Genomic DNA, 244,048 nt, shown 5'->3' on the forward strand with positions numbered 1-244,048 from the left:
TGGTTTTCAGGAGAGCAGAATAAACAATAAAGGAAAGGAGGCAAAAAAAAACCCAAAACACCCTAACAGAGAAAGAAGGCTCATAGACTATGTTACAGCCTGGTGAAATTTAGAAACAATTGAAAGGAATCGTGAAGGTCTGAGATTTTAATCTAGATATAAGCTAAAAAATTAACCTGCCACAGTTTTATGAATGCTAGTGGAAGACACAAAAACCCTGGGTCAGAGACAAAGAACTTTATATCTCACAGCAATAACACTAGCCAAATTATCAGCAGTTTGTGCTGTTCCCCAAGCCCTAATTCCCAAGGGCAACATGAAAAGGACCAAGTAACACCTGCATATGGGGTGTGTTGTGTTACGGAAGAGGAGCCCTGAACTTGGGTACCCTAATCTTTTATAATGAATAGCAAGCATACCTGTTCTTTACTCCAGAGGGAGTCACTATCTCTATCTTGTGCATACCTGCTCTTTACTCCAGACGGAGACACTATCTCTATCTTGTAAGACTTTGCTCTAAAAGCATCCTTGAAATGATAATCCACAGCAAAAATCATTAGTGTCTTGGCTTGCAAACTCTGCAGAAACAAGACAGCCTCACGGAGAACTGTCTCCTAACAATGATCTGATATGAATCTCTTATTGTACAGTTATTGAAACTAGAATAGGCTGAGATCTAAGGAACCACATTCCCCCCACTAAATCCCTAACCCCTCAGTTTCTCAACCTCTTCACCTCAAATGATCTTCTCTTCCACTTTAATTCAGCCACTCATTCTCACAGCCCACTGCAGACTTGTCATCACCAAGACCTATTCTATCTCTGGAAAACTGAAATTAAACACCATCCAATTACTGACCACAATGTCCTCCCCTTTCAGTCCTCTCACTAAGCGACTGCACCTATTCTTCAGGACCTCCATTCTCCCCACCCCTGTACTTCATCCTGATCTATCAGCAGCCATTAGTCTTCCCATACTCCCCTCTTCAGCTCAGACTCCACTTTCCATCCCTTCAACTGCTCTCATGTTAACATCCTCAACTTGCTCATCCCATTTGTCTTCCTTGGCATCTTCCCAATAAAACCTCAGTTTTGAATAACATTAACTTCCAGCTTTTCTCTTATGTACACCTGGGCTGTTGGGCAATGCTAGCAAAAAATTGCACACCCATGCAGATTGGTTTCAATATAAATTCATGGTCTCCAATCTCAATCTGACTCTCAAAATGGCACTTTTTAGCTCCATCACTCTTCTTATATTTGACTCAATCTGATCCATATTTGCAACGAATGACATCATTTCCTCTGCACAGAAAAAAAAGCAGAAGCCACCAGATAAAAATTCTCTCAACTTCTTAACACCAAACTTGCAAAAATAGTTGTAATGCCATCCATCTTGTTCTTCTGCTCAAAGGAGGCAATGTGTCTCCTGTCACCTGAGACTAAAGTTAATTCTGCTATCTGTGCTTTGGAGCTGTGTCAGAGTCTGTTAATTGTCCCCCAATATCTATTTCACCCTTCTTCTGAACTAACATAATTGAAAAACTGTAGCTGGGCTTTTGACTACCCAGAATCAAGATTATAATTTTCATCTGTAACTTCAGTTAAATGTGGTCATGGAATGAAAGCAAAAATGTATGTAACTTCTGGGAAGCATACTTAAAAGAAGTGGATGTAACCTTCTCCCTCCCCCTTCATACTGCTGTATGGAACATAGATGTAAAGTCCAGGGCAGCAATGTCCAACACAAATATAATGCAAGCCACAGATGCAAGCTATAAAAGTAACTAAATTTTCTACTAGCCACATTTAAAAATAAAAAGAAACAAGTGAAATTACTCTTAATAATACATCCCAGTTAATCCAATGTTCGCATTATCATAACTTTAATATGTAATTTATTATAAAAATTATTAATGAGGTATTTTGCATTTTGTCTGGTGTACATTTCAGGTGCTTAATAATACACATGGCTGGTGGCTACATACTCACTAGCACAGGGATAGAGTTCCACTTTGAGGATCTTAGCCATGCACAGTGAAGCAACAATATGGAAAGAAATCAGATTCCTCACAAAACGGTATCACATCAGTGCCATACTACTTACCCAGATTTTTGGATGACAGAAAAATAAACTGACAAAAAAATAATCTGTGCCCAAAATTATCCCAGGTTTTCTGTCCCTTGCAGCTGAACCTCATCCCCTTCTGTTTCATCAAGAATACATGTCCTAAAATAGGTAACTAATAAGGACCTACTGTATAGTACAGGGAACTCTTCTCAATACTCTGTAATGACCTATATGGGAGAAGAATCTAAAAAAGAGTGGTTATATGTATATATATAACTGATTCAATTTGCTGTACAGCAGAAACTAACAAATTTTAAATCAACTATATTCCAATTAAAAAAAAGAATGTATGTCCTTTCGCTGCTATACATTTTACTGTTACTATTTATTTGATCCAGTAGAGTGAAGTAAAGGCAACCTAGCCCAGGGACAGCAGTACTGAACAGCAGTTAAGAGCACAGACTACAGGGCCAGGCTTCTGTCAGTTTCATTCCAGCCCTACAACTTATTAGCTCATGACGTTGGGCAAGATACTTGACCCCTGTGCCTCAGTTTCCTCATCTATTGTGAATAATAATAGCACTTACCTCATAGGGTTGTTATGAAGATGAGAAAGGGTTACTATATATAAAATACTGAGAACAGTGACTGGTACTGTAAGTGCTGTTAGTTATATAAATGTCAGTTATATATGTTAGTTATATAAAAGTTAGACAAACTGTTAGTTATACATGTTAGTTATATAAATCCTCATATACAAATCCTCCTAATGATACTTAAATATTCAAGATCCTTTTATCTTAAAGAAAATTAATAATAACAGATCCCTCAACTGCTTGTCAGTTACTCTTTCATGGCCCAATTAAGAGCTGTCTGTATCCACATCTCTACTTACTTCAGTGCTTCAATCCACTGCAATCCGGCTTCCATTTACACCACTCCTCTGGAGCTACTCTCATCTCTCTTGCTTTAGACAATTAACCATTGCCCATTTTGAAATACTCTCCTGTTGGTTCATTGGGTTTTTTCTGTTCCCTCTTTGGCCATCTTTTCCAAGTCACCTTTGTGGGCTCTCTTTCTCAGTCTCATATACCCTAATTTCCATCTCGGGCTTTTTGTTCTCTTCCTCTATGTGTTCTCTAGATTATCTCATCATCCCCATGATGCTCACAGTATCTCAAGACCTTTCAGCTCTCCTGTGCTCTACACCTGTATTGATATTTCTATTTAGATGTTCCACAGGGGCTGCATTATCTTAACCTCCAAACCTTTTTTTTCCTTCCTATATTCCAATCTCAGCAAATGGCGTGGACACCTGTCTAATTTCCTGAGCCAAGAACATGGACGTTATCCTTAACTCCTCTCTCTCCCTCAATCCCACCAAACCAATTAATTACCAAGTCCTCCTAATTCTATTCCTGAAACAAGTTTTCACATTCGCTTTTCTATATCCCCATCACCCATTTAAGTCATCACAATTTTAAACTTGAATTAAGAGTCTCCTGTATTTATTGTCTCTCAACCTCCAGCTCCAATTTTCTTTGATTCATTTTCCATACTAGATTTCACAAGCATGATTGTTTACTCCCCTGCTAAAACACAAAACAAACCAAAAAAACCACTTCTTTTCTCACTGCGTCAGGAAGAAGTCCAAGTTCCCTGAGATTATTTTTCAAAGCCCCGCGTCATCTGGTATTTGTTTATTTCTCTAATTCCAAATTTGCTATTCCCCATCTCCAGCCTCCTCAGATGCTATTTGAACTTACTTCAGCTCCTTGAGCATAATGAGCTCTCTCTCATCCTTTAGCCTCTAGTGGGTACTATTGGTTTCCTCCCCAGTATCTATTCTTCCTTCCCTCTACCGAGGAGCAGCTCGATTTCTGGGTGCTATTGATCTTAGCTCCTGAAGAACATTCTGAATGGCCAAACCATTCAATGTGACCCCATGTCCCAGTTATTTGTTCAGGGATGAGCACATGACCTAAGTTGGTCAATCATAATGAATCCCCGGTGTTTTGTTTGATGACTAGAGGGGAAAAAAGCTTTCTTTTCTATTTTGGTGTGAGGCCTACACTGATATGGGCATTTTGCTATCATGATTAAATCCAAAATCAGGACAAAAATCAAAGCAGAGACAACAAATTAGAAGGAAATTAACTTAGAATCCTGATAAAGTTCATCTGAAAACCTCCCAACCTCTGGAATTTAACTTACATGAGCTAATAAACTACTATTATTGTTAGCCTGTCTGAGCTGGGTTACCTGCAAGAGAAATCCTGAATGAAAAGGGGATTTTTGCTTGCTAGTTCCTCTACCTAGAATATGTTTCTCACATTTCTTCACCTAGTTCACTCCTATTCATTCTAATCTGGTCTCAATGTAGATAGCACCACCTGCATAAAGCTTTCCTAGACTGGTGCAGGTGCCCCTTCTATATACCTTCACAGCACCCTGAATCACCCTGATCTCAATGATTCACAATTGCTTACTTCTTCCTCTCCCTTATAAGATTTAAAACTCTGTGAGTCTAGATACCATCTTTTAATGCTCGTAATTGTTTTCCTGGATTTTAATATACTTCCCAGCACATCATAGACGCTTCACAAATATCTGCTGAATTTATTATAACTAACATTTGTAGAGTACTTTCTACATGTTAGGCATTGTGCTAAGCTCTTCACATATTTTGTCTTATTTAATGATTACATAAGCATGAACAGTTATTATTAACTATTATTATTCATTAGTTTATAGATAAAGAAACTGAGGATTGGAGGGGTGAAACAACTTCATGGTCACACATTTAGCCAATGTTAGAGCTGGAATATGAAGCCATGTGGTTTGTCTCTACAGTGTATGCTCTTGGCCACTACATTATACTGTCCCTATAGGAATGAAAGAATAAATAAGAATCATATTTAGAACACTGACCATCTTACTCTCTTCAATGTTTTTCCAGCACATCACTGTTTAAAAACATTTTTAAAGACCCTACCCAAAGTTCTCTTTGCCACATAAAAACCAAGGAGCAAAGTCATCAAAATTTCAGCTTAATGAAGAATGAAGAAAAAAAACTGTGATTAGATTCTTTACTTTCAGTGAAGCATTCCACCTAGTACATCATGAGCTCAAGCATAATCTTAGTGTTCGCAATGCTCTATATTAACATACTTCCTTCATATTTCTCTACCCAAAGAAAATTTAGAAGTAACTCCAATTAAGTTGTTTTGAGAAGAAAATTTTTCACAACTGTGAATTTTCAGAGCATTGAACTGGTGCTTCTAGCCACAAAGCCGGGAATACAGGATAGACAGCATTATGGCTGCATAACATTCCTGACATAACTCAATGTTTATTTGTAGAAACTAATGCCCCAGAATATTCTCATGGGACTTGAAATCTCCCTTTTTCCTTTTTTCCCCTAGTTGGCAATTCTTAATGTCCATTATCCAACTACGATGATGTAAAGTAGGATGTATTTTGCTTACAGGGGCAGGGGGCGGGGTGTGTGTGTGGGGAGAATGGTTCACAACGTCACTGAATTTCTCTAGTTAACATATTTAATACTTGTTTTAGGGTAATGTATCAATATTTAAGTATTCACAGCATGCTAGACTTTGAAGAAACAATGCTTGAAACAAGGTCCCTGCCTATTTAATATGGATAGTCTCTAACTCAAACACCCTGAAATTTTTAGACCACAACTTGAATCATTATTCTAGGTTTAAACATGTATTTTTAGCTGATTTAGCCTTTAAAATGTTTAAAACTAGGGTTTTTTTATTATATACATAATACATGTTCACTGTAGAAAACTTAGAAAAGCATGCAAACAAAAAGAAGAAAATAAAGATAACCCATGATCCCAACACTCAGAGATGATAATCACTTTAATTATATTGTGGATGTTCTTCCAGACTTCTCTTATGCATGTTTAACACTTTTTGTTAAAACAAATATGGGATTTTAGTCTACATCCCGTTTGGTAAACTGCTTGCTTTTATTCAGAAGTAATATTGGTGTAGCACTGATTTGGGATATAATGATAAATTTAGTAGATGAACCCTGGTAAACAGATTAAGAACTGACTTTATCTGGCCTTAATATGACAGATATCATATTTGCTTCCTTCTGATTTGAGGGAATTTTGACTCTAATAAATTGGACAAACTTACTCAAGCTCTCTAGGCAAAGCAGAGAGAATATTTTGGATAATCATCAGGAAAGTTTACAGTTTTTGAAAGCTAAACGTCTAATTGAAGAAATGTATAATTGAAAAAAGAATTGAAGCCTGAGGCCCTATATTTTCAAAATTACATAATTACACTGATCAAATGTACCAGATTCATTTGATAAGCAACCTAACTCTACACAGATTCTAACTACAAACCATCAAAGAATCATAGAGAAAATGGCGGCGGGGCATCAGTTTTAACACATGCAGATAACTGGCCCAACTATTCACCTTTCTGCACGTGATTGGCATGGCGAAGACACAGACCTACTATGTTCTGTAATAAATATAATAAACCTTCCATATTATAGGCAGTGATTCACATCGTGCTTCAAAGGATTTTAAAAATAGTCGGTGTGTGAAGGGCATTTGGAGATTTAAGCTTTCCCTGCTGCATGGTTCACTGCTAATATATCTGGGATACATCTATATTGGCACAAACATAACCAGTGAAATAATGTTTCAAAGATGACATTTTTAATGTAGGAGAGAAAAGTGTGACCTAATGTTAATTACAGATGTCAATTATATTTGCGTTGTTTAGGGAACATTATGTCATTGGTAGTGTATTAAAAGATAGGCAGGCATAATTTGAAATCATTTTGGCAAGTTTCTGTCTGCAATGGAAAGGCTGCCATCTACTAATCTCCCAGGAATATCAGAAAGCTTAGTGGCCCTGAGAATAAATTTATGTCATTAGAAAAAATAAGAATCTATGAAAAATATATAAGTTGCGATGACTTCTGCTAAAAAAGACCAAAGAGAATTGGATGGTTTTATTGTTATCTTCAAGCTTAAGGAGGATGATCATAAAGAAGATGGTGACCAGCTGTTCTTCAGGGCTACAGCAGGAAATGGCTTAACTTGCAAGACAAATTTAAGTTGACATAATGTAACAACTTCTTGACAGCATTGAATTTTAATCACTTAAAAACAGGCTCCTAAGGACAGCTGAGGGAAATGTCTGCTTTGAAAATCTTTAACGTTATGATTATGATAAGCATTACAATTGGCTGCTGGGGTTTGAGAAAGGCCCCATCTAGAAGGAGAAAGCTGGTTTTAGGCAGGATTACTAAATGTGTCCAAAACTCTTCCTGCCCTACCTTTTGGTATTGTCTCACACAACACCAATAGAATTCCAACCAAATGACCAATTCATTTCTTAATTCACTTCACAGTATTGAGCGCCTACTCCTTGCTCCAGTATATATATATATATAAAGAGATTGTTTTATTTGTCCAAAATGTACAACATTTACTCAATGGATCTAGTGTTTATAGGGGGCTTTTTGTTAACTGTTATTTCTTAGTCTGTGCTTTCATATAATACATATTATGTATGTAACACAGGTATCACAACAATATAACGTACCAATGGTTAAGATGTTATGAAGAGAGAATGTATTTCTTCTGACTCTGTGGGGTAACAGGTAATGTTCAGACCATGTAGGATTGCAAGCAATATCCAGGAAAAAATAGATAATCATTCTAATAAAGTTGCATCTCTTATAATTTAGAAGTTTATGTTTGTTCCTAGAACTTTTTAAGGAAAACCCTCAGTCAGGTTTAAAGAAAACCCTCACATAACAAACGTATTCTAATCATGATGTGTAATTACTAAGGTGAGAAAATCACCAAACACAGTTTAAAGAACTGAACTGAATTCAGTGGGATATATATGTGAGCACCTAGGCATTGGGCTCGTAAATATAATAAAACAGAGTAACTAAGAGGCTGGTAGTTATTGACAGTATCAAAAGATGAAGTAACTCAAGGAATGAATAAAGAAATAACAGATAGTGGGTGATGGTTTACCAAAAAAAAAAAAGTGGGAGTTCTTAAGAAGGGAAAAAGAAATTACACAGATTCAATTAATTTGATTTGAAAGGGAGTCTATACCACTCGGTATTTCAAGATTCCTTCTGGAAGCGGCAAGGCTCTCTGATTCCCTGTTTCCTTATATCATGAAGTCGATTCTTTCAGGCCTATTCAGCCTCATCAAACTGGGTCTCCCACTGAGAAGCATCATTAAGATGGCAGCTCCCCCAATCTTCCACCTGAGAAATGGCTGCTGAATTCACAGATTTTCATCTCCCACTGCACTCCCTCATATCCCACTGATTTCAAAGGGAGCTGTGTATATCGAAGACAGATGCAGGGAGGCAGAGAAGGAGGTTTGGGTACTTATATTCCTAAAAACAAGCAGATTGGTACAAGGAGGATCAACATTTTTCTACATAATTTAAACAGATGAATTGTACATAGTAGAGGCGCTATATTTATCAAGAAAGAATGATTTAATGATTCATTTTATTCTTTTCATTTATTCATAACTTTATATACAAATAGAGATACATATCCTTTTTTAAAAATTGCATTGTCCATATTAGTACAATATAGAATTCTTCCCCTGCATATTAACGTCTGGGTTCCACAGCCAGTATCCCGTAAGTTACGCTTAACCATGCCACAGTTAGATTCCAATAGAACAATATTATACACACAACATGTCTATTCTCATATAATTTTGCTTCACCTTATGCAACAAGTGTAAGCCTGAAAATTCTGGCACTGAATTTTGTAAATCAAAAATCTGTCCTAAGTGACCTCAATGACCTAAATGAACTGATATTTCAAGGAAATCTATGTTGAATCTTTCTTAAAAAATAAATAGTCCTTTGGGAAAATAACTTTCCTGTGCAATAGTTGATATTCTATGTATATGCCTATCATATGGTCTTAAAGTTATATAAACTTAAGCAGTTTTTACACACATATTTATATGGCTCTAGTCAGACATTGATTTGATAGGTATCTACTTGACCTTACTAATTTATCACCTTTCTTAATGTCATTATCCTACATTTGGGTCGTATTGCTCAAGAGAAGTATCTGCCAATATGTTCTAAGAGGTGTTTTTACTTTTATTTGCTTTTGTATTAATGGGCAATACATACAATAATACACTTGATGTTTGTTTTTAAAATCCAGATAGTGCATGCAACAAACTGTCAATACTAAGTTCTATTTGGCTAAGGATTAAAATTAGTGAGATTAAATTCTATTACTAATTGGAATATTACTAATTGAAGAAAGAAAAACATATTTCATTTCACTTTAAACATTTCTATACTTCCATATTGCACACCTAAAACCTTTTGCCTTTTGTCTACTTTCAGCATCCTTCCATATCATTGTCTGGACATTATAATGTATAGCTTTTCAATAAGATGCATAGATTTTTCTGCTATTGCTATGCAAGTAATTACAAATTCATTCTTATAAACTATTCAAACAATACAGAAGACCTTCGAATCCTTGCACTCGCCATTTCCCCTTATCTGCAATAACTCTTTTACATCATTCACATCTCAGTTCGATTGTCACACTCCTCTGAGATGCCTTCACTGACAACTACCTTATATTAAATTATGTTATGTTATGTTATGTTATGTTATGTTATGTTATGTTACGTTATGTTATGTTACGTTATGTTATTTTATTGTCTGTCCCCAGTGGGAAGGTAAGATCTGAAAAAATGGGGCAGGTGGACAGGGAGGATTTTAATTTTATTCACTCCTGTATTCCCAATTCCAAGAATACTGCCTAGCACATATTAGGCACATGTTAGTTCAATGGATTAATTAATGGCAGAAAAATAAAATAAATGCGTTTCAAAGAAATTTTAGGAAGTATTACTGAGATAGAAGTACATGGACTTCATGTGTCTAAAAATAAGCAGCCAATCTCAGGTAACTTTTTCAATATTAAATCATAGGTCTTAAATGCACAAAAAGCTCAGGTAATTTACAATAGCTATTCAAGCAAACCTTATATCACCTGCATACTACCACATGGTTCCAAGTTCAGTAAAATCACCAAAAAGTCACTTGAGAGCAGTATCTCCAAACTAAACAATGCCAGGTCTGAAACCTCAAATGCAAAACATATAATCCCAGGCAAGGATAAATTATATACGAAGTTGATTCAGATCATTGTCTTTGATTGTCTTCAAGTTTATAGCTGTCAGTGAGTCCCTTCCACAATTAAAATGGTTGCATATATCTCATACAAGGATCTTTGTGAATATTCACGAATTTAAGACTTGAAGCAGGATAAGGAGCATTTAGATGAGTGAGAAAAATATTTTTAGGCGAAAATATACTACAGTTGGCTAACTCTTTGTAATATCTCATTGAAACAAATAGTCCTTATCACAAAAGTCTTTCTAACATTAAAATTGTCCAAATGTGAAAAAGCTTTCCCAGAGTGATACCCAGTTTCCCATTTCCAAATTATAAAATCATAATTTGAATCATCTTTTGGGACACTGTAGAAGCAATTATTGAATCTAATTTTTTAATTAGATCAAAGAATTCCTATTTTATCACAAAATTATGTACTGTGTTAGACTAATTCTTTAGGACATTAATATTAAAAATAAAAACGTTTATTTTTGTATAAAACTTTAAATTGTATATGGTGTGAGGTAATATTCTAATTTCACTGTTTTACATGCAGCTGTCCAGTTTCCCATTTGGTGTCTAGTCACCATTTGTTAAAGAGACTGCCTTTTCTCCATTGTATATTCTTCCCTCCTTTGTTGTAGATTAACTGACCATAGGTGTGTGGGTTTATTTCTGGGCTCTCCATTCTGTTCCATTAATCTACATGTCTGTTTTTGTGCTAGTACCATACTGTTTCGATTACTGTAGCTTTGTATTATAGTTTGAAACCAGGGAGTGTGATACCTCCAGCTTTGTTCTTCTTTCTTAAGATTGTTTTGGCTATTAGGAGTCTTTTGTGTTTCCACACACATTTTAGAATTATTTGTTCTAGTTCTATTAAAAATGCCATTGGTATTTTAATAGATTGAACCTGAGGATTGCCTTGTGCAGTACTGTCATTTTAACAATTCTTCCAATCCATGAACATGGTATATCTTTCCAATCTGTTTGTGTCATCTTCAACTTGTTCCATCAATGTCTTATAGTTCTCTAAATATAGGTCTTTTACCTCCTTAGTTAGATTTATTCATAGGTGTTTTATTCTTACTGATGTGAATGTAAAGGGACTTTTTAAAAAGATTTTCCTCTAGTGTATTTATTTCAGTTATTATACTCTTCAACTCTGGTTCTTCTTTATTTTTTCTCTTTGTTAAACTTCTCACTGTGCTCACCCATTCTTCTCCTAAGTTCTTTGAGCATCTTTATGACCATGACCTGGGACTCTTTATCAGGCACATTGTGGATCTCCATTTTAGTTAGTTCTTCTGGGGTTTTATCTTATACCTTCATTTGGAACATATTTCTCTGTTGCCTCATTTTGCCTAATTTGCTGTTTTTATTTCAACTCTGTTGGTAGGTTGAATACCTACCAACCTTTCCTGATCTTGGTAAAGTAGCTTTATGTAGGAGACATCTTAAGGGGTTCAGCACTGCACTCTCCTCTGGCCACCAGATGTATATGCTCTAGGGGTGTGCTCTATTTGGGCCATGTGGGCCTTTTTGTTGTGGGCCATGTGGGCCTTTTACTGTGGGCACCCTGGTAGGTGTGGCTACACCAACACCAAGTCCAGTTGGTTGCCAGGTCCAGCCTTGTGCACAGGCTACCGGCCACAGGTAGGTAGGACTGCATCCTGGTACACTGGCTGCACAGCCAAGGGAGTCTCAACCCTGATGCCAGCCCACTGGTGGGCAGGGCTCGGTCACTAGGAACTGGCTGTGGAGTCCCAGGGGACTCTGGAGCTAGTGCTGGCTCACTGGTGGATGATGCTGGGTCCTGGGGTGACTGGCTGCAGAACCAAGATTCCTAGGGCTGGTGTCAGCCTGATGGTGGGCTGGCCAGTTCCTGACATGGCTGGCTGTGGGATCAGGGGTGTCCAGACCTGGTGTGGGCATGCTGGTGGGTGGTGCCAGGACCCAGGGCCTCCCAGAGTGGTGTACCAGACTGCTGGTGGTTGGGCCAGGTTTTGACATGGCTGGCTACAGTTCTGTGGTAGTCCTGGGGCTGGTGTCCACCTGCTGGTGGGCAGAGCCAGGTCCAGGGGTCTCTGGTTGTGGAGTTCAGGGGTCCTAGTACTGATGCTTGACCACTGGTGGGTAAGGTCAGATCCTCGGCCCTCTGGTTGGTGGGGCCAGGTCCTCAGGTGGATGGGGACTCAGAGGGTCCTAGAGGAGCTGACCTGCTGGTGGGTGAGGCTGTGTACCTGCCCAGCAAGCTGCTTGGCCTGGGGCATCTCAGGATTGGTGCCAACCGGTTGGTGGGCAGAGCTAGGTTTCATCACTAATGAGCTAGAGTGAGGATCCAAAATTGCACTTCCCAGTACCTTGTGATAGAATGAGCTCCCCAAAATAGCTGCTGCCAGTGTCTACATTCCCAGGGTGAGTGCTAATTGCCTCCTGTCTCTATGGGAGGCTCTCCAAGATCAGCAAGTAGGTCTGACCAGGGCTCCAATGAAATTACTGCTTCTGCCTTGGTTCCCAGAGCGTGTGACATTTTGTGTGTGTCCTTTGAGAGTGGAGTCTTTATTTTCCTCAGGCCTCTGGCCCTCGTAAAAGTAAGACCCCACTGGCCTTCAAAGCCAAATGTTCTGGGGGCTCATCTTCCCAGTGCAGGACCCCTGGGCTGGGGAGCCCAATGTGGGGCTTGGACCCCTTGCTCCTTGGAGGACCTCTACAATTGTAACCATTCTCCCATTCATGGATCACCAACCCCAGGATATGGGTCTGGACTATACCATGTCTCCACCCCTCCTACCCATCTTGTTGTGGTTCTGTCTTTATATCTTTAGTTATAGAAGATCTTTTCTGATAGTCTTCAGGTCATTCTTATCAACAGTTGCTCTGTAAATGTTTGTAACTTTGGTGTGCCTGTGGGAGGAGGTGAGCTCAGGGTCTTTCTACTCCACCATCTTGGCCACTCCTCTATTAGGTGGTTTTTTAAGTCTGCTCCTTAGATCCCAGAGAGCAGGGTGGTTTTTAAGCAGCTGTATCTCTGAACCGTCCATCCCATTTCAAACCAAGCCATTTTAAATTTCATCTCTTTTCAGTATTAGGTATCTGCCTAAGATGTTATTCAAAAACAAAAATGGTTTGACAGCTTAAAATAAACATAAAATATCTGTAAATATTGTCCTTCAAAATCACCCAACAAAATTGTGTTTACTTGTCATGGTAGTGTCAGTTTACTTTTATGCTATTTTACCTGCAAAACACACATATATTTGGACTATTGTGCTGAATAATTTATGTTAAAATATCTGCTTTATAATCTAAATCCAGAATATATCCATTTCTGTATCTTCTATTAAACTAAGCATGCTTCTTTGACCCATTTGTAACCTTAACTTTGATGATAAGAATATCTTAATTTTAATTATAATAAGTATATTGGTTGATAAAAGTTTTATATATATCATATATTTCAATAATATATGTATTACTGAAATACTTCCTTTTGTATTACAGTTTTAAGAAACCAAGACAAATCTGACAGCAAAATTTCCCTGCATAGGTTACAAATACAATATGTAGACTTATTAAAACTTGTAAAATGAATATTATTTGAAATAAAAGTTATTTTTAATGTCAGACTGCTAATTAAAATAGAAAAACCAAATTAATGCTCTAACTAACGAGCAGAAACATGAAAAATAAAGCAACAGTATTAGACAGCACACACTCTAAAGTGTTTCTGTCACAAGACCTTACTACAATCCAATCCTGAGAAAATGCTAAGTAAGATACAGCCTAATTAAGGTAATAAAAAGACAGTGTCCCCAAAATGGGTGGTAAATTACAAATGTTCATTTTGAAGTAGCTGGGAATAAATACAGAAAGTGCAATCATGTCATCACTTTGTAAAAATATGTATAGTGGAAATAATAAACACGATGATAATTTATGATAATGACAATTAGTAAATTAAATAGAGATGCGATGCTATATGAGTAGAAGGTAAAGATTTTAAGAATCAAAAATCTACATTACATACAACATAAAAATGAATGGGTAAAAATCCATTATAAATAAGCTTCCTTTTCCCTAATATTTGCCCCCTGGTTTGTACTGTAGTATTTACACTTGGTGGCCAGGCCACATCACAGCTCCAGCAATGTTAACACTTAGCAATTTTACAAATTTCAATATACTCAGCACTCAAGTAATAAGGGGTCCAAATCACCAACTCCATTTAACACTTAAATAAACAATACATGGTTTGGCAATGTGAGGGTTTTCTTTCACTTTTGCTTTAATAAAGTGGTCAACAGAATGTTATTAGTGCAATTTACAGTCTCCCAGTAAGTGGGAAAGATTTTAGGTTAAAGGTATTTTTTTTAAATACAGTTTCTTCTTCACCCCAGCTAAACAAGGAAGTGAGATCCTTAACTGAAATGTTTATATTCAATATTACTGCATTTATGGTTAAGGTTTTAGCAGCATTTCTATCCAAATAGCCTTGTTTTAAAGACTAAAGAATTATGTTTCCAAAAAACAATGACAAATTTAAATGTGAGATACTCAAAGTTTTTTTAAAAACATGAATTTTCTTCAATTCATGAACATTTAAGCAAAAAAAATTCAATTAAAGATGCATTTAAAAGTGCAACAGGGAATTCCCTGGCGGTCCAGTAGTTAGGACTCTGCGCTTTTTCACTGCTGAGGGCTCAGGTTCAGTCCTTGGTCTGGGAACTAAGATCCTGCAAGCTGTGTGGCACAGCCAAAAAAAAAAAAGTGCAACAATACAAAGATTTGCTAATCTTTCTGATATTTGAGAAAATTACCCAATGTTGATTAGGTGTACATTGCAAAATACATGATAATTTGTTTATATTTGCTCCAGGATTTCTTTTGCCATAACACATCAGTGCTATCCACAGATCTAGAGAGAAACAGATGGAGGAAGAGAAAAATGTGTTATGAGCTTACCCCTAAATCATTTGGAGCATCCACTGACTCAATCTGCCAGGCTCTGGTTTAGTAGTTCTTTGCCTTCACCTTAGATTGAGCTGATCTATTTATGATCTAGGGTTGGTGAAAGGGGTTAGGAAGAAGCTGAAAAGGCAATGAGAATAAAAAGAAGATTGGCTGATCCTCTTACTCTGACAATAGCATCAGCAAAGCCAGGCACTGAGTTAGCATTGAGACACTAGTGAGAGCAAAGAACATCCTATTTTCTCTTCTAAGAAGTTCAAAGTATTCAAAAGTAGAGTAGACTCAATAGCTGGCCAAATTATATTCCAAAAGGCTTAGACTCAACTCAGTCTTCATCTTCTTTCTTTTTTTGCCCCCATTTTCTGTATATTCAGCCCAGGGTCAAAAATCCCAAGCTCCACTGCCCATAGAATACTCAAGAAAAAATGAAACCCACTCTCTGAAATGGAAATGTATGGAGACATACAAAGGTATCACTGTTGCGATTCAGTCTTAGTGTTTTGAATACTGTCACTGATTTGAGTGGAGATGGTCTGAAGTTGATTCCCAACCCTCCCATCAACAATAAAAGAAACCATGAATGGAAGTCAGCTTAACATTGGCCTGTTTATTTCTATGTCAACACAATTCTTTCAAGTTAAAGGTGATAAAAAGGAACTCCAACCTCAGTCAAATTGATTCTGTAGATTTAACTACCAGTTTACAGTAAGTCAAAAGATAAAAAAAGCATGTTAAATTATATCACAGGGAAACAGTCAGCCAAACACAGAAAGTAAATACTAAGACATAAAAATTGAAAGAAAAAAATAAAGAGGGAAAAGAAATGATTCTAGATAAAACAAACATTATATATATATATATATATATATTATATATATATATATATATAATCTCAAATATAGTTTGTTTTGATCTTGATTTAGCAAACAAATTTATTTTGGGGGTTAGAAATATTATTGAAGCAAAAACATTCTTTTCTTCTTACATTATTTTCCTTTATTAATTCTACCAAATTTATACTTGTACACTTCTTTTTTTTCCTATGATTATAACTGTCCTCTGAGACATTGACTATACCCATTGGACAAGACAGACAAAACTTGCAGGGAATGTATCCATGAGGCGAAACGATTTCCAAAGCAAAAATACATTTTTGTGGCTAGACCAATCCTTGTACAGACAACAGGACACTATCAGTGGTTGATCCTTGGTGCTTAAGGTTAAGTCCTGCATTTATATAGCTGTGAATTACCTTTACAAATAGCTGCTCTGTCAGGGTTTGTCCTGTCGTTAATCAGTTTCATTTCTGATCAGAGAGCAAACGTGGAGATTTAGATCAGGACAGAGTACTTTACTGATCCTTCCATTTTTAGCCTAAGTACTCTGGATATTATATGATCACCTATTTCACCATTTCCTTCCTGCCTTCAACATTTTTTAGGGTTTACATTTAAATATATCCTACTTCTGTATAAATTTGACTTATTTAGCAGAATGGTGCAGATACGGGCATAAGATAAAATGAAAGTACCCACAAATATGTATAAGGTGTACTCTTATTCAACATGGTTTTGGAAGTTTTAGCCACACCAATCAGAGAAGAAAAGGAAATAAAAGGAATCCAAATCGGAAAAGAAGAAGTAAAGCTGTCACTGTTTGCAGATGACATGATCCTATACATAGAGAATCCTAAAGATGCTACCAGAAAACTACTAGAGCTAATCAATGAATTTGGTAAAGTGGCAGGATACAAAATTAATGCACAGAAATCTCTGGCATTCCTATATACTAATGATGAAAAATCTGAAAGTGAAATCAAGAAAACACTCCCATTTACCATTGCAACAAAAAGAATAAAATATCTAGGAATAAACCTACCTAAGGAGACAAAAGACCTGTATGCAGAAAATTATAAGACACTGATGAAAGAAATTAAAGATGATACAAATAGATGGAGAGATATACCATGTTCTTGGATTGGGAGAATCAACATTGTGAAAATGACTCTACTACCCAAAGCAATCTATAGATTCAATGCAATCCCTATCAAACTACCACTGGCATTTTTCACAGAACTAGAACAAAAAATTTTGCAATTTGTATGGAAACACAAAAGACCCCAAATAGCCAAAGCAATCTTGAGAACGAAAGAAGGAACTGGAGGAATCAGGCTCCCTGACTTCAGACTATACTACAAAGCTACAGTTATCAAGACAGTATGGTACTGGCACAAAAACAGAAAGATAGATCAATGGAACAGGATAGAAAGCCCAGAGATAAACCCACACACATATGAACACCTTATCTTTGATAAAGGTGGCAGGAATGTACAGTGGAGAAAGGACAGCCTCTTCAATAAGTGGTGCTGGAAAAACTGGACAGCTACATGTAAGAGAATGAAATTAGATCACTCCCTAACACCATACACAAAAATAAGCTCAAAATGGATTAAAGACCTAAATGTAAGGCCAGAAACTATCAAACTCTTAGAGGAAAACATAGGCAGAACACTCTATGACATAAATCACAGCAAGATCCTTTTTGACCCACCTCCTAGAGCAATGGAAATAAAAATAAACAAATGTGACCTAATGAAACTTCAAAGCTTTTGCACAGCAAAGGAAACCATAAACAAGACCAAAAGACAACCCTCAGAATGGGAGAAAATATTTGCAAATGAAGCAACCAACAAAGGATTAATCTCCAAAATTTACAAGCAGCTCATGCAGCTCAATAACAAGAAAACAAACAACCCAATCCAAAAATGGGCAGAAGACCTAAATAGACATTTCTCCAAAGAAGATATACAGACTGCCAACAAACACATGAAAGAATGCTCAACATCATTAATCATTAGAGAAATGCAAATCAAAACTACAATGAGATATCATCTCACACCAGTCAGAATGGCCATCATCAAAAAATCTAGAAACAATAAATGCTGGAGAAATTGAGCTATTTGTAATGAGGTGGATAGACCTAGAGTCTATCATACAGAGTGAAGTAAGTCAGAAAGAAAAAGACAAATACCGTATGCTAACACATATGTATGGAATTTAAGAAAAAAAAATGTCATGAAGAACCTAGGGGTAAGGCAGGAATAAAGACGCAGACCTCCTAGAGAATGGACTTGAGGTTATGGTGAGGGGGAAGGGTGAGCTGTGACAGGGCGAGAGAGAGTCATGGACATATACACACTAACAAACGTAGTAAGGTAGCTAGCTAGTGGGAAGCAGCCGCATGGCACAGGGATATTGGCTTGGTGCTTTGTGACAGCCTGGAGGGGTGAGACAGGGAGGGTGGGAGGGAGGGAGACGCAAGAGGGAAGACATATGGGAACATATGTTTATGTATGACTGATTCACTTTGTTATAAAGCAGAAACTAACACACCATTGTAAAGCAATTATATCCCAATAAAGATGTTAAAAATATATATATATGTATAAGGTGTAATTTTAGCATTATTATTTAGAAAGTATCTGTTAAACATTCTCTACCACTGAGTAGTTTAGACAAAACTTACACTTCCACTTAGCATTTGTTAATGGTTTTTAGTTAATATGGTTTTGTTAATTATATGAGAACCTATATGTTTTTCCTAAAAGTAGTGAATAAAATACAATCTTCCAAGCCATGCATGAAAATCAACCCTATAACAGTATCATTATAATTCATGCTTTTTCCTCTTTTTTTCCATCTATTGGCATACAGAGTTTATATGGGTAGAAAATTAATATTAAGTATATACACTAATTACCCCACTTAGGTATTGTTGGTAGTTACTATTTTTAAGATAAAATCTTATCCTCTCTTTAAGTTTTCCTAAAATCTGGGAAACCCTAAATTGTATAGAAACAAATAAGTAGTGTTTGTTTCTTCCAGTAAGTAGGTGGTTTGATTTCCCAGAGGGCAGGTGGTGAGAGCAGGGAGGAAGTGAGGCAAGACTTTGTGGGAATTATCTGAGCCTTAAAGAAATTTAGAAGGTTTGGAAGTTAAATAAGGTTCAAGTTGGTTCTTATTGTGAACGTCTAAACTGTTTTGCCCTTCCTTGGTGAAGTGCCATAAAGTCAGGTGTGAATAGCCTGTGAAATGGGCTTTTCTTGTGCAGCAAGCTTCAGCCAAATGGTGATCTCATTTAAACACATATGGCAGCAGCCTGTTTTGTTGGAAAAGTTTTGTGTGTAAACCTGAGAGCTGATTAAATGGAAATAATTCCTAAATTGTATCTGAATTATGGGATAATTCTTAATTTTCTTTAACTATATTAAGGCTTTGTTTCATAGTCTTAATTAGTAAAGCTTTGAGATTTGAGAGACATTTACATACATTCATAAAAGAATATATTTCAATTTAATATGTTAAAATCTTTTAAATATTAGTAAATACATACAGAATAAGAAGATTATAAAATCTAACTAGAAGAGCATCAAAATAAAGACAAAGAGTTGAGTATGCATGAATAATGAGTAATTGATCACTCATTACAGAAATGACTACATATACAACTAAGGTTGGCATTTTCAATTAAGAAAACAAAAAAAAGCAAAAATGAATGTTCATGGGAGTTTTTTTAAGTGAATAATTCATATTGGGGTTTCTATTTTATAAAATGAGCACATGCTTATAAAAATACAGATAATTGCTATAGTAATGATAAGTAATATATATTAAATGACTTGTATACCCCGGGGGCCTTATATCATTGCATTAATTCTCACAACCCCTTTATGAGGTAGCTATTATAATTATTTAACATTTTAAAAATGAGGAAACTGATTCTCACAAAGGTTGACTTTTAGGCAAATCACACAGCTAGTAGGTGGCAAAGCTGGGATTCAATTCCAGATCTCTTTGACCTAATAATTTAAAACCTACTATGGAGTAGGAAAAAAGAAAATAATAGTAACCTAAAATACTACCACTCTGATATAGACACATATATAGCCAGACCCACATACAAATCTCTATAAATTCAGTAGTAAATGGTATTTATTATTCTTTTAACTTAAAAGTAAGTTTTGTTATGGCTCTCCTTATTCCCATATATCAAGTATCTAGTGGGAAGTATAATTTAGAAAAACTTTATCAAATCAAGATATTCCAATTCTTTTTTTTTTTTTTGCGGTACGCGGGCCTCTCACTGTTGTGGCCTCTCCCGTTGCGGAGCACAGGCTCCGCACGCGCAGGCTCAGCGGCCATGGCTCACGGGCCCAGCCGCTCCGCGGCATGTGGGATCCTCCCGGACCGGGGCACGAACCCACGTACCCTGCATCGGCAGGCGGACTCTCAACCACTGCGCCACCAGGGAAGCCCAAGATATTCCAATTCTTGATTGAAAAGCCTCTACTCTTTGGGAACACATAAACATCTATTGGAGGAGATAAGATTGCTGATTTTTTTTCTTTCTCACAGACAGTAATAAGTACAGACCTTTTGTGTTAAAACATAAGCTGGTTTCTTGTTTGGTCCATTTTATGAATCTGCATCCATTAATGATGTTCTTACCAGTTTGAATAAAGACAGTCTAGAAATAGCACATAACTATATAAATCATCAGGTTTGAGTTTCTTGGCCTTGAGCATGGTCTGCCTCTCCCGGATCTCGGCTACAATAGGTCCTGAACTCATACCCTCCACAAAACCTGGAAAGAATGTTGGGTTTTTACTACACATTAAATGTTGCTGCTTGGGTGTTTAGAAGAATAAACAATTTCAGCACCACAAGACTGAACTCCTTATGCTTAAAACATCTGATAACTTCTCAAGCCAGGTTCTTGCCACAAATTGTTGATGAACCTGAACTGTTCAAGCTCAGTGTGATAGTTAAGATGGTGCACTGATTCTTGGTCATGGCCCACAGAAGTCCAGTTGAAGTCTGGCTAGAACCCTTGCCAGAACACTCAGGATCTAGGAGATGCTAAAATTCAGAGAAAGGACATGAGGAGTTTGAACATATTTATACGTGTTTTGAAGAAAGAGCATTTTTTGCTTTCAAAACAAATTTCAGCAGTATAACACTGATGCTTGTGATGTTATTTTATGAGAGAACAGCCACACCAACCATTTATACTTAAAAAAGGTATGTAGATTTATTTTGTCTTAACACTTGAATTTTCTGCTTAAAGAAACACCTAAAAATTTATAGCATGAGTGAAAATCTAGAAAACTGGAGGGGAAAGCATTATTGTACCAAAGTTTTCTTAAATTGCATTAGATTTCTTTTTCATCACTAGTGAAGTTTTCTCTATCATAGCCAATGAAATCAAAGCATTTCTGACACAAACACTAATTAACAAATGAGTACAACTATATAATATTTTACTGGACTGTATACTTTCCCAAGAAAATTAGCAGACAGTGGTAGGAAAAGTCAGAGGCCTCAGCCTAAATTCTACTTCCCCCACTGAATCTTGAGGACCAGCAAGACAGTAGTCTACTTTATTTCCCCCAATTGTAAAGTAGGTACAAATTGCTAATTTTTACCAATGTTATAAGGGATATGAGAAACAAACTTGTCACTTTGTGATCAAGGAGAAAGATGGTAGCACCCTTCTTACTGGGCTCAAATGTTTGTGAGAATAAAGTGAGCAAAAAATAATGATAATAATTCTCTCCATTGATTTCACCACAAAATCACCATATCGTGAATAACCCCAAAACCATGAAAGTGAATCCATGAAGGAGTTGATCTCTTCTTTCCCTCATCTGGCCTAAACACCAGTCCAATGTTTTGAAAAGGGAAACTGAAAAATTAGCCATTGATGGGCTATGGTTATAAATGTATAGAATATTTAGTTAAATGAAAACATTTGGTTCTCTTTCTTAATTTTTCAGGTTTTATTAGAACATTCTATTTCACATTTGCTATCACTTCAGAGAAGAAATAAATATGGCAAGACAGGGATATGGAAGCTCCCAGTTTGGAAAACTAATAATTTCACTAATTGACCTTGTAAGCCCCTCTCAAATCACTCTCCCCAGAAAGGACTTCAATGTGAGTGGAACATATATATTCAGTGCCCCTTGTTCTGATAGAAATAGCCTCTCCCTGAAGAATGGGGAGAGAAAAGGGGCAGAAGCCACCTTCTATGGGTTTATATAATTGTGTTTTCTGACCAACATAAAATCACTGAATGATTTCTTCCCCTGTTCCTAAGTTCATCCCACATATTCCCTTTAGAAATCCTTAAATCAGGATTTTACTTTTTTCACCTACTTTGGAAAAGGTATCACTTTCATTTTTATGGAAAATCAAGTAAACTTGATGCTTAGTATCAGTCATCTACTCTTCTGTAATAAAACATGTCCAACCAAAATATATGCATGAGATGCTTTCCTGTATGAAACAGAGACTCAGATACACAAATTCCATTGAAAACTAATAACATCTGTCATTAAAAAGGGCAGATCAAAACAGGTATCCAGATAAACACATCTGCCTTTTTCTGAATTATTGTCACTATCAATGCCATTATCTATTGTTCTTCTGCACTATCTTCATTTCTTCTGTATTAATAGATACCTTATAATTTAACCTGTCATTTGCACTAAAAACAAAAAAAAAATATCCAGAATTAGAAGGGAGACTGTCAGTTTGATCACCAAGTCTTATGATGTATGCCACTAGAAATTCTCATTAATTCTTTTTTATAATTATTAAATGTCATCACAATGACTGTGACATATATAAAGAGTATATAGTTTACTGAGTGTAACTAACTGGGTTTAGCCTTGTGTTATTTCTGTTCTTTTTTCTGGACTTACTGACTTTTAGGAAGGGGAAGAATATGGGAAATAAATGTAGTGAGGCTGTTTTTACTCACCATATTATTTCAGAAAATTAATCTTTTAATAGAAAATACCACATCAGGGCTTCCCTGGTGGCACAGTGGTTGGGAGTCCGCCTGCCAATGCAGGGTGCATGAGTTCGTGCCCTGGTCTGGGAAGATCCCACATGCCGCAGAGCGCCTGGGCCCGTGAGCCATGGCCACTGGGCCTGCGCATCCAGAGCCTGTGCTCCGTTAACAATTTCATCAGGTACCAAAGTCCCACTACAAATTCAAGGCATCCTATTTGTGACAGATGAGTTTCTCATCTTTTCAATGTGGATTCCATCCTCCTTCTCCTACAGGTGGTAAAATTTACAGTGAGCAATTGCTGCCTTAAGCCAGGATGTGCATAAGTCAAGTGAAGAGTCAAAAATAGGACACAAATCTCCTGACCCCTAACCTCCTCCTCTATCCACAGCACTGATTTTTCTCCCTGCTCCATGGTGGCAATAGTGGGCATAGCCAGATGCCAAGGTTTTGTTCCTTCTGTCATCAAGAAATAAATTTCACGGTTAAGGGAGCTCAGCCGGTCACTGACTGCAAAGCACTTTGAAAATGGAAAACCAAATACAGTGTAAGTGCTAGGTGCTGCTATTATTCAGAAGGTAAGAGACTGAGTGCAGAGCTATCATTATGATCATTTGGACCTGGCATACAGAAGAATTTGGGAAGAGAGGCAGAAGGGGCCATAGGTAATATGATTGAGCAACATGAAGAAATTTCACTAACAAAATTTAACGTATTTTCTGAGGCATGAAACCCTGAAATAATAACTGGGAGCTTTGATTATATTAACAGATTAGTAGCATTCTGATTCCTAAATATTTACAGGGAATAACAGAGCAATGATGAACATATAGAAAGTTTATTTTTCCCATGTCACTCTACAAATAAGAAACACACTTCTGAGGGGAGAAATGCAGTAATCCTTAAAACAGAAACTTTGGTGAAGTAACTGGCAAATAGTGTAATGAATGACTCATAGTACTTAAAATAAGACATTTAAACAAATTCCTCCAAAATTCTCCCAATGAACATGGAAGCTCTTATTTAGGGAAAATTGATACTACTATAGCATAGTCATAAGTAAAGTTTCAGACAGCCAGCTTTATCACCCTTAGCAAAGAGCTCCCAGGAATGACTGGGAGTAAGGCAAGTCAAAAGTGACAAGTCATTTTCATCTTAATCTCTCAACTTTTGTTTATATTACTCCCTTTCAAACATGACCTCCCTCTTTTATTCCATCTACCTAACTTTGCTCCAATTTGAAAGCCCAACCAAAACCCCCAAATCCTCAATGAAGCCTTCACTGATCAGTTTAGCTCACACTAAAGGCTCCCTTTGATTTGCTGGTGGTAGGCAGTGCATAACATTGAAATCTTTTTCAGCTTTTTAAAATAATTTTTAAATATGTAAAAAAAGGAAATGAACAGTTCAGTAACTACCCATATATTCACCACCCAAATTTAACAACTGACGTATTTTCTGTATCATTTATTTTTGGCTAAGCTTTTTCAAAATAATTTGTAGACGTAACAATACTTTAAGTACATCAGCATACACCTCCTAAAAGTAAATATATTCTGCATAGTCATGGCACCATTTTCATACTTATGAAAATTAAAAATGATTCTATTATCTAAAATCAAGTCTATATTAAAATTTGTGCAATTTCTACAAATAATGTACTGGTTCTGTTGAACTAGAGGATCTAATTAATATTCATGCTTTATATTAGGCATTTGGTTGTTATGGGTCTTTAGCCTTTCCTTTTTCTTTTTTGGTCGGGAAATGTTTACTCACTTTTAAAAATCTTTTTGAAGGTACTCAACCAAGGATGTTTAATAATAAAAATAATTTTTAAAATTGGTAAACCTCTAGAAAAATGTCAAAAGAGGTAGACACATTTACTAATATCAGCAATGAAAGAGAAAGCATCTTTAAAGACCCTTCAGATATTATCAGGATAATGAGTATATTATAAAAAAATGTATGCCATAAATTCAACTATGTAGCTGAAATGAACCAGTTTCTCAAAAGATACAAACTACCGAAGTTCATACAAAAAGAAACAGATAACCTGAAAATATATATGGATTAATGAAATTTATGATAGTTAAAATCCTTCCAAGAAAGTAATTCTAAGCCTTAATAATACCACTAGAAAATTCTACCAAACATTTTAGAAAGAAATAATGTTAATTCCACACAAACTCTTCTAGTACATAGAAGAGAAAGAAGTACTTCCCAATGTACTTTATGAGGACAGCATAATCCTGAGAAAGGCATTACAATAAAAGAAAACTGCAAACTAATATCATTCATGAACATAGACACAAACATACTCAAAAACTTAGCAAACCGAACCCAGCATTATATCAAAAATATATTAGTACTTACAATACATTAAATGTAAAACATTGTAATACCTCAATTAAATGACTAAGATTGTCAGACTTGTTTTAAAAAATAAAAAATATATATGCCTCTTATAAAAAAGACATCTTAAATAATACATGACACAGAAATTTTGAAAGAAAAATGATGGAAAAAGAAACACCATGTAAACACTATCCAAAATAAAGCTGATGTTTTTATATTAGTAGCAACAAATTAGGCAACATGTATTACCATAAAACAAGAGCAAAATCATATAATAAAAAGGTCAATCCACCAGAAGATATAAAAATTCTAATGTTACTGCACCAGTGTTACAGGTTCAAAATACGTAACTAAAAAGAAAAAGAGACAAATCCATAATTACAGTGGGGGCTTTAACTCTTTGTTTTTAATAACTAGATAAAGCAAAAGAAAAATCAGAAAAGATATAAATGATCTAAACGAAACAGTATAAAAAGTTGCCCTTATTTTCATAGATAAAACACTGCAGACAATAATAAAGAACACACATTCTAAGGAAATGGCCATATTTGCTGAGATATTAGCTCATAAAGCAAGTCTCAAATATTTTTAAAAACTGAATGCATTCATGGGATGTTTCTGACAACAGTGAAATTAAGTCAGTGAAATTATCAAAATGAAGAAGAAATACAACAAGAAACACACATACGCATCATTCGGAAATAAACCACAGGCCAAAAAAACAATTAAAGACACAAGAGGAATTGGAAAATATTTAGACCTGAATGATAATGAAGATAGTATCTATCAAAATTTGTGGACTGTAACTAAAACAGTGCTTAGAGAAAAATTTTACAGTCTTAAACGCATATAAAACCAAAGATTGAAACTCTACAATCAAAATATCCATCTTTGGAAGTTTAGAATTTTTTTAAAAACAGCAAATTAAACCCAAAACAAGTTAAATGAAGGAAATAATTAAGATGAGGGCAGAGACTAATGAAATTTAAAAAATAAGCATTCAAAATACAAAATCAACAAAATTAAAAGCATGTTCTCTACTTTTAAAAAACTAATAAAAAGTAGGCACTCTCTAACAGGACTGTTCAACAATTATTGTTAATAGTAGAAATTAAAACATACCACTGTAGATCCCACAAGTACTAAAAAGATAAAAATTAGGTTTTATGAACAACTTTATACCACTAATAAAAAGGATTATATCCTAGGAAAAAAACAATCTAATATAACCAACACAGTAAGAAACAGAATCTATAATTTTAAATCTTCCTAAAAAAGAAATCTATCTCTAGGACCAAAATCTTAAAATACCTGTCTCATACAAACTCTTCCAGAATAAACTTTCCAACGTTTTATGAGTTGAATAAAATCTTTATAAAAATAATTGACAAAGACATTCAAGGAAAGAAAACTATAGGAAAATGTCTCTAGTAAACATAGATGAAAAATCTTAAAATAGTAGCAACTTAATGCTGCATTACATTGAGTGGATAAGACAACACAATGAAGTGTGATGATTCTAGGAATGTAAGGTTGGTCTAATATTGAAATTCAATCTGTAATTTACTACAATAGCAGAATAAAGATGAAAAAATCATATAATCTTCTCAAGAGAAGTAGAATACACCTTTCATAAAAGTCAACACCATTTTAACCCTTAGCAAACTAATCAAAGAAGGGAACCTCCTTATTCTGATAGTTTCAACAAACTTACATTCAAAGATGAAATACAGAAAGCTTCTCATCCTGAGATTCAAATTAAGACAAGAATACCACTATTATCCCTTCTATACAACATTCTTCTGGTGGTGCTAACCATTAAAATTAAGAATTACAAATAAATAAAATATGTTAACTTTATACCATAAATCTCTCCTCAGATTGATTCATATATTCAACAAAAGCCCAGTAAAAATGCTAGTCGTTTTTTTTCTTGGGTTGGCATTTGACAAGCTGTTCCTGACTGTATACAGAAATGCAAAGGGCCAAGAAAAGACAAGATAATTTTGAGGAAGAAAAGCAAAGCTGGAGGACTTTCAAGACTTATTAAAGTTACAATAATCAGAGTAATGTTCAGCTAGGTAATATACCAGAGAAACATAATATAGAATTAGAAACAGACGCACACTTATATAGTCACTTCAGTCATAATAAAGATTACACTGCAGTACAATAGGGAAAGATTAGTCTTTTCAATAAATGGTGTTGAGCCAAAGGAAAAATATGTATATTAATCCCCACCTCACACTATAATTTAAAACTGATTCAAGATAAACCATAAATCTAAATGTGGAAGATAAAGCAACGAAACTTCTAGAACAATCAGAGGGAAGTATCTTCATATTCTTGGAATAAGCAAGAATTTCTTAACAAGACCCAAAAGCCCTAACGATAAAGAAAAATGTTATAAATTGGGCCACATTAAGAATTTGTGTTCATTAAGAGACTGTTAAGAGGATGGAAAATATAAGCCATGGATTGAGAAAAGATATCAATAGAAAAAAATACCTTACAAAAGATTCATGTCCAAAATATACAAAAAACACCTAAAAATCAGTAAAAAGATGGAAAAAGCTATGGAAAAATGAGCAAAAAGTGAATAGGTACAACACAATAGAACAATATGGTCAATATGAGAAATGCAATCACAATGAGATACCACTACTTACGTACCAGAATATCTAAAATTCTTGTTGCTGAGGATGTAAAGCAATAGGAACTCTCATACACTGCTATTCTCATGGTCTTTAGAAAAGTGACAGAACCCATTAACACTGAACATATGTATATCCTATGACTCAACAATTCCAGTCCTAGATATATATAACCTCCCAAATATATGCATATGCAACCCGATGATGTTCATAGGGGCACTATTTGTAAATTCCAAAAAAGTATAGGCTAGGCATTGGGTATATTAACACAACCTATAGCAATAAGCAAGTTTGGACTATTGCTACACACAACAAAAAACCTGAATTCCACAACCTAATATAAAAATAACGTCAGACACACACTAATCTTTTATGGTGTGTGTCTATTCACATATCAGAATAGTGACTGAATTTGGAGAGGATAGTACTCTGGGAGTATGTGGGGGGGGGGTGCTTCTGTTATGCGGGTGATTTTCTATTTCATGATCTGGGTGATGGATACACAGTCATGTTCACCTTATGAGAATTCATTAAGCCATACCATTAGTATCTGTGTACATTTCTGTAAGTCTATTCCTTTACAAAGTTGATCCATAAAGTATAGAACTCTCCCAGCACCCTTAGGTCCCTGACCCTCTGTCCTTTGATCTACTGCCATACCTTCTGTGCAGAGGGCCATCAATAAAGTAAGTCACTGGTCCAATGTGTGTGCTTGTTCCAGGTCTCTGAGTACTTCTGGAGATAATATTACAATCCTTGCTCTCCAAGTCATCTTGGCCTCAGCTGGATTCTCAAGAATGCTCACAAAAGCCTGTCCTCTCTCCAAACAGGCTCTCTCTCTCTTTTTTTTTTTAATTTCAAATTATCACTACCTTAACGAATTCACCACTCTACCTCTGTCTTCTTTGCTCATCAGCTGACATTGCTTCCTCTGCTTTCATAAAACAGAAGCACCATAGAGACCCCTGCACAACACACTCAAAACCAGGAAATTAAGCACAGAAATTGCACCTCTGATAGCAGGAGATACCAGGCTGAGGAGAGCAAACAACCAGTGCATAACTCAAATTCCTCACTTATCAGGTAGTGTATGAGTCTTTCTTCGACTGTATGTGAGCAGCAAGATTCAGCGGGGATCCCACGATAATTTAAAGGACTTGGACAAACAGAAATAAACAACCTCTCCCTTTCCTCTTCTGCTCTCCCAGTCAAAAAACTTATTTACTTTCCTGCTAATCTTCTTCTTTCCCCCCACTAAAATCTTTTCTCCTTTGTAAGACAAATGCTCTACCTCTGCTTTAGACTCAAGATCCCTCTCAGGATCCAGGATTATCCTCTGCTAATGATTCCCTCTTTGCCTTTTATCTTCAATCTATCTCTTGTACAATGTAAACGGCAAGCATGTTTGTTCCACTCTCAAAAGGAAAAACTCTGCCTTTCTCTCAATAAAACCCTAGCTTTTATCACATGCCTGAGCTCCAAATCTTTTCATCCAATACCTACTAGATATGCTCAACTTGCATGTTATACAGGCACCTCAAACACATCCATTAAGAATCCCTACAACATCTATGTTTACCTGCTCCGTATAACGATATTCCCATTCTTCTGTGCAAGCTGGAAGATTGGAAGTCATCTGTGACTCTCTGCCCTATGCAACCAAAGTCATCAGGTCATGTCAATTCTACCTCCTAAAATCTCTTTCAAATACACCTGGTAAAGTTCATCTGCTAGTGATTTAATTTGGGTCTTGTTACCTTTAGAAACAATTCAATTGGGTTTAAAACAAATCTAGCTATACTCTGTTTATAATATGCAAAATGACTCACAAAGTTTGCAAGTAAAAAAAGAGCACAAATATATAACAGTCTGTACTGTACTATACTTTATTTTTTCCTTGTGGTACGCAGGACTCCCACTGCTGTGGCCTCTCCCGTTGCGGAGTACAGGCTCCAGACGTGCAGGCTCAGCGGCCATGGCTCACAGGCGCAGCCTGGCATGTGAGATCTTCCCGGACCGGGGCACGAACCCGTGTCCCCTGCATCAGCAGGTGGACTCTCAGCCACTGAGCCACCAGGGAAGCCCTGTACTATACTTTTAATATGGTATATTTAATTGACATTGATCAACTGAAAAATATTACCTTCTATCCAAGGGCTCATAGAATGGTTATAAAAATGGATGAAATGTTAGTTCACAGGTTAAAAAAAAAATCCTCTATCATTTTCAAAAATATAAAATTACATATGTCCCTTTGCACACATACAATAAAAAACAAAATAAGGCAAAATAAATTTTAACAAAATTAACAAAAAAGTCTCATTATATAAATCTTCAGTCAGTGTCAATTAAAACTCTTTACTAGAGAATACTTTAAAATAATTAAAAAAAGAACACTACAAATCAAAACACAAGACAATGTAAAAGCAGTTAGAAGCAAATCTTAACATCAACTATTTTCAGTGTTAAATGAGGAAGAAAAAAGAAAATTAATGAATTGGGCACTCAACTAAATAACAAACACAACATAAACCTGAAACAAACCTAAATAAAGCAATAATTAACACAAATAAAAGCAGAATTTTTTTAAAGGCAGAAAATCAGAACAATTGGGGAAAAGAAATAAACTAACAAAAGTAGCAATAGCTTTCCTGTTTAACATAAATAACTATGTAAAATATAATGATGAGAAGACATCCCATTAATAATAGCATCCATAGACTCTAAATTATTAGGATAAACCTCACACAAAATACAGAATATTCATGTTAAAAACAAACACTTGAGGGACATGGAAGGAGATATGAATCAAAGTTGTGGTATATTATGTTCTTGAAAGAAAAGTTTAGTATTATAATGATGTCAGTTATCTCTGTATTAGTTTTCTATTGCTGCTGTAATAGATTACCACAAAGTTTGTGGCTAAAAGCAACATAAGCGGATTCTCTCACAGTTCTGAAGATCAAAAGTCCAAAGTGGGTCTTATTAGGTTAAAATCAAGGGCTGCGGGGCTTCCCTGGTGATGCAGTGGTTGAGAGTCTGCCTGCCAATTCAGGGGACACGGGTTTGAGCCCTGGTCTGGGAAGATCCCACATGCCGCAGAGCAACTAGGCCCGTGAGCCACAACTACTGAGCCTGCGCGTCTGGAGCCTGTGCTCTGCAACAAGAGAGGCCAAGGTAGTGAGAGGCCCGCGCACCGCGATGAAGAGTGGCCCCCGCTCGCCGCAACTAGAGAAAGCCCTCGCACAGAAACGAAGACCCAACACAGCCAAAAATAAATAAATAAATTAAAAAAAAAAAAAAAAATCAAGGGCTGCTTTCCTTCTGAAGGCTCTAGAGGAGAATTCGTTTCCTTGCTTTATTCATCTTCTAGAGACCACCTGCTTGCCTTGACTTGTGACATCATCAAATCTTTCTTCTCGGGCTTCCCTGGTGGCGCAGTGGTTGAGAGTCCGCCTGCCGATGCAGGGGACACAGGTTCGTGTCCCGGTGTGGGAAGATCCCACATGCCGCGGAGCGGCTAGGCCCGTGAGCCACGGCCGCTGAGCCTGCGCGTCCGGAGCCTGTGCTCCACAACAGGAGAGGCCACAACAGTGAGAGGCCCAAGTACCGAAAAAAGAAAAAAAAAATCTTTCTTCTCTCTGTCTTCTGCTTCCATCATCTGTTTCTCTGCCTCTAACTCTCCTGCTTCCTCTTTCCCTTAAAAGGACCTTGTTATTATATTGGGCCCAATTTGGATATACTGATTTAGCTATTCTATACAACTCAACAGTCTTTTAACTTGACAGAGTGATTCTAAAGTATAACTGAAAATTCAGATAAAACTAACTTTGAAATTTTATAAGAATAATAAAAGGAGAGGACTTTCATTCCCAGATATGGTGCCCATACGGCACCATAATAATTAAGGCAATGTAGTAGTAGAAGAAGAATAGATGTATCTTGGAAGATAATTTTTTAAAATACATATATATATGTAACTAGTACTATAATATATAATAAGAAGTGACATTGAAGATCTGAAGGGAAAGAGCTGATTATTCAGCAGATTACACTGGGAGAACAGGTTAATTATTTGGAAAAAAATGTTGGGACTAAAGTTAGATCTGTACTTCCCACCACACATCAAAATAAATTCAGGATGCATAATAGCCTTAAACAACAACAAAAAAATTAAACCATTAGGTTTGAAAGAAAAATATAAATGAATAGTTATCTTTTTCCTTTATTTCTTCCCCTTTTTAAATGGGGAAGAAATAAAGGAAAAAATCAATAGCTTTGACTACATAAACACATAGACGTACAAACTTGCAAACATCAAAAAATGGCATAAACAGAAGTAAAAGAAACATAAAAATAATGGAAAAATATTTTTTTCAATCATAAGACAAACATTTCAGACAGATAAAGAAAGAAAAAACAAAAATCCCATCAGAAAAATAGGCAAAGAAATTGTTATTACTTTAACACTTGTTAAGTGGAGCACAGGGTGCCATCTGGTGAGTCACAATTTAACAAGAGACCAGGAGAGAAACTGAGTTACAAAAGTTTATTACTCCTGGTTCTTGGAGGAACCACCTTGAGGAGCCACATGGGGAAGTGAAGGTAGGATGCAGCCAGAGAGAGAGACACACACAATTTGGGGTACATACTTTTATTAGGGTCCATGGGTGGAGTGCTTTATGGTTCCTGGGCTAAGACCAGATTGGTCAATTCAAACAAAAAGAGTGAGCTTTGATAAGCCCCATGGTGGTCTTATCTAAAGGGCACACAAAGGGAAGGCCCTGGGAGGAAGGGGAGACTGTTGATCACAAAGGCTGTTGGGAAAGTCATATCAGTGACTTACATTTGCTTGTGACTCTGCAGTCAGCTATCTAGGGCACATGCTTGCATGAGGGACTAGTGTCAATTTCAGGTCCCTGCAGGCTGCTTGGCCAAACAAAATGGATGGCAAAGCAGCAACACCAAGGAGTAGCTTAGCTAAATTCTCAGCAGAAATATTAACTGGCAAAATGAAGGTGCAAATGAGCAACAAATGCATTTTGAAAGTAAACTATTCTGCTAATTAAAGAAATGCATATTAAAAATACCTATACAGTGCCATATTCCCCTACCAAATGAACAAAGGTTGTTGTTTTTTTTTCTTATGGTATTATTCATTGTTTCCAATGAGGAGGAAGAAATAAACACTCATATGCCAATCTAGTATAGATGTAAACTGGTACAAGGTTTCTGGAAGATATTTAAAGGTATTAAAAATTACAGCTTTTTGTCCCTTTCCAGCGTTCAAGATGTCGAACTGAGGATGTGGTGGGTCCTCTGGTGCCAAATTCCAGATTTCCTTGGGTCTTCCAGTTGGAGCCATGATCAACTGTGCTGACAACACAGGAGCCAAAAATCTGTATATCATCTCTGTGAAGGGGATCAAGGGATGACTGAATAGACTTCCTGCTGCTGGTGTGGGTGACACGGTGATGGCCACAGTCAAGAACGGCAAACCAGAGCTCAGAAAGAAGGTACATCCAGCAGTGGTAATTCGACAACGAAAGTCATACTGGAGAAAAGATGGTGTGTTTCTTTATTTTGAAGATAACGCAGGGGTCATAGTAAACAATGATGGTGAGATGAAAGGTTCTGCCATCACAGGACCAGTTGCAAAGGAATGTGCAGACTTGTGGCCCAGGATTGCATCCAATGCTGGCAGCATTGCATGACTCTTTGGTGTCTTTGTAAAAGAAAAAAATGCTAATAAAAATTATTTGCTCCATGTCACTCTTCTTGACACCACCTAACCCTTACCCCCTCTGTAAAATAAAACTACCCAGTGCAGAAAAAAAAAAAAAATACATTTTTAACTCTCTAACGTGAACAGAAATACTTTTAAAGAAGAGTGTTGGGCTTCCCTGGTGGGGCAGTGGTTGAGAGTCCGCCTGCCAATGCAGGGGACACGGGTTTGTGCCCCGGTCCAGGAAGATCCCACATGCCGCGGAGCGGCTGGGCCTGTGAGCCATGGCTGCTGAGCCTGCACGTCCGGAGCCTGTGCTCCGCAATGGGAGAGGCCGCAACAGCGAGAGGCCCGCGTACCGCAAAAAAAAAAAAAAAAAAAAGAAGAGTGTTATTTATAACTGCAAAAACGAAATAATGGAACAACCAAAACTTCCATCAATAATGGATTGGCTAAATAATGTTATGTTCACAGGAGTAAATATATGTGGTAATTAAAAATCACATTTTACAAGTATATATTTAAAGACATGGAAAACTGTTCATTGAATATTAGGTGAAAAAGTACATATATAACTTCCCAAATAATTTTTTAAAGTATATAAATACATTATATTTAAGATAAGGCTAAACAAGAAAATATTAAGAGTGTTTTTCTCTAGATATTAAAGTTTTAGATTTTAATATTTTTAGTTTTTTTCTTTGTGACTTTCCCTATTTTCATTGTTAGGTTATACAATGAGTGTTAATTGTTTTTGTAATCACATCAAAACCAGTAGACTTTGTTTTCAAAACCATCTTAATAATAGAGCAAAAAGAATATAGAACAATTAGATTACCCCCAATCAAGTGTTAAATTTTTTAAACTAATTTTTCTGGCTTTTTCCCCTCTATCTGAAGTGATTCTACCTTAATGTTTAAATTGTTTAGATGCCTCTGGACCCATAATATCTTGAGAAGATCCACCTGGTGTAACCAACACAGATGCAATTTCATGCTTCCTATCAATGAAATTATTTTTTTATATATCTTAGGCAGGATTTGAGGTAAATGTCCCCAGCAAGAATGATAGCTTCAAGAATTTGAGACATTTTCCTATTTCATAAACCTTAGATATTATCACTGGACCCTGGAACAGTGCCATAACCATAATTGTTGTGGATGATAATATAGGCTCAGCTCAGCTCCAAGAAGAAATTCTTTAAAATAGACAATAAATGAGAAGGAAAAGTCAGAAAGAGGATAGGGTCCCAGTTGAGTTAATAGTGTCTAAACTTGTACTTAAGCCTTAGTCTGGCTTCTGATACTATATCAGACATAATTCTTCCTTGTGTTGTGCCTACATGGCTTCCCATGATTGCCCTGATTTTCCATAATAATTTCTTCCCCTATGTTTGCAATTTCACATTGATTTACTTTTCAACTATTTTCCCTTTTGAAATCTTTTCTATGCCCACTTACACAGTTATCTAAAGATGACTGGCCTAGTGTATTTAAGTTTTAAAGTTAAAGTTAAAAATCCACTTTGTTTGCTTTTTCTTTATATTGCTCAGCCTACAAACACCTAATATTGAAGATTTTAAGATGCCTTCCAGTCAGTGTATATAGCTCATCTGCATTAAGCAAGGGATCAACAACCTCGATGTGGCTTCCGTAAGAATGACATTCTCACAATTATGACAGGCAGTCAGAAAGTATTGTAGCACACCCAACAATAGATGCCATAAACATGTGATATATAAGGGCAGGAATAAAACATTGATATATAAACAAGACTCTTACTTTGGATTATGAAATGAGAGTTTTCTAAGGAACAAATGTGGTTATCCTAGGAAAATAAATATTCTATCATGTGGTACTTAGTTGAAGTCATAATTCTCAGTCTTAATATCAGTTCCCATATTTTTCTCGTATCATCTTCTGAAATATCACCAGAAAACATTTTTACTTCATTGTCCTCCCAATTCCAGAGCTAAACTCTCAAACCTTTAGTAAAAGAGGCCTTTAAGAAACTTGACTTGGAGAACAGTCTCAGCCATTGGTGGCATTTACTGCAATATGAGATATTAAACTATTTAATAGGTCAGAAATATTTTTAAACTAAAAATATTCCTTTCTACCTTTCCTTTCTTTATCATTACCTCATCTGTTTCTAAATAGAATTTTAGGCTGGGTCCTGTAACCTTAGAGCCTTATACAAAAAGCTATAATTTGTATATGTAACAAAGAACTTTGAGGTTATTGATAAATTGGAACATGATCTAGTTATTTAGAAAGTTTTCCTAATATGCTTGTATGTTTGTTCTTTAAATTCTCCTAATATGTATCTCAATGGCCTGGTCAGTTCAGTCAGTTCTATTGACCAATTTAGTCATTGCCAGTCAATTTAATCTGAATAGTGCGTTTGTGTGAATAGACAGGACATAGTCAAATGTAAATTTGGATGTCATCCAGCTAATCTGATCTGGGAACAGAGTAAACAATTACCATTAGTGTGAAGTTTGGGATCTGATTTCCGTAGCCAGACTTTCTATATTGGTCAGGGTAAAATAATTGCCAAGTCCTGTGTTTTTTGCTGTGTTGATCTGTTGTAGAGACAAAAGGGATTTCACTTAGCTTATTCATTCTTCCTCTCTTCACTTCTAGAACATTACGGTTTAAATTGCATCCAACCTTTTGCACATTTGTTCTGACTTCTTAACGTTGTAACTACAATATAGCACATTTGAGGTCAAATCTGTACATTCTAATTACACAGAACCAAAAGCAGACAGGCCCCTGTGCACTTGTGAACCAAATACAGCCAAATGTTTCCATTTGTGAGCCCAAGATTACTGGGGAATTTCAAATATTTCTGTATTTCTCAATGACAAAAAGGGCATGCTTTCAGCATTAAGGCAAAAGCAGTCTTTTTTCAATTTATAAAGCATGTAATAAAAAAACGTTTCTTTGTATGTGCTTGCTCAGAGTCTGGTTTTAAGAATTTCTTACAATGTTTTCTGTAGAAATGTTGTAGCTTAGTTTTGTTCCCTGAAATCTAAGAGATGAAACTGACTAGCAATAAAAATTAAACTGACCATTCCAATTCCACTGACCAAACTAAAAGAAATTTGAAGATGTACAGAAAATAAGAAAAGAGTGTTAAAAAAATACATTTGCATTTTAAAAGTACATTTTCATCTTCTAAATCTTATTGAAAACAAGGCAATAAGATTTACATGACATAAACATATATGTGGTCAGGTATTTAGGAATAAAAACAAGCCTGGCACTGATTTATGGAATTCTTTGTGCTCTGACGTGACTAAGGGTGAAAGGTTTCTTTTGCTAAAAATAATGACACCCATACCTAAGAAAGCATCTGGATGCCATTCTTGGAACTATAAGACTTTGTTAAAAATCAGGCCTGTGACCCTAGTAACCAATCAGTCAGTCCATAATAAGTTTCTCTTTTTCTTCACATTTTATGACTTTTCTTAGTCATAGTCTTCTTTTTGAACACTGAGTGTTGGTATATGAAGAAGCTCTTTCATATGTGATGTTCTACATTATAGAACTGGATAGACATTTATGACATAATCTTACTTCTATATAAAGATGCATTTTTTTCCTGCTGTTAAATGAGTAACTTGAGGTGTATGTGTCAGAGTGTGTGTGTGAATATGTGTTGTCATTGGCAAAAGAGTTAACTTTTCTGGACCTAAGTTTCTCATCTAAAAATATTCTGTATGATTTCAAGGTTCTCCTCTTCTAGTGTGAGTATGTGAGTGGGAGTGGTTGCCGGTGGTGTAGGGAAAAGGAATATAAGGTGTGTATTTTTCACACGTCAATTTTATAGTACTTATAATGTATACAGGTTAAGTAAAGTAGTATTTAATTGCATATTTAAGGCACAAAATAAATTAAAAAGTAGATAAAGAACATCAGGCAGCAGGCTTCAAGTGCTAAGTATTTCCTACCTCTTTGTTTTCTAGTGAAATTTTGTTCTGAAACTTCATTAGTGAATTTTTGTCCTAGCCATATATTCAGACTCTAAATTTGTTGTCCAATTAAATAAATAAATGGTAAATGAATACAACATAAGAAAAAAGAAGTTGTGGAAGGCCGGGATAGTTTTCCTGATTTTAGAGATTACAGAGGAAATAAGCAATTTGGGGACTGGCTTTTTTCATGTGAACTTAAAATAGACAAACTAGGATCTCTGGCATTGTTATCCAACATGGAAAAAGGATAAGTTATTGGTAATAAGCTTTTTTGGGCTATGCTGCGTGGCCTGCGGGATCTTAGTTCCCCAACCAGAGATTGAACCTGAGCCCTGGCCATGAAAGCATGGAGTCCTAACCACTGGACCACCAGGGAATTCCTGGTAATGAGCTTTAAATGCTCTTTTTTCTTATTTTTTATTTTCTAAATTCAAATCTTTATGTTTTAGCATATATAGTAAGAAACATAAATATAATATGCTGTTTGAGTAAGTATAATACCTTATGGTTATCTTAATGACAAATTTTGTCACTAAACCTTGATATCAGAGTTTACATATAGAATTTTATTTACATATTTCTCTCATACATTCATATACTCTTGAGCAAAGAATAGCTGTCTTGGGCATAAAGAGGCCATCTTTTTTTTTTTTTTTTTTGGCAACAATGCTCCTTCTAAAAGGATATATTACCAAGCAGGGAAGGAGACACAGGATACTTACGTGGCAAGATAAAACAAATGAACAGTGATCCCAGGTGACTCTCTTACCCATTCATGTATCTATTAGTTGTGCATCACCAGCTACATACACAGCATTTTCTTTACAATCCAGTGTCTGGCATGTTGTAGGTCCTCAATGCATTCATTTAACAACATGAATTTTACTGAGCACTTATTATACTCTAGGCTCTGGTTCAAGTGCTGGGAATACAGCAGTGAACACAACAGGAAAATTATACCTGCTATAGTGAGTTTAACTGTAGCCTCCAAAAGATAAGTTCATTCTGAACCTCAGAACGTAAACTTATTTGGCATAAGGGTCTTTGAAGACGTAATTAAGGTAAGGATCTCAAGGTGAGATGAGGATGAGTTCTAAATCCAATAATTTTATAAGACAGAAAAGGAGAAGATACAGATAGAAGAAGGCCATGTGAAGACAAAGGCAAAGACTAGAGTCATGATGCCCCAAACCAAGGAATGCCTTAATAAAACAGAGCAGGAAAATCATCTCGGGCACTCTTAGAGACTGCACATTGTTAGTGCAATAAATCTATCAAAGCAGACTATGAATACAGTGGGGGTTTTTTTGGACCCTCAATATACTATTGTCTAATCTTGAACTAAGAGTCACCTAAAACCCCAAAGTCAAAAGATTTTTGACTAGATACGTTGTTATGTGGCCATATCTTCCACTTCCAGTGCTAAGTGTTATATTTTGCAGTCAGTTGTTCTAGCTTTCCAAGATCTTCACAGACCATAATTTTGATATGAAAAAATACTTACCGTCACCTTCAAATTTTTTGCCTAGAAATTTAGCAAGTATGCAAATTATGTTCATATCTCATTCACTGGTAAATCAAAGCCCAGTACAGAAAGTTATAGAATACCATTTTCAACCTTACTCTATGTTGACACTCCCTCATTAATCATTAAATTTTGAGTGCAGCCACTTAAACCATTGTAAGTCTTCATATGTTATTTTAAAATCCTATTTTCCACAGGAATATCATAGGACTTTGTCACTTGCTAATTTAAATCTAGGTATATGACATTTATAATACTTCTTTGACTTACAGGTTTAATAAACTTTTTGAAAGAAAACTGATTTGACGTAGCTTGAATTTCATTCTTAAAACCACTCTGTCTCTCTTCTAATGATTACTACTTCTTACAGATAAGTACTTCTGTCTAAAAATTTACAAAACATATATTTGATTAACTGAAGTAGTTTTCTCAGGAATGTCAGTGTGCTTTTTTTCTTTACCTAACATTTTGTCAAGATTTTTCTAAATAGTATTTTCTCTTATGTAGTTTTCTGGCATGTTTTAATTTGCACCAACATTAAGCAGTAGGTATTTAACAAGCTTATCTGCAAGTCATTTCAATATCTTGGAATATAACTCTATACCATTTATTCTAGAAAGTGAAAAAGTTTGTTATCTATAAAAACAAAAAATTTAATTAATTTTTACCCAGAAATAAGTAAAGGGGGGCAACTCATCTGAAAGAATACATAAAATTTTGGCAGAAAAAATACTGCTGTACCAAACTGCAGGGATATACTACAAGAAGAAACAAAGTCAGTTCCACAAGAGAATTATGCACTTTAACTGCAAGTTACAGGACTTCTCTGGTGGCGCAGTGGTTAAAAATCCGCCTGCCAATGCAAGGGACACAGGTTTTAGCCCTGATCCGGGAAGATCCCGCGTGCTGCAGAGCAACTAAGCCCGTGTGCCACAACTACTGAGCCTGCATACCACAACTACTGAAGCCCACGTGCCACAACTACTGAAGCCCGTGCACCTAGAGCCTGTGCTCCGCAACAAGAGAAGCCGCTGCAATGAAAAGCCTGCGCACCACAACGAACCACAGGCCCCGCTCGCCTCAACTAGAGAAAGCCCATGTGCAGCTACAAAGACCCGATGCAGCCATAAATAAATAAATAAATAAATATTTTAAAATGCAAGTTACTAAAGGAGATTCCGGCAAATTCTGCATGTTACTTCAAATGTGCTTTCCTGTCAGGAGTAAGGGTAGAGGTTCAGGCTACTGCTGGGAGAAACAAGGACTGTGATACTTGTAAAGATATAACATTTTAAAGGTTTTATACTAGGCTGAAAGAGATCTTTTCCTCTGACCAGATGAGAGTTCAAGGGGATAAATTTTAGAGGAAAGGGCCCATGTGGGAAAGAAGGAGACAAATTTTCTGGAAGCTGCATTTGCAGCTGTGGACCTACAGCTATGTGGCACGTGTATGTACAAGTGTGTGTGTGTGAGGAGACTGTGTATATGTCTTGCAGGAAGTAGGGTGGGACAATATACATATGTCTCATCATCATGTCTCATTGAACAGAAGTCCATGGACTTCAATTTTGTTTGTTTTCCACTCTAATGGCACCTCTTACCAGTTTGCTCCAAAGTAAAGATGCCATCTTGGAATGAAGGGAATTACTTGTAGTGGTCAGAGCATGCCATGAAAAAACAAAGGGTAAACATTTTATGAAAGAGATTGGGTAGGGAATTCCCTGGCAGTCCAGTGGTTAGGATTCCATGCTTCCACTGCAGGGGGCGTGGGTTTGACCCCTGGTTGGGGAACTAAGAAAAAATAAATAAACAAAGAGACTTGGTAGAACCACATAACACATCAGGAATATGATTAGAACACACAGCAAAAGTGTCACAAGTAGCTGGCTACTACAACAGAAGTTGTAATAAACACAGATAATAGGCATACATTTCCACTTTCTCCATCCCATTATAAATGACTAGAAAGCCATATATATATGGTTTTATAAAATTTTATAGTTCATAAAATATGACAAGGAGAAAAAATCAATAAACAGACCCCAAATAACCAAAATGATAGAATTACTAGACCACATCCTACAAAAAGCTCCTATAAGCCTTGTAAATATTTTCAAGGATGTGAAGAACAACATAAAAAAACACCGAGAAGAGGAATGAAAGATATATGAAACCTCTAAATGTAAAAACTCAATATCTGAATCAAAAAATACAATGGATGGGATTAAGAGCACATTTCACACTGCAGAAGAAGAGGTCAGTGAACTTGAAGACACAGAAACAGAACTATCCAAAGAGAAGGACAAAGAGGAAGCATTATAAAAAACTAAATAGAGCATAAGTAAGCTGTGTGATATGTGTAACTGGAGTACAAAAAAAAGTGGGGGGACAGGGATGGAGCTCAAAAACAACTGAAGATATAACAGGTAAAAGTTTTTTCAAATATGTTGACTACTAAAAGCTTACAGATCTAATTTTCTCAATCAACCCCAAGCAAAATAAGTAAGCAGATTACAGATGATAGATTAGATAGATAGACAGATAATAGGTAGATAGATATATAGACACATACACACACACACACACACACCAATGCACATTAGAATGAAATTTATGAAAACTGGTCATAAAGAGAAAATCTTAAAAGCAGCCAGAGGAAAATGCATGTTACATAAAAAAATAAAAATAAGAATGACAGCATACTTCTTAATGGGAAATATACAGGCAAGAAGATAACAGAATGATATAAAATTCTAGATACACTAGAATGATAGAATGATATTAAAGTTTTGGAAGGAGAAAAAACTGCCAACTTAGAATTCTATGCCCAATGAAAACAACTCTCAAAAATGAAGGAAAAATTATGATTTTTTTCTAGGCAAACAGAAGCTGAGAGATTCACTGCCAGCAGAACCGCCTTACCAGAAATGATAAAAAAAAAAAAAAAAAGAATGCTTCAGGCAGAAATATAATGAATGATACTAGGCAAAAATTTGGAAGTGACAAATATATGGGTACATATAGAAAAATTTTTCTCAGGTTTTAATTTCTTCAAAAGATATCTGATGCCTAAAGCAATGATAATAACAATGTATCTTGGAGTTTATAATGTTTGAAGAAATAAAATGAAGGACAATAGCACAAAAGATGGGATGCAGAAACTGAACAATAGTATTATGAGCTTCATCCACTATATGTGAAGTAGTATAATATTATTTGAATGTAGATTGTGATAAGTTAAACTCCAGAGAAACTAAAAAATCCAAGTAGAATAACTAACAAGCCAATACTAGAGATAAAAAAAGGAATAATTTTAAAAAGTACTCAGATTCAATGCAATCCCTATCAAATTACCAATGGCATTTTTCACAGAACTAGAACAAGAAATTTTACAATTTGTATGGAAACACAAAATACCTCGAATAGCCAAAGCAATCTTGAGAAAGAAAAACAGAGCTGGAGGTATCAGGCTCCCTGATATCAGACTATACTACAAAGCAGTAATCAAGACAGTATGGTACTGGCACAAAAACAGAAATATAGATCAATATTTCTGCTTCATAGAAAGCCCAGATTTCTGCAGGATAGAAAGCCCAGAGATAAACCCACGCACATATGGTCACCTTATCTTTGAGAAAGGAGGCAAGAATATACAATGGAGAAAAGAGAGCCTCTTCAATAAGTGGTGCTGGGAAAACTGGACAGCTATATGTAAAACAATGAAATTAGAACACTTCCTAACACCATACACAAAAATAAACTCAAAATGGATTAAACACCTAAATGTAAGGCCAGACACTATAAAACTCTTAGAGGAAAACACAGGCAGAACACTCTATTACATAAATCACAGCAAGATCTTTTTTTTTTGTTAATATCTTTATTGGAGTATAATTGCTTTACAATCATGTGTTAGTTTCTGCTTTACAACAAAGTGAATCAGCTATACACATACATATATCCCCATATCTCCTACCTCTCGCATCTCCCTCACACCCTCCCTATCCCACCCCTCTAGATGGCCACAAAGCACCAAGCTGATCTCTCTGTGCTATGCGGCTGCCTCCCACTAGCTATCGGTTTTACATTTGGTAGTGTATACATGTCAATGTTACTCTCTCACTTCGTCACAGCTTACCCTTCCCCCTCCCCGTGTCCTCAAATCCATTCTCTATGTCTGCATCTTTATTCCTGTCCTGCCCCTAGATTCATCAGAACCTTTTTTTTTTATTTTAGATTCCATATATATGCGTTAGCATAAGGTCTTTGTTTTTCTCTCTCTGACTTACTTCACTCTGTATGACAGACTCTAGGTCCATCCACCTCACTACAAATAACTCAATTTTGTTTCTTTTTATGACTGAGTAATATTCCATTGTATATATGTGACACATCTTCTTTATCCATTCATCTGTTGATGGACACTTAGGTTGCTTCCATGTCCTGACTATTGTAAAGAGAGGTGCAATGAACATTGTGGTACATGTCTCTTTTTGAATTATGGTTTTCTCAGGGTATATGCCCAGTAGTGGGATTGCTGGTCATATGGTAGTTCTATTTTTAGTTTTTTAAGGAACCTCCATACTGTTCTCCATAGTGGCTGTATCAATTTACATTCCCACCAACAGTGCAGGAGGGCTCCCTTTTCTCCACACCCTCTCCAGCATTTATTGTTTGTAGATTTTTTGATGATGGCCATTCTGACCAGTGTGAGATGATATCTCATTGTAGTTTTGATTTGCATTTCTCTAATGATTAGTGATGTTGAGAATCCTTTCATGTGTTTGTTGGCAATATGTATATCTTCTTTGGAGAAATGTCTATTTAGGTCTTCTGCCCATTTTTGGATTGGGTTGTTTGGTTTTTTCATATTGAGCTGCATGAGCTGCTTGTATATTTTGGAGATTAATTCTTTGTCAGTTGCTTTGTTTGCAAATATTTTCTCCCATTCTGAGGGTTGTCTTTTCTTCTTGTTTATGGTTTCCTTTGCTGTGCAAAAGCTTTTCAGTTTCATTAGGTCCCATTTGTTTATTTTTGTTTTTATTTCCATTACTCTAGGAGGTGGGTCAAAAAAGATCTTGCTGTAGCAAATGAAGCATTTGGTAATATGCAGATGTAAGGACTTGAGGCATTTGGTAGATGCAGATATAGGGACTTGAGGACACGGGGAGGAGGAAGGGTAAGCTGGGACAAAGTGAGAGAGTAGCACTGACATATATACACTACCAAATGTAAAATAAATAGCTAGTGGGAAGCTGCTGCATAGCAAAGGGAGATCAACTCTATGGTTTGTGACGACCTAGAGGGGTGGGATAGGGAGGGTGGGAGGGCAGCTCAAGAGGGAGGGGATATATGCATACGTATAGCTGATTCACTTTGTTGTACAGCAAAAACTAAAACAACATTGTAAAGCAATTATACTCCAATAAAAATGTGAAAAAAATAAAGTACTAAATCCAAAAGAAGTCAAGATAGGAAGAACAAAGGAATAAAGAACAGATGAGAAAAGTGGAAAACAAATGGTTAGAGGATAAATTTAAACTTAAATCATACCAATAATTATATTAATTGTAAATGGTCTAACCACTAAAATTAAAAGGCAGAAATTGTCAGATTGGGTTTTTTAAAAAATCAAGATCCTACTATGCATTGAATATTACTTCTAAATGAATAATCAAACTAAACAAAGTTCACAGACTTTGTTCCTCTGGCATTCTTGATATTTCCTCAGGTTACTGTATGAAGAAATAAACCCTCAAGTTAAAATACAAGAATGGAAAAGAAGAAGTAGGTTTAAACTGTTGTTAATTAAAGACAGAGGAGAAAACAATATTTGCTCTCTAATTTGTTTAGTAAATAATTATTCTGCGTGGACATATGTCTATTCAATGAGGGGAATAGAGAAAATTTCAAAAAAGAAAATATAATTTGAGGCTTATAAAAATTTGCAAGTAAACAGAATAATATAATATGCTAAAGACAAGTATAGAGATTTCAAAAAATTTTTTATGGAAACAGTATTCATATAAAGAAGTATACATTTGAGGTAATCTTTAATCATTTATCATGTGAAACTGACAATTTTTATAGGCAGAAACTACTTTCATGCTAAAGAAATTAAATAATATATAAACTCTATGAAATGATAGATTCACTCTGAGCTGATAAAAAAAATATGTTAGAAGGAAAATAAAGTTCAGGAACTAATGTCAAAGTTTAAGAAAACGATTTCTGGTTTCCAGTTCCACATGTTAAGGGGTTTGGAAGCACTCTGCCCTAATAAGTAAAAAGCTCAGCAGACTAAAAACTTAACAACTATTCTTGGATCCAAAAGAAAGGGGAAAGACCCAGGGAAAACTACTTCCTCCAAGACTGGAGAGACAGGCGAATACAGGGAGTCAGGGTTTACCTGAGCAGAGACGCACAGTGGAAACTGCCATGGGAACCAAGGCCTGGATAGGAAAACCTTACCTGGAATTAACAAACTCCTGGAAACTCAGCATGGATAAGCCTCAGAGTGAAAAACTCCAGGGCAACCCAGTCATAGGCGGGTCCCACACTTCTGTGAGTTTTATCTCCACTATCTCAACCAAGTGCTCACAGTACATAGAGGACAAAAAAGTGCCTCATGCTTCAAGCAGGAGACGAAAGGGAATCATTTTGAAATATGACACAGCACTCTCTTCTTAACCAGGCCTACCCTTAGGAGAAACCAGTTAATTAGAGCCTAACCTGCTGGGGGTATTATCAGAGCTAAACTGACCTGACAATGTACACATTTTCTTTTCTTTTCTTTTCTTTTTTTCTTTCCTTTCCTTTTCTTTTTCTTTCTTCCTTCTTTCCTTCCTTCCTTTCTTTCTTTTTCTTTTTCAAGAATCAGGGACTTCCACATGACATGGTCAGTTTTTCCCTTCAGTTTTCACGAATTTCACTTATCTAATTAATTACTTATTGCTGGTCAAAAGTACTGCTATGGTCTGAATGCTTGTGTCCCCTCAAAATTCACGTGTTGAAATCCTAATGCCTGATGTGATGATGTTAAGAGGTGGGGCCTTTGAGAGGTGATTAGAGCATGACAGTGGAGTGCTCATGAATAGGATTAGTGCGCTTAAAAAAGAGACCCCACAGTGTTCCCTAGCCCCTTCCACCATGTGAGGACACAGCAAGAAATCTATAATCTGGAAGAGGGCCCTTACCCAACCATCTAGCAACCTGATATCAGACTTCCAGCCTCCAAAACTGTAGGAAATAAATTTCTGTTGTTTATAAGACACTCAGCCTAGAGTATTTTGTTACAGTAGCCCAAACAGACTAAGATAAGTACATTCAATAATCACTTCCTATGTTTCCTGACAGATATAACCAATGCTTATAAATAATGAATATCTAAGGCAGATAGACATTCATATAACTGAAAGTAACCTTTACTACTATATTGAAATAGTCATTTAATTTTATGATCTGTACTTCTTAGTCTGAGCAGTCAGAAATCAAGAACTATGGTGAAAAGTTGTGTTGGTACTAAGATGCTACTTTTATTATTTTAGTAATAGTATATTAATCAGGTTACCATATCTAAAACTTCTGAATTTTTTAAACCTTAATAGACTGCTAAAAGTTGAAAGGCATTTTCATTTAAAAATTATAATACACTCTATTTTTCTGAAACAATACTTTTCACAATTGTAATTACATATTATATTTGAATAAGTATTTGTTTAATAATTATCTCTCTCCTAGATAGTAAGATTACAGAAGGGGTGCAGCACATAAATTCAGATGTTTTTTGTTTGTTTTTTACTCCAGTAGTACCTGGACTATACCTGGAACATAGTATAGTATGTGATGAAAATATTTATTCACTGGATTACCAATTAATAATATCTATAGTCACTTTTCTCTGTTCTTATCTCTAAACTAGTTATGGGCAGGGGCTAGGTAGAGAGAGAGGATTGCATGCACTCAGGTTTAGGGATGCATCACATGCTCCATCCTTGGAAGTAATAAGATCAGTCATCTTCAACAAAAGCACATCCACTGGGAGCAGGGAAAAGTTCGTATCCTGTTTGGTTTTCCTCTAGAAGCCAATCTTGAGACAAAGATTCACCTGCAAACAGTTTATCTGGAAGGCAATCTCAAGAAACACTGATGGGGAAGTGATGAAGTTAGACAGGAAGGGAAGGTAGCCAGTAAGTGGTAATTCATTGAGCAAGTTGCCACTATTGGTAGCTGAAGCAGAATCTTACTGGGAAACTGCAATTACCCCCATCTGAAAGAGACGGGAAATTTACACCCCAACTCCCATCAGCCACTGACTGAGACACATTCCTGAAGGAGTTAATTCCCTAGCACCCTGTCCTGACAGTCACAAAGAGAGAAGAAACTCTGGAAACCAGAAGAAGCCCCTCAGGCAGAGATGTATTAACAGATGTTGGCACTTAAAAGTTGGACCATTCTGCACTGGGATGGTAAAATACAATTAGACATGGGCTGGGTACCAATAACCTCTACTACAGGCGACCCACTCAAAACAAAAAAGGAATGTGATTGCCTCAGTAAGGGGGATGGGACCTGGGCGGCAAAACAAGTGAGAAATCACATTGCTTCTCTGTGCTAAACTAAACACCTGAATTTGTTTTAGTATAAAGCAAACACTAATTCCATTGTTCCTTGGGAGAAACTATGACATACCATTGACCTAAATGCAGATGATCTCTGACTAAAGAGTGAAGTGTTCTCTTCAGTAATATAAGTTGTATTTGAGCTGTCTCTGAGAACTACTGCATTTTGTTGGGGGAAGGTGTGATAAAGAGCAAAACTCATATCTTTTCTGTAAAGAATTAGACTTCATTGCATTCTCACTATCAGTCATGGAAGAAGCAAGTCCCCAAAAGAATATGAGGACTTGGAAGTCTGCCTTTAAATTAAGCTAAGGTTCAGAGTCATCTTTTTGAAACTGATGGCAGTAGGCCAGGCACACCAAGGACTGGCATGCCCCAGGGTACTCCTAGCAAAATGGAAAAATCCTCTGTGGGCCAAGGGCTAAACTTAGAATCAGTCACATAATGACAAAAGTAATAGCTAATTGCTTTTAGTGGTTTTTTTTTTTTAACACATCAGATACAGTAATGCATTATTATATTTAATACTCTCCATAGCTTTTTAAGGTAAACAATATTTTTATTCCCATTTGTATGTTTTCTGTTACTGCAGTGAAAATTACCACAAATTTAGCTACTTAAAACTTAGAAAGTTCCTCCTCTTACAGTTCTGTAGGTCAGATTGTCTAGGGGAGAATCTGTTTTCTTGCTCATTCATGTTGTTGGCAGAAATCAGTTCCTGTCAGTTACGAGATTGATATCCTGGTTTCCTCAGCTTCAGCTAAGGGCTGTTCCCAGCTTCTAGAGATCACATATTCTATGGCTTGGGGACTTCTTTTTCCATTTGCAAAGCCAGCACTGGGGGTTGAGTTCTGCTCACGCTTTGTATTTCTCCTGCCTCTTCCTCTGCTGCACCTTTATCAATGACTTCTTTCTTCCTCTTTCACTTTTAAGGGCCTATGTTATACACTAGGCCCATCCAGATAATCTAGGATAATTTCCCTGTTTGAAGGTCCATAACCTCAATTCCATCTGCAAAGTTCCATTTGCTATGTAACATAACATAGTAACAGTTTACAGAGATAAGGGCATAGATATCTATGCGGGAAGGGCAGCTTTATTCTGGTGACCACAGTCCACACTCTGGCTCCCAAAGAGTCACGTCTGCCCCACATGCAAAACACCTGTGATGTGGACTGTGTCATAATTATCTTTATATCCCAAGAACTTGGAATAGTCTTGACAATCAAGAAATTAATAAATAAGTGAATGATATTTTTAAATTCTTGCTTTGAGTGTTGCCTTCCTTGAAGCAATTTTCTTTCACCCTCTTAGCAGCGCTGGAAAGATTAACGCACTGAGACTCTGGTATTTATGTGTGAATTAATCAAATTGCTTCTTTTCACATTAGATGCCAAGGTACTGAGGAGAAATAGAAGATCACACAAAAAAGGCACTAAAATGGACGTGAACATGAAGGAAAACTATATCCTGGCTGAATTTTCCTAGGGCCTCCTAGGAAAAAAAAAAAACTGAAGTGTTTTTAAATCAACATAGTTTCAATCTGTGGAAACTATACTGTTTTAGTATAAACCTTACTCCACCTCCAGGGATATAGAAGGCGAACATAAAATTCTTTTCTTCCCTCGTGACTTTTATATTCTCAACTACCCAAGCTGAAACCAAATTCTGTTGATTTTATTGCAAGAAGTCTATTGAACCTATCCTCTGCTTCCATTGTTTTTCTGCTAGTTGAAGTAATCTCACTTGGGTTATTAAAACAACCTTATAATGTGCATGTTTGCCTCAAATCTCCTTGCTTCTAATTTGACCCTCCCAGCTATGACCCAAACTCCTTTTCTAAATTATTGATCTGTAGGGGACAGTAAGTCCCCTACATACGAACCTTCAAGGTGCGAACTTTCAAAGATGAGAACATGCATTTGCATGTCCAATTACGTAAGTTAGTTCCTGTGTCTGGCGTACATCGTCACGTGCGTGCATCCTCTACAAGTGGTTGTGATTTTGCGTACTTTTCTGTACAGTACCGTTGTTGTGCAACACAAGGAGCTTACTAATGAAGACCTGATTGAATTGGAGGCCCATAGAAAGGACGAAGAGAGACAAGAGGAAGAAGAAGTAACTGAAGAACTGAAGAGATTCACAACGCAGGAAATGGCAGTTATTTGATGAGGCACTATTAGTTTCTGAGGCACAGGACCCGAGCGTAGAACGGTACCCGATGGTTGCAGCAGCCGTTCAGAATGCAATCCAGTGCTACTGTGTCATCCATGATGAGAAAAAAGAGCTACTACCCAGACATCACTGGATCGTTTTTTCAAGAGGGTAGATAGAATTAAATCCAGCAAGGAACCAGAACCTGTGCCATCAACGTTCAGGCCTGAGTGAAATTGCAGCTTGCCCTCCGTCTCCTATTGCTGCTGATCCTTCAGCTCTACCATCTCCCACCTCCTCTCCCTCCTCCAGTCAGTAACTCTTCTTGCCTGTTCACTCGATGCCAGCCCCTCTATGCCAGCTGCTGTACTGTACTGTAAGATTTAATAGGTTTTCTTTATTTTTTGTGTTTGTTTGTTTCTATGTATTATTTGTGTGAAAAGTATTATAAACCTATTACAGTACAGTACTACATAGCCGATTGTGTTAGTTGGGTACCTAGGCTAACTTTGTTGGATTTACAAACAGATCGGACTTACGAACACATTCTCAGAAAGGAACTCATTTGTATGTAGGGAACTTACTTGTACATCATCCCCTCTGAAAATCCTTCAATACTTCTCCAATTCCCTTATCATGCAATTCAAGGCCCTTCCAACCTCATTTCAACCCTACTTGGAGTTCAGTCTTTAGACACCAATAGACCTGGTCCAAAATTCCAGCCTCACTACTTATCTGTTAGGTGATATGGGGCAAGTCACTTAACAGCTCTAAATGTAACTTCCTTATTTATAGAAATGGTATAGTACAGGGTTTTACCAAGAATTTGAGATGTATGTCAAGCTCCTGGAACCTAGAAAATGCCTAATAAGTTGTAGTTATCATAGTAACCTTTATAGTCTCACTCCCTACACCACTCACTATGCACCTCAAACCCTAGCTGAACTGGTCTGACGCTTGTGGTACTCATGAAAATCCACATACTCTTATGGCTCCAAGCTTTTGTTCATGCAACTTCTTTTATTCTAAAATCTTTCTACTGATATTTTAAACCTGGCAGAAGTTTGCCATCTCTCTGGAGATATCCTGCTCTTTCTTGGTCCACGGGACCAATCACTTCCACCTCCATGCTCCTACTGCACTTCTTTCAAACCACTGGCATTTGTCACCTGTGTCAAAACTTATTGTATGAGTAAATTTCTTCTCACCAGATGATGAGGTTCCGGCAGCCAGGCCTGGGATCTTACTCATTACGGCTTCATCACTCTCAGGTGCAATGCTGGACTCGTGGTTGGTGCTCAGCAAACATCTGTGGAATTAATTGATACTACATTACCTAAAGATAGTGTGTTGATGCTGGTCTGCAACACTTCACCCATGGCCAAAAAATTAATCTAGTCATTATTCATAGTGTTTATTATTACTATTATTACAAATATTATTTTGGATTCTCTTTCTTAAAGTATCAATACAATAGGCTAAATATTCACCAATTATGACTTTCCTAGAGCTTTCTGCACAAGTGAATTCAATATTTTATTCATATTTTCTTCCCCAAACCAAATGCCCACATTAAAAATGTATGTATGTAAGTAAATATGAATAGTGGCATTCTTATGAACAATTCTATGATAAAAGGAAGTTAGATGGCAGAAGGAGTTTGGTCAGAAAACACATTTTACAAGTAAGCTTCTAAGAGGCTATTTTAAACAACACTGAGGGGAAAAAAATAATTTCAAACAGATGAAAAATACCTCTTCACTGTCCCTCTAATGGATGTACTTCAAAGAAAGCCAAAGGGAATTTTAAACTCCACATACATTTTATGAACATTCAAATGAATATCTGTGACTAATCTCAAGTGCATTTGAATAGAAAATAGAACAATTTTGATGTTCCAAGTTGAATTATTAAGTAAAAATATTCAGTTATCAGATAGCTAATTAAGTGGAACTGACTGTATTCATTAAAATATTTGTTCCAAACAAATGTATTTAACATTCAGATATTATGCAGAATAGGTGACAATTGCATATCTCCATGGAGATCAATAATGGGATTCAGATCATTGTGTAAAGAGTCTGCAAGTTTAATGCAGAGAGAATGTCATTATTATTTCTCTCTTAATGATGGTCATTATGCGCAAACACTGATTGAATTCCATTTGTTACCTGCATTTGAGCTGAGAGGAATAATTACAATTTAAGTGTCTCCATTAAAATTCATAAAAGAATATGAATGCAAAAATTATACTTGAAACTGACAAAATATACTTTAAGGATATAAATTGTGTTTTCTGATAGGCCTCTTAAAGTATTAAAAATAGCTTCATTTTAATAAGATGACATATAAAGTTCATGTGTTATCCTCACCTTTATGTTAATTTTAATGCTGCAATACATGACTAATAATAAAAAGTAAAGAAATTAACTTTTAAAAAGTAAAATCAATTAAACAATGTGCCAGTTATCACTCATACTTTTGACAGTTGGGTCACAGTTATCCTTTTTCTAAAAGTGTTTTTAATTGCTGTATGATATTAAAAACATGTTCTGTCATTACATATATTGGTGATATCTTTTTACCACTGTTGATAGACAATAGATCCAAGGAGTGGACTGATGTAAATTAAATGTGCTATGTTCTCTTTCATTTATTGGGCATATATTTTTTTGTCCTGTTTTGCACTAGTCCACATCTATAACTTCAGGTGCTAATAGGTAGCAATTTATGAGCTACACCAACCCAGAGTTTTCAGTTAACTAACCAGCATTTTTCCCAGAGTGAAGTGAAACATACTAAGATGTCATATGGGGTGCCATTGAGCCTTAAAAGTCTTGCATTTTAGTGGCCTAAGTGAGTTTGCTAAGTCTGATGACAGGAGGCTGAGTATTTGATGCCACAGAAGCCACAAGCAAAATGACAACAGTGGAGTTGTAAGGCATTTATACTGCTCATCAAGTTTGGAGAAGCATCTGAAGAGAAAGATGATGCTTTCCTTCTGTGTCAGACATTCTTCTCTGACTCTGCTTCGGAACTTCAAAAGTGCAGTGTCTTGAATTTAAAGTTTATTACAAAACTATGTTTTTACACCATTAAGCAAGAACAAGGAAGCCCTAGAATTTTTGTGTGATGAAGGTCTTTATATCTTATCCACTTTCATCATTTTACCTATGAGAAAACCAAGGGCTAGAAATGTTCATGATTAAAATACTTTCAAATGTTAGTTAGTGGTAGACTGAGGTCCCTTGCTACTGACTACGACATTCTTTATAAGTAGTATTTTTGGACATTACTATCTGTCAATATGTTCATATAAATTCACTTTTATTTTATTTTGTCATCTCCATATGGGATTTTTTTAAAAAACCCTGTTCAATTAGAGTATCATTGTTTTGAAGAAATATGAAAAATGATCACGTTTGTTACTATGTTTATGATGGTTAAAATGGCTGTAAATGTAATAAAAATTACCTGTGCTACAATCAAAAACCATAAATTATAGTCCTCTAAATGTATGAATATTTTTAGGTTGCCTGATTAGATATATCCATAATTTCCTTGAGTTCCCATATTGCCAATCTTACCAATTGATCACTTTGAGGTAAAATACAGAGATTAGAATTATACTGGGCAGTGTCTACTCACTGGCTATAGTACTTGGCAGTTTTGCATGAGATTCTGACTCTCCTGAATCAGGAGAAAAGACACGGGAATAGTGGGGACTTATGGCAGGGGACTGACAAGACTCCCATGAAGCATCTGTCCTTGCTGAGGTACCTACAACCACTAAAAAAAATAGGAGAGGGGAGAGGAAGCGACAAAAGGGAGAGAAAAAAGAGAAGCGAAGAAACTTTAAAATAGTGGACTTAGAGATCAATGATTTTTTGCTGAAATAGCAGATAGGATACAAATGCTTGCATCACACCTCTCTTTACTCGTGAATTCTCTTTTAGAGACTAGAACCATCTGCAAACACAATATCAAGATAGCAACTAAACACAGACTAGTGGAAAGTATTAGAATTGAGGCTGACATAAATTAGCAATGCTTATGGTACTATCATTTTAAATGTGGGGAAAAAAAGAAGGTAAAAAGACCTTTGTCCTTTTTAAAGAAACGTGTATAGTTACCTTAAAGAAGTAGAACAATGTTTAACAGGCTAATGTGTGAATGTAACCTAAGCTTTTGATTCTATCAGCACCTACTAATAGCAGTTCAGATCAACTGGGATTAAATCATAAGTATAAAAAAAGCATGAGGAAAATAGCTATCAATTGAATTTCTTAACTAGTTATTCTTGATTGACCTCACACTCCGCTGTTTAAACTGCCGTTCCTCAGGTATGCAAATCTCACTGGATGCTTAAGCACAGTGCTTTCTAAATCTATGGTGAAACTTACACCAATCATTTCTGCAGCATGTTCAAGCTAATCAGATGCTATCCTCTGTCACACCTTATTTCTCGGTTCTCTAACATGGCAAGGGAAGTTCTTGGCAACCATAATTTGTCCTTATAATTCTTTTGGAACTATTCAACGCATGCAACAGGAAGTGGACAGTTTCTGGAATGAAGATTAGGTTTAATTGGTTAAAAGACTGAAATGGCTAAATTAAAATCAAGTCATATACTGCAGCCAGGAAGGAGAAAGGGGGAAAGTGTTCTTGTCCTATGTTATCTTCCCAGGTACTGCATTGAGGAGTGTGAGCTCCAAACATGAGAAATACGCCTTATGTTGATTATCACCCAGTGAAGTAAGAAACCATAAATAATCTACAGTAAAGGGCATGAACTTCCCCACAAAGTCAAAGCTCCTCTTCATGCAAGGTGAACTGTTAAAGGGAAAAATATGTTTTCAGGGGCTATTCACTTTATATAAGCATTGATGTGCCTGTGTCAAAATGCGAGTTTCCTGCCCTCAGCAGTCCTTGAGGAATAGATAAAATGACATATATAGATGAGCAGCCTGATTTCCAAACCATCTTTCCCCTGATGGATCTTGTGAGGGTGGAAGCTGTATTACTACAGTAGGGCTAGCTTACTAGTTGTTATTAGACATGCCGCACTGTTGTTCAAATAATAACATTATACTGGAGACATTAATTTGCATCTACAAATGCAGTTCATTACGGTTTAAAGCAGTATGACTCTATTGAAGAGCTGGGTTCTTCCCTAGCACTACTGTGCATGGAAAGTCTGAGTTTCCATGAGCAATGCCACTCTTTGTCAACTGCTTATAAATCTATGAGATGAGTGCTACAGACAAAATCTCGCTCTTCGTCTTCCTCCTCTTGCCATCTCCTCCATGAAACACCCATCTTTGCAACAATCCACTAGCTCCAGGAATTAAAATAAAAAATTTTCATTTGCATTACTTCTCCATATCTCCAGAGAAGTACTGTGCATAACTGGTATTTTCTGTACAAAGTACATTTACTTTGTACTTTTCTTGGTGGGCAGCACTGTCTCAATTTAACATTAGGTCATGACATCTGAGATTTGCAATGAGAGAAACTGAGGTTTGTCTCCCCCGCTGACATTAAACGACATGAATTCTTTCCAAATATAATAATAATCACTTTTATTCACCTTTGCCCACTTACAAAATTAATCAACTGACTCTAAGTGTTATTTGAAACAACAACAAAAAACACCCTTCGCATCTGGTAGGCTCACATATATTATATTTCAGCCAGGTGTGTTGGGAAATTAACCTCGTAAAATAAATGTGTAAATACCTCTGCCCTAATTATAGCTACGAGCACTGCTCCAATATTCTCTCTCCTATGTTGTGGAATTCATGCACTTGTTTAATAGCACGCCTAATTTAGACAGGCAGAGTGATTATGAGTGGGTCCGGCATTAAGCCTGATATCTCAATACTTCTATGATTAGAACAGTGGCCTACTTCCTCCTTGGCTTTTATGTTTGCGCACGGAATAAATGAAGGTGATTGGGACTCTTAACTACAAACCACTCTGCCAGCAGCAAATGAAAACTACATGTGATCCCAAACATCTTTGCGTGTAGAATTCCGTTTCTCGGCTGTTAAGATTTGTTGTTCTGTCACCAATTTATCAGTTGGGGCCATTTAACCCATACTCACTTGAGCAGAATTAAAAGTGTTTACTTTCCTCATAAGAGGGCAGTCACATATGTACCAATTTTGCTTTAACCGTGGAAAGCAGGGAGCTGAAAATGGAGTGGAGAGTGGATTCAGCAAGGCCTAATCAATCACTGACAGATTACAGCTAAAGCCACTTCCATACCCATTAAAGCAGGACAAATGCAGAATTGCAACTGAACAACTTCTAGTTTTAAGCCAACAGTAGGACTTCCTAGTTATTTATCAAAGTCATTGCTGGTAAGCAGCATGCCTCGCTGCTCGATTGTACTTCACAGCAGACAGAGCTGACTGAAGCTTCAGCCATGAAAGAAGTGTTTATGCCCTCAGCTGTGGTGCTGTCAGCCCTCTGGAATTTACTGTAAATCACACAGCTTTTATTGCAAGATTTAGTAGCTTATCCTCTGTGGGCTCTATTCACTGCAAGCTTGTTACTATTTGGATGTTAGCCTCAGTCCATAAAGGGACTTGCTACACATCATCAAACAGCGGCGAAAAACCAAAGGCTTCATTTTTCAATTTTCTAAACCCTAAACTCCTCAACAGTCATTGAATTTCATTGCAGAAAGTGGAAGTCTACTTTATTATGGTACTCAATTTCCCCAATGGAGTTATACACTTATAACATTACTTTTATTTCCAGTGACAGGATCTGGCCATCTGTCCTGGCTGTAATTTCATAACACACTCACTAGTTTTTATTTTAAGGGAATTTCTAGATATTACATTGAGCTTGTGACAAAATTGTAATGTATATATAAAGGCCACAATAATGATAACTATATTTAGTACTGCCTAACATCTTAACAAAATATTTTTTTTCTACTCCAGCTATGGAAGTCTGCATGAGCTCCTAACACAATTTAACTGACAAATGGCGGGGGGGTTTGGAGACCAAGTTTTAAAAAGACAGAAATATTAGAAATTTAGAAATATTCCTTTCTAAATAATATAGAAAGGAATGGGATTACTCAAGTCAGAGTCTCATAGGACAATATCATTCCACAGGCAGTAAGTATTTTATCAAAAGTGGTATTGTGTGCTACTTTTATTAAAACTATTTCTTCCAAGATCAAAGAGTGAAAATGTTAAGAAATCCTGGCATCTGTGATAGAGAAGACTGACTTTATAATGAAGAGGGTTTGCCCTACAAAAGCTTATTAATCTGACAAGATGTTTAAAGATATTTTGTCATTTAACTACATAATATAGTGGGGCCCACTTAACAGCACATTCAGATCTAGTGAAACTCTGAATAGAAGTAGAATCAGAAAAGGAGTCCTGGATTGTTTCAATGCATTGTAACGTGAAAATTACCACTCTAGAAGAGTGAACCTACACTTACAGAGAGATGATTTTGTGGGAAGAAAGAATGACCTGATGACAAGCGCTACTTGGAGGCATTGGGTATAAAGTAGGAAAACACTCTGCCTGTGGGGCTTTGTTGGAGAATTCACAAGAGGTGAACTTGGTTAGAAAGCACTTGAGCCAAAACACATATAGACACATACAAAGGAGCAAGACAGCTTTAAACTGGGAAGCAGAATGAGATTAACTGGTGACAGATTAACAAGGAAGAAGTGCATAGAGAGAAAAACAACAGAGCCGTAAATACACGAATAGTAAATGAAAAGCACTAAAAGTTTGGCAAGCTTATATTTAAAAAATTATTCAGACGCTCTTACCAGAATAAAATTGCACTGAAATTTAGATTTTTCAATAGAAACACACAGCTGTTTATGGCTAGACCTTGCATATCAAGAAATTACTCCTGGGAGGAACTAAGATGGCAGAGTAGAAGGACCTGCTTTCATGCCCTTGTGCAAGAACACCAGAATCACAACCAGCTGCGGGACAATCATCGACAGGAAGACACTGGAACACACCAGAAAAGATACCCCACATCCAAAGACAAAGGAGAAGCCACAATGAGACAGTAGGAGGGGCAAAACCACAATAAAATCAAATCCCATAACTGCTGGGTGGGTGACTCACAGACTGGAGAATACTTACACAACAGAAGTCCATCCGCTGGAGTGAAGGTTCTGAGCCCCACGTCAGGCTTCCCAACCTGGGGGTCCGGCAACGGGAGGGGGAATTCCTAGAGAATCAGACTTTGAAGCCTAGTGGGAATTGATTGCAGGACTTCGACAGGACTTGGGGAAACAGAGACTCCACTCTTGGAGGGCACACACAAAGTAGTGTGCACATCAGGACCCAGGGGAAGGAGCAGTGACCCCAGGGGAGACTGAACCAGACCTACCTGCTAGTGTTGGAGGGTCTCCTGCAGAGGTGGGAGGTGGCTATTGCTCACCGTGGGGACAAGGACAGTGGCAGCAGAAGTTCTGGGGAGTACTCCTTGGCGTGAGCCCTCCCAGAGTCTGTCATTAACCCCACCAAAGAGCCCAGGTAGGCTCCAGTGTTGGGTGGCCTCAGGCAAAACAACCAACAGGGAGGGAACCCAGCCCCACCCATCAACAGTCAAGTAGATTAAAGTTTTACTGAGCTCTGCCCACCATAGCAACAGTCAGCTCTACCCACCACCAGTCCCTCCCATCAGGAAACTTACACAAGCCTCTTAGATAGCCTCATCCACCAGAGGGCAGACAGCAGAAGCAAGAAGAAGAACAATCCTGCAGCCTGTGGAACAAAAACCACATTCACAGAAAGATAGACAAGATGAAAAGGCAGAGGGCTATGTACCAGATGAAGGAACAAGGTAAAACCCCAGAAAAACAACTAAATGAAGTGGAGATAGGCAACCTTCCAGAAAAAGAATTCAGAATAATGATAGTGAAGATGATCCAGGACCTCGGAAAAAGAATGGAGGCAAAGATCGAGAAGATACAAGAAATGTTTAACAAAGACCTAGAAGAATTAAAGAACAAACAAATAGAGGTGAACAACACAATAACTGAAATGAAAACTACACTAGAAGGAATCAATAGCAGAATAACTGAGGCAGAAGAACGGATAAGTGACCTGTAAGACAGAATTGTGGATTTCACTGCTGCAGAACAGAATAAAGAAAAAAGAATGAAACGAAATGAAGACAGCCTAAGAGACCTCTGGGACAACATTAAATGCAACAACATTTGCATTATAGGGGTCCCAGAAGGAGAAGAGAGAGAGAAAGGATCTGAGAAAATATTTGAAGAGATTATAGATGAAAACTTCCCTAACATGGGAAAGGAAATAGCCACCCAAGTCCAGGAAGTGCACGACTCCCATACAGGATAAACCCAAGGCGAAACATGCTGAGATGCACAGTAATCAAACTGGCAAAAATTAAAGACAAAGAAAAATTATTGAAAGCAGCAAGGAAAAAACGAAAAATAACATACTAGGGAACTCCCATAAGGTTAACAGCTGATTTCTCAGCAGAAACTCTACAAGCCAGAAGGGAGTGGCACAATATATTTAAAGTGGTGAAAGGAAAGAACCTACAACGAAGATTACTCTACCCAGCAAGGATCTCATTCAGATTCGATGGAGAAATCAAAAGCTTTACAGACAAGCAAAAGCTAAGAGAATTCAGCACCACCAAACCAGCTCTATAACAAATGCTAAAGGAACTTCTCTAAGTGGGAAACACAAGAGAAGAAAAGGATCTACAAAAACAAATGCAAAACAATTAAGAAAATGTTCATAGGAATATACATATCGATAATTACCTTAACTGTGAATGGATTAAATGCTCCAACCAAAAGACACAGGCTTGCTGAATGGATACAAAAACAAGACCCATATATATGCTGTCTACAAGAGACCCACTTCAGACCTAGGGACACATACAGACTGAAAGTGAGGGGATGGAAAAAAGATATTCCATGCACATGGATATCAAAAGAAAGCTGGAGTAGCTATACTCATATCAGACAAAATAGACTTTAACATAAAAAATGTTACAAGAGACAAGGAAGGACACTACATAATGATCAAGGGATCAATCCAGGAAGAAGATATAACAATTATAAATATATATGCACCCATCATAGGAGCACCTAAATATATAAGGCAACTGCTAACAGCTATAAAAGAGGAAATCGACAGTAAGGCCATAATAGTGGGGGACTTTAACACCTCACTTACACCAATGGACAGATCATCCAAAATGAAAATAAATGAGGAAACAGAAGCTTTAAATGACACAATAGACCAGATAGATTTAATTATTATTTATAGGACATTCCATCCAAAAACAGCAGATTACACTTTCTTCTCAAGTGCGCACAGAACATTCTCCAGGATAGATCACATCTTGGGTCACAAATCAAGCCTCAGTATATTTAAGAAAATTGAAATCATATCAAGCATCTTTTCTGACCACAACGCTATGAGATTAGAAATGAATTACAAGGGGAAAAAAAACACAAACACATGGAGGCTAAACAATACGTTACTAAACAACCAAGAGATCACTGAAGAAATCAAAGAGGAAATCAAAAACTACCTAGAGACAAATGACAATGAAAACACGATGATCCAAAACCTATGGGATGCAGCAAAAGCAGTTCTAAGAGGGAATTTTATAGCTATACAAGCCTTCCTCAAGAAACAAGAAAAATCTCAAGTAAACAATCTAACCTTACACCTAAAGGAACTAGAGAAAGAAGAACAAACAAAACCCAAAGTTAGCAGAAGGAAAGTAATCATAAAGATCAGAGCAGAAATAAATGAAATAGAAACAAAGAAAACAATAGCAAAGATCAATAAAACTAAGAGCTGGTTCTGTGAGAAGATAAACAAAATTGATAAACCATTAGTCAAACTCATCAAGAAAAAAAGAGAGAGGACTCAAATCAATAAAATTAGAAATGAACAAGGAGAAGTTACAATAGACAACACAGAAATACAAAGCATCCTAAGAGACTACTACAAGCAACTCTATGCCAATAAAATGGACAACCTGGAAGAAATGGACAAATTCTTAGAAAGGTATTATCTTCCAAGACTGACCCAGGAAGAAACAGAAAATATGAACAGACGAATCACAAGTAATGAAATGGAAATTATGATTAAAAATCTTCTAACAGGGCTTCCCTGGTGATGCAGTGGTTGAGAGTCCGCTTGCCAAAGCAGGGGACACGGGTTCGTGCCCCGGTCCGGGAAGATCCCCCATGCCGCGGAGTGGCTGGGCCTGTGAGCCATGGCCGTTGAGCCTGCGCCTCCGGAGCCTATGCTCCACAATGGGAGAGGCCACATCAGTGAGAGGCCCTCATACTGCAAAAAAAAAAAAAAAAATCTTCCAACAAACAAAAGTCTAGGACCAGATGGCTTCACAGGTGAATTCTATCAAACATTTAGAGAAGAGCTAACACCTATCCTTCTCAAACTCTTCCAAAATATTGCGGAGGAAGGAACACTCCCAAACTCGTTCTATGAGGCCACCATCACCCTGATACCAATCCCACACAAAGATACTACAAAAAAAGAAAATTACAGACCAATATCACTGATGAATATAGATGCAAAAATCCTCAACAAAATACTAGCAAACAGAATCCAACAGCACAGTAAAAGGATCATACACCATGATCAAGTGGGATTTATCCCAGGGATGCAAGGATTCTTCTATATATGCAAATCAATCAATGTGACACACCATATTAACAAATTGAAGAATAAAAACCATATGATCATCTCAATAGATGCAGAAAAAGCTTTTGACAACATTCAACACCCATTTATGATAAAAACTCTCCGGAGAGTGGGCATAGAGGGAATCTACGTCAACATAATAAAGGCCATATAGGACAAACCCACAGTAAACATCATTCTCAATGGTGAAAAACTGAAAGCATTTCCTCTAAGATAAGGAACGAGACAAGGATGTCCACTCTCACCACTATTATTCAACATAGTTTCGGAAGTCCTAGCCACAGCAATCAGAGAAGAAAAAGAAATAAAAGGAATACAAATTGGAAAAGAAGAAGTAAAACTGTCACTGTTTGCAGTTGACATGATACTATACATAGAGAATCCTAAAAATGCCAACAGAAAACTACTAGAGCTCATCAATGAATTTGGTAAAGTTGTAGGATACAAAATTAATGCACAGAAATCTCTTGCATTCCTATACACTGATGATGAAACAAAAAGAATAAAATACCTAGGAATAAACCAACCAAGGGAGACAAAAGAACTGTATGCAGAAAACTATAAGACACTGATGAAAGAAATTAAAGGTGATACCAACCGATGGAGAGATATACCATGTTCTTGGATTGGAAGAATCAATATTGTGAAAATGACTATACTACCCAAAGCAATCTACAGATTCAATGCAATCCCTATCAAACTACCAATGGCATTTTTTATGGAACTAGAACAAATCATCTTAAAATTTGTATGGAGACACAAAAGACCCCGAATAGCCAAAGCAGTCTTGAGGGAAAAAAACGGAGCTGGAGGAATCAGACTCCCTGACTTCAGACCATATTACAAAGCTACAGTAATCAAGACAATATGGTACTGGCACAAAAACAGAAACATAGATCAATGGAACAAGATAGAAAGCCCAGAGATAAACCCACGCATCTATAGTCAACTAATCTATGACAAAGGAGGCAAAGATATAAAATGGAGAAAAGACAGTCTCTTCAATAAGTGGTGCTGGAAAAACTGGACAGCTACATGTAAGAGAATGAAATTAGAACACTCCCTAACACCATACACAAAAATAAACTCAAAATGGATTAGGGACCTAAACGTAAGACCAAACACTATAAAACTCTTAGAGAAAAACATAGGAAGAACACTCTTTGATATAAATCACAGCAAGATCTTTTTTGACCCATCTCCTAGAGTAATGGAAATAAAACAAAAATAAACAAATGGGACCTAATGAAACTTCAAAGCTTTTGCACAGGAAAAGAAACCATAAACAAGACCAAAAGACAACCTTCAGAATGGGAGAAAATATTTGCAAATGAAGCAACTGACAAAGGATTAATCTCCAAAATATATAAACAGCTCATGCAGCTTAATATTAAAGAAACAACCAACCCAATCCTAAAATGGGCAGAAGACCTACATAGACATTTCTCCAAAGAAGACATACAGATGGCCAAAAAGCACATGAAAAGCTGCTCAACATCACTAATTATTAGAGAAATGCAAATCAAAACTACAAGGAGGTATCACCTCACATCAGTTAGAATGCTCATCAGAAAATCTACAAGCAACAAATGCTGGGGAGGGTGTGGAGAAAAGGGAACCCTCTTGCACTGTTGGTGGGAATGTAAATCGATACAGCCACTATGGAGAACAGTATGGAGGTTCCTTAAAAAACTAAAAATAGAATTACCATATGATCCAGCAATCTCACTACTGGGCATATACCCAGAGAAAGCCATAATTCAAAAAGACACATGCACCCCAATGTTCCCTGCAGCACTATTTACAATAGCCACATCATGGAAGCAACCTAAATGCCCATCGACAGATGAATGGATAAAGAAGTTGTGGTACATATATACAATGCAATATTAGCCATAAAAAGGAACGAAATTGAGTTATTTGTTGAGACGTGGATGGACCTAGAGACTGTCATACAGAGTGAGGTAAATCAGAAAGAGAAAAACAAATATCGTATATTAACGCATGTATGTGGATCCTAGAAAAATGGTATAGATGAACTGGTTTGCAGGGCAGAAGTTGAGACACAGATGTAGAGAACAAATGTATGGACATCAAGGTGGGAAAACCGCGGTGGGGTGGGGATGGTGGTGTGCTGAATTGGGCGATTGGGATTGACATGTATACACTGATGTGTATAAAACTGATGACTAATAAGAACCTGCAGTATAAACAAACAAACAAAAAACAACTAATACTAAATTTTCTTTGGGTTATTTGTATGGAAATATGTTAATATAAATATTTCAGACATTACATGGAATTTCTAAAAATCTTATATGTTCTGGTATAATGTTATAAGTCATAATTCTAGTTATTACTTTAAAATGTATATCTCAGAAATAACTAAATTTCCTTGTCAATTGCATTACTATGAACTTTCATCAAATCTTTAACCGTGGTCATTTTTAAGTCTTTTGTCATTTACAGACAGTTCTGGGTGTACTCTGATGCTTTTGCAAAAATGTTCCTATAAAAGGGTTCCATCTTCAAGGAATTCATGGAAAAGACTCTGACAAGTACAGGTTTCTGGTAACTGACTATACTGCTGAACTGAATGAATAAGCATTTTCAGAACTCTAATGGAAAACTGATGAATTCATAAAAGTGCTAACAAAAGATCAAGATGAAAAAAAATTAATTACATGGGACTGAGTGAACTGATGAGGATGATTATAATTTTTGTGACTTTCTGTTTGAATAAAAAAAAAAAGAAATTATTCAACAACTTCTGCTTCTGCCAAGATGAGTAACAAGCACCAGATTTATTCTCCTACCTCAAAAACAAATTTAAAACCATATGAAATATATGAAACAACAGTTTTCAGATACTGCACATCAGGCAGCACAGAAAAGTGATCACTTAGGGGGAGGAAACAAACAAGGTGAGCTCTATGATTTTTCCAGATTACTGCCTGGAAACATCTTCCAGGCTGCAGCACAGGGAAAGGGAAACCTGCTGAAGTCAGCCATCTCCTGGAATTGATGAGATAATAGAATTGGGAAGCCAATGTGGCTAGAGTTCACAGGAAAGAATACCAGAGAAAAGAGAGAGCCAGAGCCAGAGAAAGGGGGGGCGGGGAAGAGAAAGAGACAGAGAGCTCTCCAGATATCTGCAGAGGGTCCTCCTTAAGCCTTTGATTGAGTACTGATTAGTACATGCACATGAGGAAACTGTCTAAGGTAGGAAATAAAACATCTCAAAAGGAGAAGACAGAAAAATCTCTGCAACTCACACCAGGATGGAATTATTCAATATTCTCATAGAGAAAATATAAAATCCTCATAATTCATGGGGCATTGAGCACATAGAAAGGTATTGCTTCAGTAATAGGGAAAAGTAAGTCTAGACTAAAGGCTGCTCTGGTTCTACCTAGCAAAATTCAAAGCAAGCCTTCGTAGAATCAAGCTGTTTCCAAGTAACTTACTTGAGGTTCAGAACAAACCTCAAGAATATTTATAGGAATTTAAATATACCTGTCATCCAACAACATAAAATTCACAGTGTCTGTCATCCAGTCAAAAATTCCCTGAAATGCAAAGAAACAGGAAAACATGACATGTCGTGAGGAGAAAAATTAATCAATAGAAGAAGATCCAAAAATGACACAGATAATACAATTAGTATGCAAGAACATTAAAACAGCTTTTATAACTATATTCCATATATTCAAGAAGACAGCATAAAGAGTGAGTCATAAATAGAGACACTGATGATATAAAAGTAAACTAAGTCAAATTTTTAGAGATAAAAAAATGCAATAACTGACAACATTTCTCTGGGTAGAATTTAAAACAGATAAGACAATGAAGAAGAAAAGATGTGTGAACCTGAATATATCACAAAAGAAAATACTCAATATGAAAAACGGATAAAAGACTGGAGGAAAAATGAACAGAGCATCAGTGAGATGTGGGACAACTTTAAGCAGCTAATGTAACTTATAGAGTCACCAAAAGAGGAGGACAGGGCTTCCCTGGTGGTGCAGTGGTTCAGAGTCTGCCTGCCAATGTAGGGGACGCGGGTTCGTGCCCCGGTCTGGGAAGATCCCACATGCCGCGGAGCGGCTGGGCCCGTGAGCCATGGCCGCTGAGCCTGCGCGTCTGGAGCCTGTGCTCCGCAGCGGGAGAGGCCACAACAGTGAGAGGCCCGCGTAATGCAAAAAAAAAAAAAAAAAAAAAGAAGAGGACAGTAAAAATGTTTGAATAATCATGGCCAAACATTTTCCAGTTTTGTTGAAAATGACAGACCTATATATTCAAAAAGGTCAACTAAACCCAAGCATAAGAAACACAAATAAAATGATATTGATACACATCATAATTAAATGGAAAAAAAGGTACATTACATACAGAGGAACAAAGATATGAATAATAGCAGATTTCTTGCTGAAAACAATACGTTCCAGAAGACAGTGGAGAATTATCTCTGAGGTACTGAAGGGAAGAAAAACAAGTGTGTCAATGTAGAATTCTATACTCAGTGAAAATATCTTTTAAAAATAAAGAGGAAATGAATTTTTTCAGACATCTAAAAACTGAAAAAATGAATTACCAGCAAAACTACATTATAAGGAATATTGAAAGAAGTCCCTTAGGCATAATGAAAATGAATCAGGTGGAAATCTGTATGTACACAAAGGAATGAAAAGCACTAAAATTGTTAACATGTGGGTAAAGATGAAAGATACTGTTGCTTAATTTTTAAATATTTTAAAAGTTGGTTCTCTGTTAAAAGTAAAAGCAATTACAATGTATGTTTGCTTTTATAACATGTAGAAATACAATATATAACGACAATGACATAAAGGCTGGGAAGAGACAAAGTGAAGTATAATATTACTTAAAGGTAAATTGTGATAAGTTAAAGACGTGTATTATACACCCTAAAGCAACCACTTTAAAAAAGAAGAAAGAGTGATGGCTAATAAGTCGACAAAGAAAATACATTGGAATCTTTTTTTTTAACTCTCCATCTAAAAGAAGGGAGAAAATGAGGGGAAAAGGTAATAAATCATTCAAGATTTCAATGCCACCCAGGGCCATCTGAGGTTGACTCTTTCTAGGACAATTTAGAAGTCATTTCTTTTCATATCTTACAATATTGTAATTCTTAATCCAACTATGAATCTGTGATCTATAGTAAAGTCAAAAGTCAATAATCATGCTACCAGAACCATGTCTCAAATGTGAAGAACCTTGAATTACTACATATTCATACTTCTTCTCAAGCTGAAATATTCTTTATGAGAAACTGTTCAAATATCCATCTGTGTATAACAAGCTGAGTAGGAGGTAGAGTTGTCAGGGTGTAATCTAATAGAGGGAAGTAGGGAGCAAGCACATCAAATCAAGAACCCTTTTCTGATCCACGGCTTTGCGCTAGTCACTGAATTCCTCCCTGGGAGTACAAAGGAACTCACTTCAACCTGAGCTGGCCCACAGATTCAGTATCAGTTATAGATAATAATTTAAGATCTGATACTTAATTGGAAAGTCAGTGTTCTAGTTAATGAGATGAATTTTCCACAGACCTAAGATGATAGATACAGGTTATGTTCAGAAATAAATCAGGAAGGAGTCAGAATACAAACCATCAAGTACACTCACAATGTCCAGGGTAAAGAAACTAAGAAAACAGTACTGATCAGTCAGCTGCTTTCTTTCTCCCACTTCCTCAACACCCTCATTAATCCTCTCCGAATTTGCCGTTTTGTGAGAATACAGTAAGTGTGTCTGGCTAAGAACAGGTTAGTTATTTTACAGTGCTAGCCGATAGGTTTACCTGTCTGGAATTCTAACAGCTGAATTTCTGCCAAAGTGCACTGTACGCCCTCAGTAGAAACTACATCAAACTGCCCTGTCGGGCTTCCATGGTGGCGCAGTGGTTGAGAATCTGCCTGCTAACGCAGGGGACACGGGTTCAAGCTCTGGTCTGGGAAGATCCCACGTGCCGCGGAGCAACTAGGCCTGTGAGCCACAACTACTGAGCCTGTGCGTCTGGAGCCTGTGCTCCACAAGAGAGGCCGCGATAGTGAGAGGCCCGTGTACCGCGATGAAGAGTGGCCCCCGCTCGCCACAACTAGAGAAAGCCCTCGCACAGAAACGAAGACCTAACACAGCAAAAATTAATTAATAAACTCCTACCCCCAACATCGTCTTTAAAAAAAAAAAAAAAACTGCCCTGTCCTCCAGGACTCTTCTCAGTACCTGGCAGATTGTTGGCAAAAGAAAACCAGAACAGTACAATTTAGTTAATATGAGGACTAATCCATAATCGTTGGCATTATTAGCACTATGCAGTATCCCACTGCGATAACCCACCCTTCCTTTTACAGTTCCTTGAAGCAATGGAGTGATGAGAGAAGGACTGGTGTTAGAACAAAGTTTGATTCATCTAACTGTCCTCCTCTGGATGACTTTCATGTAAATGATAGATGATCCTGTTTGAGAGTGTTGGGGCTTCAAATCCAAGTAGGTAGTATTTGAGGTAAGGAGGGAAGGATATTGAAGAATGAAGACAGGTCAACAATTTCATTTGCTAAAAGGGGAATCATAATTGTCCACACAGCAGTCACACTCTCTTTCCTTCTTCCTAACAGAATCTTGGTTTTGTTTGGGTACCCATGATCTATTTTGGCCATGTTCAAGGAAAGCTGGACTTATGCCCAGCCAGAGGGCAAGACTGGTATAGTCTAAGTCAATCATTGTGGTCCCATTCTCCTTGCCAGGTATCAGTTTAGACAGGAACATATGACACAACTTTGATGAGAAACTGGTGGGGGGAAGGGTACTATTCACTCTTAAGAAAGACACAGAAAGCAATGTCCTTCTTATTTGACTACACTGAACACGAAGTCCACACGTGTAGAGAATAGAACCAAGAGATTCATAAAGTGGAGCCAGTGTCTTCATCTATCCTTCCTTAAGACTGTCCTTCCTGTAGACCTCTTTTTATATGTTATATAAAAAGTTCTTAGTTCTTCAGCCAGTTGAATAGGATTTTTCTGATACCTGCAGCAGAAATCATTCTCATACAATTTTTTGGTCTACCTATTTCACAAAGAAATAAAATAAACCCAGAAGTAAAGTGACTTAACCAAGGCCATAAAGCCAATTAAAGCAAACCCAGGGCTAGACGAACAATCTTTGTGTACTGAACCCATTTCAATCCAAAGTTAGTATTGGAATATCAAATTTAGATGCACCCACATATCTATGATTAATATGTGATTAATCCATGACTGATAATCATTTTACGTAAAGAAATTAACATCACCCCTATCTCTGAGTCATTTGTTTTACCTTATTTTCTAAGACTTTTTGCAAATTCCTACAGTGTTAATAATACACACATCCAGGGTGGTAATCAAAATATTCAACAATTGAGATGACAAGAAATCCATCCAATCAGAATGGACACTGGCTATACTCTAGGACAGGATTCCAGAGGCTCCTGTTTGCCAGGCCTTACTAATTCAATTGCTAGAATATGGGGATGTCCTGCATTCCCAGGGAAGGGTATGGGGGCCAAGGCACTACACAGAGCAAGGAAAGTAGTTTAGTATTTAAAAACCAGTCTGGCTGGACCACTGCAACTGCCTGGTTGTCAATGTTGTGTTCCATAAAACTTAGCACCTAATAATCTCAGAAGTGTTTGTTTTATCCCCTCCTCCATATAGACTACAAATTCTTTGAGAACAAAAACAATATCTAACATTTTATTCTGTGTTACAAATAATACTTAGTACCTGGGGGTTCAGTAATTAATAAATATCCTTTTCCCAAAATACTAAAATATGCATGGGGAAAAAAAAAAGACATTACCTAGTCTCATTCATTCATCCTATAACTTTGTATTAAGTGCTACTAAGTCCCAACCATAGATCAGTGCTAGAAATAGGGAGAAAAGACAGATACAGCTCATAAAAGCCATAAGGTCTATTTTTAAAGTACTCAGATCTTTTCTACCTAAATTCCTGAAAAAACAACTGGTATGCATGAGTGCATAGGCTTAGGAGTGTAGGGAAGGGCCTTGGGAAAGTATAAATTTTGAGGAAATTTGAGGGCTTCTAAATAGTTGTGCTTCCTCTCTTTTAAGGGTCACGGAACTTTCCAACAGGAAACTCTTCATTCTCACTGCTACCTCTTCACCCTCCTTGTTCTCTCTATAGTATTTGACACTGGTGACCACCACTTACTTGATATTGTTTGTTCCTCCTTCTCTAATCACTCCACTGATCCGTTTAGTGGCTCCTCTTCTCTTCCTGAGCCCTAAAAAGGCATGTTTCCTAAGATTTTAATTATGCACCCTTATTTGTGCATTCTTCCCTGTTACGATCCACCGCTACTCCAGCCGCACTCATCAGATTCTGCAGTTGGCTCCCACATCTATTCTCATCCTAAGCATTCAGTCTTTCCCTCAGTTCCAAATCTTCACTGCTATCTTCTCCCTGAGTACTTTATACATCCATCCACCACCTCCAAGCTAACCCTCTGCCTACCTAAACCACTTCTGATCATGGCACTGCCACCTTCAAGTCATCCTGTTTTGTAGCCTTGAATAATTTTTGATTCCCCCTCACTCCTTCACCAGCATAGTGATGTGGAACACACCTGAGGTCAGGAGTCAGGTAGACCTGGGTTCAATCCTCGTAAGCACTACTTACTAGCCACGTAAACTTGGGTATGTTAATTAACCCCGGAGTCTCAGTTCCAAACATTATAAAGTAGAGGCAATATTTCCCAGCTTGGGACTTGAATAAACAAGAGTATATAAAACACTTGAGGGCTTCCCTGGTGGCGCAGTGGTTGAGAGTCCGCCTGCCGATTCAGGGGACACGGGTTCGTGCCCTGTTCCGGGAGGATCCCACATGCCGCGGAGCGGCTGGGCCCGTGAGCCATGGCTGCTGGGCCTGCGCGTCCGGAGCCTGTGCTCCGCAACGGGAGAGGCCGCAACAGTGAGAGGCCTGTGTACCGCAAAAAAAGAAAAAAAATACAAAACACTTGATACCCTTTAAACTCATCCATGAAGTCAACTGTACAATACAAATGATTGTTTTTGTTTTTTTTTTTATGCGGTGCACGAGCCTCTCCCGTTGCGGAGCACAGGCTCTGGACGCGCAGGCCCAGCAGCCATGGCTCACGGGCCCAGCCACTCCGCGGCATCTGGGATCCTCCCGGACCAGGGCACGAACCCGTGTCCCCTGCATCGGCAGGCGGACTCTCAACCACTGCGCCACCAGGGAAGCCCTAAATGACGCTTCTTCATCCTTCAAATCTACATTAAACTATTGTTTTAAATTTTTCTCAACGGAGATATTTTACTTCTCTCAGCCTCAAAGAACTGTGTACTTTTATGGTAGCACTAACCCTCCTTTGAAATTGTTGGTACTTACTCACAAACTCGACTTTCGGATTTTCCAGATTTGCTCTGCCGAATATGGTAGCTATTCAAACTTCAGTGTGTGGAACCAGAGAGGGCGCGCCTCGGGTAGCTGGGTGGCAACTTCATCCCTGAGCTCGGCAGTGCCGCTCCTGGCCATGCGCGCGCGGAGGCTTCTGGGAGCCTGCCTGACGCCGCCGGACACTCTGCGCAGCCGCAGAGGCTGTAGCTGAGCGGAACCCAGAGCGATTAGGGCGTTCCTGGCTGGAGGCCGCGAGTGGGGACTGGAGTCATCAGGGGCGCCGGAGGCCTGGCTCCTACATTTGCCAGCCGAATGCCCTTAAGCGGTCAGTTTTTTTGTTTGTTTGTTTGTTTTTGCGGTAGGCGGGCCTCTCACAGCTGTGGCCTCTCCCACCGCGGAGCACAGGCTCCGGTCGCGCAGGCCCAGCGGCCATGGCCCACGGGCCCAGCCGCTCCGCGGCCCGGGGGGATCCTCTCGGACCGGGGCACGAGCCCGCGCCCCCTGCATCGGCAGGCGGACTCCCAACCACTGCGGCACCAGGGAAGCCCAAGCAGTCAGTTTTTAACTTGCTTCTGTTTCCTCTTCTGTAAAATGGGCATAATGTTAGTACCTACCTTCATAGGACTACTGTGAGGGTTTCGTAAGATAACACGAGTCAAGGGCTTAGGGCGGTGAAAGTGGACCTGCAAATGTTACCCCGTATTCCTTTGGTCATCGTGCAGTGTGTGCTGGGGGAAGGCACTGAGCCCGGACTCTCCTCCTCCTCAGGAGTGGCCCTGGGAGTCAGTCCCCTACCGCGTCCGAGGCCCCAGTCAGCGTGAGCTGCAGCCTTCACCAGGAGGGCCTGGGACCCTCGGCCTGGGCTTCGCCAACCCTCAGGAAGCTCAGCGGTGGGCAGCCCAGGTCCGAGGTGCCATGGAAGGACAGAATGAGAATGGTCAGTGTCCTGGTGCGAAGATTCATTTGGTTGGACAGGGACTGTGTTAGTGTAGGGAGAGAAGAGGAGTAGCCCTAAGCCCCCAGGCCTGGATGGGGTAAGTAGTGCGGAAAGCTGGGCCCACTACTTCCCAGAACCACTACTGGGGTTCTGGGAAGACTCCCAGGAGGGAGAAAGTAGAGGAAAGGAATAGAGGCCGAAGAGCTGGAGCCTGGAGTACCACGCCAAGTGTGGAGGTGTAGAGCACGCAGACCCTCAGGATCCGGATGAGTAGACGGACTACATCAAAAGCAATGGGAAGGGCTTCCCTGGTGGCGCAGTGGTTGAGAGTCCGCCTGCCGATGCAGGGAACACCGGTTTGTGTCCCGGTCCGGGAAGATCCCACATGCCGCGGAGCGGCTGGGCCCGTGAGCCATGGCCACTGAGCCTGCGCGTCCGGAGCCTGTGTTCCGCAACGCGAGAGACCACAGCAGTGAGAGGCCTGCGTACCGCCAAAAAAAAAAAAAAAAAAAAAGCAATGGGAAGGTATTAAGTGAGATAATGACAGCTCAGTTTTGAGCTTCTTAAGACTGGTTGAGACCTGCATTCGTGTGGGTGGTGCAGGTAGGGCAGGAGAGAAGGATGTTTCCAGAGATGCTTAGGAGATGGAGTTGCCTGGATTTCATGGAGGTTTAAATGGAAGAGTTAGTTACTGGTTGAGATAGAAAGCTGGAAGGGCCAGATACTGTGGAGCTCTGAGATAGAGGTCCTGTTTGAGAGACCATGGCGGGAGGGGGTCAAGTTCTTAAAAATGTGGGAGGGAAGGGAGGTAGGTGGCTCTGGGCTGGGGCTCTGGAGAGACGTTTTTTTAATTCATTGGTTAGTTCGCTCACCAGATGTGTATTCAGCACCTGTACTAAGCACTCCTTTTGGGCCTTAGAGATTCATCATGAATGAAACTTCAAATCTCTTAAAAACAAAAATTAAAATGTGTGGCTATTCAAGTTTAAATGTAAATTAAGTGTAATCAGAAACTAACATTTTCAGTTACTTCAGCCATATTTCAGGTGCTTTACAACTCCATGTGGCTGATGGCTACCATTAATGCTTTCTATAATAAAATGGTATATTATAGAACATTTCCATCATCTAAATTTTAAACTCCTTCTTTGATAGCAGAAGTTATATCTCTGTAGTTTTTTCGTTTCTGTATTCTCTGTGGTTCTTTGTACTTAGCACTTAAAAATACGTATTGTAAAATACTTGCAAATTTATAAAATTTGTAAAAATGAGTACATGCATGATATCCAATGCATGCTTCCAAAAATCTCTGTGATTATGTATTGTTGATTACCATTTGCTTTGCGTTTACCTTCTGCTAAGGAGGATCATGGCGTGGCCTCCTCAGTTTCTTGCCCACACCATGCCCTCACAGGCACATCCAGCCTAACCAGGCTGTTTCTAGGACTTTTGAAAGAGACGGGAGGAAAGAAAATAAATACAACATAGGTATTCAAGAGTAAGTGGAGGATTTTTAGAGGGCAGCAGTTTAGAGGTTGCTGAAGTGTGTGAGGGTTGTAAATTAAAAAAGAAAAATGGGAATTTTAACAAGTATTGCTAGGGCCTATGTGTCAACTTTCCTCTGTGAAAGAAATAGGAAGCAAAGACTTGAGATATTAGAATTATCCACTATTGCGTGGACTTTGCGTTTTTAGCTACATTATTAATATTCTACGTCTGAAACCATATGGATCATCGTTCTGTAAGCATTATAATTATATAACATCACATTAGAACATTGCATAGATTTTCTATTATATGACTTCTATTTCACATCACATTGTATATTTATGCTTACAATGGCCTTTTCATTTTTATAAAAGAAATCTAGAATTATATGGGGGTAAAAATGCATGACTTTGGATTTTCACACCATGATTAACCATAGGTAAATCTAAGTACCAACCTAAAGTTTTATAAACGTCCATACATGATGCCGGTTAACATCAGCATGCAGAATTTCCAGAAAAGGAATGGACTCTTCTCACAGCAGGCTGACACAGGTGCATTCTCTAAGAGGGGCATGAGGAATAGAGCCCCTTGACTCCTTCTGACATTAATGGGCATCCCACAGCCAGATCTCTGTGCCCTGCCTTGAGAACTTACCCAACTGTAAAATTACATTCTACATAGTTTCATGTGGGAAGATGACGCATATCACTCCTGGAAACTATCACGTGTTCCCTATAAATTATGTTGCTAAACAGCTTTTACTATGGGTAGTCAGTTTGGGCCTAAAGATATTTTACCTTCGCTTCAACCTCCTAAGAACAGAAAGGAAATGTGTTTTCACTGATGCAAAATCTATAATATTAAGGTCAAGCAAACACTGAATTACTGTTGCATTAAGAATTTTTTTGGTAGTAAGAGAATTGGCATATAATTTGACCTGATGCAAAATCAATCATAGGAAGCATTTTGACAACTTCTAACCAAACAGATTATTGGGCTCAGTACATTAAATGCTCTACATGGCAACCCAAATGCTTTACATGATCAGTTCCTCTTTATCTGGCATTTTCATTTGGGAGTTTTATTTGTTTGTTTTTATTGAAGTATAGTTGATTTTTACAATGTTGTGTTAGTTTCTGGTGTACAGAAAAGTGATTCAATTTTATATATGTGTGTGTGTTCTTTTTCAGATTCTTTTCCATTACAGTTTATTACAAGGTATTGAATATAGTTCCCTGTGCTATGCAGTAGGACCTTGTTGTTTATCTACTTTATATATAATAGTTTGTATCTAGTAATCCCAAACTCCTAATTTACCCCTACCCACCCCCCCCCACCCGGCCTTTCGCCTTTGGTAACCATAGATTTGTTTTTTACATCTGTGAGTCTGTTTCTGTTTTGTAAATAAATTCATTTGTATTATTTTTTAGATTCCACATATAAGTGGTATCATATGATACTTGTCTTTGTCTGACTTACTTCACTTAGTAGGATAATCTCTGTGTCCATCCATGTTGCCGCAAATGGCATTATTTCATTCTTTTTTATGGTTGAGTAATATTCCATTGTGTGTATATATCATATCTTCTTTATCCATTCATCTGTCTTGGACATTTAGGTTGCTTCCGTGTCTTGGCTATTGTAAATAGTGCTGCAGTGAACATTAGGGTATATGTATCTTTTCAAAATATGGCTTTCTCTGGATATATGCCCAGAAGTGGGATTGCAAGATCATATGATAGCTCTATCTTTAGTTTTTTAAGAAACCTCCGTACTATTCTCCAGAGTGGCTGTACCAGTTTACATTCCCACCAACAACGTAGGAGGGTTCCCTTTTCTCCACACCCCCTCCAGCGTTTATTATTTGTAGACTTTTTAGTGGTGGTCATTCTGACCGGTGTGAGGTGATACCTCACCGTAGTTCTGATTTGCATTTCTCTAATAATTAGCAATGTTGACCATCTTTTCATGTGCCTATTGGACGTCTATATGTCTTCTTTGGAGAAATGTCTGTTTAGGTCTTCGACGATTTTATTATTATTATTTTACTTTTTTTTTTTACATCTTTATTGGAGTATAATTGCTTTACAATGGTGTGTTAGTTTCTGATTTATAACAAAGTGAATCAGTTATACATAGACATATGTCCCCATGTCTCTTCCCTCTTGCATCTCCCTCCGTCCCTCCCACCCTCCCTATCCCACCCTTCTAGGTGGTCACAAAGCACCAAGCTGATCTCCATCTGCTATGCGGCTGCTTCTCACTAGCTATCTATTTTACGTTTGGTAGTGTATATATGTCCATGCCACTCCTCACTTTGCCCCAGGTTACCCTTCCCCCTCCTCGTATCCTCAAGTCCACTCTCTAGTAGGTCTGCATCTTTATTTCCATTTTGCCCCTAGGTTCTTCTGACATTTTTTTTTTTTTTTTAGATTCCAAATATTATATATGTTAGCATACAGTATTTGTTTTTCTCTTTGTGACTTACTTCACTCTGTATGACAGTCTCTAGGTCCATCCACCTCACTACAAATAACTCAATTTCGTTTCTTTATATGGCTGAGGAATATTCCATTGTATATATGTGCCACATCTTCTTTATCCATTCATCTGTTGATGGACACTTAGGTTGCTTCTATGTCCTGGCTATTGTAAATAGAGCTGCAATGAACATTTTGGTACATGACTCTTTTTGAATTATGATTTTCTCAGGGTATATGGCCAGTAGTGGGATTGCTGAGTCATATGGTAGTTCTATTTTTAGTTTTTTAAGGAACCTCCATACTGTTCTCCATAGTGGCTGTATCAATTTACATTCTCACCAACAATGCAAGAGGGTACCCTTTCCTCCACACCCTCTCCAGCATTTATTGTTTGTAGATTTTTGATGATGGCCATTCTGACCAGTGTGAGATGATATCTCATTGTAGTTTTGATTTGCATTTCTCTAATGATTAATGATGTTGAGCATTCTTTTATGTGTTTGTTGGCAATCTGTATATCTTCTTTGGAGAAATGTCTATTTAGATCTTCCACACGTTTTTGGATTGGGTTGTTTGTTTTTTCGATATTGAGCTGTATGAGCTGCTTGTATATTTTGGAGATTAATCCTTTGTTAGTTGCTTCATTTGCAAATATTTTCTCCCATTCTGAGGGTTGTCTTTTGGTCTTGTTTATGGTTTCCTTTGCTGTGCAAAAGCTTTGAAGTTTCATTAGGTCACATTTGTTTATTTTTGTTTTTATTTCCATTTCTCTAGGAGATGGGTCAAAAAAGATCGTGCTGTGATTTATGTCATAGAGTGTTCTGCCTATGTTTTCCTCTAAGAGTTTGATAGTGTTTTTTTTATTGTGAATGGATGTTGAATTTATCAAATGCTTTTTCTGCATCTATTGAGATGATCATGTGGTTTTTGTCTTTTCTTTTGTTGATGTGGTGTATCACATCGATTGATTTGCATACATTGAACCATCCTTGTGACCTTGAAATGAATCCAACTTGGTCCTGGTATATAATCTTTTTAATATATTGTTGGATTCAGTTTCCTAATATTTTGTTGAGAAATTTTACATCTATATTCATCAAAGATACTGACCTGTAATTTTCTTTTTTGGTAGTGTCTTTGTCTGGTTTGTTTTGGTATCAGGGTAAAGGTGGCTTCATAGAATGTCTTTGGGAGTGTTCTTTCCTCTTCAGTCTTTTGGAAGAGTTTGAGAAGGATTGGTATAGGTTCTTTGTATGTTTGGTAGAATTCCCCAGTGAAGCCATTCAGTCCTGGATTTTCGTTTGTAGGGAGTTTGGGATTTTTTGGTCTTTTTAAATTACAGATTCTATTTCACTTCTAGTGATCTGTCTGTTCAAGTTATCTATTTCTTATTGATTCAGTTTTGGTGGGCTGTATGTTTCTAGAAACTTGTCCATTTCTTCTAGGTTGACTTACTTTTCTAATGTTCACTTTTGCAGATACCAAAAAAAAGTATTTTGTATTAACTACTCAACAGATTTCCTATAAGAATTTAACAAGATAATATATAAGAAAATACTTAACAAGATTTGATATATGAGAAGTGTAATAAGGATTCATTAAATTTTTAATTAGCATATTTTTAATGTATATGGAGAAAATCTATCAGTCAGACCCATCGTCTCATTTCTTTCCTAATTCAAACCACCTTTCTTCAACTTCACTTCAGTACTCAATAAATGTTTGTAAGCTTTCTGTTATTTTGTTGAGTCTTTCCTTTGTTCCTTTGGTTGTATATTCATTATTATTTTGACACACATAAGATGACATTTCGGAGGAAAACATTAAACATAAAAGTAACATCTGATCAGCTTTTGGAAAAACTGTAAAATTCACTTAACTTTTGTGATATTGCCAAGTCCACAATAAATGGAGTTAAAGTGAGAACTGGAGAAAGGCCATAAAGCTGTCCTCTCTGGAAAATGGTGCAGACATCACTCTTTAGAGCAAGACCTGCAAGAGACTGAGTAGTTTGAATTTATCTTCAGTGAACCAAATTTCTTTCAGTTTCATTGGAAAAAATGGTTGTTTCCTACTATCTAATTTATTTTTTGTCATTTCCTTCAACCTAAATGTAAATGACAAACTCTGATTCCGTTTCATACAGCTTCTAAAATTCTGAAATAGGATGGGGAGGTCAAGATATAAAGGTGGGTAATTACCCACAAATGATACTTATTAAGGAAAAATCACCAGATGCTTTAGTAGGGCTCATAAAGCATCAGTCTTTACAACATAAAAGTTGCTCAATAAAGATGTGTTGAATAATGAGGCAGAACCAAGTGGTACATTCCCATCTTTCTTCTCACAGCACCCAAAGTATGAAGAAGTGTTCCACAGAGAGTGGCATGGACATATATACACTACCAAATGTAAAATAGCTAGTGGGAAGCAGCCGCACAGCACAGGGAGATCGGCTCAGTGCTTTGTGTCCACCTAGAGGGGTGGGATAGGGAGGGTGGGAGGGAGACACAAGGGGGAGGGGATATGGGGATGTATGTATATGTATAGCTGATTCACTTTGTTATACAGCAGAAACTAACAGACCATCGTAAAGCAATTATATTCCAATAAAGATGTTAAAAAAAAACAAAAACAAAAGGATTGGGTTTGGAGAGCTTCCACATTGGTGAACACATGATCTGAGAGAGTGGCGTGCTTGCAAAAGGCATGGAAGCCTTATCTTCCTTCCCATGTACCTTGCCCTGTGTATCTCTTCCATCTGGCTGTTCTGGGTTATACCTTTCTATAATAAACTAATAATCTAGTAAGTAAAAAAAAAAACAAAAGAAGTGCTCCATAAATTTGTGATGAATGGAATGTAATATTTGTTGAGCAAACTATATTCGTTGGGTTATTTTTCTTGAGTCCTTAGGTTGGTCCCTTAGGCCAATACCACTGAATAAGGATGAAGATTTTTAGTCCAAGATTTTCCCAAGGACATGGGAAATCCATATTAATTCATGTACATCAGTTTGCGTTCTTAAAACTGAAACCCAATTTTGAGACCCTTTGTTTCCTTGACAAACTTTCTATCCTTGACAAACCATGTAATAGAGCCTTTTAACTCACTACTTTCACTCAGAACGTACACATAATTAGATGAGCCACAGAGTTTGGCCAAATTAACTCAGTTTGAGGAATATCCTAAGTCAAAGTCTTTGACTCTTGATGTTCAGCTTGAATTAAAACTATCAACAATTTGATTTCTTGTCCTCAGCACAGATTTAGCCCCAATGATGGACCATAAATTACTCTCTGCTTAAAGGAAGTTGGGTTTCTTTTTTCTCCCCAATATGCAATAGTCATTCATATCTTTGGTCATTCCTTTTCCAGGGCCTGATATAATCTCCTTTCTCCAATCTTCCATTGCAGAACTTCAAGGTTCATTCCCAATATAAACTCCCATGGCATCTTCCTTAACAATGTATTTCTTTTGTGACTGATTCTTGCCACTTCCTTCCCCTAGTCCATAACACTTCAGAATATTCCGACTGGTTTAAATGCTATTGTACAACGCTTAACAACTATAGATTAAAAGTTCTCTGAGGGCAAAGAACACATCAGACAATTCCTTTATTTTTGCATTTCTACTGTAACACCTGTCAGAGCATCCACACTTTGAGAGTTCAATGGATACCTGTGAGTTTGAATAGAATAAAACAGAATTAAGTGGCAAGATTATTAAAGGACAGACAGAGAGGAAGTTTGTAGGTAGAGAGTTATACTAAAATTATGCATAATAACTAAAAAGGCTAAATTTAAGAAAAATTATGCCCAATGGCTAAGATCTTAATACCACGTATTTGACCTTTTTGTGTGTGTGTAATTTTTGTCCCTCTGGGATGTAAGCTTCACCAGGGCAAGAATTGTAGATTTTTTTCACTGTTTCATCCCCAATATGAAGAATAGTGCCTGGCACACAGTAGGTGGTCAGTATACATTTATTGGATGACAAATGAATAAATGAATTTAGGAAAGTAATTTAAAGATAAAAAATAATGCTTCATCTTGTCTTGTTTGATGTTATACGCATTCTCTTTGTCATCAGAATAAAGTTATTCAAAGCTCATCTCACCCAAACCTCTAGCCTTTCTTCCTCACAAGAACTCTCTGATGCAAAAGGCTAGAAGAAAAACCTAGCAAACAAGAAAGAACATGAGTTTTCTGTGAGAAAATTTTAGGAGAAGAAATGAGAGAGAGTAGTCACATGACTAGTTTTCATGTTTTTTAACACTTTCAAATGTCCTTTTTATTAATTTCATATTTTTTACACAGCTCATCAAAATAGTTTAGTGAGACAGAGTGATGAATGCTGCATGTTCCCTGCAATGCATTTTACAGTCATTACTGAAAACTAGTACCACTCTAATGAGAAGTAGGTGGAGGAAATCATAATTCTCATAGTAGCAAATAAAACTATATGCAAGATTGAAGAAAAACTATGGTAGTTTATCTCTTTCGGTAGCAAAGCTGGTGAAGTATCTGTTTAATGCTCAGAAGCTATAAAACAATGTTCAGATTCATAGCTTCCCACACCCACCATTATCTACTTCTTTTGGAGAAGATGGCAGATGATACTCAGACACCCAGTCACCACCCAAGTTACTTTTCTTTGACTCTCCAGCTCCCATTAACTAACAAAATCTAATATTAAAAAGTGAAACATCGAGGCCATTTACAAATTTTTTACTAAAGCAGCAAGCCCCTGTAAGCTCTACTCCTTGCAGAGTGGGGTGGGACAGAAAAGTGAGCTCAAACTGATGTTCATATTTTTTTCTTTGGACCTGAGGCCTCAGGTAAATTAAAAGCTGGAACTTTATTTTGGAGGTCAGGTGGTGGAGAGAGGGTCAGCCATGAGGAACTCAGGGGCAGGGGCTTGGCCTAGAAGGACAGTGGAAAACTTGTGAGACTTTGGATGGGGGGGCAATGTCGGTTGGACCATAAACCAGGTTGAGGTCACATGGAGGGCCTCAGGGTAAGAGGACAGGGTTAAATCCTTTGATCCCGGGGTGTGCCAGCCCCACGTGCTCATAGAGGTGGTGAGGGGGAGGGCTGGGGGTGTAAAAGGTGCAGCACTTCTCCATTCACAGTGCCTCACCCACAGCCTTTCCCACACACTGATCTTATCATTTCTAGTCTTTTTTTTTTTTTTTCCTTTTGTGGCACGCGGGCCTCTCACTGTTGTGTGGCCTCTCCCGTTGCGGAGCACAAGCTCCAGACGCGCAGGCCCAGCGGCCATGGCTCATGGGCCCAGCCGCTCCGCGGCATGAGGGATCCTCCCGGACCGGGGCACGAACCCGTGTCCCCTGCATTGGCAGGCGGACTCCCAACCACTGCGCCACCAGGGAAGCCCCATTTCTAGTCATTTTAAAATTTCAACTCACTGTCAATTGTGTGCTTATGTCTTTGTCCATATTTCTTTCACATTATTTTAATGGAATGCATTGAATCATAAGCACATGTATGTTATTTGAAAGAATTTGGAGAAGAATTATTTGTGATTATTTTGAAGCTAAAAATGAGAAGAAAGCGAAGATGTTAATATGTTTTACAGGTATAAAATGATTTCTGTTATGTGGAGTTTTATTTTTATTTTGAGGTTTTCATTATCTTGCTTATAACATGGCCTGAATATTTGATGAGTCATCAAAACTCTTTTTCCCTAAAAATAGATTATGGTTTTTGTGGGTATGCTTTACACTTACTTGTGTTTATGATGATACATAGTTTTATTTTCTTAAAGAAAAAGATTCTTTAAAAAGGTAATAAAATTTAGCTCAATATTTTGATCACCTCCCATGCAACAAGCTTATGCATTTCCAATTATATTTTGAATTTAAGTTTTTCCTTCTTTTATTAGATACTTTGTAACTTCCCAGGTGCCATGTACTACATTTAACACTGGAAGAGTCAGCTTCACCCCAGGTTTCCCTGCCCCCAAATGGCAAAGAAGCAGCCAAGTGTAGCTAAGCTGAAAGAGGTACATGTGAACAATGACTATCTCATCAGTTACCTGTGGGACCGATGACTGAAAAATGTGTAGCCCCCAACATCAATACAAGGGTAATGCCTAAGACCCCAGAATTGAATAATAACTTGGGAGGTATCCTTTTTGGACTGGCAACTCAGTAGAGCAGAGGCTGAAAGGCAGACATTATGTTATAACAGAAGATTAAGAAGCCAGTTTTTTGCTAGCTATTATTTTTGCACACCTGCGTTGTGAATCGTTTCATACCCTGATCAGTTATGTTAAGCTTTTTCCTATGACATGGTTTTCTTCGCTGAATGTAGGCCACTTTGCCAAAGTTTAAACTTTGGCAACCAGAACTGATTATCATCACCAGGATGTGATTTTATGAGTAGAGGTACGCTATAACTCTCTTTGTTCTGGTCATTATGTTTCCTTTAATGCTGCCAGAGTTAGTTTTTCTTTGACAGCTGCATCACAGTGATGACCCAAGCTACAGACAACTAAAACCTCAAAACTTTTTTCATTCATATCAACATTAAAGAATGGCTTCTCAGCTAGATTTGTATCAACATTTTGAGCTAAATGTTAGTTTCTAGTTAACTCATTTATTTTTCTGACTCTTTTTTTCTTTTGACCTCAAGTGCAAAAGTTGTGACCTTCATACTCTTCACTTCTTGGCATGTTATCATTATTAAAACCTATAATGATACTCTTTTTTTTTTTTTTTTTTTTTTTTTTTGCGGTACGCGGGCCTCTCACTGTTGTGGCCTCTCCCGTCGTGGAGCACAGGCTCCGGACGCGCAGGCCCAGCGGCCATGGCTCACGGGCCCAGCCGCTCCGCGGCATGTGGGATCTTCCCGGACCGGGGCACAAACCCGTGTCCCCTGCATCAGCAGACGGACTCTCAACCACTGCGCTACCAGGGAAGCCCTACTCTTGTTTTAGTTTATTTTATTAATATTCCTTTATCCCTGGATTCTCACTCCCATGTCATCCTATAGACACCCATTTAAATGTGTGTGATATAAATTCATATGTAGGTATATGTCCTTGATATTTAACCTGGCTTTGGCCCTTCAAACTTTACCTGCAGGCCCACGATCTTGCCTATGGCCACCATCCCAGCTGGGGCTCTGATCTTGCCTCAGGCCTCCTGGCTTCAAGCCTGAACTCTGCCCTCTTCTTTCCCTGCAGATCTTTTGGCATTCCTGGGCTGACTCTGGAAGGAATCCAGGCTTTCCCTGTTCTCCTGATACTTTACCAAGGCCATGTTCTTTCTTTCCAGTTGCTGGAGTCTTTTTTAGAATTCCGTGAAACAGTTTTATTTTCTTCCCTTCCTACTTCGTTTCTGGGAACTAAAAAATCATTCATGAACTTATTTACTCAATCAAGCAAATATTTAGTAAGCAAATTCAATGGCCCCAGCATTGTTAGTCACATGTGCAGAATATACCTTAACAGACATACAGATTTTTTCCAAATTAGCTTTTGATAAACTAAAAATTGAGTTTATGTTTCTTTAAAAAAAATTTTAATTGCACAATTCAAAATAAAAAGTAAAAGTATTTTGACAACTACTTCCAGTCTACTCCCCAGTAAAAGAAATTAGTGATATTAAGAAATGTATATACAACTTAGCTTTCTTTGAAACACATGAACAGAATTTGTTCTGTGAAACTATTTACAAAAGAAAGTTCAGGAGCCATGGAGAGACATATCTCACATGGGCACAAAGAATGTAAATACAGTGTTATTTCATTTTTAATTAAAACTACCTCCTTTCTTCCCATCTCACTCCAAACCCAATCAGTAGAACCAAAACTTCATTTCTCATTAGACAGTGATGAGATCAGGAGAAGGTTGAATAGAAGGGGTTTATTATGGTCAGTTCTTTCAACCAGATAGATAAAAGAGGGTTGGTCCAAGTTTTCTTCATGGATGCTTACACATTTTACTTTTCCTTCAGAGTATTATTAGACTGAAGAAAAACCAACTAATGTAAGCCACAAAGACTTGTATGGATTGTGTGGAGTTTATATATGTTCCCCACCCATGGAACATCGTATGTCAGAACTTATGTACTAGAATCTTTTAGAACAACATTGTCTTGCTCAAGAGTCTTATTTAATAGGAACAAGTTCACTTTTCCATCCATGGCTGCCTTGGATTAAATTTGTCTTTGCCCTTTCACACTAACATGCTTGGAATATGGAGATTACTTTTTTTCTTATTTTCCTATGACTCTTCAATGAAACTCAATGTAATGTTCCCTGTGGGTAGTATCTGTTGAAATGTACATTTATTTATTCATTTAACAAATATCTATTGACTACTAACCACGTGTCAGGCACTGTCCCAGATGCTGGCAAGAGCTCAGTGGGAAAAAAAGAGACGCAATTTTCTGTTCTCATGGAGCTGACAATTTACTGGGAGGAGACAGGGAAGTAAATAAATAAATATACAGTATGTTGGGTGTATAGAGTACAATGGAGAGGAGAAAAGCATATAGGAGGCAGGGCAACTGAGGGGTGAGGACATGCAGTTGCAAGTAAAGTGGTCACGTTTGAGCTGAAAGAGAGAAGGAATGAGCCATACAGGTATCTGGGGGAAATGGTGCTTCATGCAAAGGAAACAGCTGATGCAGAGACCATAGGGTGGGAACATGTCTGGCTTGTTCAAGAAAGAGCGGGAGGCCAGAGTGGTCAGGGAGCAGGGGTCAGGAGCAGGTAAGGCAGGGATTTGTAGATCCTTTGAGGCGAGGTCCTTGGACCCACCTCTGAGAGAAATGGGATGCCTCTTGGGACATTTGAGCAAGAGTGACGTCATCTAACAAGTTTTAAAAGGCTCAACCCGGGGCTTCCCTGGTGGCGCAGTGGTTGAGAGTCCGCCTGCCAATGCAGGGGACACGGGTTCGTGCCCTGGTCCGGGAAGATCCCACATGCCGCGGAGCGGCTGGGCCCGTGAGCCATGGCCGCTGAGCCTGCGCATCCAGAGCCTGTGCTCCGCAACGGGAGAGGCCACAACAGTGAGAGGCCCGCGTACTGCAAAAAAAAAAAAAAAAAAAGGCTCAACCTGGGTGTAGTGTTGAACATAGACTTGGAGGTTGGGGTTATTTCTAAGGTCCTTTCCAACACTATGATTCTAAAATCCATACTTTTAAGTGATATCATAAGCATCTAGCCAGTTCAGCATGAAATATACATAGGACAATGATATTTTCAGTATCTTAAGATATCAAAATCACAACATTCTAAATACAAATTTAAGTATAAAGTAAGTATAGGAAGGTCTGAGATTGCCTAACTTGGACAGTGAGAGAGAGGAGATTAAATGGTAAGAATTTAATCAGAATAAGTAATTGTATACTCAAACCATAAAGGTTCATGAGTCAGAAAGCAACGGACCCTTTGGAAATAAATGCAGTGTGTTATATAGAAAGACACACATGGGAAAAAGAAACAGGCAAACTTGACTCTGAAAATGCTAGTTGGAATGCCTTGGGTAAGCTTCTTAACCTGTCTGTGCCTGTGATTTCCAAAACTGAGGAAATAATATCATCATGATAGCATGTGAAGATTAAGTGAGACATTGTGTGGAAAAGACCCAGCATGGAGTAAATGGTCAGTAAATGTTAGTTCCCTTCTTCCTCCTTCTTTTGACTTGCCAGCCATATCAAATTTCAACCAGTGGTGAACAAAAGGGCTAAAGAGAGTTTTTGTTAAGTATACTTACTGCAAACCAAATATTTTGATACATCATTGAATAAAATTAAACACATACACCAAAAGAAAAAAGATAAATATGCATCTGCCCCTGATGAAGAGTAAGGTGTATGAATGCTAATGATAAGTGGTATTCTCATGTAAATACCACCCTCTTACACCATAACGGATGACAGTGTTCAAAATATGAAGGATTTATCAAAATTAAAATAAAAGGATTTACTTAAATTGTTGAGGCCTGGAAGTTCAGTCAATTCCAAAGAATGAGAAAAAATCCTAGGATACAAGAATTTCAACTGTAAAAGGAGTATGTCATAGGATTTCAAAGATTATCCCATTTGAAACTTTCTAAGTAAATTTTAAAGCAAGTCAGTCTTAAAAAAAATATATCTGGGGCTTCCCTGGTGGCGTAGTGGTTGAGTCCGCCTGCTGATGCAGGGAACACGGGTTCGTGCCCTGGTCCGGGAAGATCCCACATACCGCGGAGCACCTGGGCCCGTGAGCCATGGCTGCTGAGCCTGCGCGTCCGAAGGCTGTGCTCCACAACGGGAGAGGCCACAACAGTGAGAGGCCCGCGAAAAAACATATCTGAGAGCAACAAAACGTACATATTAGGTCACTAGTATGGTCATTGATACAGGTGCTATATAGATCAATACAGAGATGCTTTACCTCTTCTTTTTTCCTGTTTGTTTTTAAACTTTTCTAATACAATAACTAGGGTTCCATATACTGAGAGGTGACATCTGAAGTAATCAGTCTGTTTTCAATGGAATTGACTTCTGTTTCAAGCCTTGTAACATCATTGTCAGATGTACCAATAAGTCATTATTTTCAGGAATGACACCTACAATATGGTGGCATATCCCATCCTCTTGGTTACAAAAAAGGACTAGTACAGATGGAAAGAATAAACAAATCCATAGAAGCCTTGTGGTCAACACTAAATTAGAGTGATTTGACAAAAAATAGTAGAAAGAGAAAAAGCATCTCATCTGTTTTTTAGGCTTCAGAAGATTTGTAACTTGATATATTTCTGATTTCTACTAAAAACTTAGAAATAAGGTAAAACACCATATAAATCTTAGATTCTCTGATGGAAAAGATATGAACAATGAACATGTTGTGGAATGAATAGCATAGCCCTTTGCAAATGAGAGAAAAATTGTCACATATCAGAAAACCTGATAGACTTAAACTATTGAATATGATGAGTGAATAAACATTAGTTTTCTTGTTGCTTAGTTCTTCTCTTAAGCAAGAACATTTTCTTCATAAGGACACACTAAATGCATCCTCCAGTTGACTCATTTTCAAACTAGATGGCAAATGTGTGGGAGAGCCCCCACACACAAAGTCTTTGATTAGACTACTGAGGGGAGATATTTGATTCATCCATAAAATGATAGAGGCTATATTTGTTCTATTGATGCATCTAAGATTCCATTTCCAGTTGCTTGATTTTATTTTTATTTATTTTTTAATTTTTTTTGGCCATGCTATGTGGCTTGTGGGATCTTAATTCCCCGACCAGGGATTGAACCCACACCCTCAGCAGTGAAAGCATGGAGTCCTAACCATTGGACTTCCAGGGAATTCCCTCCAGTTGCTTGATTTTAGATGGTGCTTTTGGAGCTCCTATCTTGAAAAATATATAAAAGCCTTGCGTTGAAATAACCCCTTTTTTTCTGACCTTAATCTTGAAACCAAGAAACTTTCTGAACTATTAAGTGGGTAGAGGAAAGGGGGTATTGGAGAGGACAGTGGGGGAAATATATCAAGGCCAGGGAAATGAAGAGGATGAGGAAAAGGGTGTATGGAATTTCAGGGTTGGGAACTTACTCATGACATCGAGACATGGTAATCCATATGTGGTCCTGCAAGAGATCTGCTGGTGGACATTATATAGGCCTGACTTTTTTTTGCTTGTACCTTTATATAATTTTTTGGCCCAGTGTGACCTGTTGAAGGTTTCCTAATAGATCTTGGTGTTATTGAACTTTCCGGTCTAATATGCTCTTTAACTTCCCGCTTCTCCTTTTCCCTTGAGCCAAATCACATTTGCTATATATAGTTCCTGAGAATTTGCAACAGGATATAAACTTAAGGACATTTTAAATTTACCATATGATAAACAAAATAACTCCCCAAGTTTTATCTTATTCCTGATAATGAATTTTTTCTGCATTATTGAAATGGTAACTGGTACAAGCATAGGAATGCCGTTTAAAGATGGAATAAATGTCTTTTCTCTGTACCATTGAATACCCAGTGCTCAAAGTAAATATTCAAACACCGGCCAATATTAGCCCCCAAAATCATTGATATAGATTATATGGAAACAAAATTCAATTTAAATTTAGCATTAACAGCACCTTATTCCAAATGCATTGATTTATAATAGTTCAGACTACAGTGACTAGTCTGGCATTTAGCAGTTATTCCAGGTGTGCCGATGACCAGAACAAGTGTAAAGTATGATAAATTTTCTCATTTATGTGAGGAATATTAGACCGCTCTGAATTTTTTACGTAAAATGAAATGTCTCATTTTGCCTGATTACGTGGTATATTCTTCTTATTTTGTTCTCAATGGAGTATCATATACAGATTATGTCTAAATGTGACCAAATGTTAGAACAAAATGTGAAAAAGTCTGGATTATTTTAGTTTTTACTTTTCTTATGAACTTGGATGCAGTAAACTATGCTAAAATAAAAATTTCTCAATAATTTTGTTCTAAATATTTGGCTATATCAGATAATTTAATGAAAATATTGAGTTGACTTTATTGGTAATCTAACTCACGATTGACACTGGACTGGAAAAATTGGAAAGTCCAGTTGATTCTTCTGTGGTTGATTTGGTCAAGAGAAAGACCTAGGAAGGAAGGAGCTATAACAATAAACAGGCGATCAAATCACTCCACTCTACATAGTGAACAAATAAACAAACACAATTCAAGAAGGAATTCTTATTTCAACCTTTACAAATCTCTTAACCTTTCTGAGACTCAGTTCTCTCACCTGTAAATGGGGATAATAATGACCATTTCATTTGATTGCTATGAAAATTAACTGAGCTAATATAAAGCATTTAGCATAGAGCCTAGTAGCTATAAACATTTAACAAATGTTACTTTCTGTTTATCCTCTTATGTACTAAAGAAACAAAGTCCATTTTTTTCAAAGCCTTGTATCATCATGTTAAATATCAACTTTTCCTTAATGGTTAAATCCCTGCTGATGTTTTATTCCATGATGTTTGTGTTTAATTGAACAGTGACTCAAGATGTCTATACACTACAATTAGAGATGTCACTGTAATCTAATGTAGGCCCTCTCCTTTTTAAGAACGGTTTGTGCTCTAAAAGACAATTTGTTAATCTGCTGTTAAGAATTCAAAGGACATATTCCCAAGGAAACAATGCGAATATAATTTATCATTTACCGGATGTATTATATAAACAGAACTGAAGAATTCAACAACTTTCAATAATATTCTATGGGAAAATACATTCAAAATTCCAAGTTGGGACTTTGGTAATACATGCTCACCACAGGCAGTGAGAAGGGAATTCCTCTTAGCTGCAGCTACTGTAGGATTCTCTGCAGGGGCTGGAATGGTAAGACTTTGGCCAAGAGTTTCCTTCTTGCCGTCTCCGCTGTCATCCTCTTTTTCAGTCACCATTAATATAGCTTTCCTACTTTTAGTCTGTTCCTACACACACACACACACACACACACACACACACACACACACACACTTACTTTTTTCCTTTAAGAACTATCGACTCTGCATTACTACTATTCCTCACCACTATTTCTTTCCCTTCTGGTCACTGCAGAACTTAATGCAAACTTGTGATCCTACATACACCCCTTGAGTCACTAAACACATAATCCTTTTTTTTTTTTTTTTTTTTTTTCGGTACGCGGGCCTCCCACCGTCGTGGCCTCTCCCGCTGCGGAGCACAGGCTCCGGACGCGCAGGCTCAGCGGCCATGGCTCATGGGCCCAGCCGCTCCGCGGCATGTGGGATCCTCCCGGACCGGGGCACGGACCCGTGTCCCCTGCATTGGCAGGCGGACCCTCAACCACTGCGCCACCAGGGAAGCCCCACTTTTTGGTTCCTGCCCCATGGAACTGATGATCATTATCCTAACCTATTCATTTATTTCTACAACCTGCCCTCACCTCATCACATTTCTCATTTTTCCATTTAGGCCTTGGAGAAAATTAAAGACATATGAAAGACTGAGGAAAAAATCACCTACACCTCATAGAACAAGCTAGAATCATAAGAGCTGAGATTTGATGAATGGAATAGGAGAGGGGAGAAGGAACAGTATAGCTATCTAATGGGGATAGGAGATCAGGACACTGGTAGAAAAGGTCTCAATGATAAGTTGAATAAATACATGGAGGAATAAACAATTGAGTGAGATTTCTTTGCATAAATGTGCTTTGAAAACTATAAATCGATATATAATTAGATGGTGCCTCCCCCTCTCCCTAGTCCACCTTGGCAAATGAGAAGGGTTTGGGGACTCCTGGAGTGTGTAGGTGATATTTTGACAGGCAAACAGGTAATCTGATGCTTACGGTATTCATATAGGTAGCGGGGTGTGGTAAAAAGAGCTTTTAATTGCAAGTCATCTGGGTTCAAGGTAATGTTCTGTCACTTCCTAGTGAGTGTAGGTGATTTGGGGTAATTCTTTCACCTTTCTAGGCCTCTGTTCTAGCATTTTTGAAGTAATGAAACTGAAACACTAAATGAAAAATACATAAGTACATTTTTTAATAAAAAAAAAAATGCCCTGCAATGTAGTTCATTAAAGAGTTTGAACATGAGTAATTTTTTTTCTTTTAATTGTCCCAGAATCATTGTCTATACAGTGAGGAACACCCACATGAATCCAAGCCATTTAGTCAGCCATCTGGATGACTCCAGACATAGAGGTGTGTGGCACCCTGCCACTAGAGCATCTGTATGGCTGATATTTTCCTTTCCTAAATGAATGTTTGGATATTCTGGTGACATGGACCAAGAAGGACCCTATTAGCTAGTATTGTTTAGTTGAGTGCCTATCCTGCATAAAGGAAATAATAAGAAAATAATTTTGTGCCTGCACTTCCATTCAAACCAAATCACTGAAGGCATTCACTTGAATGGAGTACATCCTTTATTGAAGAATAAGGAAGATGAACACACATTTTTTTAGCATGAAAACACTGGCGAGGGTCAAGTAGCACACTGCTAGCTGAGTTGTGGCCCAGCATGGCTTGTTATGGTTATTTGCTGAGAGAGTGTGTATCAAGTCACTTGGCTCATTTTTAAACTTTTTTTTCCCCTCCTTAACAAGTGCCAGACATGTGAGGCCATAATGAGTTTAATTAAAGTCAATGGCAGCTAATAATTCAAACCTTATAGATGTAATTTGGGAGCAAACAAAACTCCTCACTCAAAACATGCAATGTTCTACTTAAGTAGAAGTTTAAATCATGTTCATAGAATAAAATTGCCACGTGTATTATGGGTTGATATAATGCAAAGATCTGATTTCCAATGCTTGATCTACCTCTAGCTGACTGTGTTATTTAGAGCAAGTAAAATTTTTAATTAGAACGTTTTTAAAGCACCTAGCACCATGCTTCTGCATAATTGGTACTTAATAAATATTTATTAAGCATATCAGTATTTTAAAATGTACAGTGCTAACATAAGTAAACAATAAGGACAACAAGAAATGAAGACAAAAAACAGCTAGAGAGGAGAAAAGGCAAATAAAGGAGGGAAAGAGACTTACTTCATTAACTTAGAATCTTTGTGATTCTCCTATGAAGCTAGATTGTCACCCCCTCCTAGAAAGACTTAATGTGAGCTATAATGAGTTTAAATATTATAAAGAATTTATCACTTTTGCAGGATGTACTATTGTGTCATACATAATTAAAATAATAATTTGGAAATGATTTATTTCCAAAACAAATGGATCAAATCTGTAAAGGGATTCAAGACTCTGGATAGTTCTTTGGAGGCTGCCTCTCAAATGTGTGGCATTTAAAATCATTGAAGTCACTGTTTTAACAAAATAGACGTCTTACTACGAAATCAGTAGCTAAAGGTTTGTATTATTTATATTATCTTGTTAATAGAAAAATTTTATTGGATCCATTCTTATTCTCTCACTCAAGTCATTTGGATTTAACATTTTATTGAAATCTACCCTCCTGTTTGAGACAAGTTCTGGGACTTGAATCACAAATGAGGACAACAAATCACATCAGCCACACTGCTCACACCATCTTCACTTGGACTACAATGTTTTCCATTCTTGCCAGTTTCCAAGAACCAATATTCACAATCGCCTTCTTTTACAGGAAACCAAAACATGTCTTTGAAACAAGTATGATGGGAAGATGGAGCAGGCAGTCAATTTTTTTTTTTTTTTTTGCGGTACGGGGGCCTCTCACTGCCGTGGCCTCTCCCGTTGCGGAGCACAGGCTCCAGACGCGCAGGCTCAGCGGCCATGGCTCACGGGCCCAGCCGCTCCGCGGCATGTGGGATCTTCCCGGACCGGGGCACGAACCCGTGTCCCCTGGATCGGCAGGCGGACTCCCAACCACTGCGCCACCAGGGAAGCCCGGCAATCAATTTTTGAATTGAGAAATTTGTATGGTTAAATTATGATGAACCTAGCCTTTCTCTACCATAAAAATGATAGTCTCCTTGGAAAGGGAATTAAATGTTCACTTCCCTGAAGAGTACCAGAACTCAGTCTCATCCACTTGAAAGATATGTGATTAAAAGTCTGAATTTTGAAATATTTAAAATTTGGCTCCATGTTGCACAACTCCAGATACCGCTTTGATTACATATTGATGTTTTAAGGTAAATTTATTATGTGCTGTTTATATACATGAATATTTTGAACACATTCTTCATATTCCATCATAAAAATATTTTACATAATTTTTGAATAATAAATGATGAACTATGATCCTCTTCATGCATAGTAAATGTTAAATGCTGCATTGTTTGCAGACATTAAGCCATAAGTGTTATTTGAGATGTTGCAAAATCCTGACCCCTTTAAAAGCCAAACAGCACGATGGCAGGCCTTCCCTAGCAACTGTATTCATAATAGCAATCTCCGACAGGCAGTCAAACTAAATAAACCATCAAGAATTCCAAGCTAGAAATAAGTTGTTGAGGGCTCCCGTTATCATGTCGGGACTGGGGTCATGGAGGAAACCAGAATGTTATTTTCACTAGTGCTGGCCTGCCAGTTAGTGCTGGAATTAGATTTTAGTGAAGGTGAACTTCACCATTGCTGATACTGGCAGAAATGCACTCAAAATCCTTGTAAGGGCATCAGAAAGCTTTGTGGACTACAGAGAGGTGAATCTACCCCCTCTCCTGTTTCTCTGTTTCTTGTCTAGAGTGTCTCCTGTTGATCTAGAAAACCATTGCCATATACCAGGATTTATGATCCACAATTTGTCTGCCAGCACTGGGAATCAAACCAAAATTTCCTGAGCACAGTGTCAGCACACTCGAGAGGCATAAGCTTTGATGCACTCTGGTTAAGTGGGACAATCCTTAACAAAATATTATTTAAAGTGAGATGCTCTAAAGATGATGTTCTTTGCTTTTAGAGTGTAGCTGCTTTATTGTATTTTAAAAGCTTTATAGGAGGGGCTTCCCTGGCTTCCCTGGTGGCACAGTGGTTGAGAGTCTGCCTGCCGATCCAGGGGACACGGGTTCGTGCCCCGGTCCGGGAGGATCCCACATGCCGCGGAGCGGCTGGGCCCGTGAGCCATGGCCGCTGAGCCTGCGCGTCTGGAGCGTGTGCTCTGCAACGGGAGAGGCCACAACAGTGAGAGGCCCGCGTACCGCAAACAACAACAACAAAAAGCTTTATAAAACATTACTGTTTAATCACATTTTGGATCAAGAAATCATCTTAGCAGGTGAAAAAGGCATCCAGTGAAGCTTCTGACAGTCTTCCTAAGCACAAGACCCCTGCTTCTGAGAGGTGGCATAGGACATAAACTTCCACTGTGTACACACAGGTTGAAGGATAACCATACACTCAAACTCTTACTGTATTTTCTTTCCTTTCTAGCAATAAAACCTAACTCAGTTATCCTGATTTTATGTCAGTTGTTTTAACAATGAAAACTCAAAGGAAAAGATAAAAATCTACATTTATATAATGTCATTTGTTGCAACAGCAATGTGTGATACAGGTTGTTATTAAACTTTGTAACTGAGCTAATGGGTTTTTAGCTATGAATAGAATATGTGACTATAGGATGATATAGCTCATATACCCATTTTTTTCTTCTACCAATGGAAAGAATACAGGGATGGGATTTAAAGTCACTACCAAGTCCACAAGAGTTTTGCATTTCACTTCAACGCATCTGTGAAGCAGTGAGGCAGATATAAATAGCCTGTATTTTCCTTTCATTCTAGACCAACCCTCAAGACACTATTATTTTTGCAGAAATAAACCCTCGCAAGAGGTCCTATGAATTCAGATTAATGATGGTTTTTTTCTTGTAGCTATATTAGCTTTAGTAGTGCTTTCATACAAATAGCCTCAATGTATCATCAGGAATGCATTATTTATCACAGTCCCAGATATTGCAAATACAGTGGGCAAGATGGAGAATCCTTATTGACATATCGATATAGCAGAGAGAATTAGTACAATTAAGATGCATCTGGCATGGAATAAGAGGTTTTGAAAGAATGGCTGAAACTTTGATAAACAAGGCTTGGTGAGCAGAGGTGGACCTCTCCTGGCAGATGAAATGTCAGGGCAGAGGCAGGAGCCTTTGTTATACCTGCTGGGTTGGCAATAATAAGCAAACATAGACTTGAAGGCTTGACAAGTTATAATATTTTATATTCTTATTTTAAGACAATATTTCAGAATTATTTATTACTTTCTATTGAGCTTGGTGGAAATAACCTTTGTCCTGGATTTTGAGCACGAACAGGAATTTTCATATCAGTCTAACATCAACATTTGAAATACGCCCAAAACCAAATATTCTCAAGATTAGAAATAGAGCAGCCTATTACATCATTTCTTCAAAAAAATTATAGCCTGAGATGCAAAAGGTCTTTTCTAACTGATTTCTGAAGGTTATGGTTTTAAAAAAAAAAGAAAGAAAGAAAGAAAAGAAAAAAAAAGGAACCTAAAACAATAAGTGGTCTCTCTGGTAAATGCCATTGTCTCTCTCTCAGTCCACAATGGTCAGCAGAGCACAAAGAGGTTCTGCTGCTCATGTTAATGACCTGGGCAATGGGTTAGTAGAGTTGATTTTTTATTCTGTGCATAATGTTGAAGGCTGTGAGTGGGTTTCTTGTCTGAATCCTGCCACTGGTCCCTTTTCACCTTCAGGTAATGGCCACTGAGTATGTACACAAAGAATTCAGTCACAGAAGTCAGAGGCAGGTCAGCTGTGTTGTCTAATGTAGGGACCTGCCTAGTAAAACTGGACTAGAGAAGAAGGCAGAACTTCCCTCCTGCCAAGGGCAAAAGTCCTACCCTTCTAAAGATCCAAAGGAGGAGGAAAGGGAGATACCCTGTCGCTTACAGGCTAGTGGTCTAAGGGAGAGAAAGAAAATAATAGCCTGTTTCCAGATTTGAGGGTAAGAGTAAGCTCACACCCTAATAACCAAGACATGGCCAAACCAGGGAAGTTACTCTTGCCTCTGGGGTGAAGCAAATAATTGGGTGGAGAAAAGGGCCAAAGATTTTCCCTAGCATTTATTGGAGGGACAAAGTGGGACATCATTGATGGATGTTTCCTCCCCGTATGGAAATTCTAAACAAGATTATATAAACTCTTTGCATGTTCAAGAATTAGTTCTGCTTTTCTCACTTATACAATTTAATATAGAGTTCTATAAGAGGTCATGTCTCAGTGTTTTCCAGAGTGTGCTCCATGGAACATTAGCTCTTCATGATGTAATTATAAAGGAGAAGGGAAGTTCAGTAACAAACTAAGTGTGGTTAGCTTTGAATTAAACATTGAATTATCCATTTTCTTTACTAAAAGTCGTCTCAGAGCTGTTAATATGTGAATGTGTATAGTGATCATTTGAAAGGGGGCACAGTATATGTTATTTCCCATAATTATTTGATAACAAGATCCTGTTTTTTTAGGAATATCTCACAGGACCAATGTCCATAAAAACATTCTTTGGTAAATGTTAGACCAGTGGATATTCTCTCACTTCCGGAATACCAAGGCCATTGGGTGAAAACAGAGCGAAGAGAATGATAGCAGGCCTGAGCCGTAAGAAACCAAGGTCATATTGGGTCTGGAACAGGATGGGTTGATGCTAGATGTGATCCGGAGGCTCTAGATCTGAATTCAGTTCCAGGCTGGATAATTTTAAAGGCACAGATTATAAAGAAAATACGAATGATAATGCTTTTAGAGGGGCACGTTCTGTCCAAATTTGCTTCCAAATAATATCTCATACCCGTCACACTTAATTCATTTATATTGCCTGCTAGATCCCTGAAGGTATTTGAGTTTGTAATGCCTCTCCTGGAAAGTTTGCAATCTAACCAAGAGGAAAACTGAACTGCCTAGTCAGTTCCTGAATCATGCTAGGCTCTGAAGTGTACAGGGTCATCTATGACTGTGGGCTTCCCATACGGACCACTCTTGATGGGAAAAGTGCTAGAGCCTATTTCACTAGATTCATACAACTCTGGAGTACAGTAAACCCAGCTGTGTTTCTAAGTGCTAACGAGGGGCCAATTTCTGGACATTATCTATGACCATTCCAACACAGCATTTTTATCTCCCTCCTCTGACTGAAATTCTAAACATGTATCTGCCACTCATTTGCACTTAAGTAAAACCTGCCAAAAACACTCTTGGGCTCTGTCATTGTAGATTAAGTTCTGTAAATAGTTTGGTTTTATCATTTAATATTTTTTAACAATTTTGGAACAAACTCTAAAATATGTTACAAATGTGTCTGCCTTATTAAATATAACATATTGGTCAGAATCTAAATGCTTCTCCATATCTTGGGATCATTATATTGAACACCAATTATTGTATTGTAAGGAATAAGGTTCACAAAGCCTGACAAAGCATATCGGATTGTCTCTACACTACATGATTTCAGAAAGTAGCAAAATTTCAGTTCTCCTATTAGTTCTCTTTTTCCTTCATATACTTTCTTTTATTGTCAGGTTTTCAGTTGTTATTCTCACTGCTTTCAATATGCCTGACTAGTCTGTGGTAGACAGGAAAATCAAATGGATATGATTGCTACAATTATATGTTGCATAGGAGTTAATAGGCTACTAAACTACTTTTCTACAAGGAAACCACATGCATACAGTGCAGACTTGGAAACCTCACTTTGGGCTGGTTTGGCACAGAGGTATTTTTACTCATTTCTTGGTTGTTGACTATGTTTTAAGGTAAGGAAATGTTTTCTGTTTGCTTCTAAACACGTGTAGTATCCAAAATCCTTGAATTCAATTGTGAAGTCCTTGAAGATAAGTAGATTATCGGATGCTTAAAGAGTATTCTACATAGTTGCACACATTAAGTGCTCAGTAAATATCTGTTGGCCAATCTAATCCTTTCTAATTCTTTCTTTCTTCCCTGTTCTTGACAACACCATCAGATTTATTCTGACTTTTACTAGAATTACTTGAAAATTTATTTTACTTAGCTTAAGCATTGTAATGTATATTATGGAATAAATTGTGTCCCCCTAAAAGATACGTTGAAGTCCTAACCCCAGTACCTGAGAATGCAGCCTCATTTGGAAATAGAGTTGTTGCAAATATAATTCATTGAGTTAAGCTAAGGTCATACTAGAGTATGCTAGGCCCTTAGTCCAATGTGACTACTATCCTAATAAAGAGAAGAAGAGACACACAGGAAGAAGATGGCCTCGTTATGACAGAGGCAGAGAGGGAGTGATGAATCTACAAGCCAAGGAAAATGAAGAATTGCCACCAAACACCAGAAGCTAAAAAAGACAAGGAAGGATTCTCTCCTACAGGTGTCAGTGGAACTATGGCCCTGCGAACCCCTTGATTTTGGACTTCTAGCTTCTAGAACTATGAGGCAATACATTTCTGTTGTTTTAAGCCACCCCAGTTTGTGATACTGTGGTACAGTAGCCCAAGAAAACTAATACAGTATATTTATTTATTTATTTATTTATTTATTTATTTATTTATTTATTTATTTTGCGGTACGTGGGCCTCTCACTGTTGTGGCCTCTCCCATTGCGGAGCACAGGCTCCGGACGCGCAGGCTTAGCGGCCATGGCTCATGGGCCCAGCTGCTCCGCGGCATGTGGGATCTTCCCAGACTGGGGCACGAACCTGTGTCCCCTGCATTGGCAGGCGGACTCTCAACCACTGCGCCACCAGGGAAGCCCAATACAATATATTTTCAATTTTAATTTCTTCTTAAGTTTAAGGAGAAACAAGGATAAGGAAGTGAGACTAGCTCTCTCTGGTTATTACCTGGGAGTGAGATGATTCAGGTGATGGTTCTTTGCAAGGCAGTGATCCACTCCAACTGTTGTCACAACAACTGTGGAATCTCTACAGATAGAGACTTGTTAAAGTAAAAAGGAAGAGCAACCTATTGGGCCACAAATGGATTAAGAGAAATACAGATGGTTACTAAGGCATAGGGCTAGGGAGGATGATAGAAAAATCTAAATTTTCAAGACCTTACCTTTAAAATTTTCCTTCAGCATTTTCAGTGACAGCACTCAGTATTATCAGAGCATGACTGTACAAGAACATTATAGTAATTGAGGCATTTTATAACGGTAATTCCATTATGGGACATCCCCTTCTATTTGTGGTTAGGAGAGAAAGAAGAAAGGGGAAAAGGAAGAAAGGAGAGAAGGCAGAGAAGAGGGAAGGACAGAGGGAGGAAATATCATGACACTACCACTACCACAATGAATAATAATAGCTACGCTTTAGCGGGCAATTTTTGTGTGCCTGCACTGCACTGAACACTTTAAATGCTTTATCCAGTTTAATTCATACAAAACCACTGTGCTATAGGTATCATTCCCCCCATTTTACAGATGAGGAAACTGAGGATCAAAGACATTGTGTACTTTGTCCGCATCACACAGCTCTAATAGGAGCTTCATTCAAGCCCAAGTCCTTCTGACTCTAAGACACATGCTCTTTAACCCCTGTGGCTCCAGGCTGCTAGCTCATTAACTGTAGGCTCTAGAAATTCATATTGAATTGCTTCTGTCAAAAGAGATAATCACTAAAAATGAGAGAGGGTTTGTCAAATTAGCAGAGATTTATTCAGCACTTGCAATAGTCCAGGCACTGTGAGGTGCCCTATAAAAGATACAGGAAAATATTTGACTATTCTGGTGTCAAAAATAATAGTAATAAAACACTCTTCCTTATATATGTAATATCTACCTTATTGTAAAAAGCACTGAATGCGGGCTTCCCTGGTGGTGCAGTGGTTAAGAATCCACCTGCCAATGCAGGGGACACGCGTTCGAGCCCTGGTCTGTGAAGATCCCACATGCTGCGGAGCAACAAAGCCCGTGCACCATAGATACTGAGCCTGCACCCTAGAGCCCACAGGCCACAACTACTGAGCCTGTGAGCCTTAACTACTGAAGCCCGTGTGCCTAGAATCTGTGCTCTGCAACAGAGAAGTCACTGCAATGAGAAGCATGTGCATCACAATGAAGAGTAGCCCCCACTCGCCACAACTAGAGAAAGCCCACGTGCAGCAACGAAGACCCAACGCAGCCAAAAATAAATAAATAAATAAATTTTTTTTTAAAAAGCACTGAATGATTGCACAGGTGTTCAGTGTGTTCCTTGGCATCCCTTTCATCTCAAACTATTCTTTTTTTTTTTAATTTAGCTTGTGGATTCCCTGTTTAAAATCTAATCTGTCCCAAAGTTTGACTGTAAGAGCAATACCTCATTTGTATGTGGCAAATTTATTTTACTTGCTTACATAGATTTTTTTGTTTTTACATTTTTTACTAGTAAAATTAGAATCTTCCAACTTTAATGAGCTGCTGATTATCTCACCTCTTCACCATCAGAAGCTTGTAATATAAGTATGGAAGGAATATCACAATTATATAAAAGAGGAAATTAATACTTAGAAGGGGATGGGTTCCTTTTAAAGGAATATCCATCTATAGGAAGCTGAATTAGGGATCTAAATAAATCAGAGCTCTTCTAAAAGAGAATTACTACTTTTCCCATTTTGCTTTCTAATGCCAAATCTTTTCCTTGAAATTTTTCTCTTGCTTCATTTAGGATGTTTTTAAAGTCTGTGGGTCTAAGAAGCAATGCTGAGCAGTTGCTTTAAAAAAAGCAATCAAGTTAAAAGTTCTACACAAAAGAGACACACTTCAGAAAAGCTACAAATAACTATATTACAGCTTAAACTACAAGCACTCAGTAGTATTTTTTGTTTTTGTTGCTCAGGAAAACATTTTATTCCTAGAACTTGGTCAATACAAAAGAAAAAATACAGATTTGTCTGGATTTCTCTGCACGTGAGTTAGAGAAAATAGACAAGTCTGACAAACATCTGGGAAATGGTTGTGTAGAGCGCTCAGGGTTTTTACTCCCTTCACATATTGCCTGGAATTAACAACGGTGGCCTCTGTCTTCTAATGTGATTGGCTGCAATGGTTCCAGTCATTTAAAATACAAATAGTGCTGAGAAAGCATGGTAAAGATTGGCGTGTTATAGTTCTGGAAACACTGAACTTTACGAATGATGTAGCGGTAAAAGGAAAGAAATACTGCCAGAAAATATTGATAATGGATTGGATCTAAATTCACAGGAGAGGAATTGCCCGGCAGACATATGAGGTCCCCTACCTTTTTACACTGAAGTTTTTTAACGACCGATTTTCTTTGGGAAGAAAAATGCTTTTTACTTTTAATGCAAAGCTTCCGTTTTCACTACTTATCAATTAATGTTTTGATTCACGATGTTGAAGCTCTGTAGTTCAGAGCACAGACTTTGGAGTCAGATAGACCTGGGTGAAATCTCAGCCTGTCCACTTGCCTCGAGTCTGTTACTGTCTCAGCCTCAGTCACCTCATCTGTGAACTGGGTAAGTATGAATACTTCCCTCATGCAGTGGCCATGAGGAGTAAATGATATAATGCCTGTCAAAGACTCTGGCAGAGTACCTGGCACTCGAGTATCCTTATTGAATGGTGTTTGCATTTATTCTTGACTTTGCATTTGCTCAGCCTGGATATGCTTGCTTAGACCTTGGGAATCCTGTGAGTTTAAAACAATATTTCAAAGTAAGGCTGAAAAAAATCACCTTGTTAGCAATTATATACCAATGACTAAGCATTCTACACTTTAAAGGCAGTAGGGCCATGCGGAATTGACAGGACTGAAATAATTTTTCCTTTATTTTTATGTTTAGGCTGTAGAGCTTATAAGGAAAGCCAATAATGCAAATCAGGATGATGGTGGTCTTTCGGGCCATAAAAAAATTAATTTGTCCACATCAAGGAAAACTCTAAGACACCCAAAACAAGGTAAGAACTTTGGATGGATTAAAACTAATCCTATCAGTTTATGGAAGGGACATAATCAAATCTTCAGGTAGATTCACTGGGAGGACTTACAGGGAAGGAGCTGGGAAGAGGAATAAACTTGGGAATGCACCTTCGTATTCTCCCACACCTTTCCACACTTTATCTTCTCCACCATTCCAGACCTGATCCAAAACTGGCTCTTGAGTAGAATGAGGACCAAAGATCTGATTTAGGAATTGGAGAGAGATTTCAATTACCGGCGTATCTCCATTTGACTGTAGTTACCGACATGGACAAAGGTATTAAAACAGAAAGGTAAGAATTAGGCACATCGAAGAAATACAGACTATAATAATCCATGATGATTACGCTTCTAAATTAAGATTAATTCGTTTTTTTAAATTTATTTATTTATTTTATTTTTTTGGCTGTGTTGGGTCTTCGTTGCTGCACGGGCTTTCTCTAGTTGCGGTGAGCGGGAGCTACTCTTAATTGCAGTGCGCGGGCTTCTCACTGCGGTGGCTTCTCTTGTTGTGGAGCACAGGCCCCAGGAGCGCGGGCTTCAGTAGTTGTGGCTCGCGGACTCTAGAGCACAGGCTCAGTAGTTGTGGCTCACGGGCTTAGTTGCTCCGCGGCATGTGGGATCTTCCCGGTCCAGGGATTGAACTCGTGTCCCCTGCATTGGCAGGCGGATTCTCAACCACTGCGTCATCAGGGAAGTCCCAAGATTAATTCTACATTATTAAAATCAAAAGCTAGGATCTCTGTTTTGGTTTTGTTTGTTTGTTTTCAAGGAAAGCTGAGTTTCCAAGAAGGTTAAATGGTCATGGTTGCTTTTAAGCCAATGAAACAAACATAATCAGCTCCAATTTTAGGTTTCCTTTCTTAGCTATAAATATGTTTAGGATAAGGAATAGAATATATGTACATAATTAGGTTATAAATATATCTTAAGTTAACGTGAAGGAGAGCGTGCTTGGAACATAGCATAACACTGAAGTTTATAAAGTAGAATTCCCTATCACGTTAATAGGTTGTGTTGTTTGTTAAGATTATATGAGTGCTATCAACCAAAATTGGCAGAATTCTATGTTTTATTCTTTAAGAGAATTAACTTTTATTCACGTTCCAAAGTCCAGTGATTCAGCATTTTTCAGTTAGGAGGCCTTGGGCACACTGAGCGCTTTCTCGTTGATCTACATCCCCCATGGCAGCCCGGGGATACGGAGAAAGAGACAGCGTGTCAGAGATGGGGGCAGCACTTCCACCTTGAAGGGGTCTGAACACACGACATCTGGACGCCAGGATTTCCATGGTGGGAATTCTGCAGCTGCAGCCTGGGGTCACCTTGGTACCCTGTTCTGCATCTCATCCACAGGTAAAAATCAGGGTTTCCTTTTGTAACCTCTAACAGGAGACTTCTTTAAGAAGTGTGAGAACTTATTCTTTCTCTCCCCCCTTTCCACTTTCTCTCCCATTCTACACACATACACACATACACACACACACACACACACACACACACACACACACAGAGCAAAGAAGAATAACCCCCCAAAGTCCAATGGTTTAAAAGAAAAATAGATTAAACAGCAAGTACCTCCCAGTTTTAAACGGTTCCACTATTTTAATGATTGACTAGGCATTGCTGGCATATAATTTTCTAGAGCAGCAGAACCAAATACTGTAATAGTTTAATACTAGATCCTACTTGACTTGGATGCTATTTGTCCACATGAAAGTATCACCAGTGACACCTTTCTTGGCCAGTTTCAGCGAAAGCACCATGCCCTTAATGAGCATTTATTATTTATTTGACCTTCAGAGGTCTCAGGGTACGTGCACAGTTATAAAGTCATATGCATAAAACCACCTCTGCAATAAATTAAAATTAAACTAACCATGGCAGCAGTATTCCAGGGGCATAGCTTTACTTACTGTGTAGGCCAGGTGGAAGCGATGAGCTCTGCTCCATGTCCTGAAGGTCAGGAGAACTGGATTCTGTCAAACAAGGAAAGCCAGAAAACCGCAGAGTCCAACAAGAATCACCCTCCAGCCCGTGGCCTGGCAGGAGCAGAATCTAAGCAATGGGAACCATCTAGTCTGTTTGGGAAGCATCAGGCTCAAGTCCAGGCATATTAATGTGGAGACTTTCACATTAAAGGAGACTTCCAGTGAAGTGCCTCCATCCCCGCCAGTTTACCTGCTCTATAACACAGGACAGCCTTCTCCAGGGATGTGCATCTCTACTCCACACACAAGATGTTTTCAGTGGAGCATATCAAAGATGATATTTTCATCATTTGAACATCCTGACAGTGAAGAGCCTAAGATATGCCTTCCCCCACTTAATCAAGGGCTGATTCTGTGAAGAAAGAAAATGCCTTCCAAGACAAATGGAAAAAGCTGAGAAATTAATTGAATGAGCTTTCTGTCATGTATGCACTACTAAGTGTGTAATTTAATACTGAAACCAGAGCCATATTACATATAGTTGGATGGTCAAGTGGTCAATTGCAAGGTTAACTTTTCTATGAAAAATAGCCACAAACCTCCTCTTTTGAGTCTCAGGGAATTCAGGAGCTGCGTCTCCCTACCTTACTTTGAGCTTCCGTTGCCTGCAGTTGAATGGTAATGGGGCCAACAGGATACGCCAGAAGTAGTTGACTTGCTGAAACACACAGAAATGCCCATTAGTGTGACAGAGAGAGTCATTAAAGCTCTCCATGTAAGACAGCTGATAGAAAAATAGCACAAACTTCTGAAAACTGTTTTCCCAGTGTTACGCTTTTATTGACCATACTAGTGCTCAACTAAGTCAGTTTAAGAAGAGACACGGGAGCCCTCCCTACTTAAGGTATTATTTTAAGCTGGTGCTACAGAGCTATACATTTGGATTTCTTATCCAGTACAGCAAATGTACCAGTATTTTTAAAAACTACAAGGCTTTTGTCTTTTTTTTGTTTTAACACAAGCATAACAGCACTATGTAATATTTATACCTCCACTGCTGTTAATGTCTCCTTTGCAGAAGGTTAGAGTAGGTCAGTTAAACAGGCCTGAACTTCTAAGACGAATACAAAGATGGAACTTAATTATCCTGTACAGTTACTCCCTTTTTCTTCTTCCCCTCCTCCAAAATTGTCTAAATACCACACTTGCTTTTTAAAATTTCCTTCCAGTGATCAATTCATAATCATCTAGCTCACAAAAGCAAATGCAGAACTACCCAAAGCAGTCTGTGAAGGTAAAGCCTTGGAGAAAGACCATTTGCTGGAGACTTTATTTCCCTGATATTTTAGGATGAAAAACCAAAAATATCATTCAGTCACATAATACAGTGCAATACAATACATTAGTTTTGGAACAACCCTTCATAGTGTCTTGCCCTTCAGAATTAACAAATTAATACATAAATTAAGAGCAGTTGGAACACCAAGTAAAAAGACACATGCCTTAATTTTTAAAAGCCAGCAAAGCCAAAGTAGTAAGAATAGCTATAAAAAGTGGCTACTCATCTTGAGAGTGCCAAAGGCCCTCATCAGTACCTGCAGTCTAGCCCTCCCACTGCATACCCCTTCAATAAGCTTAGACTCCTCACATCCCCTCCCCCACACCTGCTCAGTGCCCCACTCTGCACCTTTGCTCATACACTCTCCATGGAGTGGCAAGCGGGACTTGCACCCTTTCCAACCACCCTGAGCATCCATTATCTCTACCATTGCTTTGGCACCTGATTATATTTAGCATTTTAGTATATACTGACTCTCAGTTTTTTTCTTAAATCACAAGCATGTAAGGAAAAGGGCACTGCATATGGAAATCTCTCTGGTTGAGGGCACAGAATATCAAATCAGACGGCAGAACACTCGCACTTCTCTGCCATTGCCAGCAGGGTGACCCATAAAATGGGGATAGTGGTAGTACTGACCTTGCTGGGTTATTAAATGAGACAATGCATGCAAATCACTTAGCGCTAGGCTGGTGCTTAATAAGGATTAGAGCAATTGTAGCGGTGGTAACAATCTAAGCCACTGAAGGTATTATTGTTACAATTATGGGAGACTGGGGCCTGAATCTACTACTAATTTGTGTGACATAAGTATTCAATCTTTCTGAGCCCCAGGCTCTTCATCTATAAATTGAGAGAATGGGACTAGACGGGCCCACTTTTTTTAAATCTCCAGCTCTGTCATTGATTATACATAATCTCATCGAAAGCAAGATTTGTAGCATATTCTTTTGCAATCACCTTAGCACCTAGTACATCACATATATGTGGTACATTATGTAAATGAACTAAAAAAATAGTACCACAATTTTAAATATACATATATACGTGTGCGTATCTATTTGCATACCCCATATGTGTCTGCATGTGTAAGAAACCTTCATCTGTGGAGCATGGAGAACTGTGCATATGCAGAAATTTCCCCAAGGTGTGATAAATTAAGAGCTATTTTCATCAGAAGGTAACCAAGAAGATTAATCCTCTGGAAAGCTAGCATTCCCTTAGATAAATCAATGTGGTTTGAGGTACCCTACAATGCCCTGGAGCTCCCCTCCCGTAGGAGTGAGTAAGAAACTGCCCTACACTCTCTGTCTGGGGCTTCAGAACCAGCTTTCCAATTGACAAGAGCCTGGGAGCCAGCCTGCTCTGGGCCTCAGGACTCTGAAGACCCTGGTGCCATCATAGACTGATGGACCTTGCTCACATTGGTCTCTTTGGCTGTCTAATGGTTTTGATACTCAGAAAAGCAATAGATTTTGGAATGATTCCTGGTGGTTTTGGAGCCCACCAGGAGAGTAGCCTCTTGGAGAGTTACTCTTGTAAGTTATAAATCCCTGGCCATTTATTTTAATTAATATCTTTGTATTAATCTCAATTTCTTACCAAAACCATTTTTAAAGCAGTGTGGGAAAGTCTGAGAAGAGCATAGAGAGTAATTTATTATCAAGCTGTTTGTGTTGTTATTGCCAAGAACATTTGCCTGAAAACAAGCTCTTGGTTGCTCGTGAGTGGTTGGCTCTTGCTGTTTCTACAGTAGCTGAAGTCATTGTTCTCTGTGACATCACAACCCTCCCTACAGCAAAGGAACTTAATCTCAGAGACAGAAGAAGCAGTGAGTTTGATGAACTCCTAAGAGAGAAAGATTACATTTTCATGTCTGGTAATGAAAAAAGACAACAAATTTAATAACTGTCCCAGAAATTATATACATTTATTAATTTGAAATTTAACCAAAGTGAACTTAGCATTTTATACACTTGGCCCTATTTGCTACACACACATCTGTACTGTGTTGTTACTTTTTCTTCCACTTCTAGATGTGATACTTCATAAGTTTAAAGAAAGTTATTTTGTCTCTATTACTTTATATGATATAAAGTCTTTAAAAAAGGAAAGCAATTCCAAAATTTTATACATTGTGGCTGATTATATGATAATGACTAAATATGTTACCAAATGTGAAAAAGCTACAAAAAACCAGATTTGGCTATTTGGTAAGCTCAGATATTAATATTGTGGTTCTAATGGCACATAAGAATATTTATCTGAGAGAACTGCCAAAGCATATGAAAAACCTAGATATGCAAAAATTAAAATGATTATATGTGAAAGTAGAGAGTTTCTGCATCAGTGAATAAACTAAATTAAAGTATTGGCATCATAATTCAGAAGGCACTCCTACTAATTGGACTATAAGTGAAAAAAATTCAGATTTTCAGTTATTCATATTCTCTAGAATAGATGCTTATAATGGGTTCCAGTTACTTCCAATAGTTTAATTAAGTGCCATATTGAGACATTTTGTTTTCACTCATTTCAACATTCATTCCAAAAGCTTTTTCTAGCATCATTCACTTCCACATTCATTCCAAGAGCATTTCTCTAACATCTACAGAAAATGTAAATGGAAGTTATTTCCCTTGAGAAACTCGAGAGACAAGTTTAGACTTGAGGGAAGCCAAAACACACAAATACACAAATGATGACTAGTAAGCATAAGTAAGCACATGACTGTACATGTTAACAATAACCAATATGTATTGGTTGATTGCAAGGTGCCAGGCACTGTGCCAGGAGCAAAGCAGCAAGTTATTGTGTTTCATTCTCACAACTCTATCAGATTGTTACTGAGAGTCTCTACAGTTTACATGGACTAAGATGTTAAATGTCTTACCCAAGGTTAATCCAAGTGTTGGGATTCAAACCCAGTTCATTGACCTCAAAGCCCTTAACCTTGAGCACTCTGCAGGGAAAATGGTTTAGCATTGGGAAAAGCCTGGGATTTAGGGTCAGAAGATGTCAAGTCCGCTCTGTGCCACTCACCAAACTATGAGATCTTAGACAAATCACTTAACTCCCTTGAGTCTCCAGTTCTTTTTTAAATAGAATGGGGTAGATGAAGAGGCTTTGTAAGCCCTAAAACACTCTGCAAACATCAGCTGCTAATATTTTCATTCCAACATGCACATATGTAGTGAAGGAATACCGTGTACTATATTATACTAATAAAAAGAGACTTCTTAAAAAAAGATGTTTCATTTTGGAGTCATAAACATTTACTAGATAAGGACTGATGGAGAAGTGTCAGTGTTCATTTACTGCTTAGAACAGTACAGCTCAATTCTCATGGTCTACATGGAAATACACTACTCAATATTTACAATGAAATTAAATTACAGTACTAAGTCTACATACACTTAAGCTATTCTAATCACTAGCACTGACCCACCAGTTGAGACACTTTGAAATAACAAGAATTTGTTATTAGAGCAGTTAGAAACATATCGGTAATAGTTATGCCAATATGTAGCTCATGTCAGAACAGCTAAATGGGAGGGCATGAGGCTTATACTTATATCAGAGGCTTATACTCCCCACCCTCTGATTTCCAGAGTTTTCTAGCATTTCATAAGCAATCTGACACATACAAAGCCCATTGCTCAGATTGTGCAAATGAATTGGGCATATTTAATTTTTTTTACTATTTTTGTTATTATTGTTGTTATGTTTCCTTAGGGTAACTCTTAGTGGTAAAAAGACAATTAATGTGTCGAGCCAGACAGTAAATTGATGTGTGATGTCGGTTTCATTGAAACCATCCTCTACTAGTATAGTTTTAATCTGATTTATTTTTATTCCTGTCGTAATAATACTTTAAAAATATTAATCAAAAATATGAATCAGCACTGTTTTACTTTAAGCATGTTTAAAATTTTCCTAAACTTAAGAAGTTAACATTAATTCAATAATTAATATCATTTTTATTCTGCAATCGAATTAGTTCCCTAAAAGGGGAGCTGTATTGTTTCAATACAAATTTCAACCTATTACCCCCATGAATGTATTTTTCTCCAAATATTGTTGAAAAAATTTTAAAGAAAGATAATGAGTTGAAGAAATAATTTCATTGGAACATAATCACCATTTGGATTCCCTTGTCTCAGATTAGCCAGTGGTAGTTTATTAGCTGAATACTTACTATAAAAATACAGATTTTTTCCCCCACTTTTGTCTGCCTCACATATGAGCACTTCATACAGCTGAAACAAACCAACATAGACTTAAACTGGTACATGAAATAAAAACGAGAAAAAGCTTAGGAAAACAATTAGCAATATAAGATTCTGATATCAGTGTTTTTTTTTTTAAGTATGTGCCAACTTCTCAGGCTCATTAGTCACATATTGGGCTTTACGTTGAGATGAGCCACACCTGTAAGAAGAAATCACTTTTTCATATTATGTCACAATCACAGAGCTCTGTGGGGGAGGCCCTCATTGTATATTTCATCTCCTCTTCCTCATTCAACAAGCATAAAACTGGTTCACTGGTAACAAAAAAGGGGAAGAATCCAGTCTCAGTAATAACCAAAGCATTTTCTGAACAGCAGCTGGGAACCCAGTGCCAGATTCTCTCAACTTCACAGATTGTAGAGCTTGGTAGAGGCAGAAGTTTTATGCTTTCTATTATTTAACATCTATGATCCAAGTTGTGCAATGATGCCATTCTCATCCACGTTCATACACTGAGTAAATTATATTGCACACAAAAAATGTAAAATTAGTCTCGGATTGCTACTTTTTCTTTTTCATGTGTTTGTTTTTTAACTTTATTTGAATATAAGTCAAATGGAACAATGGCAGAAATCTTTTGGGCACAGAGGTCCAAAACCAATGTAAGCAAATCTATGGTCAATGGCCCCTGACCTGCAGAGGGAGCCATTCTGAATAGTTCACGCTCAGATTTTCACTTTGGGGCCCAAGTGATCTGGATCAGTGGTCTTTAATGCCTTAAATCACCAGAAAATTTCTCACCTCTTCCCTGTTCTTGGGCAGCATAAATGTGGTCTACAAATTGCCCTGCTGCTTGTCTGCCCAGTGAAGAGCTCATGATGATCTAGCCCTTTCCAAGTTGGGAAAAATTTTTTTGCCCAAATAGAGCTCACTATTAACCTCTCCTCAGCAACTCAGTAACAACTTCTGATACGCAAATTTAATCTTGACATTCTCTTCCTCAGAACTGCAATCAGCAATAGGAAAGTTAGCTGGGCTACTAACAGGTGCAAAAAAAAAAAATAGCTCACAACTATCATTTGAATGATACTGTACAATTCATAGAGTACTTTCTTAAAAAGTGTCGTATTTCACTTGCACAGTAACTCTGTGAGGTTCATATACAAATACCTAACACTATGTAATTTGTTGCCTCAGTTCACATCTTATAAATGATAAAACTTAGGTTCAGAGAGGTTAAGTAATTTATTCGTGGTCAACAAAGCCCATGGTATTTCTCCTCTGTCTTGCCACCTGAGACATGGCTCTTGGTGTTTCTTAGAACAAATTCCCAGCAATTAAATATGACATTTTGATAATGATACATTAAGAAAGAGGTACAGGATCTATACCTGCCGTTGTCTACCATCAGCATGTTACAGTACTATTATCTGACCAGCCCCTGAGCATACTAGTGTTCTCTCCAAGTGTGTTTCAAACTCCAAAGCTGCATTTAAAATATCATAGATTTCTAGACACTAATACTCAAAAATGACACACAGCCCAGGTTTCTGGCATTTTTATGTTCATCTGCTAGCATGGCATGGTGCCCATTCACAAGGTGATAAGACAATTTCAGGAGGACACAGATGCCAAGCATATCAGGGTTTAGAGTGATAACCTGCAAAATGAAGCAAGCAGCTCTTTTCCTACAATGAGGAGATCCTCCTGAGTCAGAGCACCAAACTATACCTCTACATCTATTCCATTAGGTGAGATCACATTCATTGACATAGAGTAGGACACACAGTGGAGACTACTGTTACTGGTTCAAAACTTTGACTCATTTCTGTTTGTAGGTTATGAAGAATTAAGGTACAGTCCTAGAAAATAATATCCTGCCACCTTCAGCTCAGCTCAAAGACAGGCGCCTGCCATGGAAAGAATGAGCGTTGGATGGAAATTCCCACATTCATTTTCCAATGTCAGGAAGCTCTGTCCCTTTGTTTACTTGTGACCAGTCAAATCACTAGTAGCTCATGGCTCAGCCCTGCAAGAAGGTTCAAGTGTTAGGATGGGGTTGCATTCTCTGTAGATGTAGGTAGGTTCTTTTATTCACCCATCTGCCTGAGAATATAATGATGAGGAAAATATGGTAAACACAAGTTCCAGCAAGCATCCTGTTACTAGATCTTTTTACATGGAACCTCACTAAAGGTACATGATTCAGTCATTGGCCCTTCTCAGTATGTTATTTGTATGTATATATATTTGAGGTGAAGAATTGTTTAAAGAGCAAGAGGGGTAGGTGAGGGGAAAGAAGAAAAACAGCAGAAGAAACTAGAAGGAAAAAAAATTGACAATATAAATCTGTTAATAACTATCCTACAACATTAATTCCTGTGCCCGGTTCTATAGTAGTTCTAAAGCAAACATAATTTTGATATTACAAAGAAATATGTGAATTTGCTTAAATATCCTGTAGTTCTTGAAAACTACATAGCTCTTTGTCTCTCCTTTCTGTATTTATATTTACAAAATATATATCCTGAAAAACTATATGGCTATATATGTATATACACACACACATACATACATATATGTGCATATATATATGTATATTCATAGGTAAATGTGCATATATAGATATATTGTTAGAAACTACATAGACATAGATATGTACCAATATGTACAGACACACACACACACACTCATTAAAAATCAGATTCCACACTATAGTGGGGTCATCTGAATGGTATTTAGTAGGTAGTTACTTTTATATAAGATATTTTCTCTTTCCTCAGTTTATAAAGGATGAAATTAAGTGTAAGATGTTTCGTGATAAAGTATTATAAGAAAATACATGGGGCTTCCCTGATGGCGCAGTGGTTGAGAGTCTGCCTGCCGATGCAGGGGACGTGGGTTCGTGCCCCGGTCCGGGAAGATCCCACATGCCGCGGAGCGGCTGGGCCTGTGAGCCATGCCGCTGAGCCTGCGCTTCCAGAGCCTGTGCTCCGCAGCGGGAGAGGCCACAACAGTGAGAGGCCCGCGTACCGAAAAAAAAGAAAAAGGGCAAAAGGAATCAATACGTTTCAGGAAGGAGGGACCATTATCTGCTAGCAGATAATTCTCTCTGTTCTCTCTCCATCATCTACATATCTATCTATCAATATATCTATACAGAAAAGACGGAAGGGAGGAAGGAAGTTGATAGAGGAAGGAAGGAAGGGAAAATAGATTGAGTGTAAATGGATTCAAGCTCCTTGGAACTTTGTAAGTGTGTTTCTCACTTGAAGGTGAGGGTGGTCTAGAGCTACACCACAAGGAAGAAGTCCTCAAATTTAAGTATGTTAAAGAATCATCACAGGGGCATGTTAAAAGTAGATTCCATGATTCTCCCAAAAAGATTCTGATTTGGCTGGTCTAGAATAGGATCCAATAACCTCCCCTAGATGAATCTAATACAGGGGGTTGAGACCATACTTTGAGAAATGTTGCCTTTAGGAATATTAAATATCCCTTCTAGTCTTATGATTTATCTGCAGATGGAGATTTAGCCCTACAGTTCTACATTTGTTTTGGTGGAAAAGTAGAAGTGCCCACTTTTCTAAAGGACATTACATTTACCAAAGATCTTAGAAACACACTTTGAATTTGTGTATGTATATTGTAATACATTATGTAAACATATATAATTCTGTTTCAATTTTAACCTCAGACCTGAATGAATTCCACACAGCATATCTTTATTTTCTGGAAAGGATAACTGTGATTTAAGAGAAAAAGTCAGTTATAGGAAGAAAAAAAGGGAAAGATGTAGAAGAGGGAACAGAAAAGCTATCTATGAAAGAAGTTGAAGTCACTCTCAATGTGTATCATTTTTAGTTTAGCAAAAGAAACAGGTGAAAACTTAATTACTAAAATATTCACATATTTTTGAATCGTGAACATTTCTCAAACAAATGAAAGAAAATGGGCATTAAAACATAGAAACACATTTGGCCTGACTTATTGTCCCCTCACCCCCATCAACTTAATAAGCAGTTGACATTTCAGAAAAAAATGTAGTCGAGAACTACCAGTTTAACTGAACAATGAACAAGAAGAACTCCGCTGCACAGTGTTTCAGCTCTGCTTTACAGCATGAGTGGGTAACTTCAAATCTAATTAGGATGGGAAATTTTGCCTGAACAAGTCTGAAAAGTATTGAGCAATTTCCTTGCAGTCATGACACTGATTCTGGGTGTGTACACACTTCAGTGATGTTCGGCAAGGCACAGGGGCGTAAAACACCACTGAAAGTGAGCAGGACAAGGGCTAGATGTAATAAAAATTGCAAGGACTTGGAATAACTGGGTGTAAGTCCTAGCTCTGCCGTTCACTGGATTTCTGCCCTTGGTGCAAGTTATTTATCCTCTTTGGGACTCAGTTTTCTTACCTAAAAATAGGGATGAAAATAACTCCTTCCCCAAAATGAAATAAGTTAGGTAAAAAGCTTACCTCGGGGACTTCCCTGGTGGCACAATGGTTAAGAATCCGCCTACCAATGCAGGAGACACGGGTTCGATCCCTGGTCCAGGAAGATGCCACATGCCACAGAGCAACTAAGCCCATGCGCCACAACTACTGAAGCTGGTGTGCCTAGAGCCCATGCTCTGCAACAAGAGAAGCCCCCGCAATGAGAAGCCCGCGTACCGCAATGAAGAGTAGCCCCCGCTCGCCGCAACGAGAGAAAGCCCCTGCCGCGCACAGCAACGAAGACCCAAAGCAGCCAAAAATAAATAAAGCCTACCTCGGTGTATGACCCACAGCAAATTCAAGTTTGCTTATCCATAGAGATTACTTTTAGAATGTTGAAGATACAAACAGCCAAATAATCAGCAGACAATGGAAAAAACATCATGGAGATGTTTCTTATGTACAGTACTGCTTGTAACTGAAATAGCAATTGGTTCTAAATGCCATGCTGGCAAAATATGTGGGAGCAATTAATACTTGGCTATTTTTCTGAGGGGATTGAGATGTTTCTCTCTAAAGATTGCTTTCACTCTAGCAAGCTAATAATGGTGGGTTAATATGATCGTATTTTGAGATATTAACTGATCTTTCTTACCCTGGACATCCTCCACATTACCCTTTCTGCACAATTCATCATCTTCCCAGTGAGGGATTATACAGTTAAGAAAGAAATAAGAGTCAAAATCTCAGCTTTGAGTTCCAAGCATAGAGACAAATAATCTTGAGAAAGAAAGAAAAGACAAAGGATTCTGAGAGAGAATTTCTTGAAAATTACAAATAAAAAGCCTTATGGATGTAAGGGAAGAGAGTTTCTACCCAAAATAACAGAGTTGGAAAGGTTAAAATATAAAGTAAAAATTTATTTTTCCAATACAAAAAAAGATCAAAAACTTCATCTGGATTGAAAGAAGGGGAAGAGATGGATGAGGACAGAGGTGGACGGGGAGGGATTTGATCATTAAGGGAGAGCAGACTAATAGGGCTGAGCTATAGTTATGGGGTTCTTGCTGGCCGCTCCCCATTCTCCCTTCTCAAAACAGTTTGTGCTAATCATGGTGTCCCTGTGGAATAGGAGCAATGAGTGAGTAAGATATCTACAGGATTAGGTCTGAGGACAGACTCTCAGAAGGCAGGCACCAAGCATGGTAAGGGAAAATATTCAAAGAACCTTTAAGATGGATGCAGAAAAGCTGAGAGGATTTCAGTGGACAAGAGGAAACATGCTTTGGAACCTGACCAGATGCCACTCGGATCGTACAGCTGAAGACCACATGATAGGACCACAGATACTGACTACAGATGTATCCGAGAAAGGTTGAAGCACCAAGACTGAGAATGAAGTAAACCTCAGGGAAGACAGAGTGTGGACCACAGCCTCCACGTCAAAAACAGGTCCTAGAACGCCCCTCACAAGAAGGAAAGGATGAAGAGAAGAGGAAGATTCCGGAATTGACTGAGTGCATCTCCAAGAGACTAAGAAAAATTGAGAAGGCTGAGATTAGCTTGAACTAGCAAGGTGACTAGTTTGCACAGGAATCATAAAGTTCCATTGGTTCCTTATAGAGTTTTTGTCTATATTTGTTGTTCTCTAACACTACAGCCACTGTGACACACAGCCAACACCAACCTTGTGGAATATTGTTACCATAAAAGTAGATCTAGCGCATGTGTAATTATAGAAATAGAAAAGAATTAAGACTATTGCAGGGGAAAATGGAAAGGGAAGGAAGGAAAGTTGCTATCGCTATGGCAGCAGACGCACAAATGGCCTTCATAACACAGCGTCTGACATGAGCATGCTGCTCAATTGTTCAGCTTTAAAAAGTATAATTATAGTCATTGAAAGAATGGTTTTTATTTTTGAAACAATATAGGTAGGTATTTCTTAAAGTTGAAGTCATGCTTCTATACACTTTAAATTATTCAGTGTTTATACTCTTCCCTCCCCTGCCTCCAGCCACTTCCTTCCCCCCTTCCTCCTTCTGGGAGGTAAACATTGACAGTGATCCTATAGAAAATTATTTCAAGGGAAAGCTGTCATTATTTTTGTCACTGTTAATGCAATGAAATTATATTTTATAAGTTTAACTTCACTCCCTCTACTTTGTCATCACAGGCAAAAGTTGTGTTTCTTCAAAATCCTAGATTCAGTAATGGACCTTGTTAATGCCCCAGTGCTTGACTTCTATTTTGGTGCAACAATGTCTATCCCAAATCTTTTCTGTTGCATTTTTTAATTCCCTCTTATCTCCGAGGTTCTAAGAATGGCTAGTTGGACTCTCAGGGAGTGCCTTAATTTTACCTCTTTGCTGTTTCTTCTCTAGGTGGGCTTAACTCCATTCATTCATTCAATCATTCAACAGTTGAGTGTCTCCTATGTGCCAGACCACAGACTTTTTTACTTTAAATTCTTTAAGAAAGTTAATATTTGAATGCCTTCATTCATTTTACTATTATATTTAGCTAATCAGCATCTCTATTATTTGCTTAAGTTGGAAAGCATTTAAATGTTTTAATTCATGTTCATAATAATAGTGTCCACATCCCAGGCTCCTAATCACTTCTGAAATCATGGCCACTTACCTGTGCTGTAAGCCATTGAAACTTAGGAAAAGTAGGTTCTTAAAATAAAGATATAAATTAGATCATAAAAAGCTGATTCAGAACCATACCACTGGGCTAGAAAATACGGCAAGTAAATTAGACTCTATTTGTTGTTCATATACAGGTTGTAATGTGCAAACCCTTCAGTTGTGCAGTGCAACAACTCCAGGGGGCACCATTCACAGCAATCAGGGTAAAAATGGGATTCCTGGTATTATAAAGAATGGTGGACTTGCACAGCCATTCTACAAACTCTGCCACAGCGACCCCTTCTGTTTCTTCTTTCTTGAGGAGAGAACTTCACATTTGTTTTCTGTGTTTATCAATAGTTGACCCTTTTCTCAGCACAGGAACCGATTTATGATTAATTTAAGCCAGTCCCAGTGGTCTCACTCCCCTGTCAGTCATGGTTTAAGTAAAGAAATGTGACCCAATAATGGTACAAGTAAATCCCCTGATGGCTTCTGAAAGGGTTTTCCTTAGAAATTAAAAGAGACATGTAGAATAACAGTCCTCTTCTTCCATTGGATGTTGTCTAGTCTCTAGTGACATCTGAAGCTGTAGTCCTGTAATGTAGAGGAAATATCACTATCAAGACAGTAGACACCCAAGAACTTCCCTACTCACAAATTTCTATTGAGAGATAATAAATTGCGTAGTACTTAAGCTACTGTTAGTTGTTGCTTCTTTTATTTGCAGCCAAAAGCATCCTTAATGAAACCATGAATTTGGCTACTCCACTCATCAATGTGGAAAAGGTGGAATAGAAAGGCTCTGTAACTTCTTGTAGTTAGTGACCAGGAAGTGTAGAAACCCAGCTTTCTGATAGCCCCACCCGTCTCACAGGGGACTGCAAGTCAATGACTCTGAAATTAGCAAAGACATGGTTTACATTCAGTGTTCACCAGCTATTGTAGGGGGGTGGAGAGACTTACTAAATAAATCAACTTTATTGGGGTTTTTTTGTTTTTTGGGTTTCTTTTTTGTTTTGTTTTATTGTTTTTTTTATTGTTGGTTGATTGGCTGTGGTAGTTGGGAGACCAGAATATAGTCTGGTCTCATGCACCGTATTTGATTCACATAATATCCCACATGCATCCAAGGGTTTATTCTTTCCACTTCCATAACTAACATCCTGGTTACTTATGGTTCTCTTCACCCTCTCTTCACCCAGATAGTTGAAAATCCAATTGTTCTGTAAGTATGACACCTCTTTAGAAAACGGAGGACAATATTTATACATATTCATGGTAAGTATTCAGCTACAGCCCAGATTTCTCCTATGCAATACAACCCAAACTTGTCATTTTTGGAAACTGTAATAATAACAGCAGTGACAACCACATTGGAAGCTGACATTTTAGATAGCAAACAGTTGATATTTAAAGATGCCTTCATCTGATTACCTGTATACCTATGCTAAGGGGAAAGAATGGCTAAGGTTGCAATCCGTTTCTATGTTTTACATGATCTGAGAGCCATTCTTCATATCTTTTGTCCCCTAATAGAAGCGAGTACCCAAAGGGGGTGGGGGGGCTTTTGAGTTTTAATGCTCTAGTCAACAGGCACATCAGGTCACTTGATAATGGTTGGCCTGGCAGGGGTCCAAGGCAGGGGATACTTCATAGGTATCTGTGTGTCCTCACGCCAGTGATGACGGTGAAGTATGGTGGAGCATTTGTGTATCAGCAAGAAGAAGAGGGAGAAGAGAAGTATGGACAAAAAGGGAAGGTGAATGAAAATTACTGTCTGGGAAAAAACACAGTATTTAGTGTTCTCAGAAGAATTTTATTTTTCTTCTTTTGAATTAAAAAAAACGCACATGGCTTGTGGCCTTAAGGAGAGAAGCACAGGAACAAGGCTGCTTTTGTACTCTATTAAGGTTGAGATTAAAGTCCCTACTGATAAACTGAACATTCTTTAAAAGTGACCAGAAGCAAACAGTGTCTGTTTGCTGCTACTTTATTACAAAGACACCACTGAGAATAGCTAAGAATATACTATTTGATCTTTAACAGGTTGACCAAATGATTGCAGTTGGCTCCAGTACATGAGATGCTTTCTGCAAATTATTGTTTCTGGTTATAAACCTTTATAATATCTCAGAATGAATTATGTATGTATTTCATGTTTTCTTTTCTGTTATCAGCCTTGATGTTCTCATTTCAAGTTTCACCCTAGCCTCCTAATAATGCAATATTGAGGCCATTCAGACACTAATTATGCCTCCGTGGCTTTTTTGAAATGACTAAATCAGCATCAGTTCTATAATTATCATTAGCAAGTTTGTATCAGTAGCTCACATCACTTGAAAAGCTCAACTTAAATGATTTGTGAATGTACTCATCTAATACATTGAACAGTCTCTATAGATAAACACAGGTGCATGCATATTGCTTTATGTAAAGTAGAAAGTCTGTACATGTATATTGTATGAAATATATTTTCAATGCAATATTAAAACATTATTTCCATAGCTTGAAATATTAAGCTACGCAGAGACATCCGAGATACCTGTGCTTTCAAAGCTCAGTTGGGATGAGCAGTGTAAGGAAACAGAAAACTATTACTCATACTTAAGGCTAGATCTGATGTCTTCCTCATTTTCCAAATGTTCAAATAGGAATCTGGCAAAGATGATTGACAGGAAGAAGTATCCAAATGCAATTCCTCTGTATTTTCATTGTTTCTGTTCTTGAATTATTGATATTGCCAGTAGTCATTTGCCATGAAAAGAAATCAAGTATGTATGGTAAGCACTTCCTTGAAAGCAACACTTTTATTTTTTTAAAAAATGTTTATAGTATGCCATTTTTATAATTTAACAAAATGGCAAACTGATGGGGAAAATAACTGCAGCAAAATAAAAGTGTAGTGTAAATTAATTCTGTGGCTAAATACACAAATGCTGTGTGGAAACATATTATGGGGTGGGGAGTGGGCAGCAAACACCAGCTACTGAGGGAAGCTGAGAAGATTTCTTTGTATCACTTAAATGGGAAAGACTCACCTTAAAACAGGAAAACCTGATAAGAATTTCTGAATTTGGGGCTCTTTAGGAATAGTGGAACATACATCAAAAACTAAGCCATTGTACTTCCCAGTGATGATCTTTTTTTTTTTTTTTTTCCCCATACCACCTAATACTAGATCCTTGTTTTGTACAAAAAAAAAACTTGTGCCAGGCTGTAGTATTTTATGACCTACATTATTACCCTCTGGGTAGTGAAATGATGGTGCCAAACTAATTATTGCTTTGTCTAATTTTAAATCCAGGTCTATGGAGATTAACAGCTTGCACATTAATTCAAAGCACCAACAGCCCACCTAACCTCATGCCGTTTTAAATGAATTAAAAATCCTGTTTAGGAAACTTTAATATACTTTAAATGAAGGAAATGTGCATCTATACTTTTATCCAGTATATAAAAACCAAGTTCACTTTGCTTATTTTGCTTGCTCACACATACTCCAGGGAGGAACTTTTCTTATCTTCAGGCATTACTTCCCTTGAAAATGAAATACCTGCTAAGCTAAAAGCACAGGCTGAGTGGAACTAATGGTAAAGTGGCAGTGATGGTGGTGGGTAGGGGGAGGTGAAATAATGAGAAGAAAGACTATGTTCAGGTTGAGGAAGGAAAACATTCCGTTCCAACGTATTGTACCTTTTTATATCTTTGACATTAAATGAATGCCTTTAAACACACTGACATTTTGTTATATTACAAAATGAATGTGTAGTATTGAGCAATCAATACAGATAGACCATCTATAAAAAAGGCGAGGAATCATTTCACCAAACCCTACAAGAAGGATTGACAGTTTGAGGAACCAGAAAATGATAGACCATTGCAGTAACTTCCCAGCCGGTCTCCCCATTTCCAGTTCTATTAGCTATATCTTCTTAAAGCAGGTCTCAGACCTCATAAATCTCTGGCATCAAAACCTTCCAGAGCTTCCTATTACCTACCTACTGAAATGCAAACCTCTCATCCAAGGACAGAATGAAGTTCCTCCATAATGCATCCCCCATTCTCATTCCCATCCTTATTTCCCCCTTTGTGCCTGTGTACAGCAAAGGCTCAACCAAACTAGATTATATGTTGTTTCCTGCAAAGGCCCCAATAGTTTCCTTCCCCACTGCCTTTGTGAATCCCTATTTCCTCTACTTGTCAACTCGTTAATTTCCTCAATAAACATTTAATCACTAAATGTTTATTGTCACTATTTTAAGCACTGGGGGGGAAAACAAAAGCAAAACCAAAAACAAAACAAAGATGGAAGTTACAATGATTGCCTGCCCTCCAGAAGCTCACAATCTAACAGAGGGCTCAAACACAAAGATACTTTTTAAATGATGTGATAATGCAGAGAGAGAGAGAGAGAGAGAGATACAGAGTCTGAAAAGAGCCCAGGGGAAAGATACTGAAGTGCCCCTAGGAAGGCTGGGAAGTCTCCTTGGGGGAGATAGGTGCTGAGAGTCTGCAGGGAGTTAGCTCACAGAAAAGGAGGGCAAACCAGGTTGCACAATGAAAAACAAGGCACAAAGGGAACAGACGACGTGGTATATGCAAACTACAAGCGGTTTTTTGTATTGGAAAATAAAGATTAAGACTACAAAGGCCAGGAAAACTGCCCTCTCCTTCATGAAAGAACCCGTATCTTTTGGACAGAACCTCTTTATGAGTCACTTATTACTGTAGTTCAACATTCACTTTGAACTATATTTATCTGTGCACATCCATAAAATGTTAATGTCAGTTTTCTTTTAAATCCTCTGCAAGTTTTAGTGCAATACTTTTAACCACAGTAAGCGTTCAGTATGTGCTTCCTAAATGAGAGTCATGCAAAATCAGGCAGAGGTTGCAGCAAATATACAAAGTACCACCATTTAAAGAGTGAATGAAAAAATATAATCCTCAGGTTACTAGAAGAAGACACTTTTGCAAAACCAAGAAAATATCTCTGGTGAACCTATCACAAGATTTTCTGGTTGTCTCTCCACTGTAGGGTTAGATCATGGAGGAGATATATGGACCACTCTAATACTATTTGACAGTACCTGTATTCAAGTGTAATTCTAACAAATTGAGTAATTTCACAAAAATGAGGTCAAGGTCTTCACTAGTTTTTTTTTTTTTTTTTTGAGGAGGTGGGATAGTGCATAAGAACTTCTCAGTAGTCTTAATTGAAGTGCAAATGAAGATCCTTAAACTGCAATTTTATGGAAACATTAAAAAATTACTGTGCCAGTAGTTTGCATTATTGTAAGACTAACTTCAGATTTTGTGAGCAATATGAAAAAATTATGTACGTCTAGTAAACAGCTCTAAGTCTTGGAATGTTTTTTGAAACAGTAGTTTGGAGGAAGATATTACTGGTTTAATGTTTATTAAAATAGTTAGCCCTTGAGTTTGAAACTAAAAAGCAGTTTTAAAAGTTAAATTGAATTGTGTTGAGCATTTCTTAATAAACCAAAATTATAGAAACTTGTTTTTCTCTGTAAAGCATCTTGTCACCCGCATCTCCCTCATCTTCTCTACACCGTCTAACCTCATCTTTTCCTTTCTCTTTCCTCTCCCGTCACATAGGTAAAGCACATCTTTGTGTTTACCCTGGGTCAAATTATCCTTAGTCCAGTGCAGACAAACACATGGTCACCTGCAAAACCCCATTCAGTATCACCTTGCTTATTTCCCTACCCTTCACTTTGATTGTTGTTTATATGTGTAGTGAGAATAAGAACAGGAATAAGTAAATGAATTTTTCCCTCTGAATTAGCTTGAGAGTAACACACACAAACACACACACACAAACACACACACTCATGAAGGAAAAAAGGATACTTAACGTTTATTTTTCTTTTGATTTTCTTGAAAAGCCCAAGTCAGAATATACTGTGTATTAGAAATTCATTATATATATCCTCTCTACCTTAAAAAAGTAAGAGATAAGCAGTGTATATAATGCAGTGGGAAAAAATTAGCACAGTTTTTCACTGAATTAACTGTTTCCTTGACTAGTCAATCAGCTTTCTTTAAAGACAATTTCTTGTTTTCATGGCATCACAAGAAAAGTTTTGTAAAATATGTTATAGAGGTAGGTGTCAGTTACAACCAAAAACATTTCTTTTGAATAAAACTTAAAAAAATATAGATAGAATACGGTGACTATTAAAATGCTACTTAATCGTATTACGTTACAAATAGTTTCATTAAGACAACAAAAACTAAACGTTGTACTAATTTTTCAAACAAAGAATGAATCTTTTTGAAAAACAAAGTTTCATATTCCTCTGCAAAATGTAATTGAAGGAAAGCAAGCTTTATCCATACCTAAAAAGAAAGAAAGAAAGCAAACTAGAAATGGTGGGATGACAAAGTCCACTGTGGATTTTATTAGTCGTGCAAATCCCATAATATTTTATTATATAAGCCTTTTTTTCCTGGGAGTATATGTAATTTTGGACACTTTGGAAACTCTGTGTAAATATAAGCAGTGCTCTTTTGAATAGATTCCTTTCTTTGATTCCAAGTTAATTATGTTCATTTGTATGTTGAACAATGGATTTTATAATCTGTATTTCAAATGAATATATAAGAGAATTGAAAAAAGTACTACTTATCTATTAATAAACTTCTGGGAACCACACTTTTCCTGCCCCTTTTTAAAAGTAAGGCTTATTTTGTTGTAAATATTGAAAATGAATTTCTTTAAGTCGATCGTCAAAATACATTGTGTTTTACTCAAGTGGTCATTCCATTATTTCTATTTTATTCAGTATTTTGGTTTACATGAGGAACTGTAAATTCAGTACTAGGAATTTAGTGTTAAAGGTTGATGAGCTTTGAACTTTTTTTTTTTTAACAAACAAGGACAGAGCAGTTTTGCTTGAATTGCACAGAGGACATATCATCAGCATTCTCCACATGGGCAATAACTGAAATTATAAATTCTTCACAGTTGTTGTTGTTTAATTCATCTGTACTCAGTCCAACAGTGACCCATAGATACTTTCCTACACTTATTCCTTTGTGGTGAAATCCAATGGGCAACTTCTCATAATATCATTTTCAAAGCTATCTTGTAAAATATAACTAAAGTGGCTTCAGTGTTCTCTGTTAGATCAGAATAAAGTTCTGTTGTATTTTGAAGCCTGTTTTTAAAAAAAAAAAAAAAAACACAGAAAGGTCAAATCTATTCCAAATAGAGATTTCATTCCCTAGAAATATTTAGTAAGATTTTGAATCACCTTTTCTTGTCTTTTAAATTCTGTTATCTACTTAGATTTAACTAAAATCATTTTTCTTTCTCTTGTGTTAGGTAAATGCATCCATTCAATAGCTAACCGTAAGGTAAGAAAATCACAGAAGGAGAATGAAATTAATTTCGCAGTATATAGTTGGTATATTTTAAAAGCTGCATTTCATCATCTGGAGAGCTGTAATTTAGTCTATTAAATCTATAGCTGAGAAGCGGGGGGAAATGTGAATACCGTTCGTTATGAGGAGGGTCAGTCCTAAACAAGTATGTTTTCAGTTCCAGCCTTCACAGATAACATTTTCAGCTTGATGGGCTCCTGGTCCAATATTTAATTTGCCTCTTTCATTCTTAGCTTATTTGAAATATAGAGGACCGGATGTCCACCAGGCCAGAGTATAAACTTACCATTTATCTATTAAAGTCCTATTTAATGTAAACGAAGAGAAATTATTACCCCACTCACTCTCTTTCTCATTACAATTTCTAAAGAACTTTGCCGGGCACATTATCTCGTAGACATCATGATCAAATGTTATTGTTTTGCTTTATTATCTCAGTTGGATGGTTGGCTAGTCTAGAATGAAATAGGTTGAAGGCAATACTCGCAGCCTAGAAGTCTGAATGAGGCTCCCATTCAAATGATTCTGGTTGTTTGGGGGTGGGGCGGGGTGATTAGTAAACCAACTGAGCTTACACTGCATAGTAAGCGTCTGGATGCAGCACATTTACATCTAACAAGAGACCCCAGAAAACGTGTGCGTGTTTCTTAAACCTTATGTTCCGAACAAAAGGCTATCTCAGCAACAGACAATCAGCACTGCACCGCTCCCTGGGATGCAGCAACACACTCAACTGCACATTTCATTCTTCTTCAGCTCCCAGCGCCACAAAGCCCCTACTCTCTTCCCACTCCTGGGTCCCTAGATTGCTCCATAGAAGGGGGTTGGGAAAGCAGAAGCCTAACGTCTGTGCCTGCGCACCAGCCGCCCGCACCAGGGGCCCCCGGGCGCTGCTTTCCCCTGCCCGAGCCGCCTGGGGGAGGTAGGGAGGGGAGCCAGAGAGCGGAAGAGTGGACCGCACACCTAGCCACTCCGGATTTTATTGATTCACAGGGCAGCGGGGGAGGGGAGCTGGGTTAATTCGGATCCCCCCCCCCCCGCCCCGAAGTTGCCTCCTCTTGGCAGATAAAGTCATTTTCTGGCTGGTGCTGGGGGCCCAGGGGAGAGTGCGGGCGAGGTCCCGGCTCTCGGGGCCAGATCCCGTCCTGTGCGCGAGTCTTGGGGGTGGGGAAGGCTGAACCGGCCGCAGCTGTCGAGAGGGCCTGGAGCGGGCGGGGAGGGGCGGCGTGCCGGAGAGCCCTTTAAGGCGGGTTAGGAGCGCTAGGGCCGGCCGGTCACGCGTGGGAAAGAAAGGCCCCTTCCCTCCCGAGGCGTCGCTCCCCTTTCCTCAGGTTGGGCCGCCTGAGAGTGCGGGCCGGCAGAGCTCCCGGTCCCCGCGCTCGTAATCATGACCTCGGGGCCCCCTCCGGGCCGCGTGAGCGCGTTGGCGAGGCTGGGCGGCCGCCGCGGCCCCGGCCGTGTAACATGACCCGAGCGGCCGGCCGGCCGGCGCGGCGCGGCCATTGAGCCCTCCCTGCCCATGAATCTCTGGCGCGTCTCTAGCTCGCTCGCCGCTCGCCTCCCGCCTCCTTTCTCCCCCTCCAGCTCCGCGGGCTCCGTGCGCCTCTCCCTCTCCCTCCCGGTCCTGCCGCTGCCCGTCTCTCTCCACTGCCCGCCTCTCGCCACTGCCTCCCGTCTTCTCTCCCTCACGGCAGCCTCCGTCTCTTTCTCCCTCTCTCCTTTGAAAACTGATCTTTGGCTCTTAGTGTGAAAGTGATTTGAATTTGGCTCGGCGGCGCTCTGCGCCTGCGCCCAGCCTCTGGCATGCTGGCTCCTTCCAAGCAGCTGTTTTGGGTTTGAAATTCCAACATGGCAGAGGCTGCAGTCCGTCTTCCCTTCAAAAACTTGGAATGATTTCAAATCATAGGCACCTTCACTTAACCCTAGCTTCCATTCATCAGCAAACACATCGGATCGATGCTACGCTAACCTATCGGGTTTTCGCTCCGCGCGTTCAGGTAAGAGGAGCTTCGTAGTTTTCCACCAGCTGTTTAAATTTGTTTTTGTTTTTGTTTGTTTAATTTTTAAAGAATATAAATAAATTCAAGACCGTAATGAAAAGAGATCTTCGAGTTGTGCCGTAAACATTAAATTTAATTTGCACTCGTTTCTATTCTACGCCAACCTGCTGTCTAATTTCTCTGTACAAAGTAGCCCCGAAACATTATAATGCATATTTTTGCTGCTTAATCATTGTAACAATAGTGTGGGATTAAGAGTTCGCGATTGCAAGAATCTCGTTTTCCGCTATAATGGGCTTACTTATTACTATCTTTTTTACTTCAAAGATAAAAAATAAGAAAGCGGAGCCATAGGGTGGGGCTAGACTTTCTTCGGGAACTAACTTCTAAGTAAATAAGAAGTGTAAATAAGAATCTTGCACACACAAAAAGTTGAGGTTAAATTACAATCTCGTGGCTGGAGGAACGTGAATATGTCAGAAGATCGGTTGCAGAAAAATGTAAGCACATCATCTTGGAGGGGGTACAGCGTGGTGGGCGTATTGTTGGCAAGGAACGGGAGAGAAAGATGTATAATTTAATGGTATATACAATCCACTGATCCTATTACCGTCCTCCCCGGAGCTCTTGTTAGTTTCAATGGGAGTGAGTGAAATTGACATGGACTTGCATTCCTGGTCATGTGCTTTTTTTCCTTTCTTTCTTCTCCTGTGATCTGAGATCCCCTTTTTGTTGATGTTGCTTTCCCCCTTAATTATATGCATGTAGGTTAAATGAATACCTGACGAAAGGGCCCACGTTTCAAGGCAGTGACATTTGATAGCTGAGAGGAAAAGTGGCTTTAATGAAAAGCAACCTTTGGAATTCCTGCTTGTGAGAAATCCAATTCAGCTTTTTGTGCTGCCAGCAAGAAATGATCAGTAGCACCAGTGTTTATGGTATGTCAGTTTTGGAATTTACTTCCTTTGCATCTAACTAGGAAAGACAAATTAAATAGCATGATAAACCCACTGAAGACTCTGCTTGGGAAGGAGCTGCTCATGATATATAATTCCTTTTAAAATATATATATGTATAATGTATATTTTAATCTGTCAAAATGCTTGTTTGCTTTTGCTATCGCTTGTTTGTATATTTCAGTTTTGATTAATAGATTGCTGGAGTCCACCTTTATCGGTTTTAGCTGTAATTCCAAAGTTGCATGTTACTAGTAATGCACTATATAACCGCTGAAGTCAAATGGTATGTAAATTAGTTAAACTCAGTGTGCAGTTTTTTGGGGGAGGGGGCTGGGTGGAGAGGGGAGAGGGCGGGAGTGCGGGGAAAGACTGCTTACTAATGAAAGTGTATGTATATATGTACACACACAGAAGTGGATGAAATTTTTTTTTCTCTATCTATTAATGCAATTTGACTCTCTGCTCTCTCAATGATTGCACTTTGTGGAGTAATCACTTCTTCTGAGTGTGTTTTTTTTGGGGGGGGGTGAGTGAAGGGATATCTTTTCCATGAAAATAAAAAATGTATTTTGATTGCTTAAAGTCCTTAATGCCTTTTAAGGAACAGTGGTAGGGTTTTGTTTTGTTTTTTTCCTTGCCATTCACTTGTCTGCCTGTCAGCGCTTTTTACTTTTAACCTGTGACAGAATTAAATAAGCAGGCACTGAAATTGACTTTGTTTGAAATCTCTCTTTCCTCTTTCTTTACCAAAAAAAAAAAAGAGGTCAGATAAATGGAGTGAGAGGGAGTTTTCAATAGCTCTTGTGACCGTGTGTACACTTTGTGATATTCAATTAAGACTAGGAGGGAGCAACAACAAAAAGATGTTAAAAAGTATTTTGCATAACCAAAGGATATGTCCACTTTAAACATTTTTTTGTTTTTGTTACATATAACCCCACCACCATGCATTCACCCTGAAAAGAGAGAAAGGAGGAAAGGAAGAATATGAAAGAAAGAAATAGCAGTAGAGATAGCTGCCAGGGGTCTGTAATGTGGCCGTGGTTACTGGTCTCTCATAACACAAATGTGAATACAAGGAAAGGGACTATAAGAGCCGATGCGCGACAGACACTTCTGGTTGGACTCTGGTGACTGTTGAGCTAAACACACACCGCTCTTACATGATAGGAAGGATTTGATTGAATTTTGCATTTGGAACTTGTTGACTTTGAAGCGATCAATAAGAAGACTGTTTATTTTAGATGCACATAATTTGCCCTGAGAAATGTTTTAAGGAGGAGAGAGCACAGCTTTTTTCCCCCGGAGCTGTTGGAGCGAATGGGATTGCCAGATGGGCGATTTCCCTCTGTGATGTTAAAGCTGTAATATATATTCAGAGCAGATTGGGCTGCTGCCTGTGATGAGGAGGATATTACATTTATAAATTTTAAATCGGAGCTCGGACAATGTGCTGAGAACAGAAATTGGATGGTTTGACTGTTCACCGTATTGATACTTAAATGTGATTTCTGGGTAGTAGTAATAGTAATTATTGCAGTAATATGTAAAAAACACGTTGGGGTAGGAAATCATATAATTCATGACATTTAACAGCAGATTTAAGTGTATAAATTACTCCCCCAGTCTCTGCTTACTATTAAATAATAGTCACATAATTTATTTCCCTCTGTGTTTAAATGCCCAGTTGTGCAAGTGATATTCATTCAGAAAGCTTGTTTTTATACACTAGAATTCTGCAGAGGCAAAGTTTATATATAATCTATAAAGTAGACACTTGTGCATATGTATAGAGTGGCATAAGTGGCTCCTGTTTTGTAATTCTGTTACTCTGATTATTTTTAGATTTTGTTTGTCTCAAATGTGTGGCCTATAGGAACCACAGCTACAAACCTAAAAGGCTGGAAAGTGGACAAGGGTTCACACTCTGGCAGCTCTGCTGTTGCAAATTAAAAGTGTGTTGTGGTCAGGAAATGAAAGCTACAATGTCTCTTTTGAACAAGTCGTTTATCAAGAGAAACATCTATCAGGGACTGCCTTGTCACATTGATCCTCTAAAAGTTAGGTCCGAGGTGGAAGCTGCTTTGATGTTTTTGATCCTAAATTTAATACAACGGGAAAAAAAAAGCAAGGATATTTTGACCAGAATAGATTTAAAAAAATGTTTCCTGGGACCAACAAGATCTATTTATTAGTATTGTACTATGTGTGAAGTTTTTTGGACATAACAGTTGAAAGGCTTAAGAGGAAACCCCAACCTTTATAAATTGACAGTTGTTCAAATACATATTTATAGTACATTCAGTTATGGCCACATTCTTGGTTCACATGGACATTTTGAAAATGATTGTTTTAAAGGGAAAATTATTTTGAAACAGTGTCTTAGAACAATATACAGAGAACCAGAGTTTTCATTCACTCAGATTGCAGAGTGGCTCTCTTCTCTTCGTGTTGCCTTTTAGTTCTGTATTTCTGTTTCACTTCTTCATTACATGTGTGACATAATAGCTTTTAGTGGGGGAAGAAACATTTTTTCCTATGAAAACCATTTCCCAAAACATGCTTGCTCACATCATCTTTATTGTTTATTAACTGTGTATGTGGATCATCATCAATATAAACTATAGGAACTCAAGTCTTTCAGAATTTCAGCTTAAAAATATAGGTAGGTAGCAGATTAAATATGCCATGTATTCTTAAATACTGAATATGTTGCATGCATTATTCAAATTTTAAACGGTATTATTAAGAAAATGACCAACTTAAAAAAATTTTTTTTTTTCGTGAAAGCAGTTAAAAGCAGCTTGTTTCATTTTGGGAGGCAAAGCTAGGAGAGAGGTGTGCCTTCTTTGAAATAGAGTTTTTGGATACTTGTCTTTTACTGCTGGTGGCTACTTGCTATTTCACATGGGTCTATCAACAACTAGGCTGATGGATCACAAAGAGTGTGGTGGGAGTTTTGGGAAGTATAATACTTGCTAATTAATCATGTCTGAAATGAAAGAATCATAGCAGGGTAATAAAGTCTCGTTGTTTTCCTGGAAGAGGGTAAGACTTCTGTTTGGAAGCTGTATGTGTGAGTTGACTTTCTTTTTTCTTCTCCTAAAAAGACAGTTTATAGGGTCACTTTAGAATTATTTCAGGAACCGTCTTTTTTGAAAATGTAATATTTTTCTTTTTCCTGACTGTACCAAATCAGTGAAATTCTTAAAAATGTCTCTGAGTGAAAACATAGAGTTTTTTCCTCAGTTATATTAAAGACTCCTGCGGTTGAGTTTCCAGTACTTTTTTTTTTTTTTACCATAAATAGAAAATCTTTCTGTTGTTTTTATTCATGTCAGGCAGGAACTTTGGAGGCTGGTACTTCTGATAGGCATACAAGAGAGCAAAATTTTTGTTAATTACTTTTAGCTAGTACAAGAGTATGACCAGAGGGGAGAAAGGGAGTAGTACTTCCAAGAATCTAGAGATCGTCTGTATTATAACTTGACGTTTCTAAGGTAGTTTAAAATATTAGCCACCTGAAAAAAAAGCAGATGAGCAGTATCATTATAGGTAAATTCTTTTTTTCCTGAGCTTTGGCATGTCACCTTTTAGAATTTAGTATTTTGCTTAGTTTACGCATGGGGACAGATCCTGAAAGTTTGTGTCTGCAACATTTTTCAGAATTTTCATCTCAAGGTGAAGACGGCTATGCTAATAATTCCCTGTTTTTGGCTGTGAGTGTTTGGATGCCTTGAATGATTGCCTAATTAAGTAATCAGTTTTAATGGTCCAAAATCAGCAGAATTGCTAGGTGTATTTGAAACAATTGCAGGCTTTTATGTTTTGTACTTTCTAGTTTGTTCTTAGAACCTTGGTTTGATAAAAATGTTTGCTGTTTTGCTTTTGATATTCTTGAGTACAAATTTCATGTACCTCTTTTGTAAAGTACATTTATTTTTGTAGAGGTAATAATTTTAATTACCAGGAATTTAAATCGATTTATAAATTTTTGATTGGGAGAAATTGTTCTGCAGACATTTGTGTGAAATACTGACGTATGCTACTGATCGATAAGATGTGATTAATCAGCATATCTGCTTTTTAAGCTTTGGTCACTGATAAACTAGAATAAACAAATGGCACAGAAAACAATGCAATTTTTTTCTTTCAATTAAAAAAATGCAATATAAGTGTCTCTTTGGCGATATACAAGAGTTAATGTTTTAAAATCAACTGAACTTAGAAATTCTTTTGGGGTACTACTTGGAAGACTTCAAGTCCAAAAATTATTCCACCTTTCAATTAACTCTTTCTGTCTCACACACATAACAGATTATAGCTAATTGTTTTTAAAAATCTATTAAAATGAAAGACTTTTTTTTTAAAGACTGCAAATAAATCCCTCTTTAGCAAGTGCTTTTCATGGTTGGATTTTGTAATTTTCTTCCTTCTTTTTCCCTAAACTTGAACTTTTATCAGCTTTTTCATTTAACTTATGGTAGAAATTTCAAGCCTAGCTGCTTTGAAACATGATTGCTGATTACTGATCCTTTTGATATTTTTGATGTTATCATTTAAATGGCCGTTGTACTTGAGGGATGCTTACTGCAAGAAATGCAGATAGTGGAAATAAAAGGTAGGCAAGAATATGATAAAAATAAATTGTACTGATAAGTTGAAAGCAAATCAAAAGCAGGTGGGTATGCAAAGTTTCCTCAGGGCAGCCGCACAGCTGCCAGCTCAGGAGCTCTGCCTCAGCACAGCACAGGAGTGCGCCGTACCTGTTGAGGACAGTCTTAGTTAGGAGACTGAGGAGGCAGAAGAGATAGGTGATCAGAAACCGTCCAGACATGAGATATCGTATGGCAGTTTCTGTTAATAATATTTACATACGTTATGTAACAAATCTGCTTGTTGTCTTGATACTTGAATATTGACACTGTACTTAACATTGCACATGGTGGGCTGTGCTTTCAGAGTATATTAGAAGCAGTGAATTCAAAGGAGAATTTCAATGCAGAAGTATTTACGTTGAGTATATGTATAAATGGATACGTTTGCTTATATTTGAGCTGCTATGACATTCACAAAGCATTGACAGCATTACTCCTTGCAATCATTTTTGAAACTGATACATCTTGAAAGTAGAAATGCACGATTTATCATATGAAGGCCCAAGGTTAAACTTTTTTTACCCTGCAACCTGGCTTCAGTATTTATACTTTTAAGTTGGGAAATCTTTTTTAGAAAGTATTTTTTAAGTAAGATTGGAAAGTTTGCTTCTTGTTAGGATTTTGTTCTTATTTTCATATGAGTAAGTGATATATAACTTACAAAAAGCATTTTCTTACTGTAGAAAACATAATGTAAAATACTTATAAAATTTATGTTTTCTTTTCCCCAATATCTTAACATTGAGAATACCTTTACCCAGTTCCTTATGAGTTTTTATTTCGGCTGGTAATTTATACATTTATTCCATTCCACTTGTGGATATATTTCAGGCAAGAGAACAGAAACTGAATTTTACTTTACTCATCAAAAAAGAACAAAAACAAACACACACCTCCCCCCCATCTAATGTTTGCCTTATGTCAATTGGATGCTTTTTAAGCAACTGACAATTGATTAAATGCCATATACTTATGACAGTAAACTCATCTGAGAATGAGTGACCTCTACTTTCATGCTTTGGTTTTAGGAAATATTATTCATGGAAACAGTAACATTCAAAATAATAATTTTAAAATAGTATAATGTACAGCCATGGGTTTCTAGATGTTGCTGTAAACTTTTTACAATTCTTCTGATTTATGATGCTTACCGTCAGCACACATTGTCACCTTCACCTAGGGCTGGCTACATAATTTCTGGGCTTGGTGCAAAATTAAAATGTGGGGCACCTTGTTCAAAAATTATTAAGAGTTCAAGACAGCAAGAGCAGAAGATTAAACCAAGTGCAGGGCCCTTCCCTGTGGGAGACCTATGGGCCTGTCCAGGTCGCAGGGCAATGAAGCAGGCCCTGCCTTCATTACCCACAAACCTTGTGGAAGTCACTGGGTTTCCTACGTGGAGACTTGACTAGTCCACAGTGATTCCACGTGCCTCTGCCTAAAGAGATGCTAGTGGTTGTTGAGTAAGAGCCTCGGTGGGAAAATTGGACCATTAGGTATCTTCTGCTCTTTCTATACGTGAACTGGTGACTGAAATCTTTGCCTTTATCTTACGTTGCCTTTTGCCTGATGTGCTCCCATATATCACCTGAATTTTTGTGCAGATATTCTTAAAAGCAACTCTGTTTTGTAATTGTTTGCAGGCAGCTACATACTTAAATATGTATTCCCCAGGCACAGAACGATTAGGGTGGGAGGATTTTAGTAAGATTTGAAACAAGAGCCTGAGAGTTTCTCTGTTGATTTGTACCGCTATGCCACCTAAGTTTCAAGCACAAGTGAAATAAGTATTTTTAATGTAGAATCTTAAGTTATCTAAAAATATAGAAAATTCTGACCATTGAGAAATAAAAGCACAACTCATTGAGTCAGGGAAGATGGGCAAACACAAAAATAATTACCTTGTTATAGTAGCAGCGATATTGGTATTTTGACATTAGGAAGTGGCATTGTAGCTGTATAAACATGTGGTGACAGCTGTGTTAAAGATGAAAAGTAACTCTTGCAGTAACATTAACTTTGCAGGATGTTATATTCAAACGGTGAACTTAAACCAGAACAATCCCCTTCCCCCTGAAATATGTAGTCACCATCTGTGACTCCTTTCCGCCTTGGTTTGAACAGTCTACTTGATGGGTGGATAAAACGTTTACATTGTTGCTTCCCAAGATACTTCTCAATGAGATCAAGCTTCAAATTGAGAACCCTAAAACTAAATTTTGAAGTCAAGCGGCTTTTTCAGATACGATGGAATGTCCAGCAAGTAATGGATCTGAGTGTACTTGAAGTTGCACCATTTATTTTCAAAAGATATTTCCCACATCAGATGACTCTGCCAGGAAGAACAATATCAAAGAGCTCAGAAAAGTAACTATTCTTTTATGTAATCCAAGACTGATGGAGGGGAGGGAGCTTTAAAGATATTTCTGAAGAAAGAGAAAAACCTAACTTATTTTGAATGCCTCGTTAGTCTTGGTGGAGAGAAATCCTATATATGAGACCTTCTAAGAAGAAAAATCTTTGCCCTGTGTAATAAGAAGGCATTGCTCTCTCGGTTGACATGTACTTTAATGAAAGGATTGGAAATAACTATTACAACAGTGTCCCATTTAATTATAAATTCACCCCACAGTTTAGAAATCTTTTGCATTAAAGACATTGTGAATTTGAATTTTTTTAAGAGGTAGTTAGCCACAATGCATATGTTTAAATATTCTATGTTGTATAACCTATCTACAAATTCTAGTAGTATAATTTAATTTGGGAACCATCTTTTCCCACCTTACTCCTATCCTTTAGTATGTTGTGTTTTCGTATTAGTTGTTTAGCTTTAAAAAAGATTAAACTAGGAATCTGGGTAAATACGTGGCAATATTAGTGCATCCTTGTGCCCCAAAGAGCTGTTTATTTCCCTTGTATTCACTTCTCCCTTTCCATTTCAAATTGAAGTTAAGATTATAAACTCTTTCTCTTAGATCATATATCTGAATGATGCTAAATTATAAATCTTAATTAGGTATGATTCACTGATTTTAATCTTACAAGATAATTATTCTGAGTAGGATAAAAGGTTCCTTTAAGATTGAAGGCATTTTCATTACAATACCCATTTAAGATCAAACAAATACCATAAAATAAACAGAGTCCTATTAGTCTTTTAAGCTTAACAGTTAATACTTTTGGATTTAAATATGTGAAGAAATAAGGATATGAATAGGACGGTCTTACTGTTTGCACACTTTAAGTGCTTGTGATAAATTTTACTGCCAGGAATTACATGGATCTAAAAGAGTCTTTTAAGTAAAAATTACAGTTTTGATTATCTAAATGGAAGATGCTCTTGTGCACGTGCACAGATACATTTCTCTGTGAAGGTATTGATGTCAGGGACGCTTTTGGTATTTCTTTATGAGTAATTAGGTTAACGGGGTTAGTTAGAAAATGTGTCCTTTCCTGGAAAACGAAAAATTACATTCAAGCAGAAGTAAAAGAGTAGAACATAATCATGACTTTAAGTACTTAAAAAGATATTTTATGAGTCATTTTTAAAGAATAATACTCAATATGTAACTTGTTAAGAATAATAGCCATTTTTACTTTTTAAAGCACATCTGTATTAAAACTGGCTTTCCGTTCATGAGTCACAAATCTGGAGTCAATTTTCGACCCCACTTACAAAAAATATGGGTCTAATCGCCACCCCCTCTTACCATGGTGTTCCACTCCAATCGTGTTGGTATCGAGTTCTTTAAAGAGAGATCTTCGCTTGCATTATTCAGAAAATTAAGCAACATTTTTGAGGGGAATACTGATATGACCGAAATGTAGACACTGGGACCCTGCCTGGCCTGAGTCCTTGTCTGACAAACGAGAAGGACCTTTATACGCCTACAGCGCTTGTCCTTTCTATGGGAAGATTTTAAATGTACTAAGAATTGAACAGCACTTGTTCCTTCTATGGGAAGATTTTAAATGTACTAAGAATATAAGTGTTCCCTAATTGGAAAAATATGTTTTATGTAATTCTAAGAGTACCAATCAACTAATCAACTAATTTACTTATGGATGGTAAGATAGTAGGACTAAATAATCTTATTCAGAAATAGGTGTTTAGAGTAGTAGTATCTTTCTAGAGAGAGAAAAAGTCTGTACGTATGCAAAATCCCTTTTGGGATTTTTTTGTTTGTTTTCTTTTCTTTCTTTTTTTTTTTTTTTTACTGTGGGTGAAATCTCTATCAATAATGTTTAGGCTGTAAAAGTATTAGGAAAAAATCTAATATTGGAAGTTCTTTATTATGCTATGTACTTTTAATAAGTCCTCAATGAGTGCATACAATGCACTAATACTTGTTTTGTTTGTTTTTTGATTTGTGTCTTGTTTTATTTTGTTGTAGCATCAAGTTAAAAAGACCTTACAGGAAACTATTTTGTATTGTTTATTTTTAAAAATACTCAGAATAGTACAACCTGTGGTATAGGTTTGTTTATAATGATGAGCAAAAAGCCCCAATTTTACCCCAATATAATTCCGTTTCCTTGAAATCTACGCTACTATATCAAAATGCCACTACTACTAAGCTACAATTTAGGAGGTGTTGCTGGTGTATAATTGTAATGCACATGTGTACCTAAATACATATTTTTAAAATATTTATCTATAAATTCTACTAGCCAACTTTGCAGGTGTCCTTGTGCTTGGGGCCAGTGGGGGAATGGTTTTCTATCTGTTTTGCTGTTTGCAAACTCACCAGAAACCTTGCTGTCTCATCCATCTTCCTGCTCTTGGAATTCATTCTTACCCATACCTGTGTACTGTTTTGAGGGACTGAGATTTTTTTCTCTTTCTTTTTTTTTTTTCTTTCTAGTATTTATCTGTAGGGTTGTTTATTACTTGATCAGATGGAAAAATCAAATTTCACTTGAGCCACTGGAATATGATATTTAGATCATGAGGAGGTAGCTTGAATTAATTTAGAGGTTATTGGGCTGTGTACTAGGAGGAAAGTGTAGCAGCATTTTTCGGCATGGACAGAGGGTGAAAGACCACTTGTAGGAATGAGGAAAAAGCTAAAGGCAAAAAAAATTAGGGATGTTGTTAAGGAAACTAAGGGTGAGGGCTGTTTTCGTGTAGCTGTTGCTAAAAATGAGGTTGGCAATTTAAAAAATCAAATCCTAATATAATTATGTGAGAAAACCTCATTTGTTAGGAATTAGTGACTAGTACACATTGATTAGCACACAGCACTATCTAAACAAATTATGTTCTTCTTTTTTAAAATGGCAAGTTCTATACCAAATCTTGGATGTATGGGATTTGTGATAACCCAAATTAAAAGAACTATACCCGCTTTTCTTCCTTATAATTTTAAAAAAGTGTAAAAAATACACATGCCTTTAAAGATGATTCATATTACTCTTAGACTCTTCTCCTTCACATACTCAATTTGGTTATGTCTCACATGAAGTTATGGAAGAACATCTACTGAGGATTAGGGTATATCTTTATTAAGACTTCTTTTTGGGAAACAGTGAGTTTATTGTCATAGAAGTCAAGTCATTAAAGTAGATAGATATATGATTTAATTTGATTTGAGCATAGTTTGATGATAAATTCTGTATCTACCCTGTAAATGCTAGCTGTATGTTAATGACCAAAACCAAACCAAACCAAACAAAATTTGTCAAAGCCTCACCTCAGACCAGTTAGATGGAAGTTTTGGGGGATAACCAATTCCTTTTTCTTTTTCTACCCCAGTGATTCTAATGTAAAGTTAGGATTGAGAATCACTTCACTGAACCAAAAATTTATACATTTCATGAGCTCTTAAATTTTTTGCTTTAAGTTTTAATTTTAAGAACTTCATTCTTCCTGGTTTGAAGTCACAAAAATAGAGACATCTATTTAGAATTGAATACACTCATGATATGTACTAGAGATAGTTCACTATCTGGCTGAAGTTCAACAACAATCTATGAAGAATTTTAGGGACATTGCCACCATGCTGGTAAGAGTACCTCAGGAAAGTGACAATGCTGACAGCAGCAGACGCCAACAGTCTATCATATTTGTGACCTTGGGTAAGTCCTTCAGCCTCTTTGAACCTCAAAGGAGGGTTCATCCAATGACTCTTAAGAATTTTTTCCAGTTCTATATAATTCATGATTGCTTGGTCATCGACTAGTGAGCTTGAGTCACTTGGAACCTTGCTGGTGGCCAATGGCTGAGTGATTTTTTGTTTCTTTTTAAGAAACTCCAGAAATTGTCTTGGAAATAATGAAGGGAGCTCAAGGACGATTTATCACTTTGTTAAGCCCTTCAGGAGGGATGGTAACCAGTCATTAAATATGCTTACTAATTGGTTACAAGCAAATGTGTCAGCAATTCTAATACCTTGAGAGTTGACGAGTATTAGTTAGCCAGTGCTTTCTCCCTGTAAGAGATATAAATAGACTGACAAGCAGATTAACTTAAGTAGTAATGGATTTAGGGACTTCAGATCTCTTTTAAAATATGTCAAAATTATAGATCAGTATGAAAGTTGGATGTTTATCATACTGGAAGCAACTCCATCTTTTTTAAATTTTATCCCTAACTAATCTTTGTTCATCTTCTTTTTACCGCCTGGAATGCTCTTCTCCTCCACCTGTCGAAAACCTACCAGGACTTTGACATCTAGCTCAAATGTTGCATCATCTATGAAAACTTCCTGAGCCACCCTAATGAGGATCCATTTCAACGTCTGCTTGATATTCCTTAATCACTTAAAAAATCTCCTTTCAATCATTTGCCATCATTTTTCTTCCTCTATAGATTGCTGGGCATTTTTGTTTCTCATTTATGAAATTGTAAACTCCTGAGAGCAGACTACATGTGATTCATTTTTTATTTTTAATCTCCTCAACGTGTGTATACAGAGCAGGACCTATATAGTAGGTGTTCAATAAATGTTTGGTGAAATGAATCAATAGAAATGTAGGAGGCTGTCACTTGGTTCATCTTTTATTAATCTTACTTTAAAAAACTAGAAGATGCTTTTAAAAGTACTTAAAGAACAGATATATTAACATTGTGTATTTCGTTAAAAAATGAAATTTCTGGGCTTCCCAGGTGGCGCAGTGGTTGAGAGTCCGCCTGCCGATGCGGGGGATGTGGGTTCGTGCCCCGGTCCGGGAAGATCCCACATGCCGCGGAGCGGCTGGGACCGTGAGCCATGGCCGCTGAGCCAGCGCGTCCGGAGCCTGTGCTCTGCAATGCCGCAACACTAAGAGGCCCGCGTACCGCAAAAAAAAAAATGAAATGTCTGTATTCTTTAATTACTAAAGAAAGACTTTACAATCTTCTTACATTTCTGAAAGAAAAGTTTTATAATTATATACCTAAGAAAGGGCTTACAGTTATTTATTCTATTTTCTCCTATATCTCTGGGTAGGAGAGCATTTAAACTATTTTATAAAAACAGAACAGAACATTATAATGTATCTTTAACAAAACTCTGTAACCTATTTCGATTACAGGCAGTAACACATGGCTTCAAATCACTATGCTTTACATATTTAAATATTTTTTTCCTTTTGTTTTTGCAGTTACAAAAATTCAAGGGTATAGAATCATAAAACATTAGATGTGGAGACTTCCAAATCAACTTCTTGACAACATAGGGTTGATTGACACTTGGTTATTCAGCCTTCGGTTGAACATGGGAAATCAGCATATCCAAAGGCATTTCTTTGTATTTTTGTCCTTTCTCTGATAAATAGGCAGTGTGCAAATATGTGCCTGGTGGTACTCAAAACATTTCCTTGGGAACATGATGGTACTTAGGGTGATAAGAAGTAAGATGCAAACTAGCTGATCTATAGTTGATATGATAACTTTCATTGACTCTGTAGTTTGTGAATGTCTTTGGTTAACACTTTAATTGACATACTTTTGTTTCGTATTTAATGTCTGACACTATTCATTTATTTTGTATTAAGTACTGGGCAGTAAACAATTTAGCTGGGGTTACACCCAGTGACCCTATCTTCTAGTGGTTCAAATGCGTCACCCGCTCAGTTTGTGTGTTAGTGGAAGGGTCAGTTTCTTTCTTAAACCTGTCACTAATGTTACAGCATATAGCATTACAAAATTTTCTAAGGGAAATTTAGTTTGAGCAAATGTTGAAATTGTAATGTGTTAGTCAACAATATTTTACAAAGTTTCTGTTTTATATTTGTGTATTTGAACCTAAAGATAGATGTACTAGAGAAAAGCACTTGTTCACATTGCTTCATGAAAGAACACAGAAAAAACAAAGACTCTATTCTCATTCTTCTAAAAACACAATTTTACTAAGGAAACCTATAACCTTTACTGAAAGCTCACTGGTTTTCTTCCAATTTGGTCTCTTCAAATCTGAAAAGTTCTAGATGCTATCTTACTACTTCATATTGAAATCTAGGTTGATCTCATATACTCCATGTAGAAGAAAATATCTGCAATGCTGATCATTGAACCTGAATTATTACAAAGATACACTGTTAAGTGAGCCACAGTGGACAAATGTTGTTTGGTCAGTTGCATGAAAACACTGCATCTTCAGCAAAGAGCTTCAGTACTAAAGAACTATAGTACATTAGAGGTAGAATAATAAAGATTGTGAAGCAATAGGTTAAAAGTAGCAAGAGCATTTTTGCAGTTTGACTGCAACAATCTATTTAGTTCCTTTGTTAAATTAGCTTTTCTGGTTTTCTGGAAACCAGTACTCTTCAAGCAAGTTAAAATTGCTTAACTATAAGTTGAAATCCATGAGATTGAGAGTAACGACTATGAATTGTAAAGCCATAATAATGATGGCTTGCCAACAACCAGACTAAATCAAGGGAGGATTTAAAAGACATAGGTTTAAAATTCTACCTGATTATAATCAGGAAGTTGGGGGGTTTGAAAGTAAATAAATAAAAATATCCACGCAGATTCCTCACACCTAAAATATCAGCTATTCTTCCTTTAGTTCTCTCGTAGAAAAAAGTAGGGTGATTCCCCAGAGAGGGTAGTCATGTAAGTAGGTGGTCACTGAAGATGAGCCATGGTTAAAAGCCAGTGGTCAATAGTTTATTTTGTTGCTGTTCTTTTTTTTCTCTTGCCTTCATAAGCATAGCTGACAGCTGTCAGTCACTGAATTTTTTGTTAGGTCTAGACATGGCAATTCTTGAAGAATATGAAGCTATAATCGTCCTCTTGGCTTAAAATCTAAAATAAAACAAAATTATTTCAACTGAATACAGCTCTGTGTGTGTGTGTGTGTGTGTGTGTGTGTGTGTGTGTGTGTATGCATTCAGAAGAGAAACCTATGACGCAGCTGACAGCGTCGATGGCTCTTTCATTCTGAATGGGCCAGTTAGCCGCTCCATACAGACACCATCTAAGTGAGCCAATTTAAATCTCTCCAAATTCTTAACTAAGTGGCCCAGGTCTATCTGGGAGGTGGTACTTATTTGTCCCTTAGGTGATAGATTTGGCATGATATTCAGTTGAAGACTCAGTAAACAAGATTTATGAGGAATTAGTTAAAATTGAAATTGAAAATGGATATTGAGGTATAGTTCACCCTAAAATGGCTTGGATATATGTGTCAGATGTGCATGAAGAGGATTTTTAAAAATGCATTCTTTGGATTAGAATAAAAACTAATCACAAATTAAGTCACTTAAAATTTGCTTGCCTGATATGATTATTTTCTTTGACTGACCACGCCTTCTTTTAGCACTCCCACCTTTGTCCAGGGTTCAGTTTCGTGTCATGCACATGTCCTTGAAGAAATGCAACGTCTTTCACAAGATTTTGTACGAGTGAAATCAGATACCAGTTTTTATTGCAGAACCGAGGCTACAAATGTTTCTCTTTAAAGACATTTTTAATAGAAACAGTAAGGTATAAATCATTTAAGCAATTACCTGGACATTGTGGAAATGGGGCTTGGCTTGTTCTGTAGCCCCAGATGTTTCCAGATTCTAGTAATAACCCAGCCCAGATATTTACAGCTTAATTTTCTGTGCATGTGCACTTGTCCACAAATGGCTCCTATTTCCCATGTTTCTGTTGGACAACTGGGCCACTTAGAGGTAAGGAAAGTGATCTCAGCGTGGGTGATGACAAACAATGGTTATAATAAGTTGCTTCTAGAAACTTTGATCACTTAAAAAAAATAGAGAGGCTAATTCTTAGAGGATTTTATACTAAGAAATAAATTATTAAATGGCATTTTCCTTTATGGATGAGGGTGGGGGAAATAACGTCTCCCCATCCCTCAAAATTATATTTAGCCTTGATCTACTATGTGATAGAAGTCATTTTTTTTTAATGTGTCTTCTGGCACTGGTTGGGTTATCATGCAGGCTGCTAGTTTTCTTTGCATCACTGCTCCACAGTTTCCCTTGTTCTTACTAGAAACTAAACAAATGGAAAATAATGATTGGTAACCATCTGCTGTGCAGAAATTTCACATATAGCAGTTAACTCTATTTTATAAAACAAGACCAAATGAGTGAATTATACTGTTGCCAGTAAATAGCAACATGCAGTAGAGCGTTCCTTTGGACAAAGCAAGAGCATAGGGAGCCAGCATTTATTATGGGAAGTCAGTTGGGTGGGCTCTGGGGCTGAATGTGGCCCGGATGTTTATATGTGTATGTGTGTGTATGTGTGTCTGTGTGTGTACTGCATGTGTGAAGAGAATGGTGGTTTCCTCTCTACCTGTTCCTTGTGTCTCCATTCTCACCCCCAGATTTCCAATCAGGTAACTCGGAGTAATGTAGATGCAAATAAATCAGTTCAGTCACATCTTCCTCTATCTTTTTATTTGCTTAAAAAAGGAAGTCAGAATCCATAAAGCCATACAGAATAAAGATTTGTAAAAGTATGTAGGCTTCAGATCAGAATCCTGTTTTTTCCTAAGCCGTACATATTATAATGAATAGAGACTAGCCAATTTAGCTTTAAATCATTCTCTGGTCTTATCCCCTGCCTAAAGAATACTGGAAATTAGATTGAGTATATGTCCAAAAGATATTGACAGGCAATGATTATTCATATAGTTGCTACTGAAGTGTGCATGCTATACTGAGGGAGGACATATAATGGAATAGACAGAAGTAAGTGGTTACAAAGAATTTATTCAAATGGACCAGGTATAAGACCTGATTTTATAGTTGTCCATATAATCAATCAGTTTCTTTCTCTCCCCCTCTCTATATCTGTAAAATCTGTTTAGTATATCAATGTACTTAGACATTCAAAACATACATGTTCTCTCTAACTTTCACTTATTCGATACTAGGATTTTGCCATACAGCAAGAAAAGTTGTTTAAAATGGGCAGTATATTGAGTTCAAAGGACCCATACAGTTCATAAATTCTCTGGTGTCTACTGGATTTTTCATCAGGGAGACTTCCAATAAAAATGATCTATTTTAGAAATAATATTGTTTAGTAGGTTGAAATGTGGTGTAATAAAATTAGACCTTCAGTCTTCTAAAGTTACTACTTAGATGGCACCCTTGGGATGGTAAAATGGCTGTATAAGCAGATGAATCAGACAGTTCCACTGATGGGTACATTTGTCAGTCTCTGTTACAGATATAATATATTCTTATATCTGTAATCCTGACACTGTTACATCCAAATGAAATCAACATGAGGTTGTCATCTTTAAGCAAATATGTTAAGTGTTGTCTTTTGTGCTTTGGATTTGAAAGAAAGGGGCCCAGGGGAGGCCGCATCATGCAAATGGAACAAATCCCATTTCTTCTGAGCTGTGCTGTTTTCCCCTCCATGGCAGCTGGCTGTGTTATCTTTGTGTGTTTCTCTGAGCGCTGACAATTCTTTCAGTGATCTAAGTTAGGGCACATTAGAAAGTGGAAGCAGCTGTCTGTCGCTATACTGAGAGACGTGTTTGCTCTACTGCAAAGATGAAGGACCATGAATCCTTGACACACTCCCCCCGCTCCCCCTGTACTTTCCACCATGATCAACATTCAGACGCACAGATTGTCTGCTTGGACAGTTTTTTGTTCTGACTGACAGCATCTGGCATAGATAAATTTAAAAATACATAGCATGCCATGCTTGGAATTGGAACATCCCTTCTTTATTAATCTTCTCATTTAAACCATTCATTTACATTTCAAGAAAGGTTACAGCTTGATATGGTTGAAACGTTGATTTTTAAATGAATAACCTTCTAATGAAATGTCTTGAATGAGTACCAAGCAGCTAGTGTTCATTAAAAATTACACCCGATTAACACAGCCTTGAAAGCCTGAGAGGAAAGGGATTTCTTATTGTTTTAATCCACAGTGCAATCGGTGTTTACCTTTCTGGCACAAAGCGAATAGAAATGATGCCTGTACTCGCAACACTTCTGATATTGAACACAACTATGATATCACCCTTAAGCTGACAGAACACTTGGCCTTGTTTAATCAGCTTTCTCTTCCTCAGAAAACCCCCAGAGTGTTAAAAAAATTTTAAACGTCACCAAAATCTGCCGTGTTCAGATCCTCTCTTTCTCCATGTCCCACCCTCTCCCCACCCCAAAATACTATGTCTCTATGCCCAAATCAGAAAAAAAAAGGCTGATATATTTTCAGATGGAAAAGTGGTACAAAACGCTTTTAGATTAAACATTCCCTCTGACCCCAGGATGGTGGATATACATTTGTTTGTCTGCATTACTTTAGTGATAAAACATAACAGTGCAAAAATTGCCCTCTTTCTCTGCCTCACGTAACTCCCCCATACATACTCACATTTCTTATCCATTTTCAATTCCACAGCCAACCTTAGCAACATGCTTGTCTAGCATTTATGTAAAAATAATATGAAAAGTGGCCATATCAGTCAGTCTGTGGACTTTGAGTCCAGAGGACGGGGGGTGGGATGTGGGGGAAGGAATCCTCCTTTTATCCTACATTTTAGACTTCTCATATCACTGCAGATTTCAGCTATAACTACTCAACCGCAAGTGTGGCTGCAATAGTTCTAAGGGGTGTATGGAGGGAGGGGTGGTACAGAATTTTATATATATATATATATATATATATATATTTTAGAAAGGAACTGTTCAGGTGCTAGGTAGTAAATATGTAAAGCAAGCACACTGGTTAACTTGGAAGAATGGGCTTCAGAGAGAAGTTCAATTAACAGTTGTAGGCAGAAGAGGTGATGTATGTATTCAGCATGTGTAAGAGGTCATTTGCTTTAGGATAAATTTTGACGAATTTGAGAGAAATAGATGCTGAAATAAAAATGAAAATGGATTACAGCTTCATATCAAAGGCACTTTTACATTCTTTAATATAAGAAGGGAAAATGACACATTTTTACTCCATGGATTATATATTATTTTAAAATTTTGCTATTTTGTGTTTTGTGAACTTGTTTCATTTAAACTGTTTATCTAAACAAAATAAATCTTGGAAGTTAATGTTATCTTTGAATCTGGAATCAGTTTATTGCTTCACCCCTCAACCCAGACCTGGGCTCTAGAAATTTAGGGTAGACACTGTTTGGTTTTTGTTTTTCTGTTCTTTCTTTCTTTTTCTTTTCTTTTTTTGCAAGAAGCTAATGGCAGGGAATCAGATCAGAGTAGATCTGGTTCCAGCATTTTGATTGCCAGTTAATGTTTTATAATCAACATTTTAAATATAAATTACTTCATTTGTTATTTTCCATTTTGATTTTTTTTAATGACCAGGTTTTAAAGGTGGCCATTGTGCATCTGTGAGCAAACTGGGAATGGGTTAGAATACACAATTCCCTCGTGTGAAAAGCCAGGTTTAGCAGTAATGCTTTTAATCTGGACTTGTAGGGGATTCAGAAGCATCCACAGATCTGCTCCAGTAATTATCATACCCCAAGTGGCACTGGAAGAGACATTTGCCTAAAAACTTGATGTCTTCATTACGCTGTTTACATTTTAATTAGAAACATGAAAATTACTGATTCATACAGACAACTGCAGTTTAAGTGGTTTCGTTCACCATCCAATAAATATAAAAAAAAAAAACTCACCACAGTTGGCATAAATAGTTTACTAGGAATCATTCATGGGAATAATGTGTTGGCACTATAAGCCGCTTAAAATATGTTTTTATTTTACCAGAGGTAGAATTTGCATATAAATTAGAGAATGGCATTTTAAGTTGACAGTCATTTATGCAGAATACCACCCACATGCAAATATATGTATGGGTGGGTGTGTATACTTTCTGTGAGTTTATACAGTTTTACAGTATTGTGGATGTGCACATGTACACGTCAGCCTAGTCGATCAGTTTTTTAAATGCACGTCCTCTTTTAAAATCCACTCAGAAATGCTGTGGGTGTTCTAAATATGCCCATCCACAAACACATCTTTTGTCTGTTGGGCAATGGCAACTTTGCATTAAGGAAAAATGTTTATTTCTTGTATGCATATGTCTCAAAAAGGAGTTGCTGTTGCATTTGCTCCTTCCTTCCCTTTCCTCTCTTTTCCATTCTCCCGTAACTTTTGCATGTAGCTGTCAATGCTGCTACCCTAAAATCGCTCCCACTCAGAGCGGCTGGACTGAAGCAGGGTGGCTGTCAGAGTCCATTCCTGAGTCAGCAGCACGCCCATTGCCTGAATCTTGCGACAGTCACTCATCCAGTTTTCCCCTCCCCAGGGGACAAGCATCCTCATCAGTGAAGAGGAATGACCCTTCTGTCTGGCAGGCTCAGAATCCCGTATCTCCCCACTTCGGTGTGTGAGTTCAAATCCCCTCGTCCTGGAGGCAGGGCTGGGACTCCAGCTAATGACTCCAAGATACAGAGAGGGTCAGCGCACTGGTGAGCTGGCATACTGAGGCATTGTACGAGCTGAGTTGTACATATTTCCCATAACTGTAGACTCCTCTCCATCCCCTCCCCTCCCCTTCCAAACCCTTTACTATTGATCAATATTATGCAAAAACAAACCAGGAAGAGCCGCAGCCATTAAAAGCCATTTTTCTTTTCCTCATCTTTGTTAGAAAGTTATTGACCGTGGCCGAAGGAGGCTCTGTTATTGTGTTTTGTTTATTGTTTTTTGGTTGAACGGAAGCAGACAGTAAGTGAACATTTACATTATCTCACTGTAAAGCTCACATTTTAGGCCCATGTTTATTTTACATTTTAGGCCTATGGGCTATAGGTAAAAATGAACTAAAATATTACATAGGAGGGAGAGTCTACACATAGGTTTTCTACTTGAAATGTTAGAGCAGTCATTGTTTTAAACTTCTGAACGTGAATGTATTACGTAGATACTCCTGCTAACTGCATGATGTGATTTCTGGGAATTCAAGGGAGTAAGATGAATTCTCATGAGGTGGTTTCAGATGATAGATTTTGTGCTTCATTTCTGCATCTTTTGGTGTGTCTTTTTTAAAGTTCTAGGGGGTTGCCAAAGTTTTAAGATGCTAATCAGGTGTTTTGTGTAGTCCACAAAATTTTAGATTTTAATGAAAACTCGCTAGGATCATTTTCACGGTCAATGAGGTAATTGGTCCAGGTAACCAGACCGGGACTTTTAAAAACAGTTATTAGTGCTTTGCGTTTACCAGGCAGAGTCCCCAAGCACATCGGTTAGGGGAATAGTGAATTCATGGGCATATGTTCATTGGTTTGCTTTGCAGTGCCTCTTTTTTATGGGGGCGGGGGCAGGCAGAGCACTTATTAGGTCTCTGTATTTCCTAGATGCGATTAGACACAACAGTCGACGTCTGTAAGGACAGAAACATGTTGCTTCCTTGTACACATGGCAAAATTCAAATAGTTCTGTGCTGTTTGGTAAATCCTGTCTGCTCTATGCAGTGTGGCCCGAAGCAGTTGTGTGGTGAGGGAATGCTGGCTGCTGGCCAGCCATTGACTATGAGATCCTGGGTACCTGAGAGCTTATCAGTTCTTTTGCTTTGTAAAAGAAAAAAGTGATGAAAATGTTGGTAAACTGCCATGAAGGTTTAAGGCTGCTGGAACAAGGAGCCGTGTAATCAGATTGGAAAATGGAGCTCGAGATTCTCTGCATGGAGAGCAGCCAGCCGTCTGTGGACCCCGTGAGCTGCTGTGCGAGTGCCCGAGCTGACCACTTTGTTAGCAAATCAGCTTGTTTGCTGCAGCAGCAGGGTGGAAAAGACCAGAGCTGGTGATGGTATGTAACGGAGGGAGAGCTCTTGCATGGCACAATCTAATCAGCTTGCAATTAGCTTGGGCTCTACAGTCACCTTAATTTTCTTCTTTCCCCCCTCTTTGTGTTAATACCATGCACTTTAAACAATTAAGTAAGGGAAGTAATCCTTCAAGCAAATCAAAGCCATCCTTTAATTTTATCACCCTGCTGAAAAAGTATCAGGTGGTCCACTGGTCTTCATCAGATGCTGGAAATTCTCCGGCTCACTGTAGCATAGAGAGGGGCTTTAACCAACTGATTTTTTAAGATGATCTTTCACATATCTTGGCAAAAGGGGGCAGAAAACGGTGCATCATTTAAACTAGCGTTAAAGTTAAAATTAATGTGATAGGGGGATTACAAATACCTTTTGGTTTATATACAGTAGTGAATCTGTTTTATATTTTTAATAACCAGAGTCAGGCTCTGTGTGTGTGTGTGTGTGTGTGTGTGTGTGTGTGTGTGTGTGTATGAAAGAGAGAGATCTGTACGTATATATCTCATCTATAAAATCCTTTATGCTGCTGTTTATTTAGGCGTTTCTATACAGCACCTTTCTGAAGGCTCTGATGACACAGCCACTTGTACTGATAATTCCACTATTTCACCTTTAGCAGACTTGATTCACTAAGGTTTAAAAGAACAAGGATATCATTGCCGATCATATGTGTTACTTGTTAATCCTTTAAAATAAAATTCAGATCATGTGGGGGAGAGGTGAGAAGAGCAAAGCATAGGTTTGCAAAATCGGCGTAATAGTTTTATATATTACTTAATTCAAGGACAGCGACTTCTGAGATACTGCTTAAAAAAGACCTATTTATCTAAATAAAATAAATCATCTAATAACATTACTTAAGCTACCTTATATCAATTTTCCTCTTCCAGAAAGCTTTTGCTAAAATATTATCCATGATATGATAGGTTTTATTAAGAGTTTGTCGTGAGGTGGAAAATGGGAGTTATTTCATGAATGTTTCCTTTAGAAAGCAGCATAGAGAATGATGATTAGAATTTTCTTTTAATGGTTATTAAAGAATTAATTAGAGTATTTTAAGTGATATTGCTCCAAAATAGTAAATTCCTTTCTGGGGGTTGTTTGTGTTAATAAAAATGAACATAGTCATAATATTGTTGCTATTGGATTACATTAGTATCATATTTGAATTCTCTCCATGTTGTCAACATATGAATTTATTTGCCTTTATTAAATGACTCAATACTACTAACAAACTCTCTGTCTTATTTTTTTCCTTCAGCAAAAAATGTAGCAATTTATAACCAATCATTTGGATTCAGGATTTTTTTTTTAATTTGACACACGATTCAAAAAGGTTAACTGTTCATGTACTAATGCTGTGTGAAAGATATCATGACTTCTGTTTTGCTCTACTTATTTGATTATATGTCTTACTTTTGTCTTTGGAGGAATGAATTCAGTTTGATAGAAAATGAGAACAGTTACTATAAAGTGCATTTAAAATTAGGTAAGCTTCTAAGTTTGCCTCGGGGTTTTGCTGGTGTTGCATCAATGTGTTCTTTTTTTGTGTGTTTTGAACTCTTTTTTGTCTTTAATTTAAAAAGTGGATTAAAAGAAACATACATCATCTACACACATCTTATGCTGCAAAGATTCACTTTATATTCTTTTAGAGGACAAACTCCATTAGATATGCACTTACTGTACGTTGGATTGTAAATCTTAGAATTTAATGGTAATTCAGTGAGCAGTTATTGCTTCAGTGGCCTTTTTTTCTTTCTTTTTTGTCCCATCTCACTTGTGAAATAGGGTTACCCTTTACAAGTGTCACATCCATAGATTCATCTTTTGTACTTTGTAGTTGTTCCCGGTACATCATTCTTAAGTTAAAAAAAAAAAAAAAATGGCAAAGCGATGATGGAGGAACCATGCGGTGGGTGGGGAGTGTGTGTGTGTGTGTGTGTGTGTGTGTGTGTGTGTGTGTGTGTGTGTGTATGTATGGGGGGTGTGCGTAGAATGAGGGGTATCATACCTATGCCACAGAGACAGACAGACAGAGAGACCCAGAAAAACACAGGAACTCCAGCACCAGAATAAGCAGGACCGTTAGCATCAGTCTCACAGATTAATCTCTTTTTCTAAATATGCATTTCCTCTAACCTCATTCTCAATCTAATGTTCAGTTTTCCAAAACAGATTGCATTCTGCACTTGAATTCCTGGAAGTAGAAATGGTATCTGATTGGTACAAGTCTCTGCCTTGCTTACACTGTTAATATTCTTATCCTTTTTGGACCCTGAAATACTTTTTTTGTAGAAACAATATATACATTCATAAAGAAATTATAAAGGGATTCTCCTTTTGAAGATAATGAGTTCTTTTCAGGAACTGCAGGTTACATGGCGCACAAATGAGCTCTAAGTGGGGGGATTTAAAGTCCTGCTACAGCATTTAATTTCTTGAGGAAAAGAGTTCAGTTCAAGGTTAGCCTGTTATTGTGGCACTGGCAACTACTTCTCACGTCCCCGTTCTTCTGCCAGCAGTTCTGCACAAAAGGCAGTCATTTTTATTTAATACGCAGGGAGGTATTAATCACTGCAGTATTTTCTTGCAAAAATTTATCTTATCATATTCATTGTTTCACTACCCATGACAATAATAGGTGTTTAATTACTCAGTAAGAGGCGTTTATAGATTCCATTTTTCCTGTGAGCTGGACAAATGGTATTGATTTTGTACTTTGATGCAACACGAAACTGTATTAAACACAATTAGAATTCCAAGGCTGGTAAAATGTACATTTGTTATGGTAACTGGACTTGCTTTGAGAATCGGCAAGTATCTTCTAATCCAGGCGATGCCTTTGGTGTAGAAAGGATATTTGATTTTATTGCTGCTCTGTGGTTAAAACGGAATGCTCTTTCTTCCTCACGTCGTGTGTGTGTGCGCGCACGTGCACACACACACAAGTGTGTAGATTTTAGTTTTAGTGAAGCAATGAAGAGTTTGTATGAAATGAAAAGATTTGAAACGGATGGTTCTTTGTGGTCAGATAAACCATGGTGTACAGGTGAACACTGACTCCATGTAATCTTGTAATTGTGTCTCTTTAGCTAATGCTATAGGTCTTTATTTTACCAATAAATAAGTTATTACCTGGGGTGGGGGTGGGAACCGTACAAGATGAAATGGCACCTTCATCTCATGCTGGATTCTGGTTTACTTCCTTTTAAGGTGATGAGGAAGACCTCCAAATCCCTGTTGTGTCATAAGTTAAACATTGGGTTTTGTTAAAATTGGCGCTAAATAAAACCTTTCATTTAGCTGACACTGTTATGTCACAGACAGGCAGCATGAGATCTTGCACAGAACTAAACTCAATTCTGTTCTACAGCAGTAGTGCAAGTCTGCCTGGGTTTTGCTTTACCTTGCTTTTCACAAACACATTTCCACCTGCATTTGGTACATCTAAAACCATAATTTGAGAGGACTCTCTTGTTGGTCAGTGCATTAATTGCCTATGATTTTCAGCTCCATACAGATTTATTTCCTGTTGAGGAAGGTCATTTAGCCTTACCAAAATAAAAAGCAAAATAAACCAAGGACAGTCTAGAGGTTGCTTAATCTTCATATTTTTCACTAATGGGTAGCTTGTATCCTTGCTAAATCTTACTTTACATTTCTTTCTAAGGACCATAGACCTCCAAGCTGGAATTTCACAGTTTTGGAGAATTGTATGGATGACTTTTATTCTTAAGAAATGGAGATTGCTCATTGACACAATTGCTTTCTGCATCAGGAGGGTATTTTATTTGTCAGAACTCTAATAATTACTACTGTAACATTAACTGATCTCGCTACATTGGCACAGAATTTTTAAAATTTGTGTAGCAGACACACAACTTTAGGGAAGATTTTACAAATACCTATCATTTGCTTCATAGTAAAGAAACAGTTGCCGTCAATTGTGTATTAGTTTTAATCGAACATTCCTTATTCGGTTAATATTTGTATTGTTATTTTCCTTATGGGCTGTCATATGACAGCATATGTTAACATTTGTAAAGCGGTGAGAAAATAAATATAAATAACAGGTTACATCCGGCTAGTGTATTTCTTTTTTTTTCTTTTCTTTTCCTCCTGGAGCTTCCAAGAGTGAGAGAAAAAATAAATTGATTGGCCTGACCATTTTAAAACACCATTCTATTTTTTGCTCATAGATATGAGAAGAAAGCCAACTTTCATTCCGGGAGCATGTGTGTTCTATGTTTATTTTGCTTTATTGGGGCTGGGCACATACTGGCAAGAGGGGGCTTCTCGGGTAGTGGAATCTGAGGTCTGTAATGTCCTGTGCAGATAGATCCTTGATCACATAGCAAATCGCTTCTTGGGCCCAACAGCTCAGTGGGGAATGCTGTAATTTGTAACATGGGATCAAGCTTTGGAGGGAATAAAAATAATAGTAATAATTTCCAAACCTTTGGCCTTTCTCCTATTAAAACTAAGGTCCTCTTGATTCTCTGACTTGGGTCCTGGATGCCTAGTGATTTGTTTGTATCCTTTCCAAATGAACTGTTTTGTGTTTTATATTTCTCCTTAGACAAATCATTTAATTATTGAATAATGTGAGTGTAGTTTCAATTAAGTGAAAGGTGATCACATGTAATTAGCTAGTTGCAAAGTGGATTACATAAAGAATTGGTATGGAAGCTGTTTATGGCTAAATACTACCTTTTAGGAATGTTTTCATTGCAAAGAGGAGTGCGTTGTTGCTAAGGAGTGTCTGGATTTGGATTTGGGCTGCACAGCTCACTTTACTGCAAGGTGGATGTGTTCCTTCTCTGTATTTGCCAAGGGCCAAGTTATGTGGTGTCAATGGAAATTTGGCTGTATGAGGAAGCCGAGTCCTCAGTATGGCACCCTGATTGTGTGAAGATTTACACTCAAGCATACATATACAGAACAGCCATCTCCATTTTCACAGTCCTTTTTCTCAAACATGTTTTTCACTACTGTTTAGAGCCTTGTCACTCATATTTAAGGTAAGGTAGGAGCCTGGGTCTGATGATCTTTTGATTATTTCTAGCTGTAAGGTTTCTGATTCCATAACGTGTCATGGAAATCATTCATACATATAAAAATATCTGATCTGCTTTATTTTCAAGATGAGAATAGCAAAAATGATACCAAAGGTGGCTGTAACAGGTTTTATCTCTTATTAGCAAGAAGCTCAGTCTCTCCTAGCGGGGGAAAGCTAGGCACACAAAACGAATGCATTTTCTTAAAGCTTTATTTATGCTGGCACTTAACAGTATCAGTCACACCTGTCCTGAATCAATTGACCAAGTATTTGACCAGACAAGCCAGTCATTTCAACTCGAGGATCAATTGGAGAGACTTGTATAGCGAATATCTTGGAATCTTCAGGAGAAATCTATTTTGAGAACTTTACATTTGTCATCTTGTCTCATAGAAACTTTCTGTATCCCTGTGAACAATAAATATAGTCAATGTGCAGCCATTGCTTTTTAAGTGTCATATCGTAGGTAACTTCTGAATCCCTTTAGCTTTTTTCCTTTGGGGCAGTGTAGTCTTCTGTTTGTGGAAGCATTCATTGTCTCCAGTGTGTTAATACATCTACTTTCTTTTCCTTTTTCTGCCCTTGCAGAACTCGCCCTCCATCCCTCCAAACCTCGACACTGCCCACTCTTCGCTACAGTCAAGCAGCGTCCTCCTAACCTCACTTTTAGCTGTTTGAATAAAAAATCGATAAGACTATTCAAGCCATTTGGAACTTTTTAAAAAAGAGAAATAATAGTTTAATTACTCGTGACATGCCAGTTTGAAGCCCATATCCTCCTTTATGACAGTTCAGTGTAGAAACTACATTGCTTCATTTCAGTAACTTTATTACCGTTTGGCTCAGAGATTGCTATTTCGCCTTGGCCACAGATTTCATCAGTTGCCCGGTTCACCTTTGTCCACACTATACTTGTGAAATGACCTCGTCCGTTAGTGCTTGTCAATAGTAAATTGCTATATTCTGCACCTAGAAACACACCAAATGACTACAACTCTTTATTGAATAACTGAGTTTGTACTTAATTTTTTAAAATTAAAACTTAACTGGCATCATCTTAATTACCACTTAATACCAGTTAATTAAGGCACTGGTTAGGGTCAGCTATCACAGACATTATTCTTATTTGTAGTAGGAATGGTGAGCACAGGGTAGTGTGTGGGTGTCTATACGATAAGTGTGTTTTCTTTGGTGTGCCCCCCCCCAATTTTCTAACTCATCTATCAAAATAACAGGGTAAGGTACTCACGGTTCAATTATTCTGATGACATCATATTAATTTTCTTTTCAAGAATTCTCAGTGACTATGTCATCTCTTCACAGAAGCTCTTTTTAAATGCTCAGAAATCTGTGCTTTTATAATATACAAAAAAAAAATAGGATTCAGTATCAAAATGTGGCCTTTTTTTCCTAAAACAATTATTAAAAGAATCAAATATAATTTTCTTTTAAATAAATGACAACAATGTATTGGGGAGTACTCAAATTTATGATTATATCAAGACTAGATATAACTCTGTTGAATACCTAATTTTCTTAACCATAAGCATATACTTTACTTCCCTATAATATTTACATGGAAAGAGAAAATAATGTTCACTGCTCACCTCTTTTCACAAATAGTTGGGCTCTTTTATCTCCTTAAGAAAGCTTCTGCCATAAACAGGTCACTCTTAAGTTGCCTGAAAATTAAGTTAAAATAAAAGAGCAGTATTCTTGGAAATCTCATTTTTATGAAATTTACAGTGATATCCAAATATTACTGTTATTTTCCAAATATTGTTTGACATGTACTTAGTTGTGGCTGAATAATTCCACAAAGACTTTTTTAATCTACTAAAAACACTTAAATTCCGGATTCTATCTTGTCTGGGTTTTTAACCTTCTTTGTTTTTGTTTTGTTTCTCTATTTTTGAAATAAGCTGGTATCAGACAGTTTCCCCACTAAAATAAAATGAGGCATAAATTGTTGAAGAGAGTACTTCTGACAGATAACCATGGTAAGCCTGGTTGTTTTCATAATATTCTTAATGACCTGAAATGAAAATGATTGAAATTTAATTCCTAAATAGAAATTAAGAATAATTGTATAATAATTGCATCGTTGAGTTGATATTAGGCAATGAAGACAGGAAAGAAACATTAAGATTTCTCCTTCCAAATGCAACTGATGTGAGGCTACCATTGCTGTGACATTCAGGAATATGAAAGTTTTCATTAGTTTGTTTATACCCTTGGGCTTATTTGCTGTATATATATATATATATACTATATGTAGTATATATATATATATATATATATATATATATATATATATAGTTTAAAATGAGATTAGTGTTCTAGAAAAAAAACTTAATAAAAACCTGTTTGAAAATAAAATTTTGTCAGATTTTCAGCCACAAAGATTTCCTCAGTGATGCACAGTAACTAATATTTCAACATTGCTTTTCTTCAAAGGCCATGATTTTTAGGTTGCATGTAGCTCAGGACAGAATTCTATCAAATCAAAAATATATGCAATCTAAATGCAGTTTGTTGGGAAGATATGCAGAGAGTAGTATTGTGAATTTTTAAATAGTGTAGTTTAGGTTCGCCTTACAAAAAGAAAAATTAGCATAGTCTAAACCTGAAATAAATACAAACATTTTTCACCTGTTAGAATCATCCTGTTTAGGTTTGTTTTACTAGATGGTACTTAAATTTCCCAGTAAGTGCAACAGTCACATTTAATGCACAATCTTTGAATACATTGTGCCTATTCTAGTTCTTTAAAAAAACTCATTTAGAAATAATAATGGGTAGAAATCACCAACGTGGACAATTAAATGAATTATGGGTTCAAATTTACTGATAGATAAGTTAAACATTAGAGCCATGAAGTGTAAAGTTTGTGTAGCATTTAACAAGCCTTGGAAGAGCATTAAAAGTAACTTATGTGTAATATGTAATACTAATAGAGCTTCACAGAGCCCCAGAGGAAGCTGCAAATGTAATTCAGCATGCTTTAGGCTGTCCGAGATGTTGAGATTATGTTCCATGAAGACCAAAATAAGGTTTCAACAAGGTTTTCCTGCAAGCATGTAAATTCTCCAGATGAGGAGAAATGAAAATATATTTAAAATTCCAGCAGCTTAAAAATGCACACATTTATAAGTGTGATGAAAATAGATTTAAAGTTTTTATTTTCTCTCTAGTGGTTGGCATATCTTAACTGGATTTTATGTTAAAAACATGTACATAGCACCCCTATTTTGTCACTGTATTAATGGAAAAAAGGTTGAGGAGATAAAGAAGAGAAAAAGGAACCATTACAATAAAAGATTTTGAGTGCTGCTTGAGAGTTGTGGGAAGCAATCCTGCATCATATCTATTAGGATTGACCAAAAAAAACCCAAAAAACAAAAACAAAAAAATCAAAAGAGTTTATTATACAGTGCTCTTTTTTTTTTAGAAGTGCCCCATATTGTCAGCTTATATATTTATACACATACACATATATACACAGTGGGCTGTAATTAAAACTTTAAGAATCGAGTTCTACCGTTATCTGGTAGTTCGGGAGGTGAAAACACTTCTTCTCTGGATCTCAGTGTTATTCTTTTGAAAATGGATAACTTGCATCGAAAGATTTCTAAATACTCTTCCAGCTCAAAAACACTATGAGGACCTAAGTTTCATTTTATGAAGTTCCATTTGAAAATTTTTAGGCATGTGGAAGCTGATTGTGCTGCTCAATTTTTCCTGGTGGATATCAGCTGTGCAACAGAGTGTTGAGCTATTAGTAATGAGGTGGATAGACCTAGAGTCTGTCATACAGAGTGAAGTAAGTCAGAAAGAGAAAGACAAATACCGTATGCTAACACATATATATGGAATTTAAAAAAAAGAAATGTCATGAAGAACCTAGGGGTTAAGACAGGAATAAAGACACAAACCTACTAGAGAATGGACTTGAGGATATGGGGAGCGGGAAGGGTAAGCTGTGACAAAGTGAGAGAGAGGCATGGACATATATACACTACCAAACGTAAGGTAGATAGCTAGTGGGAAGCAGCCACGTAGCACAGGGAGATCAGCTCGGTGCTTTGTGACCGCCTGGAGGGGTGGGGTAGGGAGGGTGGGAGGGAGGGAGAAGCAAGCGGGAAGAGATATGGGAACATACGTATATGTATAACTGATTCACTTTGTTATGAAGCAGAAACTAACACACCATTGTATTGCAATTATACTCCAATAAAGATGTAAAAAAAAAAACATAAGTTCTTACTATAAAAAAAAATAAAACAGAGTGTTGAACAGTATGTTATAACAGTATGTTATTTCTTAGCCTCTGGGAGAGTGGTTCCCACACTGAGGGCTGCAGACCTCTGAGGAATCTTGAATTTATTGCAAAAGTTTCTCAAATTCACATGTGCACCACACATACGATTGTCACACGTATGTCCTACAGGTTTTTTTTTTGGATGTATGTGGTGTGTCTTGTGATTAGAATAAAAACATACATCTGTTCAGAAGTGTCACAACGGTGTCACGGAATTCACTGTAGTTCTTAGTCATTATTTTCTCCATCAATGGATGCTAAAAGGTAAAATCAATATCTTGAATCTATGAGGTTTTTTTTTTTTAATGTTAAAAAGGGTAGAAACCAGTAATTTGAGATGAACATGTACTCACTGGGAGTACATTAATTGTGTATAATGTGAACTATTAAGCATTACCCTGGAAGTTGTGCCATTAATATTTTTCCAAGGGCTTTGGCATATTTTATTCTATTTGAACACCTAGTTAGGGTTATGGCTCCATTTCCTGTCAGAGTACTTGAAATATTCCATTAGCTTACTGTTAGCAGTTGTCTTATGAATTCCTCCTAATGGTGAATAATGACTGCCATTTGTTGAGCGTTTACTAGGCATCCTATATGTGTGTGTGTGAGTGTGTGTATGTATATATAGTATGTGAATATTTTTTCCATTTCATAGATCATAAGGCAAAAAGATTTTGTCCAACTCCTCATAGCCATTGGCAGAGATGGGAATCATAATTGCCCTTTGCAACGTCATTAAAGCCCACACAGTGCCTGTGGCAGAAGTTAATTTCAGATTTAGCTTAATGGCACATACAGACCCCACAAGGAAATGCCTGACAATACAGTCCACATTCTGAAGCACTGGTGTCATCATCATGACAGAATTGCCTCTTTTGTGCCTCAGTTTACCCAATTTTGAAGTAGAGAAACATTTTATCGTTTATTTTTACTTTTCTTGCTAGGATAATGTGTGAATTAATTAATGCTTATAAAGAAGTGATTTGATGAGGGGAAAACTCTATCTAAATGCTAAGTATTATTTATTATTCATGTAAGCATATTACTGTACCCTTCAATCACCTTTTTTTGGATGTTTCAAATGGGCAATTACTGTCTCTTTGTGTAAGGCTTTTAAATTTTTTAATTTAAATTAAAAGTTAATCTAATTTAGGAAAACTGCCAGCTGGAAAGGAACACAGATTTTTTTTTTTTTTTTCCCTTCCTTTCCAAACAAAACAGCAATTCAGAATAGACTCTTTTAATATAGTAATGTGGGTAGGCTTTTCTGGGCTAGTGGTATTAGGAAGGAGGGCTAATTAGTGATGGCTGCTTTGTAAGGCTGGTAATCTATGTGTTAGGATTAAAGCTGATAATAGATCTGATTAGGTGGAATTAACTGATATTTAGAAGGATGGAGATTCCTTTGTTTATGAAATCTCCAGTTTGGGGGTACAATGTATAGCTGAAGTGGCTGAATCTCTGAAATCTAGTTAATATGGTTTTTCCACAATACAGGGCCCAAATATGACTAGGGTCAGGAAGCAGTGAGGGTCATTTGAGCTCAAGAAGACCTTTAGTTCTTAAGACCTTATACTAAGGATCCCTACAAATAGTGAAAATCAGAGTTCAAAGGTCAGAAATGTCAAGTATGCTTTAAATGGGGAAGACATATTTACCTCAGCTCTTCAGTTAATATCTAGCAATCCTTGATGGGAAAATCCTTCTATAACTCTCTCCATCACATGGCTGTTGACTCAAAAGTAACTGGTTTTCATTTTAAGGTAGAAAGTAAAGAACATACCATAAAAAAAAAATCACTGTTTCTTTCAATTCTCCCCACACACAAATTTGCATATTCAACTTTCCTTTTAAAATAACCCATTTTAAATATTCCCTAGCACTATTAAATTTTAAGGAAGTATGCTTAGAAATCACATTATTCCCTTGCACAGTTTCAGTTGCCCAGCAGTATCATTAAATCCTCTGGAGTGATTCCAGTCCCATAAAAATTAGGGACCCCTTTACATTGTTTCCATCTTCAAATGGAAATCTTTTTGCAAGTTAGTAATTGAAGTATTTAACCTCTCTCTCCCTCCATTTATTAGTAAACTCTTTTTTCTTTATTTTTTCAGTTACAAAAAACTGCAAAAGCCAATCAAGCATTTATTTTGATAAACCTCTTGTAACAGTCTCAGCTAAATTCTGCAAATACAAAAAAAAAAAAAAATGAATTATCACCCTGAGCAGATTTTGTGGAGACCTTGCTCAACCTGTTCAGGGATAATTATGCCGAGCTTTTAGTAGGGGGCAAAGGAAAACATAAAATTAAGGCATGAAAGAAAGTCTACCTATTTTGAGAAAATACTGGGATAATTGGTACTCCTTTTATTACCATTTTATTATAGAAAGATACTGTCTTGCCATGAAATATCAGTTTACAGCAGTGAAATAGTACCATGTGAGGGTAGAGAGAATTTCTGTGTTAGATGGATTGATTTAAAATGTAATAAAAATAGCAAATTGCTAAACAGTAAATCGCTAAATAGTCAAATTAGAGTTCATTATTTAAATGACTTCTTTGTTTTTTCTTTTTAATCATATGATGTTCATAATTGCTTTGTTGCTGACAAGTACATTATAGGGGCCTTTTTTCTTGTTTTCTTTTCTTTTTTTTTTTTCTTTCAGGGTAGGCTTTGGTTTGGAGCTATGACCATAAACTTTTTTTGAAAAATGGAAACATTAGGAATGGTAGCATCACATGCAAGGGCCTAGAAGGAGAAGACAGTAGACAGAGTCACAATGTTATAAAAGGTGGTGATCTAAAATGGGACCCTGATAGTGGTTATGTGGTGCTTTGGAAATTTACCTCTTTTGTATGTGAAGGTGACACTGAAGAGTATGTCTGAACAGAATGTTGTGTGATCTGTAGCTCTTTGTATATTGATTATCAGGGGTATATCCTGGTTTAGTAGGTCCTGAAGCTTACACACATGGGGCCCTGTTTTGAGAATAATAGTACAAACTAAAAATATAAAACTAGGTTCAGGTGTTGGAAGGGGCCAGTGCTAATGAGGATTCCTTAAATTTAGCTTCATTAAGCTTCACGGTGGACCTGCCTCTTCTGATTCCATATGTGATACCTGAGAATGGGTATTTGAAGTCTTCATTTTGACCAGATTTGTTAGATTTGTTTTGATAGGTATTCATGCCTGAGAGGACAGGATTGGTTCTATTTTTAGAAATGTTAATAAGCAGCACTCGGGCTTCCCTGGTGGCACAGTGGTTGAGAGTCCGCCTGCCGATGCAGGGGACACGGGTTCGTGCCCTGGTCTGGGAAGATCCCACATGCCGCGGAGCGGCTGGGCCCGTGAGCCATGGCCGCTGAGCCTGCGCGTCCGGAGCCTGTGCTCCGCAACGGGAGAGGCCACAACAGTGAGAGGCCCGCGTACCGCACGCACACACACACACACACACACACACACACACACACACACGCACGCACACACACACACACACACACACACACACACACACACACACAAGCACTACTCTCTGTATTTCTGGCACTAATGTTAAATATTACACAGATTGGGGGCCAGGTTACAAAATTTGAATGACTCAGTTCCACAATTTAAAAATTGTATGCCCCTGTTGAGACACTGAGCTTATACCTGAAGGTGCTAAACTCTGATTAAATACTGAATTGCATGGAACTCATATTAAAGAAGTCACCCAGGCAGGAAAGACCAGAGTAGGCTAAAACTGTTCACATTAGTAAAAATAATTAAGGCAGGGAAATGTTGGTTTGTGCTGAGCGAATCTAGTGGGAACTGAAAAGTGTCCATAAAGGAGGTGACCTTCATCTGGCTGTCTTCATTTCCTCAGTGTCACAGCCCCAAAGGGGCTTCTTGATCTGCTTGGGAGCCTGCCGGCCAGAGCTTCTAGGACCTAGAATGGCTTCTCTTGTAGCACTTTGGTTTCCAGGGAGTCATCAGCAAGTGCTCCTGATCTGTCAGTATTTTCACACTTGTAGCATCTAGCTGGACAAGGCATCATCTTTGGTCGTCGTTCGGTGTGTGTGTGCTCTCTTGTGTCTGGATTATGCTTTACATCAGCACATATTTATTGAGTAACTGTAGGGTATACAAATACGTTAAAGATGATAGTAATACCATCTTACCTTTGGATAGCTGCTTACAATTTATAAAATATTTTTGTGTCCATTACTTCTCTTGTTCCTCACAATTCTAAGAGGTAGGCAGAGTAAATGCTATAATTCACATTTTACAAAAGACAAAGCCAAGGTTAGGGGACTTGTTCTGGGTCATACAATTAAGTGGCAGAATGAGGACTTTAGCCCTGAAATACTTACTCAATAGAGTTTTTTTTTTAACATGCACACAAAGCTTGCAATTTATTGGAGAGATGAGAAATGTAAAAATATGTTCTTCTTAGATGCATATACATCTATATATAGATATATATTCCGCTAGTAACTATACTATAAGAAAGTGTCTAAATAAAACACCCATTGAAGAGTTGTGTATCACAACTCTTTTTGTTTCACAACTCTATTTGTTTCACAAATAGGAATTAGTTGTGCTATATATGGTATACATATACACACACATATACATATACACATACACTGAGCACCTAGAGAGTGCAGGGTACTGTATTAGAGACTATATTAATTGATGATCATGACTGTATGTGGTTTTGGGCCATGCTTTCGTGAGAAGACAGAGCTATCTGCAGAAAAGCTATCAGCGGTTTTAGATACTCTACTTCTCTGCTTTCGAAAAATGCCATCCCAGACTCAGAAGCATTCCTTATCCTCAAATGGAACGTCTTCACATACCACGCTGTTCCGTTTCCCTCTTCCATTTGCCTCCATTGCTCGTAACCTTGGCTGAACTCTTCCCTTTCTGCCTTCTCTATAAATCTGCTAGTCACCACTTCCACAATATAGCCTATTTATGACATTGCTGCAACCCAGTCTCTGAATTCTGGATTTCATCTTCTCTCATCCGGGCTGATGTGTTCGGAAACTAGAGCTTTTTCCAGACTCTGAGTTCTCACCGTGGCCACTCCGCCGCCAACTCTGCTTCTTGTTATCCTATTAAACTATATTTCAGAGCTCTGCCCCAGTGTCCCCTTCCTCCTTTCTCTTCTTCAAGTGAAACTGCTCAAGACTTCATTATTCACATGCTTCCAAATCTGCACCTTTAACAGTATTTGCAATGACTCGAACAGCCTCCCTTTTTTGTCAGGTAGGAAAGTCTGCCTCTCTGATGTCCATTTGGTGCAGTTATTTCCTCAGCATATTTTGCTTTGAAAAGAACAAAAAGGATTCCCCCAATTTACAATTAAAAACAATACCAGCAGCTTATTAGATGCATGTCTTTTTAAAAATGCGAATATAAGGAATGATGGCAACCCTATGTTTTAGAATCGTTTTCAAATCCCTATGGTCTGGTTTTAAAGTCCATATATAACCCACATTGAACCCAGTGCCTTTTTTTTTTTTTCCTTCTACAACTCCTATTTTCGCTCTTTTTTCCCCCTTTAATTTCATACAGCCAAAGGCTAATACCTAAAAATAGCATGTTCCTAAGAGTAGATGAACTCACCCTACACACTTGAAAATTCAGTATATATAAACCAACTTTAAAAAAAATATCTTTATTGAATAGGTTACAATATTGCTTCTGTTTTATGTTTCAGTTTTTTGGCCACGAGGCATGTGGGATCTTAGTTCCCCGACCAGGGATAAAACCCACACCCCCTGCATTGGAAGGCGAAATCTTAGCCACTGGACCGCCAGGGAAGTCCCTAAACCAACTTTTAAGTGGATGACAGAGCATGGTTATTTTACAAATGGTTCATTCATTTTATAAAAAATTTTTTTCATACAGTCTCCTAAATATCAGGTATCTCTAGTGTACTAATATTATCTGATTTACTAAAAATGTTTATGTACAGCTATTTGGCACAAGATGTCCTATTCAGAAATGTGCCGTAGACTCTGTTAAGGTTCCTTCCTTAAACTAATATAAAAACTTTAATTGAATCTTAATTCAATTTCTCCATGAATAGGATTTTCTTAAATCCCTGTTCTTAGGAAGAGGTACTGTTAGAAAGTAATAATGAAATTTTGCTTGTTTTTGCTTTTTTTTTTTTAAAGTGTTCTAAATGTAAACCATATGTAAAACAATATTAGAAACTACATTTGTGTGAACACATAATGACTCCAATACACTCAGAATACCCTACATTTGAGAAAGCACTAATTTAAAAGTATATTGTTTTGTTTGCGTGACAATTTTTGAGGTTTAGATCACATATTTCTAAAGGTGAATTAGATAGCTGTGTGGTTCTGAATGTGTACATGGTTGGCATGTCATTTTTTTTTCTAGAAAAATCTGTATAAAATGGCATCTTGGGTTTTTTATGGTTTTAAAAAGCTATCCTGGTTTTTAAAAGTTCATTTTACTTTTATAAAACTGAAAATACCTGACAAAACCATTTCTTCATATTTGCTTTGTCCTGTCCTAACAACTAACTTTTCTTTTTCCTTCTTTCTTGATTTGTGCTTTGTAAAATTTGTATTCACAAAGGTCTTTCATTTAGCCATTTCCCAATGCATAACTATTGTTAAATTCTGTAGATGGTGCTTTAACTCATTTATTCCTGAAGGGCTCTTTGTGGCAAGTTTAGGTACATTCCTGCTAGAGGCAGGGGACTGACGGCCTGACCTCTGGAGTGCTTTCTCCTCCCTAGGGCTCCAGAAAAACTCTCCATTACTTTGTCAACATCAGGCTGCCTCTACTACAGAGACAAAAACGAACCAAAATTCCTTCAGTGTGTTTTGCTTCTTCTCTGATAAAACAAGAAAATTTTATGTGCAAGGCTCCTTCTTCAAAAGCATCCTTCTCGCTGACAGGAACTTAAAATATCTAACATTATTTTAACTACAGAGTACTGGCAGGCTTATGTGAACGTTCGGCACGTTCCAAAATTTGTCCGCAAGTGATTGAAAGGTAGAATGCAGGATCGCACAGAAATAGTGGTTCTCTTTGTGGTCAGGGCTCCTGTCCATTCTACAAGAGTTTTGTTTGTTTACCTGTATTATGGTATGAAGAGACTTTACCATCTATCATAAATTATGTGTATTCAGAGTTTCAAATTAGCAATTAGCAAGCAGGGAATGTGGCCTCCTTCCACTGTGTAGCTCGGGTAACAGGAGGGGAGACTCTGACTGGCTCTGTCCTTGGTGGGGTGAGGGCTGGAAATAAGACCTGCATTGTCTCAGCTTCAAGGCCTCCCTATCCTGGGGCAGGGATTCTGAAAGTGGAGTCGGGGGAGTGGGAGTGGCGCCAGCAAGGGGGATGTGGAAAAACGGGGATGGAGGGAGGGGTAGGTAATGAGCACAGGCTGTCCACGCCTTCTATCTTTCTTCGTTCCCTAGTTTGCCATCCTCTTGCAATCCCATTCTTTCTCAATAATTTATTGAAAAGGTTCGGGATGAGCTGTTAGGGGACCTCCCAGGGAAGACGGAGAGAGGGCAAGAATAACATTAATCCTAACCAAAACCCCTATATGTTGGGGGAATGAACAGATCCCTTTTATAGAACTTGAAAATGAGCCTCCAGGAGGTTAAATAAGCTGCTTACAGTTTCACAGCTAGTAAGGGGTGAGGCAGGATTCAAAAGCATGTCTTTCTCATTCCAAAGCTTATGTTCTCTCAGGCATACGAAAGGGCTTTACACAATGAGCAGGAAGGGGGTGCCCTTTTCCATCCATCTCCCTGATTCTTTATCTCTTCTAAAGAAGGTGGGAGGGAAATGGAGTGACAATGAGTTAGAGAGATTGTGGGGGAGAGGTAGGGAAAAATACCAGTAATAATAATACTTACGAAGCATATATGATTTGCTCAACACAATTTTAAGTGCTTTACTTATGCTAGTTTATATAAAATTACCTCAACTCTGTGAGGTTCAGCAATTGTTGTTCGCTCCATTTTGCATATAGGAACACTAAGGCTTGGGGAAAGGAACTTGACCACGATGCCATGACTAGTGTGCGGCACAGCCATCCTCACCACCCAGCTACAGGAGATTCCAAAGCCTGTGTTCTGATGCCGCCCTCTTCATACCCTTCCCTTGTCCCCTATCTCTGCCAACCCAGACTAAAAGATGATTGGGGACAGGAGGGGTGAGTGCTCAAGAGGAAGGTTTGTGTGTTTGTGTTGTAAGAGGGCAGCACGCTCTCTTTCTTCCCTGTTTAATATTTTCTGTCTTTTTCCCTCCTGCTAAAATCCAGACATCTTGACTTCCCTCTGAGAGGACCACCGTGGCTGGACTCTGGGTGGGAAGCCCACCCAGTGCCTGGAGGTTCTTTGTGTATGAGAATTATGTCCGTGGTCGGGGCGGGGGAGGCTGGCCCATTACTGGCAATCCTAATATTTTTGAGATACAAGCATAAACAGAGATGGAATCAATCTGTCATGAACAGGACCTAGATAAAGGATGGGTGAAGGCAATTAGAAAGCTGGGGTTATAAAGTAATGGGTCTGGTTTTCCTCTGTACTTTGTGAAATCTAGCTCATTACTTAATAAGCACATCTCATAGGGTGACACAAAGGGACTTGGGAGGATAGACTCCAGCGACGTGGGCATTAGATATTAATAAACAAACCAATGAGATCCTACATAGTTTTACATTTGAGTCTCACAGTTTAAGATTCTTAAGACGGTTAAATAAATCATCCTTTGCTGATTCTATGTTGAGTGAATCCAAACGCTTACAGTACGATTTGCCTGGAATTCATTCGACAATAAAAGCTACCTTCTTGTCAGTTACAAAATTAAGTATTCCCTGGCTTGTATGATGCTCTTTTAAAAGTATGTCAGTGGTCAGATAGATTCTATCCACGTACTCACGCTTCCTAGCTATTTGTGAGTATCTGCTGTGTCCCCAGTTCTGTGCCGCAAGCCGTTGGGAAATAGTTTCCCTGCTCATTGGTCCTGGACTGGTTTGTGGGGGAGACCAGACAAGTACATGATTATGACACAAAATATGCTTAGCGCTGTACTGGGGAATCATAGGGCTTAAGCAGAATCCCTAAGGTTGGTTACAGATGCCGTGATTTACCTTGCATCTTGAGGAATTTTCTTAATCTTCTGTATCTAGTTCTTTATCTCTAAAATAGAGTAATAACAGTTTCTCATGGGGTTATGGCGCAGTGTATGTGAACACTTCTGGTACTCTCTCAGGCACATGGCAGATACTCAGTAAATTACTGAATCTCAACCAAGTGCTCTGGGAGTATGAAGAGGAGGAAGTTCACTACTTGGATAAGTTCAGCAATATCTCAACAAGAAATTGCCATTAAAGGTGGGCCTTCAGTGATCGGTAAGAGATGGCCAGGTGGGGAAAAAGACAGAAAAAGGGAGCTAAGTTACAAGCCATTTATTTGTTTTCTCGTCTATTTCAAGGGGTAATCAGGAAATACTCCGAGGTTCAGAAATACCTCACCAAATTTCACGCAGATTTTGTTGAAATATAAGATTGTGGCGTACTACTTAACATCTGTTCTTTTTTTTTTTTTAACATCTTTATTGGGGTGTAATTGCTTTACAATGGTGTGTTAGTTTCTGCTTCATAACAAAGTGAAACAGTTATACATATACATATGTTCCCATATCTCTTCCCTCTTGCGTCTCCCTCCCTCCCACCCTCCCTAGCCCACCCCTCCAGGTGGTCACAAAGCACCGAGCTGAAATCCCTGTGCTATGCGGCTGCTTCCCACCAGCTATCTACCTTATGTTTGGTAGTGTATATATGTCCATGCCTCTCTCTCGCTTTGTCACAGCTCACCCTTCCCCCTCCCCATATCCTCAAGTCCGTTCTCCAGTAGGTCTGGAACATCTGTTCTTATTAAGAAATTGTTCCTGCTAAGGAAACTACTATTATCATTAACTGTCTTCATTTTAGAAGACTGCTGCTTTTGATATCTTCCTTTGACTTGATTCATGTTATTAAGAATCTAAATGCGCTAAGCATGATGCTGGGTGGGAAAAGGTTTCTGTCCTTGAGGAACTTGTAGTCTCTTGGATATAGAGCAGATGTGTGAACAAGTAGCTTACAATATGAGCTGGTAAGTGCCATCATTATGGCGACCATCCCTCCTGGTTTGCATGGGATGCAACAGTTTATACCTGTTGTCCTGTTATAATTCCTAATAATCTATCATTCTCAAGTGTGTCCTCGTTGAGCAACAAATCATATGGTCACATGAGTTAAAATATGCATGTGTATAAGATATTTTACATGTACATTGAAGGACGTGTGACAGACTCTAAGGAATCAATGATGACTTTCTCAGAAACGGTGAATTTTGAGCTGGGTAAGATGCTGAGAGCATTGCTACTCAGAGAAGGTAGTCGGAGGGGAGAAAGAAGCATATTTTGCATAAGCTAGGGATGCAAGAAGGCATTAGGTATTCAGGAGACAATGGCAAACAAAAAGTTCCTTGTGGCTGGAGCATTGTGGGTTGTGAGGTTAAGTAGTAGGGACAATTTTTAGGAGAGTAGGGGAGAATGAAACCAGATTTTAATCATTAAGGGATGAATGAAAGTTGAGGAAGTTGACATGTTAAATATAGACACCTTTTTAAGGAATTTGGCAGTAAAGAGAAAGTGACTAAGGTGGTAGCTTGAGATGAAAGATAGCACTGGGTCATTGTTAAAATTGGCGGTTAAAGTCAGAAGGGAGGGGGAGAAAAGCACAAAAGAGAAAGGGCTAAGTGAGGGCATGAGATCCCAAAGGAGGTGAGAAAAATGCAGTCTGGTGCCCAAGAGAAAGGGCTAGCCTATGAAATGGGCTGTGTCATCTTGGCCAAATGGTTTTACTTTTCTGGACCTTAATTTCTTCAAATCTAAAGTGAGGGATTAAAGTGAAGCTTCTAAGTTCCCGTCTAATTATGGTTCTTCATTTTATCAAAATGTTAGAGAGGCTAAACCAGTTACCTTCATTCCCTACCCCCCAACCTGCCTCATCCTGCGAAAGAGAGGGTTCCACAGTCAGATTAAAGTCTGGGTTACAGTTAAACAGATTTCTTTACAACAGGACCTCTCATAGCCTCTAGAATGCTAACGTGTATTAAGAATCTTAAAGTGGGAGTTATAATATACAACAATCCTCCAACTGATTTAACTATGTAACCTAGCGTTCCATGGAGCATACTGTGGGAAACATTATCTAAGCATTTACTCTCCCAAGTAATTTACAAAAACATTTATCCCAAGTTAACATGGGCTTAATGGCCGTTGTCCCTTGTGAGCATGGATGTTTGCTTGGAAATGATGTATTTCCTTCCAATATCAGAAGAAGAAGAAAAGAAGAAAAAAACGCTGGGCATATAGAATATTGGCAGAAATAAAACATGCAGCCCTGTCTAGGCATCATTGCTTTGAGATGGTGGCAGAGAGCTGGACCCTCCAGCTCTTCCCTTGGATAAGCTGAAGAGAAAGCAGTATTGGCTTACAAAGCTCTTATAAGGAAGGCCAAGAAGACAGGCGCTGTGTTGCCTGCATGATTTCAAAAGTTCCAAAACGGCTAAGGAAAGTAATTATGGAGTAATGTGCCTAGTTTGCTTATATGGTATTTAGTTCATTGTAGTTAAAATATCATCTAACATCTTTATTTCTTATCACTTCAGATACGTTGTAATATGATATTTAGTATACTGTTTAAAAAAGAAAAGTACAAAGCAATTATACCCCAATAAAGATGTTAAAAAAAAAAAAAAAAAAGAAAAGTACTTACTGGCAATATTGGGCCTCCCAATAAAATAAAATAAAACAAAATAATGTTTTCTTTTTAATAGTATCTCCTAGTATGGATGTGTTCTTTTTCAATTCTCTTCTTTAACTTGAACAGTTATTTCATATTTATGTGTTGTAGCTGTAGGGTTTCTTTATTGACATAACCCCTCTGATTTTGGTTGCTTTAGAATGTGATCATCGTAAGCAAGCAAACTTCTTCCCTGCTAAAGGGCACATGCAGTTTCCACAGATAGGCTTTTTTATTGACTCATTCACCAGTCTTTTTACTGAGCACCTGCTATGTGCTAATCAGCACAGTGCTAGGCGCTGGAGAAAGAGAGAATGGGACACACTCTCTGGCCTGCCTTTTCGTGTTTTCATTTTTCTTGCTCTTGGTGATTCTTCCTCAGGATTCAACCCCTTCCTTTTCTTCTGGTCTCCTTGGCCACCCTCACTCCATTGAACATATAGACACAGACAGACGGACAGACACACACACACACACACACACACACACACACACACACACACACACACACACACATAGAGTCACACACTGACACTCCTGATTAGATAAAGGGACTGTGCCAGCTGTGGAATCTGCTTAGAGCTGAGACAAAGTCAGCGGGATTTGCTTTCACTTGGAAACTGGAGGCGTGGTTTCAGCTGGTTTGTGGCCAGTTCGCAGAGCTCTGGTTTACTCTGCCCTGTTGATTTGAGTTGCCTTCGGTTTCCTTAGGTTAAAATGGATCATGGAAGAAGCTGAAGCTTCGGTTAAAGGAAGTACTGAGGGGCTTGGCTGCCTCTTTTCAGAACTGGAGTTCTTTCAGGGACAGGGCTATTGCGTAGACGTTCAGTGGGATGTTGCACATAGATGTCACTTCTTTTACTTTTTCTTCACAGATTCTTAAGTTGTGTTTGTCTTCTTGTCTCCCTCACTCTCTTTGGTACAAAGGTCGTAGGTTTCATTTGATCACATTTTGGTTCTCTGTCACACTAGGCTGGGTCACCTTGCTCCACATAGCTATTTAGAATTTGCTCATTTGTTTTCTTTTTTTCTTTTCTTCTTAACATGTCCACTGTTAAAAGTTAATGGTCTCTCCTTTTATTTCCACAGATTAGATGTCAGAGGACACAACATTAATTGAAGTCTGTCTCCTCTATTACCTTTCAGGAATAGACTTTCAAACCCCTTTTGGAATGATAATCTTCAGTAGAAAGACATGTAGAGTAGATTGGCTTTTTTTTTTTTTAACTTCTTTTCCTAATTCGTTCATTGCTTTGCATTTGGGCTGTTTCATTTAACTGAAGAGGTGTTATTAGTCTCCTTGGCATGCGTAAACATAGATTATATTTAAGCATATGAGGTGCTCCTAGCTCCTTAGAAGAAAATACATTGGATATCATATTGCTATGTACTGTTGAGCTTGTTTCTAACACCACACTTAAGAGCACAGCTATAAATAATTTTGCCTTATGTAAGGCACCAACATCTCCTACTGGTACTTCTAATTAATCTTGGATGTGTCTAGAAAGACCAGCCCTATGCCTGCCTTTGCTCCTTATTGAATCAATTCTCATGTGATAATCTTTTTATTTGAACAAGTAACTGACAACATAAAATCCTTCTTTTTAAACACGGTAGAACTAAATGCTAAAAAAATTCAATTTATATCTTTTTAATTCAAAATTTTATTTTTCATAATTTTCTGTAATAATGCAAAACAGAACATTTTATTTTTGTGAAACATAGCCTTGTTTGTTAAGACAGTAATGTTAGAATAGTCTTCCCTAGGTATAACAAAACAAATGCTTAGGATGAATTTGAGTGAATGTTTAAAGTTTTTGAACAAGAGCTCACTTCTGGGTCTTCACTCACTTTGTGGAGAGAATCCTTGGAAACAAATGTAAAAGCCTTTGATTTGTCTTTTCCTTGTACAGAACACTGTGTTCTTTATGTAATTGGAAATTCCTCTGGCCCTGGTTGTAGTACATATTTCCTTCTTTCCTTATTTTGCAACTCCCACTCTGTTTTTGTTTGTTTTTAATTGTTCCCAAAAGGGGTTAATTTTCTCCTCAGTTCTTGAAAAGAAAAGAAGAGTTGATTGTCACTAACCTAATTTAGTGTAGGTAAAATGAAGTATTTTGGTAACCAGATGAAATCTGGCTAGATTGAACAACTGCATAACCACTCATTAAAGGCTGCCACTCCCTGACTTACTGGTGTTAAGTTACTCCTGGATTAACTAATGTGCTGTACTACATTCTAGGCATACTAAAGTCACTGTTTAAAATAGGTCACATCATGTAGCAAAGTAAGACAGTGTCCACACTTATAAACCAGGGACAGCAAACTCAGATGCTTCCTAGGACCAGATTGGTTAGAAATGAATGAAGGAGGACAGGATAGCAAGCTCATTCCTTCTTTGTCACCACTGAGCACTGGCAGATTGCTGAGTTGGGAAAATAAAGGTACAGCGTTGCCAGATTTTTTTTCCTTTCTCTTCTTTGTTTTTCCTTGATATACCAGATATTCTATTTTATGTAGATTTCATCAATTTTTTAAAACTATTAAATTTTACAGACACTGTAGAGTCTGCATTTTGTACATGGACGGTCAGTTTGTGACCTCTAGAAACCCCATAAATTTGAAAGCTAAATTTAGTGTTATATTAAAAACAAAGTGCATAGTATTCCTAATTCTGTGGTCTGTGGTCAATGGTCAGTGGTGCACTTCTTGGAGAAAAAGTTTATTTGTGAGTTCCGTGGTCCTGACTCTAAGCAAAAGACTGAAAGCCAGTTTGGGTTGATAATTCACCCAAGCATGTTGGAAAATGTCAGGAGTTGTTAGTCAATTCCTAATATTGTCTAATGAAATCTTCAGTCTTAGTCTGGACTGAGTCCACAGTTTTAAAAATCATAGGTTAGGGTAGGGCCTATTAAGAACTCAAAAGAATTTTAACTTTTGTCACCTATTTCAATAACTTTAAAATTTATAAAATTACATTTTTTGGTATAAATCTATCTTTGTAACACAAACAATATTCTTTTTGTTCTTCCTTCTTTAGAATGTAAAGCAACTAAATACGTACAAAATGATCTTTTATATATTCAAAACTCTTGAACCAGACTTCAACTTTTACTTCACTTTTTTCTGTATTTTTTCCCTAGAAAGAACTGGTATTACTAATAATCATACCAAACACCAAAGAATTACATAACTGCTTTATTATATTTTATATATTATATATATTTATCCAGATTAGATATGCTTTTTAAAAATGGTTCCATTCCAAATCAGGATTAGTTTTTGGTTCTACTCAGGCTCTAGAGCTGTGTTATCCATTTGTTTCTGTTGCTAGAGATTGCTGTTCCATTGTATTTTTTCCTTTTGAAAATGTATAATCTTATCTCAGTCCTTTATTTTCAAATTTATGTCCATGATATAACCTTTTGTTTTGAATTCCAATTCCATTCCTGAGTCAGCCACACCAGCTATCCCCGATGTGATGTCATCTTTGAAATTAAGTATCATGTGTTCTTTCTTTATTGAAGGCAGTTAGCTGGAGTGTTTAAGAAATACTGGCCTCATCCTTGGGGAGCACTGCAGTAGGCTTCCTTGACATTGAATCATTGGTAGCTGTTCTTTCATAGGCCCAATTTGCCCATCTGATTTATGTGCTATGTATCTTAACAACTGAGGGGTAGTAACATACTGGAGAAAAAGTGCATGTATTTTAATGTCTGCGCCATCCAAACTGAGGACACCTTAAGCTGCCAGATTAAAATTATTTGTGATTTTGGACTTATTTTATAGAACCAAATACAAGTATTCTAGTCACACTTGTGGTTTAAGAAAGTATTTCCTTCTCATTGGAATTCTCAAATGAAAAATATAACCCTGTAGCATATTATGTGGGTTTGTGACACTCCCGTGGGGCCTTTGGGCTCATAAACCAGCGAATGGATTATATAATGCTGCATAAATGCTGTATTTTTCATCTGATGGACATAATCTTGATCTTATATTTTTATGTTCCCTAACTGCTTTAGAATACGACTTTTGAAGCAATCCATCAAAATGGAAATTGCTTCTAAAACATATAGCAATAAATATTGGTCAAGGCTCTGTGTAATTCAGAGTGACTCAGTACTTGAACAACAGTCGAGTGAAATTCTCTGTTGTTTTTAAAAAAAGGTCGATCATTTCCATTTTATGGTATTGTTTGATCCCTTTCTATATTAGTTAGCCATATATATTCCCTTCTTTTAGTAAAAATTTTTTTCTGATTGAGAGTGAATCAAGCATAAAAACAGCCATAGATAGAATGAAAATCCATAATATTGAGAATTTATATGGTATGGAAATTTAAACTGTATATGAGACCAAGACACATATGTGGGACTCATAAAACCAGATATGAAGGGATGAACATCAAGTTGAGTTTGATGAACAAAACTAGAGCTTTGTCTCTGCCATGTTACGTTTGAAAGGCTAAGATTTCTTTCTAGCATCTCATAATCTCACTGTTGTTATCACTCATTTGATAGGCTGCTTGCTTTCTCTGCTTCTCTCTTCACCAATAATTGTTAGACTTACTTGTCCTTTTCTGAAAACATGAACAAGAATTTCCTAATATTTGCTATCCTGTTTGGTCGAATATAAGAAGATTCTAGAGCTGTCAGCTCTGGCTGTAGGTTCTCCTTCCTCTCAACCCACTTTATCTTATGCTGGCTGAACAGTCAGTGAATGCTACCTTCACCACGTCTACCTCTTTGTCAGAAGCCTTCTGAAGCTCCCAACTTTCACTGCACTAAGTCTGAATTCCCCCTTACTTCTAAGGCTACAATAACATTGTCTCACCTTCCATTCTAAACAGGGTTTTTATTTATTTATTTATTTTATTATTTATTTTAAATTTATTTTACTAAGCAGGGTTTTTAAAAATAACCTTCTCCTAGACATATTATGCACACATTTCTCCATTTTTACCTTTGTTCATGCGTTCCAAATCCTCATCATTCTCTATAGCCAGTATCAAGGGTCTTCTTATGTATAACTGTTACTAAGCTCTGACCTCTTTCAATTCTAATATTTTTTTTTACCACTTTATCTATAACATTCAATTTAGTTCTCAGTTATATTTTTGTTTGTTATTTTACAACCTGAATGCCAGACCTAGGACCATGTCTTTTATTACCAAGTTCCCACATGTTATGCACACAGTGGTACCACTGGACACTTCATTGGTGATTGATCTCCTGGCTCTTTCACATGAAGTGTCTTTTATAAGCAGGTGTGGGCATAAAGACATGGGCTTTTAGAATGCTTCACTTCAGTGAGAGTGAATGCTATCAAATATATAAATATTCTCTCTCTAAAGTGGAGGTGTATGCTCAAGTATTTTCTGACACATTTCATTAATGAAGACTGATATATGAGAGAAATCCTTAGGGATTTCTTGAACATTTATTTTGTAACATATAATAGGTACATTATGCAGTTTTCACTAAGTGGGTTAATACCTGACTTTCTAAACCATTTGTGCGCTAACTCCTAACTTACCCATCTGGGATCATGTCTCTTTGTGGTCTTTTGGTTAGGCATGTTGGTCTTCCTGACGGAAGATTTGCAAGGACTCCCTAGCCTTGATTTAACTCTACATGTTATTATTCACTTTTTATTTCTACTTTGAAAACAGGACTACTGCTAAACACAGATCATGAAAAACTAGTTATCATGTAATAGAATAAAGACTTAATATACTGCTAAATATTAAGTTTGCATTGTTAGTCTCAGTGCAAAACATCTTGTTCCCTAGGTAGACAGGTACTTAATCAAATGGTAAGTGGAAAAAAGTGTAAGCTAATTGCTTTTGTGACTAGATTCTCTATTCTTGACTCTCTTTCTCAAAGAGTAGTGCTTTGATGTGAAGTCAGTTGACCACTCTCAGTTACCTCATTTTGGAGTGAAGTCTAGCACTCTGAAAAGGAAAAGATAAATTATTCTTTGGGGAGCAATACAGTTTACTAAGCTGTGTATGAGGCTGAGGGGGTGTCAGGTGACCTGACTGTGTACAAATTGTTGTGAAAGTCAAGTGTCAATTGACAGTGTGTTCTGCTCTCTAAACCAGCGCTTAAAGACTAGTGGTTTGGCTTGCAGCTACCATTCCTACACAACTGGTCTAACAGAAGACGGTTTTTGTTTGTCTGGCTAGCTAAGCCTGACACTGGTTTAAAATGTCTAGATACTGCCCCTTCAATATTATATCTAGAGAATCTAGGGTGGGCTTCAAGGGCAGGGAAGAGGGGTTAGGGAACCTCTGACATAGTTTCATCATTCTGAATATACCACTCTCTTTCTTTTCTCTTCTAAACTTTCCAAATGCTTCACAGAATCATGACTTAAATCTTGTCTATCATTTTGGTAATATCTTTATTCTTAACCAAAAGAGCTCTCTGGGAGCATCTAGCTCTGTGTGTGTGTGTGACACAATGTCACACACATCACGATATGAAATTTGTAACTGTTAAGTAATGACTGATGATTTTAAATTATAATAAAATTTCCAAACCTTATTCAACAAATACAAATACGTGTTCTGCCTCTCAAAACACATTTGTCCTTCCTGCTTAGGAAGTACTTTATGTCCCATGCCACCTTCTTCCTTCTTCTGATTATCTTTAGTGTTGGCAACACTGATCCCTTAAAAAAAAAAAAAAATATATATATATATATGTATATATATATATATATATATATATATACACACACACACACATATATATATATATGATTTGGCAAAATAGCTACAAGTCACTTAGAGCCAACCCTAGTAAATGAAGATGAGAATGGATCAAATGAAATGGATAATATTTGGCTTTGGGGCTTCCCTGGTGGCGCAGTGGTTGAGAGTCCGCCTGCCGATGCAGGGGACACGGGTTCGTGCCCCGGTCTGGGAAGGTCCCACATGCCGCGGAGCGGCTGGGCCCGTGAGCCATGGCCGCTGAGCCTGCGCGTCCGGAGCCTGTGCTCTGGCAATGGGAGAGGCCACAGCAGTGAGAGGCCCGCGTACCGCGAAAAAAAAGAAAATTGGCTTTAAAAGAGTTGTAACTATAAAATAAGCCTGATTTTCTTGTATAGTTCAAAACTAGAAATATGTGTGTAATGTAGTGTATATAAGGCAGTATCACCCACATTTCTCACTGCTTTTCAGTTCCAACCTCCGCTTTACGTGCCAACGAAACTTCAGGTGTGTTGTATTGCTCATCAAAGTACCACTTTTAGAAGATTGTACTTGAAGGGTTTTTTAATAGCTCTACAAAGACTGCTCTGCCATGCCACAGAAAAGCTTTTCCCTGTGTTAAGTGTACATTTAATCAACATTATGGCAATTATAGCTCTTCTAGAAGTCCTTCACCCTCTGTTTTGTGGCAGGAACTTTGTCTAGGATAAAACTGCCATGAGTAGAGGTAATCTGAAATTCATCCTTCTTCTATTTATGTCAGGATAAGTTAGGAGGGGGGCATGGATACCCCCCTCTTTTTTTTCTTGGTAATGGAGGGAATTAGACTTGAAATCTATTCTGAACTTCAAAGATAAATTGTTAGACTCTCCACCACTTAAAAATGTTGTGACACTATTTCTCAGTCATTGCTTTTGCACTGTTTTAATAATCTCGTTGGACATACCAATTGAGAAGCTGTTATGAGGCATACTGCCAAACTGAAGTCCAAACTCGATGACTCTCTCAAAATAATTTTGTGTCCTTGATAAATATTTTACGTGTGAGTTTTTCTATAAAACTGCTTAAAGAAGAAATATTGTTGTCTTTATATGTTTTCATCATGCTCTTCACTTGGTAGTTTATACTGTGTCTTTAACGCAGTTCTGCAAACCCACTGCGGCAGAGTGATGTTCTCCTTCAATAGTTTCAGTGAATACCCAGACTGTCAGGGAGCATACCCTGGTTTGGCTTCCCAGTTATCTGTTCAGTAGCACTGTATTTCATGTCTTAGGAAAAACTATTTGAAGAGCTCAGATATACAAATTACTCTTTCACCTACTTCAGATAATGATACTGTTGGATCATTAGTATTGATGTAGAAGAAATGCAGGCTCAGCCTTCCTATTGATCAGTCTTGATGGCTGTGAAAGCTAACACCACTTTCATCTGAAATCATAGGTCCCTACCGAGGAAGGTAGTAGTTGCTCTGAACTCTACATGGATCATGTCTCTTTCGAACTCATGGTTTAAGTCCTGGAGTGCCTATATGCCAAACCTGGATTTTATCTAGAGGATGTTGTCAAAGAAAGTAAATGATCTTGAAAAACTTCTGCTGTTTTAAATTTTTAATGAAACTGGGAAAACTTGGCTTGGCAATAGGAAGAAATACTTCAGGGAAGATATGGTAATAGTTTTTCCTTATTTGAAGAGTTGTTTGCCATATAGAAACTAGCAGACAGGTTCTGCATGCATCAGAAGAGGGTGGAACAAAGAGTATAAATTAACTTGGAAAATGATATTACTGATTCTGAACTAAAAGACTAACAAATCTGTTAAAACAGAATATAGCAATGAGAGAGTCAATTCCCATACCTGGTTAAGAACATGAAAGTGTGTTAGGTGCTTTGGGGATAGGAAATATGACTCTTCAACTCTTACGTGGACCCAACCCTCAAGAAGCTTATAGTACAATAATGCAAATAAGCATATTTGTAACTATAACAAGTAGAAAATAATGTTTTTGTTAGATTGTACTGATAAAGTCCTGTGGGACATAGATAAAGTCCTCATCACTTTTGAGTAGATGAACCATCAGTCTCTCCCTCTTAGTGCCTATATCAGCGGTGTGCACCTGGTAACTGGACTGTTTGCTTGAGAAAAGCTATAGAGGACCGATCTAGGAAAGGAAAGACATGAGATTTAATGGGTTAAATTCTGCCACTGGGACTCGGGCATGTTAGTAACTTCTGGGCCTCCATTTCCTCATCTAGAAAAAGAAAACTATAGTATCTCTCATGACTTAATAATAGAACTATTGTTAGGATCCATCTGGATAATGTTTGTAGAAGGGTTTTTTAAAAACTCAAAAAGGCTATGCAAATATTAGGGATTGCTATGACATAAAATTTCATTTATCTTGCCTTACTATGTTTAGGCAAAGTAAATGCTGAACTGTTTTGACTTTTAGTAATACCCTTATAGAGACTAAATAGTATTTCAAGATAAGAATGCCTGAATAATATGCTGTTTATAGGTCTCTGCATTCTGTTTGTGTGTGTGTGTGTGCATGTGTGTGTACATGTATGTTAAGGAAAGACAATTTTTGGATAGCCATCATTATGATCTCGTAACAACCATCTGTTGCAAAGGAAAACTCTTGAAGTGATAGCATTTACACACATACTAACAGACCCACTCACATTTCTTGTTAGTGGAAATATTTTTCATTGATTTTTAACATTGGAGAAACACAGACTGGTGTCCTTGGAAATACCATAGAGATGCGTTGACAGGATAATATAGGAAAAAAAGTGCTATTACATATAACTCTGTAGTTATATGGTTAGTATTTAACATTAGACAAAGACAATGGAAAAAAGTCAACTTTAATAAAAAATAATTAGCTGGACCATAAAAATAGCAGTAGATAGTTCATTAAAGCATATTCTCCAGGCCTTCCATAACTCCCTGTCCTTCTAATTCAGTGGTTCTCAACCTTGGCTGAGTAGTAGAATTACCTGGGGAGCTTTAGAATCCCCAATGCCCAGACTGCACCCCTAACCAATTAATTCAGAATCTCTAGGGGTGAGAACCAGTTATCAGTACTTTTTAAAGCTCCCCAGGCAATTCCAGTGTGCACCAAGTTTGAGACCCACGTCCCCATATCTGTCCGTAGTACCATATTGGATTTATAAACTGGAATGCTATTTTTTTTTTTTTTTTTTCCGGTACGCGGGCCTCTCACTGTTGTGGCCTCTCCCGCTGCGGAGCACAGGCTCCAGATGCTCAGGCTCAGCGGCCATGGCTCACGGGCCCAGCCGCTCCGCGGCATGTGGGATCTTCCCGGACCGGGGCACGAACCCGTGTCTCCTGCATCGGCAGGCGGACTCTCAACCACTGCGCCACCAGGGAAGCCCTGGAATGCTTTTTTGACTCTTTCTTTGTCTCCTTCATCCTTATTTAATCTTACCAAGTTCTGCAGATTCTCCCTTAGCTGTATTGGTTTGACCCTTACCATCCCCAGTAATGCTAGCCTAGCCAAGGCCTTTATAGCTTAATATCTACTTTTCTTCATCCAGTCCCTCCTAAATGGCATTACCAGACACTTTCAAACAAGTCTTTCAAACAGTTTTCACTTAAGGCCCTATACTGCTTTAGCATCCTGAAATCCAGGATCCTTTCTAACCAAACTTTATTTAAACAATGAATTCTCTGATTGCTTATATTTCCTATTGCAACACTTTACAATTGGGAGGGAATTGAAGGATTAGGAAGATGAGTTATAAAACTATTTTCCCTTGTAATCCTGGGATTCTGCAGAGGAGCCTTGGGGCAGGCACTGTGGAGGGAGAAGGAGAGGGAGATGCTGAACAAGAGGCATATCTGTGTTCACTTTTGCCCCAACCCCAGCTCTTAATGCACCTAGAGCAGGTCCATTCTGGTTCCTGAACATATTTGAGTTAGGCTTAAGATTTCATTAGAACCAAAAAGAGGTTCACTGCTAAAAGAAAAAAACAACATTGAAAACCGTGAAGGCTGATCCTCTCATTTCACATGACAGGAAACTAAGGCTCAGAGAGGTAAAGTGACTCAACCAAAGTCATATAGCTGAAATCTACCCTTTGTTCTGACTAGTGTGATCTCTCCACTCTCTCTGAAAAATAAGAAGACACGTTGTCATATTAGCTCTTGACACAGGGCCTTATATGTACAGGTGTTTGGCAAATACTTGTTGATTGAACACTTGAATGAATGCTATTTTGCACTTCTCTGTTTCTGTTCATGTTGTTACCATAAGCACACCTTTTTTTTTTTTAATCTCCCTTTCACATGTAAAAGCAATCCTTCAAGGCGTATCTCCTCCTACTTCTGCCTCAAAGTCTTTCCCTACACCCATGATTTGTAAAAGTAACTTATAAGGCTATATTTTAGCCTTTTCCTTAATACTGTCTTGTTCTCTAATTATTTTCTGGCTGTGTCTCCTCTTCTCCATAACAAGAAGGTACCTATGTACCTTGAAGTACAGATCCTTGCCACATATGCTGTTCTGTCTCCTCCAGCATAGTCAAAGCTTAATACATACTTGTTGGGTTGAATTGCTGGATTGTCCTGAAGCTATACCCTAGTTTTTATGCCCCTACTAATAGTAATTAAAACCCACTAGAATCAAATATCCCAAAATATGAAGTTTGAATTTTTACTCAGTATCAGAAATGCCCTTTTTCTTAAGGAATAGAACAAATGGAATTTTTATATCCACAAAATGCCTTTCCCATTAAATTAAACTCACATTCTTTTCATTTTGACCTCTCTCTCTTGTGTTTTGGGTTTTTTGTTTGGTTTTTTTTTTTTTTTTTTTATGCAAAAGATTGCAACAGGAAAAGAAAGTAGATTAAATAATTTGTTGTCTGCCAGAATTTTTTTCCTGAGGTCTCTAAGTACTCACAGTCTTGGTCGCTTAGCAGACTAGCCCTTAAAAGCAAGGCCAAACTGTAGCTTTATGGGAAAAAAATTGGGAAATGTCCAATCCAGTGTAAGCCAACTCACAGTTGCCTTCCTTGTTCAAAGCCACATTGGCTGGATCAGCTGGAATTTTCTTTTGAAGAAAAGAGTGTTCCTGGATTGGTTTCAGGCCCTTTTCTTCACAGGAGTCATTCTAGCATTCTCCACAGAGTTCTTTATAAGCCAGTAAGAAAAGTGATTCTATCATTTTCCCTGTAAAAGTATTCAAATGTATGATGTGTCCCTTACAAATTTACTTTGATGACCTTCCCACTAAATGTCCATCTTCTTCCTTAGAACACTGCAGTGTATCCAGGAACATTCCATGACAAGCAGCTCAAGCATTTAGAATTCTTGGTATTATTTGCTTTAATATAGTATTCTTTTCATTCATTCACTGACATTCATGCACTAGTTTATTCAGTAACTAGTTATTGACCCCCTCAGAGAAGCAACAAAATACTTAAGAAAATGGACTTGCATGTGAGCTCTTGAACTTAATTGATATTTGAGCATAGGTACATTGCTCACCTTCTCCAGATCTCAATTTTATAATCTGTAAAGTGATCATAATAACAGCACTATTGCATCAGGTGATCGTGAGGAATACATAATTCCTATGAGTACCTTAGCATAGTGCCTGGCACCAGGTATGTATTCAAATATTGTGTTACTCTTATGGCACATAAAAGTTCTCTACTAGGCAGCCTGCTAAGGATACCAGAACCAATAAGCAAGTTTCTTGCTGCTAGGGAGCTCAAAATCTAGTGGGGGAGACATCTAGGTAGGTATAGTTTTACTATATAAAATAACAAGTACCATAATTGAGGTATATGCAATGGACTGTGGGAGCCAAAAGAGGGTACCTCTTAATCTGGGGAGGGGGTAGTTGGAGAAAGCACAGAGAGGTGACGGTTTAATCTGAATCTGAAGAACACGTAGGCAGTTGCTAAGTGACAAGGTATAAGGTGAAATGAGGATGCGTAGCACGGAAGCCCGTGCAAAGGCATGGAAGCATGAGAGCAAATGACGTAACCTCGGAAGAGCAAGTCTGTTCCATGCTTGCGGTGTGCGGGACGACGGGAGATGAGATTGGGCTTGTGGTGGTGTCAGCCTGTTCCCTTGACTATTCTTCCAGACTTGTTACCTGTTGCTAAGGAGAACTGAAACCACCCCGGGATGGGAGTCCAGAGGTAGTTGGCTGCAGTGAGGAAGTGAGGCCTTGTACTTGGTGTGTGGTGCCATTACCACAACTACAAGATGTAGATTAGCAAAAACCTCAAAAGAGGGTGGAGAGACTGGGCAGAGGGACAAAAGGAGTCAGACAGCATGTGGAAGGAGACTCTTGTACCTTGATTTTGGACACGTACTACACATTTCAATAGGTACACTCACTACTGCCTTATTTTTATGCCTGTAGAGTCCATACTTGGTCTCAAAAGTCAGACCGTTTTAGAAGAGTGCTCTTGGCACTTTAGGAACTAATTCCCTTTGGGGAAACTTGCTTTCAATGAAACAAAGAGGCCATGTAGTATAATGGAATCCTTCTACACTTTAGACTTAGGATACCTAGGACCTGGAATTGATTCTTCTGCTGACAAACGTTCCTAAGTACTGGGCCTCAGATTTCTCTTGTGTCAAATGAATGGCATATACCAGACAATGTAGAAGTTGATTTCAGTTCTTAAGCTCTGTCATTCAAAGTTTCTAAAATATAAGTTGTTTTTAAAAAATGGCACGTTGGAACTTTTAGTGAATGTAGAAACTGAGACAGATAATACAGGACAAATACTATCTTTTTGATAAGGACAAGTTCTGAGAAACTGAAGCAAAGAGGCATTTTAAGAAGGGTGGGGAAATAGCCTTAAATTATGTGCAGTAAAAGCAAGGAACCAAGGAAAATTGAGCCTTTAAACCACCTTGCTTCTCATATACACACACCCAGTAAGTAACAAGGAAATGTTGGTTTAAAAAGATAAAACAAAACTATTATAAGAGGGTAGAAAGTTAGACTATTATCAGGAAGGGAGTAGGTTAGACTAAAGCTGGTATATTTTAAAAAGTGGGATCCACAAGTGAGCTCAAACAGTATACATTCTAAGATGCTTTTATAGCTCCCAGTCTTTATCCAAGAGCCAGTAACCCTTTTTGTAAATTATACGGAGATCACAGGGTAGGTGACACTGTATGTAAGAATTCGAAAGCCATTCCTCCCTCCTTCCATTAAAATATATTCTCTTTGTCATGTATATGCCGTGAGATACTGTGCTTGTAAATATACAAAGTTTTATGAAAGCTCAGTGTTTAACTTCAATGTATAAGAATATACTAACAGTTATTGAATTGTTATTTGCAGTGGTATAGAATAACACAGATCACTAAGTAACCTAGACTAGTTTTTGAAGAACAAATTATTCCAGACAAATTCAATTTCCTTTCATGGTAAAAATGACAGGCCATGTATTATATGTAGGGGTAGATGGTGAGTTGGGATAAAATAGTGTGGTATCTTCAATCTCAGATGATGTCATCAATGAACTGGACATAAAATTTTTTATTGTTGGGTTGATTTTTACCCACTAGGGAGTAGCCAGAATCCTTGTGTAGTTAGCCATGATTTACTTACATTTAGGAAAGTATACCAAGGACATCTTCCACGGTCCATGGTGACTGGGGTTATTCGTAAAGATCTCTGTCAAGGTATGCTCACCAGGCTTTTGGGTGAAGTACTCTCTCTTTGATCTTGAAATTATTTTTAGACTTATTTGCTCAGCTATTGGCACTCAGTCATAAATTTGCCCCACCACAGTGATTCTAATTAATCATCAGTTAACAAGAAAGTGTGAAAAGCTCTCACAGCCTAGAGGAGCTTAAAAAGACATGAAAACTAAAAGCAATACGGTATTCTGAATGTGATTCTGGGACAGAAAAGGAACATTGGGTAAAAACTAAAGAAACCGGAATAAAATATGTACTTTAGCTGATTATATCGTATCAATATTGGTTCACTGGTTGTGACAAGTCTACCATTCTAAACTAATGTAAGATACTAACAATATAAGAAACTAGGTGTGGGGTATACAGGAACTCTGTACTATGTTTGCAACTTTTCTCTAAATCTAAAATATTCTAAAAAAGTCAGCCGATTCTCCCTCCCTCTGAAACCTTATTCAGTACATGTTGCACCTTATTTTGGCTTCACATATCTAGAAAAATGAGAAGTACAGAAAAGAACAGGAAAAGTAAAAGAAGGTGAGGGAAGATAAAATGTCTAAGTGAGTTAAACTTACCTGGCATAACAAAGAGAACAGCGTGTGGGGATTCTGAAAATTGTTTCCAATTTTATGAAAGGTATTCACAAATATGTCACTGAAAAGAAGACAAAAGGAAACAGACTTGAATTATAGACAGAATTTAATTTAGAAAAATAATTTTTTAAAACAAAAGGTTGATTTAATATCAAAATAGCTTGACAAAAGTAAAAGCAAATGTGGGAAACTTTTTTAAAAGAAAAGGATTATCTCCACTGTTCTATACAGTAGCCACTGGTCACATGTGGCTATTTAAATACAACTAGTAAAATAAAATAAACATTCAGTTCCTCATTTGCTCTAGCCATATTTCACGTGCTCAGAAGACATATGTTGCTAGTGGTTACCATATTGGACACTTCCATTTACACATACAGTATGATTTAAGGGAGGCAGGAATGGAGAGGGAAGTGAGAAAATCAGGATTCCAGTTTGGTGCTTAATAGCTGCATTCATCCATTCATTGCATACAATATCAAGTGCCTCCTATGTTCCGGACAATAATAATGAGAATGTTATTAATAATATATTAATATATAAAACATTAGCTATGTAAGGAGGTACTATTTGATCATAGTACATGTATTACTTCATTTAATTATCCAGCAGTTTATAAGATAGATACTATCATTATCCCTACTTTAACAGGTGAAGAAACTGAGACTCAGATATGGTAAAACAACTTTTTTGATGGTTACCCACCAAGTAATTGGTAGCACTAGGCACTTGTGCTGCAAGCCAGGTCCGTCTGACTCCAGACTCCAAGTTCTTACTTGCCGTGCTATATTGTCACTACACTACACCATGCAGGGCCATGAAGATACAATGAAGAACAATGAACACCATCCCTGCCCCAGAGAGCATGTAGTTTTAACCTATCTGAGCTTCAGTTTCCTCTTTGCAGGCTGGGATAAGTTAATGGCACAGTGTGGCTTCGTTACTAGACCTTTTATAAATCCCAGGCAATTAAATGCAGGCTTTAATGAAACTAGTACATGTAATTGTCAGTGTAATTTTTGAACATCTCCTCTCCTTGGGAAAGGCATAGTAATCTTGGAGAGTTCACTGAACTTGAGCTCATGCACTGGAATCTTTGGGAAAGGCATCATCTAGGATAAGATGAAGACAAAAAAATGAACTATGTTTATATTCTTGGCTTAAAAATTCCCCTTGTCCAGAGGAGAATCAGCTGTCAGATTCAACTTAGTACAGGAAACGGTAGAAATGAAGTCTGTTTCTATAGCTCTCTCCCCTTGGGGACCCAGTGTCTCACAACAAGTACGTTTCTATTTGAAGAAATCCTTAAGTGAATCCCATATCCCAAGGTAGATGTTTATTTATACTTTCCAGATCCAGTTCCACGGCTCCACATTTAGGGCAAGTTAATTCGAACACTGCCTACCTACATCTCTTCTAAATAAGGGACTTCATTTTATTTTGAATAATCTTTCCTCATTATGAGCTTAGTTCCTGCCCTCCCACACATATTTATATTTTCTAAGCAGAAATTCTAAGCAGTTATGTGTTGGCATTAAAAATATATCAATACTGTAAAGTGTAACTTTGTGGTCCCCTATTGTACTTCATTATATATTTTTCCTATTTGGAAAGATACAGGAATCACAGTTTATAGAAATTAAGGTAGAATAAATCTCATATCCAAGGAAATGTGCCAAGTGAGAGAGGGTAAAACAGCTTATAAAACAAGTTACAGTTTCCTCAAAATATGTGGTTGATGCAAATAAGATACTGAACTGAGGGGTCTGTACCCAAGAGACAAGCTGTATAATTATTTGACTCTGAGTAACGGAAGAGTTTAAACTTAACTGTACACATCATCATCGCTCTTTGTTGTTGTTACTGTTTTTGTTGTTTCGTTATGCTGGCAGAAGCATGGAAGCCAAACAATGACTATAGCACTTTGTTTTTCACAGAGGATTTCTGCTTGGATTCCCATGAGGTCATATATGGATGCTTCTTCAGTAAATCAATCCAAATATTTGTGAAGCACCTACTGTGTGTAAGACACTTACTAACTCCCTCTAGGAGCTTACTGTCTAATTAGAGGAGACATAGGATATACACTTCAAAATGTAACTAAGGCATTCAAGCCTTTCTTACAGACCTAGTAGGGGGCACTTCATCCTATAAATGTGTGTCCCAAGCTCCTCCTTTAGTATCTTAGCTTTCTCTTTTTCATAGATACGAAAAATTTCCATAATAAATCTTCGTAAGCAGATTAAGAATTCTCCTCTTTAACAAAGCTAATCATGTAGAATTTTTTTTTAAATGTTATGTTAGAACCATTGAAATAACTTCAGTTATTTCATTGTTAAATATTTTCTTAATTCTACATTATGACTGAAGAGTGAAGGGAAAAAAAGGAGAGAGGGAGATAGCTCTTACCTGGGAACAAACCCAATAGGTTGTTAAGGAACTTCAAAGTAAAACAATTATCAATTTAATTAACAATTAAACACGGATGATTTGGAATCTCTTTGTTAGCTATTTATGACAGATGTGTAATACTTTGACATTAATTTAGATACTGGCGTTTCTAGAGTCTTGCCATATTGCCAGGATATTTCTGTCTCAGTAATATATTGATTATATTATTGTAATGAGTTGACCAATGACTCACAGAGTTATAAAGAAATTATACTAAATTTATCTGAGAGAAGTAATGATGAAAACTTTGTAACTATTATATGCATGTTTGACATCGTCATATTAACACTCACCTGTTGTGTGACTTGACATCAGCCTATGCTTTTTAATGTGAATGAGAAGCTGTGAGTAATTCTTTGATGTTATTATAGTACTTACCACATTGATTGGTGCTTAAAATACAGTAAAAATCCTCTCCAGTTATTAAAAAAAACTACAGGAAAAATTAGATACATGAAATTTTGATTTTGGTTGTTGTCCTGAAAATGTTCATGGGTGCTCAGTTTTGAAAACTTCATCAGTTACCTTTCAGTTGCGGATACATTGACCCTGATGCGTAGACAGGTGAGAGGTAACTGTGTATATGGCTGTAAATTACCAATCTGTTCTTAAATCAAGAGGCAAACAGTAGGGCAGTTTGTCAGGAGGTAGTTCAGACTGCACATACTGCCGACACTAAATGCTTGTTTGGGATGTATTTTCATGGTCATAAGTTCCTTTTTGGCATGTTTTGTTCGTTATTGTTTGTAGCATGTAACACATCTGATAGCACTACCCTGTATCTTACATGACACCTCCAACATGCATGATCCCTTTAACCACTTTAAATGGTTAGTATGCTATGGAGGTTGATTCCCTTTTGTCTGCCTTTTTTTTTCCAGTCTCCTATTCATAACCCCCCCACCTGTGCTACACATGGAATATTTGCCAGTTGCTAAGGTGTGGAAAAATGGATGATGGCAGTTAACATGCCACGCCTTCACTCACAGAGAAGGGGCACATTGCATCTCCAGGCAATCACAAGCTGGTACAATATCTTGTGAAATACTGTTTGCCAGGTCATGCCAGCTGGGTAGATAATGTGAGTCATCATGTGATCTAGCAGTTCCTATTCCAGTCTGATCTTGATGTTACAGTTGGTTAAGTATTACTGATGAACCAATCATGTTCCTAAAATAAACCAATAGCATCCCTTCTCCAAAAAATAAACTGTACTACGGATTACAGTCTTGTCATAAAGGCCAAAAGTCTTTTCTCTTTTCCAAATTCGTTTTACTGTACTGTGCATATATATCAGGTGTTTAGTGTATTTTGAGGAAGATATCAGTTACTGAAAATGCTTCATTCATAAAAGATAAGCATTCATGGTGGCATTGTTATTCTATATATCTACCACGAACTTGAATTAGGTAGTTATTTTGTACAATTAAGGAACTTGTTTTTATGGGGGTTTTTTTTTTGTTTGCTTCTAAACAATCAAGACCTATTTTCAAAAGCCACCTTACTCTTATTCTAACCTAAAGTTGCCAGCCGACGTTATGTGCTATAGTATTAACACTGCATCATTTTAATATTTGACATAATGCTTTGTGGCAGCTAAAATTTAAAAGGGATCACATTTATTTTAAGATCATTATAAAATTACTGTAGTGCACCCAAGCAGATCGCTCTAGTTTTGCTAAAGCCAGGCTTTTCTGTCCATCAGAATTACCTTTTTGTACCTTTTCTTCTATCTAATAAAAGAACATAAGTGTTGTGGTCATAATTACTTAGATATTCCATTAATGTACAAACTGTTTGAACATCCTTTGCTCCCTATAAGAGTAGGTATCAATACTTCCTTCAACAAACACTAGAAGGTTATGAGTGGGAACTCAAGTTTTCTTTTTTTTTTTTATCGGTACCCGGGCCTCTCACTGTTGTGGCCTCCCCCGTTGAGGAGCACAGGCTCCAGACGCGCAGGCTCAGCGGCCATGGCTCACGGGCCCAGCCGCTCCGCGGCATGTGGGATCTTCCCAGACCAGGGCATGAACCCGCGTCCCCTGCATCGGCAGGCGGACTCTCAACCACTGCGCCACCAGGGAAGCCCTTTAAGTTTTCTTTTATTAAGTCATACATGTCTGTGTTGTAAGGATAACCATTTTTAATCATAGAAGTCCTCAGCAATTAGAAGGGAACATTTTTGTCACTAGGGAGGTAGAGGCTAACACCTTGATGTACATTAGTTTTGTTTCTTTGAGAGTCTGCTCAGCAGATTATAACTTGTGAAATCTTTGTCATCTCTTTGGAAGAAAGCCTCAAGAATAACTTGAAATGTAGAATCCATACAAGGAAGTAGTCTTATTCAGCCTTGCTATGACCGACAGTTTGATTGTAGAATGTGCCACTTCATTGTATCTTCAATCTACAAATTTTAAAATGTATTTTCTTTTTCAACCCATAAATATACTATAACAATTAGAGATTCATTCACACAATAATTGCCCTTATCTCTTAGTTTCTAAAATCAGAAGTGAATGTTTAGTTCTTATTAGGTGTATGGATTTATAAGAGAATGTATCCCAAAATGTGAGAAAAATGACAATCATATTTCAAGGGTTTTTTGACCAGCTGTTTTTTCAGTTTAGAAATGTAGATAACTAAAAGGAGTGGTTAAATTGATTAGTACAACAGATGCCTTTCCTTTCCTTTAAGTATGTGATAGGAGGTTTGTTAACTATGCTGCTAGGGAATTCTTCCTGAAGTCAATCCTAAATCTCATCTAAGTTTTACTCCATTTTAAGCCTTGCTTTAACTAGAAATAGAAAAAAAAATGTTTTTTCTAATCACTGTGTAATATTGTTTTATGGTTTCTTATGAAGAGCTGGGATTCTACTCGAATAAGGTTTCATTCCTATCTCTACTCTTAGAGTGTTCATCTAGCTAACCAGTGTCCTTGGGTATTGCTAATTAAACATTTACCTTACTTGACCTTTCAGCAAAGTTCAACAAAGTTGACCACTGCCTCCTTTTTCGTATACTTTCTTCTTACGGTTGACCATGATCTCCTGGTTTTCTTCTTAGCTTAGTAGTATAGCCTTCTCATTATCCTTTACTGGTTCTTCTTCTTTTTGAACTCTACATGTTAGAGTGTCTCCCAGGGCTTGGCCCTTTTTAACCTACACACTCTCTGTACATGATTTCATCCAGCCTCATGCTGTCTTTAAATACCATCTTCAGGGGAGCTAATGGCTCCCAAGTATTTTTCTCTGGTCACGATGCCCTTGAAAGCACCAGATTTCTGAATCTAACTGCCTACTGGACATCTCCACTTAGATGTCCTGTAGGCATCTACTAACTGAAGAAGACAAATGGATAACTTTTGTCTCCCCAAATGTGCACCTCTCCCAGGCTTCGTATCAGAGTATATAGCACTGTTTACTTGGTTGCCAAAACTAAAACCCTCTGAGCTATCCTTGATTACACTCTTTCCCTCAGTTTGAGCTGCTGCTAATCATCAGGACAATAGCTGTTCTCTTGGCAAAGCATATGAGGCAGTTCTTGTCATTTGGGGTTAGAAGAAGCCTTTCCCGACCATGAGAACCAATGTAGATACTTGGTCATTTTCCATTGTATCGTATCAGTTTAATTCTCTGAATACCTCTTACCTCTATCAGATGTTTTTCTTTTTTGTTAATTTAACTTGCTTATTTTTCTATTTTCTTTGTTATTTGTGGAGGTTTTGTTGTTGTTTCTTTCTCTGAACTCTGTGAGACAGTTAGTAAAATAGTCGTTGAGTAAATGAATGTTTGCTTGTTTGTTCATTCATTCATAGTCATAAACACATACTGAGCACCGTTCATGTTCCAGGCACTGTGCATGTTCCAGGCACTGTGCATGTTCCAGGCACTGTGCTAAGGATACAGAGTTGATTAAAATGCAGTTCTTGCCTTCAAGGGTTTCACAATTTAATGGGGCAGAGAGCCATACAAATAAACAATTACAGTACAGTGTGAAGAATGCAACAGCGGAAGCCTGCCCAAAGTACAGAAGCAGCTTAGAACAAGATGTGGTTAACCCTAAAGGAGGATATGGAGTTGGAGGGATCCCAGTGGAAGGAGGATTTATGTGAGTTTTAAAACATGAATGGGACTTTTAAGTAAACAATAGGAAAAGAATAGGGATTTCCACTGAGATGCTAGCATATGCCAAGGCACAGTGGTATGCAGTAACTGGGAAATATGTGCCAGCGTCTGTTCTTGCTAAAACATGGAATGTAATCGGAGAATGAAGGGAGTCCAGCTGGAAAGGCAGCCGTAGGCAGAAAGGGCCTGGTTTTTCCTACTAAGAAGCTTAGACTTCATCCTGTGGGTAAACTAATGAATTTCGACCATTTTTAAGCAGGTAATAAATATGTTTACATTTTAATTTTAGAAAGATATATATTTTTTAAGCAATGGTATGGGGGAGGGATTTAGAGGCAAGGAGACTAGTTAGGAGGGCAGATAAGAGATAAAGGCCTGAATGATGCAAACATGTTAGGGATGAAGCAAAGAATACAGAAATGGAGAAAGAAGTCAGAGGTGAAGCCAGAGTGGTTCAGAGTGGGAATGAAGGAGAAGGGATGAAGCCAGGGTTTCTATCTCTGGATACTAGGCCTCTGGGGGTGACACTAACCAAAAAGAGGGTACAGAAAGGAAAACAGGTTCATATGAGAATACTATTTTTTTGATAAATACAGTATATATTGAGTGATTTATATATTATATAGAGAGACAGAGAGAGTGTGTGTGTCACTGTGCTTGGTACTCTTTTTTTTTTAAGGAATTTAGATTTAGACTTCCCAAGTTGGAGAATTTACAGAAAACCCTCTGCTGTGTAAAAAATGATCAGAATTTTTTTTCAAACCCCAAAGTCTAGTCCTAATTTTGCCAGTAGCTAACTGTGTGATTGTGGCATTTCTCTGTCCTTTTTTATTTGTGTTGGAATAAGCATTGGAACCTAGAACTCCTAATTTCTAGTACACCATCTTGACCTACCTCTCAACATAACGATTCACATTATCCCCAATTCTGACTCTCCTGTGGTCCTGAAAACCCATCTAACTTTGGGCAGTTGGAGGAGACAGCTCCTCCTTTGCTGACTTGTCTCTTCAATGCATAACTCTGTTGGGCATAGGGTTATGCTGAGGAAGGGGGAAGAGAGAAAACCAGTGCCCTCTATCTCTGGTCCTTTGGAGGATTCAGCGCAAGTTAATGTAGCGCTTGGTGACTTGGGATTTGCTTGAGAGAGACTCTGCCCTTTACTCCTTCCTGTGTTCACATTCTTTCTACTACACTCAAGTTTCAAAACCAGACCCAGATGTAGTAATGTGTGATTGTAAAGGAAGAGGGTCAACTTCAGTTCTGACATATATTTGCACATCCTGGGGTTTTAAACAAATAATATGAGTGTTCATTGCTGATTCATGTTTTCCTTTTGGTCCCTAGATCCTTTTCTCCTGCAGTCACGTGGCATGCACCATGGTGGCTCTCATCATATAATGCATTCTGGGTTCTCCTAAATCCTAAAGCACTTTGTAAAAATAAAACCATAGGTCTCATTTTTCTGATGAAGAGAGCAAGGCATACAGAGGTTTTACAAAGTGATACAACAAATAAAGGGGGAAAAAGAATCCAGGATCATTTTTTTTTCACTCTCCATTAAATGATACTCTCTCATGCTTTTCTGTTGTCAAAAGCCCTCTCTACATTCTGTATTGTTAGGTCATCATCTCCTATAGTTTGCACAATATGGTGTATTATGGATTGCTCACAAAGCAGCAGATATGAATTCTTTATAATGGATTTATTCTTTTCAATTTTTTGTCATCTTTGGGCTTAATAGAAATAGTTCAGCATGTTATATTGTGTGATCTTTTCCTAAATAGATAAAAGATTTCTGTGTTTTGAAGGAAACATTTATATTGGTTAATTTGCTGCATTGCCTGCAGGAATGTTAGTCTGTAGGTGGAAAACAACTGTTTCCTGACAAGATTTTCTTTAACTCTGCTAGAAACTCTTATTTTCACAGTAAAATAAAGAGAAGGAATCCATAAACAATTAAAGAACGATATCTTGAGGAATGTTTACGATCCCGAAGACAGAACATCTAAGAATGTGTCACAAAGATGTCTTTTCTTACATGAAGAAAGGCTTTTTCTTAATTCCCTTCCCAGCTTGTAAACCACGACACCACGGATGGAGTGAGCACGCAAACATGAACTAGACATTTTCTCCCTGGATAGAAAGTTCCCTGCCTGCTCTTTGGAAAGCAACTAGTCTAACTGTAATAGAAAAAGAGTGTGTGCTTTCCTTAAAGAAATTAAACGCCACTGTCCACAATGTGCAAAAGACTGTGAAATTGAAAGTGTGTCCCAGGAGTGGATAAAAAAAATAATAATACGTGGCAACTCAAAAACAGACCACTGGCAAATAATCAATTATCTTCTGAATTACTATACAAAACTACAGTTCATTTTGCTGGCCCATTGGGGAAACAGCTCCTACACAGGAGGCAGTCAGTTTAGACTGAGGAGTTATTTTCAATTTTACTTCCAGGGTACCTTCCTGTAAACATCCACTGTCCGGCATACTGGTGTGACGCAATGTTAAAGATCACATGATTGGTTTGCAGAACTAACCATGAAATAGCAAACTCATTCAAAAAGAAATCTGTTGCCTGTTTCATCTTTGTGGTTTTAGTGTTGACTCACATAGCTTAATTTTTAAACCTGGGGTAACAGTTAAACTTCCCTAAAGATTAAAGGTGTGTTAAGTAGAATTTTGCTGGGGTAGCACTATTTAGTGAACTCGAGTTGAATCTGTTTGGTCTACAGATAGATTTAGAGCTGTTTAAGCATAGGAAACAGGAAAAGGAATGATGTTTTACTACTGGCTACTCATATAGATAAAAATGGGTAGAAATTTAGACTGTTTTAGAAGGACAGCTATGATGAATAAATAGGGGGGAAAGTGCTAATGGCTGGCTGGCTGGGGTTTTGTGTCAGTGAAAATTTAAGTGAACCATAAAATGTACATATTGGAGTTTAATAAATGATACACATTTCTGATAACTTTCCAGAAATGTAGGCCCATAGAAATGTAGAAAATTATCCAGCATCTCTCTAACTGAAGAAGAGTATCATAGATGAAGCAGCTTTGGAAACCAGCTGAAAGGAAAGACTGTAAAGGAAGGAAATATTGCAACAGAGAAATCTTCACTTCTCATTCCTTTCTTAAATGGGGAGGAAAATTTACTCAAAATCTTACCAGAGTTTAAGTCCCCCTAATACAGAGTACAAGGGATCCATTCCTTTAGTTATAAGACCCGCTCCTCTCCCCCAGTCCTGATTACACCCAGCCTGTCCCCTACTATACACAGACCCACATGCACATGCGTATAATTACACCCATTTATGGATGAGGACATAGATGCTAATTGCCCACAGACAGACAACTAATAAATGGCAGTACTGGGGTTTATCAAATCATGTTTAGTCATTAAAGTGTCTTTGTTTCAACTCCTAAGTCACTTTGTCTATAGGCCAAAGAGTAAACTCTTTTTTTTTTTCTGACATTTAAAATTCAGAATAGTTCTTCAACAGCTTGCTAACTTACTCTGTCATAACATACTTAGTCTTCATCTGTTCTCCAGCCATTCTTAAAAATTTTTTTTCTTATGCAGTTAATATATACTCATGGTTTAAAAAGAAGAAGAAATTCAAACAGTATCAATACAAAGGAGTATATAGTAAAAATAAGACTAATTCTTCCCTGCGCTGGGGTATCCCACCTCAGGGGTACCCATCTTCCCAGTATTGTCCCAAATCAAAGATTCTTTGTATATGCAAATGTTTACGTATATATCCTCCCCCGCTTTTCCGGTTTACATAGATGGTAACACACCGTACACGGTTTTGCTTGTTGCTCTTTCTTACTTCAGCTATTAGCAAAACCTCAGTCAGGTCTGATTAGTCCACTGAAGGTGAAATTATTTGCTGTGCTGTAATATAAGAGGCCGTATGAAATGAAGTCTTTGACTTGGCTCTCTCTTAACTTGTAAAGAATAGAATATTCTCTCTTTGTATCTTGCAGGCATTATTAATTGATATGTTGTCAGCACTTCCATAAATATTTCTATGCTGTAGCAATTTTTCTCATTGAAATGCACACTGTGACAATTCAGCATATTTCTCCACCTATTGGATCAGATACCATCAGTGAGAAGAGAGTGAAGCAACTCTTTTTTTTTTTTTTTTGATCTTGGGGTCTTCTTATTTATTTATTTATTTATTTATTTATTTTGGCTGTGTTGGGTCTTCGTTTCTGTGCGAGGGCTTTCTCTAGTTGTGGCGAGCGGGGGCCACTCTTCATCGCGGTGCGTGGGCCTCTCACTATCGTGGCCTCTCTTGTTGCCGAGCACAGGCTCCAGACGCGCAGGCTCAGCAGTTGTGGCTCCCGGGCCTAGTTGCTCCGTGGCATGTGGGATCCTCCCAGACCAGAGCTCGAACCTGTGTCCCCTGCATTAGAAGGCAGACTCTCAACCACTGTGCCACCAGGGAAGCCTGAAGCAACTCTTACTAGGTGCAATTCTTTCACGCCTAAATTACATTATGCTGCATTGAATACTATTATGAAAGTTTGGAATAGTATAGCACTACACAACCATTTAGGCTACCCAGAGGCCTTGAGAAAACTGACAAATCTCGAAAGAGGGAGTTGACTCTTTTTATACAATAAGATCAAAACCATGACAAGTTATTTTCCCCTTAATCCTTTTTTAAAATGTATTACAATATTCAGCCTCCTTTACTGGTAATTTTCTTGCTCATTAGTACATCAGCAGTTGCATTTATGAGTTCTGAAGCTTATTTTTTATATTGGCATTTAGATAACATGACTAAAATTGGGTTTTATTACTGTGCACAGTCGTTAGACATACCAGGTGTTTCAGTGACAATCTCTGCTAATTTAGGAAAAGGAAAAAAAAAAGATTCATCTGAGTTTTGTCCCCCAACAAATAATAACAATCTAATTACCATTGTAAGGCTTATAAAAGAGCCTATTCTTTTCACTTTCTCAGAAGCCAGTTGATTTCTCCCCCTTCATAAAGTGACCAAAATATTTCAGGCCAATTGAGATGATGCTCTGGGATTAACTCAAGAAATGGATTTTCATTAGATTAGATTTAGAATTTCATTCAGTATCTGGGGATAGTCTAGGTACATTCCTGCACTCCTTGAGGGCTGTATCTGCCCAGGAGTTTCTGGATCACATCTTCCAATTCAGAAGAATATGTAGTTCGATTTTGCACATGGAAATGCATTTGGTAATGCATTTAAAGAATGCTTTGGGTATTACTGAGAACAGAATTTCCTAGGAATGTAGGTTGGCAATTGGGGTTAGTACACTATTTCATCTCAAATTATTGAACAAGTAATAGCTATGATAATAGAGCAGTGTACATTCCAAATTTCTTCTGGGGGCATTTCCCCAAAATATTTTTTCTTGCTTTGTTCCATTTTGATTTTCATCTTGTTTCTCATTTCGTTTCCAAAAAGTAATTTGGGTTTTTAAACAAATCTGTTGAACTTATCATTCCTTCTTTAGATTTTTTTTTTTACATAATTACTGTAGAATTTCTGGGTATTTATCAGGCAAAGAATACATTTATGGTCCCCTTAGAGGGTTGGGTAGAGGGAAACATTCATTTGTGCATACAGGTGATGTGGTTGCTTTTATTCTTTTCTGGCTATGAAACCATGCATTGGGTACAGGGAGTGGTTGGTTGAAGTTCAAGAACACTCACAGCATAATGTAATTTAGGCATGAAAGAATTGACGCACCTAGTAAGAGTTGCTTCACTCTCTTCTCACTGATGGCATACAAGAATAGGTGAGAGAAGGAGGCGATGCTTCCCAGGAAGGGCTGCTTGTATGTGCTCACTCTTCAGTGTGCCCACTGCAGATCCTGGACTGCCACAGCCGGGGTCCTAACCCTCAGTCCCCTTCTACACAGGCCAACGTCCCACAAATGCTGCTGTGAGATGCCTAGGGGGGTCCTCTACTTTTTAAGGAACCACTTAGCTACCACAAGCATGGGCTCCCTAAGACTATCCAGTAATATCTCTTCCCCCAAGTACAAATTATTCCTCCCAAGAAAGAAAATATCAGGATTTTTTATTAAAACAGCAACAAAAAGGTCTGACGATGACTGTTCTCTAGTCCTTTTCTCCTCTTTCCCTTTACTAGCTCCTACAGTTTGTTTTCTCTCAGGGACTCCCTGGAATAGGCAGATACTGTTGTTATTCCCAGCTTGTAAGTTTATATTAAACCTGGGAAAGTAAGCTCTAACTACAGTTTTCACTTCATTCATTCTTCAGCTACCAAACACAAAATTAACATATATATCTAAAAGTTTCAGAATCTCAAATTGAATACATTGTGCACTGTACCTTCTATTACATATTTCTGAGGTCTTTTCATAGAAGTATGAATAATTCTATTTTTTACACTATTTGGCAGGACATACTAAAAATATGTAATAAGGAATTCTACCTCCCTCTTACTACCAGAGTCTGGCAAAGCGAAAGAACTTGTTGCTGGTTACATATAAGCTTCCCTTTTTTTTTTTTTTATTTTTTACCGTACGCGGGCCTCTCACTGTTGTGGCCTCTCCCATTGCGGAGCACAAGCTCCGGACGCACAGGCTCAGCGGCCATGGCTCACGGGCCCAGCCGCTCCGCGGCATGTGGGATCTTCCCAGACCGGGGCACGAACCCGTGTCCCCTGCATCGGCAGGCGGACTCTCAACCACTGCGCCACCAGGGAAGCCCTAGGCTTCTCTTAATTACGCTAGTCTTCTCATTTGTATTAAGTGACTACTCTAGAATTCCTCTTGAATTTTCAGCTTCACTCAGGCAACTTTGGGCGAACCCCAGACTAACACACATGCACACACACACATGTGCAGACGTACACTCATCTGTCTGACATCCTGATCTTTGACATACGCCAACATTCTGCAAGGATATACCTCTTAAGGCACATTTTATGCACTTTATGCCCAAATGTTGCATTGGAATTTATCGATGTTTATGTCTCTGGGTTAGTCATGTACCGTTACAGAACCTATTTTATCATCCCTGCTGATTAAATTTATTGAGAGTGCGGAGGCTTCCTAAAGCAGAGTTCTATGGTGGCTTCAAATTAAGCTGAATAAAAATCAGTGAGGATTAGGGGAAGGTGCACTTGACATCAAAATAGCATTAGATTTAATGTCCTTATTGGAAATATTATTTCTCTTTTGGAACTTTTCCTCCCTTTATCATCATAAGGAATGAGATACGCCTTGGCACTATTTGTGATTTTTTTTTTTTTCTCCTCCTGGAGTGGAGTCTGGTAGAGCCAGATTCTTTGGATGGACAAAAGAAAAGTACAGGTTTCTTACTGTTTGCTTTCATTCAGTTGGACTTTTAAAGATGACCTTCTTTCTGTTTTCCATTTACAGTGTATACCTGCTTATCCATATACCTTCAGAGCAATAAAAGAGTGGATATTGAAAAGTATCTGTAGTAGCCAACAGCAGGAATCATGCCGGGCAACTTTACAATTTAAATTCTTCCTAAAGGTAGATGAGATAGATGAGGCCAACTTTCCTTTTGACTCAGCAGGCAAGTTTTACTATGATAAGAGTATTGCTATTTTAAAAAGCAGCTCTTGAACAATCTAACTCCAGAAAGCATTCCCATCCTGTGAAATAGTACAGAGGCGCCTGCTTCCTTATTGATGAAACAGTGGAAAATAATGCCTGTTAGAAGCAATTTTAATCATTTGATAGTTCAGCTTCTGACTCCTCAGTAGATTTCTAACCCAACCGCTCATGCCAAATCCAGTGTCCCAGTTTTTCTGATTTAGCAGGTGGAGGCAATCTAATCTTCTCAGGTTTAGCACATAACAGAAATTTGACTTGATGAGCCCCTAGGAGTGGGGCCTGACTTGGTTGGCTACAACTAGGGGCTGGATTAGCTCTAATAAGCACAAGTTTATTTAGCCTTTCAAGTTTTATGCTTGTATAGGATACCTTCCTTTTTTTCTTACTGCTTCGTTATAACCATATAAATTTCATTTCTAATAAGTTCTGATTTGGGGTAACATGTCACCGTGCTTGTCTTAAAGCTTCTGGATATTTAGAACTGTTGATATCCAATAAACAGTATAAGGTGATCATTCATCAGCATCAACAAAAAATTTGTTCAGCTCCCAAATTATCTCTGGATATCTCTAGGGAAGAGTCAGCAACCAGGGGGTAATATTCATTCATTAATTAATAACCTTACAGATTTATTTATTTTTTACATAAATAATCTTGGGGAGATATGATATTTTGTGGTTAACATTTTTTATGTATCTGATTATTTGCAAAAGGAAAGCTACTTATTCCAAATCTGAGTCATTTGATTTAAAAGTGTTCTTAATCTAATTTGACATTGTTGAAAGTATTGTTATAAAAAGCTATTGAAGAAGCAATGAAAGCTTATCTAGCTCAGGTCATTTATTCTGTAAGTACCTCTAGAATCTTAGTAAGACCCAAAATGTCTCTGCTGTCTGGAGTGTTTAGAGACGGAGTTACCTTTGCAAATGTAGATCTCAGTGTGTGTGTGTGTGTGTGTGTGTGTGTGTATTGTAGTGTTTATTTCATTATAGGAGACATTATAAACATTAGAGCTTAAACCACATTTTTCTCTCTGAGAAACCAAGCTATATGTGGGAGAAAGATAGCATCAGCCTCAAGAGTCTGGAATATATCCTGATTTTTCAATATAGCATATCAAAATGGATTCATCAATCATGAATTATAAAAAATGTGATTACCTTTTCAGTGAGGAGGATGTGATTGGGTGCAAAAGCTGCTGGTAGAATTTGATGATAGAAACTAGGAAACCAGGAACTAGGAACATCAAACTAGTATGATGTTTCCATGCTGTGTATATCGTATTTCCATTGTCAACTGAAAAACTATCATGGGCTGTAAAACTATTGCCACCTTTTTCTGTCACATTTCTTACCACATTATCTAATAATTAATTGTGATCTTGTCTCCAGCACTGGACTATGAGGTCCTTAAAGTTATCTTACCTCTTTATCTCTGGAACCTAGCAAAGATTGGTGCTTAATATATATAAGGTTTGTTAAATAAATGTCAAGGAGCCATTTCGGCTACCAACTGTATCCAAGTCATGGCTTGTCAAGTGTTGGCTACTTCATCTAGAAAGAAGGTCATGGCCTGAGATACCATATTTCCTAGTTGAAAAGCAGTTCTTAGAGAAGAATAAAAATCTCTTGAGCATGTACTGTGTGCAAACATGTACCTTGTTTTAACAGAGGGTGTGTTTTAGCATAAAGTCTTACGATAGCAGATCTGATAATCTCACATTAGAAGCCCCTGGTTCAACTTCTCACCTCAGGCTGGAATGTCCTCTACAGTTTTTCAGTCTTCTGCTAGAACTCTCCTCCTATGTGAATTAATAAAATATCCCCACATCTTTCTTTTTTCTTCACATTCTTAAGTAAATGATTAACTGTGGGGGCCTGAGAAAAATAACTAGGCCTAGAGACTAGCATGTAATGTAGATTTGTTCTCTTGCCTTTCCCCTTCCTCTTAACAAAGCAATTCTAATCCATTTTATGCTGATGCACTTGGTGCTTAAAAGTTAAATACAACACTGAGTTATACCCTAATTCTTATTACTAAGCTTGAAAGTGGGTCAAAGTCCCAACTACCCTAAAGAAATAATTACCTAGAGTCCAGCATTAGAGCTTCTGAGGATGAGTGAACACCTGATTAGTGTGTCACCATCTTCATCAATAACCTGTCTTTTCTTAACCTGATTGGTGCTAAGTACTGTGCCAAAATTAAACCCAAATAACATGAGGCTCTTGTCTATAAACAATTATAATTTAATAGGCACTTTTCAGCATTCCAATATGCTCTCCCTCCAAATACAGATGAATTACAGTATATTGAATATTGCACAACATCCTGTTCAGGATGCAGTAATACGACCTCTATGATAGTTACAGAAATGGAATGAAATCAATGATAGGAAGTGGAATAAAAAAATAGTTAATGAAATTATATGGGAAAGCTCTTCGTTTTCCACCTTTCTTCCAGTCTTCAAGATTATTCATACATCAAGACTTTCATCTATTCAAAATGAGACCTACGGACACCATAGCTTTCAAATTCTTCATATATTCATATTAGGTCTTGGCTCCAGTTTAGCAAGACGTTTCTATAACTTAAGTCCACAACCATACACTGTTTAGATAACATTAAACATAGACCTTAAACACATCCTGCTGCCTTTCTATTACTTTCAGAACTAAGGAAAAAGAAAAAAGTGTCCATAAAAATGTTTCTAAAATACATAGTAATAAAACTTCTTGAAAAGAAAATTTCTGTTGTACAAAATCTATTTTGCGTTTTGCACTGATTTCCATCTTATAGAGATTCATTGGTGAGGGGAGGAACTGCTCCGAATAGACTAAGATCACATAAATATTTTTAAATTGCATACTTAAAATAGGTTACTTTCTGATATAAAACATTAGCAATGAGATTTTAAAAAATACTAATGCATTAAACTAATCAAGAAATCACAAAATAAACTGAAGCCATAATTTAGTTCTGGAAAAATTGATAGTGTTATTGTCATACTTTTTTTTTTTTTTTTTTTCCCGTACGCGGGCCTCTCACTGTTGTGGCCTCTCGCGTTGCGGAGCACAGGCTGTGGAAGCACAGGCTCAGCGGCCATGGCTCACGGGCCCAGCCGCTCTGCGGCATGTGGGATCTTCCCGGACCGGGGCACGAACCTGTGTCCCCTGCATCGGCAGGCGGACTCTCAACCACTGCGCCACCAGGGAAGCCCTGTCATACAATTTTATCCATAAAAGCAGCAGAAAAATATGAAGTTTTAAATAAAGCTAAATATTGCCTTCAATTTAATATCCAAAATACTATTTTTTTAAATTTTAGTTTGTTGTTTTTTTTAAATTTTTCCCCATAGTTAAAGTCTATTCATTCTCTGGTAACAACCTTATAATATATATTCATTTATTTATTTATTGAATTTTGCTATGTTGGGTCTTCGTTTCTGAGTGAGGGCTTTCTCTAGTTGTGGCAAACGGGGGCCACTCTTCATCGGGGTGCACGGGCCTCTGACTATCGCGGCCTCTCTTGTTGCGGAGCACAGGCTCCGGACGTGCAGGCTCAGGGGCCATGGCTCATGGGCCTAGTTGCTCCACGGCATGTGGGATCCTCCCAGACCAGGGCTCGAACCCGTGTCCCCTGCATTAGCAGGCAGATTCTCAACCACTGCGCCACCAGGGAAGCCCCTAATATATTTTAATAGAAGGAAATAATGCATAAAGTTCTAGGACTAGACTTAAGGTCTAGGAAGGCTGAGGACTGTGCCTGTTTTTTATTTACCATTGCATTCCTAGTGCTAGCACAGGGCCTGGAATATGATATAAATAATTAATAGTTATTGAGTACTTATTCTGTACTAGAAATTGTCTAAGCATATTACATATATTAGCTCATTGAATCTTCACATCAATTCTTTGAAGTGGGTGCCACTTTAGAGATGAGAAAATTGAGGCCAAGATTGGTGGATTATATTGCCAGTAAGTAGTAGAGTTAAAATTCAAACTCTGGAAATCTTGCTCCAAACCTTGTCTCTTAATTACTATTATGCTATACTACTGTATTAGACAAAGTTTAAGTGTTGCATGAAAAAAAGAGTGGGAGTGCCTAAACACAAAAATCTACCTTTTTCTTTTTTAACATCTTTATTAGAGCATAATTGCTTTACAATGGTGTGTCAGTTTCTGCTTTATAACAAAGTGAATCAGTTATACATAGACATATGTCCCCATATCTCTTCCCTCTTGCATCTCCCTCCCTCCCACCCTCCCTATCCCACCCCTCTAGGTGGTCACAAAGCACCAAGCTGATCTCCCTGTGCTATGCGGCTGCTTCCCACTAGCTATCTATTTTATGTTCGGTAGTGTATATATGTCCATGCCACTCTCTCACTTTGTCACAGCTTACCCTTCCCCCTCCCCATATCCTCAAGTCCATTCTCTAGTAGGTCTGCATCTTTATTCCCATCTTGCCCCTAGGTTCTTCTGACCATTTTCTTTTTTCTTTTCTTTTTTTTTAGATTCCATATATATGTGTTAGCATACAGTATTTGTTTTTCTCTTTCATTTCACTCTGTATGACAGTCTCTAGGTCCATCCACCTCACTACAAATAACTCAGTTTCATTCCTTTTTATGGCTGAGTAATATTCCATTGTATATATGTGCCACATCTTCTTTATCCATTCATCTGTTGATGGACACTTAGGTTGCTTCCATGTCCTGGCTACTGTAAATAGAGCTGCAATGAACATTTTGGTACATGACTCTTTTTGAATTATGCTTTTCTCAGGGTATATGCCCAGTAGTGGGATTGCTGGGTTGTATGGTAGTTCTGTTTTTAGTTTTTTAAGGAACCTCCATACTCTTCTCCATAGTGGCTGTATCAATTTACATTCCCACCAACAGTGCAAGAGGGTTCCCTTTTCTCCACACCCTCTCCAGCATTTATTGTTTGTAGATTTTTTGATGATGGCCATTCTGACCGATGTGAGATGGTATCTCATTGTAGTTTTGATTTGCATTTCTCTAATGACTAATGTTGTTGAGCATTCTTTCATGTGTTTGTTGGCAATCTGTGTATCTTCTTTGGAGAAATGTCTATTTAAGTCTTCTGCCCATTTTTGGATTGGGTTGTTTTGTTTTTTTGATATTGAGCTGCATGAGTTGCTTGTATGTTTTGGAGATGAATCCTTTGTCAGTTGCTTCATTACTAATTTCAGAATAGACAATTTATCAGTTTATCTAATTTTTTGGTAAAATATGTTAAAACAATGTAGAAAAATCCTATCCCTAATTACTAATTTCCTAGGCTCATTTTTAACATTTTTATTGGTGACAGTGTGTGTGACTCTGTGTGTGTGTATGTGTGTGTGTGTGCGTGTTAGTTAATGGATCTTTTCCTGTCACCTTCCTCTCTCTTGTGGAATTCTCTTCTCTGAATTGCCTGACACTAAGTGATATAAATTTCTAAATATAGGCAGAAAAGCTGTTATTTTTTATTTAGCTTTTACTGTGTAATGGAATTTGTGACAAGATTATTTGCTACAATGTTATTTTGTATCTTGATTAGTGTTCTTTGTAAAGGACCCTGAGATATGTGTACAAAAGGCTCAATATGAGCAGTGAATGGAGGGGCAGATGACCTTCATTCAAACATAGCCACGTAGTCATTACCAAAGTTTTAAGCAATTTGAACTGCCTACTGGAGGTATGACAACAGTAATTGTGGATGTCCTTAAAGGATAGCTATACACATTTTGATCAGTGAATAACCTAAGTTCACTTTGAAAGAAGCAACTGTAAGTAGGTATAAGTTTTGCTTGAATTAAGTCCTTTAAAATTGGCATTTTAGAAATTTCTTGGACAACCCTAAACTGCTGAATGTCTTAACACTAAAAATAACATGGTCCAGTGTTGTATATCATAAATACGTTTGCCTGTGATGTAATGACTTGCTATCAAAAGTCTTTTATCTCCTAACTAGAATGAATTGAGCTTAGAGGCGCTTGCCAGTATTGTAGCTGTTTGTGTCCACGGTGGCCACCAGCAGAGTATCAACAATGTAAGCTTTTTCTAGTAAAGGTTAGCTATCATTTTTGAAAGCATTACATTTCTTATTGCATACAGAACATAAAAATTGGCAAAAATATTTAAGATCCCTTGCCAGGCAACCCCTCAACTCTGTCACCCCTCCTTAACCACAATGCATCTCCCAAATCACTGATTTTCAAAAGCATTTGAACAAAAACATTAGAACAGTAGAACTTTTTGTTTTCAAACCAAGTCAAACTCAGAACCCCAAACTATAAAATGGTTAAAAGCAATGAAAGAATAGCTTTAAGTCTCTAGCATTTGCCAGAAAATACTTAACTGCAGCATCTGTAAAACATCTTTTGTTGGATTGGTGCAGACCCCTGGGTTCCCACTGAGTCCAATTTGAAAATCACCAGGCTGTCCACAGGGCTTAGAGCTCTTTAGAGCAGAAACTATTCCTTTAGTTCCTGTACAAAGTCACAGTGTTGCAAGGAATTCAGCAGCTAACTAAAAACTTCCTCATCTAGAATTTACTTATCCAGCTACCCTAAACATCAAACTTTACGTTAGAAGGTACATGCATTTTGTTTATAGGAACCTGCAAGCTCTCGTCTTCTCTTTTCACAAAGATCACTTTTTTCTGTGTCTACAAGAGACAGCCTAACACCAAGAGAAAAACAGAAAATATATAAAAATCAGAAAGAGGAACTAAAACTTATCGTGGCATTTTGGGATCATTTTAATATAGAATCAAATAATCCTACATGTCTCCAAGTACATATTATATTACAGCACATTGCAGTTGCAATATATATATCAGTAATAATGATGCTTAGTCATTAAAACAGGTTAAATAATGGTGGATGTATTTCTACTTTTAAAAGTATGGATATGCTTCAGAAAGGTTTTCATCACAAATTATTAAATGTCAAGCCTCTCTCTGTGTGTCAGTCTTCTCCCTTCTTCCCTGTCTACCCCTTCACAGCCTTTAGGGTGCAATGAAATGAGTACATTGAGGCTGTGAAAGAAAATCGGTGTTCAGCCTCTGGCTCTTCCACTTTTTAGCTCCATGACCTTGGGCAATAACGTTGCTCAAACTCTCTTTCTCAGTGTAGTGATGAGGTTTAATGAGATAAGTGATGGGCAAATTAGTTAGTACTTAATAAATGTTTTTCTTTCATTACTTACACTTTATCATCTTCTGAATAAGCTCCAGTTACTTACACTTTATCATCTTCTGAATTTCATCTTGTAAACTCACTATTCATGCCATCCCCCCCTCAGCTTCAGTTTTATCTATTGCTGCTTAATGAATCACTCAAAAACTTAGTAGCTGTTACAACAGTAACAGTTTTATTATTTCTCATGGTTATGTGGGTTGACTGGGTGCAGATGAGCAATTCTTCCAGGTGCCGTTGGCTAGGGCTGTAGTCATGGCAGGACTCATGTGCTAGAATGGCCAGTATGGTCACTCAGATGTCTGGTACCTTGGTGGGGCTGCAGGGAAGCTAATAAGCTCAGCTGGGACACTGAACAGCTGGGCCTCTCTCTGCCTTAGTCTCAGGGCCTCTTCCTTTAGGTATGGCCCCTCCATGTGGCCTCTCCCTGGGGCCTCTTCAACAGGGTGGCAGACTTCTTACATGAAAGATCAGGCCTCCAAGAGTGTAAAAGCTGATGATAGAACTAGCTTGGTGCTGCTTCTGCTGCATTCTCCTGGGGACAGGGAAGCAGGGTGTGACTCAACTCACTGTGGGCAGGGACTAAAGAAAGGCTGGGAAGTGTGGTTCCTAGGAGGCCATTTTGGAAACTAGCTACCACAGCATTGGTTTTCTAATTCTTCATCCCTGAATTGTCCCCACGACCCAGGCAGTGATGTACTTCAGCAGTAGAGGAGTGTCCTTTCTATAATTCTGCTTTAATTTGGAAGCAGAGAACACTGGAAATTTTATATGTATCAACATATGAGAGGGACTTCCCTGGCAGTCCAGTGGTTGGGACTTCGCCTTCCAGTGCAGGGGGTGCGGGTTCGATCCCTGGTTGGGGAGCTAAGATCCCACATGCGTCATGGCCATAAAACCAAAACATAAAACAGAAGCAGTATTGTGACAAAGTCAATAAACTTAAAAAAAAATGAGATGATTGCCTTTGATCTAGTTTTAAAACACTGTCTGTTCTAATGTTGATGAATAGAGCAGCCCGTTAAGAATACACTTGAATTAAATGCGGTATATTTTATATAGGGTTTGCTTAAAAAAAAAAAAAAAAGCCTACCAATTTGGTGTTATCACTAAATCACACCAAACACCGATGAACTTAGTTTTAAATTAAGCCATGGTTCTTTTAAAATGAAATTCACTTTCTCACATCATTTTTATAACTAGAGTTCCACACTAAAAGTGGCTGGAGCAAAAATGGGAAATATTTTGCAGTTATACTCAAAACAAAAAATGTGTAAGGTGTGGGAGCATTGCAGATTGATTACCGTTAGTTTTCTAAATTATTTATTTTGTCCAGATTATTCAGGTAATTTTTGATGTACAGAAAAAGTGTGTATGCCTTTAGTCTTTCCACACACTTACAAAGCAGTAGCTCAATATTTCTGAGTGAGGGACCTCTGGGAATCAGATCCACCCTCTTTCTAGAAAATGCACCCATGCTCTAAATTTTGCATACAGTATCAAGGGTTTACAGATACAATCAGATGCTTCCATGAATCCCAAGTCAAGAACCCCATGTTGTAGAGGTCATTAAATCCCTAATGACAAGTAAAAGATATATTTCTCTTGATATTTTATTTCCCAAGGCAGGACTTCGCTAATGGTTTAAAAACAGAAGTGCCTCTTTCAACCATTTAGACAATAGCCATTGCTTTGATTCTATCAAGATGATTCCACCCATTCCATTCTAACCATCCTACTTGGAGGTAAGAGTTGGGGTGGGGCTTGAGGCCAAAATCAAAGAGCAACAACCAAAAACAAAGAGTTGTATTCTAATTCACCTCTGCTTTTGTGTGGAGCCTTCCTTAAGGATCGCAGGGGGATTTGGGTTTCAGTACTGGATTTGAGGTACAACTCAGACAAGTACTGGTTCTTTGACCTTGGGCAAGTTATTTAAGCCCTCACCGTCTCTTCCCTTCTGCCTGCCTGTGCCTGTGTGTGTGTGCGTGTGCCTGTGCGTGTCTCTGTGTGTCTGCCACTTTCTCTGGCTTTTGCACTCACTCATCTCTCTTTCACACTTTCTTGTCTCCTACCTCTGTCAGGCTCCCACACACCTTCTCTCTCTCTCTTAGTCTCTCTGCGTGTCTTTCTTCCATTTTGTCTCTCTTTTTACCTATCTACATATATAGGTACATATACATCTGACATAAAAATATTTCTATGAAAAAAAAAATATTTCTATGTACCTCACAGAGAGCTGGTGACAAAGATGATTCAAATGCTTTTGAAGTATTCTATGACTTTTACAGCTTAAATTTATCTAAATGGCTGTTCTTGTTTTATAAGATTTGTTACTGAAAAATAATCAGGTTATAGTGGAAAAACACAGAACTGGGAGTCCGGAGCCTCAGGTTCTGGTCTTGCTCATTCACTAACTTGCTGTGTGACCTGAGACCAGGCTGTAAACCTCCTGGAGTCTATGTTTCTTCAGGAATGGCAAGCAAGGGTTACACTAGGTGAGTTAGGGGACCCTTTTCAAGCTGTTTTTCTTTCTATTTTTATCTCTAATTTAGTGGACTGGGGAGGGGTGAGGTTTTCCTTACTTTGGTCATATTATGATACAGTTCTTAGGTGCTTTGATGCCAGTAGATTAAATATGCCTAATTAATGTCATAGATGAACCATCCCTGCCTCTACAGCTGGTCTCATGGGACAGTTACCTGAGAGAACTAGACACCTCACACTGTTTATTTTTCACAGCCGTCAAAATAACAGCTTTAAAAAGCATTTGCAGATTACATTCCTCTGGGGCAAACTTTCCTGATGTTTGTACTTCGTTTTAATTGTGGAAGGAAGACTTCTCTGTTTGACTAATCTATTAGATATATTGAATTCACCCAAAACAGAGGGGGCCTTTGTTCCAGCACTTTGGCAAATTGGCTCACGCCATTTTGTAACCTTTAGTGCTTTTATGTTGTTAAGTTGGAATGCTTTCTGTGATCTTATTGCTAGGTTGGTGTTGTCTGGGACGTGTGTATCTATACCAAAAGGAAACTGGGCTCCCATAATTGTGGCAATGTTTACTTCTTTCCATCAGTGTATCTGCTCTCTTTTCTGAAGTAATCACTATAATTACACTTCTTCAATGAGTTTCATTCTATTGTGTCACCCGGCCTATCTGCTAAATATCACTGTGTTTTTCTTATCTGACTGCACTTAAATGGGGAAAGTGAGATGTGTTGGCAAGCCACCTTCAATCAAATTAATGTGAGATCAATGTATTGTCAACAGAGATGGTGGTGGGCCCTATTTATCCTGTTCCAATAGGATGGTACATAAACTGACTTTATGTTTAAAATGAAATGTTTATGTGGCCGAGAGGTACATATATATGCTAATCCTTAAAGAACAGTAATAACATTTATTTTCTCACTACTTTCACTTTAATGTTATTTCATTGAAACATGCTATAGCTATATTTTTGTAAAAAAAAAAAAGAAAAAGAAATGAAGTAAAGTCTTCAGATTTATCATTGTAAAATTTTGGACATACCGGGAGGAATGTGACTTCTTTGACTTGAAAAGTAAAATGTTGGCTATCAACCCCTAATTTATTTTTGGCCTATTATCTCAGTGAATGTTTTCAATGAAATGTACAAACTCTCAAACATTTTATAGTTTAGGGTCTCTCTTATAAGAGTTTAATAACATAGCAACAATGACTCGTGACTCTAAAATATACATTACAACACTTAAGTAAATTTAGTTTTAGTTAACAAAAAGGAGATACAGTAGAGCAAAGGTATTTCATTATATAGTAGCCCTATATTGAGTTAGTCCTCTAATACAGTTGAAGATTTTTGAGCAGATTCATTCAACTAATATTGCTCCTGATTTGACAGAACAGTAAAAATTCAATAACCAGAAAAAAAAACTTTTCTTTTCCAAAAGCCATATATTCCAAATTACATATTTATTTTAATATTCTTATGAACAGAAGTGATGAAAATAATTTTCATCCTTAATTTGTACTGGAAATTGCTACATGATGATGATCAATTTAAATATGCAAATACAGTCCATGCTCTGGATTTACTAATGACTTATTCTTACAGTTGGAAGTCTGTAGGATCACCTCACATGTATGAGGAACTTCTGTCTCCCAATTTACAGAAATTGGATAATGACTAACCTGGACATATACTTTCTATTAAGTAGCTGTTGAGCACTGGGTCCCATCCCATGTGTCTTTTAGGCATATATAGTTACAACTCAGACTTCATATATTATGCAGACAGTGCTTTTAGTGTGAGCAAGTGTAATGCTTTTTGTGAGGTACTTATCATTTTGTAGACTCACCTGCAAATATAACCATTGCACTTAAAATGCTATTTCTATGAGAAGATATTCCTGACCTACCAAATAGACCCTTGAAAGACAAAACCATTCTTAACTTTTAGGCTGCTGACATCACAGTGGTATAAAATTTTCATTTTCTTTTTGAAACAATACCTAAAGTTAAGTATAAAATGCAGAAATGTCCCATTAAATTCCTAAATGAAATACATACATCATATTTGCATTAAGGAAATACATTGTAACTATAAATGCTTCCCTCGGAAGTATGGTCAGCTTTTCCCCAGAAGTGACTGTGGAGTCACTCCAAAAGACTACATTCACATTATCTCTTAGTTTTTTAACCTTTAAGAACATAGTAAATGGAGAAAAAAATTAACCTATAAAGATTTTAAAACAGTTTCTCCCTCCAAAGCCAAGATTATATAAATGAGTTTTGTATCTCAAGACCTTTGCATAGCTGTGGATTACCAGATATAAGGGCAGTAACCAGGCTGAAGATTAATTAATGATTAACCAATGATTGTGTTAATGACTATACTGATACATTTCATGTTGCTGACAATTTGCATTCAATTTCAAAGCTTATTGTACTATATATGGTGACTAGTATTGTAGTAATAGATTGGTTCTTCAGGCTTGCTTATTTACTTCCTTGTATAGTTAGTTACAACTATTTTTTCTGAGTCTTAGTTATTCTCAGATGTTCATTTGCTTTTAGAACCTTTACTCAAGCTTTATTACTTAAAGTAGACTCATCAAAGGAGACTAGTTAGGAAAGAGTTACAGTTAGAGGCCCTGTTTTCTTGTTAAGTACAACCAGCTTTACCTTGGGAGCCACTGTTTCTAGAGCAAGAACATGTGCCGTTTCCCAGGAAGGGAAATGTCTTAGACAATAAGGACCTGCCCCCACAGGGATGTGGGAAAGTAAGAATAAGGTAGGGGGTGCAACAGCTCAGTTTCAAGGATTCAAAGGACCCTCTGCTCACCATGATTAAGCCTAGTATCACCATGGCTTGGGAGTGAGAATGTGGGAGGAGAGGTATACGATCCTCCCCAGGAAGTATAATACCAAATTCCCTTCTCCCCATCTCATTTACTACGGTACTTCCAGCAATTCCACTTCATTTGGCATATCCTGACACTGTGGGTGTATTCTATATATTGTTTGCATATTTTCCTTTGCACACTACTGCCTAGTACACAAAATGGAGGATGTTCTCCCTATTCTGCTCAGATGTAGAGTGTTCTTTGTTGCTAATGCTAGGACCCTTCCCGAATGGGAAACCAAACTCATTTCCTACCACTCTTATACCACATTCCTCATGATCTAGGCATACTTCTCTTCTCTCCCTGAACACACACCATATCCTTTCATACCTGCAAAGCCTTTGCATATAGTATTCCATCTATCTGGAATGCCATTCCAGTTTTCCATCCTACAAGATTCAGATTTATTTATTCATCTGATATATAATTAAGCAGGACCCACCATGGGTCAAGAACTGTGTTAGCTGTTGGTGATATAAAGGTGAATTATATTCAGTACTTGCCTCTGAGAACTTAGAGTTCTGGTAGATATGTAACCAACTCTATCAAGTGTTATTAGGTGTTCCTTCATCCGAGTATCCACAGTGTTTTGTAGGTTGTAGGTTGTCTTAGATAAGGCATACATACACTCTCCTACTTTCCTATTTTTTCAGTTCCTAAAGTCAGTTTCTTAGCATAACATTTTAGAGATAAAGAAGGCCTTAGGGGTAATCTAAGCTAACTCCATTTGTAGATGAGGAGACAAATGATCAAGTGCTAAGTGAACACAACTAATTATTAGAGCTGAGACTAATTACCCAGCTTTCTTTACTCCTAAGTCTAAAATTGTTGTCACTGTCCCACAGGGTTTACAGTATTTGTGGAAGCTTTTGGGATCTGTTGGATCACTAGGGTGCCAGTCATTAGCATCAACCTAAGCTAACAGTGTGGGAAACTATACCATAATGGCTGGAGGGTAAATATACTTTGAGAAAATAACTTTCAATCGGTAGTTTACATGCTGGGCGTCATGGCTCAGTCATTCCCAAGTGACCTGGGCCAGAATAGTCTATAGTGACAGAAAAAGAATATTTCATTCACTTAAAATGACAACTAAATGAATCTATCAGGTTAGGTTGATACATGATTATACCATAACAGATTAATAATGCAGTTTTGACAGACAAGTGTTCTTTTTTACTGAAAAGCATCATAATGCATAAACATGAATTCTGTTGGCAATCTTTGGAGCCTGGATGGTCTAAAGAACATAGACTCTATAAACACAAGGACCTCAGACTTATTTACTAGATTTTAAGTGACAAATGAATAATAAGCTCATCCCTAATCGTTACCAACACGAGTCATATTATAATTCTAAGAATATTTTGTACCCATTGAAACTGATTTATTTTTTGAGGGCACCACCCGTGACTTGCAGCCATTTCCACTGTATTTTCCTTTTCCTCATCAGATTTCCAACTCCTCTGCCTCTGGAGGACTATCTTGAAACTATGATTATGTTCCAGTACGTGGATTTTTTTATTTTCTAAGAAGGTGCAAGTCAGCCAGGGTTGTATAATGGAAAGCCCTCTAGATTGTGAAGATGTCTAGGTTCTAATCCTGGCTCCACTGCTCCTGAGCCACAAGAACTCTGGGCCTCAGCCCACTCAACTGTAAGATGAAAGGACTGAAGTAATGGCCTCCAGAGTCCTTTCAAGCTGTGTGATTCAGTGATATACGAAATTGGAGCTTTGGCTGTTAATTTTTCCATTGATTTCTGAGACTTTCCTTTAGGAATCCCTGACTCTGAAATAAGTCAAATACAGAAATCAGAATGTTTAAGTTACTGTAGATATTCTCTTTAAATAACTTTAAACTGCACAATCCTAACTTTTCAAAATGAAACTTGAGGGAAATCTGCTGCCAGAGAACTCTTAACATGCATTGTATAGCAGCTACAACAGCCTACTGCCACCATTATTAACATATACTATAGTTTGTGAACTGCATTGGCAAGTGCTCCAAGTTTCGGAAAGCCCTCTGGGTAAATCCCTGCTTAGCAGGTTTAATGTGAAGAGTTGGTGTCATCCTAATCAGCTGCCTCTGACAGAATAAACATGGTTCCGTCTGTGCTGTCCCTCCCTGGCTGGCTGTGGGTTTCCGGCCCACTGAGCACTTGATGCCAAACAGTCTGTTAAGGGACAAGGAAGAGACTCTGGGCATCCCTGGTATTTATCACTATTTAGGAGACTTGAGGTTCAAAGCATCAGTACTGATAGATACCAGTTTTATTCTAAATACTTGCTCAAGTACAGGTTGAGGAATTTTCTCTTGGTTTTTTGTCATTAACGTAAGGTGACACTCCCATTCTGCTCAGGTATATTTGTTAACCCTATCTTTTGTGTAATTAAATATAGTTCAGAGTGGTGAACACTGCGCCCTGGTGGTGCAGTGGTTGAGAGTCCGCCTGCCGATGCAGGGGACGCGGGTTCGTGCCCCGGTCCGGGAGGATCCCGCATGCCGCGGAGCAGCTGGGCCCGTGAGCCATGGCCGCTGAGCCTGTGCTCCGCAACGGGAGAGGCCACAACAGTGAGAGGCCCGCGTACCGCAAAAAAAAAAAAAAAAAAAAAAAAGTGAATGTAAAGGTATGAAATTTAGAACAGACAACTTTTATTAGTTGAAAACTAATTGATTTTGTACTTAAAAAATAATGCCTTTTGGATTTTTTGTTGGTGTTGCTGTTGTTCATTGTATTACTGTTTCCTATTAGTTTTCAATGTATCTGTGCTCACTCCCCACTGACAAAAATAATGGAATTTTCAGGGCTCTCTTGAAAATATACATTGAAACATATTCTGTTAAAGGAAATGTATCTGAGGAGCTATATCCATGATTTGAGTGGACTGTTGGCTTCAGAGCACTGTAGGAAGTATTTATGGTGGCAACTGAGCCTGAATTTTTTTTCCCTGTAAAGATGTAAGGGAATATGTACATGTTTGCCATGTGTAACCTATACTACTTATACCCATTTACTGCCTTTAAAGTAATCTGCACAACAGAGACTGTAATTATAGATTGCAACATATGCATCAGGGAAGTAGTCTTACTTGAAAATTTAAAAATTTTCTCTGGCACCTGTCAAGGAGAACATTGAAATGATCAAATAAAAGTCCTTTTTCTTAAGTATGAAAAATTTTAAGCTGTAGAAAAAAGTTTTGAGAGCTAAACCAGTTATAAGAAATGATGCGAAATCATATTTTGGGGATATAAAGCAATTCCTAGTTAGTCCCTATAATTTTTTGCAGGCCAAGAGCATTGAAAAACAAAATAAGCGTATTGTATCTTTCACCTTGACTATGATTATTATTTCTTTTTGTGACAAATTCTATTTGGCTATTTTGAGTAACAAGCAAAAGACGTTAATTTTCAATAAAGATCCATAAAAATTCCATACTTATAGGGATCTGTAAAATATCAGTTTTGCTTACTGGAGGGATGTAATGCTGTTTAATATACTTTTTTCTTTGCAATTAAATTAGATGTATTTTTAGGGGAGAAAAACTCATAAAGGAAACAGCCTTGGAGATGTAATATGCTCTAGCATATTTAAATAATTAGACTTCTGTCTCATTGAAATGTATGTGCTCTAGGTTTGATAGTGATAAAAGCATGAATATTAGTATGATTAGGAAATTACAGCATGTCACAGCATAATTGATTGATTGATAGCTGGATGAAAACTAACCATAAAGCATGTGAAAATAAATGCGTGTTCTGCAGTTACTCAAGCAGAATTTTTGCATCTACCCAGTTGCAGGATTAGTAACTTAAAACGCTCATCTTCCAAACAAAATGGAATTGATATTTTTTCCTTTTGCTTGTGTCTGTGTATGTTCTCATTATAATACTGGCAGGGCAAAGAATAAGAGCATTCTAAGTGCTTAGTGCTCAATTCGGTATTTAATTGTTCCTCAAGACCTGTCAAACGGACACCACATTACTAATTGACTCTATGAGCAATTAGTGTTTTGGAATTTACCTTTGAGAGACCCAAGTTTTAAATGCAAAGCCCCACTAACACTAGAGTTAATACACTCTCACTTGTCTCTGGAGAATTGAATTTCCCAAACATTTAAATTTTCATTAATTTTTAAAAAGCATTTTGTCTTTTTTTTTTTCTGCTTGTATTTTTACTTTCTCATCCCTCTGTCTTGATCTTTTAAAGATTCCTGTTCACACAAGTCTTCAGCGACACTCACACTAGCATAGAAGGGCTGGAGAAGCGAGGCCACTGCAGGATTCCCTGTTCAAAGCTGAACCGATATTCACCATTGACGTATCCATTCATCTGTGCAGGGTCATTGGAAATCCTCTCTCTCTAGTTTTTCCTTCCCTTCAGGGAGCAATGCTTAAAAGAGCAAACCCCTGGTGTGAAGAGATAGGAGAATTCTCAGCACGGCCAATGGTGCCAGGAATCGAATTAAAGTTGTCCATTTGCAGATGACTGTCTGTTGGAGCTCTCAGCACACAGAGGCACTGTGCTTTCTGTTGATGCTTTGTTTACTTGAAATTCTGTCAGTACCACTTTAATTTAATTTTTTTAATGGCAAAAGTCATATCATGCCAAAAATATGCCAGGAGGGTAAAAACACTAAAATATGTGTTGCTCTGTAGTTATAGCATTTTATTGGATTCCCAAGGCTTGCTCAAGGAAAAATAAAAATTTTAAACCTTTGCAAGAAAGAATTATTGCGACCACACACAAACGCACAAAAAGTTAAATAATTACTGAATTCACTCCTTTTTTAAGAAGTTCAAAACTTGTCATTTATTCTGCAATTACTGACATTCCCAGATCTATTTTGGCATAAATCGCATTTTGATATGACTGAACCTACAATTTTGTCTATTTTCACATGCATTATCTCTTCTAAGTAAGAGGTGCTAAAGAAGACGAGTTGCCATTAAATCTGTATTTGCCAGAAGTCAGCACTGAAGATGTTTTCTGCAGTTAGATTTCCTTTGTTATCATAGGTGATATTACTGTGGTTTAATTTATTGGGCAAAGTTAAAAACTGTCAGAATTAGATTTGTGAGGAAAGATTTTAAAACCCCAGGAAGGATATAACCTGTTCAGGAGATGAAAGTTGAGAATACATGGTCTCTTTCCAAATCCCAGAGAACAAAAAAGCATGTTGCAACAATTGTCAGATTTGAGTTTGTTAATTGCTACTGGTTGATTATGTTTCTTCTTTCACTTTAATTTCTCCCTGTTTTATTTGAAAATAGTGAAGAGTGCCTGGCGTAAAGTAGGCCCTCAATACTCTTTATTATTAGAATGAATAAAGGATGTTTAGTATTTCATTTTAATTTATAATTAAGAAATCTTTATTTTGCTTTATTTTTCATAGTACTTATTTTTTTAAATCTGTTCCATAGTTTACTTGGCAAATTCTATTTAATGTTATAGTTTATTTTCCCTCAGAAGCAAGTTTTACCTACATCCCTAGGATTGCATTTAGAAATATGTGAGGAATACATTTACCCTAAACATCTATATCTACCGAAATGTCTACTGGATACAAGTCTCGTTGTGCAGTAGCTTGTTTGTTCCACCTTCATTATAATATCACCCTTGGAAAGCAGGCATATGTATTTTGTTTTTTGTGGTACTGTTTTGTTTTTTGTGGTACGCGGGCCTCTCACTGTCGTGGCCTCTCCCGTTGCGGAGCACGGGCTCCGGATGCGCAGGCTCAGCAGCCATGGCTCACGGGCCCAGCCGCTCCGTGGCATGTGGGATCTTCCCGGACCGGGGCACGAACCCGTGTCCCCTGCATCGGCAGGCGGACTCTCAACCACTGCGCCGCCAGGGAAGCCCAGGCATATGTATTTTGAAAAGTAGTCTTGTTGCAAACGGTTTAATCTAAGTAAGTGACCTTACACAAAAGAGGAAGTGTGCAATAACAGCCAAGCTTGTAACAAAGCAAGCTGTATTCTAAAGCAACCCAGAACTGATCCTAACATATCAACCACCATGAAGAGACTATGTTGTCATTACAAGAGCAAGCTACTGGGCTTCCCTAGTGGCGCAGTGGTTGAGAGTCCGCCTGCCGATGCAGGGGACACGGGTTCGTGCCCCAGTCCGGAAAGATCCCACAGGCCACGGAGCGGCTGGGCCCGTGAGCCATGGCCGCTGAGCCTGCGCGTCCGGAGCCTGTGCTCCGCAACGGAAGAGGCCACAACAGTGAGAGGCCCACGTACCGCAAAAAAAAAAAAAAAAAAAAGAGCAAGCTACTGATTTTATAAGTACCTATCACTCCCTTTAGATTTACTGGAAAACACTTATAGTATGACTCTTCTCAAAAATGGCAATCCCTTCCACGAGAAAAAGAACCCTCTCCCCCCTCCTTCCATTTATTTATCTTTTTTTTTTTTTAAGGTATGCTAAGGAGCAGTTCCCACTGATGCAATTAGGCCATTCCTTTTCTTTAGTGATAGAGACCTTTCTTAGAAATGTCATATCTGGTTATCCTCTATAAAATAACCCATCAAAGTTACTGTGGTGCAACCTTACATCTTAAATATCAGTCTGTACCCTCTTAACCATTAGTATCAAATATCATCTAGACCAGTCATGACATAAACTCTGTTAATCGAGTTTTACAAATAGATTGCAAATGATGTGAATTTGACTATAAGAAACTTAAAATCATATTTGTAATGCTTGTTTCTGATATTTGGTTACCCATACAAAGTGTTTAAACAGAATATTTAAACATATGGATTAAGTATTTTGTGGTGATCTTTTTGCATGAGAGTCTTATTCAGTAGCACCCATAATATATTCTAATGAGGTCTTGTTTTATTTGTTAGATTTTGTGAGGGCTGCATTAATGAATATTATAATTATCAATTGCATTTGATAGTAATGATACACATAATAGGTACTAATAGAAAATATGTTATTCTGATTTTATAAAAGAGTAACAAGTACTATTTAGGTAGATAGTGTCTTCTCTGTGTTTCATAAGAATCTGGTAAGGCAAGTTTTATCTAATTTGACATTTTTGCTTATTTTCTTCTTATTATTTATTGGGTACATACTCTGTGCAATGTATAGTGAGAGGTACTGGGAACATAAGATGAATAAGACAGTCTGAGCCTGGAGAAAGAAACTAACATATAAACAATTTTGGTACAAGGGATTAAGTGCCATAATTGGCTGAATGATTCTTTAAATTCTAGGAATTTACCATAGATGAGTTAAACACTCTCTGCTTAAGTTCCCAAAATATTTTTTTGCAGGACTATGTGTAACTAGTAATCACACATCACTCTAATCACAGAACACTATTGCAATATAACAGTCATACTCACTTATCAAAAATAATTTTGTTGGAGATGTGTATTATAGCATCAGTGTTATAAATTCATAAGATTTTGATACACACACACGATAAGTACTGAAAACAGAATAAAAAGATAACTGACCTCAAGGACAGCATAGTCAGTAAGAAAGCCAAAAAGACACAATGTAGTTGGCCCAGGATGGAAAAGATGCTGTGGGACCAGGAAGGGCATTACAGGCAGAGAGAGCAGCATGTACAAGGATATAAGGTAAGAGAGAGGCTAGGATGCTTCCTCAAAGTTAGTAGTATGTACAACATGCTCTCAACAATATTAAGAACTAGAAATACACAGAAAGTTTCAAAGCAAATATTAAAGTATTCAAAGGAAGATGAAAACTTTAAATGAAAAATTACTTTAATGGAGGTCATTGCTACATGATTATAGATGATGGTCACTTTGTATTTATGTTTCTGTGTTTTCTATAATTTAAAATAATAAGCTTGTGTTTTAAAATCAGGGAAACAAGTTTTTCTTTCTTTCTTTTTTTTTTTTTAAGTAAGCCCAAAATACATACATATATACATACAAAATAAGAACTGGAAGAAAAACACATAGGAAATCTAAGAGACCCTGCTGAAAAGGGATAAGGCTGACCTAAAGCAACAGCATGGGAATGAAGAAGGAATAGATGTTAGTGTTTAGGAGATGAATTGAGAAAACTTTGTCATTGATTGAACGTAGGATAAGAGAAGAGCTAGAAAACCTGGAGAGTGATCAGTGAATTTTCTTTGCGTGTGCTGAGAACTTAACTCTAGCTGTCCGGAAAATTTATTTGTAATAAAAGTAACATAGTAAGTTATTGGCAAGGCCAGAAAATGAATTTAAATCTCCTAATCATAAATGAGTAGGGGACGGGTTAGAGGGTGTTTCATATTATGCTTCTGAAATCTACTTACCTGTAACTTCCCTTCAAAATTTCCCTTTAGTTCTGTCCCCTAGAACATCAAAGAACTCCTTCTGGCAGTGACAGTTCCTGGACAGTAACATAATGTACTAGATGCTTTCCTCCCATTGTCTCATTTAATTCTCAAACTTTCAATGAAATTATTATTATCCTCCAAATTCAAACTTGGGAATACTAAGACTTAGGAAGGCTAAGTAGTTTGCTTAAGGACGACCCATGACTAGAAACGGGAAATGTAGGGATTCAGATCTCGGACAATTTGAATATATGCCCAAATTCAAATCCACCATGGTCAGACTATGACAATATTGACATTTGAACAGAGCTGATCACTGAAAATTAAAGGTCCTTATTACTGTAAATGATGATCTTTCGAAGGTAGTTCTTGGTAAGAAGAGTAAATAAAATATTGTGAACAGCTATGAAAAAAGATTTTGGTTGTATATGTAACATAAAGACTGGATTCCTATTTTGTTCTTTGAACACATGTTCTTTCAAATGCAAGTATTACATGCTGTAGCAAATTCTACATTATTAAGTTTCTTCCAAGAGACCTTGTACTGTTTTCTACATTCAATAATGTATATAGGAATTGGTGGATTCTCACCTAAAATGTTTGTGTTTTCTTGTTTTTGTTTTTTTTTAATGGGTAGAAGTTATTAAGGGGTCCAGAAAGTACAGGGAAGGCTAGAATCATACTTTTTGATTATACATCCTTCCTCTGAGGGTTGAGTACCCATGAAAATGGATACAGACAAGCCCTAGTTTGGAGACTAAGATGAACTTGTTCAAGAGTTCTGAATGCGGAAGGTAGAAGGGCTATTTTTTATATGGGAAAATATCTTGCTCACTGTTGGCTAGTAGGCAGTATCAAAGCCAGTGTGTGGTAAACATAGAAGATTTTAGTGGATAACAAAACTATTACAATAAGAATATTAAACTTAAATTCTGGCTCCAATTTCTGCCAATTATTAGCTATGTAATAGTAATTTCATCCATTATGTCAATTGGCATTTATAGCAATTTTGTGTGGTTGACCAGTGAGGAATCTTAAATTCAGAGACTGGTCTTCAGACCAAGATAATAGTGATAATGACTAGGGAACTAGTATTAAAATGTATGTCTTTTGGCTCCTTACATAGTATCTTCTATTGCAATTATTTATACAAGTCACTGCAACCATCTTTTGACCCAGGCAAGAAGGGTGCCATGTTTTAGCAAGTCCAGTCTTGCCTTCCTCCAGTACTTTACCCTATCATGAGGAATCCAAGGGGCCATGAGGACGTGCCCACTTGGAACCCGTGCCCTCCTTTGAGACCATGTCCCAGGCACCTGAAATTCCCTGACTCTACTTCCTGGACCCATGCAGTGCTCTTCTCTAAGTCTGTCCTCTCACAAGATGAGGCCAGGAGGCAGCTGGGTGGAGGTGGGAATGGCAGGGAATGGATGGAACATTCATCTACAGTATGCATATTAAGCCTCTTGATGATAGGGAACCACAAGTCAGCTTCTCATTCTGGAAGAGCTCTGATGACCCAGGAGACAGAAAGTTCTAAATTTGAACTTAGCCTTCCAGGTGTTTTTGAAGATATAATTGTTAAGGTAGAAAGAAAAAAACATTTTATTTAACATTTTTTGTTCAGTTTATAACTTTCAAAATAATTTATTTATAGCTTTAAAACTTTTCAAATACCTTAAGTATTTAGACATATGGTATGAGTTACAGCCTGCATGAACTCTTTCTATATAGGTACAGATAAAGCTATAGATACATATGTAGATATAGATGTATATCTATAGGTATAGATAGATATAGTACCTTCTTTGTGAGGATACTCTTCTTTGTGACCACTGGATGTATAGCTATGAAAAAGACAGACAAGGTTTCTGCCCTACTCTAATGGCATGGATTCCTGGCCTCAGAGGTTACTCTAGTAGGTAATACAGATGAAATAGAAAAATAACATGCATATGAAAATGCAGTGTAAGTACAGGGTGATATGGAAAATGGTAGAGAGGAAAGGAAGGCAGTGATGTCTGGGAAGTCTTCCTAGATGAAGTAATAATATTATTTGGCCTACTGGCCATAGTTTGCTGAAAGCTTGGTCTAGGGTTTTCCCCATATCCTTTAAAATCTCTAGCCTTAATTCTTCTTTGCCCCATAAACTGCTGTTCATGTTTATTAAGATGTTTATCAGTGAGGATAATTCTTTCATGCTTGCCATGTCAGTTTCTCACCACCCATTTCCTCCGTAACCCACTCACCATGGCTTCTGACTCCACCACTCTCTCACAGATCATCTCTAGCCTCCTAATTGCCTATGTTCTCTCCTATTCTACTTGACTTCTCTAATGCCTGTGCTACAAATAAACACTCTGTCCTTGAAAACTCTTCCTCACTTGTCTTTTACAACAGCATATTCTCTCCCTCTCTCTATTTCATTTTCTCCTCTATAAATGCCCTCCCAATCCCCATTGCCTACTCCTTAAATGCTGATTTAACTCATGAGTTCCATTCTCATCTCATTCTATACAACTTTCTCTCTGCTGTGCCTTCCATTACCATAACGTCAATGATTCCCATTTGCTCATGATTCCTAAATATCCTTGTAGACCTTTGACTTCTCTCCCATCGAAAGATGGGAACTCCTAGTGGCCAACTTATTGGTTATACAAGCTAAAAACCTTGGAGAAGTTCTCCAAGGAGAGGCCAAGTGCAACAATTTTGTGTCATATGATCCAGGTTGCAATTCTGGCTCTGGGGTGGCCTTGGGAAAATTCCTTAGATTCAAGCAACCTGTTTCATCTTATAAAAAAGGGAATTAATCCTTCACTAGGCCTTTGAAGGATTAAATGTAATATCCACTACAGTCTCTTTATTAACTAGTTGACAGATATCTCACAAGTATTTCTATTTTTATGATGATATCCCCTTTCCTGTTCTTCATTCCTCCAACTGGTCAGCTCATCCTTTTGACTGTACATCTGAAATCTTTCTCAGATTTTTTTCTTCTTTTTGTTCAAGTTCAGGCCTGGCTTCTAGCCTTCCCTGCCCCACCCCACCCCCACCCCCATTCTGGCCTATATATTGTTTAGAAATTATTTTAAATGTATTTATTTATTTTTGGCTCTGTTGGGTCTTAATTGCAGCATGTGGGCCCCAGAGCTCGCGGGCTCTATAGTTGTGGCATGTGGGCTCTCTAGTTGTGGCTTGCAGGCTCAGTAGCTGCAGCACACAGGCTTAGTTGCCCCACGGCATGTGGGATCTTAGTACCAGTGATCGAACCAGCGTCCCCTGCATTGCAAGACAGATTCTTAACCATTGGACCACCAAGGAAGTCCCTATTCTGGCCTATATATTGTTATTATTGATATATTTCTAAAGAACAGATGAGGGCAGCACTTTATGTTGGCGGTAAGTTAAAGTCCGAACATTCAAGTCCCTTTGCAAACTGAATTCAAGCTTCATCTTTACCTCCATCCCATCCTATACATAGACATATACCCCCCTCCTGTCTTCTAACCATACCAAGCAATCCTGTTTCCCAAATGTGCCAGGTACACTTAGCTTCATCTGTAACTTTGACTGAGTTTTGTCACAGGCAGGAAAACTCACCTCTCTCTATTCTAAATGGTAAAATTCTATTTAGCTTTCAAGATATACCTCAACTCTTAGCTCCTCTATATAGCCACATTTCCCTACCAGATTCAGAAGTAAATCTTTTCTTTGGTAAATCACCACTAAAGACAGACTTGTAAGTTCCATTGGGGCAGGGACCTCTACTTCCTAGCACTTAGGTCAGAAGCTCTCAAGTTGTAGTAGGCCCTCAGATGTTATTAGAGCATGAGTGCCATTATCATATTTTAAACAGTTTAGGCAACTAGTCCCATTTGTTTTTTCTAGTGACAACAAAAGTTATCAAGATTCAGAGATTCAAGGAAGATTGTTTCTAGGATTCCAGTTTTGAGATTTAAAATACATTTTCTCTGTAACCTATTTTCTCATAATTGACAAACTACCTGAAAACAGAGAGAAAGGAAAGGAAAGGAAAAGAGAGAAAAGAACTCATTGCCCCACATGCCAGGGTCAAAAAGAGGTTGGAGGAGGAGAAGGGATCTTGGAGTAAGTCTGAAAGAATTTAAGAAAGACATAAGTAAAAGAAACTGAATTTTTTTAAGGTTTCATTTTTGTTTGCTTGCTTGGCTGTTTCTTACATGGAAGAATATTTAAGTTTTATTAGCTCAGGAATATGGCAAATGATAAAACTGAGTAAGGCTCTAAGAATGATAATGCTGTTACTAGGTATTGTGGCTCCTTGAAAAATTTAAGGATTAATGAGCCCTAATTCTCTTTAAAAACTATCTGCAAGCTTAAGTATATGACTTCTCTTCATGTTCGGACCAATGTCTAAATGGTATGGCCAATAGCTGAAGTTTGAAACCCACCTTCTCCAAAAAGTCTTGATAATACAAGGCTCCCCATTACCACTAGCATTTTATTATGCCTTATAACCCATATCTTGTATTTATGTGATAATATATATTTATTGTTTTTGTTTTTGCGGTACGTGGGCCTCTCACCGCTGTGGCCTCTCCCGCTGCAGAGCACAGGCTCCAGACGCGCAGGCCCAGTGGCCATGGCTCCCGGGCCCAGCCGCTCCGCGGCACGTGGGACCCTCCCAGACCGGGGCACGAACCCGTGTCCCCTGCATTGGCAGGCGGACTCTCAACCACTGCGCCACCAGGGAAGCCCGATAATATATATTTATGTGTTGTTTATTCTCTGCACTAAAATCTCATCTATGCATATGTCCATACTCCCTAGCTTGTTTTTCTCAAATTAGAAATTAAGACCAAGGCTAATTCTGCCAACCTTCTGTAACTCAAGGGTTAGATCTAGGTAAAATATCTATTAACTAAGTACTCAATTCCTAATTGCAATTCATAATTAAAACTGTATCTTCATCATCATGGAAAGTTATTTTGAAAGCTTACCAAGAGAATTACTCATATTACATCATTATTGCCATCATCACTATTATTTGACATCTTAGAGCCTCCTAGCTTTTGTAATAAATTCAAGTGTACAAAGCATCCCCTCTTTTATAAAACATTCATAAATTCTATGATTCATAAATTAAGTTATTCAAGATTATGATAAGGCATTCCAAAGGCACTAAAAGGGACCCTCTCATAATTTTTGTTTTTTATCTGTGAGTCATTTAACCATGTAAATATAGGTTTCTAGTAGTTTTATGCACTGGCTTTGTCTTTTGTTGTTCTGAATATGAATTCAGTCAAGACTTAAAGAAACTAGAAGATATTTTGATCTGAAAGCTGTAAGAATTCACAAGGGAATGAGTTGGTTTCTTCTCTACTTTGTAATGCAAAGAAACGCATTCCACAAAATCAGATGAAACAAGCCGTTAATTTGACAGTCTCAGTTCTCATAGCTATTGATTCAGAAAGCTGAAAACAGTTATGGAGGCTTATTGGCTCCAATTAGGAGTGGTGAAGCTTCAGCTTTGAAGAAATGGGAGTGTATTGGGAGAGGAATCGTTCACTAACAGAATCCTTCTTAACATTTTATCATGAATGGGTATAAACTCTTGGTCTCCTGTTTTGTTTTGGGTTTTTTTGGTACTTTTTCATTTATTATCTTTATGGAATAGTCTCAGAATGTTTGTTTAGCAAACAAAAGATATTTATCTTACCATGTGAGACATTTCATGGTAACAAGCTCAAGAGCGTCCTTATAAGTCTTATTTAGATGTTCTCAAGAAATATTTTCAATCCCTTCTATATAATTTTATATACATGGAAATACCTCTGGATATACTCTATTGATAGACTAATCAATATAGATTCTATAGATATATACTTATTTTAGCACATGCACCATCTTGCATGGAACTCCTCTGCTTAGAGGTATGTAACTCTTTTTTGCCCTTATCAATAAGAAGACTAGCTAACTCTCATGACCACTTTTAGTGCATATAAATAATATATATTCACAATACTGTTCTTTAATGTTAAGATCTTAGTAAAGAGTGCTACAAAAAGGAAGACTCAAGGAGGAAAATGGTATTCACATTTTTAAGAACAATATCTAATGAAGCAATATAGTGTTATTTATAGCTGCTATTAAGAAAAGCCAACATTTCTTCAAATATTCCTTTCAGAATGTCCAGTTTTTCCCATGTTTTAACTTAGTGATAGAAATGCAATTTTTTCCTCTTAATGATCATAATACATTTGTATCTTGGGTAACTTTTCATATATAATCAAATGACAGGAAGACTTTTTTCTGAGGTGTGGGGGATGCTGATGAGGAAAGACTTGATAGCATCAATTATCAGTCATAAAATCCTTGCTTATCATTTGTTAACAAATCCTCAGTTGAAAAACCTTTTGATCAGCTTGGCACTAGCTGAAAATTTGCTGTACAATGAATATAATCCTACTCTAATAGAAGATGACTGCATTTCCAAGTAGATTTTACATAGGAAAAAAGTGAGATTATTGTAATAAATCTAACATCACAGAAACAATTCATGGAGCTTAATTATGACACTACTAAATGTGAAAATCTATTCAGCGCTAGGAACACTTTTCACATTACATTCACGCTAAAGATTGGCTGTTAAGAGCTCATTACTGGTATTTTTCTAAAGAGTGGTTTATTAAACACAGTTACCTAATAAGCATCTTCGGTGGTGCAAATTGCTGAAAACAGTAATGAGTCTGATTAGACTTCATTTCAATTATGACAGCTTGTCTAGGAAAAAAAAAATTTATATATATATATATATATATATTTTTTTTTTTCTTCATGCTTCAGAATTTGGTTGCAAGACACTACAGAGTTTAAAAAATAAAAAGCCACCTCTGTATTTCCTTTCCACAGTTCACTAATGAAGAGAGAATTGTCCAAGTCGTCATCCAATTTACACACTGGAAAACTGGATGGACAAAGTGGAGTCACAATCATGTTTGCTTAAAAACAGCAAAGGCTGCCTTGACTAATATGTCTAAATAAGGTCACCTTTAGTTTCTCTCTGCTTTGTTTTTTTTTTTTTTTCTTAGGAATACAAAGCTATAAATGAGGTGCAGACTTCAACATGATTCATCCCTATTTGGTTTGTGGAGGTTATTCTCCAGATTAATGGGCTCACCTTTCAATTATGTTTTATCCATGGATATTCTACTTAAAATCATAAAAATATAGAAAACTGTTGGACTATGCATGCTAATTATCTGACTGATTTTTTTTAAAATACATATATTGGGGGAAAAATAAAAGAAGCCAAGCTTTATGAATGTGCACTAATATATCAGAAAGTGTAAAGGAATATTCATTAGGCACTAAACTTGATTTGATATTTTTAAAAAGTATGTTATTTAGCTGCATTTAACAGCTAACCTCCTATTAAATCATGCCTGAATATACTGCTCAAATTGAAAGAAAAAAATTGTTAATGTAAAAAGCCTTTAAGTGATTAAGCTGTCACTGCTGTCATTCGGGCACTCTAGTAACATTTTAATGCTTCTGAGAGCTATGGCCAGGGATGCAATCCACTATTTTATGTTACATTTTCTGAAGAGATTATTTTTAAAGTATAATATCATTTGACACTGAACCGGATAAAATAATTCCTAAAGTAAAATATGAAAACAATGGCTGGATGTAGAAGCATTTAAAAAAAGGAACGCACAATAAAACATCCTAACCTGAAAAACTTCACAAGTTAGCTAAGTGATCATGTAATGGCCATAAGACTGAAAGTCATATATAAATGAAATTGTAGTATTGTTTGTAGGCATTTGGATACTTTCAAAAAGATTTACTTAAAAGGAGACCAGTTCCAGGTATGTCAGTTCAATGAGCAGGAATGTACTTTTAGACCTATGATTCATTAATTCTATGAATTTTTCTATTGTGTTTAAGGCGGCGGTGTGGGGGGGTACCTTTTGTATAGAAAACACAAAAACAATTCTAAATTTATAATTGGGATGCTTTCCTAAGTAACTCAATTATCATATATTTTAATTATTTGCTTTTCAAGGATTTTTTAAACATTTCATCTCAAATGATTCTAGTAAAGTGTTTTTCTTTTTGAATGCAATTGACAAAATGTGTCAATATATAATAATATTGTCATTAGTTTTCCTTTTTTGAAAAACTTTACATATGTAATCCCAGACCTCCTTGAAAATGAGCCACTCAATGAAGGAAATGATGTTCATAGTATATTTGGAGGTCATAAATAAGACTTTTAAGTTTTATAAGTATGGAAACTTTTTGAGATATATGACTTGGTTCAAGCCACAAATAATAAATATATAGCTAAAGAAAACTTTAAGTAATGCTTATATTTGATTAAAGTATTATGTATACATGCTAGTTAAATAACTTAGAATGTGCTTTGGACTCTGAGATTATAAATAATAAAGCAGATCATTTTTAGGATAAAGGTATTTTAAAAAATCTCTTTTCCTTCTCTCTGTCACCTTTCCCCATTTTCTCTATATCCTTTCCACAACTACAGACACACTTTCGTATACACATGTAAGCACCTAGATTTGATTTTTCTGTGTAACCTACCTGTATCACCCGCAGGGTTTTGGTTTTCCTGTTGTTTAGGGACTTGTTTAAATAGGACGCACACTGTTTGAAGAGGTAGCAGGAAGATTTGACTTATTTACTCTTTTAACATAAGCAACTAAAACTAGCGAATTTTAAATTACATTTCTATCTGCTAATTGAAAATGTGACTGGAAAAAATTTTTCCTTTTCCTTAAAATTATTACCAAATACTGGAGCTTATCCATAACTGAGGCCAATAAAATAGTTCATTATCATCAGTAAGAAGTATAAAATTGTAGAATAGTTTTCACCACATAGAAGTAACATCCTTACAGCTTTGAATTCTATTGACAGTATTGAGAGCAACCTTGTGTTTCACTGCTATATTAGAGACAAAGTAAGCTGTGTTTATTCACAACAGAAGAGAGTTGGATTGGAATTAAAGTAGAATTTATAAGCAAAAGAAAAGGGATCTGTATTTCATGTGGCAAATGCCACTGGATCAACCATTTTATTCAGTTCAGCCAAAACCTAACTTTTTTCTTTTTCTTTATGGCCTCATGTATTCTAACAGTAGATGAAACTATGCAGTTGAATATTGTCATAGAGAAAACAATCAAGATGGAATCTAAAGAAACAATTTCTCTGCTTGTGGTCCCTCCTATTGTTAGCTTTCCCCAAGGATTACTTTGTTGGGCACCCCCTCCAGGACAGGAAATGCCACTTTCTTTGAGGATGCTGATAGCCTGTCTTCTGCTTTTGTCTCATTATGCAGCATTCTTTGTTTTTACAAATGGAAGAGCCAATAGCACTAATGACTGGACTGTCATTCACACTGCACTTTAACAATGTTCTGTTTATCTGGAAATTAGAGCATCCTAATTATAGGTGGTGCTCAGGTTTTTTTCACCAAACCATAGAATGTGGCCAGGTAGGGAGAATGGAAAGGTGAGGAAACTACGGTTGTTACTAAGAGCTCTTCACTTTTAATCCTTGACCATGTTGATTGTATTCTAAAGCAGTTTATCTTCATATGTTGTCTTATATGGGAGAAACAACACTAAACCTACCAAAACTCATTTCATACGTTGCTTTTTCCACTGCCTTCAGATCAAAGTTATTTTCTTCAGGCTGGACTAAATTATACACAGGTCCCAGGAGTGAAGGACACTGAATTAATGCACTATGTCACCCAGCCCTGACTATAGAATATTTTTATCAAAGTCCAAGGCACTATTTTGCTATTGCATTAAAAATTAATGCATGGATTGCCAAAAAGAGAAAAATGCATAAATAACCTAAACAAATTTTGTCTGGGCTTTGCACACTTTAGAGTTACCTTAAACAAAGAGTTTTTAAGGAGAATGGTTGGAGTTGTATACATATATGTAAATAATATTCTTACTCCTTTGTCTAATTATATGAGAGAGACCTCCAATTTAAACAAGCAGTCTTAATTATCTATTTTGTTTTATGTAAACTGTCTTTTTAGAGTAAGGTTTCAGAGGAACACAAAAAGAAGCTGAATGCAGATTCCGTCTTACACAGGGTCGTGGGGCTTGGCAGATTATGAATTTGTTTATTGACCCATGTCAGCATGGGATGTTGGGCAAAAATGAATGTAGTTCACCTTAAATATAACTAAATTGAACTTTGCATTTATATACTTGAAACAGAATAGATACACACAAATAACTATTTACGAATAGCACTATGTACACATAATGATTAACATAACATTTTAGCAGTGTGACAGAGGACATTAACCACCCATGTCATAACTCAAGGTTGGTACCATGCCCAGTTTGTGTTAATTAAAAGTGCAAATTTATTTTATATGGCACAAGAGTATCTTGAGAATCAACTGGAATGACCCCAGACTTTTAGGACGCTGATAACGTTATCTCAGCAGAGTCCTTTTTTAAAATAAAGATTCAAAACCCATAGAAAATGCACAATACTTTTGGCATTTGGATTTCTCTTTCTGGATCAATCATACAGGCTGAATACTATGAATCTAGCATGGAGCTTTCAGGTTGTGTTAACCCCATTTATCCCTGCACGCTACAGCTCACCTGTTATTTATACACATAAGAGGTTTGATACTGCAGAACAAGGGGAGTGCTCTGTTGTGACACAGAACATACGTATTCATTAGCCCTGGCAGGTCCCTATGGACAGAAGTGGTGTGTCCTGATGATCTCTGTATGACAGAAAGAACTGGGGGGGAAGGGTAGATGGCCTTAATGGATTGAAAACGTATATGGAAAAAGGGAAGAGACAGAATGAGTAATGAAAGGCCACAAAGTAACAACTTTAAAGGTTAGCTACAAAGCACTATTTAAACTGATTAAAATTGTCTAAAATCATTCACAGAGGTAGAATAAACAAGATAACATTTGACTCAACATGGGAAAATCAGTCCTCTTATGCACTAACCCTCAAATCCTTTCGCTTGCAATAGTTGATAACACTGACACTAAATACTAAGATTCAGAGTATGAATTGTTTGTATATTTTAAATTGCATGTATATGCATAGTTGTGTATTCTGTTGAATTATGGTAGGATGTACACAGACTTTTGGACATTGTTTTTTACTTGATTTAGATGATTATTCAAAAATTTGTATACATATGCTTTTGTAAAACTACCCCTTGCTCTAAAAAAGAAAACCCATAAATCTGAACTATAAACTATATGTATTTTATGTGAGTGTGATTATATGTTCATTTGAATACTTTGATTTGAGTATGGGAGATTTTAGGACCCCCAGAGGAAAATAAATTATTTATTTGAATTATGATTTTTGGTTTGCTTTAAGTGATAGGCTCTCTTGATAATGTATTGAACATAAGCCTGGTGGCCTAAAAGTGATATTTCTTTTATCAGTGTAATTTTCTTTGCATAACTGCTTATGCACTCATCCTCATAAATGCAAGTCATTCTCTTATATATGACTTGCATGTTAAAAATGATGACCTATGAGACCCATGCATACCAAGTTTCAACCTCATTATGAAATATTGGCAAAATAGAGATTTTTATACTTGGTCACGTTTTGATGAGTGAATATTTTGTTGCTGTGAATAACATTTAATGCATTCTAGGGAAACTGATTCAGATCATAAGCTACCCACAAATTTAATTGAAGGACAGGGTATATACCATTCTAGTCCAAGTCATGGTGCCCTGTAACATTGAATACTTGCTTTTAAAGCTCAAAATGATGACATACAGAACAAGATCAGTTGCTTATCCAGATACCATCTACCCAGCAACTTGCTATAAGAAATAAGAAGCATAACTTTGGAGTAACTTAATGTCTCAAAAGTTGTAGTAGAGGTCATGATCGACTATTACTATTAAATGAAGTCTTGGTTTGTGGAGTCAGAACCTATGGCATATTCAGGGAGCATATTAGGAATGGTGGAGACTGACATGGAAAACAGCTAGAAAAAGTATCTAACAAATCAGAGCAAAGGGGGGGACGCTGAAACAGCAGCAATCTGGAAACCAGTTTTTTAAAGCAATCATTTCTCATTTTACACTGTTGTACTAGTGACACTGAATCAACAAGGGAAATATCAAATATTTTTCCCATGCTTTGAGTAACAGGGCAGGAATGACATAATAAATAGTATTTGGAAAAATTGTAATCTAAAGGCACTACTATTTTTTTAAGTTTTAAAGCACTATACTTGCTAGTTTTCAGGATAATGTACTTAAGTGAAAAAACTGGAGCTTGAAGCTTCAGAGTGAAGTCATAATTTTAATTGCGTATGTGACCAGTAGATACCATAAAAATACCTGATGTTGTCATAGGGAGTGGGAACGTCATGACAAAATGGAGAGGGCATGCCATGTCTAGAGGGGGCAACTGGACCTCAGATTCAGGCAACTGTTGCCAGGCAAGAATGAGGTCTAGTGTAAGACCATTCAACTTGTCTTGAAAAAGTGGGAACTATGGAACTACAGATTCTTTTATATAAAATTGACTGATTTTTAAAACTCTGTGCTGGCCAAATGAAATATAGTTACAGGTTACATGCTGCCTGCAGGCTGTCAGGTGGCAATTTCTCTATGTTAGAAGGTGAGGTATTTAAACTATATTTACCAAGGACCATTTAGCCAGAAATGCCTTTGTGATTGTTAAAAAGGATTGCTTTATGCAAATAATGTGGAGTAGGGGGAGGGAGTAATTTGCTGCAAAATGTATTATAATTTGGATTCTTGAGGTGTGAAAGTGTGATTTAACGAGAAAAATCTTTGACAGTATTACTGTATAATTAGAATATCTTATTTTGAGACTGGGTTTTCAGATCATCCTTAACTGGTTTTAAACCTCTATTGTTTCTTAGCTGTGGTCTCTACAATGTTGACTCACAAATACCATTAAGAATAAATAGCATAAAAATAGTTTGAATTTTTGACAGCTTTTTGATTAAGGAGATCATGCTCTGTGTTTTGCTGAGTATGAAAGAATTTCTATACCTTTCTTATAACCAACATTCCCACTGGAAAATTTCCTTTTCAGTAGCTGTCCAGAGGTTGAAGAAAAAGTGATTTATAAATTCTAGGAGTGATTTTAGTTCTTTTTCTGTCCAGTCAGTTTTGTTTTGTGTTTAATGCATCTCTGGCTTTTTCAAAATAAAAGCATAAGAAGAAATATTTGTGTAGCAGGTTACAGTTGGAAAATATTTTCACAAATATTACTGCTTTAGGTAACCTTAATAACAATCGAGTAAGGTATATGATACCATTATTGTCAATATTTTATGGCTGAAAAAAGTGAGTATGATATGCTTATGTGATTTCACCAGGATTAGAACAAATAAATGATGGCATGGATCAGGGCCAGTGGTCTGAACCTCAAGCATGGGTTATTCACTCTTCAAACAAAATTCTAGGATCTTCTTTATGTTTTCTCCAGTCCCTTTCTATCCCAACCATCCAGTAATGCCTCCAAACAAAACACTGTGTTAGACAAAATAGTGCTCAACCCCACAGTATACTACGATAAGTGAAGTACTAAACCTGTAACTGAGGCTGTCTGGATTGGGGACTAGGTCATTTGAAAGTTCCCTTAATCTCTAAAATCAAAGAGTCTAAGGGAATTTAGAATGTGAAATTATAAAGAACACAGAAGCTGGAAAAGTTTCATTGTCTGGTAAACAGATTCCCTTGATGTAATTTCTTAGCATTGAACCACAGGCTTTACACACAGCAGGCCCTCAATTTGTTGACTAATTAAGATTAACAGTCCCTATATCATATTCAGCTTATACAGGACTTTTCATTTTGGTGTTCTGAAGATGGAACCTATTTAAATAGGTTAAGGAGAATATATAATTTCTGTGCTTCTTCCCCTCACTTTTCCCCTGATACTACTTTTAAATATGACATCACATTTTAGGCTAGGAATTATTGGGAAATGGACTAAGGAAGATTTCAGATCAAATAGATTAGAACAGGTAATACTAGATACTGCTGGGTTGGCCTCTTGGCTTACGAGGGTCAGTACACAAAAGGAGAATGCTGCTTAGTCTGCTGAAACATTTTGGTTGGTCATCACTCCCCTTGAAGCATAAAGGTAAGTAGCTATTGTATAGGGCCAGTTTTCAGTATCAGGAAGTTTGTAGGCCCTCTCTCAGAAGACTCTTATTTTTTAGCCAATGAATTTGCTACTCTCTACTTGAAATTTTGAATGTTCTATGTGTTAGTTTTGCCATTTCCTACCTAGGAGATGATGAATCTGTTGCATTATTAGGCTGAGGGGGCAGTAAGTAAACTATTATAATTACTTTATTGTATTTACCCCAGTAGTGATTTTTCCTAGAGAGAATCTTGGTAAATATGGTGTTCAATTTTTAAAAAAATATCCAAAGGAGTGTAATAGGTGTAGTGATGTCGTGCAGGCCTGTGTGAGCACTGTGCAGCTTTCCTAGAGCAAGCCGGCCATGCCTGCAGGTGTTTGCCTCAGGTCTCTGCCCTTAGGAAGTCTCAGAAAACCTATAAATGAAAGCAGAGTCCCTAACAGCCAGAATTACCCTATGGGAACCTTGTAGAAGAGAGCCGCTTTTATAGACCTCATGAACTTCTGAATAGCATACCTGTGTTGGGGTGGGGGGGGTGCGGTAGTGAGTGTCTTAGATTAATATTTCCATGAATGTGTGCTAAAAATCGATTCTAGAAGACCTAGTCTTTTATTCCCAATTTCCTCCGGTTCTGAAAGTCGTTTCTATGTCCTTCATTTTTCTATATAACAGTGTCTTTACCATTTTGAAGCTGTGACAGAACTTTGAAAAATGCCACAGTAGTTTTGCTTCAAAATAGTTAAAGAGTTAAATGGAAGAAGTAGAGCAATGAGGCAGCAACTGTTTAGTAATTAAACCTAAGTTAGGGCTTCCCTGGTGGCGCAGCGGTTGAGAGTCCGCCTGCCGATGCAGGAGACACGGGTTCATGCCCCAGTCCAGGAAGATCCCACATGCCGCCGAGCGGCTGGGCCCGTGAGCCATGGCCGCTGAGCCTGCACTTCCGGAGCCTGTGCTCCGCAACAGGAGAGGCCACGACAGTGAGAGGCCTGCGTACCGCAAAAAAAAAAAAAAAAAAAAACAAAAAAACCTAAGTTATAAAATGGTCAGTAATGATAAGAATGAAAAATGTTATCCAAACTGTCCGGTTTCATGGGAAATATAGACTTGTTCATTTATATATACATAAATTCATCCTATAACAATAAAATACTCAGGCTTTTTACTGTAGTAAAAAGTAAAAAGTACTTATGTTAAAGTATCTTAAAAGCAGTTTTCTATTAAATTATATATTTTAAAAATAAACACATTGCATTGTGAAATTTTCCAGCTGTATTAAGAATTTTCTAATCCTTTCAAAAATGAAAATTGATGTTTTGGAACAATTCTTCAATTATCTTGAGGAACTATTTTTCTTACTTTCTACTGTTTTCTGAATTTTTATTGTACCTAATATTTAAGCTGTTTCTAAACATCAGTGGGAGTTATTGTTCTGGAGTCATGTTTCTAATAATGTTAAAATAGTATTGTTTCTGAGGTTTTTCTCTTCATGTTCCAAAGAGAAACCATATAAGAACTGTTTTTAAAACCCATCTTATTATTTGGGTGCCAAGTTAAGTGACACGCATGTGCTGCTGTTATCTAGGGAGCATGATATTTTGTTCAAAGAACATTTGGCTCCACATTTTGCTTACATTTCACATCAGAAATATCGCCACAAATAAATAGAACAATAATAATAACAATGACAACAAGTTTAGTTCTATTTCCAATTAGTATTAAAATTCAAGAAACTGGTGAAAAAGCTCTTTGTCCTCCTAAGACCAGAACACTCTCCTGAACACAGGCTTCTTCAGTTCCTACTAATATTAGGAAGTAGCTTATGGTTTAACTATTAATTTATACTTTCAAATACTATTAATGATTTTAAAGCACTGGATAAATACTCATGTTTCAGGGGATGTGAATAATTCTGTCCCCTTAAGGTTATTTAATGAAAGCTTAATCTTAAATTTTGCAGCCCTGCTTAGGTTGTTATTTAGTATGCATCAATAAATAAACTTTCAATTATCTTGGTAAGCATATCCAAAAATAGAATGAGAATCAAAAGGCAATGGTGTATCCAGTAATTGTTCCAAATAGATAACTTTAAAAATATATAAATTTATTTATTTGTTTGTTTGTTTGTTTTTGGCTGCGTTGGGTCTTCATTGCTGCACGTGGGCTTTCTCTAGTTGCAGTGAGCGGGGCCTACTCTTCATTGTGGTGCACGGACTTCTCATTGTGGTGGCTTCTCTTGTTGCGGTGTGTGGGCTCTAGGCGCGCAGGCTTCAGTATTTGTGCACGTGGGCTCTAGGGCACAGGCTCAACAGTTGTGGTGCACAGGCTTAGTTGCTCCGTGGCATGTGGGATCTTCTGGGACCAGGGCTCAAACCCATGTCCCCTGTATTGGCAGATGGATTCTCAACCACCGCACCACCAGGGAAGCCCCAAACAGATAATTTTGATAGAATCTTTATTTAATTTCAGATGAAACAAATCTTATGAAATTTAATTATTTTTGCTAGAGTTTATGCAGTTAAACTATGCATTTCTCTATGCAGTGAAAATGGCCAACCTATTTTATTTAAACTTTATTATATATTCCTGTCTTTTACAGTGATTATAACTTACTAAAATCATTTGTTGCATGTATTTTACAAATGATTAATCTACAAGAAAAATTTTAATCCAATAAAGGTGAAAGTTGCCCTTTTTGGTTGTTTTTTAAAATAATTACTCTAAAGCTAAAGCGATTTCATTTTTTCAAGGGGCAATTTTTTTTTAAAATCATGTTTGTCATGTATGTTTGTTAACTTATGCCACCAATGGCTTAGCTCAGCTAACTGAAAGGAAGCCAGACCCTTTTATGGGGGGGGAGGTGAGTGTTGTGTTGTGTTTGTGGTAAATTCCATTGTCTGTGACTCCTAAATTATTTTCTGAGACCTTTTTTTTAAAACATTTATTCATGTTTCTTCTGTATCCATCTAATCAAATTCCTACTCGTAGCATACATGTTTTCTTATTTTCTCAACTCTGTATTTTGATAATCTTTTAAAGAAAAAAAATCCTAATAGAAATTCCCTGGAAATAATTTACAGGACTAATGAATCTGTAGGTCTTTTAGACAGTTCTACATTACAGTCCCATTAATATTCTCTCCTTTTTATAAGGCTTGAAGTAAATCCCATGACACTAGAAGAATTTAGATACTGATTACTTGCGATTGGTTCCTGGTGATTTGCTCTTAATAATTTCCAGTTGAATTTAATGAAAGTATGATTCCTGAAATGCTGCTTCATTAAAATTGCATCTTTTCCCCTTTAAGTGTGGTCTCGGTCATTTCACCCATTTTGCGGTGTGTTTTTCTCCCCCTTAAAAAGTAATGATTGAGAAAGCAGAAACAATTAAGAATATCACTTTAGTTCTTCCTAGAAGGCCCCCCAGAGTTCCTCTGCATGAAATGATGCAAGCTGCACTTCATCAGGATTTTATAATATGTTCTTTCCAATTGAAGAGATTATTTTTTTAAGTAGTTTTAAAAGAGAAACATGAAGATTTGTGGGGAGGTGAAGGGAAGGAAAGTGAAGAATCTGTTGCATATACAGGAGAAGTAAGGTGTTTAGTATTTTTACTCAAAAAGATATATATATATATATATATATATGGAGCTTGATTAAGTTATACAGTGCAGCATTCAGAGTTAATTTAATTGAGATGGTGATTTGCCAATGAATATCTACATGGATCCTTTTTAAAAATCCAAATGCAAATGAGTACAACTGCAGTAAAATATATTTGCAAATGAATCCTGTTGCTTTATTCATTTATTATGTAATTACTGCAATCTTTCCCACCTTGTTTTCAGTATTTCTTAATCATTAAGTCAGAAGCATGACAGCAGTGCCGGCCCTGGCATGATTCTCTTTGACTGAAACCTTGTAAATTAACACAATTAGCACAGCATCATCCTGCTAATTAACTTCCAGAGTCTGGTGCAGTGGTTTTGCAAGCAAGGAAGAGGGAGTCAGAAGGGAATCAACATGCCATTCTGTTACCAAACTCTGTGATACGTTCAGTTTAGCTCAGTAAGTCAAAGCCGGCCATGTCAGGAGCCAAAGTCAGGCAATGAAGAGCTAAAGGGGTTGGAGGAGGAAAGCAGAAGCGGGTAGGAGCTGTCAAAATAGACTGCAGTAATTCAGAAGGGAGCTGATGCCACAGATGCTTCATTTAGACCAGAACTCCTTCTGAACAAGGAATCTCTGCCAGAGGGCACAAGAGAGTTTGCAAAATTCACTTACCATAATACAAAGGAGATTAAGGAGGCCTGCTTAATACAGCTGTATCAGAATAGGAAGTGTTCCAATCAAGCAGAGATTAGAATAGGACGAACCAGCATTGGGAAATAGAACAGGGTTCCAGTGTTCTTCTGTAACTAACTATAAGTGAGTCCTCGAGGGTACATTATAAATCCCTTTGGGTACTGGTTCCCTAATGAGGGAAATAAGGCAATGTCTAAGGTCTCTCTTTAAACTGTAAAATTCAAATGATTCTCTCATTCTGACTGCTTCATAATGAGAAAATACTCTTGTATAGTTTGCTACATAGTCACCTTGCTTCCGTTTGTAATCTAGCAGATGATAGAGTTACACATAACATCTCATTTTCTAGTTGTACTCTTCGAGTTTATGCCACACACTGCTTTCCATAAATGTAAAGGGTTAGAATCCAGATTCTCTGTTCTTATCTTCCCTTTTACCTGCTTCCCCCCTTCATTCATATATATATATATATATTTTCCCCCCCACCCCTCAGTACCTTGAAGGCTGTAAGGCAGAGGGAAAGATGATAACAGAAGAAGGGAGAATGCTAGCTAGAAGACCGACAGACAAGTGATGCTTGTTTTTTTTTTTCAGAGTTTCAACAACAGGACTGAGAGGCAGAAAGGAGCCAGTTGTAATTCATACCGAGTTGTAGGCTTTGTGCGATGAAAGCGATGGAGCGCTGCCTGGGAGATTGCTTTGCTGCACTCCACGAAGCAGATTTGAAACTGTCGTGGACCACTTTAGATGAGAGTTGGATTATGGAATGACCTGCTATGTCTGTGTCATATTGTTCTGCGCAGGGAGCATTATACTGTGCTAACTAGGTGTTCAGTACCAAATAAGAGAGGTGTCCTAGATGTGATCTGTCAGCTGTGTCTCATTTTTATATTGGTTAAAATATAAAACAGAAACTGTGATGTGAAGAGACAGGATAGCTGGATATCGCACATGTTAATACTCTCACGTGCTAGATATTTAAAATGTATGCATATTTTATTGTAAGAACTTGTGATTGAATTCTAACTTGACAGGAATGTGTATGTACATACATATGTGTTTCTGTGTGTGTGTGTAGCAAGTAACTTGATAGGCTTAGCAGAAATAAATTTACTTATTACTTAAAAATGAAAAAAAATGTAGGTTTCCTACAGAGTTTTCATTTAAATTGTTTACTTTTTATACAGGGTATAAATTACTTTTATACAGGGTTGAAAGTTCTCATTTAAACTGTTTACTTTTTATACAGGGTTGAAATTTTATACAGGGTTTTCATTTAAATTGTTTACTTTTTATACAGGGTTGAAATTCAGTCCCTTTTAAAGTATATGCATTGTAGAGACCATAACAGGTATTATAAACTGTGGAAATCCTTTATAATGTCACTATCGTTGGTGGAAAATAATAGGTAACAAAAGAAGTTGGGGGAAAAAGCTTTAACGGTTCTGATGAGTATCTAAGTAAATTAACTTTTTCCCCCCCAAATCTTTAGGCTTGAAGATGCAGTGGACGCCGGAGCATGCCCAGTGGCCAGAACAGCACTTTGACATCACCTCCACCACTCGGTCTCCTGCCCACAAAGTTGAAGCTTACAGAGGTCATCTGCAGCGCACCTACCAGTATGCCTGGGCAAATGATGACATATCTGCTCTGACTGCATCCAACCTACTAAAAAAATATGCAGAGAAGTATTCTGGCATTTTGGAAGGCCCCGTGGACCGACCTGTACTCAGCAACTACTCTGATGCGCCATCAGGACTAGTGAACGGTCGGAAAAATGAAAGCGAACCGTGGCAGCCTTCCTTGAATTCAGACGCTGTTTATCCCATGAACTGTGTTCCGGATGTTATCACTGCCAGCAAAGCTGGAGTCAGTTCAGCCCTCCCTCCAGCAGATGTCTCTGCAAGTATAGGGAGCTCTCCTGGGGTGGCCAGCAACCTGACAGAGCCTAGTTATTCAAGTAGTACCTGTGGAAGCCACACTGTACCTAGTCTTCATACAGGGCTCCCATCTCAGGAATATGCCCCAGGATACAACGGCTCATATTTGCATTCTACTTATAGCAGCCAGCCAGCACCTGCACTTCCTTCACCTCATCCTTCTCCCTTGCATAGCTCTGGGCTCCTACAGCCACCACCTCCTCCTCCACCGCCACCAGCCCTTGTCCCAGGCTACAATGGGACTTCTAACCTCTCCAGTTATAGCTATCCCTCTGCTAGCTATCCTCCTCATACTGCTGTGGGATCTGGGTACAGCCCTGGGGGTGCACCCCCTCCTCCTTCAGCATACCTGCCTTCAGGAATTCCTGCTCCCACCCCCCTGCCCCCCACCACTGTTCCTGGCTACACCTACCAGGGTCATGGTTTGACACCGATCGCACCCGCGGCTCTGACAAACAGTTCGGCAAGTTCTCTCAAAAGGAAAGCTTTCTATATGGCAGGGCAAGGAGACATGGACTCCAGTTATGGAAATTACAGCTATGGCCAACAGAGATCTACACAGAGTCCTATGTACAGAATGCCCGACAACAGCATTTCAAACTCAAATCGGGGGAATGGCTTTGACAGAAGTGCTGAAACATCATCCTTAGCATTTAAGCCAACGAAGCAGCTAATGTCCTCTGAACAGCAAAGGAAATTCAGCAGTCAGTCCAGTAGGGCTCTGACCCCTCCTTCCTACAGTACTGCTAAAAATTCATTGGGATCAAGATCCAGCGAATCCTTCGGGAAGTACACTTCACCAGTAATGAGTGAGCATGGGGATGAGCACAGGCAGCTCCTCTCTCATCCAATGCAAGGCCCTGGACTCCGTGCAGCTACCTCATCCAACCACTCTGTGGACGAGCAACTGAAGAATACTGACACGCACCTCATTGACCTGGTAACCAACGAGATTATCACCCAAGGACCGCCAGTGGACTGGAATGACATTGCTGGTCTCGACCTGGTAAAGGCTGTCATTAAAGAAGAGGTTTTATGGCCAGTGTTGAGGTCAGATGCATTCAGTGGACTGACGGCCTTACCTCGGAGCATCCTTTTATTTGGACCTCGGGGAACAGGCAAAACATTATTGGGCAGATGCATAGCTAGTCAGCTGGGGGCCACATTTTTCAAAATTGCTGGTTCTGGACTTATCGCCAAGTGGTTAGGAGAAGCAGAGAAAATTATCCACGCCTCTTTCCTTGTGGCCAGGTGTCGCCAGCCCTCGGTGATTTTTGTCAGTGACATTGACATGCTTCTCTCCTCTCAAGTGAGTGAGGAACACAGTCCAGTCAGTCGGATGAGAACCGAATTTCTGATGCAGCTGGACACTGTACTAACTTCGGCTGAGGACCAAATCGTAGTAATTTGTGCCACCAGTAAACCAGAAGAAATAGATGAATCTCTTCGGAGGTACTTCATGAAACGACTTTTAATCCCACTTCCTGACAGCACAGCGAGGCACCAGATAATAGTACAACTGCTCTCACAGCACAATTACTGTCTCAATGACAAGGAGTTTGCACTGCTCGTCCAGCGCACAGAAGGCTTTTCTGGACTAGACGTGGCTCATTTGTGTCAGGAAGCAGCGGTGGGCCCTCTCCATGCCATGCCAGCCACAGACCTTTCAGCCATTATGCCCAGCCAGTTGAGACCCGTTACATATCAAGACTTTGAAAATGCTTTCTGCAAGATTCAGCCTAGCATATCTCAAAAAGAGCTTGATATGTATGTTGAATGGAACAAAATGTTTGGTTGCAGTCAGTGATAACTTCTTTAAAAAAATGTAATGAATGTTGGCACACACACATAAAACCTGCTACATAGGGTATAGAGCCCCTTTCCAGTAGTGTTTGAATTGCAAAGGGTACTGGGGAAGAAGACGATTAAGTTGCATCTTTAGAGTCAGGGTAGATTTGGAGGAAAAATGCATCCAATGAGAGCTTCTGATTTGAAAGCCCCAGATGACATAAAGCATCTGCTGATGCTCAGTTCGGTTCAAGCTAGACAACACTCACCAAGGAGCAAGGTGCAAGTGTGTTGATTTCAGAAGGACATGAACCTCATGTGTTGATTCCATTCTGCTGTTCTCGAGATTTAGTTGCTGTCAAGTGCCTGGAGTGGTGCTTTATTTTTTGTTTGCCTCACAATTACATTGGTGGCATGTGCTAATATAAAGAGCTTTAACTTCAAACATTATTGGACTAAAGAGATGAATGGTTGTGTTTCGACAGAAAACCAGATTTTTGCCATTTTAAGAGCAACAGTATTCCTCAATCCTGTCTGTTCTGCAGTATTAAGCTAAGAACAGGTAAAACAGGGTAACGGTAATCTGGACCTTAATTTCTGCAGTTCATTTCTTTTAATGTTCTTGTCTGCAAAAACTCAGGAAAGTGATTGTGATTTGTACAGTACCTCAAAGGAATGTGTTGAAAGCACTATGTACTGCTGAGAGTAATGGGATAGGCTTCAATGTTACTTTATATTAAAATGTATGTTTACCTCAACGATTGGAAAATAGCAAGGAAAATTACTTTGAATGTATCCAGAAAAGTACTGAGTGTGATACAACTGAATATTTACAACTTAAAGTAAAAATGGAAGGATTTTTTTTTAAAGGTTCTTTCACTAATTATGGGGAATTGACCAGAGCAGAATAATTCTTTATATCAATACCTGCAAGAGTTCTTCGTACATTGCTCCTTGATAATGAAGTGAAAATGTTCTTAGAAGGTACACTGGTTAATGGAAAGCTACTTATACAGTCTGTGTTAGTGTCTAGAACAGTCAGCCACAAGACCCGTTTAGGACCCTGAAAGTCACAGTACCTAAAAACTAGGACTGCCTTTTCCTGCAGAGCTGGTAATGGTGGTGGTGATTTGCAAGTTCTCTCTGAAACTGCTGGGAATGGTGTCATCCTATTCACTAATCTAGCTTATAGGCTTGCCGTGCTGTTTGACAGAATGCAGAAGATAGCAACCAAAACAAACAAGCAAACAAATAAATACAGAAAACAACCAACCAACTTATATATCTGCAAAGAATATATCTACGTCCCCTCTCCTTCTTGACTCCTCTCTTGTCAGTGCAATTTTGCTTCTCATTTTGAAATCTTCTGGGCTGTAGTGCTCCCACATTCATTTCTACCTCAGTTTTGTTGCATTTCTCTTGGAAAGTCAAATAGAAAATTGGAAGTAGACACACACACACACACACACACACACACACACACACACACACACACAAATATAGCTTGCCAAACATGTTACCTTGTTTTCTCTATCTTTTCCCATAAATCTAGTTTCCAAAACACATCAGCCTTCATGCTCACTTCCACCGAAGTCCACCCTCACCCCAACAGCATATGTGGCATTTTTCTCAATTTCCCATTCCTCATCTGCTCCCCACCAAGTTGTTCTTTGTATCCTTTAATGCTTTATGTGCAACTTTTCATTGCTAGGTGACTGATGTTTGGCAATGCCTCTGAACAGACACGGTGTAGGCTGTAGCCTTCCAAAGCCACTGCCCGTGCATAAGCAGAACAGCCTGGCTTTTTGAATGTATTTTTCCTGGTTTTTTTTTTCCTTCCTTTTTTTAGTTGAGAGATGCAGTAACAAAACTGTTGCAAAGCACTGGCATTTTATGTATTCAAAAAGTGATGTACATTTTTAAAAATTTTAAATAAATGCAATGAGAAGCCCTAAGAAAGGTCTTTCTGTTATTGTTTTGTTTTCCTTCAAATTTTTTTTTTTTTACTGATTTCATCCACAATGTCAAATTCTCTGAAACACTTAACATAGAGAAAGCTAATGAAGGACTTGATATTTCTGAAATTTTATGATGCTTGATCATTACTCCCCTTTTTTCTTGTTTTTCTTGTTGCTAAAAACTGAGCAAATGAACCAGAATTTAACTTACTATGATTTTCTATCAATTAAAACTGTTCTTACACATAAATATTCCATATTAAAAAGCAGTGCCTTTCATTAAGGATACAAAAAATAATATTTAAGTACGTCCTCTGCTTTTCACAAGTGAATAAACACTACAGTCGTGTTCTGGCTCTACCCTGCACATATCCCTTATTGTAAGGAAATTCTAATATCCCCATTAACCTGTAGGTTCATATTGATCTCACTGACAAGTTTACTTTTGCACGGTGCTGACCTATTTTCAGTCTTTTGGACGTCACATTTCATCTCCGCCAACATTCTGTGTTCACTTGAAAGCAACTGGCAAGTTTTGACAAACCCAATCTTACTTAGACAACTTTGGAAAATCCAGTATTGACCCACATTTCCGTGGCTAGTAAGAGTTAATGCCAAATATATGACTGCACTATTGTGTTTTACACTCATTTATAAAACTGAAAATAAAGTCATGCATATTGGCTTTTAGCTTTAAATGACTTAAAAATTACTTTGAGATATGAGTGGCCAAAAATCCGTGTACTTAGGCAGAAGCTGAAGTTGTGTGTGAATTTCATTTAGCCTCACAAATTCTAGGATTTGATCTCTTAGGAAATTGGGCATGCTGAAGAAATGAAGATCTGTTGGGGGAGATAATGCTGACTTTTGAGTAGGTAGTGCTGTCCTGTGAGTCTTTGATTCTGCATGGCAGCATTATGAGCTCTTCTATGGACTAGCCTAATAATGAGCTCTTTTCTGACCATCTTTTCTAGAGCTTGGGGAGGGGGTGGGGGTACCACATCCTGAGAAGTGAACGTGCACAATCAGTTATGGTACAACTGAGTAATGGGGCTTCATAGTCTTGGACTCTTTTTGACTGCTCAGAATTTGGAGAAGGCTACTAATGAAGGTAAGGTAATGAGCCAGTCCAAGTCTCTTGCTGTCTGGCCAGGGGATTTGAGCCAGTCCACTTAACAGCCCCTAATTCCCTTCTTCACAACTGCAATAACATTTCCAACA

General features: G+C 37.6%; 1 protein-coding gene across 5 annotated transcripts; it reads left to right on the forward strand.

Annotated features, from left to right (window-relative positions):
* Window positions 1-125,301: 125,301 nt before the first annotated feature.
* FIGN (fidgetin, microtubule severing factor) lies at window positions 125,302-243,452 on the forward strand. 5 transcript variants are annotated; one of them, XR_009520159.1, is made up of 3 exons: window positions 125,302-125,532; window positions 126,304-126,473; window positions 137,815-144,185. XR_009520159.1 is itself a non-coding variant. In XM_060016672.1 (3 exons), the coding sequence occupies exons 2-3, from the start codon at window positions 126,449-126,451 to the stop codon at window positions 240,886-240,888; spliced, it is 2,280 nt and encodes a 759-aa protein (XP_059872655.1). In that variant the 5' UTR covers window positions 125,302-125,532; window positions 126,304-126,448; the 3' UTR covers window positions 240,889-243,452. The 5 variants fall into 5 exon arrangements, 4 of the variants coding, with proteins under 4 accessions (XP_059872655.1, XP_059872657.1, XP_059872656.1 ...); XM_060016672.1 differs by lacking the exon at window positions 137,815-144,185 and adding an exon at window positions 238,634-243,452; XM_060016673.1 differs by lacking the exons at window positions 125,302-125,532; window positions 137,815-144,185 and adding exons at window positions 125,988-126,035; window positions 238,634-243,452.
* The last annotated feature ends 596 nt before the right edge of the window (window positions 243,453-244,048 follow it).

Source organism: Delphinus delphis, chromosome 7 (genome assembly GCF_949987515.2).
Source record: "Delphinus delphis chromosome 7, mDelDel1.2, whole genome shotgun sequence".
In the NCBI taxonomy this organism is placed as follows: domain Eukaryota; kingdom Metazoa; phylum Chordata; class Mammalia; order Artiodactyla; family Delphinidae; genus Delphinus; species Delphinus delphis.

What these genes read in the sequence shown, in the direction of transcription:
- FIGN (XM_060016672.1), top strand. Translation starts at nt 126,449, where the DNA reads ATGATCAGTAGCACCAGTGTTTATG. An exon ending in CAGTAGCACCAGTGTTTATG is followed by an intron (nt 126,474 to 238,633) that starts GTATGTCAGTTT and finishes CCAAATCTTTAG; the next exon opens with GCTTGAAGATGCAGTGGACG.